The following is a 273908-nucleotide window of genomic DNA, read 5'->3' on the forward strand; positions in this document are numbered from 1 at the left end:
TTTGTATCTGTTCCTCCCAGAAATACAATGCCTTTGAGATACTATTGGGGTTACTTAGAGATAGGAGAATAGAAATCCATCTTGGGCGATAGCCCAAACTGATGATATTACATCATCCACCTGTTATAGCCTCCACCCAATACTCAGTACCATTGACTTTAACTAGTGCCAAAAGTGAATTTCTACTCAAAGACTACACAAACAGAATTCTAGTCAGCACCATTGTCCATAGGTTTCATGCACTACTAGTGAGACTGCTCACAGGCTGAGGCAAAGACTTGTGCTGTGCTGTAGGGGTGGCCTTGCAATGTTCACCAATAGGGGTAGAGGACTGTCCTCATTGGGGCTTTTCTTCAATCATTATCTGCAACCTTGTCCTATGGTTTGGAACGGCCTCTTGTGAAAGTATTTAACTGGAGCTGCTTTTCCATGTCTGTCCATCAACTTGCAACATAAAAACTAACAGGGAGAGAAGGTAAGGTAAAGTGAGGGGTCAGGGGAGGGGGGTGTGGTGCATAAAGCCATTGTAAACCATGTTATTATCAAGCCAGTGACAATACAGACAATTAAAGTCTTCATTTGCTTACTAACAGCTTATGGTGAAGACTAGTTCCTCAATGTCAGGGCGGTAGCTGATACCGAGATTGGGAAGCAGCTGGTCTATTTACTGACTGGTAGTCCTCTAAATGTACTGAGCTCAGGAAACATATGGTGGCCTGGAAGAAGCAAGTTCCCTGTTTCAGACCTCTTTTTCACTGCATCAAGTACATTCTTCACTCATTATCATTGTCCTGATCCTTCCCCCTCTCCTCTTTTCTTTGCTCAGCCTCCTTTCTTCACTCTTAATCCTAATCTTCTTCCTGCCTATTTGGTTTTGCTATAACTGCTGATTTCTATCTTTTGGAGTTGAACAGAATGACCCCAACATAAGATCTAAATAAGCCCAAAATATCTCCATTACTATTGCATTTTGCACCTGATTTAGCCCCTAACCCACCCATACTGAAGATGTTTCTATAGTGGTTGTGTACTGCAGTTGTTTTGGTATGTCTGTAGATGAAAGTTCGGCTATTCCCCTTATCTTAACACATTGAAATAATAAACCTTCTACAGTTTTAATATTCATATTATACGTCGACCATCACACTGAGAATGCAACTAGTCATACTGAATTCCTCTACCATTGTGATATAGGTTGTCAGGAATGTGCGGATGTTATATATTACTGGTCAGTGAAATGGTAATTCACACAAGTGAAAAATAAAAATCTGACACATTTGTGTGAAATATCACTTGTCAGCTGGCAGCATTGGAACATCAATTTGAAGACAAGACTAATATTCAAGGGATTATTCATTCCGTTTGAATAAATGAATGCCCTTAATGGTGACCATCAGTTCTAGGCTTTCATTTGTGTCAAAGAGCATTGTAATTCACTTCCTTCTGCACTGTTTGTGAATTATGAGGTTTTTACTCTAGTGAATGATTGCTGGTAACTCACATCGTCATTGTAATAGGTTTCTATATATTGCGTTCCCTCCCCTGTGTAGCACTATTCAGATGAATTTGGATGTTGGCTTTACTAAGTGCAAGTATGAATTTGATGTTCAGATGTAACACTGCTGGTGAGTGAGCAGTGTCCAAGAACATTTGTCTGTCAGGCACTTGGACCAGATGGGATACATCCTCAGAAAGTGAATGAGGCGACAGCAAGGGCTTCTGCTTAATAGAATCTTAGAGCACAGATTAACTGATACCTGGAATGAGTGGGTTGTTTTATCAGGAAAGGTTGGACAGACTGGGCTTGTTTCCACTGTAGTTTAGAAGAGTAAGGGGTGACTTGATTGAATTATACAAGATCCTGAATGGCCTTGACAAGGTGGATGTCAAAAGGATGTTTCCTCTTGTGGATTATACCAGAACTAGGGGACAATGTTTTAAAATTAGGGATTGCCCTTTTAGGACAGAGATGAGGAGAATTTTTTTTTCCTCAGAGGGTTGAGCGACTTTGGAACTCTCTATCTCAGAGAGGTGGAAGCGGGGTCATTGAATATTTTTATGGCAGAGGTAGATAGATTCTTGTTAGGCAAGGGAATCAAAGATGGCAATGTGGAAATCGAAACACAAGAAGATCAGCCATGATCTTACTGCATGGCGGAGCAAGCTCGAGGAGCTGCATGGTCTAATCCTGTTCCTAATTCTTATTTCTTAGAAAGTGGCCATTCAGCCCTTCATGCCACTGCCTGTATTTGAAGAGCTAAACAATTACCCCTTCCACTGTTATTTCCTCATAGCTCTACATTTAATACCTTTAAAAGCTCCTTAGATGCAAAAAACCATATACAAACTCAATTCCCAATTGCCAGGAGGAATTGACCCAAATTGCTGTGGGGAAAAACAAGCACAAGCCAACATTGGAAAGAAAAGTTTCTCCTTGTTTTGAAGTCAATCTATCTTTACAATTACTCCCAACTGCTAATATTCTCCCTGGTGAATTATGGAATATTTATTGAGAAAGAGAAAGCATTAAGCCTATACATCAACACTACACAATTCATAAAAGAGGCACATCTGAATTTTAACCAATCAGGCTTTGCCGAAAGTGTGCAAAGTTTTAAGAAATTAATCTGAAGAGCTATAATACTTTATTCATATTCTCCTTTTGAATGCAGTGCCCGCCTCAACTAACTCTGGAAAACTTAATTTATTGTGACTCTAATCTCAGTATTCCATTGAAAATCAATATGACCATTTTTTAAAAAGAAATTAGGATTATAAATTTAACCAAACCATAAACATGTATTATGGAAAGTTGGTTACCTCGCTCCTGTGAATCCCAACATGTCATCTTCAAAATTTTGGCCATAAGGCAGCAGTATATATGCTAAACAAAGGAAAGGAATAACTGAGCCACCCAAGGCCACACCATGACACTTTCCACACAGACAAAGACAGTATTGCTATCAGAATCCAGAAATCAGCGATCTTCTCATCCTTGGTGCTGAGGAGCAATATTTTTAAGGCAAGGGAGAAAAGCAACAAAATTACAGGTAATTGGAGAAAAATTGTTAGCTAATGTTTGCATGTAGCTATAAAATCATCCATGGTTCACTTTAAAAACAATTAAGTTAATGAACCAGTGGCTGATTTGACTGTCAAATAATTTTAAGCACGCAAGTATGAAAGGCTCCACTCAAGAAAGTGTTGTCTTGGATATGACATTTCTAAAGTCCTTCCAAAAATGAGTCAGTGAATAATATACAGGCTGAAACTGCAGTAATCATGAGCTCATGGTACCATTATTTCATGGTATAAGAAATCAAAAAAATGTGAACACGTTTTGACAACGCGATTTATAAGTATTGATAAATGAAAGAAAGATACTGTAGGTTTGTCAACAAAGGCCCTGCAATTGTGAAATGTCAGAGAAGCTAAAAGGTAGCTTGCTGAGAGCAGCAAAGTTTTAACTTTCCAAAGTTTGCCAATATGATATTTTTTCTGAGAATCTGTTTAATCGATTGTGCCCAAAGCAAGTACAAGTAAATGGAGCCATTTCATAAGGTCATGGATTGGCTTTCCAGGCCGTGTGTTTAATAATTACAATAGTTTTGAATTTCATGTTCCTTAGTGTAGGACCAATACCATAAGGTAGTCTGCTCTATTATCTCAGCTGAAGAATTTGGTGGTAAGATGATAAGTACGAGGATCACAAGGTCCAGCCACATGCAAACTTGAACACTGAAACTGAAATTTAATAGCATATGACATTTAAAAGTGAAATCAGTGGTGAGTAAACATGCATTCCTTTGAGTCAAAAACAAATATTGATATTTGGGAATCTTTGGCTTAATCAAGCAAGACAATTTTGGAAGGAAAAAAGAAATTATCTGAAGTAAATAATAACATATTTATATAGCACTTTTCACTGAATTGTCCCAAGGCAGGACCATTAAGAAACAAAATTTGACACTAAGCCACATAAAGAGATATTAGGTCAGATGACCAAAAGCTCGGTCAAAGAAATGGTTTTAAAGAGTGCCTGAAAGGAAGAAAGCAAGGTAGAGAGACAGAGAAGTTAGGGAGGGAATTACAGTGCTTGTGGCCTAGGCAACTGAAGGCAAAGCCACCAATGGTGCAGCCACTGGGAATGCACCAAAGGCCAGAATTAGTGGAATGCAGAAATCCCAGAGGGCTGTGGAGTTGGGAGGTGATTATAGAATTAGGGAGGGGTAATAAATAATAAAACAGCCACAGCAATCTACTTAAAGCATAGTACTGAATGGAGTTGGTGAATAATTTGTTACACACAGAACTAGGGGCAGAGCTTCAAGCACAGGAAGATTCTAACTCATTAAGTGGGGACAGGGCACAAGGAAGAAGTGAGCAGCTTCACCAGAGAAAAAAATAGGTAAATGATCAAGCAAAACAGCATAGGCTTTCAACTAAGAACAGATTTCCTGACTGCTCCTCTGCCTGGTAACAAAGGTGAGAGGATTTAAAAATAACTACAAGGAGAGGTGGAAATAAAGAAATAATATCAAAACGTAAATGATGTACCTGTTGATCCTCTATATATTATTTTGCTGCTCTAGTTAGGAACGACCAATCGAGCCACAAGCAGTAAGACAGGTACACAGGTTTACATTACAGGACCACACCCAATGTATCATTAACCAATAAAATTCCACATTAAAGCCAACTCTTGAGAAATTGATTTTCCCTCTCTTGCTCCAGGATTACATTGACACATTTCCATTTGGGTATTTACCGATTTTTTCCCCCCTCATGCTCCCCACCACAAAATCATGTTCCATCTAGCTTTCTCCAGAAGGTTAATGGGAATTAAACATACCGCACACACATCTCAGTGTAATGTGATATTTATGGAATGGACTGAACCATATATAAGGCATGTGTTAGACCTAAGGGGGTGCATAGCCGACCAGAATCTGGATGAGTTCAACACACTGGCTTCATAATTGCCTTTATCAAAACAACAGACACCAGCTATATACAGAAAGCAAGGTAACACAGAAACTTACCTTATAGGCACACAAGTGGCTATAAGACATGCATCAAGGGAGTCAAGTATTGTTGAAAAAATTAGGGAATTATACTTTTCTTATTGTTGTATCGCGAGGTTCTGATAATCCAGAATAGAATGACAAAGGATAAACTACCAGATTTATTATGGTTGAGAACATGCTTACATTCAATAGCTCATTGCTGACCTACAGGCTTTCTGCATATTATCTTGCTCCAATTTTGATGACACATTTGACTGACACATTGGAGGCGATATCACCCCCATCTTGCCAGCTGAGAATAGGGTCTGCAAGAGGCTAAAATTAGACAAGGGTACTGATTAGCTGCATGGTTCCCACTTGGCACCATTCTAATGGCCCATCTTTCAGCAGCATTGGGCTTCCTGTCGCAGTCAGGTAAGAGGGTCTCATTAATATTTCAACATCAAAGTTAATGATACCACTCAGACCTCACCAGGAATTTAATTGCCAATCATGACACAAACATTCAGCGCTGGAGCCTTCAGTGAAAATTGTGGCAAGGAGGAGTGGGACCTTGTGTGCAGAAGTCCTTGTCCAAGTCCCAAAAGGGAACTTTGCATCTACCCTCCCCGAGTAGATGATCCACCTTACCCAACCTAGCCATCTCCAACCCCACCCCTCCTCTCACCACTTAATGTAGACTGGGCTTCAGTGCCCTGGAAGAGCCTCCAACTTGTTTTTTTATTCATTCATTTGATGTGAGCTTCGCTGGCTAGGCCAGAAGTTATTGCCCATACCTAAGTGACCTTGGGAAGGTGGTGGTGAGCTGCCTTCTTGAACCACTGCAGTCCATATGATTGGGTATACCCACAGTGCTATTAGGGAGAGAGTTCCAGGATTTTGACCCAGCGACAGTGAAGGAATGGCAATATATTTCCAAGTCAGGACGGTGACTGACTTGGAGGGGAGCTTCTAGGTGGTGGTTTTCCCATCTATCTGCTGCCCTTGTCCTTCTAGATGGTAGTGGTCATGGGTTTGGAAGGTGCTGCTGAAGGAGCCTTGGTGAATTCCTGCAGTGCATCTTGTAGATGGGACACACTGCTGCCACTGTTCATCGGTGATGGAGGGAGTGAATGTTTGTGGATGTGGCGCCAATCAGGTGGGCTGCTTTGTCCTGGACGGTGTCCAGCTTCTTGAGTGTTGTGGAAGCTGCACTCATCCAGGCAAGTGGAGAGTATTCCATCACACTCCTGACTTATGCCTTGTAGATGGTGAACAGGCTTTGGGGAATCAGGAGGTGGGTTACTCGTGCACTATTCCTAGCCTCTGACCTGCTCTTGTAGCCACAGTATTTATATGGCTAGTACAGTTGAATTTCTGATCAATGGTAACCCCCAGGATGTTGATAGTGGGGGATTCAGTGATGGCAGTGCCATTGAACATCAAGGGGCGATGGCTGGATTCTCACTTGTTGGAGATGGTCATTGCCTGACACTTGTGTGGCACGAATGTTACTTGTCACTTCTCAGCCCATGCCTGAATATTATCCAGGTTTTGCTGCATTTGCATAGACTGCTTCAGTATCTGAGGAGTCGTGAATAGTTCTGAACATTGTGAACTCATCAGCGAACATCCCCACTTCTGACCTTATGATGGGAAGAAGGTCATTGATGAAGCAGCTGAAGATGGTTGGGCCAAGGACACTACCCTGAAGAGCTCCTGCAGTGATGTCCTGGAACTGAGGTGATTGACCTCCAACAACCGCAACCATCTTCCTTTGTGCTGGGTATGACTCCAGCCAGCAGAGAGTTTCCCCCTGATTCCCATTGACTACAGTTTTGCTAGGGCTCCATGATGCCATTCTCTGTCAAATGCTGCCTGGATGTCAAGGGCAGTCACTTTCACCTCACCTTGGGAGTTCAACTCTTTTGTCCATGTTTGAACGAAAGCTGTAATAAGGTCAGGAGCTGAGTCGCCCTGCTGGAATCCAAACTGAGCGTCAGTGAGCAGGTTATTGCTAAGCAAGTGCAGCTGATAGCACTATTGATGACCCCTTCCATTACTTTACTGATGATGGAAAGTAGATTAATGGGGCAGTAATTAATCGGGTTGGATTTGTCCTGATTTTTTGTGTACAGGACAAACTTCGGTAAATTTTCCATATTGCTAGGTAGATGTCAGTGTTGTAGCTGTACTGGAACAGCTTGGCTCGGGCTGCAGCAAGTTCTAGAGCACAAGTCTTCAGTACTGTTGCCAGAATATCGTCAGGGCCCATAGCCTTTGCAGTATCCAGTGCCTTCAGCTGTTTCTTGATATCACATGGAGTGAATCGAATTGGCTGAGAACTGGCATCTGTGGTGCTGGTGACCTCCGGACGAGGCTGAGATGGATCATCCACTCAGTACTTCTGACTAAAGGTTGGTGTGAATACTTCAGCCTTATCTTGTGCACTGATGTGCTAGGCTTCCCCATCATTGAGAATGGAAATATTTGTGGAGCCTCCTCCTCCAGTGTGTTGTTTAATTGTCCACCACCATTCACGACTGGATGTGGAAGGATTGCATCTGATCCGTTGGTTGTGGGATTGCTTGGCTCTGTCTATCAAATTGCCGCTTATGCTGTTTGGCACACAAGTAGTCCTGTGTTAAAATTTCACCGGGTTGACACCTCATTTTTAGGGTAAGCCTGGTGCTGCTCCTGGCATGCCCTCCTGCACTCTTCTTTGAACCAGGGTTGATCTCCTGGCTTGGTGGTAAGGGTAGAGTGGGGGATATGCCGGGCCATGAGGTTACAGAGTGTGTCCAAGTACAATTCTGCTGCTGCTGCTGATGGCCCACAGTGCCTCATGGATGCCCAGCCTTGAGTTGCAACATCTGTTTGAAATCTATCCCATTTAGCACAGTGGTAGTGCCACACAACACATTGGAGTTTATTCTCAATGTGAAGATGGGACTTCGTCTGCACCATGACTGTGCGGTGGTCACTCCTACCAATTCTGTAGGACATATACATCTGCGGCAGGCAGGTTGGTGAGGGTGAGGTCAAGTATGTTTTTCCCTCTTGCTGGTTCCCTCACCACCTGCTGCTGACCCAGTCTAGCAGCTATGTTCTTTAGGGTTCAGCCAGCTCGGTCAGTAGTGGCGCTACCGAGCCACTCTTGATGGTGGACATTGAAGTCCCCCACCCAGAGTACATTCTGTGCCCTTGCCACCCTCAGTGTTTCCTCCAAGTGGTGTTCAACATGGAGGAACATTGATTCATTAACTGAGTGAGGGCAGTACATGGTAATCAGCAGGAGGTTTCCTTGCCCATGTTTGACCTGATTCCATGAGACTTCGTGGGGTCCGGCGTCGATGTTGAGGAGCCCCAGGGCAACTCCATCACAACTGTACACCACTGTGCTGCCACCTCTGCTGAGTCTGTCATGCCGGTGGAACAGGATATACCCAGGGATGGTGATAGTGGTGTCTGGCACATTATTTGTAAGGTATGATTCCGTGAGTATGACTATGTCAAGCTGTTGCTTGACTAGTCTGTGAGATAGCTCTCCCAATTTTATCACTAGCCCCAGATGTTAGTAAGGAGGACTTTGCAGGGTTGACAGGGCTGATTTTACCGTTGTCATTTCCGTTGCCTAGGTCGATGCTAGGTGGTCTGTCCGGTTTCATTCTTTTTTTTGTGAGCTTGTAGCAGTTTGTTACAACTGAGTGGCTTGCTAGGCCATTTCAGAGGTCATTTAAGAGTCAACCACCTTGCTGTGGGTCTGGAGTCACATGTAGAGCAGATCAGGTAAGGATGACAGATTTCCTTCCTTGAAGGACATTAGTTAATCAGATGGGTTTTTACAACAATCAACAATGGTTTCATAGACTTTTAATTCCAGATTTTTATTGAATTCAAAGTCCACCATCTGCCATGGTGGGATTCGGACCCTGGTCCCCAGACCATTACCCTGGATCTCTGGATTACTTGTCAGTGACAATACCATTACACCAATCACCTCTCCTTGGGCAAAATCCTGCTCCTGCCAACTGGTCACCTCTTCATTCCAATCAGGTTCAGTTTGGGAGTCTGCAGCACTGCACAAAAATGAAGCTGTGCAGTTAAAATTGGCCAGGTCTTACTCCATTTTCATCTGCTGGGTGGGCCATCTGCCTTTCCCCAATGCCACCCTACAGTATGCCCCCTCCCCTAACCCCATTCCCCCACCACTCACCCACCCCCACAACCACCATCCCCAGGTACTAGTCCTGTTCCAGGTTAAAAATCACTGATTCTTGAAGGAAAATCTCTAAATGCTCAAGCTGGTATATTATTAAAATAGTTTAGAATAAGATAAATAAATGTATTAGAAAATGGTAGGGGGGGTGGTGGGGATGGGGGTGGGAATGCAATAAAAACATGTTGAATAGATTACTGTTAAAAAAAAATTGAAGCTCCTCTGATAAATATTTTGTGCTAAACATCAATGAGAATTTATGCAGGTTGTATTTTATATATTACTGGAGTTCAGTACTTTGGGTGTGTATGTATATATCTCGAGTCATCAAGTGCCAATGAACTTTAGTACCTGCAATCAATCTGCCTATTCACCTGGTCTTAAGTTATCATCCTTCTTGAGGCTCATAGTGCTCATTTAAAACAATGCAATGCTTCTTTGTATAGGAGGAGGTATTGAGCATATAAAGTGGATTCATCCATCTCAGGAGTGAGGTTGTTAAGATATACCATTATGGTCAAAGGAAATTAAAACAACGAGAGAAAGATAACAGTAAGAACAAGATAAAAAGGGAAATGACTATAATTATACCCAAGTAAAAAGACAAGTTACAATCTGTTGTCAAGCTTATTTTGTAGTGTAATGACAGACAGGATAAAATATCTGGGCTGATAATTTTGAGCTCATCACCAGTAACATTAAAAATTAATCTTGATTCCTGTAGCTACCTTTATTCCTTGCACCAGACCACGTTGTTCCCTGCTGACCTAGTTTGTGTATACACTAGTCAAGGAGTGTCATTGAACTAAAAATCACATAAGCACCAGGGTGATTGAGAGCTGCTGAAGCGTAGTTTTGTGCAATCACAAAGAATACTGTTTCCTGCATGATGTGACGCCAGTGCTGTAAAGTGCCACAGAGAGAGAGAGGCACACACACACAGAAGCAAACAGGCAGCATTTGTCAGCCATTGTGGGCTCCTGAGGGGCAACGGTAAAGTGCCAAATAATTTAAAAGCAAGTCCACAAATTAACAGCTGGAGCGGAAGGAAAATTACAATTTCGAATACTTGAACAGATTTCTTTAACATTATAAATCAAACAGTTCTGTCTAGGTTCTGCGTGCCCTTCCTTGATTGCCCAAAACTTAGTAAACGCCTTAAGAGCCCTGGTATTTCTATAGGTTGTCTAAACGCTTGTGCTGTGGGGCAAAATCATATAAGAATAGCATATGAACACAGTGCTTCAGTATAACATACAGATTCCCAATATTTCAAGCAGGGCATTCATCACTGTTTGTCATTTTCATGTTTCTCCTACTTCATGTGGTAAGTTCTGGTATATATGTATTGGTTTCTGGTATAGGTAACCATTTCATTACCCAAAACTTGGTAAAGCCTGAATGTGGCCTTTTTAAAGAGGTGAAAATAGTGAAGAGGTCATTTTAAAACTGGAGGGGTGTAACAAATATGTGAGAGGACTCAGCACAACATAAGAAGTCAGCAGTGAATGAGGGGGATGTAGCAGGGGATCAGACATGAGCCAGTAGAGGATTATCAAAATCAGAGAAAGATACCATAGCCTTGTCTAACCAGGATTAGCTGTTCTTTTTTAGTTGTTTTATATTAAAGATTTTTCTTTATTTCCTCTCATGGTATATGTAGGTATTTCAGGTTTAGTTACTTGTTTCATTGAGTTTTTTTATCTATAATTTATGCTGTGAATTCCTACCTTCCTGCTATCTGCGTGGTCTTTGTATGGATTGTTGCTATTACTGTGCGCTTGCATGAGATATTTGCATATTAATTGCTTTAACAGTCTCCTTTAGGATTTTGAGATTCTCCTATTTGGTACAATGTTTTTGAGTAGTAATCTCACATGTTAAGGTTCAGTTACTATTGTTTATACCATTGATTTTCATTATCTGGCAAGATGATGATTGCAGTCAAGTGAAGGGCTGCAACACCTCAGTTCACGTTCACAGGTTTGCAGCCACTGGAGGTTCATGGTCTGTTGTGTTTGGTCCTTTTGCTTTGCATTTTCTGACACCTCCAATTTTTACAAGTTCAAGTCATTGCCTGCCTTTCAATAGAAATAGCTTTCCTCTTCTGTTATTGTGTGTAGTGTAATGCCTCTCCATTAGGTACTGTTTGGATATACCTTCCATGCTACAGTACAGCATGAATGTAAGGTATAATCTATTAATGACAGATTTGGTGGTGGTCTAGTTCTTTGTACTGATGGAATTTGTCAATAATTCTTTCTGACAGCCCATCTACAGTATTTGATTTTGTGCCTTTTCCTATTTGTTTGAATTGTTGGTTTGATTGTAAATATCTCCAGATTTTTTTCGTTTTTTTCAGATTCATTATCAGAAATAATCTTATAGATACCCACCTATTCTTGATACCGTCCCTTTGTAAGAAACAAGCTCATATTTCACTCTATCTTTTAAGGGATTTGAGCAATTACTGAAAACATAAGTTTCAGTTCTTTACTTGATATCATTTCCGCTGACCTATTTATGTCTGCTCTTATTTACCACACCTTCTAAAAATAATGCAATTGTTCTTCCATAATAGGTGATAAAGGATCTTCCATTGGACTATTGTTGACTTTTAGAGCCCTGGTATTTTTGTATTTTGTACACACATTTGTGCTATGCGGCAAAATCTTAAAAGATAGCGTATGAACACAGTGCTTAAGTATAACATACAGATTCCCAATACAGTAAACTTTGTGTTATCCGGCACTCTACCAACCGGAATTCTCTACTAACCAAAATTTCTGATGTTCCCCTAATACCAATTGTCATTTTATCAGCCAGGAGCAATTACAAAATTATCTGGAACCAGTATACCCGTACACTGTGTTATTATATACTTTACTTTATGTTTTAATGTACTGTTGCAGATTGGAAGTAAAAAGAATACTGTTCTTTACCTCCTGAGTACTTGCATATTAGTTCATGCTTCAAGTATTGCTCTGTATTCCATTGGTAAATGGAACACTCCATTTACCAGCATTTTTGATTAACTGGCATCACCCATTCCCCGCGCATGCCAGATAGAAAAAATTTATTGTATTTTAAGGAGGATATTTATCTATTTTTAGAAATTCTGAACCCCATTCATATTGTAACAAAGCTCAGTGCAATTTCCTCAAACCCTTTGCCACTATTTCTCAAGTTCATGTTTTTTCTACTTCATGTGGTAAGTTTTGGTATTTATGTATTAGTTTCTGACAATGTGTAACAAGTTGCTATTGGGAGTGTTTTTTATTAGCTTTTGTTTATGGATCAATGTGCATACACAGAAATGACACCAGAAGACAAATTCCACTTCTGCTATAGGAAGCCATTGTGAGGGACTGGACAGGTCGGAGGCTACATTGGGCTCCATAGAGGGCATCTGTTAGGTATAATGAGGTCATGTGCATGCAAAAATGACTCCCATGATAGGCATCCACATATCTGATGGGAATTGCACTGGGCATCATTTTGAAAAGGGGAATTGTGTGCAGGCGCCTAAAGACAACAGCAAATCATGGTATCCATTAGTGTGCAATGATGATCAGATGTTAGCACTGCTATTTTTGAGTGCCACCCATCAGCCATAAACCTGTCTTAATCTTACTCAGCTAAATACAGCATTAAATATGAAGCACACCCCACCAGCGCTACTTAAAGGGATCATGAACCACTTACAGTTTAGTTACTGGATGATTTCTCCTGACTGCTGGTACAATTGTACATGCTTTTAGAGCATTCCTGTACTGAAGTCTCAAAGATCTGTGGGGATTAGTCCGTCTGGTGCTGAACTAATTCTTTGCTTATTTAAAAGCTTGTGCTGAAACAAGTTACTTCCATGTTGTGATCTGGTAGGCCTCCCTCAGGGAATTAAGCATGACTAAGAGAATGAAGATAGACTACATAGAACAGGACAAGCTGCTAGAAGAGACAGGAGAAGGGCTGGGAGATGTGAAGGATGGGAAGAGCATTCTGCAGGAGTTCATATCCATCTAGGGTCTTTTGGGAACAATTCTCTTGTCTGTGCTTCAGCAAAGACCAATGTTTAGGAAGGCTTTGTTTCACAAAATTGCCAACTGCTGCAACCACAAGCAATCTCAAAGCCGAGCAAGGAGTGCATTACCTATGGCTGTCAAGGTTGACTGTTTCGTTGGACTTTTATGCATCTGGCACCTTTCATGCTGCTCCAGGAGATGGAAGCAACGTCTCACAGTTTGCAGTTTACTCCTCATTGGGGAGGTCACTAAGGCTCTTGATACATGAGAGATAACATAACTTCATTTTCTTTTGCCAAAGACAAGGCAGCAGAGTGAGCCTGAGAGTTTTCTTGCATTGTAGGCTTCCCCATGGGTCAAGGTGCTGTTGACTCTGCACACATTGCTCTGTCTGGCCTCATGTGAATCCTGCCATTTTTCTGAGCTGAAAAGGATTCCACTCCCCCAGTATGCAATTGCTGTGCAAGCACAGGCAGAACATCATGCAGGTGAATACCCATTAACCTGGCAGCAACCATGATTCCTTCATTCTGTGGCAGTCTTCTGTGCCATCGGAATTTGACAGACCGTGGCAAGTCAAAGGTTGGACATTGGGTTATAAGGGCTGTTCACGTATTACGTGGCTCATGACTTTGCTCTGGAATCATCACACACATGCACAGCCGGCATACAGTGAAAGCTATGCAATCACAAGGAACATTATACAGCACATCATTGGGGTCATTGCTGCCTGGGCTGCTTTGGAGGAGTCCTGTAATAATCAGTTGAGGAGGTATCAAGATTTGTACTAGTTGCTGCATGCTGCACGACCCAACCATCATGAGGGAACAGGCCTTGCCAACACCTATCAGGCAAGAAGCTGAAGAGTAGGAAAAGGAGGAAGAGGAGGAGGAAGAAGTGGAAGAAGAAGAAGAGCAGGAAGGGAAGCCACAACACAGGTACTCCCTTTTCTATTCAGGATCTATGTAATCAAATAATTTCTGAGTGATACCACTAACCTCCACCACACTTTCTCAGTTGCCAACAGTCCCAATTTCCTTGCTTTTCCCCTATCACTGGCCATCGTAACATTTTCTTTCTGACAACATAAAAATAAAAACAATAAAAATGCACATTCCAATCCAAATTTAGAAATTAAATAAACTAGTCAATCTTGAGCATTTCTTAGCCCCTCCTCTATCTATCAGTGTCTCTCTGATGGGGTATGCGCCACCCCCACCACCCTGCCAGTTGTTACAACATGGCTGGTGGAAAACTGTTGACCTCTAACTGAGGAGACTCCAGGTAGCTTTGGAGAGCTAAAAGGCCTAGCTTCAGATTGCATCATCTCAGCATGGGTGGCAGCAGTCTGAGCTGGCTGCCTGACAGACAACACCAAGGTCACTGGTGGACTGGGAAGGTGAATGCTTTCATTGTGAGGTTCATGCTCCACTGAGACACTGCCATCCTCAGCACTCCTAGATGAACTCTGCTGTACGGCCTTAGAAGCTCCTTTGAACCGTGGTATCCAGAATCATGCTGGCAGCAGCCTGAGCTTCCTCTACAGCTCTCAAATCTTTGATGCAAAATATTTGCACTGAAATGGAAGCTGAAACAGCAGGATTCATGGTAGTTCCACAGGAACTGATGGAGGTGTCCACCTTTTCCATGTTGGAAAGGATGGTCCCCAAGGTCTGCACAAAACCCAATGCCCAGTTTGGTGCTGAACTCGTCTATTCTCCTTGACATTGAGTGCAGGCTTTCTGAGTGGCATTCCAGTATACTAAGAATTTGGGTGCTTGCCCCTTTCAGCCATATTCTGTCGCCAGGACAATTAAAGCCCTTATGTGAGTCCTCTAAACAGAACTAGTGTGAGACTTTACCTTGTAGTGTGCTAGCACCTGCGCTATCCTTTCCCCCATTCTGGCTCCTGTGTATTTGTGCCCAGTGTCTCACCAGATATAGATCCCTCCTTTGTTCTCATCTCTAAACTGCATGTAGTATCAGTGTCCGAGCTGGTGGCTGTGAGTGTTGGATCAAATGACAGAGTTTCTTCACTTTCATTTTCTTCTTCCTTTCTTCTTCCTCCACTGAATGGGAAGGCTCCAGTTCTGAGGCAACTGAAATGAAAAAAACATTCAGTTGGGAGAGACTGAGGAATGAGGGAGATGTGGGGTGACAAGAGGAAGAGTAGCTATAAGAACATAAGAAATTGGGGCCATTCATCCCTTCCTAGCTGCTCTGCCATCCTACAGGATGAAGGCTGACCTTCTACATCAACTCCACCATTTTGCACAATCACTAAATCCTGTGAATGCCTTAGTACCCAAACACCTATCGACCTCTGTCTTCAATATACTCAATGACTGAGCATCCACAACTCTCTGGGGTAGAGAATTCCAAAGATTCACAACCCTTTAAGACATTGATATAGATTGTAAGTAAATAGCTGAGACTTAAGCACTGATCCCTTCAGTAGTTCGCAAATTACAGTCTGTGATCCTGAAAATGACCTATTTATTCCTACTTTGTTGGCTGTCAATTAACCAATACTCAATCCATGCTAATATATTACCCCCAATCCCGTGAGCTCTAATTTTGCATATGGCACCCTATCAAATGCTTTTTGAAAATCCAGATACACTGAAGCCACTGGTTCCTGCTTCTCTAACTTGCTAGTTACTGGGGCAAAAAGATTCTGATAGATCTATCTAGCATGACTTCCCTTCCATAAAACCAAGTTGGTATATTGTACTTTTGCAAGTGTACTGTTAATAATAGATTCTAGCATTTGGCTACCACTAATGTTGGGTTTACTGGCCTATAGTTCCCTGCTCCTTTCTTTTCCCTTCCATGAACAGCAGTTACATTTGTGACCTTCCAATCAAGTGGGAACAAATCCAAGATCTGGGAAATTCTGCAAGGTAAAAATCAATGCATACACTATCTTAGCAGCTACCCCTTTTAAAACTGCAGGATGTAGGCCATCAAGTGCAGGAGATTTGTTGGCTCTTAGTCCCATAATTTCTCCAGTATTATTTCTTTCCTAATGTTGTCTTTTTAAGTTCCTCATTCTCACGAGATCCTTGGTTCCCTGTCATTACAGGAATATTTTTGTGTCTTCTACTGTGAATAAAGATACAAAATATTCATTTAATGTCTCTGTCATTTCATTATTCCACCTTAAAATTTCTCCTGTCTCTGAGGGATTCACGTTTACTTTCATTAATCTCTTCCTTTATACCTACCTATAGAAAATTGCTAGTTTACTTATATAATCTATTTTATTTCTCTTTATCAATTCCTTGGTCATCCCTAACTGAATTCTAAAATCCTCCCAGTTCTCAGGTTTGCTATTCATTTGGCAGTATAAGCCTTTTCCTTTAAACCCAATAGTATGTTTAACCTCTCTTGTTGGCCACAGTTGGACCACTTTCCCATGGAATTTTTATTCCTTAAGGGGATTCATTGCAAGTGAATGTTTTACATTGCTTATCCACAGGCATATCTTTTAATGTAGCTTGACAATCTACATTAGCCAACTTGACCCTCATACCTATGTAGTTTGCTTTCATCAGATTTAAAACTTTAATTTTGGACTTAACTAAATCATTGCCAAACTCAGTATAAAATTCCAGCATATTATGATCATTCTTCCCAGCAGCTTTTTTTACTTCCAGGTCAAAAATCCTGGAACTGCCTTCCTAACAGCACTGTGGGTGTACCTACATGGACTCTAGCAGTTCAAGAAGGCAGATCACCACCACCTTCTCAAGGGCAATTAAGGATGGGCAATAAATGCTGGCCCAGCCAGTGAAGCCTACATCCCATGAATGAATTTTTAAAAATTAACCCTACCTCATTGCACAATGCTAGATCTAAAATAATTTGTTCCCTAGTTGACTCCTCAGCATACTGACTTAGAAAGCTTTCTTGATGCATTCCATGAACTCGTCCTCTACACTATTACTTCAAATTTGATATGCCCAGTGTATACGAAGGTTAAAGTACCCCATGATTATCATATTACCCTTGTTAAACGCACCTCTATTTACCTGATTTATTCACTGCCCGTCATTACAGCTACTGTTAGAAGGCCTAGAGACCATTCTGTTTTCTCTCCCTTGCTGTTTTTTAGTTTTATCCAAATTGATTCTACATCTTGATTTTCCAAGCTAAGATCCTTTCTCTATGCTATCATTATCCCATCCTTTCAATACAATGTTTCTGCATTTTTAATTCTGCTTAGCTATTCTAAAAGTCAACTATCCTGAAACATTTAATTCCCAGTCTTGGTCACTTTGCAAACACGTCTCTGTAATGGCTATTAGATCAACCTCATTTATTTCTATCTTTAATATGAACTCATCTATTTTATGGTGAATGCTTCATGTGTTTAGATATACTGCCTTTAGCTTCATCTTTTTTCTATTTTTCCACAAAGTCACCTTTAATCACTAATGCTGTATTCTCTTTGTTAAGCTCCCTGTCCCTTCCTGATGTACTTTACTTATTTTTACTAAAATATCTACTCTGGATTTCATCCTTGACATTTCTCTTGCTGTCTTTGAATTTACCCTTTTCTGAATCCTCTGACAGCCACATTCCCAACTTTATCAGTTTAACATCTTATTTATTACCCTAGTTACTCAATTCAACCAGACACTGGTCCCAGTCCAAAATTAAAAATACCTGGAAAAACTCAGCAGGTCTGGCAGCATCTGCGGAGAGGAACACAGTTAACGTTTCGAGTCCATATGACTCTTCAACAGAACTGCTGGGCTGGTCCCAGTCCAGTTTGAGTGGGCCCTCCCAAAAGACAAGCTCCCCTTTTCCCCAACACAGCTGCCAGTGTCCCATGAATCAAAACCTTGCCTTCGACACTGTTCTTCAGCCATGCCTTTAACATTCTAATCTGTCCCTTATGTCAATTTGCTTGTGGCCCAGGTAACAATGCAAAAAAAAACCTGCCATGCTCTAAATTTTTTTCTAACTCCTCAAGCTCTCTCAACAGACTCTCATGCCTAATTGTACCTAGGTCTTTGATTCCTAAATGGACCACAAAACTGAATCCTCCCCCTTTCACTCCACATTATTCTCCAGTTATGGAGTAGAGTTCAACCCTAGCACCAGCTATGTGGATGCCCTCATCAGCAATCACTCAGCAGTACCAATAGCCTCTGTTTCAGCTATGCCGCTTTTCCATGATGCCAGCATCATCTCCTAATGGGAATTAAAATATGCAGGCCTGCTTGTCCTCCTGCAGTTTGTTGCTCCTGTCTCTTGTTATGTGCCACCTTCTTCTGCAAGAAGGAGGGGGAAGTGTATCAGTGAGTGATGAGCAATAAGTTTGGGTGATGTGGCTTCATGGTTAATTAAGTTTCAGTAAATGTGAATGCGAGTTGTGACTATGAGGTTTGCAATAGCGCAAAGTGCGTGAGGGTGAGGTAAAGCATATGAACTGAAGGATTTAGTCCGACTAGCTGGGTGGTGGGTGTGTATGCATTGTGTGTGCATTGAGCAATAGATTAGCTTAGTGTTTGCAGTGGGTAGGATATGCTCTTTGAAAATGAAGTCACTCACCTTGAAAGCTTATGTGAGATTATTAAACTTCTTCCTGCACTGCACACAAGTTTGAGGAGCAAAGTGCCTAGCATTAACCTCAGTTGCTATTTCTTCCTTCTGCATCCTAAGCATGTACCTCGAGAGCTTCCTACAACCTCCCCACCACCACCGCCTCCCCCAACCCACTCGCCCCCTGCAGATGCAGGGCATCTCTCCTCCATTCCATTTCTTCTACCAAGATCTCCAGCACATTGTGTGAAAACCTTAATGCCTGCTCTGCACCATGGTTAGCCATTCTTTGCTCTTTCACAGACATATTCAGCTCACAAAAGGGTCCCAACACTTTAAGAGGTGCAGGTTGCCTTTATGCAGCACAAGCAATTCCCGATATTGGGCTCCCTGCTGATGTTTGCAGCCAATGAGCTGCTGTGTGTAATGCTGGTTGCACACAGAAATCATTTAAAACAGCAGGCAGCACCAATTTAACATGCTGCCTGCATTGCAATGAAGGGGTACAGGTTAAACACACATTGCAATCCCTGCAGCCATTTTTGGGGGCTATCCAATCTAACCTTGTAATGTCTTGCAGGGAACATGGGCTGCTGGATTGGACATGCCACAAAAAATGGCAATTTTACATTATATCCTAGGGTTTTTGAAGATTTTTTTAAAGTTATATTTTCAGAAGTTTTATGAGGATGAAGTGGTTTGCATAACAAATCAAGTTGTGTTATCCGTTTTGATTGAGGTCTTATTTCAAATCTTTGAAGCAGATCCAAATGTTTATTTGGTCTCTGTAGCAATGTGATTGCTGCAGTGTGAAATCTAATCACATGCTACAGCAGTTAGCTTATAAAAATTGGTACAGCACAATGCCAGAGATGAAATTTGATACTTCTTGAAGGGGATGCTGAGAACTTAAGGCGATGTAACGGCACAACTCATAATATTATGGAAAGAACTTTTATTACAGAAAGAAATTTTAAGATAGCATGTATTAACTGAAAATTATAGCTGATTACCTTCTAACAACTTGGAACCAAAACTTCACACAACATTAGTAATGAAAATACGCTAGAAACACAATGGTAGGGGCAGGAGAGCAAATAAAATGGTCTCTTTCTAAGCAGTAAGAGCAATGCAATATCTGGAATATTACTCTCCTACTCCACAGTTTTAAATGTATTCGCTTTAATACATAATTAGCTCATATAGAACATGCGTGTCATATGAAATCTATATGATTTTTTTTTAATTAATGAAATCTTTCCAGCTTGCTTCTGCAGCCAAGAAATTTGGGTGCACTCAATTTTAGGAATGCTGTTGGCTTCATGCCTTGTGTCAGAATGGTTAAGTCTGAAGTTCCCCAGATATTGGACTTCAGACCATGTTATAATGGAGCCAGAGTTGTTTAACAGCCAACTAGCAAATAATTCACCTGCTGCTAGTGTCACATCAGGTTAAGTAAACTGTGGACCAGGAGTCCAGGGATCGGTTGAAGGAGGCCATGTAGGTTAGATGCCACTATCAGTGGTGAAGAATATCAATCATCAGAGGGCGGGTTAAGTGTGAGGCCAGGAGAAGCAGTCCTTCTCCTCCCGGTTCCACTGTCAGAAAGCTTAATTATCTTCTTTGCTGCAGGTGATGGGCAGAATTTTCCCAGAATTGCACTAAGTGCAGTAGCGGGCGGGTAAAATGGAATCCTACCCGCCAAAGAAAATGGCAGGTTTTCACACCGTATCGCCCTAAGCCTGCCTCATTATTTATTTGCTCCCGCAAAACACGCTGTTTCTGTGGCGGGCGGCTTTCATTCTCCAACCCACCATCACCCCGCTGTTGCATCACGCCGGCAGCCGGTGGAGGCAGGGACTTCCCAGGCCCCAGCACTCAGAGGACTGCTGAAGGCCAGAACATTGCTGAGTCCGAGTCAGATGACGAGCCTCTGGACTCAGTCATGTCACAGTTGCTGAAGCTGCAAAGGCAAGCTAGGGAACAACAGAAGGGATGTCTGCTGCACTCCTCAGATTGCAAGGCATGATGCCAGGAGCCAGTCCATCTTCAGGCTGAGGTAATAACACCGTCATTGCAACACACCAAGGCCAACACTGGTAGGATGACAGATGTCATGGAGACCCTGGTCCAGGAAGTCACTTCTGTACTGCTGCGCGGGCTTAACTCTATCTCTGATGCCATAGTTGACCTCCAATGTTGTGTACACGAGAGGGATGCTGGGCAGCTCGATCTTCCAGCCACCCTTCCACTCACAAAGTCAACCAGGGGCCCTTGGGCACCCAAAGGGAGGAGGATCAGCAGGTGCACATTCCGGGGCCATTCACCCAGGTGACTCTGGGAGTGACCGGCCCAACCAAATTCCCTCTTCCTATGATCTCTGCAGCTCGCTTCACAGGCCAAGGAGGGTGCCACACAGCAGGACCCCGAAAACAGGCCGGGGACCTCCGAGTCTCAACCCTCCAGTGGACGCCCGCCAACGTCATCACAGACAGGGCATCACAATAAGCAGGCTGCCTCTGCCTCTATTGTGGACGTCCGGGGAGCACCAAGATATAGCGGTAGGGTTAGGAAAGTTAAATAAAAGTAGTTGCACAGCCTGGGCACGAGTGTTAATCACGAGTACATACCGTTCACTATTGTCAATAAATTCCTAAGGATGTCTCCCTGCCTATGGCTCCTTGTTCTGATGAGCAGTGTTCTTGTCAGATGTGAAACATTTCTGCACAAGATAAAAGGCAGGTGTCTCAGTCCAGGACCTCTTCCCTGTGCTCTGTGCAGCCTTCAGACCACAGTGATGGTCCAGCCTCACACTCCCTTACTGATGCCTGCACCTCAGTGGTGCTGGTCATTGCTGCCAGAATGTAGTGGGTAGGCACCACAGATTATCTCTGTGTCCTCTCAGTATCTTTAAATTGGGGCTGGCCCCCATCACACCAGCACGTGTGACCAGTGATGCTGTGCACCAGCTCCTGAAGGGCTGAGATGCTGAAGGTGGACACAGCATCAGATGTTACATGGCTGCATCTTTGAGATGACCCTGATCATGGAGTGCAAGCGGGCTGCCCTCGGCCAGTCAGGAGTCAGACATTCTCAGTGGCTATGTGAAGATCTATGGAGTGTCCTCGCTGCATGTCGTCATCATCCTCCCGTGATTGAGCCACTATTAGGGCCTCCACTGCATCTCCATGACAGGAGCGTTCTCACAGGGGGAATATGCACTGCCATAAGTCAGACTGGAGTCAAACGTTCACAACTGTGATATGAGAATCTATGGGGACACCTCACTGCATGTCATCATAATCCTCCACAAATCTAGCAGTTATGAGGGCCTCCTAAGCGCACCTGTCTTGTCTGGCTAGTGCAAGAGCCTCATCCCCGCCATCATCACCAGAGGACCTCCTCACCCTCATTCCCACGGCATTCTCTTCATCCACGGAGACCTCCAGATCCTCCATCTCCTCCTCAGCCAGCTCATCTCCCCATTGGAGTGCCAGGCTGTGAAGGGAACAGCAGATGACAATGATGTGTGACACCCTCTGCATTTCAGGGCTCCAACAGACCAATCTAGGCATCGAAACTTCATCTGCAGCACCCCGATGGTCTGCTCCACCAAGTTGTGAGCTGCTGCATGAGCCTCATTATAGCGTCGCTCTGCTGCAGCCTGAGGCTGCTATACAGGTGTCATCAGCCACGACGTCTGCGGGACCCCTTGTCCCCAAGGACCCAACCTGCAGCCTCTGTGCACCATGGAAGACTGCAGGGATCTGTGAGCGACTCAGGATGTAAGCGTTATGCACAATCCCTGGAAACTGTGCACATACCTGCAGGATGCGTTTCTGATGGTTGCATACCAGCTACACGTTCAATGAGTGGAAGCCCTTGCGGTTGATGAAGTCCACTGAGTATAGCAATGGAGACCTGAGCGCCACATGAGTGGCACCTGTGGGAATCCCGAGATCAGGGCAAATCCAATGGCCCTTGCATCCTGGCTGTCCCAGTCCCGGGCGAAATGCACAAAGTTGTCTGCCATGGAGAAGATGGCATCCGTGACCTCATGGATGCATTTGTGGGTGGCGGACTGTAAAATCCCACAGAGGTCACCTGTGAAGCCCTGAAAGCAGCCACTAGCATAGAAACCGAGTGCTGCTTTCATGTTCACAGCCACTGGCAGTGGATGCCCTCCATGTCCCCTTGGCACCAAATCTTGCAGTAAGTGGCAGATGTGAGCCACAAAGCCCCTAGACATGTGCAGTTTTCGGCGACACTGGTTTTCAGTCATCTGCAGGAATGGCAGGTGGCGTCTATATACCCTGAGTGTTGCTAGGCTCCGGCCAGCCATGGCTCACTGTCGCTCCTGGGCAGCGTGTGTGGGAGCCCCTGCTGCCCCTTCTTCGTGAGGTTGCTATTCCTGCCTTTGCACAGCCAGGAGCCTCAGTTGCTCTCTCCTCAGTCTTTTACAGTCTCTGTAGGCATCAGGCATACAGCTAGGTCACCAGGATCCATGATCCTGACGTAGTCTTCCTGCAGCATGAACGAGAGAGAGACGTGGTTATCATGGCTGTACTTAGCACCTTTCCTGGCCCTGTGTGACTGCCCATTAATGCTTCCCGGAGAGTGCTGGTCACCCCTCGGATGGCCAGAGATGAGTGCGCTGCATGGCTGCCCTGTCAATCTGCGACATGGGGGACATTGGTCCAAACCAGGATGCTGAGATTGTAAGGAGCTGTGAGCACCTCCAGGAGCGACTGTTACATAGCCAGTGTAACGGTTGGCTCCGAAGTTGGCCAGCACTTGCCCCCAGGCACCCACCCCTGCCTCAGCAATCGCCTCCGGGCCAGGCGTCAATTCCCCCCGGCACCCCTGAGGCATGTAAACAGCAGGCGAGCTGTGGAGAACGCTGCTACTCACTTGCCTCTGCTCCCCCAAAGTGAAGGCCGACAAGTGCATGTCACCTGTGTGCTGTTGTGAAACATGTTGGCATGCTTTCCTGCCAACATGAAGGGACGATACGGCGGGATTCCAAGAGCCTGGCGGGATGGCCTTTTAATTATATGCTGATGTATTACTATTAGCTCCCCACCAACCGATGGCGGGAAACACGGCCCGCTGTCGCACCATATTTTCCATGCACGTTACCTATCACATCCACTGCCAGCAAGCTCAGAAAATTCCAGCCGATGTCTAAGCCTGGTTTCCTGATTGCAGCCCATAAAACCGCTGTTGGAGTGGGGATCTTAAGCGGGCATTGGGTCCATTCTTAGAAAAGGATGCTCCAAGTGGAAATAAAGGATGCCTCTTCTTTTCCCCTTACAAAACATGGTGGACACATCTTATTGGAAAATTTACACTGCATGATGCAATTTGTATGTCTATTTGTTTTGTAAAGTGAAAGCAACAGACATTTCAATCATCTGCGGGACTTTATTCTTTGCTGCATGATGGAATCGCATCTTAATACTGAAATACTTTTTTAATAAAGTTTGGAATATACAATGTTTTATAGAGTAATATATCTTATGATATTCTGCTGAGGAAACACATATTTTGCAAAATTTCATAAAATGGCTTATATCAGGAACATAATCTATCATCTAAAAATATTTAGTTTGATAAAGCTTATTGAGAAGCAGCAAACCAGAGGTATTGATGTATTCATTGTGAGCTCAAAAATAGAAATCAATGAAGAACAACCTACTTACTAAAAGTATTGCAAATATTGAAAGATCTTGATAGTGGCGGAATGATATTGTCACTGGACTGATAATCCAAAGATGTAGGGTAATGCTCTGGGGCCTCAGGTTTGAATTGAATTGAATTCAAATTGGAATTCAAATTCAATAAATTTGAATTTGAATTCAATCAAAAAAAAATCTGGAATTAAAAAAAACCATTGTCATAAAAACCTATCTGGTTCACTAGTGCACCTTAGGGAAGGAAATCTGCTGTCCTCACCTGGTCTGGCCTACATGTGACTCCAGATCCACAGCAATGTGGTTGACTCTTAAATGTCCTCTGAAATGGCCTAGCAAGCCACTCAGTTGTATCAAACTGCTAAAAAGCCAATAAAAAGGAATGAAACTGGAAGGACCACCTGGCATCGGCCTAGGCACCAGAAACGACAATAGCAAACCCAGCCCTGTCGATCCTGCAAGTCCTCCTTACTAACATCTGGGGGCTTGTGCCAAAATTGGGAGTAATGTCTCACAGACTAGTCAAGAAACAGCCTGACATAGCTGTACTTATGGAATCATACCCTACAGATCGTGCCCCAGGCACCATTATCACCATATCTGATCCATCTCGGCCTCCCCCAGCATCACAGATGAGGCAGCAGAAGTGGTGGCACAGTGGTATACAGTCAGGAGGGAGTTGCCCTCAATATCTGCGCCGGCCCCCATGAAGCCTCATGGCATCAGTTCAAGGAAACCTGCTGATTGCCATGTACCGTTGAACACCACTTGGAGGAAGCACTGAAGATGGCAATGGCACAGAAGATACTCTGGGTGGGGGACTTCAATGTCCATCCCTAAGATTGGCCCACTAGCACCACCACAGACCAAGCAGGCCAAGTCCTAAAGGACATAGCTGCTGGACTCGGTCTGCGGCAGATGGTGAGGGAACCAACAAGAGAAAAAAACACTCATTCTCACCAACCTGCCTGCCCAGATTCATCTGTCCATGACAGTATCAGTAGGAGTGACCACTGCACAGTCTTTGTGGATACCCTCCGTTGTGTTGTGTGGCACTACCACTATGCTAAATGGTTTAGATTTCAAATAGATGTTGCAGCTCAAAACTGGACAACCATGAGGTGCTGTAGCCTATCAACAGCAGCAGAATTGTACTCAAACACAATCTGTAACCTCATGGCCCACTCTACCATTACCATCAAGCCAGGGGATCAATCCTGGTTCAATGAAGAGTGCAGGAGGGTATGCCAGGAGCAGCACCAGGCATTCCTGAAAACAAGGTGTCATGGTGAAGCTACAACACAGGACTATTTGCATTCCAAACAGCATAAGCAGCAAGTGACAGACAGAGCTAATCGTTACCACAACCAATGGATCAGACCTAAACTCTGCAGTCTTGCCATGTCCAGTCGTGAATGGTGATGGACAATTAAACAACTCACTGGAGGAGGAAGCTCCACAAATATCCCCATCTTCAATAATGGAGGAGCCTAACACATCAGTGCGAAAGATAAGGCTGAAGTATTTGCACCAATCTTCAGGCAGAAGTACTGAGTGGATGATTCATCTCAGCCTCCTCTGGAGGTCCCCAGCATTACAGATGTCAGTCTTCAGCCAATTCAATTCACTCCACTGAATATCAAGAAACAGTTGAAGGCACTGGAGCTGCAAAGGCTATGGGCCCTGAAAATATTCTGGCAAAAGCACTGAAGAACTTGCCGCACCCCTAGCCAAGCTGTTCCAGTACAGCTACCATACAGGCAGGTATGTCCTGTACACAAAAAGCAGGACAAATCTAACCCAGCCAATTACTGCCCCATTAATCTACTCCCCATCATGAATAGAAAAGTGATGTAAGGGGTCATCAACGGTGCCATCAAGCGGCACTTGCTTAGCAATAACCTGCTCATTGATGCTCAGTTTGGATTCCGTCAATGTTACTCAGCTTCTGACCTCATTACAGCCTTGGTTCAAACATGGACAAAAGAGCTGAACTCCAGAGGTGAGGTGAGAGTGGCTGCCCTTAACAGCAAGGCAGCAGTTGACTGAGTGTGGCATCAAGGAGCCCTAGCAAAACTAGAGTTAATGGGAACCAGGGAGAAAAGTCTCTGCTGATTGGAGTCACACCTAGCGCAAAGGAAGATATTTGTGATTGTTGGAGGTCAATCATCTCAGTTTCAGGACATCATTGTAGGAGTTCCTCAGGGTAGTGTCCTAGGCCTACCCATCTTCAGCTGCTTCATCAATGACCTTCCTTCCATCATAAGGTCAGAAGTGGGGAGTTCTGATGATTGCACAATGTTCAGCACCATTCGCGACTCCTCAGATGCTGAAGTAGTCTATGTCTAAATACAGCAAGACCTGGACAATATCCAGGCTTGGGCTGACAAGTGGCAAGTAACATTTGTGCCACATAAGTGTCTAGCATTGACCATCTCCAATGAGAGAGAATCTAATCATCACTCCTTGATATTCAATGCATTACCATCACTGAATCCTCCACTATCAACATCCTGGGTTTACCATTGACCAGAAACTGAATTGGACTAGCCATATAAATACTGTGGCTACAAGAGCAAGTCAGAGGCTAGGAATCCTGCGGCAGGTAACTCACCTTCTGACTCCCCAAAGTCCATCCACCATTTACAAGGCACAAGTCTCCACTAGCCTGGATGAGTGCAGCTCCAACAACACTCAAGAAGCTTGACACCATCCACAAGAAAGTAGCCTGCTTGATTGGCACCTCTTCCACAAACATTCACTCCTTCCAACACTGACAAACAGTGGCAGCAGTGTGTACCATCTACAGGATGCGCTGCAGCAACTCACCAAGGATCATTAGGCAGCACCTTCCAAACCCACGACCACTACCATCTAAAAGGATAAGGGCAGCAGATACATGGGAACACCACCACTTGCAAGTTCCCCTCCAAGACACTCACCATCCTGACTTGGAAATATATCACCATTCCTTCACTGTTGCTCGGTCAAAATCCTGGAACTCCTTCCCTAAGACCACTGTGCGTGTGCCTATACAATAGGGACTGCAGTGGTTCAAGGAGGAAGCTCACTACCACCTTCTCAAGGGCAATTAGGGATGGGCAATAAATGCTGGCCTAGCCAGCAATGTGCACACATTGCTTTAATGAATTTTTTAAAATGTTGTCCACATGGAGCCTTTCAAGGGAAGAATTGAGGACATGCACTGTCTATGGTACAAGCATACTAATTCTCAATGGCTGGTTATTCTGATTCCATTCAATTAAGTTCTGAAATATTCTGCCTTAAATGGTGTCAGTGGGCATTTAATTTGACAGCAAGTAATGGTTGAACGACTGTCTCATATAAAATCACCCAAGGTTTAACAGACTAGACTGAACAATATTTTGTTTAATTCCTCCTTTTGATTAAGGATTTTTTTTTTCCTGACTTCAACATAGATTAAGTGGCAGGTTCACAGAAAATCTTTTATAATCGTGTTGTGGTCTAAATTAGTTTTCTTTCCTCCAAGAAGCAACCAAGAACCATAAGGAAATGAAGCATTTTATTATTCAAATCTTTTCCCAGGCTTTTCAACATATTGTAGTATCAATTGAATCTAAAGCTACATTCTATGGCTTCCTCTGAATGGGTGTCATATTTTCCATAGGGTCAAATATAAAATAGGTTTGGTAAATTGTACCTGAGGTAAAGTACAACTTGCGACTGATCAATTCAAAAGTCACATCTCTTAAACCCGGTTATTAAACTTACATTTAATGCCCATTGGTGATAATCAGAAGTGCTGTTTTACAATGGCGGAGAAAGCTAAATTGCATTTTCATTACATGGGATCATAGAATTGTAACCAGTTATTTCTGGCATTACATTCGTCCTTTCAGTTCGTTTATGGTTCATTGCCTTGTGGGACCAAATAAATACTACTTTTATTCCATGGGATTTACCTGCATTTTTAATCAGGTTTTGGGGCTCATATCCTATGATTGCAGCCATGTTTCCATGCTCATTGGACTCAGCAATAACCCAAATTGCAAGTGTTAAAGCATTAAGCTGTGCTGACTGCACTAGATCATACTCCACAAGGATAAAGGCAGCAACTTTAACCGTCCAGTGTGTAAATTGACACTCAGCTACAAGCTACTTGTTGCTTTTCAAGTGTGCCATCTGAGTGGTTTCTTCCACATACTTAAAAAATTGTGCTAACAGGTGCAAATAAATGGCATGAGCTACTGGAGGTGCCATTATAAAATGGAGCCCAAAGCATGGATTTCCTGATCAGACATACCAAGGAAATAAGAAAAACAGACCTTTAGTACTTTAGCCCCACATCCTGGGCCAGCCTCATAATCAGGACAAGCTCCTGCTTTGAAAATGCCTGAGGTTGAGAGCATTGAGAGGTTGGAAAAATTAACATTGCATGATGCAATTTGTATGTCTATTTGTTTTGTTACGTGAAAGCACATATTTTGCCAAATTCTATAAAATGGCTTATATCAGGAACAAAGCCTATTATCTAAAAATATATAGTTTGATAAAACTTATTGAGAAGCATCAATATAGAGGTATTGATGTATTCATTGTGGGTTCAAAAATGGAAATCAATGAAGACAACCTACGTACTAAAAGTATGATGCTAGGTAAGAGATCTACTTGCACGGATTAAAGGCCTGAAGGGACAGGCTTTGTGGTTTGCTAATTTTCAAGTCAACAGTTGTTCTTGGTAAAAGGATATGTGGAAAGCATTCAGCAGCCTGACATATCCTTGCGAATTGCTCCTGGTGGTCCTCTTGGTACTCGGTGGCCTGCCTCACCATTGCCACTTTACCAGACAAAGCTGAGAAGTATACAAATTGATCTACCAGGATTTTGGATACCTTGATCAGGCTGCCTTCCAGGAAGACCCAAAAATGTCTCAGCACATGTAGTGCTAGTTCAACATACCAGTGCTGATGCAAACCTACACCTCGTTATATTTCTTGTTAGCAGGTTCTTTTGGATGTCCCAGTGGTGTAGTGAGCCAGAACTGCAGAACGCAGCCTCAATTATTCAAGAATCACCTCACCTTGTTGTATCACATTTTGTTGGCATGGTAGATTGCCTCAAACTAAAGGTATCATGATAAAGGTCTGAAAAGAATGTATCTTCCATAAGCCAATGCTGACCACAACAAACAAGCTGAACAATTGTAAAGTGGAGCCCTTTGTGATTAATTTAGGAAGTGGTATTGTACAAGAGAACAACTTAATACCCTTTGTTTCTCTGCAAAATTGTACAGCTGTCTCATACTGCCATTTGGGTGTAAATAAGGAGGGGGTGAAACTGCATGCTCAAATAAATGAAGTATTGGTTACTTACCTAATACATTTATGGACAGTTGATTGGCTTATGTTACTGATGTCCTTGATGGTAGCCTGGAATGGCTCCAAAGCATAAAATTTAAGAGAGTTTATGATCAGCACAGCGCCATACACATAGGCCATTTGATTTTAGATCAGCTGGGAATGTATGCCTCACCTCAATCACAGTCTGTTGTGAATCAGCACATTTACCATCCACTATTTCTGTGTGTGACTGCGCAGCAGGTGGATCCTTGATGGTATTCTTCTGAAAAGCACAAGTAAAGGGGAATTCCCATGGGGAATACTGTTAACACTATTAAAATAATACCAAGACAATTGATAAAAATACATCTGATCACCTAATCAAGATGAATCAAGTGAAAAAATGCAAAGTGGAATGATTCGGAAATGTCCTCCAAATGCTCCTACATATCTGTACACTGTTCTTCAGATCCATTTCTCTAAATAACTCCGTAACAGGGGCCTGTTTGGAATGCTTGACTTACCAAAGCACATGTGAACAAGCTCGAAAGCACCCAGAAACAAGCAATGAAACTGATCCTAGGTAACCCTAAAGCTATCCTGACACAATCAAACAACTCAATAGTTGTCCCCTTGATGAAAGGCAGAAAAGCTCTCCAGATTTTGTTAGAAAACTCATGAATTCCACCCCCTCACCGCACCCCCCACCCCCCACAACCCCATTGCCAATATATCTTGCCACAACCACACAAAAGTAAAAATGCAATGGAATCATGAAGAAAAGACAACTTTCTGCAAATAAGATCTATGAGGCAGCCCAATCCCCTACTTTAAAAAACTCATAAATAACATGTAAATGATTGAGAATTTAATGAATTCTACCTGACAACGTATGATCTGTGGACGTTAATACAAAATGCAGAGTGCCATAGGCCTTTCATTTTTATTCTGTAAATTAATGAGACCTGTACTTTGCAATGTTTTGTAATTATTTGTATACTGAAATATTTATAATTGTACAAGCCTTTTGTTATTTTATTCTTTACTTTTATTTTAATGATTATCTATAACTATGCTATTATTTGCTTTATTTGTATTATCATCGCAATTTGGCAGCTGACGCCATGATGATTCTTCAGTGAATCTATCTTTCAATCTGTCTACCTATCAATCTATCTATCTCTTATGCATAAACAGGTAAACAAAGCAGTGCTACACCAAAATCTTGGCCAACAAAAACCTTGCCATAACATCTTGATCCAACAACACATTCCTGTGTGCCTGTCTTCCAGGCACATTCGCCTGCCCTATTGCTCCTGCATGGTGCTACCCCAGTGGCTGCAGCAAGGCTGGTGGAAGGCTGCTGACCTTCAATGAAGGATGCTGCAAATTGACCTTCAGCAGCTCTTGGCCTTGTGGGCCTGGCTTTGAAGTACAGTCTGGGCTGGTTGAGAAACCACCAGCAAGAGCATTGGTGGAGTGACAGTGATGGGAGCACGAATGCTGTCATGCTAGAGAAGGCAGGTTCATACTCCAAAGAGCTACTGCTGCCCTCCTGGGGCAGCACTTCAGCAATCCTCGTAATCTATTGGAGGATATATTTTTGGATCACTTTGTGAGCCCACAAGCTTCTTTGAGCACTGAGATCCACGGCTATGATGGATTTTTTGGCAGCAAGCATGGATCTCATGTCATCTGTATGAGTTACCTGTGCAGAATTCAGGCATTGGGCAGAATCGCCCCAGATTTGCACTCAGTGCAGTAGCGGCCATGAAAAAAAATGTTTTACACGCTGGCCACATGGTGAGTTTTTGCGCCGTATCATCCCCTTCCCACCTGATTAATTATGCAGCCACAGGAAATGCGCCATCTCGCTGGCCTCCGATTTGCCAACCAGGCTGTTACCTCATCACTTGCTCACACAGGGCGCCATATTTAAACTGCAGATGCATGCACAGTTCTCAATGCTTGCAGCCCAGGACTGCTCCGGTGTCTGAGTTACCTGTGCAGAATTCAGGCATTGGGCAGAATTGCCCCAGATTTGCACTAAATTCAATAGCAGCCATGAAAAAAAGCGTTTTACTCACTGGCCACAATGGCCTTATGGCTGGTCTGGTAGGTACAGACCTGCCCATGAACGGCCCCTAAAAGTGATGTTGTTCTGCCTGTGAAGCCTGGTGGTGATGATCGTGAGTGCTGCCCGAAGCAAGGTAGGCAAGCAAACCTTAAAGTGCAGAGTGAAGTTTAGCTTGCCAGGTGCACGTTGCTTATGTACAGTTGTAAAACACGTCGTATGCAATCACACCGATATGCCCGGATAATCCAGCATGGTGGGGAGGTGGGGGGGATGATTCTGGCAAGCAGGGCTTATAATGAGGTGCTAAAGTTTTGAAATTAGGTTCCCAACGTTCAGCGGCGGGAAACACAGTCCGCCATTGATGGGTGGAGTGGAAGATCGTAAATTGGTTTCACGATGGTGTAAAACGATTTTTGACCTCCTAGCCATATTGTCCACTCACACCCACCATGATGCCCGCCACCAACAGGACTGGACAATTCCACCCACTGAGTGGCCATCAGATGCTGCATTATGACTGGGCATGTAAGTGCTGTCATGGAGTTGGCCATCTCTTCCGTGGCTAAAGGATGGGCTCTGAGCAATGCCTTCTGACATTTTGGAGTCAGGCTCCTCCACGTTCTTTTGACAGCGACAGGGAGACTGCCTGCCAACGCACCCAGCATTTCACTGAGCATGCGCATCAGCATTCTCCTGTAGGCTGCCCAATCAATGTCCATATCTGAGACCCTGTAGAAGAACCCTTGTACGACTTCACCCTCCAGTGACCTGGCACATAAATTAGCCTTTCTCTCTTGGCTGGCTACATCCCACTCCTGCCCATGACTCACCATGTGCAGATCCCAACTCGATACTTAACTCTAAAGTCCGAGCAGTGCCAGTATCTGAGCTGGTGGCTGCGAGTGTCAGACAAGTGGTAGTGCTTCTTCATCAGCAGTTTGGTGTTATTCTCCCTCTCCTTCCTGAGGTTTCTGTAGCTGGCAAGGCAGCAGTTCTTGGGTATCTGCAAACAGAATGCGGAAGGAGAGATTGGGGGTGAGGGGAGGGTGAGTTGGGTTGGAAAGCAACCTGGTCAAATGGTCACATCATTTGCAATTTGAACTTCACATCAGATAATAGGATGAAGACGAGTTGGGAATTAAGAAGGGACATAAGGCAGGAATATATCATCATCCTGAATATTCTCAGTGACACCAGATGCAAAGGGCTGTGGTGCATCTGGGCCCATGATGCGGTGCACCATCTCCTTAATGGTGGCAGGTGTGCCTGTCTGCTGCCAGCTTAGATCAGCTCTCTGTTATTGTGTGTGACTTTATCCTGAGAGAGGCAAGGATGTCAATAATTGTATTTCACTATGTCTAGGTGATGTTCCTGCCAAAGCTGAACACCTGGAGGTACATACAGGCTCTGAGAGGTGTGCGTGAGGTAAGCATCATTGATGAATGCCTGAGGGTATGATGGAGCATCTGATTAGGCCTGAGCCTGAATGCTAAGGAATGTTGCTAGGCAAGTGATGGGGGTATGGTGCATTGAGCAGTGGGGGGAGGTTGGAGCTGCAGTGGTCCTTTGAAGATGCATTCACTGACCTTGACCATCCACGTGATCTTATGGTACTGCTGCCGTGTTCTCACAGCCAGACGACAGGAGTTGACCTCCCTCATCACCTGCTCCCATTCCTTTCTGAAGGTGTTCCTCGAGGCAGTCCTGGTGCCCTGCGGAAACATGAACTCTCACCTCTACACTGCATTCATGAATCTGGAAGCCCACCCCGCCAGCCACCACCCCCGCACCCCCCCCCCCCCCCCCCCACCCCCCCACCCCCACCCCCCCCCACCCCCGCCCCCCACCCCCCAACACCCCGTCTCTGTCTCTGCAGGGGCTCCATTTATTCAGCTTTTACCTGCAGCTAATTGCAGGTAAACTGGCCGTCAGCAGCAGCTTCCTTACAATCTGTGCCACACCCCTTTAAGTAAGCCAGGCTGTCTTTAAGACGTGCAGGAAAGCAGGCTAGTCACCCACATGGCTGGGCCCCCTTTGAGCATTCAGCCACACAGCAGCATGGGTCAGGCTTGGCTGGCGTCTACAATCAGGAAAATGGGGAGGCAGGATCAAGTTTGTTTGCTTTTTACCTCTGCAAAACCAGGTTGCAACTGGTGATCCCTGTGCCTGAAAATTGCAGGAAATAAATTTTTAGCTTCAAGGCTTTTGCTGGGCATACCTGCTGAATTAGGACATTGGAAAATGTCAATACAAGGTGCAACTTGGCAGAATCATGCATAGAACTGGGAACAGTTGGATGAGTAGATCTGTGGACTACTCTGATGGAATACCTGATAATTCATCTCCATATGCTGTGTACCACAAGGCCTTTCTGGGAGGATTTGGGGATCCTTCCAGCCAACCAACCTGCCAGTCCCAAAGATACCACTTAATATAGTAACCTTCAAAAGACGGTTTTTGCAAGTTGACTTTCTTGAATCTTAAAATGTAAAGGCGATAAGTCAGTGCTTCCTTCCAATACATACATTATAGTTTGCAAGGGGGGTGTGAGTTAGAACGAGATTTGATATTTGACTGGCATTGTTTGAACTTCACATTGTTCCTGTACAAAATATTTACACAAAAATTAACATCAATCAATGTTTTAGAAATATTTACCTACTCATTGTAAGAAACTACCACAGACCCCTGTGTTATAATAATTAGAGCAGTAATACACATTGTAATTATGATCTAGCTCTGGAAAGAACTTGTCCAAAAAGGGACTAGAGATCCAGGTGGAACACAGTTGTGATTTGAAGGATTATGGGTGGATCTTACACCCACTCTACCCTTATTTCAAAGGAGCATGTCCAGGAGGGAGTTCCTGACCTGTTCAGAGAATTCCACCCTTTACGCTTTTTGTAGCCCTCCGCAGAATGCATGCCAGTTGAGAGCTTGGCGACCTACTCAAACCCTGAAAAGGCCCTCAATCCTTTACCAGGGAAAGGTAATCAATACCAGACAGTTGCTGCAGTGCTTCATATTTACCACGTTACATCGCACCGAAATTCCTTCACTTGGAAGAACAATGTTAATCTGTCCTTGTGACCAAAATATGGAAGGCAGTTGTTGGCTTGCAGCTGGGTTGACCAGGGAATCTGCTTCATCACACATACACCACAAGAATGTAGAAACAAAGAAAATTTATGGCATAGAGGAGACCATTCAGCCCACTGTGTCTGTGCCAGTCAAAAAAGAACTCTCCAACCTAATTCTATTTTCCAGCTCTTGATCCATATACCTCTAGGCTATTGAATTTCAAATAAATATCCAAGTACTTTTTAAGTGCAATGAGGATTTCTGCCCCTATCACAATGAGTTCCAGACCCTGACCACCGTCTGGGTGAAAATAATTCTGCTCAACCCCCCCCTTCTAGAATCCTTCTATCAGTTACCTTAAATCTATGCCCCTTCATTAGTGGCCTCTCTGTAAAAAGAAATAGATCCTTCCAATCTACTCTATCTACACCTCAATTAAATCTCCCCTCAGCCTAATCGGTTCCAAAGAAAACAATTCCAGTCTATCCAGCCTTTCCTCCCAACTAAAATTCTCCATTCCTGGCAACATTTTTGTAAATCTCCTTTGTACCTTCTCAAGTGCAATCACACCATGTAATGTAGTGATCATATGGTAAGCAGTATTCCAGCTAAGCCATAACTAGTGTTTTATATGGTTCTAGCATAGCTTCCTTGCTCTTATATTCTATACATCAGCTAATAAAGGCAAGTGTCTCATTTGCCTTCTTAACCAACTTTTTATCTATTCAACTACCTTCAGGGATCTGTGGACATGCACTCCAAGGTCCCTCTGCTCCTCTATACTTTCAGCATCCTACCATTTATTGTGTATTCTCTTGCCTTGTTTGCCCTCCTTGATGGTAATAACTCACATAACTCTGAATTGAATTCCATTTGCCACTTTTCAGCCCACCTGATTCACACCTTCCTGCAATCTATAACTTTCTTTCTCACTATCAACCACACTGCTAATTTTTGTATCATCTGGAAAATTCTTAATCATGCCCTCCACATTTAAGTTTAAATTATTGATTTATACACAAACCTACAAACATACAAATTAGGACCAGGAGTAGGCCACTTGGCCCCTTGAGCTCTGCAATTTAGTAAGATCTTGGTTGACCTGATTGTAACCTCAACTTCGCATTCCCACCTACCTCCGATAACCTTTCACCCCCTTGCTTATCAAGAATCTATCTAGTTCTACCTTAAAACTATTCAAGATTCTGCTTGCATTGCCTTTTGAAGAAGAGTTCCAAAGACTCAGGACCCTCTGAGAGAAAAAGTTTCTCCTCTCTGTCTTAAATAAGCGACACATTATTTTTAAACAGTGACCCCTCATTCTAGATTCTCCCACAAGATGAAACATCCTCTGCACATCCACTCTGTCAAGATCCCTCAGGATCTTATATATTTCAATCAAGTCACCTCTAACTCTTCTAAACTCCAGCGGATACAAGCCTAGCGTGTCCAACCTTTCCTCATAAGACAACCCATTCCTGGTATTAGTCTAGTAAACCTTCTCAGAATTGCTTTTAACTCATTTACATCCTTCCTTAAATAAGGAGACCAATACTGTACACATTACTCAAGATGTGGTCTCACCAATGCCCTGAATCACTGAAGCACAACCTCTCAATTTTTGTATTCAATTTCTCTTGCATTAAATGATAAAATTCTACCAGCTTTCCTAATTGCTTGCTGTACCTGCATACTAACTTTTTGTGATTCATGCACTAGGACACCCAGATCCCTCTGAATCTCAGAGCCTTTCTCTCACCATTTAGATAATAATCTTTTTTTTGATTCTTCCTGCCAAAATGGGCAATTTCACATTTTTCCACATTATACTCTATTTGCCAGATCTTTGCTCACTCACTTAACCTATCTATGTCACTTTATAGCCTCCTTTTCTCCCTTCACAACTTACTTTCCTGCGTTTCTGTGCCATCAACAAATTTAGCAACCATACCTTTGGTCTCATCATCCAAGTCATTTACAGAAATTGTAACAAGTTCAGGCCCCCAGCATTGCTCCCTGTGGCACACCACTCATTACATCTTGCCAACCAGAATCACAAAATCACAGGATTTTAATGGCACAGAAGGAGGCCGTGCAGCCCATCGTGTCTGCACCGGCTCTCCAAATGAGCATTATGACCTAAAGCCATTGCCCTGCCTTTTCCCTGTACCCCTGCACATTGTTTCTATTCAAATAATCATCTAATGCCCTCTTGAATGCCTCGATTTAACCTGCCTCCACCACACTTCCAGGCCCGAACCACTCGTTGTGTGAAAAAGATTTTTCTCACGTCACACTTGCTTCTTTTGCAAATCACTTTAAATCTGTGCCCTCTCATTCTTGATCATTTTACAAGCGGGAACAGCTTCTCCCTATCTACTCTGTCCAGCCCCCTCATGATTTTGAACATCTCTATCAAATCTCCACTTTGCCTTCTTCTCTCCAAAAAAATGACCCATTTATGTCTACTCTCTGTTTCCTATTAGCTAGCCAACCTTCTATCCAAACAATAAAGGGCCAGCACTGGAAACAGCCTTCCCACAAAAAACAGGTGTCAACTATTAACCCTTTTCTTCCTGCCACTGAGCCAATTTTGGAGATAACCTGTCATGCTCCCTTGGATCACAGGAGCCTTTACTTTTCTCACCGGTCTGCCTCGTGGGACCTCGTCAAAAGCCTTGCTAAAATCCATGTAGAATATACCAAGCGCGCTACTCTCATGAATCCTCTTTGTCACCTCCTCAACAGATTCAATCAAGTTAGTCAGACACAATTTTCCTTTAATAAATCCGTACTAACTGTCCTTGGTTAATCCATACTTGTTTGGTTGACTGTTAATTCTGTCATTCAGAACGTTTCCCTGCAAGACTTTTCTAACTGTTGCACTGTGGGACAATTCTTCCTCAATCATTTCTTTCATGTTGTTTCCTCTTCTAGCTCATTCTTTCAAACCTAGTTCTTACATAAAGCAGGCCCTTTGGCACAGTGAAAAGGTTGTTTCTCTATGTAAGCCAGGCTTGAAGGACTTAACTGGGATACTGCAACAGCTTCTGGAATATTCTGTCTGATTTGGCACTCTTTTCATCTAGGGTCTTGACATCATTATTTTATTCATATGGAAGGTGTCCTGCCTAGTTCCAACAGCAGCAGCACAATCACAGCCTCCTTGAAAGCACTGCACATCTTTATGCTGTATGTATAAATTTAGAGACAATACAGCAATGAGGTGCAAAACAGTTTTCTAGAATGTGTTGGCCAAACATTTTTGTTCATGTATGATTGTGAACATGCTTCAGTACAGCAGGATCAGCTGCTGTCTTTGTTGTGACTGCACACCATAATAGATATTGATTCTTATGGCACTGACTGACATCAAATTAAACCCTGGACTGAATGTGACTGAAAAGGACAATCAGCAAGCTCCACGATATGATTATTGCAGTCTGGCTAAACTTAATGAGTCTATTCCCCTCTCAATGCCACCACCACCTCCCCACCACTGCCACACCCCACCCCCCCTGGAAATTGATTGGCATTCTTGAACCAGCAACATGAAAACATTGCCACCCTGTGAAACCCATGGGAGCAAATGAGAACAGTTCCAATTCCAGCCTGGCAATGTTTTACACCTAGTTATAGATCATCTGCATGGCACTAAATGGACAATAAAATTACTGCAAGGCAGATTATCAGCTTCAGGATATGCAGAATGCTGCATAAATGAACAAAGAGTTGTTCTTCACAATTTCAGAACATCTCTTGGTTTTAAACTAGCTGATCATCAAATCTAACTTGATTCACCAATTAAGATATTTTGTTCTTGATGTACTGCTGACATGTGGTGATGAAATAAAAGCTCATTAGTCTCAGGTATTTGTTCTTCAGATCACAATTCCACAGAGATCATGGTTACTGAGCAACGTCTAAAAGATAAGCCTCATAAAAGAGCACCTGTTTGTCTAACAAGGCCAACTGGGAGATGCTCTGGTGCATATTCGCAGCCATTAACTATCTCTGCATCGAGAGCTGATTCCCGAACCTAAATAAAGTTGTTGGCATCTGTCAAAGAGACCGAATAGTTCATCACCTGAATGAGCTGAGGCTCAAAATATATTCTTCCTCATAGATTTAAACCTGAATCAAAAAAAAACAATATGAAACCTCATGGATTGGAATTGTTTTGCATGATATCAGCCTGATTATGAAAATAATAAGCAGAGTAATTGGTTTAATTAGCACTTATATTACTAATGCTGCACACCAAAATTTTAATCCATGAGTGGAAAGGGTATCAAATGTTACCAATATTGTCTGCTGTAAAATGGTAAAGGGCACCTTTGAGATATGTTCCAGCAATTGTAAACAGCGCTTTGAATTCCTAGCAAATGAAGTTGGCATTGAAGGCTGCACAGCTAAACAAAACAACAGGTAATGTAAACTATCATGCATCACACTTTCACAATAAGATCCACACTGGGGAAATCACCTGCTTGAAAAGGTCTGAAATTCAGGTTCTCCAGATTTGAAGGTTGCACCAAATAAATCAAGTTGACATCCGTTCTCCTCCTTGCTTCTTTGCATGTATCAGACTGCTCAGTGTAGATTCATCCCTTACAAAGGAGCAGCAGCATTGACATTCTGGCAAGCACTTCTCCACAAAGCTTTTTAGTTTTTTTTTCTGTTATAAGAAAATTGTATTTGCAAAACTCTTTTGTATCAAGCAATGCTGAGCAAAGACTGACAAAACAGCAAACTTAAAGACACTAAATACAACAATACCCATGATTTTGAATGAATATACTGCAAGCATTTCCCTTGGCCTTTGTTAGAATTATGAAGTTTATAAAATTATGATGTTTTCGGACTGTGTCTTTACATTTAGGGTAAAATGATGGTAATCATGAAACTTGTACTGAAGTCTGCCTGACAACAGGTCTGGGTGCTGTAGACTAACCCTGTAACAAAAACAGAAAATGCTGGAAAAAGTCAGCAGGTCTGACAGCATCTGTGAAGAGAGAAACAGAGTTAACATTTCGAGCCTGTATGACTCTTCTTCAGAGCTCTGCGTTAGTATTCAGAGTAGTGTTTTTAGTTTGATAAAGTTCATGGTGTTTCTAGATTTTCCTGGAGACATCCATTCTAGGTACAGCTGATCCACTGGAATAATGTAACGTGTTACAGTCCCCGTAGCAACTGATAACTTGAAAAAAAAGAAATTTGAACTGCCATTGATAGCTGAAAGGATAACACAGCAAAGTTTCTCGCTTTCAGGTTTTTACTGTAACACCAGACTAAAAGTACTATTGACTAATCCTTATTTTTGTAGGCAACTTAAACTTTAAATCACCTTTCCCCTTTTTACTTTTAGCACAACCGAGAAAAAAACACACTTCACAGGCATACCTTATACTGCAAAAACAGAGTTAACTGGAAAAACTCAGCAGGTCTGGCAGCATCAGCTGAGAAGAAAAGAGTTGACGTTTCGAGTCCTCATGACACTTCGACAGAACTGATTGAATGTTAGAAGAGGGGTGAAATATATGCTGGTTTAAGGTGGGGGGGCGGTGGGAAACAGAAGTGGGGTGGGGGTGGTGTGGTTGTAGGGACAAGCAAGCAGTGATAGGAGCAGATAATCAAAAGATGTCACAGACAATGGAACAAAGAAATGTGGAAGGTGGTGATATTATCTAAACGAATGTGCTAATTAAGAATGGATTGCAGGGCTCTCAAGGTACAGCTTTAGTGGGGTTGGGGTGGAAAGACTAGCCCGGCATACAAGATTTAAAAATAATGGAAATAGTTGGGAAAAGAAAAATCTATATAAATTATTGGAAAAAACTAAAGGAAGGGGGAAGAAATAGAAAGAGGGTGGGGAATGGAGGAGGGAGTTCAAGATCTAAAGTTGTTGAATTCAATATTCAGTCCGGAAGGCTGTGAAGTGCCTAGTCGGAAGATGAGGTGCTGTTCCTCCAGTTTGCATTGGGCTTCACTGGAACAATGCAGCAAGCCAAGGACAGACATGTGGGCAAGAGAGCAGGATGGAGTCTTAAAATGGCAAGCGACAGGGAGGTTTGGGTCATTCTTGCGGACAGACCGCGGGTGTTCTGCAAAGCAGTCGCCCAGTTTACATTTGGTCTCTCCAATGTAGAGGAGACCGCATTGGGAGCAATGAATGCAGTAGACTAAGTTGGGGGAAATGCAAGTGAAATGCTGCTTCACTTGAAAGGAGTGTTTGGGCCCTTGGACAGTGAGGAGAGAGGAAGTGAAGGGGCAGGTGTTGCAATTTTTGCGTGGGCATGGGGAGGTGCCATAGGTAGGGGTTGAGGAGTAGGGGGTGATGGAAGAGTGGACCAGGGTGTCCCGGAGGGAACTATCCCTACAGAATGCTGACGGGGGGGTGAAGGGAAGATGTGTTTGGTGGTGGCATCATGCTGGAGTTGGCGGAAACGGCGGAGGATGATCCTTTGAATGCAGAGGCTGGTGGGGTGTTAAGTGAGAACAAGGGGGACCCTATCATGTTTTTAGGAGGGAGCAGAAGGCGTGAGGGCGGATGCGCAGGAGATGGGGCGGACACGGTTGAGGGCCCTGTCAACGACCATGGGTGGAAGACCTCGGTTATGGAAGAAGGAGGACCTCTACCTCGCAGAGGCTGAGCGTCAATTCTCAGACACTTCCTCCTACCTCTCCCTGGACCATGACCCCACCACTGAACATCAAGCCATTGTTTCCAGGACTGTCACTGACCTCATCTCCTCTGGAGATCTTCCTCCCACAGCTTCCAATCTGATAGTCGCCCAACCTCGGACGGCCCTCTTCTACCTCCTACCCAAAATCCACAAACAGAACTGTCCCGGTAGACTGATCGTGTCAGCCTGTTCCTGCCCCATGGAACTCATTTCTCGTTATCTTGACTCTCTTCTCTCTCCCCTTGTGCAGTCGCTTCCCACCTATATCCATGATTCCTCTGACACCTTACGTCACATCAACAATTTCCAGTTCCCTGGCCCCAACCGCTTCCTCTTCACCATGGACGTCCAATCCCTCTACACCTCCATCCCCCACCAGGATGATCTGATGGTCCTTAGCTTCTTCCTCGAACAGAAGCACAAACAATCCCCATCCACCACTACTCTCCTCTGTCTGGCTGAACTTGTTCTCACACTGAACAATTTCTCCTTTAACTCCTCTCACTTCCTCCAAATAAAAGGTGTGGCTATGGATACCGGCATGGGCCCCAGCTATGCCTGTCTCTTTATGGGGTATGTGGAACATTCCTTGTTCCAGTCCTACTCTGGCCCCCTCCCAAAACTCTTTCTCCAGTACATCGATGATTACTTTGGTGTTACTTCATGCTCTCGTCGGGACTTGGAAAAATTTATTAATTTTGCTTCCAAGTTCCACCCCTCCATCATTTTCACATGGTCCATCTCTGACACTTCCCTTCCCTTCCTTGACCTCTCTGTCTCAATTTCTGGTGATAGACTGTCCACCAATATCCATTACAAGCCTACCAACTCCCACAGCTACCTCGACTACAGCTCCTCACACCCCACTTCCTATAAGGACTCTATCCCATTCTCTCAGTTCCTTCGCCTCCATTGCATCTGTTCTGATGATGCAACCTTCACAAACAGTTCCTCTGACATATCCTCCTTCTTCCTTAACCGAGATTTTCCACCCACGGTCGTTGACAGGGCCCTCAACCATGTCCGACCCATCCCCTGCACATCCGCCCTCATGCCTTCTCCTCCCTCCTAGAAACATGATAGGGTCCCCCTTGTCCTCACTTATCACCCCACCAACCTCCGCATTCAAAGGATCATCCTCCGCCATTTCTGCCAACTCCAGCACGATGCCACCACCAAACACATCTTCCCCTCATCCCCCCTGGCGGTATTCCGCAGGGATTGTTCCCTCCAGGACACCCTGGTCCACTCCTCCATCACCCCCTACTCCTGAACCCTTACCTATGGCACCTCCCCAAGCCCACGCAAAAGATGCAACACCTGCCCCTTCACTTCCTCTCTCCTCACCGTCCAAGGGCCCAAACACTCTTTCAAGTGAAGCAGCATTTCACTTGCATTTCCCCTAACTTAGTCTTCTGCATTTGTTGCTCCCAATGCGGTCTCCTCTATATTGGAGAGACCAAATGTAAACTGGGCGACCGCTTTGCAGAACACCTGTGGTCTGTCCGCAAGAAAGACCCAAACCTCCCTGTCGCTTGCCATTTTAACACTCCACCCTGCTCTCTTGCCCACATGTCTGTCCTTGGCTTGCTGCATTGTTCCAGTGAAGCCCAATGCAAACTGGAGGAACAGTACCTCATCTTCCGACTAGGCACTTTACAGCCTTCCTGACTGAATATTGAATTCAACAACTTTAGATCTTGAACTCCCTCCTCCATCCCCAGCTCCTTTCTGTTTCTTCCCTCTTCCTTTTGTTTTTTCCAATAATTTATATAGATTTTTTTTTTCCCACCTATTTCCATTATTTTTAAATCTTGTATGCCGGGCTAGTCTTTCTACCCCACCCCTACTAGAGCCCTTGAGTGCCCTGCCATCCATTCTTAATTAGCACATTCGTTTAGATAATATCACCACCTTCCACACTTCTTTGTTCCATTGTCTGTGACATCTTTTGATTATCTGCTCCTATCGCTGCTTGCTTGTCCCTACAACCACACCACCCCCACCCCACTTCTCTTCCCCCCCCCACCACCTTAATCCAGCATATATTTCACCCCTCTTCTAACATTCACCTTAATCCAGCATATATTTCACCCCTCTTCTAACATTCAATCAGTTCTGTCAAAGTGTCATGAGGACTCGAAACGTCAACTCTTTTCTTCTCCGCCAATGCTGCCAGACCTGCTGAGTTTTTCCAGGTAATTCTGTTTTTGTTTTGGATTTCCAGCATCCGCAGTTTTTTGCTTTTATACCTTACACTGTCCTTAAAGTAAACATTCAATTCTCCTGAAATTAGGTCAATGTGATTCTTAAATCCTGAGGGTTTACTTCTGTTCTTTTCCTTTGTCAGCCCAGGAACTTCTAACCCCAGAATTGTCCTTCACAGTGCTAGTATTATTGGAGATCCTCCCTCGAGTACAAGCTAGGTGAATCTTTCAGTCTCATTTTAACTGCTTATGAATTTGGTCTTTTCAATCCCAGAGCAAGTTTCCACCTGCATTCTGGTGCAGTGAACCATAGAAACCTTTGGTTTCTAGCTGCTTGCTCTTTGGGACCCTGGCAGACTAATCCACCTCTCTGTGATGTTCAATAATGTTTTTTAAAAGCCTGAAACATGATCTTTACAATGACCTCCTCTGCATGCTTCCATATGGCAACATGAATCACATCGGTCTGTACCAGGTAGAAATGCTGAGTAGCTCTATCCTATCCTGGAATAAAATGGGAATTTCAAGGTATACCCTTTTTACAACCTGACATTCTTAACACATCCTTGGGATATGGATGCCCACTGGCATCACAGCTGGCTCACCATGGCCTGAATTTCACGCTTAGCATGCACGCCAAGTAGGTGGGCCTGGAAGCAATGTATAATCCACTCCAAGGGGAAATGGCATTTCCAAAATGATTTCACACAAAGTGGGCAATTAATGGCATCAACAGGTTACTGCCAGTGTGAGAGATGGATGAGGCACCTACTGTCTGTGCAGGAAGGTGCAGAACGACCTCACGGCATACGGGCTTTTTGTCATCTCTGCTGGCCCCTCTCAGGGCACCCTGGGTGATGGCAGCAGCTCCTCCGCCCCTCTGTCAGTGACTGTGGTATCTGATGAGGCTGCAGTGACTGAGGAGTAGCCACCCATGGCACTGGACACTCCCTCCCAGGTGGGGCCTGCACAGGCTCCACTAGCCAGAGGAGACCACAAGGCCAACAGGACAGCAGAATCAGCAGGCTGCCCCCAATGCCAGTGCCACCGAGGGGGTGACACCACGATATACTTGCAAACATAAGTTTAACGCACCGTGAGCACAAGAGTGTCTGTTCACGGGTGATCTTCTGTTCTGCCATATTTTGTTAATTTGTTTACTCCTGTGGCCATTAACGCTTTATGTTCATTTTCTGTGAGTGCCAACATTATATAAATATTGTTTTTGTGTTAATGGCCTGAATATGCTTCACTTGTTTTGTAGGTACAGGGCACACTGTATCTCATGCTGGATATGAGTGGCTCTAAACTTTATTGCACAGGCACCGAGTGGACTTTAGAATAGGTCATTTCAAACACTCAGTAAGGAGGTGGAACCCCTGGCATGAGGTGGAAGCAGAGCCTTGGCAGCCAAGCTGAAGGAGCATTGAAACAAGGCCTCCCTGGTGTCCCTGCCTCCCTGAAGGTTCCAGAGGTCTGCCTCCATGTCTTCACTGTGTTCTTCCCGGGGTTCTTCTTCTGATCCACCACTGGGGCCATCATCTGTGGTCTGTGGAACAAGATCCCCTTCCTCGAGTGGGCCCACTTTGCCAGAGCCAAATTGTGGAGCGCGCAGCATGCAACGACTATAAGAGGCACATGCTCTGGAGGGGGTTGAAGTGCACCCCTGAACGGTCTAGACATCTGAATCTCATCTTCAGAAGACCTATGGTCCTCTCCATCACCGCCCTTGTGGAGGCATGACTCCTATTATACCTCTGCTCTGTTCTTGAGTGTCGGAGAGGCGTCATAAGCCATCTTTTTAATGGATAGCCCTTGTCACCCAGCAGCCATCCATCCAGTTGAGCTGGAGCCATGAAGAGCCTTGGCACCTGTGAGTGTCGGAGGATGTAAGCGTCATAGGGGCTGCCAGCGTACCTTGCATAGACGTGCAGAATCTGCGTCTTGTGGTCACAAACTATCTGGACGTTCATGGAGTGGAATCTCTTCCTGTTGAAGAAGGCAACAGGCTCACCGGCGGGTGCCCTGGACGCAGGGGAACCCAGCAATCGCTGCAAAGCCTTTGGTTCACTCAGCCTGGCTGGCCTTGTCCTTCTGGAAATGAATAAATGTCATGACCCGCCTGAACAGGACATCAGTCACCAGCTTCATGCAACTGCAGACAGCTGATTGGGACACTCCACACAGATCCCCCACTAACCGCTGGAGGCATAGGAGTTGAGGGCCATTGGCATGGGGTGCCCACCCACACAGTTAGAGGTGATCTTTAGTCCAACCATCTGACAGGGAGGTCACTGTCTCCCTGGAGAAGCAGAGTCTCCTTCGGCACTGCACCTCTGACATGTTGAGGTAGCTGCATTGCTGGCTGTACACTCTGGCACCAGGATAATGGCGTCTTTTGCAGCCCTTTCTGCCTTGGACTACCTGCTGGCCCTACGCCCCTTGTGCTTGTGCCTCTCCCCCTGTAGGTTGCTCCCTTGGACACTGCCTATGGACACTGGCCTCATCTCTTTTCTGCCCTCTCTTCCTCCTCAGAGGAGGTACCACCAGTGGAGTAGATAATCTCCATTACCAGAGAAACAGAAGGCAGTCTGGTGACTGGATGCTCTTTTGGTAACTATTTCTAACTGCCACTAACTTCTCACAACAAAAACTTCTAGTTATATAGCACCTTTAACATAGCAAAAACTCTAAAGGTGCTTCATAGGACTGGTACCAGGCAAGATTTGACACCTAGCCACATTGTAACATTAGGACAGGAGACTATAGCTTGATTATAGGAGGAGAAAGGTGCAGAACTGAGAGGTTTAGAGAGGGAGTTCCAGAGTTTAAAGCCTGGACAACTGAAGGAATGGCTGCCAATAGCAGAGCAATGGAAATTGGGGATGCACAAGAGACTGAATTGGAGGAATGCAGATTTATTGGAAGGTTGTAGAGATGGAGGAGGTTACAGAAATAATGGGTGGGGCAAGGGGGGTATAAGGTCAAAAAAGAATTTGAAAACAAGGATGAGTATTTTTAAAATTGAGGTATTGCTGGACCCATGGAAATATTTTGTTTTTGATTGACTATAGTCAGCAAATGTGAAGCTGTGTAATGGTGAATCAAACAGGTGTTACCACTTGCCCCATAGAATGCCAAGTTATGGGTTCTTACCCATCATATCTGAAATAGCAAGCTTTTAGAATTGGCCATGTAGAGATGATAATAACAGGAACCAAAATATTTTCCCACATGAAAAGCCAAAGGAGAAGTAACCTTTGGCTAAAATTCATGAGGTCAGTAGAACATTATTTTTGCCCTGTTGGCTGGAGAATTGCATGTCAGGTGGAGGAGCCAGAAGGGAGGGGCAGAGAATTGTTAAAAAGCAAACTACACTTGGTGCAAATATTATTGCGAAAAATTAATTTTTCATGAATGAAAAAGAAGATTTTTCATTAGCACGTTATATGCCATATTAGAGTCTACATGTTGTTCTATGGAAAATGATTGTATGAATCTAGTCAATCACCATTGATAAATCTATCAAAGTTAGACAGCTTTTATTGTATAAGCCAAGTTCCAGAAGAAAACCAGGTTCCAGTTATGCTGAAACCAAATTCAGTGGATAAGAAGAGAGATATATTTTGTTCTAATCAGAAATGCAATCAGCTTTGGTTATGAAATGTGTATATCTCATTTGTACATAGATTTCTAAAGGCTTAAATTTCCCATATTGATTTATATGGAAACCAGTTCTATTTATCGCTATCAGTAAAGGTCATTTTCATTTATTGTAGAATATTCTAGCCCCTAGGTATAATGCCACTGCACAAAATTCTGAATTGTTTTATAAGTTACCAAAATAGTCAAAACCAAGGTATAGTGAAACTCGTCAATGACTTTGAGAAAAGTTGGTTTGGCTGAGAAACATCCCTCTTCACCCATCCAATGAGACTTACCATCAAAGTTGTACATGCATGGATCTTCGGACAAGATGGGAAAATGTTCACAGCATGATGATTCATGTTCTGACATTGCGTCCAAGCTTTCAAAAAAGAAGGACAATGAGAAAAAACAGAAAACATGGCATCAAAATTTGATAGCCCCCAAAAACAGGTGAGCAGCAATTGTGATTAACATGCACCCTATTGCTTCCAATGCGAGCAGCACACCTCAGCAGAGCAGGCAAACTTGTGCTAGGCTAGCTTAAAGCTGGCCTGCACCACCTAATGCCAGCCTGCACCTCTGGTTCGATCCATTCCCAGAATTGTTTATGGAAGAGCCTCAGCATAAAGAAGAATGAGTTGTGGCACAACAGGGAAGAGAGTGTGCTCCAAGTTTATCTGACACTGCACTGGCTGCCTTCATAAAGGAAGTGGCCAGGAGGAAATATTTCCCCTATCCACAGAAGTCCAGAAAGCCCTCCAGCCAAACTTTGTGAAGGGACAAGATAGCCATGGCAGGCAATGCCAAGAGTAAGGCTTTGAAGACCTGGATGTAGTGAGACAAGAGTTAAATGAACACACACGAGTTGCCAAGTTCAGTGAATATACCTTCAAATGTTATATCCCACTAATTGTACCTCTAGCCTCATACACTGCTCACTGTACCACACCATCATCATTCATCTATCAGTGTCTATCAATCACAACTCATACCTCATATGCATAGCTTCACATGACTGCCACATACTTAGCACTGCCCTAAGTTTCACATCCACATATTACAGCTTACATGCACTGCCAACTATTCAACAACAGCCAAATCACCCAAACACATTGCATCACATGCGCTGATATCATTATGGATGCTTGGTTTGAGAGTTTGTTGAAACAGGTGCACATAAGCGAAAATATTGCTTGACTGACAGCTTTTTTCTTATATCTATTTTGTCAATGGCACAATGTTTATTTACATGAGATAAGGAGGTCTCCAGTGTTTATGGTTTTTGCTATTGATACTTTAAAGCTCTGGTTGATTGACACTTTTATAGGGCTATTGTAACAGTAGTTTTTTAAAGAAAGTTATGAATGGTTGTTTTTTAAAGCTTTTCTACATGTGCCATTATTACTATAGAGTTCATTGGTTCTGTATAAAGTGTATGATGGGTGAGTGGGCATGGAAGTGCTATGAGTTGGCATGGAGGATATGACAGTCCATTAGGCATAGGCAGAGAAGCAGGGGTTGGCATGGAAGGTATTAGGAGCCATTGGGGGTGGGTTGGGGCATGGGCTGGCATGGAAGTTATGCAGGGCTATTAGGTGGAGGGACATTGGTTGGCATGGGGAGTATGTGCATTGTGTGACAAATTGGGGGTAAGTAGAGGAGCATGGGTTGACATGGATGGAGCATGGGAAGTGGTTGGAGGGTGAGGGAATGTTAGAGGTGAGGGCCAGAGGGCCTAATATTGAAGAAAAAAACTGTGATAATGTCCCTGGGAGGCAAGCCAGGCCTTATAATCAACCCATCTGGGCACTTGGCAGTCACCTCCAAACTGTTGCCAGGTGCAGTGGGCCCATCCCCGGCACTCACACACTGCTTCCCAGAACAGAAATCACCCCTTCAAAGACACTTATTCCCGAGAAAGGTCACCCGAGCTGGGAAATTTCGCGACTCCCGCTATCCGCCTCTAAAGTGAAAATCCAGCCCAATGACTGATAGACCCTGGACAGAGAGAGGGAGTGCTTGAAAAAGAGACAGGAAAACAGCAGCTGTTGTGAATTGCTGAAGCAAAAAAAGGCTACTTTCTGTTGGCCATCGGGCAGCTGGTGGGAGCTTGTTCTCTGGTCAAAGAAACAGGACTTGTGGAGATCTCAGGACACTGGAAGAATTGCCCTGGTGTAGCTGGGAGAAGAAGTCACTGGAATGGGCATTTCTATTGGATCAGTTCAGAGATTCTCAGAAGACTGAATGGCACGACTGGACATTATGACCCAGTGACACGGAGAGAAACAAGCCTGTTGGAAACTGGGGGTAACATTTGACTGGTTCATGTAAAGACTACAATTCTTTGGAGATTGAGATATAACAAAACATGGCATAGGATTTTTGGTCATGTCAGGAAGCTAATGGAGGATATCTCTCTACAGTTTGGTGTATTAGTTGCCGAACCAAGTAATGTTTAGTGGATGTTGATTTGAATTTGTTTGTTACAGCAGAAGTCTTAAAACATGAAATTTTGTCATGTGATCACTTGAGTTGGTAACTAGAAACTCAAATCTCTTTTTAACAGTTATCAGTCCCTAAGGGATTTGTCACACAATGCACATACTCTAGAGGATAGCATAGGGATGGAAACTACATGTCTTAAATACCAGGCATGAGTGGTCTACTTTCAGAATAGGAGGACAAGTATAGTATAAGTTCCTGTTCACCAGTGGGTGAGGTCACTTACAAACTCTGCTAAAGAATACGCAGATGCCCCCTGTACACAAATGCTTGGTGCACTGGCAGAGCTGCAAGAATGTATCTGCAATGTCAAGGAAAATTATTTATTTATTTTGTTTATTTAGCATGTGGATAGTCACACAACCAAGCAATAGCTTTGTCAGTGGTTAGATGGAGTTCTTTGAACCTGCCTTGAAATTTAGTCAGCGGACACTCCTCGATAATGTGAGTCATTGTTTGGACTGCACCACAGTTGCTGCCTGGATGGCCTTGGCAACCCCACTGATGTTGGGTGGCTGCACAGAGTCCTTGGCCAGTCCAGAAATGGTTTAAAAGGGCCCACTGTCACCATAGAAGGTCAAAGCCGTGTGGACAAGCATTGGGGTCTATGACGAGGGAGTGGTTTCTAGCGGATATTTTCTCTTGCCAATCCTCCTGCCATAGGTCATCAGCTGCTACTCCTTGATGTGGTAGGTTTAACAACATGGGCATGAGGAAATGAGCACGGCTGGTGAATTGAGAAGGTCATTGAATGAAGGCAGGCATGGATTGGAGTAGATTTCTCCAGCAGCTTTCCTGCTACAATTTCCTTCTTGATATGGGGTGGGGCGGGAGGCAGTGGGAAATGTTGCTGAGGACTGGGAGCCAGGGAATGTGAGTTAGTTGGAAAGCATGAAAGAGGCTAGTACCAACCTGGCATAAGTCTTTGCACAGAGCTTGAAGCCCATCCTTTCTGGTGGAAGAGGTGGACAATTATTAGCACACTTGTGGATACTATCATGATGCAGCATCTTATGAGCAATATCTCAGCTCCCATTGCAGCACAAATGGAAGCCAATCAATGTCTAGATGCTGCAGTAGAAACTGAGACTATCGTAATGCATACTCAGATTGTGCTCATGCAAGCTCAGCTTGCTGCCACACGTGGATCCAGATACGAGTTTTCAAAGGGGCTTTCAGGGTCTAACATCCATCTAGCAACCTGCCTTCCAATAGGTTACTAGGATTGTTGCGGTGCCCCGGAAAAGCGGCAATGGCTCCATGGAGAGTTAGGATGGCTGCATTTGTCCTCCCTCTGCCGCCATTCCAACTGCCCAGATTGCTGCCTCCTATGCCAAGATGGTGCAGTTTGAAGTCAGCTTTCTAGGCCCAGGGAAGCTCAAGGCTGTCCACCAAAATCATCAGCAGTCTCCTTCACTAAAATTCAGCTGCCTTCCATAAGCTATGCTATATCCGTTGAGGTAGCATTAAGACAGGCAAAGTGTATATGGAAGACAGGCACTAAGGGAATATATGAGGATGGTTAGTTGATGTTTGTGTGTATACTGACATGGTTTGATTTATAAATTTTGTTTGGAATATTTACTTTAATAGTTAATTTTTGCACTGTGAGCCAGTGAACCTCTGTGATGGTCAGTAACAGAGGGAAGGCAGGGTGTAGGATTGTTGGTAAATGGGGAATTAGGGTTGAGTTTACTGGTTTGGCAGTCAGATAAGTTTTTCATGGACAGCCCAATTAGAATGAGGCAACTAGATTATCACCTCCATTTCTTTCCATCCTCCTAGTCCTCAGTTAACCACTGTATAGTTGATGGCAAGTGCTGTGCTTTCATAATTTTTTAATTCATTTATGGAATGTGGGCATTGTTAGCTAGGCAAGCATCTATTGCTCATCCCTAATTGCCCTTGAGACAAGATTATGAAGCCTGACGTCTAAAAATTCCTGGCCAAAATCATGGTTGCAGCCCCTGGCAATGGTGTCCTTGCCCTGCATTGATGCTGCAGTTATGGCTGCAATAGGGAGCAGATTTCACTGAGAACATCCCTAGTGAAGCACAGACTTCTGTCATACTGTACATCACTGAGATTCAGATGAGTGGTTTGCTCCCTGAACATCCTGGGCGGTTATGGCATCTTGCTGAATGCCCTTCTCTTCTTCCTTCTCCTCTCTCAGTAGCTTGTCCTGCTCTGTGCTGCTTCTACTCAGTCTCCCAGTCATGCTGTATTCCAAGGGAATGCCTATATATGCACCCATGTGTGGGAGATGTTATGTGCAGAATCCTTAAATTTAGGACAAAATCCTTCAGCATCCACTTTCTGTGGATTATCTTAACTTTAAAGAACTCTAGAAATCATCAATCACTTATACAATTGAAGCAACAGCCAATAGAAAACAATCGCCAACCAACCTAAAATAAACTGATAATTCCTCTAAATAGCACTGCTAGGGGATCCTTCCCGCTTGTAGACATACGTTCAGCTGTGCATGTTTAAGAGAGGATGTTAGCTGGAGTATTGAGACTCAAAATGGGAACGCTAGCATCAAGCCTGTGTCACATGCTGATTGACATCACTATCTGCCTATTCTACATACTTTTGGTTGCTGTTCCTGCACGCAGGCTAATTCACTCAGCAAAATGGCATCCACCATGGCTCATGCCAGAATTGTGAGCGCAAACACTGCAGATACCATTTTGGAATCAAAATAGCACTGTGCTGAAAAACCTTTTCCTTAGGAGATTAATTTTGTGGTCGGTGTGTTTCGAAGGCAATATATGCTCGAGCTGACACCATTGGCTTTAGAATTTGCTTTTACAAACACACATCAATTTTAAAGTTTAGCAAAGGCTTAATTTTGATGAGGCACAGCCAAAGATAACTGTTACCGAGGAAAATCATCAGAAAATGTTCATGAAAGCTGTCAGATTTTTGGAAAAACCCAATTATTAATGTCCTTTAGCAAAGGAAATCTGCTATCTTCCGGCATACATGTGACTCCAGTCCAACACTACATGGTTGACCCTTAATGTCTTCATGGCATCTATGGATGAAAAATAAATTCTGACTGACCATTGTTGCCCACATCCCAAGAATAGGTATTTCCTTAGACTTAGCTGTCAACTTTTCTAACTGTCTCAAACACCTGCTTGGCCGGGCACAGATCAAATGTGATTATCAAGCTGAAAAGTTGAATGTGGTAACTGAAGAGTGTTTATAGAGTAGAGGTAGGTGTGCAACATTATACTTAATCTTTCTTGACAGAGTTATTGAGTTGATCTTCTCAGTGCTGAAGATAACACACCATCTGTCCGCCCACTTCCAATTCTGTCTATAGCTGCCTGTCGTGATTTACTCACAGCTTGTCTTTCCAGATGGAGAGTTAACCACTATGTAACCGCTTATCAAAGTAAGCATCGCTTTTGATAGCATCCACCATGTCAGGACAAACAAAAGCAAAAGTGGATAAATAATTCTGTGAAAGATAGCTATATGGACATTGAGATAAAATGACCATCCATTTATCATTAGCCAATGCTTGTGTCCTGTTTAACAGCTCAGCAGATGTTCCTTAAGTAGCCAAGTAAGGGTGAGATGTCACATCTTATTGAAGATGCTAGAAATTTTAAGGTCTAACACTATGACTTCATACAAGCCATCAGGAAGATTATTATAATTCACATCATGGTTAAATTGTTATGATTGCAATTTACCACAGCTTCTCATTTGTGGCAAAGTAATAGCCTTCAAAGACATTGGTCTCTAATTATCTTTATATGTGTTTCACCTCAGCACCTTTTTCCTCAAATAATAAAGGATTATGCAGGGTGATGACGTAACCCAGCCCTCTTCAAATCTTATACCATATATGTCATCTAGTCCCTAGAACAGACATCCTAATATTACATGGATGAGGATGATCAAAAATCAGAAGTATTCTTATACCAGTACTTGTTAGAGGGTACAGAATGTGAGCATTGCTGAAAAAAGAGACATGCTATTGAAGCTTATCATCTTGCACTCATCAGGACAAAATCACAAGAATATCAAGGGCGGAATTTTTCGCTGAGCAGGCAGGCACACGGCCGGCCCCCTCAAGCACAAAGTAGCGTGTGATAACATCGGGTGGGCGTTGTGCAATATTTTCATCGGCAGGCACATGGGGGGATTCGTAGCCATCAATTACAATGCCAGTTAAGGCCATTAAAAAGGTAATTAAGCTGGATTTTACATTGCCTGTGCGATTTTGCGCTTGTTGCACAGGCAAAATGGGCAAGCTGGCAGCTGACAATTTCAAAAACCTCTTCCAAGGGCAGGATAAAAAAGGTCAGCAGCATTGCCACTGTGAGTAGCGAGGGGGTTTGGAGATCGTTTGCTGCTGGTTGCTTATTGGTACTTGGCAGTTTCATCTTTGTTCAGGGCTTCATTCTTGGCATTTCCTGGCTCCATTTCAGGACTTATTGGTGTCTCCAAGGCCCACGGAGGATCCAGGTATCAGACAGCCTTCTGGAAGCCTGGCAATGGAGATTGTGGTCTCCACTGGTGGCACATCCTTTGAGGAGAAACAGAAGGACAGAAGGGAGAGGAGGCCAGGTGTCCCAGTGCAGATTCCAGGGAAGGGGCCTGTGGGAGGAGAGGCGCAGGCACAAGGGGTGCAGGGCCAGCAGGAAGCCCAAGGAAGAAGGGGCCGCAGAAGATGCCACTATCGTACTGCTAGGGTTTACAGGCAGCGATGCAGATATCTCAATATGTCTGAGGTGCAATGCCAAAGGAGGCGCCACCTCTCAAGGGATACCATGACCTCCATTTGTCAGATGATTGGGCCTGAAATCAGCTCCAAGTGTGAGGGTGGACACCTCATGCCAGTGGCGCTGAAGGTGACAGCAGCCCTCAACTTCTATGCCTCCAGTTCTTTCCAGGGGCCAGTGGGGGATCTGTGTGGAGCCTCCCAATCGGCTGCCCACAGTTGCATCAAGCTGATGATAGAAGGTCTGTTCATACTGGTACTGACCTTCATTCTTTATCATACGGACAAGGCCAGCCAGGCTGAGTGATCCAGAAGCTTTGCAGTGATTGCTGGCTTCCCCTGTATCCAGGATGCAATAGAATGTACACATGTGGCCATCAAGGCATCAGCAGGTGAGCCGGGAGCCTTCGTCAACAGGAAGGGATTCCACTCCATGAACTCGCAGATGGTGTGTGATCACAGGATGCTGATTCTACAAGTCTGTTCAAGGTACTCTGGCAGCTCCCATGACCCGTACACCCTGAGGCACTCCCAGCTGCCAAGGCTCTTCAGTGCTCCAGCCTGCCTGGATGGATGGCTGCTGGGTGACAAGAGCTATCCATTGAAAGGGTGGCTTATGACGCCTCTCCGCCACCCAAGAACAGAGGCCGGGCAGTGGTACAACAGGAGCCAGGTCTCCACAAGGGTGGTGGTTGAAGGGACCATAGGTCTTCTCAAGATGTGCTTCCGGTGCCTGGGCTGTTCAAGGGGAGCACTACAATACCTCCCAAAGTGGGTGTCACTTAGTATGGTTGCATGCTGCGCTCTGGATAATCCGATTCTAGAAAGCGGGGAGCAATTGAAGGAAGAGGATCTTGACGCAGCTGCACAGGTGATGATGAATTAGATAACACATATAGAGAGGTGGCCACACCGCAGGCTAAGAGTCCACAGGCAGGAAGGGAATGGGTGACCACGAGACAGAGCAAGAGGACTAGGCAGGCAGTGCAGGAATCTCCTGTGGCTATTCCCCTACAAATCAGATACACCACTTTGGATACTGTTGGGGGGAATGGCCTCTCAGGTGAAAGCAGCAACAGCCAAATTCGTTGCACCACGGTTGGCTCTGCTCCACAGGGGAGGAGTAAAAAGTAGTTATAGGCGATTCAATTGTAAGGGGAATAGGTAGGCATTTCTGTGACTACAAACAAGATTCCAGGATGGTATGTTGCCTCACTGGTGCTAGGTTCAAGGATGTCTTAGAGTGGCTACAGGACATTCTGAAGGGGGATGGTGAACAGCCAGTGGTCATGGTACACATCGGTGCAAACAACATAAATAAAAAAAGGGATGAGGTCCTAAAAGCAGAATATAGGGAGTTAGGAAGTAAGTTGAAAAGTAGGACCTCAATGGTAGTGATCTCAGGATTACTGCCAGTGCCACATGCAAGTCAGAGTAGAAATAGCAAGATACATCAGATGAATACGTGACTGAAGAGATGGTGTGAGTAGGAGGGTTTCATATTCCTGGGACATTGGGACTGGTTCTGGGGGAGGTGGGACTGGTACAAACTGGATGGGTTACACGTGGGCAGGGCTGGGACAGATGTCCTCGGGGGAATATTTGCTAGAGTGGTTGGGGAGGGTTTAAACTAAAATGGCAGCGGGGTGGGAACCTATTCAAGGAGTCAGAGGAGGGGAATCCTAGGACAAGAACAAAATACAGAAAGGGGAATAAGACGTGACAGGCAGGGAAATCAAGGGCAAGAATCAAACAGGGCCTCAGTGAAAAATAGTGGGAACGGGACAAGTAATGTTAAAAAGACAAGCCTTAAGGCTTTGTGCCTGAACGCAAGGAGCATTCGCAATAAAGTGGATGAATTAACAGTGCAAATAGATGTAAACAGGTATGATATAGTCGGGATTACGGAGACATGGCTATACGGTGACCAGGGATGGGAACTGAACATCCAGGGGTTTTCAGTATTTAGGAAGGACAGACAAAAAGAAAAAGGTGGTGGAGTTGCATTGCTGGTTAAAGAGGAAATTAACACAATAGTGAGGAAAGATATTAGCTCCGATGATGTGGAACCTGTATGGGTAGAGCTGAGAAACACTAAGGAGCAAAAAACGTTAGTGAGGGTTGTATATAGACCCCCAAACTGTAGTGGTGATGTTGGGAATGGCATTAAATAAGAAATTAGAGATGCATGCCATAAAGGAACATCTGTAATTATGGGTGACTTTAATCTGCATATAGATTGGGCAAATCAAATAAGTAACAATACCATAGGGGAGAAATTCCTGGAGTGTATACGGGATAGTTTTCTGTTGATATACGTTGAGGGACCAACTAGAGAACAGGCCATCCTAGACTGGATATTGTGTAATGAGAAAGGAATAATTGGCAATCTAGTTGTGCGAGGCCTCTTGGGGATGAGCGACCATAATATGAGAGAATTCTTCATCAAGTTGGAGAGTGACGTAGTTGGTTCTGAGACTAGGGTCCTGAATCTTAATAAATGAAACTACGATGGTATGAGGTGTGAGTTGGCTATGATGGATTGGGAAACGTTACTAAAAGGGATGACGGTGGATAGGAAATGGCAAACATTCAAAGAGCACATGGGTGAACTGCAACAATTGTTTATTCCTGTCTGGCACGTAAGTAAAACAGGAAAGGTGGCCAAACCATGGCTTACTATGGAATTTAGAGATAGTATTAGATCCAAGGAAGAGGCATACAAAATGGTCCGGAAAAGCAACAGACGTGAGAATTGGGAGCAGTTTAGAATTCAGCAAAGGAGGACCAAGGGATTGATTAAGAAGGGGAAAATAGAGTATGACAGTAAGCTTGCGGGGAGCATAAAAACTGACTGTAAAAGTTTCTATGGGTGTGCAAAGAGAAAAAGATTGGTAAGACAAATGTAGGGCCTTTACAGTCAGAAACAGGGGAAGTTATAATGGGTAACAAAGCAATGGCTGACCAAGTAAATACATACTTTGGTTCTATCTTCACAAAGGAGAACACAAATAACATACCAGAAATGTTGGGGAACACAGGGTTTAGTGAGAGGGAGGAACTGAAAGAAATTAGTATGAGTAGGGCAATGGTGTTGGGGAAATTGATGGGATTGAAGTTCAATAAATCCCCAGGGCCTGATAATCTACATCCCAGAGTACTTAAGGAAGTGGCCCTAGAAACAATGGATGCATTGGTCGTCATCTTTCAAGTTTCTATAGACTCTGGAACAGTTCCTGCAGATTGGAGAGTAGCTAATTTAACTATTTAAGAAGAGAGTAGAGAGAAAATGAAATTATAGACCAGTCAGCTTGACGTCGGTAGTGGGGAAAATTCTAGAGCCCATTATAAAAGGTTTAATAACTGAGCACTTGGAAAACAGAATCAGACAGAGTCAGCATGGATTTACAAAAGTGAAATCATGCTTGACAAATCTACTGGAATTTTTCGAGGATGTAACTAGTAGAGTTGATGAGGGGATGTGGTTTATTTGGACTTTCAGAACGCTTTCAACAAAGTCCCACATAAGAGATTAGCGCGCAAAATTAAAGCACATGGGATTGGGTGCAGTGTATTGAGATGGATAGAAAATTGGTTGGTAGACAGGAAACAAAGTGTAGGAATAAACTGGTCTTTTTCCGAATGGCAGGCAGTGACTAATGGGGTACCGCAGGGATCAGTGCTGGGACCCTAGCTATTCTTAATATATATTAATGATTTAGATGAGGGAACTAAATGTAATATCTCCAAATTTGCAGATGACACAAAGCTGGATGGGAGGGTGAGGAGGATGCAGAGACGTTTCAGTGTGATTTGGACAAGCTGAGGGAGTGGGCAAATGCATGGTAGATACAGTATAATGTGGATAAATGTGATGTTATCCACTTTGGTAGCAAAAACAGGAAGACAGATTATTATCTGAATGGCTATAAATTGGGAGAGGGGAATGTGCAACGAGACCTGGGTGTCCTTGTACACCAGTCGCTGAAGGTAAGCATTCAGGTGCAGCAGGTGGTAAAGAAGGCAAATGGTATGTTGGCTTTCATAGCCAGAGGATTTGAGTACAGGAACAGGGATGTCTTGCTGCAATTATACAGGGCCTTGGTGAGACCACACCTGTAATATTGTGTGCAGTTTTGATCTCATCTGAAAAAGCATATTCTTGCTATAGAGGGAGTACAGCGAAGGTTTACCAGGCTGATTCCTGGGATGGCAGGACTGACATATGAGGAGAGATTGAGTCGGTTAGGATTATATTCGCTGGAGTTCAGAAGAATGAGGCGGGATCTCATAGGAATCTATAAAATTCTAACAGGATCAGACAGGGTGGATGTAGGAAGGATGTTCCCAATGGTGGGGGAGTCCAGAGCCAGGGGTCACAGTCTGAGGGTATGGAGTGGACCATTTAGGACTGAGATGAGAAGAAATTTCTTCACCCAGAGAGTGGTGAGCCTGTGGAATTCACTACCACAGAAACTAATTGAGGCCAAAACATTGTATGTTTTCAAGAAGTTAGATATAGCTCTTGGGGCGAAAGGGATCAAAGGATATGGGGAGAAAGTAGGAGCAGGCTATTGAGTTGAATGATCAGCCATGACTATACTGAATGGCGGAGCAGGCTCGAAAAGCCAAACGGCCTACTCCTGCTCCTATTTACTATGTTTCTATGTTTTTATACCCTCCATTGTGTTCTGTGGCACTACAACCATGCTAAGTGGGATAGATTTTGAACAGATCCAGCAGTTCAAGATTGGGCATCCATGAGGTGCTGTGGGCCATCAGCAGCAGCGGAATTGTACTCAAACACAATCTGTAACCTCATGGCCTGGCATAGCTACCATCACCATCAAGCCAGGGGATCAACCCTAGTTTAATGAAGAGTGTAGGAGGGCATGCCAAGAGCAGCACCAGGCATATCTAAAAATGAGGTGTCAACCTGGTTAAGCTATAACACAGGACTGCTTGCGTGCTAAACAGCATAAGCAGCAAATGATAAGACAGAGCTAAGTGATCGCAACGGATCAGATCAGTTCTGCAGTCCTGCCATATCCAGTCTGTGAATGGTGGTGGACAATTAAACATCTCACTGGAGGAGGAGGTTCCACAAATGTCCCCATCCTCAATGATGGAGGAACCCAGCACATCAGTGCAAAAGATAAGGCTGAGGCATTTGCAAAAACTTCCTCAGAAGTGCTAAGTGGATGATCCATCTCAGCCTCCTCCAGAGGTCCACAGCATCACAGATGCCAGTCTTCAGCCAATTCGATTCACTCCACATGATATCAAGAAATGGCTGAAGGAACTGGATACTGCAAAGGCCATGGGCCCTGACAATATTCGGCAATAGTATTGAAGACACGCCCCTAGCCAAGCTGTTCCAGTACAGTTACAACACGAGCATCTACCCAGCTATGTGGCCCAGGTATTTCCTGATACAAAAAGCAAGACAAATCCAACCTGGCAAATTATTACCCCATCAGTCTACTCTTGATCATCAATAAAGTAATGCTAATGGAGAAGTAAGGGATCTCTCTCTCTCCCTTAAGTTAAGCAAAGCCCGATGTATTAACAGTCTAAAATTCATTCACAGAGACAGTGTATTTCCATTGGAAAGAATCTCAGGAGAAACTCTTCGATTTCTGGAAAAGATGGTTTGCAGATTAAAAAAGAAAATTGTCTCCAGCAAGTGCAATTACATGGACTTTAATTCAACTCCAGGAATCTAAAGCAACTAGTTAACTTAAAACAGCTACAATATTTAACAACCTATGCTCCAAAGCCAAGCAAAGGACTTCTAACAGTACATTCTTTGAACTTTTATTTGGGCTCTAACTTTCCTTACTTCTGATAATTATGGGCAGGATATTGAGGTTGTGGGTGGGCCCGTGAAATGGTCCGACACCGTGATTGGCCCCCAACCACGATTTCATGCTGGTCGGCCAACTTAGGACTGCGCAGCATGAAATGCGGCTCCACACTGGTCGGGAAGGGCCGAGTAGGGGCGGGCCCTGTCGGCCACCGGGTCCAAAGACCGAGCCAGCAGCCAGTTTAAAAATGGCCCAGGCAGCCCCTGTAAGCCTGCCACAGAAGGACGTCTCCTCTACATTCCCAAACTGAAGTTATGGAGTCAAGTGCAGCTGGAAACAGCACTCAGTAGCACCCCCCGTGCTTTTCCGACGAGTGCCTCACCATCCTCCTGGAGGAGGCAGCTGCCAAGAAGGACACCCTTGTTCCTAGAGATGGGAGGGGGCCGCCGCACCTCACAAAGAGAGCAAGGGGCGGAGGTGGCAGCATTGATGAGCAGTCATGACATATTGCGCGCACACGGGTGCGATGTCGGAAGTGGTACAATGACCTACTGAACTCAGGAGGGTTGAGTACCGTGTTCGCATGAGTCAATGTGCATAAGTGTTAGGGTGTGGTTGTTCCCCCCTGGACCTCAGGGATGCTACAATCTTAGTACTAACTGTCACTGGCGCCGGAGCTGGCCAAGGGCGTGAGCCCTGGCTGTGTGGACTAAGTGCCTTGTGGCTCGAGGGCCATGACTCAGATATGCCCTGTGAGGTGTTCCTCAGCTGGGGTTGGCCAGGCTGTAATGGCGCTGCAGGTAAAGAGTGTACTAATCAATGATCCTTTATCCTTTCAGGTGAAGACAAACCATAACCAAGCAGGGAGGGTATGTACTGGCGGAGGGCAGCCAAAACTCCCACTGCTCAGCAGGTTCTAGCAGGACACCTTTGAGCTGGAGAGTCGGCACGCTCCCTGTGCAACCGGGCATGGAGAGGCAGGGGTGTCAGGTGAAGGTAAGAACGCAGTGCACAGAGGTGGGACTTTCAGATTGTGCAACCATTCTAGTGCAGCCTCCTCGTTGATGGAGCCTCGAGCCGGGAGTGCCCAATGATCATTGAAAGATGATGGCACCTTGATGCAGATCTCCATTGTCTCACCAGGGTACCTGGAATGCACAGTGACAGTGCGATGACTTTAACTAACAACATGTCGTAGTTCGCCCTTTTAGATTCACTCTGTGGCCTCCAAAGGGCCACCCTTGAAGCTGGGGGACCACCAGGCTTCAGTTGCACTAGCATCACATCCGCCCTTTGAAGCAGGCAATAGCGCAGATACCAACACCTCAGTGGGCATTAGATCGGTGGCTAGTATCTAGGTGCACATTGGTGAGGGCACTTCACATTCGCTTGGCAGAGTCAGAGAGTGCTCAGAATGCTGGCACTCGGAAGACTGCTGGGGACCAGGGCGATGCTCATGCAATGGCAAATGATGACTCTCTGGAGTCATCCTTTAGACGGCAGATGCTGTATGTCAGCGGTATGTGCAAGAAAATCTGACGGAAATCCATTAGGGTCTGCATGCCATGGTCTCTGCTATGGACGTGTCCATGCAGAGGGTGAGTAATGCGTTGACCCTCACGACCAAGTGCGCTGCCTCCTCCATTGAGAGAGTGGCAACTCTCATGGAGAGGCAGCTCCAGTGACAGAATCAGGGGTTCCTGGAGTTGGGTTTGGACCTGCAAGCCCTCACACAGGCACTGACCTCAGGTGGTCAGTGTCAATGTGGGAGGTGGATGAGGAACCCAAGTATCCCAGCCAGGTGCCCATCCATCAATGGTGAACAGGGAGGTCCAGAATGACCCCATGTTGGTGCACGAGCTGCCTGTCATCTCTGCAAGCTCCTCTCAGGGCGCTCCACATGGCGGTAGCAGCTCCTCCACTCCTCTGCCAGTGACCTTGGCATCCGATGAGGCTGCGACGACTGGGGAGATGCCAGCTTTGGAACTGGCTGCTCCATCCCAGGCAGGGCCAGCACAGGTTCCACTGGCCAGAAGACGATCGCCAAGGTCATCAAGGTCAAAAAGACAGCAGAGTCGATGGGCCGGTGCCAGCAAGGGGGGAGCACCAAGACCTAGCACTCAGAAATGTAAGTTAAAAGCACCATGAGCACAAGAGGGACAGTTCACAGATGATTTTATGTTCATTTATGCTTGTTTTATCTATACTGGTCTGGGAATGAGACCAGAGAAGGTTATGTAAATAGTTTGGAATTGTCAAAATGAGAGCTATTTTTTGTTTAATTTTGTTTCAGTTGTCATGGCCTGGGTATGCTTCATTTTTTATATTTTTGGTGCAGGGTACACCAGTATGTAATGATAGATGTAAGTGGCTCCGAACTTTATTGCACAGGCACTAAGTGTTCTTTGTGTTCAAATGAAAGGGTCCTTCCAGACATCCAGGATGGAGGCGGCAGCCCTGGCATGTGGTTGAAGCTGATCTTTGGTAGCCTAGCTGAAGGAGCATTGGATCAAGGCATCCCTACCCTTCTGGAAGTTACCGAGGTCTGCCTCCACACCTTCAGTGTTCTACTCACCATGCTCCTCTTCTGACTCGCTACTGGATTCATCATCTGTGGCCTGTGGAGCTGAGTCAAGATTCTCTTACCCCTATGGGCCCCCCTTGCCAGTACCAGTTTTGGAGAGCGCAGCTTCTGTCACCAGCTTGGAAGAACTATGGACAGCTGATTTGGACACTCCACACAGATCCCCCACTGACCCCTGGAAAGAGCCAGGAGCATAGAACTTGAGGGCCACTGTGACCTTCAGAGCCACTGGCATGGGGTGTCCACCCACACAGTAGGAGCCTATGTCAGGCCCAATAAAAGTCACTGTCTTCCTTGAGAGGCGGACCCTCCATCAGCATTGCACCTCGGACATTTTGAGGTATCTGCATCACCGCTGTAAACCCTGGCAGCAGGATAATGACACCTTCCGCATCCCCTTATGCCTTGGACTTCCTGCTGACCCTGTGCCCCTTGTGCCTGCACCTCTCCTCCCACAAGTCACTCCCCTGGAAGCTGCATAGGGATACCTGGGCTCCTCTCTCTTCTGCCCCTCTCTGCCTCTTCAGAGAAGGTGCCTCCAGCGGAGACCACAATCCCCATTACCAGGGTAACGGAAGGCTGACTGATACCTGGAAGGGTCCACATGGTCTGAATCCTTGGGTTCCTTGGAGACACCAAGAAGTCCCGAAATAAAGCCTGGAGATACTAACAATGAAACCCGAACATAGATGAAGCTGCCTAGTACCAATAAGCCAACTATGTACTAAACTCCCCATGACTGACACTGGCAATGCTGCTCACTGCTTTTATCTCACCCACGGAATAGGTTTTTGAAAGTGTTGTCTGACCGCCTGCCCATTTTGCCTGTGTGATGAGTGTGAAATCGCACGGGCAACGAAAAGTCGCTGTCAACTGGATTGTTAATGGCCTTAAGTGGTCAGTTAATTAATGGCAGGTGTGGCTCCAGGACCCGCTCACGCCTGCCGACTGAAATATCGCATGAGTACATGATGATGTTAGGACGCTCACCCGGCATCATCGTGCACTATTTTACACTCGATCGTGTCTGGTGCGCAGCCCCCCATGGGATGTAAAATTATGCCTAATGTGTGTACAATGTCATGTCTTTTATTATTTATTTTCTCAAGTTTAGTGGCCAATAAACTTGTTCTTCCTTTGACTAAAGAAAACCTCATGGTTAGTTCACTGTATAGATAGTAAAAAATACATTTGGATTTAAAAAGGGCATTCTTGGGGAAAAGAAATTTAAAAACCTTTGTTGTGACCAACTAAGGAGGTTGAATAGAGGGGAGCCAGTTCACACCTCCTCAACTAGTCGTAACAACAGGCAAATCAACTCTGATTGGTTAAGGTATTGCCATGGAGAATAAAAGAGGGGATGGTTGAAAAAGGCACAATTCATTAACACATGCTTTCTGTTTGCAAAGGACAGGGTCCTGTGTGTGAATATATGTAGCTTCTAGCATGCGTAAGTGAGCCATACTGTGAGCCCAACTGATAATCCTAAATTGTTTGTTAGTGCAATTCTTAGCACAATCTGGATTGTTTAGTAAGTGTTGTCTAATCTTGAAATCACAACTAGTGTTGGTCATTATGTTCTGAATTTTACAAGCACAGGCCGGTTGAGTGCAGTTAGTACTATGCCTGTCGAGAACAGCCAAAGGGTCGTGCTGGTTGATACAAACCACCAGTCAGTGGGACTCTTGGCCTACATTCCTGACATCAAACTGGCACTGAAATTCATAAACCACATTAATCATTTGTGTGGTAGGCAGAATGTCATTTTGGCTTGACAGCAGCCTCCTGTTAGTGGAGAATACCTTTCATGTTGCTAATGCATAGTAGCAGAATGTGAAATGGCTAGCTTCAACTGTTGCTCCAATTTTTTGCGATACCTTACCAATCTGAGGTAGACTAAGCACTTTTCAGCTCCGAAAGTGGCGGCCTTAGGCCCATTCTTGCGTTTGCACAATATACAGTGAGTAATGATCTGATTGGGGCAGTCATTATTCCACAGAATAGCTTTTATATACCTTATTTCAGCATCAAGCTTGCAGTGGTGAGCAAACAGCTTGGGCCCTATTTAGGGGGTTGCCGACAAGGTCCTTCTTATAGCACGTGGAACTGTAAGAATCCCAACGCGTATAATGACCAGTGAAGATGGGCTTGTGACAGACAGTAGTGGAGAGCCCCCTGGCAGATTTATCAACCAGCACATCGAGGAAAAGGAGCTTATTTGACTGCTCCATTTCAAAGGTGAATTTGAGCACAGGATGGAGCTCATTAAGGTGTGCCTTTAAGACATACCGGTCTGTAACCAATGCCTTCCCATCATGGTGGCAGCAAGGGGATAAAAACCCAGAATTGTCTAAGATTCAGAGGCAAACTGAAATGCTGGAAGACTGAGAAAAATTCAGCATAACATTCTGACCTGAAAATAAGCTCCTAAAGAAGCAGAAGCACTGAGGTTAAATCATCAGAAAAAGTTGCAAAGAAACGCCTGGAAGTTGAAGGCAGAGGTTTCAAATTCCTTACTGTAACTGAAGACACCATTGAATTTCCATTGGAAGTCCAGCTTCAAAGTGCAGAGTCACAGAACTTGCAAGGGTGAGCAAGATCTTTTAAAATTCCATGCCTGTGTAATTCAGTGTCAGAAGGGCCATTTGAAAGAAGCCCATCACTAAAGCATGATCTCCAAGTCAGAGCCTGAACACACAGCACCTGAACTCATCCGAAACTAAAAAGGAGTTATTTAAGTACATTGGGAACATTGCAACTGTCCAGCTCAGTAAACAAAAAAGCAATTCGACAGTCTCAACAGTTTAAAAAGTAAACTGCTGAAGAAAAGGAGTTGGCAGGCAGCCGATCCAGGCAGCCATTGTTAAAATTCCTTTCTCAAGGAAAGCACTATCACCATTCTGCGTAGCCTGGCAAAACTGGCAAGCATGGAAAATCCCTTTGTCTCTGCGTGAATGGTGATGCCATCCTGAAATTCAGATGGCTCTTAAAGCTGTACATACAATTCTAAAAAATTTTGACATGGATAAGAATTCCACACAAGTCAATTCGGACTAATCCAAGGCTCAGACCAGTCACAAAATTGGGATCTCTGGAGGAAAACATTCTTAAGATACAGCATCGCTTCAGGTTTTACTAAAAAGTCAGAAGAAGAGCAGGTAAACATACTGCTTTACTCGATAAGCCCGATTGGGGACAACATCATTGTAAGACAGGGAAATAATGAATCATTCACAAAATCTGAAGAGGTACTAAAATCATTTGACATTTATTTCAATCTAAGAAGCAATAAAATATTCAAAAGAGCTAAATTCAATAACAGAGTCTAACTGCCAGGGGAACCAGTCGATTAATTAATCAATAATCAGTACAGGATGGCAGATGGTTGTGAATATAAGGATTTAAAGTCTGAACTTATCAGAGGCAGAATAATGGTAGGAGTAACAGACGATGCACTTTCTGACCTACAAGCAAAGGAAGGCCTAACCCTGGAAAGGGCAATCCAGATAGCTAGACAGCCAGGACTCCATGAGCAGCATAGGACAATCTTGAGATGAGAGGATAAACCATGGTGCAGAGGTCAACCCTCAGAGCAGCTTGTCAAGCAACAAAGAAACAGAACACTCTAAGTCAGGGAAAGCAATTCCCAAATCAGCCAGCAGAGCAACCATGCCAGCGCTTTGAAGCAAAGCACCCTCACAGGCGAGATCAATGTCCTGTGAGTTCAGTCCCAATGCTTCCAATGCAACAGCTTTGGACACTATGGCCAAATGTACAAGACTAGAGCTCTGGAACACATGGAAGGCCCAAAGATGATCCAAGAGGTTGAGACTGCAAACCCAGAAGACAGACAGCCATGCTTCTTGGGCGAGGTCATGAATCTTGCTTTCTCATTTTGGAATGCAGACATTTCTGTCAATGACCATCTAACAAATTTTAAATTAGACACATGAGCCAGTGTAACAGTCTAATCGGACAAAGAACCATGGCTGAAAGACCTCTGGCTTTGAACAACGAACACACCACTTCACAGGCCTGGAGAAATTCAACTTCCAATCATTGGTATGATCCTGGAATCAATGAGATATGGCAACAAACAGATCTTACTTCATTCATAACCATGCTTTCTCTCCCCTGAGCAGAGACACCTGCATAGCTTTGGATCTCCTCAAGGTGGCAGATGATGTTAAGAGAACCACTGTCATTGACCAAACAGATCTGCAAGGTCCTGAGTACTCAAAGCAAAAAGGTATCCTGACTACAACTTCAGCTCTGAACTGCCAAAACAAAAACAGAATTACCTGGAAAAACTCAGCAGGTCTGGCAGCATCGGCGGAGAAGAAAAGAGTTGACGTTTCGAGTCCTCATGACCCTTCGACAGAACTTGAGTTCGAGTCCAGGAAAGAGCTGAAATATAAGCTGGTTTAAGGTGTGTGTGTGGGGGGCGGAGAGATAGAGAGACAGAGAGGTGGAGGGGGTTGGTGTGGTTGTAGCGACAAACAAGCAGTGAACTGCCTTCTGTCTTTATGGAGCAGGTTTGTCCATTCTCGCTACATGTCCCAGAAAACCCTCAATGGTCAGGCCAGCCAACCACCCAGGAAGTAACTATGACACCTCCAGTGGAAAAAGTGAAAGAATGATCGACAGTCCGAGAAGCCTCTACCTCTGGCGCCGACACTGTAATCACTGTGCATATGCTGCAACTCCCAGCCAGCAGGCCAACACCACAGCAGATATTAGAACCTGATAGCAGCCTTCCATAGCCAACAACAAAAGCAGTCGTGAGCGTACCACTAAAACTTCTTCTCACTACAGGAACACCTTTCCTCAGCCACAGAAGACAATGACACAACCCACAGGATGATGGAAAAAGCAAAAGTGACAAGGGGATGAACACAATGTTCATCCGCCCCGCAAGAAACAAGTTAGAGTAGCAGCAACCACTGATCAACATAACAGCCGGACCGATGAAGCCTGATTCAACATGAATAAATAGAAGAAAAGAATAAAACATACCCAGATGCCAACCCAACCTTCAGACCAACAGGAAGAACCAGCAACGACAGAGCCTACCACTCCAATAAGATATGAAAGTTTTATAAGGCATCCAGATCACCCAAACCTTTTAAGTGCACGAGCTTAAATGGAGGGGTGGGGGGGGGGGGCGAGGTGGTGATGAGGCAGTGATAATGTAGTAATAGTGCTAATGTAGTAATAGTAATAATGTAAATGTATGAGTCTGGTAACAAAGTAAAGCATGAAGTAAACTGGTATAACTCCAAATATATTGGATAAAGATGTGGGGGGAGGTGTCGTATAAGGGACTGGCACATATAGGGTTAATGTAGGACTGAGCACAGTACTGTGCATATGATATAAGAAGGCACATGACCCAGACCCAGGGTCAGTGTGGGTGATGAGCAGAGATATGTATAGACCGATGCACGGAGACAGCTCCCAGCCTGAACCCTTTACTGTACATGTGTAGTTCTAGTAGTTAATAAAGACTTACATTTAACCTACAGAAGACTACAGAGACTTCTTTAAGACATACCAATCTGTAACCAACATTCTTCCAACAAAAATTGCCTCAGATTGCACTGGAAGGGTAAGGTGTCTCAAAAAATTTGACCAACAGGTGAAGCTAGCCGATTCCCGCTGCTACTATGCAGTAGTAACACATTTGGTACTTTCAATAACAGGATGCTGCTATCAGACCAAAACATTGTTCTACCTACCACACAAATGAGTAACGTGGTACATGAATTCCAGTGCCGGTGTGATGCCAGGTTTGTAGGCCATACGTCCCAATGGCTGGTGGTTCGTATCAAACAGCGCTTTCCTTCAGTTGTTCTCAACAGACAAAGTACTGACCACACTCAACCCGTTCATGCTTGCAAGACTCAGAACATAATGTCCACCATTCGATGTGATTCTAAGATTGGACTACACTTACTAAATAAATCCCGACTGTGCTAAACAAACAATTTAAGATTATCAGTCGGGTTTGCAGCATGGCTCATGTACAAATGCCCGAAGCTACATATATTCACGCACAAGGCCTTGTCCTTTGAAAACAGAAAGAACTTGTCTTTTTCAACTAAACAAAAGCTTGGGGACAGCCATTCGCTGTTTCATTCCCCATGGCAATTCCTTGAATAATCAGAGTTGACTTGCCTGGTTTGAATTCAAACAAAAGCTTGTCCCTTAACTGTTGCCTGGTACATTCTCCTTGGTAATACCTCTACCAGTCAGAGCCCACTTACCAACCAATCAGCACCCTCTTCTCATATTGCATAAATTGCTGTTCCTTTTGGGATTTGGTATTCTTGTAATTTTGGCCTGATAAGTGCAAGCCGAAACACTTCGACAGCATGTCTCTTTTTTAACCAATATTCTTATACCTAATATTAAATTATTTGAAATGTATTTTGTCAAGCCATTTTAAATAAAGCATCTTAAACTTTTACCCTGTCTGCCCTGAGTTTTCCTGCTCTCTCTCTTTTCTTCCCATTTTCTTTATCATTTATATTTAATATTTTCACTTTTGGATTATATTGTTCATTATTTGTTACTGGAGATGTTATTTTTAATTCCTAATTTTCTTATATAAAGGATTAAATGATCAGGGTAACTCATGATCTGCTTCTCTCAGCAGGGAGCAGACCACTGGCCAATATTTACTGTAGCTGGTGAAATACGCCAATTGTGAGACTTGCTTTTGCCTCGTTAATTTCCATAAGTGAAAGTTGCTGTGTGAATTTGAAATGGCACAGCACCATCTACAGGGCATCTAGGACTTACTTGAATAGGACAAGCAATTGTGTATCTCTTTAATCAATTATTGAAGAATTGCTTATGAATTGCATGGAGCCTGAACTAGGAAGTGTAAGTCAGGATAATGAATTCAATGTCAAACCAGGAGCAGAAAACAAAATAAAGAGAGGAAAGGAAAAATTGGATTGAGTGTGAATAAAGAAACAGAACGAAAAGATTTGCCATTTATTTCACAATAAATCTCCAACAACATCTAAAAGCAAAGGAAATGAGACTCCACATTTGTGGACATTCATTTTCAGTGCCTGAGGGATTGCTCAGCTTTAATTAGGATTTATCATGATATTAAAAAGTGTCCTTAGACTGAAATGGACAAGCCCTAATTCAGTGCTTCCCAAACATTTTCCCAATGTGACCCCATTTTAATTCTTCAGATTTATGTGACCCCAGAGTGAAAATTGCAGGGGGTGGGGTAGGGGCGGGCTAGAGAGCCGTTGAGCCTGGGGTGGTTGGGCGGGAGGGGAGGGGGTGGTGCTGGCCATCATTTCCCTGCCATTGCTACTAATCACTTGGAGTGGAGAGTGCAAAATCATTCCCAATGTTCCTACCTTCTACATTTCTCCATCCCTTTGTTTCTAAACTGATAAGAACCCATAAGGCGTTAAAGCAGTCTCTGATTGACTGGGAGCAGGAACTGCCTATACGGACAGATTTCATCCAGCAAGGAAATTGATTGGAGCAACCAGCTCAATGTACAATTCAATTATTGGCCGAACATAGCAAGTCGAACGTGGCCAACTTCCAAACCAAGTAATTTGTGGGCAGCACAAGGAGCTATATCCTATCACAAGAGAACAAGGTTATTTCAACAGCACTTAAAAGCTTAGAATGACTCTCACTTATATCTAAACTAAGAATTAGAGTAAGTTTTGTGCTCAGCAGGTTTGCACTGCTGAATTCAGTATCAGTCTCTCGCAGATCAGGTATAGCTCAACAAACAACACTGCACAGCTCTACTTATTGATGTGCCCCTGTCACAGCTTGAACAAGATTGTTTTTTTTGCTACATTAATGTAAATTGTGCAACTTCCCACACCAGCCATCATTATGGCTGTTTGGAGACTGCTATTCAGTGCCAGTGCCAATTTATGCTGAATTTGAAGCAGTATTATGCTGTGGACTGTGTCCATCAGGAAACGCGAGAAGACAATCCAAACTCATCTCACATAATGCACTTCCAACTTGCAGAAAGAGGACATTTTCATCCACAAAGCTAAGCTGAATTCAAGATCCAAGATTGAGAAGTAAAACCGTTATGGATTAACTCATTTTTATTGAAAATTACAAATTTGCCCTGGTCATTGATATCAGAAGTAAAATTGGTCTATGCCGGAATCTTGAAATAGGCTGATGATAATTCATGTTCAATTTTGCTTTTGATTGATCTTTGGTGTTTAGAAGATTGAGAGCTGATCTCACTGAAATTAATTTTTTTTTAATTCATTCACTGGATGTGGGCTTTGCTGGCTGGGCCAGCATTTATTGCCCACCCCTAGTTGCCCTTGAGAAGGTGGTGGTGAGCTGTCTTCTTGAACCGCTGCAGTCCATGTGGTGTAGGTACACCCACTGTGCTGTTAGGAGGGGAGTTCCAGGATTTTGACCCAGTGACAGTGAAGGAACAGCGATATATTTCCAAGTCAGGATGGTGAGTGACTTGGAGGAGAACTTCCAGGTGGTGGTGTTCCCATCTATCTGCTATTCTTGTCCTTCTAGATAGTAGTGATCATGAGTTTGGAAGGTGCTGTCTAAGGAACCTTGGTGAATTCCTGCAGCGCATCTTGTAGATGATATACTGTGCGTCTGTGATGGAGGGAGTGAATGTTTGTGGATGTAGTGCCAATCAAGCAGGCTGCTTTGTCCTGGACAGTGTCAAGCGTCGTGAGTGTTGTGGGAGCTGCACTCTTCTAGGCAAGTGGGGAGTATTCCATCACACTCCTGACTTGTGCCTTGTAGATGGTGGACAGGCTTTGGGGAGTCAAGAGGTGAGTTACTCGCCGCAGGATTCCTAGCCTCTGACCTGCTCTTTTAGCTACCGCATTTATATGGCTAGTCAAATGTAGTTCCTGGTCAATGGTAACCCCCAAGATGTTGATAGTGGGGGATTCAGTGATGGTAATGCCATTGAACATCAAGGGGTGATGGTTAGGTTCTCTCTTGTTGGAGATGGTCTTGGCCTTACACTTCTCTGGCACAAATGTTACTTGACATTTGTCAGCCCAAGCCTAGATATTGTCTAGGTCTTGCTGCATTTGGACATTGACTGCTTCAGTATCTGAGGAGTCGTGAATGGTGCTGAACATTGTGCAATCATCAGCCAACATCCCCACTTCTGACCTTATGATGCAAGGAAGTTCATTGATGAAGCAGCTGAAGGTGGTAGGGATGAGGCCACTACCCTGAGGAACTCCTGCAGTGATGTTCTGGAGCTGACATGACTGAACTCTAAGAACCACAACCATCTTCCTTTGTGCTAGGTGTGACTCCAACCAGTGGAGACTTTTTCCTCCAGATTTCCATTGATTCCAGTTTTGCTAGAGCTCCTTGATGTCACACTCCATCAAATGTGGCCTTGATGTCAAAGGCAGTCACTCTCACCTCATGTCGGGAGTTCAGCTCTTGGTCCATAGTTAGACCAAGGCTATAGTGTGGTCAGGAGCTGAGTAGTCCTGGTGGAACCCAAACTGTGCATCAGTGAGCAAGTTATTGCTTGGCGAGTGTCACTTGATTACGCTGTTGTGACCCCTTCCATTACTTTACTGATGGTCGAGAGTACACCAATGAGCAAGTAATTGACCAGATTAATTAGTCCTGCTTTTTGTGTACAGGGCATACCTGGGCAATTTTCTTCATAGCCGGGTAGATGCTACTATTGTAGCTGTACTGGAACAGCTTGGCTAGGGAAGCAGCAAGTTCTGAGCCACAAGTCTTCAGTACTATTGTCGAAATATTGTCAGGGCCAATAGCCTTTGCAGTATCCAGTGCCTTCAGCCGCTTCTTGATATCATGTGGAGTGAATTGAATTGGTTGAAGACTAGCATCTGTGATGCCGAGGATCTCTGGAGGAGGGCAAGATAGATCATTCACTCAGCACTTCAGGCTGAAGACTTTTGCAAATGCTTCAGCCTTATCTTTTGCACTGATGTACTGGGCTCCCCCAACATTATGGATGGGGATATTTGTGGAGTCTCCTCCTCTAGTGAGTTGTTTAATTGTCCACCACCATTCACGACTGGATGTGGCAGCTTAGATCTGATCTGTTTGTTGTGGATTCGCTCAGCTCTGTTCATCACTTGCTGCTTATGTTGTTTGACATGCAAGTAGTCCTGTTATAGCTTCACCAGGTTGACACCTCATTTTTAGGTGTGCCTGGTGCTGTTGCTCCCGCACTCTTCATTGAACCAGGGTTGATCCCATGGCTTGACAGTAATGGTAGAGCAGAGAAGATGCCGGGCCATGAGGTTACAGATTGTGTTCAAGTACAATTCTGCTGCTGCTGATGGCTCACAGCGCCTTATGGATGCTCAGTCTTAAGTTGCTAGATCTGTTCAAAATCTAGACCATTTAGCATAGTGGTAGTGCCACAACACGACGGAGGGTATCCTCAATGTAAAAGTGGGAACAAAAACAAAAATAGCTGGAAAAACTCAGCAGATCTGACAGCTTCTGTGGAGAGGAATACAGTTGACGTTTTGAGTCCGTATGACTCTTCATCAGAACTGAGAAAAAATAGAAATGAGGTAAAATATAAGCTGGTTGAGGGGGTTGGAACAGGTAGAGCTGGATAGAGAGCCAGTGATAGGCGGAGGGAAAGATGAAGGTGGGACTTCATTTCCACAAAGGCGGTCACGCCTTTTGATACTGTCATGGACTGATGCATCTGCGGCAGGCAGGTTGGTGAGGATGAAGCCAAGTATATTTTTCCCTCTTGTTGGTTCCCTCACTACCTGCCACAGACCCAGTCTAGCAGCTGTGTCTTTTAGGACTCAGCCAGTCTGATCACTAGTGGTGCCATGTCCTTAGAGGTTTGACAGGGTAGAGGCTTGGCAGAGTGGATGCTAAGAGGTTGTTTCCCTTAGCTGGAGCATCAAGAACTCTGAGATCTCATCTCAGAATAATGTATCAGCCATTTAGGAATGAGTTGAGTAAAAATGTTTCCATGCAAAGGCTTGTGGGCCTTTGGAATTCTGTATCCCAGAGAGCTAAGCATAATCAGTCTTTATGCATACTCTAGAGTGGGATTGATAGATCTTAGGACATTAAAATTAAAGGGGATAGGATGAGATGGGACAAATGGCCTCCTTCTGTGCTGTAACTTTTCTATGGTTCCATGGTTCTATGGCAGGAAAATGGAGCTGATGTCATGGTTCAACCATGATCTCATTGAACGGCGGAGCCAATTTGAGGGGTCATATGACCTACTCCTGCTCCTATTTCTTATATTTCTAGATAAAATGGGATGCCCACTTGCTACCAGCCCTTTTCATGCTACTAAAGATGAACAATTTTTGCAACAACTTTATTCCAGATATGTTTCTCTTAGTTTTTTTGCTGCTGACCACTGTGTCAACAGTTAACTTCGCGCCTTCTGCTGTGAAATTCTCATTTTTTCCCTTTGCTACATGCAGTGTTGTAGTGTTTTGAAATTGCAACATACATGTTGTTCACTTGAAGCTGCTGGGAAGCTACAAACAGAAGCAGAAAGTATGGTGGAGCTGTTCTAATAAAGGAGCCATGTTTGCTTGTGCACTTTGAATTCTAAGCTGTCTCTGGCTGTTTCAAGTGCCAAGAACCTCACACTACGTTCTAGAGTTTTCCACTAGAAATACCTCTGCAGCAATACTTTTTGGGGCAAGCAGAGGAGCAGGAATAGAGAGAGGACAAGCTAGTTAGGCACCACAATGCATGGAACCCATTTGCTATTAGCCCCTTCCCCCCACCCCCACCCCCCCACACACCAAAATATACAGACCAATGCCCACCCAGAGACAATGCTTGCAGAAGCTGCATTTTATAAGGGAGGTTATCAATGAATCATGCCACATATTAGAACCAGGCATTTAGCCTTAAGCACCACACTGCTAGAGTTGGCACATATTACCACCATTCTTATTTTTTGTTATGCAGCCATTCCAACCTCCTCCAATCTTTGGAGGATGTGACCCTTTAGGTGTCTTCTTGTGCACTGGTCAGCAGGAATCAGTAACCTGGCACTCTATTGTTCTGCCAAGTAAGGGACCAGGACATTCTCTTCTTCAACGCACTGCCCAACCCACAGTGGGGTGATCTTTACCATGGATAGGGCAGGTTCTACATCCACCCCAGCATGTTGCAGTGCAGAGCTATGGTAGAGGCTCCATTCTTTCTATCACATGGCTGACCAGGAATCTCACCTCTCTTACTGCCTGTCATTGGCATGTATTGGAAGGATCGATGCTCAAGCTCTTTGAGCCACTTTATGAACACACTGTCCTTGGCCATCAAGTCCTGTGGTGGGGCTTGAACCTAGAGCTTCTGCTTCAGAGGCAGGGATGTTAACCACTGTTCCAAATGACCTTCACATTGGATGTTCTCTACACCTTCTCTAACACCAGTGCCCTTGACTGGAGCAGGTGAAGACTGAAACCTTCACTCACTATGAGCATCTTTCTATTAAGAGCAGTATCCATGAGATCTGGATCTCCAGCTAAGGGGGTGAATTCCATCTTTTTGGTTGACAGTGTTCAATGCTGTAGGTCCCAAAAATAAGTCAGGTTGGCTGGGCAATCGTTATCAGCGATTTTAACTAATGCAGATCTCCGTATTTAAGAGCAAGTTGCAGAGGATCACAGAGGTTCACATATTCCTGACCGCCTGGACCATTATAGGGACAGCTTGACTCCCCACAACCACCACCCCTGCCTCCCGTGATGAGCATATAACCAATTGGTGGGTGCTCCTGAGGCGTCCTGGGACGTTCTGAGGTGACACAAGGTATTTACTGGGCACAATGCAAAATAGCTGCTGTTGCAATTAAACTTTGACATATCGCAAACTGTTCAAATGTTTTCTTTAGCAAAAACTCCAGGTTAACTGGACTTTGCTGTCAACATGAGTGACGATTTGACAATCCGGGCGCTGCGACGAAATTACAGAGGCAGCGAGCGGCGCCTTTAAGAGACGCCTCTGAAACTCCCCTTAAAGTGAAATTGCAAGTTTCTGGATTTGGGGAAATAAAAGTCTCGTTTGCTCGATGCTCATGAATAACGTGTGATTCAGGCTTTCGGACCAGTGTTTTCAAATGATGGCAGAAAAACCAAGCCAAAGTCTTGAGGGACAGCACTTAGTTATAGATGTAAGAATGTCGTTTAAAATAATAAATGTAACAATTATTTTTGCTGGAGTTGTACCTTGAACACTTCGGTTTCAAGAAATTTTTGCTTGCAGATGAGGAAAAAGTCATAGTCCCATGCTTAATTTCCTTTTAGTTACTGAAGTGCTGTGTGATTACCTGATCAAAGTTAGGATTTTAATTTGTTGCACATTTTCAGACCTTTGCAGCGAAGAAAAAACACAATTACCTCGCACGATATTTGAAGTTTGGGACACTAGTAGCTCTCGTGGCGGTTTTCCTGCTCTTTGGTTCGTTTGGTATTCGGTACTACTGGAAACAGAGGGAGAGCAAGGTAAGGTGGAGAATGTACAGCTATAACAATCCTCCCTTGGTCGATGTTTGCTGCGCTCAAAGGCCAGTGGGATCTTACTATGTAAAGTCGCTACTAAATTAATAGTGCCAGACGAAGAGCCAACGCTGTAAAAAGTTGGGCATTTTGAGGTGGGTTTCGATTGGTGCTAGGAACACAATACTAATCATTTTAGCAAGCGTTTGTGTCAAACTTGGAAATGTGGTACGAAGGAATGAGTGGTCTCCTGATCCAGAATAAGATAATACTTCGTCCTAAAGTTCATTCAAGACTAGGTACGTTTTCTCCTTCTTGCCATTGCCTCCAGTAGAATTGTACGAGGGGTAGACACTGTTTCCCCCATTCAAAATTCCAGGCATCACCTGCCTTATAAAGCTAGAAATTACAGACACGGAATCTTAAAGGATAAATGCTAACAAGCCGTCAATCCAGAGGCGATTATTTGAAAACAAAGACATTGCATTTTTAAAGGCTCCCATAACCGCAGGATGCTCCAAGTCACTTCACAGCCAATGAAGTACTTTTGAAGTGTAGTCACTGTTGTAATGCAAAAGGTAAAGCAGCCAATTTACGCTTAGCAAACAGCAATGTGATGGTGGCTGGATAATCTATTTTAGTGGTGTTGGCCGAGAGATGAATTTTGGGCAGACTACTGGGGAGAACGCCCCTGCTCTTCCAAGTAGAGCCCTGGGATCGTCTTCATCCACCCAAAAGGGCAGGTGTGCCTTCGATTTGAAGTCTTATTGGAAAGACATCACCTCCGACAGCACCTCACACTTTCTCAGCACTCCATCAGTACAGTTCTCAATCATGTGTCAATTTAGATCTGAAATGATACTTGAGCCCATGATCTTATTACTCAGTGGTTCCTGCTTCTGTTAAAATAACAGGCTGAGGAATATTCGGCCATGATGTCAAATATTCATCCATGAACACCACTAACAAAAGTCTCTAATCATTACTGCTGGGATTACACCATGATTTTCATGCAACACCCATACTAGTATATGTTTATTAATATTAAGGTGCCGTCTTGCAAATAATTGAGCACCCATCCAGACTAATAGTTGTGCCTTGTGGAACCTGTGCCAGTGGGTCCACATTAGCAAGCAGCCAGGCGTGGAGTTGTGGGGCTGAATTTGTCCTCTGGTGAAGGAGGGCTGGGGGAGGTTGGTGGTTGCACAGTGGCGATGATAGGTGGGGGGAGGGGGGGGCAGGGGGGGTTGGTGGTTGATTGTCTACCTGCTACTATGTCATTTTATCAGTGGAAAGGTGGAGGACAGCCCTCCCACCCAGAGGCCAACTGAGCCAGTTGGCCACTTCCCACTGCTGTTTGCATTTTACAAGCAGTGGGTTGGCCTGCCGCCATGTGAGGTGACCACTTGGTGAGTCCTGGCAGCCTCTTGCAGGCTTGGAAAGGGTGGGGTGGGGGGGTCCCTCCTACTTGGGAACTGTGACCCAGGGAGGTGTTCCTTAACAGCATTAGCTGCCCGCAAGACAAAACCCTTTTGCCCTCACCAATCACCCCCCCTCTCCCCCAATCCACCTCACAGGGCTGCCTGACTGGCCCCAGCGACCCCAGACCATTTAACTAGTTAGGTGAATGGCTTGCTTCCATGGCATGAGTCCTCTTGTTCAGGTGCAGTGCCAGCAGTGGCCACCATTCCTATTGGCAATGCTAAGTTGCTGGCCCTCTGATGGCTGACAGTTCCTGGGTGGCAGGGTGGGGTGCGTTTGGCCATTCTTTAAAGGGACAAGAGCCCTTACAGCAACTAAATAGTTGCCGGATAGCCAGCAAATGGGAATGGGGGTCCCACAAATGGCTGGGATGGGGTTCCCCCCAGCATTTGGGCTCTTCATCGCGGTCATAAAATTCCAGACCTGGAATGCAGACCCCCTGGCCACGAGGAAACTGCCTCCAAGCAGCCCCCCTTTTCACCGCTGTCTGCGGGGTCCCGGAAACCAACTGGAAAATCCCAGTCAGCCTCCAAAAAGAAGCCCTAAGTGGTCAGTATGGAGCTCAATTGGTTACCTTCCATTTGCAGTCCTGCTTTGGGAGAATTGACTGGGGGCAGGATGGTGCCAGGGAAACGGCATGCTGGCTGATGGCAGGAAATTTCAAGCCAGCTTCCCTCTGTGATTTCCCTCACCTGGGCCTAAAAAGTCAGCTACTGAATGACTGAATAAATTGTGTACCATAGGAGTTAGGAGACTCAATATGCTAACTGTGATTGTTGTGACTGAACGCTACCATGATCAGATATGGCAACATTTCCACTTGGTTGAAAGTTGTGCATTTTGTTTATTAAAGTATTTACATTACTATATGGCCTGCATCTACTTTGATATTAAATCTTTCTGGCTTCTCTCACAATGAATTCAGATGCTCCGTCAAAACACGCATTCTGGGGAATAAAATAAGCATACCAAAATTATTTCAGTGCAAAGTCATTTCTGACGGAATTTTTCAACTTCTAATTATCGTCAACATTGTCGTATATTATCCTCCTTATACCAGTCACAGTGTACAGTATGATCTTTCCTTTAAGAAAGAACTACACTTTTCCTAAGTTGTATGAACTTCTGCCACAGTTTGGGATGCTGAACATTATGAAGGCTATTGGAATGACTTGAATCTGTATCTTCTATTTTTGAAAGAAAATGTCAGTGAAATAAAACTACATAAGTGCCAAAGTGCTGGAATACATAAAAGGTAAGGGGTTATTAGAACCATCAGCTTGAATGCAATGATGCCTTTAATAGCCTTTGGATAATTCAAGTCAGATACAGTAGATGGTTTGGCCAAAACCGAGAAAGCTGAGCAGAAATCTGACCCCAAAATTGACCTGAATGCAACACAACTGAAAGTTATAACTAAACCAGTTTCTGTAGAAAATGGGATCAGATCCACACATGAAGTAAACTTACACATGTAAATTTCCCCTGTATTTAAAAAAAACTCCACCAACTGCAAAACTAACAAATAAACCTCAAGCATTGGCAAGCGGTTTGAGTTGGACTTGGCTGAGATATCCTTCTCAATCAGCTCCAGGTATATTCTGAGTTCGAAAGAAGAGTCATATTGGACTTGAAACATTAACTCTCTTTCCACAAATGCTACTGGACCTGCTGAGTTTTTTTTCCCCCAGCATTTTCTGTTTTTATTCCAGATATTTTCTGTTCAGGTTTTACACCTGGTGGTTTTCTACTTGAGTGATGCACCAAGAGGAATTGTGCATGGACCCAGAATAACTCACCCCCCTTGAAGAGCTGGAACAGACATTAAAAATTCTCATTCTTATTTTCAAATCTCTCCATGACCTCACCTCTGTCTATATCCGTAACCTTCTCCTACCTTGTAACCTGCTGAGATTTCTGCACTCCTACAATGCTGGTCTCTTCACCCTCTCTTTTCATTGCTCCAATATTGGCCTTCAGCTCTCCAGGCATTAAACTCTGGAATTTTCTTCCTAAACCTCTTTGCCTCTCCCTCCTCCTTTAAGATGGATCATAAAACCACCTCTTTGACCAAACTTTTGGTCACCTCCTAATATCTAGTTATGTGGTTTGGTCGAATTTTAATCGATCATGGTCCTGTGCAGTGCCTTGGGATTTTCTATTATGTTAAAAGCATGATTTAAACACAGTTGCTACGTGAGGAAACACATTTGTTTAAAACAAGTTACATGCACCTGAGCCACTGGATTGGCTGTTTAGGACTGAGATGAGGAGAAATTTCTTCACTTAAAGGATTGTTAATCTTCAGAATCCACCATCCCAAACAGCTGTGGATCACCAGTCATTGAGGATATTCAAGTCAGAGTACAATAGGCTTTTGATGACTTAAGAGAACAATGGGATAGGGGATAGTCTGCAAAGGTATAACTGAGAAGATCAGCCATGATCTTACTGAATGAGTAAGTAGGCTTGAGACCCTGAGTGGCCTCCTCCAGCTTCAATTTGAACAAATATGTTCTTTGCATGTATGTTTTTTTAAATTGAAAGTAATGTACAGTTACGAGTACAATTAAGGGACGCTCTTTGCAATAGAAGTGGGAGAGTTTCAGCTGCTCAAGGTGCAGCCAAACACCATACTCTTTTTTTCAGCAGTCACTCTCCTCATTTTTGCCATTGTCACTACCTGTAATCAGCAATGAATTGGCAAGTCATTGTGTGGCATCTGCAGCTTTCAAGCACAAATTAGATTGACCTGTAGTAGATCACACCATTTATAATGTGCTGAATGAGACATCTATCCACAAGTATTGTGCTGCGATAAACTGTATTATTGGCTCTAATAGGTTTAGGCCATAGACTATTTTCATAATGCTGTGCCTGGAAATCATGCAACAGGGCTTCATATGTGTTGGGGGGGTGGGGGGGTGGGGGCGGTGTGTGGGACTGTTTGATATATTGTTTCTACTAATGAGGGAGCTATAAATTATGCATGGTCAATCAGAGTTTAGAGTCAACGAGTGATACCGTACTGCTGTGGCATAATGTGGTGATAAGAAATGGATTACTCATGTTAATAGGCTTGACTACTGAAGTCTTCTAGAGCTGGGACTGAGGTATGTTGCTGCTGCTGTGTTGTGATCTGTACTTTATAATTTAGCTGAGAAGTGATTAACGCTGCCAACAGGAGGAAGCAAAATATTATTTGTTTTCCCTTGATGCCAGAATTCAGCTTCATGTCCTGGCCAATATGTATTCATCAAACAATGACTTTAAAAAAGACACATTATCAATTGTTGTTTGTTGGATCTTGCTATGTGCAAACTGGCTGCTGCACTTCCTACATAACATCAGTGACTATCTATTTCAAAAAGTACTTCATTGGCTGCAAAGCGCTTGAGATGTTCAGAGGTCACGAAAGACATTATCTAAATGTAAGTTCTTTTTTTCATGAACAAACCTGCATTAAAAATCAGACTCTTTGGGCTGGATTTTCATTCCTATACCCTGATACGTCTGTGGTGATGAAATGCAGACCGGGAACCTGGGAATGCCGGTGGTGGGATGCGGAGGGGGAATTTTAAGGAGCTGGCCATTTAAAAGGCCTCCTCCAGGAGCCTCGTCAAATTAAGGATATGGATGGGCTCACAGCCAGGAGAGCCAGAATGCCCAAGGTTCTGGGCAGCCAACAGTCCCACTAGGAGAGGCGGGCGCTATCGATGTAGATGGGAGAATGAGAGGATCCCTCAAGGTGGAAGCATCCTCTGAAGACTATAGAAAGTTCAAAAATAAAATGTGGCCAAAGGCGCCTGGTCAGCAGTGTGGAGGGCGAACCCCTCAACAGGATAGCTGCAGCTGCAACTGTGGCCCTTTAGTAATTATGGCCATGGGGGTGGGGAGAGGGAAATTGAATGAGGCATCACTGCCTCCCTGGCCTGCTAGCGTGAGGTTATTTTTATCCATTCGACAGGATTCAGCCTCAGCGGAGGGCTTGTATGCCACCTGGAAAATTCCAAACAGGGTGTGAAGTGTGCCCTTAATAGGCACTTTAATTGGCCTAACTGGCTAATCACCTCCCCCAAAGAAGCAACTTCTCTCAAAATAGGCAGAGGCAGGAACATGCCGGCAGGATGGTACACCAGACAGGATTGCAAAATTGGCAGCAGGCCTGCCTCTGAACCTGCCGCCTTAACTGAATGAAAATTCAGCCGTGTAAGTCTCCCATAACAGCATGTAAAATAATAATTTTATAGTGCAGCTTGATCACAACCAAGATCAAGATACACTGCCTTCATAAAATATAGATTATTTCTTCAGTCTTCAGTGTCATGAAATTACTGTTCAACAAAATGGTGAGGATTTAGCAAAAAAACCTAGAAGCTAATCTACCTCAAATGTTATAAAATTTTAGGTTTGACTTTATATTACAACGTTAACTCAGCATTGTAATAAAATGCAAAGTAACACCACACTCAAGAAACCTTAGCTTATTTGGACTACCGACATAAAACAGGATGTGGGACAATTAACATGCCATTTTGTTCTGACATATTTGATTTGTCTACATGACTTATGTGAGCTTAATACCACCCATGGGGCAGTTTAACTATTATGAAGCTTTCCAACTGTTCAAGAAATCAATTGCCATCGGTAGAGCAATGTGGATAGCTTAGGAATTAGATAATAAGGAAAAAACCTTGAGAACCCTGATCTACTGTAATATTTTCATGTAAGTAATTATTTTTGTGTGCTGATTACTTTCATAGCTGATCTCGTCAATGGTTAAACCAGCTTATCTTAGGGCAAAATAGAAATAAGGATGCAATTCAGTCTAATCTATTTTTCATGTGAGGCTGCTGCTCAATAACGATTTAACTTTTCCAGGCAATGTATTTTGCTTTGCCAAATACCAGAGTACACAGCACAGAGGAGCAATAGCTTTCAATTAGAGGTACTCAGCACCTTAATAAGTTTTAATTCTCTTGAATAATGGGTGCTACGTGATTCATGGCAGTGGGCGCTAAGATTTATGGAACAACAGGTCAAATAAGCTGAAAGGGAAAGAAGGAAAGATGGGCTTTGCTTGTTTCTCACAATCTGTAAACTGCCTTCTCAGCCACACCCATAGGTGAATTAGAAACCAAAAGCCAACTCAACTTCAAACAATTCCAAATCTTGAATCACCAAATAGGATAAGCCATCTTGCTTTTCTGCTGGCCCAGTCGAATGCCTTACATTATTTACATTGTATTATTCCTCAAGCCTCAAACAGGAGTAGGCCATTCAGCCCTTCAAGCCTGTTCAGCTATTCAATTAGATCATGGCTGATCTGTGAATTTATGGAAAAGTGATTATGAATGCGCCACAGTGAAAGTGGTGGCAAATCGGAAACCACACAGCCAATTGTCGATCATTAATGGCATTTTGTTTGTGGCAGAAAACCAACCGATAATAATACTCTCATTTAATTTTATGTGTTTATTTTTGGTCTTGCTTGCAGAACTATATTGGAATCAGAACCAAGATTTACATGTTTACATCAGAAGTTAAATGTTTTGATCACCAGGTTCAGTTTATATAAACAAACTACATTACATTGTCACTTTCAATAAGATAATTCAGTTGTTACAGTAACAGAAAAAAATGAAAAGTCAGAATGTTAATACATCCTAGTTCTGAATATCATCAGTTGGTTTTATTGTGTTTGAGTTATTGTGTGTTTCATTTGAGCTATATGGTCTATTGAGATCTGTTTCAAAAAAACATCAAAATAGCAACAGTACATAGAACAGCCATGAAGGATGTTCCCTGAAGTTAGTTTTAGTTTGAACTCTAAGCTAACCATTCACTACTTGATAGAATTCACTGCCTGGTGTTTTATGGATTTTTTTTACTCAAAACAACACTACAGATATTTTTCTGAAATACCCCTTTTTGCTGCCTTTGGCTCGGAGATCATCATTATTTGTACTCTCAGATGAAACAAATTGATGCCTTTAAGGGGAAGCTAGATAAACACATGAGGGACAAAGAATATGTTGATAGGATGAGATGAAGTCAGATAAGAGGAGGTTTGTGTGGAACATAAGCACCTATGTGGTACAGTTGGGTCCAAATGATCTGTTTCTGTGTTGTGTATTCATTTTTCAGGAGTTATTTAGGGCAAGGGGAGGAGGGACTAGGTAATTTTTCTTACATGGGCAAAAAGTTCTTTCCATTAATCTAGTCTTACCTGGAAGAAAGGCCATCATACCCATTGGCCTAGTAATGATGAAGATCAATCAGTGAGACCACTTAGAGAGAGAGGAACAAACTAGCCCCCACATGTAAGTGGAAATGGGCACCCTCACTTCCCCAGGTCAGATTTGTGGTTTCCCAGGATAGGGTGGCACCTAATACGTACACTTAGTGGCACAGACCCTGACCTAGAATTTTTAAATTGGTGGCCTCCCTTTGAATGGACAATGGTTGACAGTGTTGATGCGGTACCGGAATGCTTGGACCACAATTTTTTTTAAATTCTTTACAGCGAGGATTTGGGAATGGACTGTATTTTTATACAAAGTCAATTCATATAAGTTCACTTTTTTTTAAATGCCATAAGAAAGGGCTCTTCTATTAAAAGCAGTAGAGGATAATCTAGCCAAATGCAGGATTTTCAGTCTTCATCTAATCTCAGCTGAAGATATGGGTGGAATTGTCCTTTCCCGCCAGCAGCAGTGTTCATGGTGGGAGAAGGCAGACAATATGACAGGAGCTGAAAAATCAGTTTCCTGATGTCAGGAAATGGTGATGGGATAATGGCAGGTTACCATTCCTGCCAGAGGCCATTGGGAAGCCATTTTGCATCTCATTGTCGAGATTCAAATGAACACCCCGACTGGAATTGTCCCTCTCCATCCAGTCACTCGCCCTGTCAGCACGATTTCATGCCGGTCTGGAATATATCCAGACCAACACGGTGTGCACATGGAAGGACTTAACTGGATGGAGGACTGGAGCGTCTTATGGACCTAGGGTCTCACAATGGTGGACCCTAGAGCAGCATGTTGACCATCAAACATCTGGAGCATTGAGCAGCAGTTGAACGGCTGCAACAGGTAATGGAGTGCATCAATGATCTTTGTGGTTGGTGCTGGGAAAAAAGACAGGAAAGAGAGGCACAAAGAGGTGGGGTGGGTGTGGAGGCCAAAACGGGGGGATGGAATGATTGAAGTCTTGCTGGGGCGTTGGATCGGTGCGGTAGAGGGATAGAGATGGCGGGTGGGCAGAACCGTGGGGGAAGAGTGGGTCCGTGAGTAGGGGTGCAGGTGGAGAAGTGTTTTGTAAGGTGGGGGGGAGACCTTGAGTGATTGGGGGGGGGGGGGGGTGGGGGGGGGGAGGGTAAGGTTCAGAAGCAAGTGTCTGTGGAATCAATGGATGAATCCTGGGGGGAGGAGTGAGGGAATTGTGACTGTTAAAGGGGGCAATAGTATGCGGTAGGGTGGGAGGGTGAGGGTCCTGTGATGAAGGGTGAAGGAGCGCCTAGGGTTGTTGGAGGAGGCACAGAATGAAATGTAGATCTTTGGGATGGGAAGGACAATGGTGGGCATTTCCATGGTGACTGGGTTGGGCTCTACAGGGAGGGAGGGAACGTGGACGGTGACTGTGATGGGCCGAAGGGTGGGGCAGTTTGAGGTTTAATGGTGATCATGGGAAGGTTGACTGTGACAATGAGGATGGGGGGCGCTCAATGGTGATGGGGGGAGGGTGTGGGTAACGGGTGGAAGGTAGGAAGTATTGGAGTAAATCTCAAAGGACAAGCTGTTGTGAGCCTACCAGTGCCTCAAAGTCCAGATATGGAAATGCTGGATAGGAGTTGGGTCATCAAGTGGCCAGAGTTGCAGATCAGCTCAACTGGATAACTCAAGGGGAACCACGGCAAGTAGTTCTGACAAAGGTGTTTATTTCGAAGGGGCTGTGAAGGGCAGAGGAACAGCTTATGTTGGAGGCTTCTCACACATGACTCGCAAGGGCCCTGGCAAAGATCGATGCCTCCCTGCACCTGCATGATTCCAGGGCACATAGACCCAGGCAGGTTTGCCCTCTAGCATATAAGGGGTGCGCACAGGATTTAAAACTAATAGATGCAATAAAAACTCATCAAACCTCCTTAAAGTGCAAATGTTCATATATTAACAACTGTGCATCAACAATGACCAATGAGACTGCACCGTGTTACCATAGAGAGATCTGAACTTCTTTTCTCGTTGCCTGCCACCTGTCTAGGTGATTCCCCATCATCTTCAGCAGGGGTGGACACAGGCTGCTGACCACTATGCCCTGATGCCTTTGATGACTTTGGCGGGCATCCTCTGGACCCTTGAGGCCGGGAAGTCACCTGCTCTGGGGCAGGTGCACCATCTGCGGTCCCAGAGGCCAGGGCTGATGAGGTCAAAGACAAAGGGGTTTCAGAAGGCTAGACATCCTCAGAAAGTTCTCAGTGGAGGTCCCAAGGGTGTCAGCCTGATGCTGCTCCTCCTTTTGGGTGCCCGAGGGCCCCTCGCTAACTCCTTGAGAAGGGGCACCTGAAGGGAGGTTGAGGTGCCCCATCCCCATCTCTCATAGTCTCTGCAAAAGCTTGCCCATGGCTACAGCCATGGATTGAAGGTCTGTACACACACACACCTCCAGCAGAAACTGGACATTCTGCTGGACCAGGTTCTCTATGGCATCCGCCACTCTCCACGTGGAGACCTCGATGCACACACATGTCGCAGCCATGTCAGCCGCCAGCAGGTGGACGGACTCCTCCACTTCACATGTCACTCTGTTGAAGGCCGCTGACACCTCTGTCTAATGTTCCCCAGCCTTCCACTGCATCTCCAGCTTCTTTTCTAGGACCGCTTCCTGAGGGTTGGCATTTGACTTGGATTTCACAGGGGCCTGTTCTCCAGCTGTACCTTCCCCCTCCTGCTGCAGATGTGTGTCTATGAGGTGAACACCAGAATGTGAGATTGCCTAAACTAGTTCTATTACCCGCCAAAGTGTGTGTCTCTGGACTGGTGGAGAGTGCAGGTGACTGCTATGACAGCTCAACAGGTGCAATTGTCACTCCTTCTGTGGGCTTGAGCTGGATCTAGCCTGGCGTTCGGGGTCTGACCTGACCCTCTTCTTGCTGGCATCTGTAATGGAAAGAGGAGAAAATTAGTGACTGCATGGCCTGCCTTCAACATAGCACCGAACATGACCCTCAGGTTTCTAAGTGAAGACATTAAGCATGGTTCCTCACTGGATGGCCAGGGGAGGCCAGCCTTGCCATTTCCACATCCATGGTCTCGATCCTCCCCTGTCACCTTAGAAGCCCGGTCTTCGAATGTTGTGAGGGGGCGGAGATAGGGCATGCTCCCTCCTTGGCAAATGCCTCCCAAGCAGGGGTGATGAGACAAGTGGGCCTCTTCCTCCCATGCCTTGGGTAAAGGACATCCCTCCTTTCCTCCACTGCATTCAGCAGCACTTCTAGCATTGCATTGCTGAATCTGGGAGCCTGTGCACCTTGGCTTCTGTGTGCCATGCCTTGGTCCATTGTAAAAAAAACAAGCTAACAGGAGCTGTCCAGGTGCCTTTTAAAAGTGGCACCCAAATATGATGGCAGGGTGTGCGACATCCTGCCGCTTCACCATAAGAAACATCAGGAAATCCCCGGCTGCATAATTAACGAGCTGAGCATCACACGATTTCCTGCTGGGCTCCATGGCGAAAAACATTCTCGCCTCCCATCCCTGCCACGGGACTTAGGCCCAGAGCTGACGATTCCGCTCATAAATGCTAAAAGGGATATAAAAGTCACCTAAATTGTGGTTTTGCTTTGCTCTTGGAGTGGAGCCTTACCTGGTGGTTGTGACTCCTTGAAATTTGCTCTTGTATTTGTCACAAAGTCATTATCATTAAAATGGTCAGAAAACTGTGCTCAAAGCAGGCCAAAACCCAGGGCTGGGTTTTATGGGGCATTGCAATCCCCGGATGTCCTACCACCACGCATGGCTAAAACTTTGGGGGGAGCCCACACATGATCTCGACGGTTGCCCCGCATCAATTTAAAACTAGGAGCAGCATTAATTGCCTTTCGGCTAGACTTCCGCCTGTTTCTCGGGTGGAGGACCCGCCTTAGAAAGCTGCAGCCTTCAAACCTGTCAGTAGGGGAGCATAAAACCCAGCCCTTGATGTGCACTCTTGAACCATTATCCTGATATACTGTAAGCAGGTAAATAGCACAAGCCATAGAAACATGTCAGGAAAGTAAAACCATTCAGGGAAAATGTGTTAGAATCTTTAAAGAAGGAAAATGAAAAGAATTGTGATCAGACCACAAAAAGGCCACATTTTTTCTGCAGATGTGCAAGATTTGTGACAAGCCACGAATTGAAATCTTTGTTCCATGCCGGAATTATGAATTATATATTTTTTAAATTCTTGTAGCACAATTACATTCCTGGGCATGAGTCATAAGACTCATTTAAGTCTGCCAGCGATACTGAGACATTCAAGTGATGCTAACTCTGGTCTTCTATTGTTAGGTAATCAATCAGGTGTCACACTTATCCCTCGCAGACTTAATTCGGAAATATTTTCAAAAGTTAAATGATTATAGAGCCAAGCCAGAGCAAGGAATCACTAAATTCTTTCCTGCTCTGCAGTAGTGTTTTTTAGAGTGTAGGCAATTTTGCAACTTCTCCAAATTGGCATAATTATTGATCTATTTTTAATGTGAGCAAGTGCACTTAATTGAATTGTTAAGTTTCAATTGCTATATGTGTTTAGTGAGTGAGAGCCGAATTCTGTCATAGAACCATTGTCAGAGACATTTGTGTGTCTACCAACTTTCACTAGACATTTTACACTCTGTGAGCTGAAAGGGTAGAATTACCTTGGCTCCAAATTTCTTTGCTGTGAAACGCCAACAAACGATTTCATATCATGTGGCCTACGGTATGTTTTATGGAAAGCAAGCCAGACAATATCACTTAGTCTCTCAAAGAGTAGAGTTTCCCTTCTACTGTGAATTCCAGGAGTGTGGTAGAGGGTATACTCAGGGAGATCAAGTATACTCACATTTCATTTTTGGAGGATTAACAATGAATTATGGTGAGTCTTCATAGGTATTTTCCATATGCATATACTGTTACAAATATGAAGTTTATAAGGTTGTTATATTTGGGACTGTGTCTTTAATTTAGGGAAAATGGGGGAAATGAATGGAGTCATGTGACCTGCTCTAAATTCGGCTGACAACAAGCCCGTGTGGCTTGGTTGTTAAAGGTTAAAATGGGGCCAGGGTTATTTTACTGGAAAGAAGTGCAAGATATTCACACCTATTAACAATGGCCTAAGCAGCTGTGCTAATGCTGGATAGACTGTTAAAGCCTGGATTTTCACTGCCGGGTCCAATGCACAGAGTCAGGAAATCCAGTTCAGGACAAAGCTCCTCAAACAGCCGGATTTTTGTTCCAGAGTATGTCGGTTGGGGGTGCTGGGGTGAGGGGTGGTGAGGTGGGGTGCAGGTGTGAACAGAATTTGGACCTGCTGCCCTCAGATGCAGTGCAGAGGCAGCCACAGGGGATGCTGAGATATCTGGGTGACAAAAATTGCTTCTGAGTGAAGGCAGCTGCACTTTGACATATGCCGCAGCCTCTGTGAACTGCGAATGTGTGAAGTACATCCCACCCCATTCGTACCGCTGCACTCCCCCACCACCCCCCCAACTCTGGCAAAAAAATGGTGGGCGCTAGATTCAGAAACGGAATTCCGGATTCAAGGACTCTGGCACCATTTTGGCTAAGGCACAGAGCCCTTCCACTGACGGGATTTTCCGGTCCCGCCAATGGGAATGGAGAACTCAATGGCTCACCAGCGTCACTGTGGGGGAACCGGCGGCATTGGGGATGGTCGGGGTGGGGGCGCTGGAAAATTCTGGCCTATATAACTGATACAGGTAAATTTTATATAACTGCTACTGCATAAAATTTAATGTCTTTATCTTTTTTTTTGTCTAATGATGTTCTCATCATCAGACGAAGAAAAATGGAAGATAGGGAAAAAGTCAGCTTGTACGAAAGGGGCAATCCCTCTGATCAGAAATCAATGATAATGATAATGATAATGATAATGATAATAGACTCTGATAGCTGGAATAATGGTGGATGTTTTCTGCTCCTGGACATATTGAATGGTTTGAACACAGGGTGAAAAGGAAATCAGATGAGAAGCATTGCACATCTGGGTGGAAGAGAAATCAAGCAAGCTCTCTCTCATTGATTTAAGGAGATAGAAGACCAGACAGTTTTTTCATTTGACATGTAAATCACCTTGTCTGTTTTCACATATTTGCTGGGCTCAGGCAATCCATTGGTCCTAGGCACATGAACAAAAAATCTGCCCTACAATATGTTCAAAATGTGACATTGTCAGAAGAGTGCACTTCAGTGAACTGGTGCAGAAACAAACAGGCAAAGGAAGAAGTCAGAAATTACAGGTTATTGTTTCAATGTCTACCAGGGCATAATAGCCATTAAACTTTAAATTGGTTAACCTTTTAAAAAGTTCCATGGCTTTCCCTAGTCAATGGGCGGGATTTTCCATGAGCACTGGCATCGGGCGTGCTTGCTGGCGTAAGCGGACACTATGGCAAGAAGATCAAAATTGGTTTCAGTTTGCAATCATCCACCCTACCATCAGTGGCGGGCTGCGTTTCCTGCCCTTGGGAACCCCACTGTAATACATCTGAATATCATTATAAGCCCAGCTTGATGAGATCATCCCCCCCCTCGCTGGATCATCTGAGCACCCAATGTGTTGCACAGCAGCATGTATAGGGCATTCATTTGGCACATAGTTTGAGGGGAACTTGGAGGTGAGTGCAAAGTAACGTTGCGCAGCGCTCGCAGTGGGCTCCTTTGGACATCAAGGTTGAGACGCCGCACATTCAGACGAGGGCACAGGCTGACAGTGCGGTGCCAGGGTAAGAGCTGCTCTGTGTTTGATGCGACTTGGTGGGGGCGGGGGGGAAGGCTGCCCTGCGGCTGATGTGACTTGGGGGAGGGTAAGGGCTGCACTGCGTTTGATGGTGGTGCACAAGCATGTGCGGGGTGGTGGGGGGAGGTAAGCGGCCACGCATTAGGGAAACTTTGTATCAAGTGACCATTCCTCTGCAGCTGAGACAGTTCAGGCATAGCCACATTGACATGCTTGGAGTTGGGCCTCTAGCTTACCTGCTATAATGAATGAGGGGGGACAGGGGATGGCAACGTCCATGATCAGAGAGGGGAGAAGGAAGTCTGGGACAGGAGAGGGCTAAGGTATCCTTATGGGGCCAGGAGAAGCACGCTTCACTGCCTGGCCCATAAGGAAACTTATAAAATAAAAATTAAATTGAGCTGACCTGGCCTTCCTGTGGTCAGAGTCTAAGTGCAAGTTTTAGACCATGAAGCTGTTAGGCAGTTAAAATGGCATCTGCCCTGATGATATCATTGGAATGTTGCTTTAAATACATCAGTTTCATGATTTTTGTCCACATGTTTCAAAAAGTTTATAGAGGTATTAGAGAAGGTGCAGAGAAGATTCACAAGAATGACAGTCAATATAAACATCAGAGAAGACTGAAAAGATGGGGCTCGATTCTCTAGAAAGAGAAGGCAGAATGGAGGTCTTTAAGACTTGAGAGGATTACATCAGGCAGATATAGATAAGATGTTTTCAATTGTGGGGAGTCCAAAACTAGAGTTTGTAAATGTAAGATCATCACTAATAACTCCAATAACTTCTTTAACCAATGGATAGTTAGAATGTAGAACTCACAAGGATTAGTTGAGGCAAGTAGCATAGATACACTTAAGGGGAAGCTAGATAAGTACATGAGAGAGAAAGGAATAGAAGGTTATGCTGATAGGGTTGGCTGAAGTAAGGTGAATGGAGCAGAAACACTGCATAAAGCTGTTGGACTGCCTGGATGGTTTTGGTTTCTTAATGAACATTCCTGCCTGCTGCTGGTGGGGAAGAGCTAGCTTGTAATAATCCATATAGGATCATAGAAATAACTACAGAGAAGGAGGCCATTCGGCCCACTATGCCTGTACCAACTTCATCCCAAGGCGCCTTCTCTGTTCCCATTTCATTGTATAATTTTCTATTCTTCCTTTCCAAAACCTTCCAATGTAGAATCACAGAAAATAGCCCATATTATTAAGAGTAAGTTCGTGCAAAGGGAACAAACATATATTTTCTTTGTGGAATCATTCTGTATTAATGTGCTGATGATTTATTCAGCAATTAAATGATCTTCAGTGCAGCCCATCATCACTGTGCTGTACTTCGATCTGTGCTGGCTGTTTTCTCGTTTTTGGACACTGAGTGCTTATTTTCAGCCAACAGGGTGTTAAGATCTGACTTAGACGATGAAAGATGTGATCACCCATAGATTGTAATTGTCTGAATTCTTTTAACCTTCCGGTAAATGACTAGCTGAGTAAACAATTCCAAAGTCAGGATGACCCAAGCTCAAAGCGATTATCCCAGTGTTTAGCTGGAAGACCGCCCTGAGTCAGTTCATGCACTGTGATGAATCACATTACCTGTCTGATGCATGCACTGACTTTTAATTAATGGATGGAATCAACAAAAGCTGTGCAAAATTTGCCAGCTTGATGTCTCGCGCCCTAGAGCTAAGTGTCAATGTGGGGCGAGTGTTTACACTACTTCGGAGTTACATTTATTTCCAGAGGAATGTTTCTGTTAAACAATTCTGAACTAGAGCAGCTGGAATTTTCACTTCTTATGCAAATTTGCAGTTACATTATAAGTAGCATGTTAGATGTTCATCCAAAAAGGAGCGCATGTTGGCTTCAATATTGGCAGCACTGCAACTGTAGCTGAGCAATGTAGATAGCATGCAAATGTTAGGCTCAAAATTATATGTGGAAGCTGCATTGAAAACTGACCTCAAGAAACACATCTAGATGATGTCCACTAATATATTAGCAGCTAAGGGTTGAAATATTTTCGATAAAGATTGTTATGACCTCAGCCGAGGATCCCCCTGGACAAGCCTGATCCCAGAGTAGACCCCAGCTTGATAGATCCTATCTTTTATTTGTTTGTTTACATACGTGGAGAGTAGCTACTGAACAAAGTCACAGGAATCAGCCGATGAATTTTTAACAAAAGAATAAAACATTTATTCAACAAGAAAAGATGAACTATATTACAATACACCTTCACTTACACCTATGCTCTTACAGATATATACAGATTTGTAAGTTAACACAAATTACAAAAGCTTTTTTATACTTTAATGTTCATGGTAAATACACAGTCCATATAAACCAATAGGCACCTTTTGGTCAAACACACTACACTCTGGAACCAAGTGACAGTTGCCACCTCAACCAGATGCTATGAATCTCTCCTCAAGTCCCCCCAGACACTTGTCACACCATGAGCCAACCAGTCTCACCGAACTCCATCTTTCACATGAGGATTTCTAACTTCAATTCAAGGACTCGCTTTGGAATCTTCTCCCAATCCAACGCTTTCTGTCAGACACCTTCCGCAAGGGTTCACCTCCGGGGTTTTGAACTCTCCTTCTGATGTTCCTCTTCCCTGGGTCACCATATGCATTCAACCTGTCATCCACACACTCTCTCACTGACTCTGTTGTCTCTTTGGACCTTCTGACTTCTTGCAAGCTGTTCTCACTTTAAATCTGCTTTCTGCAGCTTTTGTCTCTTTAAATCTGAAGATTGGAGCCTTTTACTCTTAACTTCATTAATAAGATCTTTTCTAGGTCCCTGTCCTTCCTTTGACTAGAAGGTCTTCTTGGGACTTTCTCTTGTTCTGCTCCCCTGGATTTTGTTTTTTTTCCCTTTACCTTGGGGCTTGCTACCTGTCCCTTTTGATCCAGTCTCTCTCTGGCAGCTACTTTCAACCAACTTTAGCTTGGGACTGGCTATCTGCCCCTTCTAGGCTACTTCTGCCTGGTAGCTACTTTCAAAACTGAACTCAAAACTGCTTTTCTTATTCTTTCTATGTGTCTCTGTGGGAGGAACCTGCCTTTCTGAACCCACGTTGCTAGGCAACAGCACTGTTTTTTTCTACTCTTGTTTGCTTAACTTCTTTAGTCGTAAAACTCTCATTAGGAATGCAAGCACCTTTAAAAGTGAAACTAAAACTCAAATTAACCTTTCTTAACAAATAGATGCAGAAGTATAAATCAAACATATACAATAAAGCTAAAACTCATTCCTAACACACACAAATACCAATATAACTTACTTAAACCATCTCTATTTCCTAACAAGGCCTTGAATGTGGACTCAGTGTTCAGAGGTCATCCAGATAGCAGGTTAAGTAATGTCGTATCCAAACCATTTTCCAGAAAGAGCCACATGCTTCAGTAGGACTGAGATTGTGGGCTAGACATTACACACTGTGCAAGTGAGCTAATCTTGCCAGGTAAAGACAATTAGTTCATTTGCATAGATCACTGGCACTCGGGGCAAGACTTATGATTTAGCAGGAGTACCAAGGTTGAATTGTCAGGCAGTAGCAAAGGGTTGATGGTGGCCAGTAGTGTATTGGATGCTTATTCAACATGTCGGGTGAAGAGCAAGGACCAGGATGGGCAACAGGGAGCATTGCTGCAATTTTTATGGCGGCCTCACTTAACCTCTCATTCCAAATGGCCAGAGTGCAGCAGAGGTGACCTCATTAAAATGATATCCAGTTACCCATAAGCCTAGTATAGTCCCCTAGCAACAACCACCTGCCATCCCTCACCCCTACCTCTTTGTACTCAGCATGCCCCCACATGGGCATTGTGCACCTTTGCACATTGTTACCCTCATGACAATAATGTGTACACTTCAAAAATACTTTATTAGCAGTAAAGTTCTTTGTGACATCACAAGGTGCTATCCAATTTTCCGCGCCTGAATTTCCATCACATCATTGAGTCAAGAGCTTTATGTCACACTGAACATGCTTGAACTTCACAGCCAGTAGACCTGAGCAATGCAGCACCTCACACCAACAAATGTCACTCACTACCTTTAACAAACCAGCAGACTGACTTTTACCCTGGAGAATATAAGCAATAACTTTGAGGAGGGAACATCAGGTGTGTCTTTATGCAACAAGTGAGGAGGGGTTATATCTCTGCCATATCTACTGACACCTGAACTGAGTTTCTGAATTGAATGTGTGTAGCATCACCGCAGTCTCACCTGTACCTATTCCAACCATGCTACACTGCTGGGCATTCTCTCTACATGTTCAATGATTCACATAGGGATGGAGTTCTAAGTAGCAATGAGGCCTCTGAGTCCTTGCCTCAAGTTCTTTTGCTAGTCACCTAGCATGTTGTGCCTCTCATAGATGTAAACCCAAGGACCATTCATAAAAAATACTCATGCAGCCTTTATGACCTGCATCACAGGGGATTGCATTGCCCATCTCTGGGAGTTGCCATAGGATCCCATGGTAGACCACTGTGCAGACATCTGTCATCCACGGCTTCATAGATTTGGCTCCATACTCTTCACCAAGCTTTGCAGGGGGTAGATACAAAGCAGGTGTTTGCTTCTTAGAAGGTTAGCATAGTTAATACCTCTGCAGCAGTACTTAGTGTAGTCTATGTTCTGGCACATATAGGATTAATATCGGACTGAGTACAGTACTGCCCACCCAGTGATGTGAGAGAGCACATGATCCACACCCAGGGTCAGTCTAGTGTTGGACAGAGCTGTGTGTACCAGCAAGCATGGAGACAGCTCCTAGCTTGTACACTTTACTGTATATTTGTAAATAATTCTAAAAATCAGTAAAGATTTACAGTTAACCTACATATGACTACGAAGATTTCTTCAGATCTACCAAATTGTACCCAACTCCCTTCAACACTTTGGGATTCTGGCCTCTCAGAAACTGCTTAGAGAAAGAGTTAGCAGTTTGAGCATGTAAGTCACTGGAATAAATACAACTTACAACTCTGGGTGATTCATCTCCAGTACCCTAAGGCAATCAAGTAAACTCTAAGATACTGCCTCAACACGTGTTTCCTCTTCTCAGAGACTTTGCAAATGTCTATTGCTCCCTTTTAAAGGACTGTAAGAAACCCATTCAGTATTTGATTCCAGAGCATAATAACTCTATGTTAAAAGAAGTACCTCTTAACATCTGACCTAACTATTTGCTTATGCAATTTATACACATTCTCCCTAGTTCCCCCATTCCTATCCATCTCTGCACCCACAGTTGCAAATGATACAAGCAAGGAGGGGAACCAGAAAGCAGGAAACTACAGGCCAATTAGCCTAACATCAGTCATCAGGAAAATGCTAGAATCCATTAGTAAGGAGCTAATGGGACATTTAGAAATTCAAAATACAATCAGGCAGGGTCAATATGGCCTTGTGAAAGGGAAATCATGTTTGACTAATTTATTAGCGTTCTTTGAGGAAGAAACAAGCAAGGTTAATAAAGGGGAACCTGTAGATGTGGTGCACTTGGATTTCTAAAAGACATTTGATAAGGTGCGACATCAAAGGTTACTACACAGATAAGAACTCATGGAGCAGGGGGTAACATATTAGCATGGATAGAGGATTGATTACTTAACAGGAAGCAGGCAGTAGGGATAAATGGGACATTTTCAGGTTGGCAAGCTGTAACTAATGGACTGCCACAGGGATCAGTGCTGATACCTCAACTATTTACAATCTATAGTCATGATTTGGATGAAGGGACCAAATGTATGGTAGCTAAGCTTGCTGAGAAAACAAAGGCCGGGATTTTCCATGCCCACTGGCGTCAGCTGTGTTTGATGGCGTGAGCAGACCATATGGCGAGAAGGCCAAAAATTGGTTTCACAATGTCGTGAAACCAATTTGCGATTGTCCACTCCACCCGCCAATCATCGGCCTTCGGGAACCTTATTGTATTGCATCTGCCTATCATTATAAACCCAGCTCACCAGAATTGTTCCTCCTCCCCCCCTGCTGGATCGTCCACCGACGTTGCCACGATTGCACACCAACATGTTTCATAACAGCATATAAAAGGCATGCACTTGGCGGGCTACACTTTCAGGGGAACTAGGAGGTGAGTGCACAGTAACATTGCAGTGCAATCACCCGGGTTGCCTGTTGGACTTCAACGTTGAGGCACGTTGGGGAGTGGGGGATGGTGGAAAGGCTGCCCTGCGTTTGAGGTGACTTTGGGCGGGAAGAGGCAAGGGCTGCCCTGTGGTTGAAGGTAACACACAAGCACGTGCGAGATGCAGGGGGGCAGGTGGTGGGGGTGTGCGAGGGATGCAGCCACACATTAGGGAAACCTTGCATAGAATGACCATTCCTGTGCAGCTGAGACAGTTCAGGTGCTGCCACACTGATATGATTGGAGTTGGGCCTCTAGCTTATCTGCCAACTCAAGCAACACAGAGGCTTCAAAGTGCCACCAAGTGCTCCAGAGCTTTTTACCGCTCGGACAGAGACTGCAAAGTAATGAGTATTTTAATGAACTGCAGAACAGTTGGACATCTGGGCATATTGTACAATCTCCTTGCTAAAGCTGACCATGGCGCGGTCACTGATTGAGGCGCTCACAGCCCCTGGTAATGTCATCATCCCAGTTTGGACCAGTAGCCCCCATGGTTCAAGCTAAAGTGCAGGTTTGCAGTGTGGGTTAGGAGAATGCCTGTCCCTGAGCTGAGAGCACAGCATGCAGTCCAATGGGCAAAGCTGCTACCAATTGGTCACGTGGAGTGGGGCCGAGATGAATGGAGTTGTGGGCAGCCAAGCAGCGCACAAATCTCTGACCATCCGAGTGGTGGCCAGCACTTTCCAGAATCCGTTAAGCAGCCTTCAGACTTAACCAAGACAGGTTCTTAGTATGGCCATGCTAACCAATGTGTCTTTCTCTTTCATCCTGCAGAAGTACATCAGGATCATGGAGCCTGGTGACCTAGCTGTATGCTTAGTTGCTTACAAAGAGTGAAGATAACAGAGAAGAGAGTGATTGAAGCTCCTGGCTGCGCAGAGGGAGGACCAGCACCCTTTGGGAAAAAGGGGCAATGTGGACTCCCACACTTGCCGCCATAGAGCCACAGTGAGCTATCACTCATCGGCGCCTAGTGACACCCAGGGTTTCTAGACACCGACTTTCATTCTTGCAGATGACTGAGAACCAGTATCGCCAAAGACTGCAAGTGTTTAGCGAACTGGTCGGTCACATCTGCCACTTACTGCAGGATTTGGCGCTACAGGGACATGGTGGGGCATCAACTGCTAATATCTGTGAAAGTGACCACGGCACTCAATTTATACGCCAGTGGCTCCTTTCAGGGCTCCACAGGTGACCTCTGCGGGATCACACAAGCCTCCACCCACAAATGTATCCATGTGGGCACGGATGCCATCTTCGTGAGGGTACACAACTTTGTGCATTTTGCCCAGGACCAGGACAGTTAGGATGCAAGGACGATTGGTTTGCCCAGATCTCAGGTTTCCCACAGGTGCAGGATGCTATCAACTGCACTCATGTGGCACTCAGACCTCTGTCACAACAAGGGATCAATTATGTCAACCACAAGGGATTCCATTCGCTGAATGTGTAACTGGTGTGAGACCACCACAAATGCATCCTGCAGGTTTGCACACTGTTTCCAGGCAGTGTGCATGACTCCTACATTCTCAGTCGGTCACAGATCTCTGGAGTCTTCCAGAGTTCACAGAAGCTGCAGCGATGGCTCCTCGGGGACAAGGGCTACCCGCAGAGGAAATGGCTGATGACACCTTTGCGGCAGCCTCAGACTGCAGCAGAGCAAAGGTGTAATGAGGGTCATGCTGCAAATCGTAACTTGATGGAGCAGACCATCGAGATGCTGAAAATGAGGTGCCTGGACCAGTCTGGTAGAGCCCTGCAATATAGTCCATAGAGGGTGTCACACATCGTCGTCGTCTGCTGTGCCCTTTACAACCTGGCACTGCAGCGGGGAGAGGAGCTGGCTGAGGAGGAGGTGGAGGAGCTGGAGGTCTCCTGCAATGAGAAGGACACTGACAGGGATGAGGGTGAGGAGGTCTTCGAAGGCGAGGATGATGGGGATGACGCCCTCACACTGTCCAGATGAGGCAAGCATGCTGGGGAGACCCTCACAGCTGCTAGATTTGTGGAGGATGATGATCATGTGGTGAGGACACACCATAGATCCTCACATTGCACCTATGAATGTTTGACTCCAGTCTGGCTTATGGCAACGCACATACCTTCTGTGATAATTCTCCTGTCATGGAGATGCAGTGGAGGCCCTAATAGTCACTCGATTGCAGGATGATGATGACAACATGCAGTGACAACACTCTATAGGTCTTCATATTCCCTCTGAGAATATCTGACACCTGTCTGGCCAAGGATAGGTCGCTTGTGCTTCGTGATCAGGGTCATATCATAGAGACGCAGCCATGAAACTTTAAAAGCATCTGATCCTTTGTCTGCCTTCAGCACCCGACTCCTTCAGAGCACAGTGTCAACGGACACAGATGCTAATTAGATGGGGGCCAGCCCCACATTAAAGGTTCTGAGAACACACAGAGAGAATGACGGAATTCTGTGATGCCTGCCCACGACATTCTGGCAGCAATGACCAGCACTGCCGAGGTGCAGACATCAGTATTGTGTTCAGTGAGTGTGAGGCTGGACCATCACTTTGGTCTGAAGGCTGCACAGAGCACAGGGAAGAGGCCCTGGACTGAGGCACCTGCCTTTATCGTGTGCAGAAAGGTTTCAAATCTGAGTGAGAAGAGCACTGCTCATCAGAACAAGGAGCCACAGGCATGGAGACATTCTTGGGAGTTTATTGACAATAGTGAACAGTATGTACAATTGATTAACACCTGTGCCCAGGCTGTGCAACTACATCTTCTTAACTTTCCACGGCTACGTTCGCGGCCGGGTGTCCTTGGAGAGGGAGCACGCCGTGTCTGCCAGCACACTTGAGGCCTTCCGTGCTCGGTGGGCACCGCGGGGACTGGGGTGTTTTGTTGACCCCTTTAATCACATTTTGATTTAAAGTTTGTAAGTTTCCTTTAAACTTTGTTCTTGGTTTTACAGCTGACCTGAATTAGGGGCTGTGCCTGATTTATCCCAATTTTGTTAATTTAGTTTAATTGTTTTGACTCTATAAGAGTTACATCTTATTAACTTTCCTAACCTTGCTGCTACATTTTGATGCTCCCCAGACATCCACAGCAGAGGTGGAGGCGGCATACTAACTGATGACTTTGGCAGCCATCCTCTGGAGGGCCGAGATCTGGAAGTCCCCAGCCTTCTTTTGGGGTCCTGCTGTGTGGCAGCCTCATCAGCCTGTGGAGGTGGAGCTGCTGAGGAAGAGGGGATTCGGATGGGCCGGAGTCACCTGGTTGGATGGCTCCAGTGGTACACCTGCTGATCCTCCTCACTAAAGATGACCAAGGGTCTAGGCTGACTCGTTGAGAAGAAGGGGTAGCTGGAGTAAGATCGAACTCCCCACACCACTCTCACGCTGTTGGAGGCCAACTATGGCATCAACGATGTAGATGAGCACTCGCAGCAGTGCAGATGCAGCATCCTGAACCCAGGTCTCCATGGCAACCACCATCCTACCAGTGCAAACTTCAGTGCATTGGCATGCCAGCGCCATCATCTCAGCCTGAAATCAGACAGACTTATCCATCATGCTTTGCAATCTGAGGCGTGCAGTGGACATCCCTTCCTGATGTTCCTGAGCTTGCCTTTGCAGCTCTAAGAACTGTGACATGACTGTGTCGAGAGGCTTGTCATCTGAATTGGATTCAGCAAATTTCTGACCTCTAGCAGTCCTCCAAGTGATGGACACTTGGCAAATCCCTGCTGCCGCATGCTGTGGATCAGACAGTGCCATGCGCTCACCAGATTGTGACCCCAAGGCTATATATTAGGTGCTGCTGAGGTGTGTGCCTCGGCACTGGTGGTGGGTGTGGGTGAGCCCTGTGACAGGACTTCAAAGAGGGTGTCTTCAGTTTCCTCTTCAGAGGTTTTGTCAGGGCTTGATAGGAGGCCCTAGGTCATGGTCTCCGTCGGCTGTTTCCCAGGTATGCCTGCAGAAGCAAGGGGAGAGCGTGGCTGTGGCCTGTGAAACAGGACACATCAGCCACAGTGTGGTTACCTGGTGGATGTTGCACTGCTGGATCCTTGGTAGAGCCCCACCGACCTCATCATCAGCACAGAAATGGTCCAGATCTTTGCTGGCCAGCTGGATGGCTCTGTTTTCAAAGTGCATAAGGAGCTTGATTTCAGGCATTCCTCCATTGGTCTGCGAACTCTTCCTCTTGTTGTGTACCAGCTTGTCCTGTATGAATAGAGATGGAGAGAGTGCAAGCAGGACGCCTGCCAGGCCAGATGATAAGTATGCCTGGCATGTGTGGGTGGTGGGTGGTCCCATGAACAGGATGAGGCCAATGAAGGTGAATGTGTAAGAGTGAATGGTGATGTCCCTTGAACTTGCACTGGTGAGATCCCTTTGGATGTATTTGTGAGCATGTGAGCTGAGAGTGATAAGAAGAGTGACTTACCCTGACTGAATAGAGATCATTCATCCTTTAGCGGCACTGGGTGGCTGTCTTCTTTTGAAGGGCGGTGGCGCTGACCACCACTACCACCGCCTCCCATGCTGGATTAGTGATGTTGCTACCCATCCTGCGGCCAGAGCGGGGGGAGAGGACATCACGGTACCCCCACTGCATCCAAAAGGCGCTTGAAGGACATCTCATGGAACCTGGGAGCTGCAGCCTTTTTGCCTTTCAGGCCCATGTCTTCTTTGCAACAGTCATGGGCTGGAAGCACTGAGAGGTGTGTGTGCAGCTGAACTTTATATATGACACCCAGCGTGATGAAGCAACAAGGTGATGGCATAATGGGAAAATGTGAGCCTGCACGCTGTGGAAATGGCGTGTTTCCCAGGAATGCATAATTAATGCGGCGGGTTTGGGGCGATGCCGCATGAAGAGCCGCCATTGCGGCTGGCGGGTAGAGCATCATTTTACTCGCCCACTACCATACAGTGCAAATCTGGGATGATTCCACCCAAAGATAGATAGGTAAGTATGTTGACATAAAGGGCTGGATTTTCATCCTTGATACAGGTAGCGGGAGTCATGTAAATTCCTGTCTCCCCCCACCTTTCTAGGGAGAAAGTGCCTGCAAAGACAGGGCTTTCATTTTGGGGATGCAGTGTGGGTGCAGTCGGGCCAGCCGACCAGGGAAAAGGTTTGGAGGCAGCCACGGGAGCTGCTGGGTGTGGAGGTGGGCTGTTTAAAAGGCCTGCCTTAGTGCTGTGGAGTTTCGTCCCAATTAAAATAAAAACAGCAAAGCTCTCTAGACCTCACCCCTCACATCCCCTCACTCCCCATATATTCCCCATGTCATGTCCATGTCATCTCATGGCCCTGACCCTGCCCCTCCCCCTCCATGGCCCCTCATGTCCCCCTTGCCAAGGTATGGCACTTCCATGCCAATTCACCCATACACCATATAGAAGCAATGAATACTACAATGACAATAGGATGTGCAAAAAAAGCTTTAAAAAAACTATAGCCCAATGAAACCTCATCCTTTAAGGGATCAATAGCAGAAACTGCAAGCACTTGAAACCTCTTTATCTTGTGTAAATAAACATTGTGAAATTGATAGCATAGATCAGAGAGCCAGGGTTATCAATCAAGCCATGTTTTCCCTAGGGCTCAGATGTTTCAACAGACTAATGTATTTCTGGGCTCTCAGCTAAGAATGACAAGGTAAAGAGTTTTCACGTGCTTGCAATAGCAATTAGACTTATTTTTGAAGGAAGTGGAGAGCTATCAATGAATGACTGGGTTTTTTTTTAAGCTTTATACATCCTAATATCACTAAGAGCATTTCTTTTTAAAGTATATCGTGGGTGAATGGACATGGAAGTGCCATAGTTGGGCAGGAGGATTGTTTGGTTTGTTTGCATACCTTGGCATGGGGGACATGAGGGATCATAGGAGGTGAGTGGGGTCATACGTTTGCATGGGAGGCATGAGGAGGGCCTTTTTGACTTACCTTTCCTAAGGTTCCCTCAGGAAGACTATGGTTCATGACACCTCTCAAGTGCTGTGAACCATGATTCTTTGGAAAGCTTGCCTAACTCCAAGGAAATGTTGGAGGATTGATGATGCCTATCCCTGCATTGCAGCCGGCCACTTTGGGAGTTCAGGGTGCGGTCTCATAACCCAAACCAGCCCCCATCCTTAAAAGGCATCCCTGAAAATCGGTAGCCTGGGAGTAGTGTCAGGAATCCTGGAAATGGGATGCCAGCCATGTTTAAAGGGCTTCCAAGTCATCACAACTCAGTAAAAATCTAGTCCAAAGAGTCTACAAAGGTATTTAGATAGGTTAAGTGACTGGGCAAAAAATTAGCAGATGGCATATAATGTGGGAAAATGTAAACTTGCCCGCTCTGAGGAAGAATAGAAAAACAGTATATTACAGTGAAATTGTGATGAGTCAAACTCAGAAGACATGAAATTCCAATTATGTCAAAGTCGTCAACAATTCCTGCTGGCAGGAAAGCAAATCCCATAGAACGATGCCTGTGATAAACTGAAATTCTGCAATGGTAACTCCAGAATAGCTTTTCAATCAGAGCAGGGTGGAGTTAGTGGAGTTAGACCACACAAAAGTGCAAAATCATGGATCCCAAAGAGGCTGATGACCCTGAAGAGTCCAATGAATGCCCACTCGCTAGCCCACCTGTTTCCCTAGCCGATGCCACAAAGGCAGTAGAGATGATCCACATTGCAGCACAAAAACACTGAAAACATGTTTGACTGTACTGAAGGCATGGTGGACTGTATTTGAATGTCCAAAGACAGCATGCCAGGCGGAAAAAGATTACAGAGCTTTTCTGGAGCTAACTCCCAATATTTTTCAATGCAAAGCTCCATCTTTTTATAAGATCAGGCCATTGTAAGGTGTGAACAAGTTGAACAAAGACGTTTTCACACATTTACCGCTTTACTGTGTTTTCATTTGGCATTTGAATCTGTTATTTTTGATATAGACCGTGTTTGTAAGCATATCGGGTTACATGGATACATATGTGGGAATAGAGCCTCCTCGGCTATCATGAAGCTCTGCTTAACACAAATTTGGAGGCGAATCCCCTGAGATTCAACTCATTGAGATTTTACTGTATTTAAATGGAGAGAGAGACTGCTGAACTCAACAGTACAAAGGGATCTGGGTGTCCTGTTACATGTATCACAAAATATTAGTGAGTAGGTACAGCATGTGATTAGGAAAACAAATAGAATGTTGGCATCTGTTGAAAGGGAAATCGAGTATAAAAGTAGGGAAGTATTGCTACAGCTGCACAGGTTCTTGGTGAGACCACTTCTGGAGGACTGCGCACAGCTTTAGTTTCCTCATTTAAGGAAAGGTTTGAAGGTTCACTCAACTGATTCCTAGGATGAAGGGGTTATCTTATGAGGGAAGGTTGAGCAGGGTTTGGGCCCATAACCATTGCAGTTTAGAAGAATGAGAGGTGATCTTATTGAAACATATAAGATCCTGAGGGGACTTGACAGGCTGGATGCTGAGAGGATGTTCCCCCTTGTTGGTGAGTCTAGAACAAGGGGTCACAGTGAAAAATTAGGGGTCTCGTATTTAAGACTGAGATGAGGAGAACTTTTTTTTTTCCTCAGACAGTAATTGGTCTGTGGAATTCTCTTCCCCAGTGGGCAGTAAAGGCTGGTTCTTTGAAAGTATCCAAGGCTGAGTTTTGACAGATTTTTGATAGGCAAGAGAGTCAAGGGTTGTTGGGGCAGACAGGTAAGTGGAGTTGAGGCACAATCTGATCAGCCATGATCTTATTAAATTGCAGAACAGGCTTGAGGGCTGAATGGCCTACTCTTGCTCCTAATTCTTGTGTTCTCAAATGGCCCATCCAACAATGCAGGATCTATCCCTTTCATCATTTTAAAATGCCAATCATATTGATTGACCAACTAGACATTGATGGAGCAAAATCCTTTTCAGTTCATGTAAGATAGTGCTTTATGTTTATGAGCCTGAATGGTCCCATTGGTAGTAATCCATTAATCAATTTCTGTCCTTTTTAGAAACGCAGCTATCCAGTGGAAATGGTTATCCTTATTTTGCTGCTTTTGCTGACCAGTGGAAAAATGGAATAAGATGTTGTTCCTCCTCAATAAAACATCAATGACCTGTTTGACATATTAGTGGTCAGCCAATTGCTTGATTCGGCTATAATGAAAGCAAAGTACTGTGGATGCTGGAAATCTGAAATAAAAACAGAAAATGCTGGAAAAACTCAGCTGGTCTAACATCATCTGTGGAGAGAGAAACAGAGTTAACGTTTCGAGTCCATATGCCGAAGGTTCATGCAGACTCAAAATGTTCACTCTGTATCTCTCTCCTCAGATGCTGTCAGACCTGCTGAGTTTTTGCAACATTTTCTGTTTTCAAATGCTTGATTCTGCTGATAGTCCTGCACTAGCCTGGAAGGACACAGACATAAGAGGGCCATGGTCACCTTGTGTGCCAGTCTTCCTGAAGTCGAAGGCTGAGCTCCTCACCGTCTACCTGATAAATTGCCTCATTCAGGGACAATTCTATGTGTCATTAAGGGGTAGTTGTTCCATGGCCTAAAGCTGCAGTGGATGGTATAGCACCAGATCCAGACAATAAACCTTTATTGCCACCTCAAATCTCTGAGAACCTTCATTGCTCCTTCTCATTCTGTTCTGACAGACCATTTGCACCTTAAAGCTTTCAACATCATTTAGATTGTGTAATACTTCACATCCTTTTTCTTAGCTTTCTTCAGAATCCGAACAGGCGGAAATCTTCCTGACTGAAACATCTGCTTCACATAAGTGATGATAGATGCACATCTTTTTGCAATATATATAGACAGGAATTTGATGAGTTCGCCCTTTGAGCATCAGTTATCCATGAATCAATAAGCTCAACAAACCTTGCAAACAATTTAAGTGCAGTAACACAAAACTCCGTCAACAGTCACACTGGAATGTCAGACCATGAGTCTCGATGTTGCTGGTCACTCAAAAACCATCTGCCTAATGCGTTACACACTTTGTAGGCTAATGTCTTCTCTTTAACAAATGTGTTTTGTCTTACTGTCAATTCAAATACTACTAACTCGAATTCTACAGAAACTCTTTGCAGAAGCCAATTTTTGTCAGAGATGAGGGAATTAGCTTCTTCATATCAAGTGACTGAGCACATAACTCTGTTGAGATTCTCCCAAAGTGAAATGGTGAATGCAGTCATTTGCCAACGTATAATGAAATACAGGTGGACGGCTACATTCCTTATATGTTATGGCTGCCACCATCAATCAAATCAAGACGATGTTCGCGTGAGCTTTAATGATCCAAATTTCAATTTGGAATCCCTCTCAAATATACACCTAGACACCCACTTATAACATTCTAGGCCTTCCACTGCCATAAGCTTTTGAAAGTTTCTATTGATCAAATGCTGTTTTTATGTGCATGAGACCATATATATTGTAATGATCGTCACTATTAACAGTTTTATTGAAAATCATCATTGAAGTGATGATTGCAGAACTTCTCTAATCACATTATAATGCTGTCAGTCTGTCAAAAGTTGTACTTGATAGCAAATAAGACAGATATTCTCCATATATTTTTAACTTTGTCAGCTCACCAATTTAGGGGAAACATTGATTTTTTCTGTAATACATTCAGTTACCTTCATGTTTATGGTAATTTGCATTTCATTTTGAATAATGAAATAATAAGCACATTTGTTATTTATGTTCATGACTCTTCAACTTGATTTAATGACACGCTATCTTAATTTTAAAATCATAAGATGGTGAGAGCTGTTGCTAGTGTTATAATGTACCTTAATAACCATGACTTTAAAAATATCTGCAAATTATTTAGTGCAATTTGTGGAAGACAATAAAAGAGAGATTCCTTCGGCCAACTATGCCAGATATCCCAGGCTCAATGTCTATGGGTTTAAATCAAGCTGTGCATTATTAGCAATAAATATATTATATGGAATTCTTTCATCTATTTTCATTAACATGCTAAGCAGGTAGATTGTAAAATGGTTTGGAATGTCCTGATATTTTGAAAGGTGCTGTGCAAATGCAAGTTCTTTCTTCTTTTGTTAATATCATGGAGGATGATTGTGATCCACTGGTAAGGTAGCTGATCTCTTAGTGTGCCTTGGCTGGGGCAAAGGGACAGTGTAAATCAACAATGGTTCCTACTTAATTATCTATGGTGGCTACTGCAGGAAAAAGTGCGTGTGTGTGTGTGTTTGTATGTGTGGACATTTGTTTGTTTTGTATCTTCACACACACTTTTGTCCCTTCGGGAAATAGTGGGGAAGTGTTAGAAAGATTAGTAGGCTGATTATCAACTTGTTTGAACTGCGTCATGAATGCTCCTTTCTGTGGCCAACAAGCCCAGGGCCAGGATTTTCCGTTTCCGCTGGTGTCGGGCGTGTTCGGTGGCATGAGCGGACAATATGGAGAGAAGGCCAAAAATCGGTTTCATGATGTTGAGAAGCCAGTTTGCGATCGTCCGCTCCGCCCACTAATAGCGGGCCATGTTCCCTGCCATCGGACGTTGAGAACTTCATTGTGTATACCAGCATATCATTATAAGGTCAGCCCATCAAACTCATCTCCCCCACTGGATTGTACGCCCACGTCAGTGGGAAAACACGCCGGTACAGAACACGTCTGGGCAACTGTGATATGCAGAAGTTGGGACTTACTGCCAGGACCTTGCTCACATTGCGGACGTCCGAGGAGCAGAAGATGCTGGAGCCGACAGTAAAGGATCTTGGAAGAACGTCCATGGCATGTAGGGTGGATTCTCATGGACATGTCTCATGGAAGTTGGAAAATCACCATTGCTGCTCACAATGGATGATGGCTGAGGGGTTGGAAGAGGAAGGTCTAGAATCGACTGGTAGAGGAAGAGCTGTCGGGTGGGTGAGGTTGGGGAGAGTATGAGGTTGGGAGCAGGTAATGAAGGTGTCTGTGGGGGTGAGGTTGGGAAGTGGGGAATGGAGGTGTCGGGGAGGTTAGGTTGGGGGGAGAAGGAGTACAGGGGAGGAGGGGTTAATGGGGGAGAAGGCAACAACTGGGGAGGTAGGTTTACAGCGGGTGGAAGGTATAAGGGAAGGAGTTTGGAGGAGGGAAGGAGTGCCGAGAGGGGAGGGAGTCCAGGGGGAAGTAGGAGTGTGGAGAGGGGAGGGAGTAAGGGTCGAGGAAGAAGTAAGGGTGTCTGAGGAAGTCAGGAAGGGGGAAGGAGTAAGGAAGAGGAAGAAGTAAGACTGGAGGAAGAGGTAAGGCTGGAGGAAGGAGTCGGGGGGGGGAAGGACTAAGGGTGACAGAAAGAGTAAAGATGATTGAGGGAGTCAGGAAGGGGGAGGGAAAGCAGGGGGGAGTCCAAAGGGTTGGGAGGACTAGGGGTAGGGGGAGAGGGGCAGGAGTTCCGGAGGGAAGGGGGTTCCCGGGGGGAAGGGGTTCTGAGGGGGGAAAGATTCCGGAGGGGGGGATGTCCAGGTGAATATGCAACTGAGGAGAGTCTGCTGCGTCCATGACTGCCTCCTGGGGAGCGAACTGGGGGTGGGGAATGAGGGAATGGTGAGAATAGCTGAGGGCAGAGTGAGGTGGTAGGGTGGTAGGGTGAGGGTTCAACAGTAGAAGGGACAGCGAGTGTGGTTGGTGGGAACTCGAAGGCAGGTGTGGACCCTGGGGGTGGGAAGGAGGAGGTTGGTGAAGCTAATGTGGTTGGGGGTGAGATTTTCAGGAAGGAAGGGAATGTGCACATTCACCTGGACATCCCCAAAGGAAAAGGGCTGTGGCTGGTAGTTCATGAAGGGGAGGTGGAAGGTGATGCTAGAGGGGTCAACAGTGATAAGGGGAAGGAAGTGGGTGACTGGGGAAGGGGAAAGATGGGGGAGCGCATGAAAAACCAAATGAAGACCATGCTGTCCAAATTAAAAGTGAAACAACAGTCAGGGTGGGTGACACCAGGTGCTGCATGGGAGTGTGAACAGTGGGTGGACGGAGATGCAGCTCCGCTCAGATAGACAACTGGAAGCAAACCCCAGCAGACAGCAGTCAAAATGCTCAGGACATTGAGGTGAGTGTGAAACATGAAGGATCCTCGTGCATGGGATAATGCTTGCACAAGTCTCCGAAAGGCCCTGCCACACACGTACTTCTCCCTTCAGAATCACTTGTTGGTTAGCTGCTCCCTCTGCGGTGACAGAGGATGAGGTTGAGGGGCTCACAGGCAAAGGGGACTCGGAGGAAGAGGACAGCCTCTGAGATTCCTGTGTGGATGACCCAGGGGTGTCCAGCTGCTGCTCCTCCTCCCTTCAGGTGCCTGAGGGCGCTAGCCTGACTCCTTGAGGGGAAGGAGCACCTGGAGGGATTTCGAGGTGTCCCATTTCTCTCTCGCGTCGCCACTGCAGGAACTCACACATGACTCCCGCAATGGAGTGCCGGTCTGCACACATCTCCGAGTTCTGTTGTACCAGGGTCTCCATTGCCATCCTTCGGGTTCACAGTCTGGTGGTCACCACACAGACACCTGTCTGCAGCAGGAGGCAGGCTTGCCATCCTTCCCATGGAGACCTCCATATGCATACATATGGGCACCATTTCCATCAGAGACCAGGCAGATTCTCTCCTCCGACTCGCGTGCCACTCTGTTGAGGGCTTCCAACAGCTCTGTGAGATGTTCCCATGCCTTCTGTTGGCTCTCCAGCATGAGTTTGAAGGCCAAATCTAGAGGCTAATCATCTGACTCAGACCCCACAGATACCTGATCCCCAGCAGCACTCCAAGTGCCCGGGAGCTTGCATGAACCTGCCTCCAGCTGCTGTGGACATGTGTCCGTGTGGTGACCACCAGGTTGTGAAATCCAGTCTGTTCCAGATCTAGGCACCACTGAGATGTGTGTCTCTGCACTGGTGGAGGGTGTGGGTAAGCGCTGTGATGGGTCTTCCAGGCTGCTTATTTCCAGCTCTTCAATGGAGGAGGTGTCCTCTTGGTTGGAGGTGAGGACGTGGATGGAGCTGAGGGACTGGCTGGCTGAGGGTGTCAGTCGCTTGGCAGAGCTCCATGTGAACCAAAGTAGAGATAATTAGTGCATGGCAGCATAGTCAAAAGCAGGAGAGAGACCACTCACAGCTGAGTTGAGAGAGGAATGATGTGGTGCAGGACCCTCACGAGGGTGTTTGCCACCACCCATCATTGCAGGCATGGCCCACGTCCTCACCAGTCAGTGCATTGGCCCCTCCACCCAGTGGAACAGATGAGACCTTTCATCCTTTTTGGGCACTGGGTGGCTGTCCTCTTTTGCAGAGCATTGGCACTGACCACCACTGCCACAGCCTCCCAAGCTGGATTAGTGAGATTGCTGCCCATCCTGCAGCCAGAGTGGAGATAGAGGACATCACAACGAGCCTCCACTGTGTCCAAAAGTCACTCGAGGGATGGGTTATTGAACCTGGGAGCTGCAGTCTTTTTGCCTTTCAGGGCCATGTCTTCTTTGCAGCAGTCATGGGCTGGAAACACTGAGGGGTGTGCATGCAGCTGGACTTTAAATATGGCGCCCAGCATGCTGAAGCGGCAAGGTGATGGCGTGGCAGGCAGATAAGAACCCGCCCGCTATGGTAATGGAGGGTTTCCCGGGAATGCATAATTAATGCCGTGGGTTTGGGACGATACAGTGTGAAAAGCCACCATTGCAGCCAGCGGGTTAAACCTCGCTTTACCTGCCCACTACCACACTAAGTGCAAATCTGGGACGATTCCACCCCAGGAGTGGAGCGTGAACCCAAAGCTTCTGGCTCAGAGGTAGAGGTGCCACCCAATGAGCCACAAGACTTCCTGTGTAGATGTAAGGAGATACAAAGAAGGAGGATAGGCAAAGGCTAACTGGTCCATCCAACCTGTCCAATCCAACATGGTGCCGTTGCTCACAAAATTCAACCTACTGTAGCCCCCAGCCACCATCTCCAGGGAGATGCAGCAAAACAAAATACGGAAACAGTAGCCAATTCAGGAAAACCCTCTGGAAAATTCCCCTCCGAATCCCATACCTAATCAAGCAAGCTCCAGGAGACCACAGTGATTGATGCCACTATTTTCATCAACCCAATGACATTCCATAACTCGACAGATGTTTTCTCCTTGAAGAAACACAGAGAGCTTTCTTTTGAATACTTGCAGTGGATTTACCCTCAACACATGTACTAGCAACTTAATTGGGCGAGATTGGATGAACTTCAGCTGTGATATCTCCACAGTCAAGTAGCTTGCCAAAACTCATTGCCCATTCTGGCCCATAGGGAGTGGCCACTCAAGACATTGGAGGGCGGATGGTACCCATGCAACTATAGTCCAGCATGAGTCAGTTCCTTCAGCAGAGATGGGGAACAATTGTGAGATTAAAATAGAAGGATAAAAGCAATAAGTGCTTTCAATATAACAATACAAATCTCCCCAAGTCACAAAATTAGCAGTAAGTATATCCTAATTGTGAGTACTGTCAATGATGCATTGAGACAAGGGCTAATCAAGAATTGTGATTAACATTCCTTTATTTTTTGAGAGAAAAAAAACCCCAAAGCATTGATAATTCATTGTTACAATTGATTCCACTATCTAAGTACAGTATCCTCTTCCCGCATATACCATTGAACCTTGTATCATCTCTAACAACATCGCTACTCATGGATTGCAAAGATGATCAGACTCAATTAACTGTGATTATGAAAGAAACAATTAAACATTCTTGTGCATTTTAACACAACACTGCATATTAATACACCAGGATGGCTTGAAGCGCTAGATGTAGATGATATTTAAGAAGGATCTATGGGAAACAATTTCTGTTCCACATGTAGAGTAAACTAATTCTCAACATTTGTCTAAATATCTTATGTCCTGTGGAATTGTGTGTTCCATAAGTCAGGTAATATTCAAAGTAACAAGTTAGATTAAGTATTAATTTAAAATGTACATTGAGGAATTGATTAGAGTGTGTTCAGCAATGTCATTGGATGATTTTTACTGTCTTTGTTGTATGTTGGTTGTGACTGCCTAAGGAACAATTGCTGAGCCATGTGTATGTTTGAACAATGATTAGTTTATTGGGTGAACATAACTATATATAGATATACAGGACTACAGGTGTTAGTCTAAGCCATGAATATTCTCTTTTTTGACTTAGTCATATGTCTCTCTCTTACATCATCATTTAGGCGGTACTGTTTCTCTAGTCTCACACATTAACCCTTTCAACCCTGAACATTCTAATACTGCACATTATATCTTCTGTTTTCCATAATGGCAATAGTCACTATGAAATACAAATATATTTAATGCTAAAGATCATTCAGATTTTGTTTATATAATACATTTCAGTGCAATACCATATGATCAACTTAGCACAGATCAAGCCATTTTAATGGATTAAAGCAGTGTTTTGCCATTGACATTTAAATTGCACTAGAATTGTACTCAATTTTATAAAATCAGACTATTTGCAGAAATGTTCACAGCTCCAAGTGCAGATTTGGACAGGTGCCAGGAATTATACTTTTGATGTTATCTAGGTGAAATCATAGAACTTAGGACAGTTAAAAGGATGTGATCAAAATGGACAAACAAATATCTTTGTAGCCTTAGGTAAAGCTCAAACATCAGTTCAACCCATTTTACCAAGGCTCAAAAGAGCAATGACTAACAAATGTCAGATTAAAAGGAAGAGACGGAGCAGCCAACCCCTTGTTTGAAGGCTGATATGTGAGGTGGTTGTGAGGTAAATGGGCCTCTTCGTCACTCTCCAACCCCATCCACACGGGTATGTGTTGGAGGGAGATGGAGAACGAGAAGCGGATGCTGAGAGCTGTAATTGTCACTGTTGGTGTTGCCCCTATGCTGCACCCCTGCTGCAGCCTGGCCTGCATGCTATCCACTATTCTCCTCTACAGGCTAGAGAAAGATCAGAAGGAGAGATTCCCACTGGAAAACGCATTGGGTAATACTAATGGGGAAGGTGTGGAAAAAGCAGCCTCAAGACAGTTACTGCAGAGGCTCATGAAAACCTAAGTGACAGCAGAAAATAAAAACAGCATAGGAATGGATTTCCAAAATATTTCTCAATCTACTACATTCCACAAAACTGTTGTGCTCAGGGCATATTGGAATTGAGAATTGGATCACACTCTCTGGAAAATCAAACTCCAGCAGATTTTGTCAAAATAATAACAAATGAAGGGAGTTAATCTGTTAAATCTTATTTTACTCTGCAACCATCACCTGTTTCCAGAGCTTGTGTATAAATCAGGCAACAACCATGGTTATTAATTGACTACTCCAGCCTATGAGTACTTAGTGGCTATTTGGCTCTTTTGAAATTGGTAAAGAAGCCTTCCACCATATTCAGTTTATTTTCAGTTTGGAACTTGTATTAGAATTGTTAGTTCTAAGACAAAATGGGCAAGATTCAGCAAACGAACATCTCAGATGCACCTCCAACTTTATCGAGGACATCAGAAATAGAAATTGTACAAGCATCTCCAATATCAAAGAGGACACCGACAAAACTGATAACATAATCATTTCTAATTGTGGTAGGGCATGAGACACACAAACACAATATAGATATAAATCTAGTCTCCTCCACTTACGCTGTCCAATTTTATCAGGAAAATGGTAATCACCAGTCATTATTTTCATAGGAATCAGTTACAATTATGATGCTTATAACACAAAGACGCGAGCAGCAATGGATCAGACTTGCCATATCATATACATACGCATTGCACAAAGGCATTCAGAAAGTCATTTGCAACTTTGAGGAAATAGATAGTCAGAAGCTTTTTCACAGGGTGGAAGAGTCAATTACTAGGGGACATAGATTTAAGGTGAGAGGAGAAAACTATAGAGGAGATGTGCGGGGCAAGTTTTTTACGCAGAGGGTAGTGAGTGTCTGGAAGTCGCTGCCAGAGGAGATGGTGGAAGCAGGTACGATAGTGGTGTTTAAGAGGCAGCTTGACAAATACATGAATAGGATGGGAATAGAAGGATACGGAGCCCGGAAGTGCAAAATGTTTTAATTGACGGGCGATATGATCAGTGCAGGCTTGGAGGGCCGAAGGGCCTGTTCCTGTGCTGTACTTTTTTTTGTTCTTTGTTCTTTGAAAACATAGCACTGGGAGTCAGATATGAATTTGGCTAGGCAAGTATATCTTTAAAATTAACCACAAGGATACAAAGAATCCAAGAATACAAATTCTGTTCCAAAAGCTTTGATCCTCTAGTCAGGCCCAAAAGCAGAAGGAGCAGAAGGGCAGTTCTACCATCTACATCGAGTGAGCAACACTAAAGTGTGCACTGTAAATGGCAGGGATTATTTATATACAAAGAATAAGGTAGAGAGAAACAGGGTTATTTTGGGGGAAGAGTGACAGGCACTTAGCAGGTGCTGTATTAATAAAATACACTTGTTTGAAAGTCTGGCTTTAGCCTGCAATTTTGGAGCAAATTGATGATTGCCATGATTTAGATATTTCTGGAGTCACTGCAAAAGACATTTGCAAGTTTAGCACTAAGCACTGTTTAGAAGCAATTTTAGTGGAACATCATATGTAGATGTAACCTCTACATATGCATTTCTACTGATGGTGTAGGCTGCTCTGACTGATACACAAGACATTTCAGGATGGCTTGGGAACGTGGGAGAGGGCATGTTTTCAGACATGGAGCTGCAGGCCCAGGCAGAGGAGGCCCAATGGTGGAGGAATGTTCTGTACCCATGGGGCAGGCTGTCAGAAGGAGGCAATCTTGCTTTCTTGTGACTCTCTCCTGCAGCCATTGGCGCTGCTCTGCTTGGCCTCTGCTCTTCCTCCAGGCCAAAGGGGACCCCCTAGCAAACACTCCATTTGTCTAGTGTCCCCAATGAGGGTCTCAAATAAGATAGAGTATTCCAGCTCTCATTTTCTTTAGGTGAATTCCTCAGAGAATTTCTAGGAAAAAGGTCAATAGATCATTGAAGTCTTGACGAAGTTTCCCAGAAACCACCTTCCCGGTGTCTCTCAAAAATCCTTTTCAAAAGCAGTGCAGTCAGTCAATCTCAATCTGTGGGTGAACAGTGAAAGGTGAACATGACTTTAAGTAGTGCTAGTGATCCTTAGTAATGACTTCTTTCTCCTTTTCAGGTGGTGCTGTTAGGATAAGGTTGTTAATTGAATCAGTAGCCAGCAAAATGCTTCTGTAATGAGAGTCATTTTAATTAGCCGTCAAGGCCTTAATCATCCTCTTCTAGCAGTTCCATGCATGCACTTTACTCCTTTACCAAGATAGTGTCTTAATATGTCTTAAAGACAAACTAAACTAACATTACGGGTCAGGACCTCATCTTAGCCAACTTAGATGTGCTTTAATGCCTAAAGAATATGGGGAAAATTGACACCCACCTCCTGAGAGCTAGGTAGATAAAGATTGTGAGAGCGAACCAGATGGAGAGCTAGAGAGAGAGTAAGCAAGTTAGAGAGCTAAAAAGAATAAACTAGAGAACCATAAAGAGCAAAACCCTCCATTTATCCCTTAATTAAAATATAGCAAATACTACTTGTGCAAGTATTTATTATTCATTATGCGACACTTTGTGTTAGACTTAAATTTGGGCAGAGATAAAAACAAAAAACTGCAGATGCTGGAAATCCAAAACAAAAAATAAAAAATACCTGGAAAAACTCAGCAGGTCTGGCAGCATTGGCAGAGAAGAGTGCAGTTGACGTTTCATGACCCTTCAACAGAACTAAGTAAAAATAGGAGAGGGGTGAAATATAAGCTGGTTTAACTGGTTTAATTGTCGGGGGGGGGGGGTAGAGAGAGAAGGGGGGATGGTTGTAGGGACAAGCAAGCAATGATAGGAGTAGATAACCAAAAGATGTCACAGACAAAAGAACAAACAGCTGTTGAAGGTGGTGATATTTTCTAAAAGAATGTGCTAATGAAGAATGGGTAGCAGGACAAGCAAGGTACTGATAGCTCTAGTGGGGGTGGGGTGAAATAAGTCTAAAAGGGAATAAAAGGTATAGATAAATGATTGGTGGAATACATTAAAAATAATGGAAATGGCTGGGAAAAGAAAAATCTATATAATTTATTGGAAAGAACAACAAGAAGGAGGGGGAAGAAACGGAAAGAGGGTGGGGAATGGAGGAGGGAGTATAAGATCTAAAATTGTTGAATTCAATATTCAGTTCGGAAGGCTATAAAGTGCCCAGTCAGAAGATGAGGTGCTGTTCCTCCAGTTTGCGTTGAGCTTCACTGGAACAATGCAGCAAGCCAAGGACAGACATGTGGGCAAGAGAGCAGGGTGGAGTGTTAAAATGGCAAGCGACAGGGAGGTCTGGGTGATGCTTACGGACAGACTAAAGGTGTTCTGCAAAGCGATCACCCAGTCTGCGTTTGATCTCTCCAATGTTGAGGAAACTGCATTGGGAGCAACGAATGCAGTAGACGAAGTTGAAGGAAATGTAAGTGAAATGCTGCTTCACTTGAAAGGAGTGTTTGGGCCCTTGGACGGTGAGGAGAGAGGAAGTGAAGGGGCAGGTGTTGCATATCTTGCGTTCGCATCGGGAGGTGCCGTAGGAGGGGGTTGATGAATAGGGGGTGATGGAGGAGTGGACCAGGATGTCATAGAGGGAATGATCCCTACGGAATGCCACCGGGGGGGTGGTGAAGGGAAGATGTGTTTGGTGGTGGCATCATGCTGGAGTTGGTGGAAATGGCGGAGGATGATCCTTTGAATGCGGAGGCTGGTGGGGTGATAAGTGAGGACAAGGGGGACCCTATCATGTTTCTGGGAGGGAGAAGAAGGCGTGAGGATGGATGCATGGGAGATGGGCTGAACATGGTTGAGGGCACTGTCAACTACCCTGGGTGGAAAACCTCAGTTAAGGAAGAAGGAGGACATGTCAGAGGAACTGTTTTTGAAGGTAGCATCATCAGAACAGATGCAACGGAGGCGAAGGAACTGAGAGAATGGGATGGAGTCCTTACAGGAAGTGGGGTGTGAAGAGCTGTAGTCGAGGTAGCTGTGGGAGTCGGTAGGCTTGTAATGGATATTGGTGGACAGTCTATCATCAGAAGTTGAGAAGGAGAGGTCAAGGAATGGAAGAGAAGTGTCAGAGATGGACCATGTGAAAATGATGGAGGGGTGGAAATTGGAAACAAAATTATTAAATTTTTCCAGGTCCACTCGCACACACTTCCTCCTAGCTCTCCCTGGACCATGACCCCACCACTAAACATCAAGCCATTGTTTCCAGGACTGTCACTGACCTCATCTCCTCTGGACATCTTCCTCCCACAGCTCCCAACCTGATAGTCGCCCAATCTCAGATGGCCCGCTTCTGCCTCCTACCCAAAATCCACAAACAGGACTGTCCTGGCAGACCAATCGTGTCAGCCTGTTCCTGCCCCACAGAACTCATTTCTCGTTATCTTGACTCTCTTCTCTCTCCCTTTGTCCCTTCCCACCTACATCCATGATTCCTCTGACACCTTACGTCACATCAACAATTTCCAGTTCCCTGGCCCCAACCGCTTCCTCTTCACCATGGACGTCCAATCCCTCTACACCTCCATCCCCCACCAGGATGGTCTGAGGGCCCTTAGCTTCTTCCTCGAACAGAGGCCCGAACAATCCCCATCCACCACTACTCTCCTCCGTCTGGCTGAACTTGTTCTCACACTGAACAATTTCTCCTTTAACTCCTCTCACTTCCTCCAAATAAAAGGTGTGGCTATGGGTACCCGCATGGGCCCCAGCTATGCCTATCTCTTTATGGGGTATATGGAACATTCCTTGTTCCAGTCCTACTCCGGCCACCTCCCACAACTCTTTCTCCACTACATCGTTGATTACTTCGGTGCTGCCTCATGCTCTCGTCGGGACCTGGAAAACTTTATTAATTTTGCTTCCAATCTCCACCCCTCCATCATTTTCACATGGTCCATCTCTGAACTTCCCTTCCCTTTCTTGACCTCTCTGTCTCAATTTCTGGTGATAGACTGTCCACAAATATCCATTACAAGCCTACCGACTCTCATAGCTACCTCGACTACAGCTCCTCACACCCCGCTTCCTGTAAGGACTCCAACCCATTCTCTCAGTTTTTTCGCCTCCGTCGCATCTGTTCCGATGATGCTACCTTCAAAAACAGTTCCTCTGACATGTCCTCCTTCTTCCTTAACCGAGGTTTTCCACGCACGGTAGTTGACAGGGCCCTCAACCGTGTCCGGCCCATCTCCCGCGCATCCGCCCTCACGCCTTCTTCTCCCTCCCAGAAACATGATAGGGTCCCCCTTGTCCTCACTTATCACCCCACCAGCCTCAGCATTAAAAGGATCATCCTCTGCCATTTCCACCAACTCCAGCATGATGTCACCACCAAACATATCTTCCCTTCACTGCCCCCCCGGTGGCATTCCGTAGGGATCGTTCCCTCCATGACACCCTGGTCCACTCCTCCATCACCCCCAATTCCTCAACACACTCCTACGGCACCTCCCGATGCGAACGCAAGATATGCAACACCTGCCCCTTCACTTCCTCTCTCCTCACCGTCCAAGGGCCCAAACACTCCTTTCAAGTGAAGCAGCATTTCACTTGCATTTCCTTCAACTTAGTCTACTGCATTCGTTGCTCCCAATGCGGTTTCCTCTATATTGGAGAGATCAAACGCAGACCGGGTGACGGCTTTGCAGAACACCTTCGGTCTGTCCGCAAGCATCACCCAGACCTCCCTGTCTCTTGCCATTTTAACACTCCACCCTGCTCTCTTGCCCACATGTCTGTCCTTGGCTTGCTGCATCGTTCCAGTGAAGCTCAATGCAAACTGGAGGAACAGCACCTCATCTTACGACTAGGCACTTTACAGCCTTCCGGACTGAATATTGAATTCAATAATTTTAGATCTTAAACTCCCTCCTCCATTCCCCACCCTCTTTCCGTTTCTTCCCCCTCCTTCTTGTTGTTCTTTCCAATAATTTATATAGATTTTTCCTTTCCCAGCTATTTCCATTATTTTTAATGTATTCCACCAATCATTTATCTATACCTTTTATGCCCATTTAGTCTTATTTCACCCCACCCCTACTAGAGCTATCAGTACCTTGCTTGTCCTGCTATCCATTCTTTATTAGCACATTCTTTTAGAAAATATCATCACCTTCAACAGCGCTTTGTTCTTTTGTCTGTGACATCTTTTGGTTATCTACTCCTATCTTAGCTTGCTTGTCCCTGCAACCACCACCCCACCTTCTCTCTCCACCACCAGCCGCACCCCCCCCCCCCACCCCCCACCTTAAACCAGCTTATATTTCACCCCTCTCCTATTTTACCTAGTTCTGTTGAAGGATCATGAGGACTCGAAATGTCAACTGCACTCTTCCCCGCCGATGCTGCCAGACCTGCTGAGTTTTTCCAGGTATTTTTTATTTTTTGTTCATAATTTTGGGCAGATTGTTTCCAGGCTGATCAAGTTATATCCAAACATCTACTAAAATCTTTTATTATTTGGAGAAAAGGGCCAATGGAATATGGAGAGAAACTCCCCCATCTACAAAAAAATGTCTCCTTAACCAAGAGTGAAGTGTCGAACCAATGCACTCTTCAATCTATGATTTTCTGAATGTGAGGAATATTGGAGGCCAGCAAGAGCAGATATGGAGATCTCAGCTTGAATATGTGTAATTCTATAAATTAAAAAGTAACTTTAGCCACAAGGCAGACACTTAATTCTTCATTTTCACTTTGAGTGTGAGAAGGACCTACGCTATAACCCTGTGTAGTTCGTTAACAACTTTGACTGAGCTGGAGCTCTGATGATTTAATGCTTGGGCTTTGTGGCTATTAAGTGCCATAGCTCAATCTCAACAGCAGAATAATATATTTACAATATTCTTGTGAAACAGGAAATCATCTGACTAATGTTGTGGCACAGCAGATGGTGAATGCTGAGCTGCTCAAATCCCAGAGGGAAACTTGAAACAGCTGCCACAACTGTTTTGCAATTTGTATTTTTATTTCAACCTGTGTGCCATGAAGTAGTAATAAGATCACTGAGTCTTAGAGATGTTTTACAAAACTAAATTAAACAGTTATTAATAAAACAAATGAGTTTTAGCACATACATAGGTCTACAAATTAGTACTGCGATAACTCCTAAATCCCATAATTAATCTAGCTCCCCAGTTATGCCTCCATTAAGGCCACAGTAAAACAACATAGATTTCAACAGACCCAGGCAAAGCACACAATACCCTGGACAGTAGTATTTAAAATGAATTCTCTTAGCTTCACTACCTGGAGACAGCAGTTTGGTACATAGAGGCTGGAGGCTTTTCACACTTGTTGGATCTTAGAATGCCTTCTCCTTACGCATAACCTCATCTCCTTTATACATGTTTTTCCCTTTTAAATTTAATCCCATTGTTCCAATATGTCTTTGCAACTTTACTTTTTCCATAATATAAATCTTTCATAGTACTCATATTATCAATAATCTTTGGGAAAAATAAATACGCTGTTTGGCTTAGCCTCTATTGGCTACCTTACCATCTCTTTGGAATTCACGACTTTGGTTTATCTAAAAATGCAAATTTTCTTCACACCTCACATTCTAAAACTTCAGTCATGTTTACATATTTAGCATTTCAAACCTATCTTCTCTTCTGATACATCAAAGCCTTCAGACCAGTTGTCTTTAATTCACTTAAGTCCCCCCCGCCCCCCACAACACACACACACATGCACACACACACAGACTATCCAGACCCCACTACTTCTACTTTACAACAAATCCCAATAACAGGAAAGTTATTATATTTTCATGACACTGATACGAGCAATGTCACAAGAGGCCATGCATATCCAGTCCTCCAAACCTCAGGTATTACACTCTGGCTGTCAAAAGTTTCTATAAGCATATTTTCATTACAATTTCAGGCTGACATCTTGTGCCTTCATATTTGGAAAACAATGTCAAGTCAGAACTAAAGAGGCAGAGAACATATGGATCAAATGCATATGAAGAACCACCATGGAGGAATTACTAAGGGCCCATAAAAGCACTGATTCAAACATGAGCCTATAATCAACTAGCAATAATAAAAAAGAACCAATTAAGTCACTAAATATTATTTGAAAATCGTTTTGCTAAGAATCAGAATTTCTGCATTAATTCGAGGGCATACTAATGTACAGATTTTAACGCTATAGAGATATTTTAAAAGTGTACAAGAAAATCATTAAAATTACTTACAAGTGACTAATTTGCTTGAAATGTCTAACAATTTTTAGTTGTCTATGAGGACCCTGTGGCTTCAGATAACATACTATCATTTTATCAGCTCTCTAGGGATTTGTTACAACTGAGTGGCTTGCGAGGTCACTTCAGAGGGCAGTTAACGATCAGCCATGCTGGAGTCGCATACATACCAGACTGGGTAAGGACGGCAGGTTGCTTTCCTGAAAGGATATTAGTAGACCAGTTGGATCTTTATGTCAGTATGACAGTTTGTGGTTACCTTTTACTGATATCAGCTAGCCTGACTGATCCAAGAGTACCAAGGCCAATTATAACAGTTCCACAGGGTATCCTGCTAAGTTATCTCCAGCTGAGATAACTTAGCTCATTAGAGACTGGGAATTAAATCAGAAACCTTCCTGGTCTGTATATCTCAGCACAACTGGCAATGCAGTTAACCATGAAATTCTGCAGGATATGTATAAACTGGTCTTAAGGTACGACCATAAAGGTATTGCATAGGGTTTTAGCCCTTCCTCTGCTCCCTGCTGTTCCTGACCTTGGATTGATTCTGACACCAGTTAACATTGTTTAAAAAGAACAGAAATTGTTTCCATTTCCAGCACTGCCATCCTTCAATTTAATGAGCATGAAACACACCAAATAATTAAAAACAAAAGGAAATTCACTCAATCTCAATCTAATATTCTGTTGTGGAGTTGATAAATTGAAAGGTCAACTGAGGAAGGTTAGAGTTCTGCATCATTTTTTTGAGATTTCTCATATGAAATGGTTATATCCAGGCATCAGCCTTGGCTCAGTGGTTGTGCTCTTGCTTTGGAGCCAGAAGGTCATGTGTTCAAGCCCGTGACTTGTGCACATAATCTGTGCTGATATTTCAGTACTGTACTGAGGGGATGCTTCAGAAGTGCTGTACTTCAGAGGGGATTTTTCAAGTGCCCTCTTAGATGAATGTAAAGGAACCCATGATACTATTCAAAGAAGGGCAGGGAAGTTCCCCACTGCCTGGGCCTATTCTTAACTCTCAGGCAACACCAGAAATTGACTATTAGGTCTTTCAGTTCTGATGAAGAGCCATACAGGTATTAGACTCAAAACGATAACTCTGTTTCTTGCTCCACAGGTAGAAACAGCCTTCACTTCTTTATACATACTTTTCCCCTTTGAATGTAAATTCCCATTGTTTCACTATGTCTTTGGACTTTTCCTTCTGATAATAAAAATCTCTCATAGCACTAAGTTTTACCAGTAATCTTTCAGAAAAATAAACACACTGTTTCTAAACTTCACCTGGCTAGGTGACACATTTCATCCCTCCTTTGAAAACAATCTAGTCTGTTTTTTTTAAATCCAAATGTCCTTTTACACCTTACACTTTAAACTTCCCCCCATGTTTACATCAAAGCCTTCAGAACAGCTGCCTTTAATCTAATTAAGTCTCTCACACATACACACACGCATGCACACACAGATACATACAGACACAGATACCACTACTTCACAATAAATTCCATTAACATTATGAGATTTTTATTTTATCTTCCTGACAAATATATTCAGTGACTTGACTTCCACAGCCTTCTGTGGTAGAGAATTCCACAGGTTCACCACCCTCTCAGCAAAGATATTTCTCCTCATCTAGGTCCTAAATGGCCTACCTTGTATCCTGAGACTGTGACCCCTTGTTCTAGACCCGCACCCCACCCCACCCGCCACCATCCCCCTGTCAGAGGAAACACCATCTCTGCATCCAGTCTGTCCAGCTCTGTCAGAATTGTGTACATTTCAATGAGATCCCCTCTCATCCTTCTAAACTCCAGTGAATACAGGCCTAGTCAGCCCAATCTCTCCTCATATGACAATCCTGCCCTGTAGAGCTGCAGTAAGAGATCCTTGCTCCTGTATTCAAATCCTCTTGCAATGAAGGCCATCATACCATTTGATTTCTGAACTACTGCTGTACCTGCATGCTTTCTTTCAGTGATTGGTGTACAAGGACACCAAGGTCCTTTTTCACAGCAATGTTTCTCAATCTATCACCATTTAAATTATACTCTGCCATTCTGTTTTTCCTACCAAAGTGGATAACTTCACACTTATCCATGTTATACTGTATTCGCCATGTATTTGCCCACTCACTCAACTTGTCTAAATCGCCTGGAAGCTTCTTTACACCCTCTTCATCACTCACCTTTCCACCTAGTTTTGTGTCATCAGCAAACCTGGAAATATTACATTTGGCTTCCTCATCAAAATCATTGATATATATTGTGAATAGCTGGCGCCCAAGTACTGATCCCTGCGGTACCCCACTAGTCACTGCCTGCCATTCCAAAAAAAGACCCATTTATTCCAACTCTCCATTTCCTGCCTGTAAACCAATTCTCACTCCATGCCAATATATTATCCCCTCATGTGCTTTAATTTTGTGCACTAACCTCTTGTGTGGGACTTTATCAAAAGCTTTCTGAAAGTCCAAATACAGCACATCCACTGGTTCTCCCATATCTATTCTGCTAGTTACGTCCTCAAAATCTCCAGTAGGTTTGCCAAACAAGATTTCCCTTTCATAAATCCATGCTGTCTTTATCTAATCCTGTCGATATTTTCTAAGTGTCTGTTCTCACATCCTTTATAATAGACTCTAGCATTTTCCGTACTAGTGATGTTCAGCTAACCAGTCTGTAATTTTGTAAACATTGGAGTTACATTTGCCACACTCCAATCTGCTGGAACTGTTCCAGCACCTATGGAATTTTGGAAGATGACAACCAACATATCCATTATTTCCATGGCCACCTCCTTTAGTACTCTGGGATGTAGATTACCAGGCATTGTGGATTTATTGGCTTTCAATTCCATTAATTTCTGCAGCACTATTGTTTTAGTAATACTAATTTCCTCTTTCTCACTAGACCCTTGGTTCCCTAGCATTTCTGGGAAGTTATTTGTAACTCTTTCGAGTACAAACCCGTTTCCATCTGTTTCAGATGAAGTTACATTGTTTCTCATTGTGAGATTTGAACTCTTGATGAAGTTACGTTGTTTCATAGTTTGCCGTTGTGAGATTGGAACTCTTGATACTCTTTTGAGTAAACCTGTTTCCATCTGTTTCAGATGAAGTTACATTGTTTCATAGTTTGCCATTGTGAGATTTGAACTCTTGATCTGGGGGTTACAAACCCAGTACCATAACCACTTGGCTATTAAAGCCAAGCAAAAGGATTGATACTCTTTCGAGTACAAACCTGTTTCCATCTGTTTCAGATGAAGTCACATTGTTCCATAGTTTGCCATTGTGAGATTTGAACTCTTGATACTCTTTTGAGTAAACCTGTTTCCATCTGTTTCAGATGAAGTTACATTGTTTCATAGCTTGCCATTGTGAGATTTGAACTCTTGATACTCTTTTTGAGTAAACCTGTTTCCATCTGTTTCAGATGAAGTTACATTGTTTCATAGTTTGCCATTGTGAGATTTGAACTCTTGATCATGGGGTTACAAACCCAGTACCATAACCACTTGGCTATTTAGGCCAAGCAGAAGTTATTTGTATCTTCCTCCATGAAGACAGGACTAAATTAGCTGTTTAATTGACCCAATTACTGAGGAACCAGTTTTAGCTGCTTTTTTAATCAAATATACCCAACTGCTCATCCAGTGCAGACTTTGTTAAAAACCTACTTAAAGCTGGGAACTTTAAAATTTAAACTAGATTTCAGTCAAATACTAACTACAAAGAAAATTAGATTTTTAGGGTTTTTAAAAATTAAGACTCCTTACTCACCACCCACCAGCATCCAGTCCTATACTTAGGCCTATACTTACCAAACAATTAACTTACGGGACTCCTGTGACGTCAGTTTTATATTTTATCTGTAAACTCCTGGCTCTCTCTGAACTCCCACTACTTAATGGGCTTCCCCTGTGGCAAAATAAGAGCCAGCTACTGGAGGCTGAGAAAAGGTAGAAAATGAAATGATCACCTCTTTCCATCTTCACCAAACTCCCTCACTTACCAAACTCCAACTTAAGCACTCTAATGCAGCTCAAAGCAGCACTCCAGTGCAGACCAGATGCTGCCTGGTATGCTGAGTTTTTACAGCATTTTCTGTTTTTATTTCATTCAATTCATTGTTGGGTGTATGAATTTGCTGTGTGTAAATTGACTGCCATGTTTCCTACATTACAATGGTGACTACCTATCAAAACTACCTCTGGCTAAAAAGTGCTTTGGAACAGCAAAAGGTGCTATATAAAGGCAAATGCTTTCTCCCATACAGAGCGCAGAAGCAAAATGGAACATACTCTCAAATATAGGAAGCAAGAGTGGATAAATGCTGACTGTTTGAGGCTAACGTCACTGTGATGAAATCTGTCATTGTAGTCAAGTGATCTGCTCTCATTAATTACAAGAATGATTTAAGAAGACTCTGATTGCACTTAGCCACTCAAAGTAAAGTCCAACAGATCACCAGGTGGAGCACCAGTGACTACTGGTTACAACTTTGCCAGAATATCCAGATGTCCAGGGAATGCTAGGGGCATGTATGAAGGGATCAAAAAGGAAACAGGTTCATCTGCAAGGACAATGGCTCTGTTGAAAACAAAGGCAAGGGAGGTCATCACCAACTGCAACAAACAGTTGGAGAGATGGGTGGAACACAAGTTGTATTCTATGGAGAACACTCTCACTGAGGAAGCTCTAGACACCATGGAAAGCCTGCCTTGCATTGCTGAGCTGGATCTCCTCTGCAATGGTGAGACCCAGACAGCATATGCTAGACAGGAGAAAAGGATGAACAGTTTCCACCTTTGCTGTCATATCCTCAGCATTTCTTGGCAGGACCAGGTCACCAACTCAGAGGTCCCGGAGAACACTAATTCCATCAGGATACACTCATTGGTAAACCAATGAGGTCTATACTGGTTCAGTCATATTCATCGGTTGGATGACCACCGTTTATCTAAGACATTTTGTGTGCTGAGCTGGCCACTGCATCACATCCTCCTGGGCATTCAGACCTTTGCTACAAGGACAACTGCAAGTGAGAGATGAAGATGGTGGACATTGACACTGACAACTGGGAGGCAGCCACTGACGGCCATGACCACTGGAGGCTGACTGTTGGGATGGGCATTAGAGGCGAGCAGAAACAAAAAGCTCAGCTGACTGGGAAGAAGGCCCAGAGAAAACGGAGGCCAGTAAATCATGTACCTTCTCAGCCCACTGCCTTCCTCTGTGGCAAATGTAGCAGAGACTGCCATGCCAGAGTGGGGAACCTGAGCCACACCCCATGTGATGCTCAACACAAGAGTTGACCACCATGGCACAATCCACAGTCTTACAAGATGGAAGACTGTCAACACCGCTTTCTCTTTCAAAATATACAATGTGAATGATGGCTGCTGGGTAGATTTTACAGAAATTTAAGTAACAGGATTATTATGGCTGAAGTAACGTATTTCAGAATTAAGTGATTCTATTGGAGATGCTAAGTTCCGCTGTTACTAACTCCAGTAAATACTGCTACTTATGTCACTCCCCAGTGGCCAGTGAGTTTAACTAGTGAGTACCTGAGCACTGCAGATACGACTGTTCCAGGTCTGAGAGTCACTCTGTATTGAATGAGCTGGCCTGAACCGGGGCAATGAAGAAATTGTACTGCAATGGTCTTTATACCCATATGTTAGGGGGAGATAAGCTGTGGTAGCTGTTGTCTAGTGATAGAAAATGAATAATTGTAAATTTCAGGTGGGAACAGTCAGCCCCAGGCTCCACAGAGATGTCTTCATGACAAAATTGACCAACTAACACTCATTCATCAGAACTGACTCACAGAGAAATGTTATTTCTTCATGGGGCCAGAAGGGTGAGGGGGGACGACAGAAGAAGACCCTACCAACACAAGAATAGATAACCTATGGCATCTTAAATAATACGTTACAACTTTTAAGTATTGGTCCTATGTCAATCAATCGATAGATATAAAGTATTAACTTTAAATTGAACAAGCCAAATTGCTTTAACCAATGTCTATTTCACAATCCTACTAAGGTATGATAATGTACAAAGCTCTTTTTATTTTCAAGAAATTCAAAGAAACTGATCAATTCAAGAATTTGATGGTGATTCTAATGCTTGTCTTTATCAATCACTGTATATAAATCAATTATGCTGAAAATACAAGCACCGCACAATCATTAAATTTCTATAGTATTTCTTGTGTCAATCACCTCTTTTTGGCTGTCGAGCATCTAAATTTCTCATCTAAGTCATGCATAAATTAATTTTCTTTTCTCATTGCTTCTGTGCTTTTCTCTGTTCTAACCGATTATTTTCTACACTCAATCTACTTTTGTTATTCACCAACCAAATTATATAAAGATTTACTCCCCAATTTCAATTTCTTCACTAAACACATAGAATCATAGAATGGTTATAACAGAGAATGAGTCCATTCGGCCTGTCCTGTCCATGCCAGCTCTCTGAAAAAGCTACTCATGTTCCAACTCCCCTGCCTTTTTGGCATAATCCTGCAAACTTTTTTGCTTCAAATAATTATCCAGTTCTCTTTTGAAGGTCACATTGAATCTGCCTTCACTGCATTCTCAAGCAAATAATTCCAAATCCAAACCACCTACTCCAAAAAAAATAGTTTTTTTTCTTTTGTCACTGTTGCTTCTTTTGCTAGCTACCTTAAATCTGTGCCCTCTGGTTTACAAACTTTCTGCCAACAAGAAAAGTTTCTGTTTTACTGTGTGGTCAGGGCGTTTGGGGGATTATCTATTCTCCTACAGTATGCTGCTCAAGTCTGTATTTGCTCAAAACCATTGCTTGTTACTTATAGCAAGTATTTATATGTTTGGACCTCTACATGTTAGAGCTTCTCCTCCTTCCAGATCTCCCTTAGTTCTTAATAATGTAATCTGACATCATTATTACATCAGCATCATGCATGCTTCTGATGTTAATCCTTTACAGTTTCTCCCTATCTACTCTTTCTTAGGCCTAACCATCTTCAGCTACATCATCAATGACCTTCCTTCACAAATGGGGATATTCGCACAAAGTTCAGCACCATTCGCAACTCCTAAGATACTGAAGCTGTTCATGTCCAAATTCAGCAAGACCTGGACAATCTCCAGGTTTGGGCTGACAAGCGGCAAGTAACATTTATAAGACCATACGACCATAAGACGTAAGAGCAGAAGTAGAGCATTCGGCCCATCGAGTCTGCTCTGCCATTCAGTGAGATCATGGCTGATCTGCTCTACTTTCCTGCCTTTTCTCCATAACCCTTAACTCCCTTGCTTATTAAAAGTCTGTCTATTGCCATCTTGAATATACTTAACAACCCAGCCTCTACAGCCTTCTGTGGTAAAGAATTCCATAGATTGACTACCCTCTGAGAGAAGAAATTCCCCCTCATCTCTGTCTTAAGTGGGTGGCCCCTTACTCTGAGATATTGCCCTCTGGTCTCAAACTCTCTCACCAGGGGAAACAACTTCCCAGCATCTACCTTGCCAAGCCCCCTAAGAATCTTATATGTTTCAATAAGGTTGCCTCTCATTCTTCTAAACTCCAATGAATACAGGCCCAACCTACTCATCCTCTTCTCATAAGAAAATCCCTCCATACCCGGATCAACCTAGTGAACTTTCTCTGGGCTGCTTCCAATACCAGTACACATTTCCTTAGATAAGGGGACTAAAACTGTTCACAGTATTCTACGTGTGGTCTAACTAATGCCTTGCGCCAAACAAGGGCCAGGCAATGACCATCTCCAACAAGAGAGAATCTAGCCATCGCCCCTTGACATTCAATGGCATTACCATCACTGAATCCCCCACTATCAACATCTTAGGGGTTACCATTGACCTGAAACTGAACTGGACTAGCCATATAAATACTGTGGCTACAAGAGCAGGTCAGAGGTTAGGAATCCTGTGGGGAGTAACTCACCTCCTAACTCCCCAAAGCCTATCCACCATCTACAAGGCACAGGTCAGGAGTGTGATGGAATACTCTCCACCTGCCTGGATGAGTGCAGCTCCAACAACACTCAAGAAGTTTAAAACCCCCATTCAGGCCAAAGCAGCCCACTTGATTGTCACCCCATCTACAAACATTCACTCTCTCAGGCACTGATGCACGGTAGCAGCACTATGTATCATCTGCAAGATGCACTGCACAAACTCATCTAGGCTCCTTAGACAGCATCTTCCAAACCCATGAGCACTACCATCCAGAAGGACAAGGGCAGCAGATAGATGGGAACACCATCACTTGGACATTCCCCTCCAAGTCATTTACCATCATGACTTGGAAATATATGCCGTCCCTTCACTGTCACTGGGTCAAAATCCAGGAACTACCTCCCTGGTGCACCTACACCACACTGGCAGCAGCAGTTCAACAAGGCAGCTCACCACCACCTTCTCAAGGGTAATTAGGGATGGGCAATAAATGCTGGCCTAGCCAGTGACACCTACATCCCATGAAAAGAAAACAACTCTGTCATGAGTTTGAAAACATCTATCAAATCTCCTCCTAATCTCCTCTTCTCCAAGAAAATCAGCCCCAGCTTCTCCAGTCTATCCACGTAACAGAAGTCCCTCACCCTGGTACCATTCTTGTGAATTTTTTCTGGATCCTCTGTAATGCCTTCACTTCCTTCCTAATGTGCAGTGGCCAGAATTGAACACAATATTCCAGTTGCAGCCAAATCAGTGTTTTTATGTGTTCATTATAAAATCCTTGCTTTTGTTCTCTATGCCCCTGTCTATAAATCCCAGGATCCCATATGATTTGTTAACCACTTGCTCAACCTGTCCTGCCACCTTCAATGATTCACTGAGAAATTCTACCCAATCTCATTCAATGAAAAAAATTCCATCAGGTATAGCTGTTATAGGTGTTAGCCACTTTTCACTATCATGGAATATTAAGTGCATTGCATGACTTTAAAAAATAAAATGGATCATGTAAAGAAAAGCACAGGATAATCCGAAACTTGCATATGAATGTTGGAGTGGGGTCATACATGAAGCAGCTTGCTGACTCCCAACATCCGGGAGCCTTCTGTTGTCTCCCTCGTGGGCACAAAGCAACCAACTTCCAGTCTGGTTGCAACCCAGACATCTTTACATAGCTTGGGTTTCAATGAGGATGCAGATGTCTCACAAATCCTCCAGAGCTGAAGCAAACCGCTGAATCCCACTTTTTTCTTGAATTGTGTGGTTGATGGAAACAAAAGCAAAGCAGGGCTGAATAGCAACCAAGTCACAAGTTGTAAAATGACTGTCAAATGGTGAGAAGAAATTGTAAACTGAAGTAATACAAGAAAGGAGGGAAAATGGGAGAGGCAAGTAGCTCTCAGAAAATTGTGAAGTCGAACTAATCTGCTCTGCTTTTGTTTCCATCAACCACATAATTCAAGAAAAAAGACTGGAAGTTGGTTGCTTTGTGCCCACAAGGGAGACAACAGAAGGCTTCCAGATGATGGGAGTCAGCAAGCTGCTTCACGCATGACCCCACTCCAACATTCATATGCAAGTTTCAGATTATTCTGTGCTTTTCTTTACATGATCCATTTTATTTTTTAAAGTCATACAATGCACTTGATATTTCCTGATCGTGATAAGTGGCTAATTCCTATAATTGCTATACCTGAGAGAATTTTTTCATTGAATGAGATTGGGTAAAATTTCTCAGTGGATCATTGAAGGTGGCAGGGCAGGTTGAGCAAGTGGTTAACAAATCATACGGGATACTGGGATTTATAAACAGGGGCATAGAGAACAAAAGCAATTCTTCACAGGAAGAATTCAACTTCTGTATTAAAAACAAAAAATGCTGAAAATACTCAACAGGTCAGACAGCATCTGTGGAACAGGAATGTTATGGCACAGTGGATGGTAAAGGCTGAGCTGCTCAAATTCCAGAGGGAAGCTTGAAACAGCTGCCACACCTGTTTTTGCAATTTTTATTTTTATTTTGAGATACGTGCCTTGAAGTTAATAGTAATAAATCCACTGAGTCTTAAAGGATTTTTTACAAAACTAAATTAAACATTTATTAATAAAAGAAAAGACTTTGAGCACATACATAGGTCTACAAATTACTACTATGATAACTCCTAGCTCCCCTAATTAATTAGACTCCCAGTTCCACCTCCTTTAAGGTAGCAGTAAAACAAAGTAGATTTCAACAGGCCCAGGCAAATCATTCAATACCCTGGACAGTGATATTCACAGTGAGTTTTCTTAGATTCAGTTCCTGTAGACCGTAACTTGATACCTAGAGGCTGGAGGCTTTTCACACTTGTTAGATCTTAGAATTCCTTCTTCCTACACATAACCTCAGCTCCTTTATGCATGTTTCTCCCTTTTTAATGTAAATCCCGTTGTTCCAATATGTCTTTGCAACTTTACTTTTTCCATAATATAAATATTTCAAAGCACTCCTATAAAGAGGAAAAGAAAAGTACAGCATAGGAACAGGCCCTTCGGCCCTCCAAGCCTGCGCCAATCATATTGCCTGTCAAACTAAAACATTTTGCCCTTCCGGAGTCCGTATCCCTCTATTCCCTTCCCGCCCATGTATTTGTCAAGCTGCCACTTAAATTCCTATAAAGAAACTCATATTATCTTTGGGAAAAATAAACACACTGTTTGGCTTAGCCTCTTATGGCTAGGTGTAACAAATTACCATCTCGTTGAAATTCACTACTCTGGTTTATCTAAAAATGCAAATTTTCTTTACCCCTCATATTCTAAAACTTCAGCCATGTTTACGTATTTAGCATTACAAACCTAGCTTTGCTTTTGTTAACTCAAAAGCTCCAGACTAACTGTTTACAATTCATTTAAAACCCACACACACACCCCTACACACAGAGAAACAAATCCAACCCCCACTATTAACCTACCTTTAAAATGTTATGTTATGAAACAATGTTATGAATATTACTATATTTTCATGACAGGGGACCAAAGTTAACATTTCAGGTCAACCATCTTTCGTCAGACCTGGTGAAAGTTAGAGAACTAACAGGTTTTAAGGAAATAAAGGGGAAGGGAAATGGGAACGGTAAGTAAAACAACGGCATCAACTTTTATTTACATAGCTCCTTATACATAATAAAATGCCCCAAGCCGATTCACAGGAGTATTATAAAACTGATATGACACTGAGCCATATAAGGAGATATTAGATCAAATGACCAAAAGCTTAATCAAAAAAGGTATGTTTTAAGGAGTGTGTCTTAAAGGACAAAATAAGGTAGAGAGGTTGGTTATAGGAAGGGTATTCCAGAGCTTGGAGCCTAGGCAACTGAAGGCACAGCCGCCAGTGATGGAGCAATTAAAATCAGGGATGCTCAAGAGGCCAGGACTAGACGAGTGTAGATACCTCGTAGGATTTTGAGGCTGGAGGAGATTATAGACATAGGAAAGGGCGAGATCATAGAGGGACTTAAAATCAAGGATGATAATGTTAAAATCAAGATGTTGCTTGACTGGGAGCTAGTGTAGGTCAGCGAGCTCAGAGGTGATAGGGGAGCTGGACTTGCTGTGAGTTAAGACTCCATTAGCAGAACTTTGGATGACCTCAAAGTTACAGAGAGCAGAATGTCAGAGACCAGCCAGGAATACAGTGGAATAGTCAATTCTAGAGATAATGAAGGCATGATTGAGGGTTTCAGTGGCAGATGAGCTGAGACAGAGACAAAGTTGCACAGTGTTACAAAGTGCAAATAGGTGGTCTTAGTGATGGCAAGAATATGAGGTTGGAAGCTCATTTTGGTGTCAGACGTGACACCAATACTGTAACAGACGGGCTTATTCACAGATTGTTGCCAGGGAGAGGGATGGTGTCAGTAGTTAGGGTATAGATATTGTGAGACTGAAAACAATGACTTCGGTCTTCTCAATACTTAATTGGAGGAAATTTCTGCCCATCCAGTACTGGGTGTCAGTTAAACAGTCTGATAATTTAGAAACAGTGGAGGAGTTGAGGAAGGTGGTGGTGAGGCAGAGCTGAATGCATCAGCATACATATGAAAACTAATGCTGTGCCTTCACTTGAACAAAAGGGAAGAACTGTGATAGGGTAGGCAGGAGAGAATGAAATGACAAAAGGGTTGATAGTGCGAGGCAGAGGGGGGTGGTGGTAATGAGACAAAAAGGACACAAACGTTGGCTCGATAGGGGCCATAATTGGGAATAGCAGATTCACTGTCAGGTACTGTAAGCAATCCATGTAAGTTAGTGAGCAGCACCATGGGATGTCGCCTAGTAAATCGTATTTAACAAGTGACATAGTAATTGATGCTTTAGGAGCAGCTAATCTGCTTGTCTTCTTAGTTAGGAAATGGCATCTGGTACGGAGAGGAGAATTTTTAAAAAACTAAACAAGTTAAAGCCACAAGCAACAGTGACTTGACCAGTAAAGCATTGAGTAAATTGTGACAGAAATGGTGCCCAATAAGAAAGCACCAGATAAGATTAATATCCTTAATGGGCTGAGCTTATGGTCAATAATATAACTGGGATATAACAATATAACATATCTTTCTACTCCTCATCATGCATTCAGTTTAAACCATAGATTTGTAAGTAATTAAAATGATAACATTAGATGTAAATTTTCATTCTAAAATAGAAAATTAAATGTGATCATGCAGTGGCTCTTGTCATATCATTGTGAAATGATTTGCTTCGCAGTGCAGTCTGTTCTAAATTGTGATATCATCTCCAAAGAAAATTTCAAGGATTTAAGGCAGCTGAGAGTAGAGCCATTTACTGAATATTCTCCAGACCCAATAATTCACATTCACAGTCTGTTTATGGCATGAATGTACAGGTAAGCGTCTGTAGTCTAGGTGTTTCTTACATTCATTTATTTAATGTGGGCACATGTTCCCATGAAGCCAGCATTATATCCAACAAATCTGAACGATATTGAGACAAAAGGAATATTGTGTTACAAAAAACGATGACAGAGAACAGAAACCCCAATTCCCTTTCCTTGCTGCCTGTAATGTGTGCTTTTAAAAAGGAGGATGTGTGTTTTTCTTAACCCCTGAATGTGTGGTCAATTTAAAAACCAAGCAGCAAACTTTTTTAGGTTTAAATAAAGAGGATCATTTATTCACGCATTCACCCTGAAAGTCCAACCCCATTTCACTCATTCGGCACACATTCAAGAAAAAATACAGGTAAAGGGAGTAGTGCAACTGACAAGTTGTAATACACGTAATTCATGTGTATGGCTCATCTTAGGAAAAGCATGTGTTGCAGACTTTGCAAAGAAGATGTTTTCGCTCCTGATGGGTAATCTAGGTGGATTCAACAGCCGGATTCATATATCAGTGTTATTTCAGGATTCCCTCAAAGAGATGGATTTTCAGCAGGTCACAAAGTTAGTTATTTGTAGTTTTCTTAACAGCTGCTCAAGTTTCTGGATTGGACTTGAAAAAAAACAGCTTGGGAAACCTTACAATGCTGCAGCCTCCAGTTTTAAAGCATAGATGATGCTGCCTTTGCTGCTGCTGTTTCTCACTAAGATTTGCAGGCTGACACATTTCTCCCTGGTTCTTGGGTAATAAGGATTTTTGTTTGAGGACAGTTTTGATCAGGTGACCATGTGATCAATACTTCAGAATAATTAGAAGTTCAAAATCATTGCTACACTAATGGGTGGGGGCCATTCACATATTCTCTTGATTAACTTGTATCTGCAGCTCTCTTTTCTTAAGCATTAAACTCAGAGACAGTGGGTCTAGGGGCAGAATTTTATGCTTGGCATGGGGGCATGTGCCTGTCCAACAGGCTTGAGCATAAAATAACACACAATGACGCCTGGTGAGCACCCCAACATCATCACGCACTTGCGCGATATTTCTTTTGCCGGCGCACTTGGGTGCTGGTCCCCTGCCCGCCATTAATTAAAGGGCCAGTTAAGACCGTTAGAAAGTCTACTGATGTCAATTTTTTGTTGCCCGTGCAATTTCGTGCTCATCGCACAGGCAAAATGGGCAGGTGATCAGCCGACAATTTCAAAAACCTCATCCACGGGCAGGATAAAAAGGATCAACAGCATTGCCAGTGTGAGTAGTGAGGAGTTTGGTAGATAGTTCGCTGCTGGTGAATTATTGGTATATCCAGCTTCATCTCTGTTCGGGGCTTCATTGTTAGCATTTCCAGGCTTCATTTTAGGGCTCCTTGGTGTCTCCAAGGGCCCCGAAGAATTCACAGTGTGGACCCTTCCAGGTATCAGACAGTCTTCTGTTATCCTTCTGCAGGGTACGTCAGTATGTAATGCTGGACATTCGTGGCTCAAAACTGTATTGCACAAGCACTGAGTGGACTTTGGGGTCAATGGAAAGGACCATTTCAGACATCCAGGATGGAGGCAGCAACCCTGTCATGAGGTAGCGCTTACTTGGCAGCCTAGCTGAAGAAGCTAGGCATTGAATCGAGGCATCCCTGGTGTCCCTGCCTCCCTGGAGGTTACTGAGGTCTGCCTCCACAACCTCTGTGTTCTCCTGACCGTGCACCTGTTCTGACTCACTACTGGATTCATCATCTTGGCCTGTGCAGCTGCGTCAACATCCTCTTCCTCCAGTGGGTCCCACCTTGCCAGTGCCAGATTGTGGAGAGTGCAGCATGCAACCACTATCAGTGACACCCACTCTGGGGGTTATTGTAGTGCACCCCCTGAATGGTCCAGGCATTGGAAATAGTCTCTGCTGCAGGCACCTCCTCTGAGGAGGAAGAGAGGGGCAGAAAGGAGAGGAGGCCAGATGTCCCTATGCTGCTTCCAGGGGAGTGACCTGTGGGAGGAGAGGTGCAGGGCCAGCTGGCAGTCCAAGTCGGAAGGGGCCAAAGAAGGTGCCACTATCCTGTTGCCAGGGTTTACAGGCGGTGAAGCAGCTACCACAATATGTATGAGGTGCAATGCCGAAGGAGGCTCCACTTCTCAAGGGAGACAGTGACCTCCATCTGTCAGATGATTTGGCCTGAGATCAGCTCCAACAGTGTGGGTGGACATCCCATGCCAGTAGTTCTGAAGGACACAGTGGCCCTCAACTTCCATGCCTTTTGTTCTTTCCAGGGGTCAGTGGGGGATCCGTGTTGAGTCTCCCAATCAGCTCTCCACAGTTACGTCACACTGGTAACAGAAGATCTGTTCAGGCGGGTATTGACTTTCATTCATTTCTGTATGAACAAGGCCAGCCAGGCACTGCGAACCAGAGGCTTTGTGGTGATTGCTGGCTTTCCCCGCATCCAGGGTGCAATCAACTGCACACATGTGGCCATCAAGGTGCCAGCGGGTCAGCCGGGTGCCTTCGTCAACAGGAAGGGCTTCAACTTCATGAACGTGCAGATAGTGTGTGATCACAGGATGCAGATTCTGCAAGTTTGTGCAAGGTACTCAGGCAGCTCCCATGACGTGTCATGAGACACTCACAGGTGCCGAGGCTCTTCAGTGAATGAAAGTCAATGGATGGATGGCTACTGGGTGACAAGGGCTAGCCGTTGAAAATGTGGCTGATGACGCCTCTCCGCAACCCAAGAACAGAGGCAGAGGAGTGTTATAATAGGAGTCATGTCCAATGTCCAGCATTACATAATGGCGTACCCTGCACCACGTTAAATAAAAAAGGTGAAATATATTCAAGCCATTACAGCAGAAAAACATTTATCTCGTTTTTTTTGACAGTCAAAACAAATTAACAGAACCTTCTCTTATCTTCAAACTCAGACCAGTTAAAATAAACAAAACATTGCACAACAGAAGATCACCCGTGACTAGTTCCTCTTGTGCTCATGGCGCCTTAAGCTTACGTTTCTGAGAGCTATGTCTTGGCGACTCCCCTCACTGGCACTGACATTGCAGACAGCCTGCTGTCTCTGCTGTCCTGTTGGCCTTGATGACCTTGGCAGTCATCCTCTGGCCATGGAACCTGTGCTGGCCCCACCTGGGAGGAAGTGGCCAGTGCCATGGCTGGCATCTCCCCAGTCACCGCAGCCTCATCAGATTCCACAGTCGGTCAATGGCAGAGGGGTGGAGGAGCTGCTGCCATCATCCAGAGCACCCTGAGAGGAGCCCGCAGAGACGACAGGCAGCTCAAGTGCCAACGTGAGTTCGCTCTGGGCCTCCCTGCTCACCATTAATGGATGGGTGCCTAGCTGGGATACTGGGTACCTCATCTGTCTCTCACAGGGACACTGACCAATGAGCTCAGTGCTTGCAAGTCTGAGCACAACCCAGGAACCCTTGATTCTGTTCTTGGAGCTGCCTCTCCATGTGAGTCACCACTGTCTCAATGGAGGAAGCAGTGCGCTCGGCCATGAAGGTCAACGCAGTGCTCATGCTTCACATAGACACCTCCATAACAGAGACCATGGCGCTCATACCCTCATGGATCTCCGCCAGATCCTCCCGCATATCCCGCTGGACATCCAGCATCTGCTGCCTAATGGACAACTCCAGAGGCTCATCATCTACCTTCCGCTGAGCATTGTCCTGGTCTCCAGCAGCCCTCCGACTGCCAGCACCCTGGACACTCTCTGCCTCCACCTGAGCCTCAAGTGAGTGTAAAGTGCCCCCACCGCTGTGCATCGACATTCTAGCGGAAGATCTGATGCCCACCGAGCTCCTGGTATCTGTGCTGGTTCTTGGTTCAGTGAGCATGTGTGGTGCAGTGCATCTGCAGCCTGGCAGTCCTCTGGTGTCAGGGGTGGCTCTTCGGGGTCCTGTGATTAGGTGTGTGGTGGCAAACCTAAGGGAGAACAATGACATGTCATTAGTTTAATTCATCACACTGTCACTGTGCATGCCAAACACCCTGGTGAGGCCATGGAGATCTGAATCATGGTGCCATCATCTTCCAATGATCAATGGGGAATCCAGTTTTGAGTCTCCCATCAATGTTGAGACTACACAAGAATGTTTGCACCATCCGAAACTCACCTCTCTGGACTGCACTTTTACCTCCATCTGACACCCCAGCCTCTCCGCAGCCGGTTGACCAAGGTGCATGCCGGCTCTCCGACTCCAAGGCGTCCTGCTTGCATCTGGTTAGGATTAGGAGGTGAGCGGCACCTCTGCCTGTCCGCAACCTGTCAATGTTGTTATGGGCCATCTTCTCCTGAAAGGATAGAAGAGCATGGATTAGTCCACTCTCTACTTGCAGTGCCATTGCAGCCTGGCCAACCCCAGCTGAGGAGAACCTCACAAGGCACATCCAAGTCATGGCCCTCGAGCCACAAGGCACTCTGTCCAAGCAGCCGGGGCTCACCCCCTTGGTCAACTCCAGCATCATTGACATTTGACTCTCAGATGCTAATCCACCGAGCTCCACGGGGGCACAGCCAGCCCTTAACACTTCAACACACTGATCCATGCCAATACAGTACTCACCCTTCCTGAGTGCAGCATCTCATTAAATTGTGGCACTGGACCCGGGTGCACCGCACAACATCATGGCTGCTGACGAGCACTCCCATCTCCTCCCAAGCTCCTTTTGTAAGGTGTGGTGGCCTGCTCCTTCCATCCCTGAGGACAATGGTGTCCCTCTTTGTAGCCACCTCATGTAGGAGGACAACGAGGCACTCATCAGTAAAGCGGGGGGCTGGGTGCACACCTGACCTGCCTTCCTGCTTGACGCCTAAGCCGTATTGGAATCCATCATTTTCAATCTCCTGCTGATGACACCAAAGATGTTTTTATCGCCAACAGCCTCCCAGGGCCTGACTGTGCCAGTTTTAAACTGGCCGTCGGGTCGCCATTGGACCCACTGGCCGACAGGCCCCCCCATCCCCGCCTTCCTCTTCCTGACCAATGGGGAGTCACAGTCACGCTCGGCGAGCTTTAATTGGTCCGCCAGCGTGAAATCACAGTCACGGGCAGGGGGCCATATCCCGCCTGCTCCCACCCCACCGACCACACCCAACCGCCGAACTCAAAATTCTGGCCTAGGAGTCCATAGATTTTGAGCTTTGGCTCAGCCCTAAACAATAGGAGGTATGAATTCCACAAATGGTTTTGTCTTGGTATGTTAATTCAAGGGAGGCACTCCACCCATGGTCATTCAATTAGGAACTTTCGAGACACTTGAGACTCTTTTGAGTCAGTGCATAAAATGCAAAAGTCACTTGACCCCCAGCAACCATCTTGGCAGCTATTAATATCCAGTTTTAAAAAGGAAAGGCAACTCCAGAAAATTCTATGCTGAACACAGTCCAAATTTAAAGTTATGAATATGATGACGTGCCTTTCCTGGGCATGACAACTGTGTATCCAAATTCCCTTTATGTTTTCCCATGGATCCTGAATAAAATGGGTTACAGTCCTGCTTTCAAGAAATTATTTTCTGCAGAAACATCTTGAGAAAGGGTTTATAAAGGAGCACTTTAACTTTGAGTCAGGTTTAATTAGGACAGCAAAAATATGAACGAACACGTATCGAAGCAAATTGACAATATTATATTTTTGTAACTGAAGAAATATCATCTTCATGGCCCCTATGGACTTCTTGCTCAATTAGATTATCTGCTTGATTAATGTGAAGAGAAGAACATTAAGTCCAAGCCAGCAGATGGCTGTTTGCCTTGGAACACAAGCTCCCAATGATCAGATTTCAGTCCTGTGTTAGAATTTTCAGACTGTTCCACACTGCATACCCCCCAGACTAAATCTCCAGAGAGGATTTCAAACAGTGGGTGCCTATTTGTTCTGCAAACAGGCAGCTTTCTGAGTTTGCCTCAATTCAATTCGACCACAGTATTTGAATTGTGTTGGGTTTTAGTCCATCGGTATTCATTGACAGCAAGAAGTAAGCAGCCAGTAATCATATATTAATTGATCTTCCATTTATGAAAATGCTGAAAACGAATGATCTGACTTTGTGAATTTGGCAGCCTGTGCTTACCGATGCTGACCCCTACAGTATGCTCCTACTGGCAGTAAAATAACAAATGACCTCTTGAATTAACAGCTGGGTTATAATTTGCTGCATAGAAGAGACTTTTGAAAAATCATGACTTTATTTCTTGCAACAACAAAATAAAATCCCAATGCTGCTTAGTAATGTTCAAAATAAAATACAGTTCACTCTTTCTGAAGCTTCCATAAGTGTGCTATAGCTAAGTAAATAATGACCCATCATCCTTATTTAATAGTCTGAGGTAGGAATCCACATACATCTAACTTAATGACAGTGCTGTTATCTATATCTGTTCTTCTTTCCATAACTATTGGCTCATTGGATTCAATCCAGATACAGAAGGGTGAACTACTGCAGTGCAGATCACCAGACTCTCCATCATTTAGACAAGGGTCCGTCTACCTTTTGGAATAAATCCCAGTTTTCCTATAGTCTGAAGAATATATGCGAAAAAGGAGTTGAGGCAGATCAGCCATGATTGTATTGAATTATGGAGCAGGTTCAAGGGGCTGTATGGTTGATTCCTGCTCCTATTTGTTTTGTCCTTACGGTAAAATACTATTTTTAAAATGACGTCTTGCAGAACCAGCTTTTCAATCTTTTCCCAAATGACATGGCATTTAAGTGAATTTCACAAATGTTTATTTTTCACATGCTTTAGATAAAATTGGATTAGGTTCATTATCATAATTCTTAATGAAAAATTGGATCATTATTAAACATTAAATTACAACTTGTCTCAATTTAAATTGGCTGCACTTCACCCCAACAGGAATGATAAATTGATGGTTTAGCATACTCAAATGTCACTGCTAATATTTAGTAATCACCTTTACTAAACAAAACTTTGGCAACCACTCTCACAACAACTAGTTTCCAGAGTCAGCAGTGTTGTGCACTGCAAGCACCATGTAAACACAATGAGAGCAATTTTAATCTAACTCGCAGGATTAGATGGAAAGCTGCTTTGATACCCTGTGCAATATTACTCTATACTGAAATCATGGATGGATGCAAAACCAGTCTTTTGCCCAATTCAGTCAGTTTTCCAATGGGTGGGTCACCTTAAAATTGCCCCCATCACCTCTGCATTAGATTTCAATTCAAAATTAGATGATGAAAATCCTGCGTAAAGTTTATATGCTGGTGGATCTCTAACCGTGTTGCCAGACGAAGTTACAAAATATCTATTTTGTGTTCTGTATATATATGTTCTGAAGAAGAGTCATGCGGACTCAAAACATTAACTCTATTCCTCTCTGCAGATGCTGCCAGACCTGCTGAGCTATTTTTATTTTTGTTTCAGATTTCCAACATCCGCAGTATTTTGCTTTTATCTATTTATTATGTTGATTTTGGGTGGGATATTCCCCTCCGTGCACTAAGTGCAGCAGCAGGCGTGAAAAACAGCATTTTACCCGGTGGCTGCAATGGCGGATTATTGCGCTGTATCGTCTGCTTCCTGCCTCATTAATTATGCACACGTGGGAAACACGCCAGATCGCGGGCAGGCAGCCTCCAATTCACCCATCCCACTGTGAGCTCACCATTTCCTCACTCTGGGGGACATATTTAAATGGCACCCATGTACAGCTTTTTCAGTGTCTGCAGCCCAGGACTGCCACAGATGAGAGTGATGGGCCCAAAAGGGAAGAAGACACCTGCATCCAAATTCAGTTATGCCTCCATGGAATGCCTGCTGGATGCAGCTGAGGCCCACCGCAATGTCCTTTACTCCCATGGTGGCTGGAGGAGGTGCATCAACCTCACCCTTCCAGCTTGGGAGACAGTGGCAGAGATGGTCAGTGCCAATGCAGCACAGAAGAGGTCAGCCAGACAGTGCAGAAAGAGGATGAGTGATCTCATCCATGCTGCCAGGGTAAGTCAATCATCTCTTCGCTCCTAACTCACATACTCACCAGCTAATCACACTTTCACTGGCATCTCACACACTGCCAGCTCAAGGGGTATCACCATTCATTCTCTCACACACACATTCACATCTCCTTCTGGGTTTATCACCTCTGGAGTTTGTGTTCTCATCCCATCCATGGCTGCACTCACCATCCACACAAGGCAGGCATTTTTATCATCTGCCCTGGCATGCATCCTGCTCATAGTCTCCATCTGTCTTTATGCAGGACAAGCTCGCAATCGAAGGGAGAGGTCTCAGACCATGGGTGGAGTGGCCAAAATCAAGGTCCTCACTGCCTACGAGAATCATGCCATCGAGCTGGCTGGAGAAGACATGGACTGTGCCAGCACCAATGGTGAGGTGGGCGGCACACACCCAAGTGGGGATTCTGCACCAGCTTATCCTTCAGACAGCCATATTGTCAGTGCATTGTCCTGTTTTAGAGTCACCTGCCATGCACTATTAATCTCTCCTTTTTCACAGGCACCTCTGGAAAGCGCCTGAGGGCATCCACAAGCCAGGCCCTCAGCTCCAGCCCCAATGATACTTCAGGTGAGGAACCAAAGGAGAGCACTGTAGAAGACCGGTCACAGCGCTCACCCACACCCTCCAGCAGTGGAGACACACACCTAGTTCTAGAGCAGCCTTGAGGTCACTAACTGGTGAGCACAGCACACAATCTGGTCCGCAGCAGGCGGACGCGGGGACATCCGAGGTCACCAGCACTCGGAGGACTTTTGGAGGCCAGGAATCTACGGAGTCCGCGTCAGATGACGAGCTTCCGGACTCGGTCCTAAATCAGTTGTTGGAGCTGCAGCAACAATCATGGGAATATCAGGAAGGGATATCAGCTGCATTCCTCAGATTGTGCGCTATTTCCCTCGGCGGACACTCTTACGACTTTTGCGCATGCCCGTTGAGGGAAATAGCGCGCAAGTGCCCGATGACTTCGGGATACTCGTCTGATATCATCTCGCACGATTTTACATCCGTTCAGGTCGGATGCGCGCCCACCTGCAGGACATAAAATTCTGGCCCAGATGTTAGTCTTACTCAGTGCAATACACCATAAGTAGCAAGAACAGGCAAGGACAGCTAGGCGGTTGCATTGGGGAGCAGGCAGGTTTTCCCTTCTAGATGACACAGAGGAGTACTTCATTGTGGAGGGATAAGAGACAGATTTTCATCCACAATTTCCCACAGGGCAAGCCTCTTTCTTTGTGTGAGTCAACTAATGAACAATAGACACTTTCTAACAGAGAGCAGTGGAAAACTGATGGGTAACTCAACCTGGTGGGACCTTTGCATAATTTCTATTAACCTGATTCAAGAACGGAATTAACTGTCAGGAATGTGATCAGGCTGACGGCCTACCCGCTGGTCCAGGAATGGTTTGTTTTACGGGGAGAATGATTTTTAAAAATACTGCAGTGCTCTAAGAATTGTCAAAAAATCATTATGTCTTGTAAGTTATATGCAGCAGATAAAGGAGCCCTCATAAAATGATTTTTTTTTTCTCTTGTTTCCTTACTGTAATGAAGGTGTTCAACTTCTTGCTGTGGAGATCAATTTTAGGAATGGGACGTTTCCATACTCACACTACTGACCTCAGCACTTTCTCAGGGAATTTAACCATGTAATTGGTAGCAATCTATTGGCATGAAGCAAGGCTCTACTGTGCAAACATGAACTATCTTTATAACAAATGGTTCCAAGAAAATGTCTTTTTAAATGAAGAACAACACAGATATACATACATATAGTATGGGTATAAAAACATATAGTTAGCAATTTGCATTTTGTTACAGTATTCATTAAATAAGTATCCATCCAATTTTTGTTGTCTCCAGTAGCCAGTTAGTGAACCCTTATATTTTATTGTTCCACTCATAAGTTATATCAACTATTCATCAGATACTGTAGGCACAGTCTCCACACTGCTGCAGACTCCTTCCTTTGTGTCAAGGTTGTGCGGGGTGAGAAATGCTCATCAAATATTTGCAAGCATAAATAGTTTTCCCCTACACTTTATGGAATCCTCCCTGCATATTTCAATCATACAGTGATTGGCACAAAAGTAGTCATTTATAGCATCAATAGCCAGTTCTAGCTACTGCATGATAGAAAATCTCCATGGGCAACTTTGTTCCCCCCGTTGAGGGGAAGTGCGGGAGTGGGCGCCGACAGGTGGGCTTCTGCTGCCATTTTACACGGGCAGGCCAATTAAGGCCCGCGCAGCGCGACATCTACCAGGAAGCGCTATGCGCTCCCTGTGCGGACGGTGGGGGGGGAGATTCCTTCAGCCAGAAGTGCGCTCTTTCACGCATGCGCCCAGAAAGGTGCACAGATCTCCCTGAGGCAAAGTGCAGGGAAAAAAAATTTCCCTGCCATGTCCCCTCATGTGACGCAGCCGACTCGGGTGTGTGCCGCCGAACTGAAAGTCTGAATGACACGCTGTGATGTCGGGACGTATGCCCGATGTCACCCCGCATCATTTTACATGCTGGTGAGTGGGCCCTGCCCCCGCTCACCGACCGGCAGATGCAGCCCTATGCCAGCAGAAGTCTACCTTTGAATCCAGGCCATAATATGGTGTACACAAAACTGGTTGTTGGAGGTGTTCACCTGAAGTAACCTACAGGGTAGAAACCAATCTCAGATGGCAGTGCAAAACAGCAGTTATCAGATCGGCCAACTATAAAATGCCCTGACTGATATTCAGTTTCGTCAACCGCAATTCAACTGAATTTAGGATGGGGTGGAAACCAAGTGGCAAATGAGATATCACCCACTTTATGTCAGTCACACCAACCAGTCCCCAGATGAATTTCTACCTCAACATATTTTGTAAACAATCAGAATTTGGAACAACATAAGCAGTGACTGCACTCAGAACAAAATAAACATTGTCATTCCAGCCTTACTTGGGAAGGATTTTTTTATTCACTCATGGGATGTGGGTGTCGCAGGCTAGGACAGCATTTATTTCCCATCCCTAATTACCCTTGAGAAGGTGGTGATGAGCTGCCTTCTTGAACTGCTGCAGTCCATGTGATGTAAGTACACCCACAGTGTTGTTAGGGAGAGAGTTGCAGGATTTTGACCCAGCAACAGTGAAGGAACGGCGATATATTTCCAAGTCAGGATGGAGAGTGGCTTAGAGAGGAACTTGCAGGTGGTGGTGTTCCCATGCATCTGCTGCCCTTGTCCTTCTAGGTGGTTATAGTCGTGGGTTTGGAAGGTGCTGTCTAAGGAGCCTTGGTAAGTTTGCGCAGTGCATCTTGTAGATGATAAACACGGCTGCGACTGTGAGTCAGTGGTGGAAGGAGTGAATATTTGTGAATGGGATGCCAATCAACCTGACTGGTAATGTACTTATTCACAGAATCACAGAATTATTACAGCGCAGAAGGAAGCCATTCACGTCTGCATCGGCTCTCTGAATGAACATTTCACATATCCTGTGTGGGTGGGGTGCCAATCAAGCGGGCTGCTTTGTCATGGACAGTGTCAAGCTTCTTGAATGTTGTTGAAGCTACACATATCCAGTCAAGGGGAGAGTATCCCATCACACTCCTGACTTGTGCCTTGTAGACGGTGGACAGGCTTTGGGGAGTCAGGAAGTAAGTTACTCACCGCAAGATTCTTAGCCTCTGACCTGCTTTTGTAGCCACAGTATTTATATGCCTAGTCTGGTTCAGTTTCTGGCCAATGGTAACCTCCAAGATGTTGATAATGGGGGATTCAGTGATGATAATGCCATTGAATGTCAAGAAGCAATGGTTAGATTCTCTCTTGTTGGAGATGGTCATTGCCTGGCACTTGTGCAGCGTAAATGTTACTTGCCACTTGTCAGCCCAAGCCTAAATATTGTCCAGGTTTTGCTGTATTTGTACATGGACAGCTTCAGTATCTGTGGAGTTGTGAATGGTGCTGAATATTACTCAATCATCATCGAACTTCCCCATTTCTGACCCTATGATGGAAGGAAGGTCATTGATGAAGCAATTGAATATAGTTGAGCCTAGGATACTACCCTGAGAAACTCCTGTGGTGATGTCCTGGAACCGAGAGGATTGACCTCCAACAACCACAACCATCTTCCTTTGTGCTAGGAATGACTTCAACCAGCGGAGAGTTTTCCCCCGATTCCCATTGACTCCAGTTTAGCTAGGGCCCCTTGATGCCTCAATCGGTCAAATGCTGCCTTGATGTCAAGCACAGTCACTCTCACCTCACCTCTGGAATCCAGCTCTTTTGTCCGTGGTTGAACAAAGGCTTCCCTCCATTAATGAAAACACCTCATCCAGCTTAGATTAAGAACTCTGAAGAAGAGTCATACAGGCTCGAAACGTTAACTCTGTTTCTCTCTCCACAAATGCTGCCAAGCCTGCTGAGTTTTTCCAGCATTTTCTGTTTTTATTTTAGACCAAGAACTTACTGTGTGTGCAATTGTGGGGAAAAGTTTGCAGACTTGCCATAAAACAACATGCTTATGCACCATCGTGCCACGTTACTGGACTCCCTGCTTACAGTTTCGAAGACCAGCAGCATGGTTTATTTGAGTGCAAGTAAAATTTTAACACCAGTCCTAAGTAGTATTTCAGCTTCTCCAGGAGCATAAACATGAGAAAGAAAACACAAATTAATGTTATTTGATTGCAACGACTTCACAAATCTATGTCTCAGGGATTGCTTTTGGCCTTGTGTTATTGGACATAGACCAGTAGGTTTTTCGATTGGACCCTAAAGCTCATTTCACCAATTGTATTCTCAAAAGGAACATTTGTTTTTGAAAATCCACATTTTGAGCTGGAAATAAATTATAGCATTATTCAGCAGAGTCAGAGCAATTCTTAGATATTATTTAGCAGAGTCAAAGGAAATCTCAAACATCATTCAGCAGTGTCAGATTTACTAAGGCAACTGTTATATTTTGAGTATTTTAACCAGTTTTGCCTATTTAAGCAGAGTGGATTGGAAATGGGCATTCACCTGCATTACATTACAACTGATGTATTGTGACGCACCTGACAGAGATTTGTGCAACAGTCATTGAATCACTCCAGATTCACTCCAGATTCACACCAGAGTCAATTTGAATCAGGGCTAAGAGAGGGGAAAAAGAACTGGAAACTATCACCACCATGAATTGAGGAAACACTGTGAATTTAAAAAAAACTGTTTTGAGAACCAGGCAAATGCATTCACATCTTATGAAAATTGCTGATTTTTTTTTGCTGCCCAGGGAAATTATAATTAACGAGAGTGAAAAGGCCCATTATAGCTGCAGGAGATTTAGTCTAACCATTCAGTAATGAAACAGATAGGAAAAATTCTCATTTAAGCACCAGTTTATTTTCCTAATTTCTGAAGGGAGGACTGGCTGTCGGAACTGAAAAAAGTAGATACAATCTCTGACAAGTAGTTTACGAAAGATTCACTATTATGTAACCCCTTTCATGACCTTAGCACATCCCAAAAAGCCTTGCAGTCAATGAAGGACTTTTAAAGTGTATTCACAGTTGTAATATAAGAAATGCAGCAGCTGATTTATGCACAGCAAGATTCTACAAACAGCAATCAAATAATCTGTTGTAGTGATGTTGGATGGGAGATAAAATTAGCCGGACACCAGTCAAAAAATCCTCTTTTTGAATATTGCCATGTTTTACATTTTTTTATATTAATTTACAGGATGGCGGCATCACTGGCTTGGCCAGAATTTATTGTCCATCCCCAACTCCTTTAAGAAGGTGGTGGTGAACTGCTTTCTTGAACCGCAGCAGTCCCTGTGGTGTAGGTACACCCACAGTGCTGTTAGGGAGGGAGTCCTAAGATTTTGATCCAGTTACTGTGAAGGAACAGCGACATATTTCCAAGTCAGGCTGGTGAGTGGCTTGGAAGGGAACTTCTGCTAGTGGTGTTCCAATGTATCTGCTGCCCATATCTTTCTAGATGGTAGCGGGTGTGTTTGGAAGGTGCTGCCCAAGGATCTTTGGTGAGTTTCTGCTGTGCATCTTGTAGGTGGTACACACTGCTGCCACTGTTCATCGGTGGTGAGGGAGTGGATGTTTGGATGTGGTGACAACCAGGTGGGCTACTTTGTCCTGCATCAAGCTTCTTGAGTGTTGCGGGAGCTGCACTCATCCAAGCAAGTGGAGAGTATTCCATCACACTCCTGACTTGTACCTTGTAGATGGTGGACAGGTTTTGGGCAGTTAGGAGGTGTGTTACTCGCCGCAGAATTCCTAGTCACTGACCTGCTCTTGTAGCCACAGTATTTATGTGGCTAGTCCAGTTCAGTTTCTGGCCAATGGTAACCCCCAAGATGTTGATAGTAGGGGATTCAGATAGTGGGGTAATACCGCTGAACATCAAGGGGCGATAGTTGGATTCTCTCTTGTTGCAGATGGTCATTGCCTGGCACTTGCCACATGTCAGCCCAAACCTTGATATTGTTTAGGTCTTGCTGCTCTTGGACGTGGAGTGCTTTAGTATCCGAAGAGTCATGAATGGTGCAGAACATTGTGTAATAATCAGCAAACATCCGCACTTCTGACCTTATGATGGAAGGAAGGTCATTGACAAAGCAACTGAAGATGGTTGGACCTAGGATACTACTCTGAGGAACTCCTGTAGTGATGTCCTGGAACTGAGATGATTGACCTCCAACAACAACAACAATCTTCCTTTGTGCTAGGTATGACTCCAACCCCTGATTCCCATTGATTCCAGCTTTGCTAGGGCTCCTTGATGCCACACTCGGTCAAATGCTGCCTTGATGTCAAGGGCAGTCACTCTCACTTCATCTCTGGAGTTCAGCTCTTTTGTCCATGTTTGAGCCAAGGCTGTAATGGGGTCAGGAGCTGAGCGACCCTGACGCAACCCAAATTGGGCATCAGTGAGCAGGTTATTGCTATGCAAGTGCCACTTGATAACACTGTTGATGATTCCCTCCATCACTTTACTGATGTTGGAGAGTAGACTGATGGGGCAGTAATTGGCTGGATTGGATTTGTCCTGCTTTTTGTGTAAAGACTTTTCTTGGCAATTTTCCACACAGCTGGGGAGATGTCAGTGTGGTAACTCTTCTGAGCACAACTAAATATACTAAATTAACAAACAAGGGACAAATTAAAAGACAACCCCTTAAAGGAAAATTGCAAAATTCAAAAGACAAAATTCAAAGGAAACTTATAAATATTAAGTCAAAATGTCATTAAAGGGGTCTATGACACACCCCAGAATGTCAGCAGTGCAGCTGTATTGGAACAGCTTGGCTAGGGGTATGGCAAGCACAGGAGCACAAGTCTTCAGTACTGATGCTGGAATTTGTCAGGCCCCATAACCTTTGCAGTATCCAGTGCCTTGAGCTGTTTCTTGATATCATGTGGAATTGGCTGAACCTGTGATGCTGGGGACTTGCTGAGGAGGCCGAGATGGATCATCCACTCGGCACTTCTAGCTGAAGATTGTTGCAAAAATGCTTCAGCCTTATGCTTTGCACAGATGTGCTGGGCTCCCCCACCATTGAGGATGGGGATATTTGTGAAGCCTCCCCGTCAAGTGAATTGTTTAATTGGCTACCACCATTCACAGTTGGATGTGGCTGGCCTGCAGAGTTTTGGTCTGATCTGTTGGTTGTGGAATCACTTAGCTCTGTCTATCATGTGCTGCTTATGCTGTTTGGCACGCATGTAGTCCTGTGTTGTGGCTTCACTAGGTTGACACCTCATTTTTCGGTATGCCTGGTGCTGCTCCTGGAATGCCCTCCTACACTCTTCATTGATCCAGGGTTGACTCCCTGGCTTGATGGTAATGATAGAGTGGGGGATATGCTAAGCCATGAGGTTACAAATTATGTGGAGTACAATTCTGCTGCTGCTGATGGCCCACAGCACCTCATGGATGCCCAGTCTTGAGTTTCTGAATCTGTTCGAAATCTATCCCATTTTAGCACAGTGGTAGTGCCACACAACACAATGGAGGATATCATCAATGTGAAGGTGGGACTTAGTCTCCACAAGGACTGTGCAGTGGTCACACCTACTGATACTGTTACGGACAGATGCACCTGCATCAGGCAGATTGGTGAAGATGAGGTCAAGTATGTTTTTACCACTATTTATATGTTTATAATACTGTGTTGCCATCTCTGCTGGGTCTGTCCTGCCAGCGGGACAGGACATACCCAGGGATAGGGATGGTGATGGTGGTGTCTGGGACGTGATCCGTAAGTTATGATTCCGTGAGTGTGACTATGTCAGGCTGTTGCTTGACTAGTCTGTGAGACAGCTCTCCCAATTTTGGTCTAAGGCCCCAGATGTTAATAAGGAGGACTTGCAAGGCCGACAGTGTTTGCCATCGTCATTTCCAGGTGGTCCGTCCGGTTTCATTCCATTTTGTTGACAATTTAGTGGTTTGGTGTAACTGAGTGGCTTGCTAGGCCATTTCAGAGGGCATTTAAGAGTCAAACACATTATTGCAGATCTGGAGTTGCATGTAGGCCAGCCCTAGTCAGGACAGCAGATTTCCTCCCCTAAAGGCCACTATTCCTATTACATCTGCTTGAGGGGGCAGACAGGACTTCGGATCAACACTTCATCTAAATTATAGCACTTCTGACAATGCAGCACCATCTTAGCATTGAACTGAAGGGTCAGCCTGGATTAAGTGCTCAAGTGTTTGGAGTGGAACTTGAATATACAATAGCCTAATGCAGAGGCAAGAATGCTACAACTGAGCGAAGACTGGCATTTTTTTTGAGGACTATTCAAGTGTTCATTCAGTTAGAGAGCCTCTTACTGTTTTAATTCATTTGTAGGAACATAGGAGCAGGAGCAGGCCATTCAGCCCATTGAGCCTGCTGCACCATTCAATATGATCATGGCTGATAATCCACTTCAATGCTTTTATCTCACACTATCCCCGTATCCCTTTATGTCATTGGCATTTAGAAATCTGTCAACCTCTTCTTTAAACAGCCCTCTGGGGTAGAGAATTCCAAAGATTCATAACCTTCTGAGTAAAATAAAAATATTCTCCGCATCTCAGTTCTAAGTGGCTTCCCTCTTATTTTCAAAATGTGTCTCCTGTTTCTAGAATCCCCAACCGGGGAAACATCTTACCTGCATCTATCCTGTCTATCCCTTTAAGTATTTTGTAGGTTTCAATGAGATCACCTCTCATTCTTCGAAACCCTACAGAATACAGCCCCAGTTTCCCTAACCTCTCTTAATAGGACAGTCCCGCCATCCCGGGAACAAGTCTGGTGAACATTTGTTGCACTCCCTCTATAGCAATAATATCCTTCCTAAGATAAGGGGGCCAAAACTGCACACAGTACTCCAGTTGTGGCCTAACCAAGGTTCTATACAATTGAAGCAAGACTTCACTACTCCTGTACTCAAACCCTCTTGCGATAAAGGCCAGCATACCATTAGTCTTCCTACTTGCCTGCCACACCTGCAGGTTAACCTTCACTGACTTATTGACAAGGACACCAAGGCCCTTTTGTACATCTGCACTTTCTAGATAACCTTACATTTTTCTACATTATATTTCATCTGCCATGTTCTTGCTCACACACTAAGTTTGTCCAAATCCTCTTGAAGCCGCTTTGCCTCTTCCTCACTACATACATTCCCATCTAGCTTTGTGTCATCCATGAACTTGGAAATATTACATTTGGTCCTCACATCCAAATCATTGATATATATTGTGAACAGCTGGTGCCTGAGTACTGATCTCTGCGATACCTCACTAGTCACAATCTGCCAATGCAAGAATTACCCATATATTCCTACTCTCTGTTTCCTGCCTGTTAACCAATCCTTAATCCATGCCAGTGTTATGGCACAGCAGATGGTAAATGCTGAGCTGCTCAAATCCCAAAGGGAAACTTGAAAAATCCACCCAGACTCAGAGGTTTTTTTACAAAACTAAATTAAACATTTATTAATAAATGAAAAGATTTTAAGCACATACATAGGTCCACAAATTATTACTGTAATAACTCCTAAATCCCCTAATTAATCTGGCTCCCAGTTACACCTCCATTAAGGGAACAGTCAAACAGATTTGAACAGACCCAGGCAAAGCACACAATAACTTGGACAGTGATATTCAAAGAGGGTTTTCTTAACTTCGGTTCCTATAGACAGCAACTTGATGCACAGAGGCTGGAGTTAGATCTGTGTTAGATCTTAGAATGCCTTCCCCCTTATGCATAACCTCATCTCCTTTACACATTTTTCTACCTTTTAATGCAAATTCCATTGTTCCCATATATTTTTGTAACTTTTCTTTTCTCATAATATTAATCTTTTATAGTACTAATTTTATCAGTAACCTTTGGGAAAAATAAACACACTGTTTGGCTTAACTTCTTCTAGCTAAGTGTAACATCTTACCATCTCTTTGAAATTCAAACTACTCTGGTTTATTAAAAACGCAAATGTTCCTCACACCTCACATTCTAAAACTTCAGCCATGTTTACATATTTAGCTTTTCAAACCTAGCTTCCCTTTAGGTAACTCAAAGCCTCCAGACCACCTGTCTCCAATTCAATTAAATCCCCCCCACACACACATACACACAGAGAAATTAACCCAAAACTCACTATTAACCCACTTTTACAATAAATCACAATAATATTATGAAAATTATAATACTTTCATGATAGGCAATATATTACCTCCTATTCCACTGTGCTTTAATTTTGCTAACCAAGCTCCTATAGGTCCCCAGGACTTATCAGCCTTCAGTGCCATTAATTTCTCCAATGCAACCTTCTTATACAAATCTCCTTAAATTCCTCATTCTCCCTTGTCCTTTAGATCTCAAATTCTGGGAGATTTTTTGTATTTTCCTCAGTGAAGACAGACACAAAGTAAGCATTTAACTTCTCTGCCATTTCTCTACTTCCCACTATAAATTCTCCTGACTCTGCCTGTAATGGATCGGCATTTGTCTTTTCTCTTCCAAATGTTTCCTTTCTACGTACCTACAGAAGTCTTTACTATCTGTTTTTTCTGTGCTTTGCTAGTTTACATTCATATTCCATTCTCCCTTTAATTTATCAGTTTCTTGGTCCTCCTTTGTTCTATTCTAAACTCTCCCAATCCTCAGGTTTATACTATTTCTGGCATCTTTATAGACCTTTTCTTTTAATTTTGTCATCATTCTAGTGAATGTGCCATGACATTGCACATGGGACTTAAATAATGATTATTTTGATATTTCCTAAGAATGTCACATTACTCCACACACAGGGACTGAAAGAAGTTAATCATATTTAGTAACATAGAAATTGCTGAATGGAATGAAACAAGGTTCATCAAGGTTGCCCTCTATTACCCTGCTAGTTACATGATACAATGATAATGGAGTTTGTAACTAATCGGAGTAATTCGTTTCCATCAATTAGTCTACAACAGATCCAGAAGTCACAAGAAAATCCCAGTGGTGGAGTGGTTTGGGAACCATAGATCAAAGATTACCTATTCCTCCCAAGCACACTACAATTACCATACCTCTTGTCTCAAATTACTCAGTCTGTATTCCAAATGTTACTTTCTGAAAGTAATCTATCTAATTTGCATTTAAATGAACCAATGCCAGCAGCTTCCACAATCTTCCTAGGAAATCTGTTCCATAAAATCAGCATTTGCTTAATGCAATATTGTTTCTGCAGATTTGATTTGAATTTACTCATCTTCAAGCCTAGACCTTGTCCTCTGGTTCTACTGCTCTGCAGAGGGTAGAAACAGCTTACTATGGTCTACATTATTCTAGTCCATTTAGAATCCTACAAGGAACAGTCATACTCTTGACCTTCTCCTTTCTAGTGAGGACATGCCTAATTTACATAATAACCCTTCATAATCCAAACACTCCATTTGTACAATCAGTTTGGTAGCTCTATTCTGAATCCATTCAATATCTGCAATATCCTCTATATTATGATACCTTAGCTGAAAAGGAACAACATTTTTTGAACCGGCAATCTGCAGAGAATATTAACTGAATCCATTCGCCAAGTAGAAATTAAATAAATTTGTAATTAAATGACTCATCCTAATTAATCCAATATACTTGCTTGGGGGTGGATGAATAAAAGTAACAGAAAAAGAGTTAGTTTGATTTGGCTCAAAGATAACATGTCACGAACCTTAAATAAAGAGGAGAAAAAAATCTCTCAAACTTTTGGAATTCTGAAGTCATGAACACAATCTTATTTACCATGGAGGGAAGAAGAACTGTTTATTTGTTAGGTTATTTATGTGCTAATCTTAATGCAATGAATCATAAGACTCAAAATATCTCCAGTTTTGGAGCTGGGAACATTAAATAATGAAAGCAGTCATTTATTTATTTACCAGAGCTGGGGAACCCTAAATGTAACAGAACTAGCAGTAAACTCTTAGATTTTATTTTGTTCCAGAAATAAAATGTAATGAATTAGTAGAAATAAAATATTCTCCGGTCTGGATGTAATGACCTATAGCTAGGCAAACACCTTCAGATCTGAGTTCTTAGAAAGCTAACAGAAGCTTTTGGAAACAGATTGAAATGGCCTGGGGTAAAAACAACCTCGCCCAACCTCGGACGGCCCGCTTCTATCTCCTACCCAAAATCCACAAACAGAACTGCCCCGGTAGACCGATCGTCTCAGCTTGCTCCTGCCCCACAGAACTCATTTCTCGTTATCTTGACTCCCTTCTCTCTCCCCTTGTCCAGTCCCTTCCCACCTACATCCGTGATTCCTCTGACACCTTACGTCACATCAACAATTTCCAATTCCCTGGCCCCAACCGCTTCCTCTTCACCATGGACGTCCAATCCCTCTACACCTCCATCCCCCACCAGGATGGTCTGAGGGCCCTTAGCTTCTTCCTTGAACAGAGGCCCGAACAATCCCCATCCACCACTACTCTCCTCCGTCTGGCTGAACTTGTTCTCACGCTGAACAATTTCTCCTTCAACTCCTCTCACTTCCTCCAAATAAAATGTGTGGCTATGGGTACCCGCATGGGCCCCAGCTATGCCTGTCTCTTTATGGGGTATGTGGAACATTCCTTGTTGCAGTCCTACTCCGGCCCCCTTCCACAACTCTTTCTCCGGTACATCGATGATTACTTCGGTGCCGCTTCATGCTCTCGTCTGGACTTGGAAAAATTTATTAATTTTGCTTCCAATCTCCACCCCTCCATCATTTTCACGTGGTCCATCTCTGACACTTCCCTTCCCTTCCTTGACCTCTCTGTCTCAATCTCTGGTGATAGACTGTCCACCAATATCCATTACAAACCCACCGACTCCCACAGCTATCTCGACTACAGCTCCTCACACCCCGCTTCCTGTAAGGACTCCATCCCATTCTCTCAGTTCCTTCGCCTCCGTCGCATCTGTTCCGATGATGCTACATTCAAAAACAGTTCCTCTGACATGTCCTCCTTCTTCCTTAACCGAGGTTTTCCACCCACGGTCGTTGACAGGGCCCTCAACCGTGTCCGGCCCATCTCCCGCGCATCCGCCCTCACGCCTTCTCCTCCCTCCCAGAAACATGATAGGGTCCCCCTTGTCCTCACTTATCACCCCACCAGCCTCCGCATTCAAAGGATCATCCTCCGCCATTTCCGCCAACTCCAGCATGATGCCACCACCAAACACATCTTCCCTTCACCCCCCTTATCGGCATTCCGTAGGGATCGCTCCCTCCGGGACACCCTGGTCCACTCCTCCATCACCCCCTACTCCTCAACCCCCTCCTATGGCACAACCCACTGCCCACGCAAAAGATGCAACACCTGCCCCTTCACTTCCTCTCTCCTCACCGTCCAAGGACCCAAACACTCCTTTCAAGTGAAGCAGCATTTCACTTGCATTTCCCCCAACTTAGTCTACTGCATTCGTTGCTCCCAATGTGGTCTCCTCTACATTGGAAAGACCAAACGTAAACTGGGCGACCGCTTTGCAGAACACCTGCGGTCTGTCCGCAAGAATGACCCAAACCTCCCTGTCGCTTGCCATTTTAACACTCCACCCTGCTCTCTTGCCCACATGTCTGTCCTTGGCTTGCTGCATTGTTCCAGTGAAGCCCAACGCAAACTGGAGGAACAACATCTCATCTTCTGACTAGGGACTTTACAGCCTTCCGGACTGAATATTGAACTCGACAACTTCAGGTCGTGAGCTCCCTCCCCCATCCCCACCCCCTTTCTGTTTCCCCCTTCCTTTTTTTTTCCAATAAATTATAAAGATTTTCCTTTTCCCACCTATTTCCATTATAAAAAAAAACCCCACTAGAGCTATACCTTGAGTGCCCTACCATCCATTCTTAATTAGCACATTCGTTTAGATAATATCACCAACTTTAACTTTAACACCTATGTGTTCTATTGTACTATTGTCGTTGACATCTTTTGATGATCTGTTTCTATCACTGATTGTTTGTCCCTACAACCACACCCCCACCCCCCCCTCCACCTCTCTGTCTCTCTATCTCTCCGCCCCCCACACACACACCTTAAACCAGCTTATATTTCAGCTCTTTCCTGGACTCGAACTCAAGTTCTGTCGAAGGGTCATGAGGACTCGAAACGTCAACTCTTTTCTTCTCCGCCGATGCTGCCAGACCTGCTGAGTTTTTCCAGGTAATTCTGTTTTTATTTTGAAATGGCCTGGGTTGGAAGGATAGAAGCCCAGCACCACCTATGGAGGAAGTATGCATTGCAAGTGTTACCATTGCAACATTTACAGTTGAAATGAATGTATCAGGGAGCCAGGGATGTTACAGAAGCATTATCAATTGTTATAATCATAACAAGCCTACAACAATGCTCAAGGACTTAACATAAGTTATTACAGATGGTTAGATTCCTAGCATAAATGGTCAATATAAAAGAAGCTCAAATTCCCTTCCTTTTCAAAATAACCAAGGCATATGATTTGTTGACAATGTAGATAATAGCATTTGCTCTCCTTCTGGAATGTTATTTGAAATTGTTATTCCATTTGCTACATATTTATAAATGAACTGCACCCCTCTTCAATCTTGGACTTCAATGGAAATTGAAAGAGACTGGGTGTAAGATGGGCAAGATAGGGGGAGGGTGGTGAATTTGAAACTATCCCCATTGCATTGAACTATAGCATAATATCTTGAACTTGAAGCCCCTGAGAGTGAACCAGAAGTAGAAGTCTCTGAATAGGAAGGGGAAACTAGCAGACCTGCAATCGAACAGCAGAGTTTATCCTGGTTAAAAGTAGGAGCAGAGCACAACATTGCAGATGAAGCAGAGACTCGCAATTTGCTTTTTAATAAATGTAATACCATCAACTCATACATAAATTCATTGTGAACTCAGTTTCTCATACAGTGACATAATGGTAAATAACCAGTGCAGCGATGACAGATCCACTTCTAACCTGTTCCACCATTGAACTAAGAATGACAGCCACTCAAATTGCAATCATTTTAAAACCAACGGCATCCATTTCAACCCAGGGGCTATGAAAATCAAATTTCCAATTGGGAGGTAAATCTAAACCGAACAAGTCATTAGAGCACCCAGCTTACATGTGCAAAGATGGAAGCAAAGTCGTAACAAGTCTTATTATTATCTTAGCAGCAAACGTAGAGAGAGAGACAGTGCTTGAAATGCTGTCTTAAAGGTTTATTTCAAGTGACAAGACTTCAAACTATTCCAGAATTATTAAAGGAAGAAGTGAAACACCTCCTCATAAGACTTTACATAACGGATCTATAGTCTACAAGAGACGATACAAGCTCCCCCTTTTTATCTGACCTCTTCATATATTAAGGATCTACTGGAGATAACATATTCATGTTGGTGTAGGCTGGGGTAATGTCATAAACAAAACTATAATGAATTTGTTCTCAGGTGGTTTTGCTATGAATGTATGGTGTTTGCCATCAAATGATGATTGGGTTTCAGGCATGAGTGGAGTTGCTGTAGCAAGGATGGCAAAATGGTATTTGACTGCACTACCTCATACTCTATCACATCTGCTTCATTGTGGACAAATGGAATATCTGTATACTATCTGAGCAAAAGTCGAATTTATTTCATAAAAAGGCAATGTCATTAGAGATTAAAAAATAAACCATGGGCTGGGCTTTGGGCTCGCACTGTGGCAAAATTCAATGGTAGGTGAGGCTGAAGATGAGCCCTGCCAGCTGGCACCTTGGTTTCATTCCCCTCCGGGCCATTTTTCCTGAGGTAGGATTGGGGCTGGCAGAGCTACCCGCCCATGTGCATCAGGTGGCAGATTAGGCTCTTCAACATCCTTAATGATGCCAATTAGGCATGACTGAAATTTTCCAGTGGACTTCCAGGTTCGTGCACTGGCAGGGGCCAGTTTGGGTATCTAGAGGCGGGCATGCAGCAGCAGTCAGGGGAATCCAGCACTCTGGGCAGGCCCTCCCTGTCTGTCCGGGTGCGAGAACAGCAACAGACCACCCTCCAAGTCGCCACCCTCCTCCACCCTATTGTGGTGGCTTGAATCTATTTTTTAATTAAAGGTTCATAAATGTTGGGGAGGGCGGGGTGGGGGGGGTGCGCATTGGTGGGGGGGGTGCGCGTTGGTGGGGGGAGGGTAGCAGTTGAGCGGACAGTTAGCGTCTGGATCAGATTAATGCCCTCAGTATGGAATTTGATTCCAGTTCCGGCTGAGGCAAACTCAAGGCCTGCCTCCTCACCCTACCCACAGTAAAAAATCAGGGTGCTTTGCTGTGGTTCAGCAAATAATCACCAAGGTCCTGCCTTCAGGCAGAGAACTCAAGAAGAAAAAGAAATGTTGCAGAGCGGGTGCCTCCATATTGAAGTGGGCCCACCCTTATCATCTACAACAGCCTGCTGCACCCCAGAGGCATGACAGTGACACATTGAGGAAAGTGAGAGAAAACAGGGAGTAGCAGCAAACTACAGAGACCAGGGCAAAGTAGAAAGGCTGAAATAAAATGAGTTCTTTGTTCAACATAGCCAGCTCCTGTAACTTTTGCAAAATAACATTTGCCTCTTGAATGAACTGATTAGATTGGGTCTCAAGGTCCAGCATGGTTGGCCACTTGAAGGCCTGTGGTAAAGTCATCTCTAAATCCTCTGAGGGTTGCTCATTGACAGTGTGCATAATATCAGCTTGGATGTAACAATGAATTCTCAGCTTTAAACCTCAAGGAGATAATAAAAGCTACAGGTAAATCAAAAAGCACAGCTGAAGATATGTCCTCTGGGATGATCGTTATGTCCCTTTTTATATTCAACTGCTAAAACAATAGTTATTTTGTTCACATTTCAGGTCAGTGACCAATCATCAGAGATTTGCCTGAGTTCTGATGAAAGGTCATTGAGCTGAAACTCCGGGCTGTATTTTGTGAAGGGAGTGTGCATCGGGCTGAAAAGCAGGTCCCAAGCTCACACTTGCCAGCAGCAAGACCTGCTCAGCAATTTTGCAACAGGCAGCCTCCTAATTGGCCCTTGCATAATTAAAGATGGCAGGCGGTCTCTTGATGATCATGGCCCAGAAGGTCAGCAGCTCTAAGATATTCAGTAGCACCACTGAGAAACCTTGGCAGCTGGGAAGGTAAGAAAACAAAAAAAATTAAAACATCATGGGGCTCAGTAATGGAGGGTAAACACACTGGGAAAATCAATGGGGCAACAAGGGCTCCCTTCCCCGCCCCTCTCTTGGCTTCATTAAACCTTCCCCCCACCAGCCCGCAGCTGGGAGGCTGCCTCCATTTAGCTGATGCAGCGATGGCCCTTAATTGGGCCCTTAATTATGGCAATCAGTTGCTCATCTCCTTGGAGCGGGCAGCCTCTCCACTTCTGGTCCAGCCGTCGGTAAAATACCCTGGAGGCAGGACTACACTGGGGACCTGACTGTCAGGCTCCACCCAGTTTTACCAGCACCCCCACCCCCCTCCCAAGGGCCAGTAAAATTTTGGAAGTTAACACTGTTTCTCTCTCCAAACATTCTGTCAGACCTGCTGAGCATTTTCTGTTTTTATTTCAGGTTTCCAACAATTGCAGTAATTTGCTTTTGTAATACTCATTTGGTGATTGCTCAAATGCAATCTTAAGAGAAGCATACAAAGTAAAAGAAAAGATTGATTATATCATGATCTAAGTGGCTTATTGTCTTTGTACAGTAAGAGACATGCAATATTGAAGTGTAGCATCTTAGATAAAAGTGCAATTTATTTTAATACAAATGATGTATAGCATTTTTACTGCCTTTGTGACGACTACTGGGGACTCTTTATTAATATTGGCTTTTAAAGAATGAGATTAAATAAAAACAAGATTAAGTAATGGAGAGAGTGGATGAGGGTAGTGCAGTTGATGCGTTTATAGACTTTCAAAAGGCTTTTGATAAAATACCACATAATAGAAATATTAGCAAAATTAAAGCCCATGGAATTACAAGGACAGTTGTAGCATGGGTACAAAATTGGCTTTGGGACAGAAAACAAAGAATACTGATACAGAGTTGTTGGTCAAATTTGAGGGAAGTCGCAGTGATGTCCACAAAAGGGAATCATTGGTCCTTTTGGTGCACATTTATAACCTGGACTTAGGTAGGCAAAGCATAATTTCCAAGTCTGCTGTCAGCATGAAACTCATAAGTAATAAACAATGAGAAGGGTAGAAATAGACTTCAGATGGCCATAAACAGAAATGGGCAGGCATGGATGAAATTTACTGCAGAGGAATATAAAATGATATAATTTGGAAGAACAAAGAGAAGTAATATAAATTAAACTATACAATTTTAAGGGGGAGGAGATTTAAGTACATAAATCTTTGAAGGTGGCAGATGAGTTGAAAAGGCTGTTAAAATAAAAGCATATTGGATCCCTGCCATCATAAATAAAGATGTAGGGCTGGATTTTTTTTCTGAGGTTGGGACCTGGGCCAGGATTTTCCGGCTCTGCCATGGTAGGACTCGCCGTGGGAGATTCGGCAACCCAGCCAAAAGTCTTTTGGTGGAACCAGAGGATCCTGGCAGCAGGTGAGGCCAGAAAATCCCATCCTTGATGTCAGGTTAATTTCAAAGTCTCAACCCCACATGGTGTTGGGTGCCTTTAACCAGCAAGCCAATCGGCTTGGATGCATACTCACTGTCCAATTAAAAGCGGCAAATAGGAGACTGGAGGGCCAATAGGATGCCTTCAGCAATGACACATCGGCACCCCAGCATCTGATGTGGGTGCTGCCGATGTAGGTAACAAAGAGGTGTTTTAAATTTTTGTTGTTAACATGGCCAGAGCTCCCAGGCTGTCCTCATGGAGGGTCAACCCATCTACCAATCGGCCACGGCAGGTGCCAGGGTGGGGTTTCCTAGCTGGATGGAATACTGGACTCTCCCATTCTGCTTCAGTCTGTCGCTGACAGGCCACATCCATCCTTTAGCTGTGTTTCAGCCTCAGTGGGGGGCCTGCAAAATTCCAGTCGGTTTCTGCTGAGCGGCTTTAATAGGCCATTTAATTAGCCTAATATGCTATCCATCATAGCGATTAGCATCTCTCCCCTCCTCCCACAAATGCCATCCATGATCCTCCTGGAATGAAAATGGCTGAGAGGGAAGACCAAGGCGGAAGACCGACACACCACCCGTTGTCAGGTCAATTCCAGCCCATCCGCCTTCAATCCCACCTCTACAGCCATTTAAAAGTTCAACCTATTTTATACTAATGCAAGGAAGATGTTATAGAGTTGGTCTTCAGACAACTTTTCTTAGTGAAAACATTTTACTTTACTTACAAGACAGCAGCAGCAACTATACATGTATGTCAATCTCCATAACTAAAGAAAAACTCGCCTGTAACAGTTCGCCACAGTGTTAATACATTAGTTTACATAGATCATGTGATCTTACAACACCAGATTATTCTTAAAGCTACAGTCCTACATTTTCCAAAACTATAATTACTACATTCCTCCCCCTTTAACTTTTCGGTACATTTTGTATTTACAAGGATATTTATCTCGTGACTTTACAATATTTACACAATTCATGAAATTACAAGTTCAGTCTTTCAGGTGGTTTCCTGTTCCATGTGGAACGTCGCAGTTCCACGGCCTGCGATTCTTTTGTAGGAAACACATTCTCTGGAACTGCATTAACATCAGGTACCTGAGTAGGCACCTGCAGTTCAGTGCCTTCAACTCTGACAAAAACAACGGGCATGTCTGTCCTTGATTGTACAACTGCAACAGGAACCACAGCTTCAGTATTGGTTACAGGTAGAACATCATTTTGTTGGGGTATCTCTCTTTTTCTTAAATGATTCATATGCTTACTGGTGATCCGACCCTCCACTTCCATGTGGTATGACAATGGTCGGGTCACTGAACTTACTTTACCAGGTAACCACTTCGGTCCTCCACCGACATTCTTTACGTATACCGCTTCTCCAACAGTAAATTGTCACTCACAACTATGCAAATCATTAGTTGATTTTTGTTTCTCTTGTCTTTTCTCTACCTTCCCCTCCAAACTGGGAAGTATTAGGCTTAGTCTTGTACAAGGATGGTGCCTCATCAATAATTCTGCATCCTCTTTCTATGTGTCTTCTTCTTCCTTACATAGAATTTAGTCTCGGCCTTCTTTTTGACTTCACTGTCAGCCAGACTTCCCCCAGATGCAATCTCAACTTGTCTTAGTCCAGTATTGAGCTACCCATGACTTCATTATCTACTCGCTTCTTGGAAACTTCTTCAACTTTTGCTTTAGAAGCCTCTTTAGCTTCATTTAGCTGATTCTTCAGCTTTTGTGTCTCGTTCCTATATCAGTTGGCTTCCTCCTGAAAACTTGAACATTGCTGCATCTTCTCTGCCAACTGGTTTTTCAGTTTGTTCAGCAAGGTATTAATGTATTCCTGTTTCTTTCAGTAATTTTTTAGAGGCACAAACCTTGACCGGAGGGATCCTTGTAGGTCTGTGAAGGTCTTTCCACAGGTTTTCCTTTTCTTTACAAAGTTCACTCACTTGAATTCTGTCATTCAGCAGAATCTCTTTGGGTTGCTTCTGCTGTTCTTCCATATCATTGTTTAAGACAGGCTTCATTTCTTCAGGTTGCTGAATGTTTACACACTCCTTTTTCATCTGGTTGCAGTCCTTGGTCTCTCCAGGCTCTTTCTGAAGTACCTTGCCTTGTTCCTTTTTTAACTCAGGAACTCTTCCTGCTTCCTCTTGAAATCTCACTGGCCAATCAAGGTTAATTTCCCTCAACCAATTTCGTCCTAGAAGGCTTGGCCCTTCATCTTCTACTACCATCACTGGTAGCTGTGCCAATTGGAGTCAATAATAAACAGTTGCTCTGATGATACCTTTTACTTGGATTTCTTTGCCTATTTGTTTTCAACTTGGCAGGTGTTAGTTCCAAATTTAATTGTTGATCACCTTTATTTAAATATCTGAAAGTGCGTTCTCCCATTATAGTGGTAGAAGCATCCGTGTCTACTTGCATTTTTAATGGTTTACCATTCACTTGTACTGTAACAAATATTGGCTCTGTCTTCCAAACTTTCATGTTGAATAATGAATGAATGTGAGCATTGGTTGTTTCTGGCTCTTCTACACTATAGACTTCATTGGTGTTTGGAGGCCTGTTTAAATTTCACTTTGCACTGTCTCATTATGTGTCCACTACTATGATGAAAATGACATTCTACTTTTTTAAATTGTCAATTGCTAGAAGACTGATTGTTTCCACGTTGATGAAAGTTATTTTTCGATTTAGTTGCTAAACTATTTCCTCTCATTTTTTGGTTAGTGGGAGCAGTTCCTGCTTCGCGGCAGAGTCCCGGCTTTTTGCGCCACTTTTGGCTGACTGTTCCTGCCCGACTAGGAGAACTGCACCATTTTGCACCCCTTGAATTGCTTGTGAATCCCTTACAGCACTTTCCATCGCCAGTGCTATTTCAAACACTTTCTTAAAATCAAGAATCACTTCAGCCAGCAATCTTCACTAAATAGTGTCTTCCTACACACCACATACTAAACAATCTCTGAACATGTCATTCAGGGTTTCACCAAAATCGCAGTATTCCACTAGTTGTTTCAATTTTGCCATGTAGGTACCAATTGTCTCCCCTGGGGCTCTATTCCGTGAATTGAACCTGAACGTCTTCATTGTGACTGAGGGCTTGGGTTGAAAATGCCCCTTAACGAGGTCCACTAATTCACTGAAAATCTTTGAATCTGCGGCACTGGGGGCCATCAAGCTTCAAATTAAACTGTAGGTCTTGCTCCCACAAATACTCAGGAGAATTACTCTCCTCTTTTCCTCCCTGTGATTTAATTTGCTTGAAAGAAGAACAGAAGATGTTCTATATATTGAGACCAATCATCTGTGGCTGGCTCAAAGTAATCGATTCTGCCAAACTGTGGCATTTTGGATGAGTATAACTTCTTTTATTTTTAACGAACTTAGATACTCACAATCACTGGGTGAGGTACAGCACCAAGTACGATTTATCCTCATCGCCAGTTTGTTATAGAGTTAATCTTCAGACAAATTTTCTTAATGGAAACATTTAACTTTAATTATAAGACAGCGGTAGCAACTACACGTGTGCATCAGTCTCTATAACTAAAGAAAAACACTCCTGTAGAGGCTTACCGTACTGTTAACACATTGGTTTAAACAGATCATGTGATCTTACAACACAGCATTATTCTTAAAGCTACAGTCCTACATTTCCCAAAATTATAATTACTACAGAAATTATGCTAAACACTTATAAATCACTGGTTAGGCTTCAGTTGGAGTTTTGTTTCCAATTCTGGGCACTACACTTCATGTAAGATATCAAGGCTTTAGAGAGTGTGCAGAGGGAGATTTACTGGCACATTTATCAACGATGAGGAACTTGAGTTACAAGGAGAGATTAGAGAAACTAAATTGTTCTCCTTGGAACAGAGAATGTTAAGGGGAGATTTAATAGAAGCATTCCACATCATGAAGGATTTTGATAAGAGTAAATAAGGTTAAACTGTTCCCACTGGCAGAAAAGTTGGTAACCAGAGGATATTGAGGTCATTGCCAAAAGAGTCAGTGGTGAGATGAGGAGAATTATTTTTAAGCAAGTTTTGATGTTCTGAAATTCACTGCCTAAAAGGATACTGGAAGCAACAGTAACTTATGAAGAAATTGGACAAATGCATAATACAAGGAGAGAAAATTGCAGAGCTCTGGTGACAGAACAGGGAAAGGGACTAATTGGATAGTGCTTTCAAAGAATTGGCACAGACATGATGGACTGAATGATCTCCTTCACTGCTGTAGGATCCTGTGAATTTAAAGGAATGCGTTGCTAATATTTTTTGCAGATTTGAGGTGGCGAAAGTGATTGTTATAGGGTGTGTGTTTAAAATACTTATATTTTTAACATGTCTGAACAAATTTTCAGAGGAATAATAAGGATAATATTCCAATTGTTACATTCTATTAGCACCACATGAAAATCCATCTAGTGTAGGTTTCCTATGGCAGTAAATCTTTTATGCCAGTGAAAAAGAAAACTAATTGAAGTAGTTATCAAGGCAGATCCAATTAATTTAAGCCAACTGCATATTTCAAATTAGGACGTTTTAACTTGCACCAGGCCCCTGTTATGCTAGCAGAACAAACTGGATACGATTGAACTAATTTCTCTAATATGATGAAATGACACCCATCTGTAAAAAAAATAAATCTTTGTGTAAAGTGCTCAGAAACATTTCAATGTAATAAGATACTATGTGAATCCATGTCATCATTGAAGGTGAGGCCATGGAATTTTTGATACGAATTGAGGAACTGACGTCAGTGCTTCATTTCACCTTTCTGTAACTGGTAGATTTGTTTAGTTGAAAAGAATATTTTTTTGGATTTGATTGACAGTTTTGCAAAACATGTACACATGGGGTTCTTCAAAATATGGCCACCTTTATACTTCAGCATTTACCTCAGGGTTTGAAGTCATATCCATTGACATGGGTCATTCTCATCACTGAAAAGATAGAAATGAATTCATTTCAACTAATATCTATTTAGGTGGTTCCACTGATTGCTGGCAGAATTTCCACCATTCCCACCTGAACAATAGAACTCTCTAAAGTGTCCTTCCATGCCCACAAGTCAGAATATTGCCCCCAAAGTACTAACAATTAAAATGTGCTGGGACTGTAATATCTCTGTGGCATTGTCAGTCATAGTTATAATGATAGAGCCATGGTAAATGTCTAATTAGCCAGAGGCAAATAATTATGCAGGATCAGTTTTCTGTTTCTTTCCATTTCCTTTCTTAAAACACGTAAACACATGTATATTTCATTAGTCAGTTGACACAATCTAGTCTCACAGACATGGTCAATCAAGACAAACAGGTTCAAATCTTGCTCTTTTCATAGATCCTGAGCTAAATTGCATGAACTCAACTTTTAAAAATGACCAAGTATTTAGAACGGCATTGTGGAATTAGAATTGTAAAACAAATAATATTTGATTTCAGGTTTATGACTTCTTCTACCGGATAAACATCAACGGGACTATCAAAGAAAGTTTAATGAAGATTGATGCTAGAAACAACTTTGAGACCTTCACAACAGGAAATAGTAGTGAGGAGTCTGTGGAAATCCATGATTTTAAAACTGTGAGTCAATGGTATTTTCTATTTTCCCCTTTTCTTCAGCCCACAAGTGAAAGTAATGCAAGTAATTAATGCACAGGTAGGGAAATCCAGAGTTAGCTTAAATCAATCAGTAGGTGCTAATGAACACCACTTTATTGCAAGCAATCATAATCCCTTTATTCATGTGAAAATGAATTTTCTTTTTGCATCTGCCAAATAATATGCTCAGTTTTCATCGAGAGCAGCAGTCATGTGCTCTGCCATTGTCTACGCAAGTGAGGTACAACATAAAATTCAAACAGCACTAAGACATTTTAGAGAATATATAAATACATATCATGGTGTAAACAGAATATGAATCAAGGATTTCCAACCTGACCTTGACAAGTCGCTTATGACTTTGTTGCTTGTAGGTTATGCTGCCAGGTGACCCATTTAATCTTAATAATAATCACCAATTCTTCAATGGAATCTGCTATCCATCCACTTTGGATTTTATAAAGTAGTTCAAGTAGAAAGTGCCAGTGCAGTCCTATGAAGTTGCAGCTGTAATGAAGAACTTTTAGACAGCAATTGATAGCAATTCAACAGCAGGTTAAATAGAGAGAGAAAAAAAATCAAAGTCGGGACTAGGTACTATGTAAGTTAAATGTCAATCAAATGCCCCATTCTGCTGTTAATGAAGCTACGAAAAAGTAGTTGCGTGTCAAGGATGGTGGAATGTCAGGAGCAAGTGGCAATAGATCAATGCTCAGAATCTTTTTTTTAAAATCTCTTAGAAATAGGTGTTTGAGCCACATCCCCTCAGTTCCTACTTGGCATTAAAGAGCTTTACAAACAAAGGGAGTTGTAAGTAGAAGAGAATACTGAGCCATTTAGTACTGGAGGCTATAACACTGAGCCATTGCTGTAGATGTCCTAGTGGAGGATGAGGCCAGAGGGTTCTTCATCACACAATAGCTGGGTGGTTCACAGGTTGCAGTTAGACACACTCTAGGCAACAAGTCCACAATAGGACCGGCTACCTGACCAATTCCAAAAGGATGGAGGCTCGCCACAGAGGGCAATAAGAGACAGTCACCTAAATGCACTGTGAATGGCAGAATAGGTCACTGCAGGGAGCTTCCACTGGCAACAGGTTATGGGTCAGCTATTTTGGAGTTTGCCTGTCCACTCAGGAGGCAACCATTTACATCATTTAACCCCTGCTCAGGTTAACTCAAAATGGGTATTTGATGCCAGCCTAGCAAGCAATTCCCACAACCCAAGAATAAGGATGTAAATGCATTGGAAGCATTGGGAGCAGTTCAGAGAAGGTTTACCAGATAATACCTGGAATGGGCGGATTGTCTTATGAGGAAAGGTTGGACAGACTAGGCAGTTTAGAAAAGTAAGAGATGACTTGATTGAAACATATAAGATCCTGAAGGGTCTTGACAAGGTGGATGTGGAGAGGATGTTTCCTCTTGTGGAAAAATATAGATCTGGGGGACACTGTTTAAAAATAAGGGGTCAACCATTTGAAACAGAGGTGAGGTGAAATTTTTTCATTCAGAAGGCTGGAACTCTCTTCCTGAAAAGGTGGTTGAAGCAGAGCCTTTGAATATTTTTAAGGTAGAGGTGGATAGATTCTTGGTAAGCATGGGGGTGATAGGTTATCAGTGGTAGGTGGGATGCAGATTTCAGGTTACTACCAGATCAGCCATGATCTTATTAAATGGCAGAGCAGGCTCAAGAGGCTGAATGGCCTACTCCTGCTCCTTGTTCGTATGTTCGTATATCACCATTTAGTCTGCTACATATATTTCAGCACTAAGAGCACTGCACATTGGGACACCACCATATAATACTTGCCCATTGATCAGTTTTTCAAGTGAGCTCTCTATTGGAAGTGATTAATTTTCTTCAGCCATAATTATAATCATAGTATACCTCTTTGCCATTTATTGATTGTGGACTGCCTGGAGTAGATCCTGACATTGTATTATAGCATCAAATGGGAGATAGCGAATTAACAGCTCAATATACTTCTCCCCCATTTTTATTTTCACTGACTTCAATAGCTCACCAAACTTTTCATTCCTATATTCTGAAAGAATGACCAACTGAAACATAATTCTATGATCTCATGCAGAGAGCTATGATAACTGAAGGATTGGGGATGAAATGCTGCTGTCCAATTTTTGTCCCACACTGGCTTCAAGCAAAGCTTCCCTGATGGGGAAGAGAGATACAATCATGAAATTACCTCTGTAATGATGACACTCTTAAAAATAATTTCTTCAATAATAAAAAGTGAAAATGCTTGGAATACTCAGTAGCTCAGGTATTTTCTATGGAAAGAGAAACGTTTCTTTTTGGTGATACTTCATCAGAACTGAGAGTGCTTAGAGAAGTAACAGTTTTTAAATAAGGCAGAGAAAGGGGGAGGAAAGATGTTATACATTTTATAGATCTTAGAGGAATGCAGAGATGACACTAGTTTTTAAGTTTGCAATAGGTTTATTTACAACAATTTTTAAATATCTCTGCAATCACAAAATGCCTGCATTATGCTTATCCCAGTCCTAGCTTCTAGCAACTTCTATGTGTTTACTTATCTCTGTGAGTCCACAGCCAGGCTTAACCAATTAAACAGTGTGCATAGATCAGTTATCAGATCTCATATAATCAAACCCAGAAGAACTGAACACTACAGGAAGCAAGAATGAAAGAGAAGGACTATAATAGGGTGGAAGCCAAGAGGGAGTAAATTACAAAAGGGATGATGGTGCAATACAAAAAGACATGTTAATTGGAAAAGTAAAGAAACAAAAGATGTGTCCAGAGCAGGTATATGTGGGAAAGCAGCATCACCACCAACAGCTCTCAACAAAAAAAATGGGAGCGGGCTGAAGTAATGATCTGAAATTGTTGAAGTTGAGACCAGAAGGCTATTAAGTGTCTAATCGACTGATGAAAGCTTCCTCGAGCTTATGCTGAGCTTCATTGGAACAGTGCTCTAATAGGCAAGAAAGTGGCAGTCACCAACATGGCTGCTTTTTCTGCTGCTGCCAGGTAGGCAGCTCTTATCTCCTGGAAGGGCTCAGCACCTTCAATTGGGCTCCTAGCTCACCTCCTAGCTAATTAGGCCTTTTGAATTTTGGGGTTGGGACCTGGAATTCATCTGAATGTTGGGTTCTTGACCCCCACATTGGAAATTCAAACCACATTTCAGATCAGTGGTCCTTTGTCACAACTAAGAGTCCTCTGGGTGTGCAAAGCAAACCCTTTAACCTCATCCCTTCTCACTGTCCAAGATCCCAACCATTCCTTCCAGGTGAAGCAGTGATTTATTTGTACTTCTTCATAGTGCGGTCATTTCTACATTGGGGAGATAGCTTTGCAATTTACCTTCATTTAGTCATCATGCATGATCTTAAGTTTTGGGCTGCCTACCATTTTAATTCTCTGTTCCACTCTCACTCTCACCTTGGCCTCCTGCACTGTTCCATCCCTTGCTACAATTATGTTAACATTTCTCAATTTTTGTAAACTGTATTTTGTATGTATATATATTTTTTGACAATTTTCTCCCCTGTGAATGTATGGCCTGTGGTCCCACTTAATGATGCCTTACCCTTACGCTTCTCCATAAACAATGCATCTTCTTCCTGACCTGCTGCCAACTCCTCTGAATGAATGAAGAGGACCGCATTGACACTATTAGGAACAAACTGCCATGGTTATTTCCTTCTATTCTCCTCAGGTAACTATCCTTGCTCACCAGAAATGTGCTACAACATCCATGACTGTGCCCACCAGCTCTTGCAGAGCTTCTTTACTGAAACCAGCTACAAACAGTTACACTTGAGCTATTTTCCATCCTGCACTCCACAGTCGGATTCACAGACTTTAGAGCAGTGGGGTCGAGGAGTTCCTAAACTGCCTTCAAAAGCATGAAAACATTATCACCACAGCTGCCACTTTTACCTCGCCACCTCAGAGTTTGCAGCTCTCCACTAACACCCAGGAAAGGTGCACACTGCAGTATTATTGTTAGCTCATACGTTAAAATGTGCATATTCAAAGAAAACATATGTTACCTTTCTCAAATGAACCAAAGGAACATTCCGCTGAAAATGTTAGGTGGAACGAGCATGAATAAGCATGTTACGTTCCAAGATTTTTTTTGACTATTATATTAGTTCACTGAATTGTGCCAAGTATTGCGTCAAATTCATCAACCATAACATCAGGAAGAAGGAGGTCTGTGTGTCTTTGGCACCTTCAGGCATTGGTGCACGTTTATGTTTTATTATTAAAAAAACAATTGCTACTGTTACTTTAATATTTTTTATTTCGCTTTGCTAGCACATCACGTCTGTACAGCATGAAGAACAAATTACATTTTTTTTTAGGGACTAACAGGGATACGGTTCGCTGGAGGAGAAAAATGTTACATCAAAAGCCAAAACAAAATTATTCTTCCCAATACTGCGCCCATCAAGAATGATGAAGAATTGATTAGTTTGGTAGGTATGAAGGGCTTCCAGTTCCTAGTCATTCCTACAAGGTGCAATAAATGCTTAACCCTTCCGGGGCTACAGTGTACACATGAAAAAAAGCTTTAATCAACAATTTCTCTGATTCTGCATCAATATCATTTCAAAATGGCTGGAATATTATTTCTGCAGATGGATTCTGACAACAAAATATACCGAAAGATGACAAACTCTTTCAGAAATCGAAGGGGGAGTCATGCAGCACTTTGGAATATGGCAGGCATTGGATTGAATAGCTAAATATGTTCAAAAATTCTGAACTGATCATCAATTCTGTAACTGCGCAAAGACTGTTTCATGTGCACATCACAGAATCCCACACAGATGTAGCCCAATGAAAACAAATTGTTACCAAGACAACCACCTTAATCTTTTCTCAGCAGTTCTTACAAGGCTAATAGTGGTCATGTGCGTGCATTTCTGGAGAGTTTGTGCTTTTTCACCACTGCCCATTTAGGATATATAAATACTTTCCTCGTAACAATTGGACATTGGAGTGGAAATCTTTGCAGCTCCTATCCGTTTTAGAAACATAAGAAAATAGTATGGGAAGTGGGATCATTTACTGGAGGAATTGGGCTGTTTTGTTTAAGACTAAGGTGAAGACTCATTGTTGGGACAGAGTGAAGTGGGTTTAATACATTCTACATCACACCTATGCTATGACTAACTTCATGCTGATCTGGGTAATCTCAGTTGGAAATTGGTCTATTGACATCTCTCACAGAAACTGTTTTAATAGGTGTTTCTTTTATGTCCCAAACATTTCACACACACAATAGATATTAGACAGCAATACCTCACTACTCAGTCCACTGTACACAAGTGGAGAAATTTATAACTTGCAGTGATATTGTCCTCTGTTTACTATAAGACAGGAGAAAAGTCAATTCGTTTTGACCATGAAAATAATACATATTTTCTGTTCAATGTATTCTTTCACAGGATATGGGTGTCACTGGCTAGACCAGCATTTATTGCCCACCCTAATTGACCTCGAGAAGGTGCTGGTGAGGCACCTTCTTGAACTGCTGCAGTCCATGTGTTGTAGGCAGTGCTGTTAGGAAGAGAGTTCCTGGATTTTGACTCAGTGACAGTGAAGGAACAGCGATATTGTTCCAAGGTGGTTTGGAAGGGAACTTGCAGGTGGTGGTGTTCCCATGTGTCAGCTGCCCTTGTCCTTCTAGATGGTAAAGATCATGGGTTTGGAAGTTGCTGTCAAAGGAGCTTCGTGAGTTGCTGCAGTGTATCCCGTGGATGGTACACATTGCTGACACAGCGTTTAAATTTGTTCAAATTACTGTTTCTGGAAATACACATCACTCCTCAAAATGCTTTTTACCTCAACTAATTTTTAATTCTTTACAGAGATTTTTCATTCAAGTTTGTTTGCTCTTCTCTTTTTTTTAAACTCTCTTTGTATTTGCTCCCTGTGTCACTCCAATCTCTGGGGCTTCAAATAATAACCTGATCCTTAATATTAGTGCTGTAAAACTTCATGGTGGTGAGGAAGGCTCTCTCCCTGCTTTGTTCCCTGTAGTTTCACTAAGAACTAAGGCTTGTAATCAGGCCAAACCCTTAAGATACTCAAAACATATACAAACCACAGATTTTAAAACAAAGCTTGATGTAACCTAGGGAAAGAAAACTTGCATTTATATCATGCCTTTCACAAGCACTGGATATCTCAAAGTGCTTTACGGCCAATGAAATACTATTGAAGTGTAGTCACTTTTGTAATGTAGGAAATGCGGCAGCCATAATGCTGACAGCAAGCTCCCACAAACAATGATGTGGTAATGACCAAACATTTTGTTGTTGTGTTGATGACTGCAAGATAAATATTGACCATGAGACCGGGGATAACTCCCCTGTTCTTATTCGAAATAGTGGGAGCTCTTGTGTCTGGCGGAGAAAGCAGATAGGGACTTGGCTTAATGTCTCATCTGAAAGACAGCACCTCTAACAGTGCAGCACTTCCTCAGTACTGCATGGAGCATCAGCCTTGATTGTTGTGCTCAAGTCCTGGAGTGGAGACTCAGACAGAGACGTTAATGCTACCAATTAAATCACCAATATTTTCTGATTTATCTTGATAAATGCATTTTCTTTAATACTATTGCTGGAACCTTTCATTGTAAGCTTTGATCCTTTACTAGACTGTACAATTTTCCTTTCTTACCACCTTACTTTGCATTTATTTATTCATGGGATGTAGGTTTTGCTATTTGTTCTCCACTCTTAATAGTCCTTTAACTTGCTAGGCAATTTCGAAGGACAGTTAAGAGTCAACCACATCGCTGTGGATCTGGAGTCACATCTAGGCCAGGTAAGGATGGCAGACTTCCTTCCCTAAAGAACATTAGTGAACCACATAGATTTTTACAGCAATGGATGATCGTTTCAGGGCACCATCACTGACCCTTGCTTTCAATTCCAGATTTTATTAATTGAATTTAAATTTCACTAGCTGCCTTGGTGGGATTTGAACCTGTGTCTCCAGAGCATTAGCCTGAGCTATTGGATTATGAGTCCAGTGACATTCCCATTGCACTTCCATCTCCCCCATGTTTGCACATTCTAACATGCAGAAACAGACGTACACACACACACAGACATTTTGGCTGTCCTCTGCTGAAATGCTGATGTTTGGTTTGAGGTGGAGAGGAAACAAACTGTCTCCCCAAATGGTTGCGGGTGTTGGGTCAAGTGAAATTTCCAAGAGTAAGAGGAAGAAAATTTTGTTAGGCAAGGGTATTGAGAGATATGGATCAAAGACAGGTAAGCTGAGTTGATCAACTATGATCTAATTGAATGGTGTAACAGGGAACAATTGGCCTATGTTGCTATGGGACCTTTTAACTACACGTGGAGAGGCTCTAAAGAAAGACAGCGAAACCCTTGGTAAATATCAATAAAAGTACAAGAGACCATTTAGCATTGCATTACATGCTTGTACTTGTATCCATGAAAAACAGGCCTTTATTTCATTATCTGCAGCATTCTTGATCATCAGAGAACAGGACAGCACAAAAGGAGGACATTTGGCATACCATGTCATTGCTTTCAAAGCACATAACTGAACTCTTTGCTCATATCCCTGCAATTATTTCTCCTTTAAGTATTTATCCAATTCCCTGTTGAAAGCTGCGACTGAATACATATCCATCGCTCTATTGGGCAGTGTATTCCAAATCCTAACTACCCATTGCCAAAAATAGCTTTTCCTCCAGTTGCCTCTGGTTCTTTTGCCAGCACTTTACCTCTGATCCCTCTGATCATCGACCCTTCTGCAATTGGAAACAGTTTATCATTATTTACTCTAACAAAGCCTTCATGAATTTAAACACCTCTGTCTAATCTTCTCCAATATGTATTACTCTATCAAGCGGATTTTGAAAGTCTATATGCACAACATCAACTGCACTGCCCTCATCCAGCCTGTCTGTTACCTCATCAAAAAACTCAATCAAGTTTGTCAAACACTATTTGCCCTTAACAAATCTGTACTGCCTCTCCTTTATTAGTCCATGTTTATCCAACTGGCTATTCATTTTCTCTCAGAGTGTTATTTCTAAAAGTTTCCCCAACACTGATGTTAATCTGATTCATATGTAATTGCCAGGTTTATCCTTCTCCCCTTTTTTGAACAAGGAAATGTTTGCAATTCTTGCATCAAACCCTGTGTCTAATGAGAACTGGAAGATTGCAACCAGCAATTTCCACAATTTCTATCTTTACTTCCCTCTAGGATGAGTTCCATCCAGAATGGATAATTATCTACTTTAAATATTGCCATCTTTCCTAGTACCTCTGTCGTTAATAGTTTTTACCTCATACTCGAGTAACTTCCTTATTCAACATAACTTTGGCAAAATGTTCTTCTTTGGTAAACGCCAATGCAAAATACATCATTGTTCCTTTATTTCAATTAGCATAGATTTTTACTTACTTCTCTGTTCTCTTAAACATTCATTTTTACACTTTTATTTCCCACCAAACAACATAGTAAAGGCTCACACACCTCCATGCTGGAGTACAATCCTGCACAGTATTCCCTGCAGATGCTCAGTCACTGGCAAAGATCCGTATGCATGCAAAAAATTAACATTGCACAACTTAGAGCTACCCTGTACTAATTAATAAAAGTCTTGGTGCCACTGCTCTCTCTCTCTCTCTCCTGGCACCTTCCCAATTTATTGCATTTGATTAGACTCCCCACCCCCACCCCCCCTGCTCCCACCCCACCTTCACTTTATAGGATTCCATTATTCATTCCTGTAACTGCAGTGAGAATACTTCAAAATCTTCCCATTCTTAAATTCACTGATGATAAGCTTTGATCTGCTGAAAAATATTTGTTTTTCAATTTCTCTCTGCAGCTGTGCAATGTGCCAAGGGTTTACCACCTGCGGCCTTTGAAAACACAAAAGAGTTTCATTTTTGGGAATTTTGACTAACAATCATTATTTAATTCCTATATGGATGTGAATCCTCAGAGAGTATTCACCAGGAATGAATAGTTCATTAGTGCTTTTTGCTAATCACCACATTTTACTTCTGACTATACCATTAAAATTTTGGAGAATGGAAAATATGAAGCTTTTGAGATTTTGTCCATTCAGGACTTCTTCTTGCCTTGCTATATGAATTTGGGGGTGAATTCCAAAAGTGTAGATAGAACTAGATTACTCTGATAAGCACATTACGTTTTGAGATTTTTAAGCATTTTTCCCTTCAATGGAAAGAGTTTTAAAAATGAACTAGGTTCTAAGTTTTAAACAAATTGACTTGACAAAGGTTTAAAAAGAATGGGACCACAGTCTACAGGCACTGAATACATACACAGAAACCAGACAGGTCAGTTTGTGAAAGGTCATGGTTTGGAGTCTGCTGCAAACTGTTAGAACATGGGTCAATTGTCCTATGCCAGGCTCATTAGCCTAGGCAGCAGCTATTCATTCTGAGAACAGCAATAGATGTTTTACTTAAACCCACACCCCAAGAGAGAAGGAGAAGAAGCCAGTTTTATTGATGTGTCTACTCGTGGATCACTAATGGAGAGGAATTCAGTGTCACAGCCATCCGCCTTGCTGGGAACACATGGGGCAATACATGAGCAGTCAGGTTTTACACAAGAGAATGTGAGATGTGGTTGTGTAACTTGAAGCTGGAAACAAAAATATAGGAGCTCAGCGTTTGTGGTTGGAAATTGCCTGGAAAGAAACACAATGTCAAAAAGATCCAAAAGGGATAGGAAAGTTGATTTTTTATTTTTACACATTTTTCATAGGTAGAAGTAAGATTTTGTTAAGTCAGACAGTTTGCTTTGACTATTACTTGGCGAGAAATAAAGCAATTGAATGCTTTGCATCCAATCAAATTTCACCAAATGTTTCAACCTGCCTTCAAATAGAGGGCACATGTGATGGGCACAATATTCAGTGCAGATAACAAAGGCATCATACTGTCACAATCCTGAGTCATACCATTGCATCATTTGATTTCAAGCAGCACGGGCACATAAACCTAAGCCGCTCAGCTCTCTTACAAGAGTGACTATGTCACTGTGGCTGAAAGAAAATCAAAGCAGACCCAAAACCTTCACCTAATCTTAAAATATTAGTCTTTTTAAAAACTTACACACAAACCATAATGGAAAGGGAAAGACCTAGTGGTCCATCCAACATTTCCCATGTAACTGTGACATCCTCAGCATCACAATAAATACCAACCCCATCATGGAACTAACCCATCTAACAAGGGAATGATAAACTTTGACCTCGCTGGAAAAAGTATCCAATTTATACCTATATCACCACTCAAAGGATACTGCTTTAAAAAAATCACAAAACATTCAAGTACCCACAAGTAAGGCAATGAATCCATTTTTGCTTATTTGCCTAGACTAAAAGTTGAATTCTGGCAAATCATCCTAACTGAGCAAGAAAATTTATAACTTAAGATCAAGTCTTCTGTTAAGTAAAAATGGAAAACTCTCAAAAGAATTATGGCACAGATGGAAGCCATTTGGCCCATCATGTCTGAGCCAGCTGAGAAAGAGCTAACCAGCCTAATCCTACTTCCAGATATTGGTCCACAACTCTGGAGGTTACGGAACCTCAAATGCATATCCAAGAATTTTTTTAACGCAATGACAGTTCCTGCATCTACAACACTTTCAGGCAGTGAATTCCAGATCTCCACCATTCTCTGGTTGAAAAAAATAATCCTCAACTCCCCTCTAATCCTTCCACCAATTACTTTACATCTATGTCACCTGGTTGCTTTACCTCTTATGGAAGCAAGTCCTTCCTGTCCAATCATCCTAGGCTCTTCATAATATTGTATACTTCAATAAACCTCATGGCAGAAGGTGGAATTTAAATTCAATAAAAAAAAATCTGGAATTAAAAGTCCAGTGATGACCATGAAATCATTGCTGATTGTCATAAAAATCCATCTGGTTCACAAATAATCTTTAGGAAGGAAATCTGCCGTCCTTACCTGGTCTGGCCTACATGTGACTCCAGACCCACAGCAATGTGGTTGACTCTTAAATGCAAAGGCAATTAGGGAAGGGCAATAAATGCTGGCCTAGCCAGCATCACTCATGTCCCAATAACGAATAATATTTTAAAAATACGTAGTTTACGGAGGCAGCTGTCCATTTAAATCACCAGCTGCCTCCACTGAAGCGGTATTTTGGTAGTCTGGGAGTGTGAAACCCAGAGTGTGCAGATTAGGCCAGGTAAGTGGAGGGCTGAACATGGCGGATTCATCTGGATAATCAGGGTACCTCTTTGGAAAGGTAAGAGACCCTTTGAATATGGTCCTGGGACACCATTGGGAGAGGTATGGTATCCTTTGGATTTATTAAAAGTAAGTATGATTGTGCATAAATGCACTGCAGGAATTCACCAAGACTCCTTCGACATCACCTTCCAAACCCATGACCACTACCATCTAGAAAGACAAGGGCAGCAGATAGATGGGAACACCACCACCTGCAAGTTCCCCTCCAAGTCATTCACCATCCTGACTTGGAAATATATCGCCATTCCTTCACATCACTGGATGAAAATCATGGAACTCCCTTCCTGACAGCACTGTGGGTGTACTTACACCACATGGACTGCAGCAGTTCAAGAAGGCAGCTCACCACCACCTTCTCAAGGACAAGTAGGAATGGGCAATAAATGCCAGACCAGTCAGTGAAGCCCACATCCCAAGAATGAATGAAAAAGAATTAGAATGCATAAACTCTTTGGAACTGTCAAAGCTGTCAAGGAACTGTCAAGCTGTCAAAGAACTGTCAAGCTGTCAAAGCATACTATGTGAGTTGGCATGGAAGGGGTAAGGGCAAAGGGTTTGGGTGGGGGCACATGAACTTGGCATGAGTTGGCACTAAATTGGCATAGGGTCTATAATGGACAAGGGAGGGTGGTTAGAGGGGTATGGGTTGGTTTTAAGGATATAACATACCATGGTGAGTGGGTGGGGCATGAGGTGGCATAGGTTGGCATGGCTGGGGCATGGGGAGTTTTTGGGGGTGAGCAGTGAGGGCTGGAGGGCTATTTTTTGTTTGAACCTTTTTTTAGAATAACTTGGAGCACAGAGGAAGACCTTCCATGCAGCCAGCTTCCGATCCAGCCTGCCCCCTCAGAACAAAAATCCCAACTGCAGGCTGCCATTTTTAAAGGTCGGTTTTGCAGAGCTGTGAATTCTGTCTCTGGGCACCAAACCAGGAAGCAAAAACCTGGGCCAAAGTATTCATTAAGAACTATGTCCATACCTTGTGCCTCCACACATGTTACTTTTGGTTGGTCTCTAATTGGCTCTACTCTCTCTATGTCAAAGCACATAAGATAATAACATGGGCCAGGATTTCCAGCCCCTCAGGCCGGTGGGATCAGAAGATCCTGCCGATGTGAATGGAGATTTCAATGGTTCACCAGCTCCATTGAAAGGGAACCCGCCGCAGGAGGACTGGAAAATCCCAACCATTAGATCTACAGAGCTGAAGAGACATAGAAATGTGATGGGCTTCTATCTTTCTCCGACTGTGAAGAAGAGTCATACTGACTCAAATTATTAATTCTCGGTGGAATCGTCCTTGCCCGCAGGTGTGGTGCATGCTCAGTTCCATAAGCGGATGATATGGCAAAAAGGCCAGATATCAGTTTCATGACACCATGAAATCAGTTTGCAATCGTCTGCTTAGCCCATCAATGGTGAGCCACATTTCCCGCCATCAGACATTGGGAACCTCATTGTAATGTATCTGCACATCATTGTAAGACCAGCCTGCCGGAATCGCACCCCACAAGCTGGCGCCAATGTGTTTCACAACATATAAAAGACGTGCACTTGGTGGGCTGCACTTTGAGGGGAACTCGAAGGTGAGTGCACAGTAACATTGTGTAGCGCTCACCCGGGTCGCATGTTGGGCTTCAACGTTGAGATGCATTGGAGGCGTAGGGGCAAGGGCTGTCACGCAGTTGAGGTGTCTTTGGGATGGGGGCAAGGTCTGCCCTGAGGTTGATGCAACTTGGGGGTGGGGACAAGGGCTGCCCTGTGGTTGAAGGTAGTGCACAAGCACGTGTGGGGCGGGGGAGCAAGGAGGGAAGTGGCCATGCATTAGGGAAACCTTGTAAAAAATAGCCATTCCTCTGCAGCTGAGACAGTTCAGTTGCAGCCACATGCGTGAAGTCAGGCCTCTAGCTTATCTGCCCACTCAAGCAACGCAGAGGCATAAAAGTTCCACCAAGTGTTCCAGAGCTTTTCACCCCTTCAGGCACAGACTGCAAACTAATGAACAATTTAGTGTACCGCAGAACAGTTGGACGACTGCACACATTGTACGATCTCCTTGCTAAAGCTGCTGGCCATGAAGCAGTCATTGGTAGAGGCGCCCACAGCCTCTTGCAATTTCAGCATCCCGGTTTGGACCAGTCTCCTCAATAGGTCAAGCTAGCAGTGCAACCTTGCAGTTCTGGTTAGGAGAATGCCTGCGCCCCTGAGCTGAGAGCACAGCATGCAGTCCAGTGGGCAAAGCTGCCGCCAATTGATCAGGTGGAGTGGGGCAGAAATGGTTGGAGTTTCGGGCAGCCAAGCAGCAAACTAATCTCTAGCCATCCAGGTGGTGACCAGCACTCTCCGTGATGCGTTAAGGGGCCTTCAGACTTAACCAAGGCCAGAAATTTACATTCCGTGGGTGGGCATGCACCCAACCTGAACGTACATGAAATAGCACAAGGTGTTGTCAAGCAAGCGTCCCGACGTCATCGCATACTCACGTGATATTTCACTCAGCGGGCACGCAGGGCAGTCGGAAGCATAGCCACTGACAATTAAGTGGGCAATTAAGCCCAGTAATGATGCAATTCACAGCGATTTTATGTGGCCTGTCCACATTTATGGTTGGCGGACAGGCCTTTCTCCCAGGCGGCATTTACATTTTTGCTCAAACCTTGATCCAGGGCAGGATGAAATCTCTGGAGAAATAAAATAAAAAGAGATACCTGGGGACTTTTTTTATGAGGAATGCTTTCAGTTGCTCGACGGTACTGCTTAGGCATATTTTGCAGCATTTTTGTTGTATCCTTTAGTCTGTGGAGGTCTGCAGCTCCCTGGGTCAGCTGTCTGCCTTCAGGCAGCTCACTAGAAGCGTTCACACACACCCTCAGTTAGGTCGGTTCCCGCCCTCTTCCCGCCTCCACCCCAGCAGCGCTGAACATTTCAGTGCACATTTCATGCTGGCTGCCCGTTAATTGGCCAGCCAGCGTGAAATTGTGGAGGGGGATGATCCCGGCCTGAGGCCTGTTTCCTGTCCGCTTCCAGGATAGCTGATCACGTGCGCCCAACAAACGAAAACTTCAGGTCCAAGAGAAGTTCTAAGTACACTCAAACTAACCCACGCATCTCTCTCTTTCACCCTGCAGGAGGAGTACATCAGGAGCATGGAGCCTCGTGTCCTAGCTGTATGCCTCATGGCATACAGAGAGTGGAGACGACAGAGAAGAAAGCAAAGAGGTGCCTGGCTGCACAGAGGGAGGAGCTGCGCCTTCAGGAAGAAAGGGCGGCTGGAGCCCCCGCACATGCTGCTGAGGAGCCAAAGTGAGCCATCGCTGGTCGGCGCCCAGCTAGGCCCAGAATCTATAGATGCTGCTTTTCATTCCTACAGATGACTGAGAACCAGTGTCGCCGAAGACTGCAGATGTCTAGGGAACTGGTCAGTCACATCTGCCACTTACTGCAGGATTTGGCGCCACGGGGACATGGAGGGCATCCACTGCCAGTGGCCATGAAAGTGACCATGGTGCTCGATTTTTATGCCGGTGGCTCCGTTCAGGGCTCCACAGGTGACTTCTGTGGGATATCACAAGCCTCCACCCACATGTACATCCATGAGGTCACAGATGCCATCTTTGCGAGGGTACACAACATTATGCCTTTCGCCTGGGTCCAAGAGAGCCACAATGCAAGACCGATTGGATTTCCCTAGATCTCGCGTTTCCCACAGTTTCAGGGTGCGATCAAATGCACTCACATGGCAATCAGATCTCCCTTACAACAAGGGGTCAACTATGTCAACTGCAAGGGCTTCCATTCGCTGAACGTGCAGCTGGTGTGTGACTGCCACAAATGCACCCTGCAGGTGTGTGCACGTTTCCAGGGAGCGTCCACGACTCCTACATTCTCAGTCGGTCACAGGTCCCTGATGTCTTCCAGGGTCCACAGAAGCTGCAGGGATGGCTCCTGGGGGGACAGGGGCTAACCGCAGAGGACGTGGCTGATGACACCCGTGTGGCGGCTTCACACTGCAGCAGAGCGACGGTATAATGAGGGTCATGCTGCAACTTGCACCTTAGTGGAACAAACCATCGGGATGCTGAAAATGCGGTTCCAGTGCCTGGACCAGTCTGGTGGAGCCCAGCAATTTAGTCCACAGAGGGTATTACGCATCATCATCACCTGCTGCACCCTTTACAATCTGGCGCTGCAACGGGGAGAGGAACTGGCTGAGGAGGAGATGCAGGAGCTGGAGGTCTCTTCTGATGAGGAGGCTGCCGACAAGAATGAAAGTGAGGAGGCCTTCAAAGATGACGATGATGGTGATGAGGCCCTCACACTGTGGAGCCGAGGGAGGCTCTCATAGTTGCTAGATTTGTGGAGGATGATGACAAGATGCAGTGAGAAGACGCCATGGATCCTCACATTGTACCTATGGGCAGAATCTTCGGCTCAGCAAGTTGGAGGGGAGGCCCACTCACCAAGGTATAAAATGACGTGGGTTGACGTTGGGCGTGCGTCCCGACGTCACAGTGCGTCACTTAGATTTTCAGTTTGGCGGGCACGCAGCCAAGTTGGCTGCTCACCTACCAAACTGTCAAAGACCTATTAAGGCTGTTAAAAAGCAATTAAGGCTGTCAGCTGAGCTGCCCATCCAACCTTAAGCCCAGGCGGCCTTCACATTTTTCATAGAACCATATCCATGGGTGGGATGAGTTTCCATGAATGATTTAAAATTTTCAGAAAAAATTTTATTAAAATTAATGCATATGTCCCAGCTCATTTGACAGTTTCACATGAGGGGACATGTCATGAAATTTTTTTCAACACTTAATTACACATTAAGTTTAAGTTTGAACTTAAAACTAATTTCCCTGAGGCACCTCTGTGCATGCACAAAAGAGCACACTCTTGACTCAGGCAACTGACCTCCCCCACCCCCACCCCACCCACACAGGGAGCATATGCGCTTCCGAGCATGTGTCACGCTGAGCAGGCCAACTAAGGTCCACCCACAAAAAATGGCGGCTCCCAGCCGATCGGGGGCGCCGATTGGCTGTGCACCCGCCCCCACACAACCCCCCCCCCTCCCCCCGCCAACGGGGAGAAAATTCTCCTCTATGAACGTGAGACTCCAGTCTGTCTGAGGGCAAGGCAGCTCGCTTGCACTCTGTGATCAGGGTCATAACATGGAAATGCAGCCATGAAACTTTAAAAGTATCTGATTCTTTGTCCATTTTCAGCACCTGAGCCCTTCAGGAATACAGCGTCACTGGTCACAGATGATGAAGAGATGGCGGCCAGCCCCACCTTAAGGGTGCTGAGAGCACACAGAGAGAATGATGGAACTCTGTGACGCCTGCCCACAACATTCTGGGAGCAATGACAAGCACTGTTGAGTTGAGGCATCAGTAATGTTTCCAGGGAGTGTGAGGCCGGACCATCATTTTGGTCTGAAGGCTGCACAAAGCACAGGGAACAGGCCCTGGACTGAGACACCTGCCTTTATCTTGTGCAGAAAGGTTTCACATCTGTATGACAAGAACACTGCTCATCAAAACACGGAGCCATAGGCAGGGAGACATTCTTGGGAGTTTATTTACAATAGTGAACAATATGAACAAGTGATTAACACCCTGTACCCAGGCTGTGCAACTACATCTTCTTAACTGTCCTAACCCTGCTGCTACATCTTGGTGCTCCCTGGACGTCCAAAGCATAGCTGGAGGCAGCCTGCTGACTGCTACACCCTGTCTGTGATGATCTTGACAGGCGTCCTCTGGAGGGCCGAGATCTGGGGTGCCCCAGCCTGCTTTTGGGGTCCTGCTGTGTGGCAGTGGCACCCTCCTCATCCTGTGGAGCTGGAGCTGCTGAAGTCACAAGAAGAGGGGATTCGGATGGGCCGGACACTCTGGAGTAATCTGGATGGATGGCCCTGGGGGGACACCTGCTGATTCTCCTCGCTATGGTCCAGACTGACTCCTTGAGGAGAGGGGGTAGCTGGACTGAGATCAAGCTGCCCTCCACCCCTTTCGTGTACACACTGTTGGAGGCCAACTATGGCGTCAGCAAGGGAGTTCAGCCCGCACAGCAGTGCAGGAGCGATACCCTGGAGCATGGTCTCCATCCATGGAGCAAGGCCACTATCCTACCAGTGTTAACCTCAGTGCAGTGGCATGCTGGCGCCATCATCTCAACCTGAAAGCGGACAGACTCCTCTATTGTGCCTTGCAATCTGAGGAGTGCAGCAAACATTCCTTCCTGATGTGCTGGACACCTGGGAAGTCCCTGCTGCTACCTGCTGTGGATCAGACAGTGCGATGTGCTCACCAGATTGTGATCCTGAGGCTGCTTTAAAGCTAGATCCCAGTTAGATGTGTGTTTCTGCGCTGGTGGAGGGTGCGGGTGAATGCTGTGGTGGGTCTTCAGGGAGGCTGCCTTCAGATTCCTCTGAGGTTTCTTCTGAGCTTGATTGGAGGCCCTGGGTCAAGGACTCTGTCGGCTGTTTGGCAGATGTGCCTGCAGAAGCAAGGGGAGATGATTAATGCATGGCAGTGGCCTGTGAAAGAGGACACATCACACACGGCATGGTTGTCTGAAGGATGTTGCACTACTGGATCCTCACTTGGTAAAGCAGCGCCGATCTCACCATCAGCACAGGATCGGTCCAGATTGTTGCCGGCCAGCTGGATGGTTCTGTTTTCAAAGTCCATGAGGACCTTGATTTCAGGCATTCCTCCATCGGTCTGTGGCCTCTCCCTGTTGATGTGTGCCAGCTTGTCCTGCATGAATAGAAATGGAGAGAGTATAAGCAGGATACCTGCAAAGCCAGATGATAAATATGCCTGGCATGTGTGAGTGGTGAGTGGTCCCATGGATGGGATGAGGACAATGAAGGTGTATGTAACAGAGTTAATAGTATTGTTCCTAGTACTGGCAGTGTGTGAGGACCCTGTGGATGTGAGATGTGTTTGAGTGTGTGAGTTGAAAGTGCTGAGAAGAGTGACTTACACTGGCAGAATGGAGATCATTTATTCTCTTGGGGCACTGGGTGGCTGTCCTCTTTTGCAGGGCGTTGGCACTGAGTCCCGCTGCCACAGCCTCCCAAGCTGGATTAATGAGGATGCTGCCCATCCTGTGGTCAGAGTCGGGGTAGAGGACATCATGGCAAGCCTCCACTGTGAACTAATGACGCTTGAGGGACACAGCATTGAACCTGGGGTAGGCACATCTTTGAACCTGAGGGCTGCAGCCTCCTTGTCTTTCAGGGCTTTGGGTTCTGTGCAGCAGTCCTGGGCTGGAAGCACTGAGATGTTTGCACGCGGTGAAATATCGTTTAACCTGCCCGCTATCACACTAGGTGCAAATCTGGGACAATTCCGCCCTCTGTTTCTCCCTCTACATGTGCTGCCAGACCTGCTGAGTTTTTCCAGAAATTTCTGTTCTTATTTCAGATTTCAAGCATCCTGTTTCTGAAGCATTGGCCAGAATTTTCCAGCCCTGCCAAGGTGGGACCCACCACAGGACATTCAGTGGGACCGGACAATCCCAGCAGTGTGTAGGGCCAGAAAATCCTGTCATTTATATCTATTATATCTATTAAGTTTTTGAAAAACTATAAATACAATTTAGTTCCAGGTTGTACAAGTGGGAATTTCTCTTTTGCCCACCCCATTATAATGACTAAGGATGGGGCTATTTTAAACTAACCACCTCATCAGGATTGGATGCAATGCTGGTTTTACATCCTGCCCAATTTTGCACTCGGTTGATGTCCCCCCAATCCCACGGGATTCCTTCCCAATAAGTTGGGTTAAAATTACCCTCTCACACTGAAAAGCATCATTCCCCAAAAGTGTCAAGCAGGCAAAGATCAGGCTTGTACCTGATATATTCATTAAAACAGCAAACAAATCACAACTGAGCAGGTGGGGAAGGTACCAATGAACACGTAGCAAGCAAGTCTGAAAACTACTGATAAAGAACCAACACCCAAGCAAATAACTATTGAAATAACTAGTAAGCATGAGAATTGAAACAAATGAAAGCACTCAAAATGTTTTCTGTAAATTCTTCCAAACAATGTTTTATTTTATCAGTGATCCAAGTACTAAAAATAAGGGTAGTATTCGAACTTAAAATAAAGAGGTGAAGAAACTGCAGATACATTAGTCAGAATTTTCCAAAAATCTCTAGGTTAGGGAATTGTGCCTCTTCTACAATCATGTTCTCTCGCTATAGCCATGTATCATTTTCTACTTCAAATATTTATCTCCTTTTCCCTTAAAATATGCAATGCTTTCTGCCTTAAATATTCCCCATGGCAAAGCATTCCATGCTCTAACAGCTCTCTGCGTTAAAGATTTCCTCCCATCTTCTCTGCACATTCCCTTATTGACAATTTTAAATTAATGACCCCAAGACATCGACTTTTCCACAAGAGGAAAGGCTGTTCATCATTTTTCCAGTGGGAGTAAATTCAGTTTCCTTTTCCTATTTCCATAGTTTAGTAAACTCAAAACAAGAATAGCTTTTGATGTCCCTCACTATATACTTTCTACTATTTGTTGTTCCTCTTTTAACCCAGCGTGAACAAATGGTGGGGCTGTACTTTGTTCCCAATGCATTCTAACTACTTATCATTTTAACCGCCAGGGTTCTGGCAGCAGAATAGTCAACCAAGGCAGGCCTAACTAAAAGTGGGAAAATCACAGCCAGATAACAGCATCAGCGCCACAATATGATTTTAATTGCCAGGATCAGGCATGAATTTTTTAAAAACATTTTGTTGCAGTTCTTTACATCCCATGGAGAGCAAAGGTGCTCTTATGGGCTCAGCAAGCAAAGCTCAGCCGTCCTCTCCCTGGCTCCAAGCTCCTGCCCTCCCCACTTCCCAGGCAGCAACTGGCCCAGGCCTCTCCCACCTATGTCCCATTTACCTTGCCAGGGGATCAATCCCTTGGGACCCCAGCAATATCAGTTTCCCGCTTAATACTAACTCCCCTCTGTCAGCTCTACCAACAGTCCCCTCAGCTTTGCTTGAGGGATAGTTCAGAGAAATGTAAATAAGGTCCAGGAATTAAATTGCTTGGATCTCACAGAAGGAGATCCTTGGGGATTTCACTCCCTCCTTCACCCCACTCAGACCCAATGCTTTGAGTTAAATTCAGCAATTTTTAAAAATGTGATGCCCACAATTGGATTGATGCTCTGTGTTTAAATGCAGCTATGTTCCAATAAGAATGGCTACCATTCTACTGTATATCTGAGAATGAAACTTATACATTCCAATATTTAATTTGCATTTGCAACTGGTAGCCTACAATGTGATTTTACATTGCCAACTAACACTCCTAGACCATCTCCGGATTTACTTATCAATGTTTCACTCCTCATTTTCGATGGTAATTCTATAAATTGCTCCATCTAGTAGCCATGTTCCCACAAATTCTTTGAATTTTCTGTCTCACTCAGATACACAGGAGTAAAATTTTATCTTCCCTGCCTAGTTAGTATTGTGACAGAGCAGGTAGGCCATCCTTTATAGAGTTCAGTCAGATTTCGCTCCACACAACTTGGTATCTTCATAAATGTAGACATTGTAACTTTAATATCAAGATCATTTGCAAATCTCCTAAACAGAAGAGGTCAGGAATGTCCCCAGGGTACTATTCTGCAACTCGGAGCTGTCCAACTCGAATGACCACCATTCATTGGCCTCCTCCACTTCCTATTCGCTTTGCATAAGCCTGTGCTGCCATTCAATTAGATCATGATGGATGTGAATCTTAACTCCATCTACCCATTTTGGTTGCATAACCCCAAATACCCTTGGCCAGCAAAGATTTATCTCAACTCTGAATTTTTCAAATGTCCAAGCCTTAACAGCTTTTCAGGGAGAGAGTTCTAGATTACTATTACCCTATCTTTCCCTACCTGAAAAGTTTGACATCATTTGTGTTCAACAGTGTTCATTTGTACTCATTTGATATTGGTTGCACTCAAAAGCAATCATTTAGTCATTATTTGAATTCTGTCCATTTACTTAATCATTTTAAACATTTTGAACATGGCTAACTGAAAATTATATCCTCCAATTTCATAGAGGTTCATTATATCCAACTTCTCATAGCTCACCCAGCCCATTAATTGTTCTCCCTTCATTACCCCTCACTCTAGCACTCCTTTTCATTCATCATGTTATTAATCATGATTTTTTAAAAAATCTGTATTCTCTTTATAAACACCAAAACTCTTTAATCATAAATATTTATTTATCCTAGATTTTGTTCTCTCTTTCATGATTTTTTTCTCCCTCTTGGGCTTCACAAACCTAGGCCTAAATTTCTTAATCCTGGTTATTCAGGAATTGCCTTGCCTTATTAAACAGCTATGCCTTCTCCAAGCCCCATTCCGTTTTCAGTATACTTTGCTGTTTTCTCTACAATTCTATAATCAGGGGTTTATTTCATTTCCTGCCACACAGCAACAACGGATCAGACTAATTCTATGCTTCTTTCCTACTTACCTAACCATTTCCTTATACATTTGTCTTAGAATTTAGATTACCATTATTGACATTAAGTACAAGTTCCACTGAAGGCTATTCTAGTAAATGGCCTTTTGCCTTTACAGGACAGACCTTGGCTCTTCACTCACAGTTTATCACATTTTCTCCACATGCCTACCAGTGGCTTCTCTTTTTTTAAGCCTAGTTATCATTTTCTAAAGACATTGCTCTGTAACTCCTCCTTACAAATTATTGCTCCTTTATCATGTCAACTATTTCTTCACACTTAGATTTCCTAAAACTCAAATAAATCAAATTAATATTTCTATTAATTTAAATAATTCAGCACAGCTCTCTGCCCTGACTTCTTTATTTCCCTTCCTTTTTGTTTTTCCTATACTCTTTAGTAATTTCTCAAGAATCCCCATTTTCCATCGGATATATAACTAGTTCTCGAGTGTACCTTATTCTGCTACCATAGATCAATACATTTGTCTTTTTCTCTCAGTTCTCAGCCCAAGTTCCCATTATCCAATGCTCTCTGCATTAGTGCATGTATTCTTCAATTCCACACAGAAAAAGAGCTCATTTTCCCTGCTGTCCTTTTGTATGCAGCTGTATTTGACATGCTTGTACATCTTCATGTAGACATCAGTATTCACTGCTTCTCCCAAACCCTCATTTTATATCAATAGATTTATTATACTGATTTAATAATAATCACCCAAAGCAAGCAAAAAAAAAAAGAACTGGAAACATTTGTTCAATTTGGGGAGGAAAAGACTCATATAGAGTTCTTTTTCTTTCCTGAGGACAAGGATTTATTATTTACTTGCATTCAACACACAATATTTTATCAGGCATGAATGGTTTACATTACTTAATATTCTAAATTCTTAATTATTACAAGCAAATATTCTCCTACAAAAGAGAAAGCCTTTTATATATTAAAAATGAGTAGACATTATCCTGCAACTGAGGTGCTTTGTTTTTTTTTTTAAACACCTTTGTGCAATCTCATAACCAGAGACAATGGGATGAATTTTAATGTTCTGGCAAACATGGGGTCAGGAACCTGGAGGTTTGAGCAGAGCCATGCCATTAGCATCTCACCTTCATGTTTCCAGGCCAATTCATGCAGACAGGTATTATGATGACCTGCACGTGACTGCTGAAGCTTCACTATTTACAGGGACCCTGCAAAGATCAGAATAGAAGCATTTTACAAGCGTCAAGAGAGAGACAGCTACTTGAGTGGTCAACGAGGGAGGGTTGCGCCACGGTTCTCAAATGCACCCTTGGACATCTTGCTACAAGCTGTAGGGTCCCACAGCGTGATTCTGTTCCAGTGAATGGGAGGAAGAATCCTGCCTCGGAGAACAAGGAGGGAGGTGTAGCTGGGAAATGGCTGAGGAGGTCAGCAGCAGGAGTGTGGTACCTCACTCATGGATACAGCGAGGCAAGCGGATCAGTGACCTTATCGGGTCAGGAAAGCTGAGTGTCAAACCACGTTTAAGCACAAACCCCCTAACTCTGACTGCACCAGCCTTCTCCTCTATACCATTCCCTAGTCCAACCTTGCAAGTACACCCATTCCTCTCTCTTGAAACATCTTCTCATATCCTCATCTGACCAGCCAGCACTGACACTCACCCTCATTTTAATGCAATGTCACACTATTCTTCACATTGACCCTCCACAAATGTTGTCATTTCATCCTCTCAAATATTTCATTTCTCTCACTCATAATTCTCTCTTCTCTGTTTGCAGAAGAGAATGCAGAATATCAGGGAGAGACAGCGAACAGAGGGTCAACCCAACCGTGACTCCTGTGGAAGAGGATACACTGGAGATGCACAAAGTCTCGTCCTGCGTGGCCTTTGGTGATGGAGAGATGGGGTCTCCCAGCTACCTATGACAGAATTAGGCATTGCATGGTCACATTGCATAGTACTCAGTTGTGTTAACTTGATGTCAACAGACAATGGAAATTGAAGATCTGCACAATGAGGAATTAGAATGCTTTCACCTTATCAATTGCAATTCATGCTTTTCATCTCCCACAGGTCTTTCAAATGTTCTTCAGGTGTTGCTGGAGAAGGATGAAGAGTTCTTAGAGAAGGACACACACTCTGATAAAATATTATCACAAGACCCATGCGCACCTGCCTGTAGTTCAGATGCACACACCTCAGTAGGGCCTCTAAGCCAGGCATTTGGACTGTCACATGGTGAGGCACACATCACAAGTGAGCAGGAGCAGGTGGAGAATCCCTGTCGGAGGCTGTAGAATCCTCCAAGCTCTACTCAGCTGGATGCAGATGCAGAACATCAGGAGGCATCAACAAGGAGGGGAATTCTGGAGCCACAGCAGAAAATATGAGAAATTTTGAGATTCTGTCAGCATTTCCAGTCGCACCGCATATAATTGAAGAGAGATTGAAGACTGTCTCCACCATGAGTGCCATAATGTTGCAGGCAGGCCTTTGTGTTATTGTCTACATCCATGACTAGCTGCACCAAGAATCAGATGCAGCAGGTAACCACTGTCTGCTGGCCCTCACCAATGGCCTGTATACTTAGTCTGCCAGCTTTTATAGGAGTGAGAAAAGCCTCACCTAAGCCATTATTACATTTCATTTGGTTAGCAGGGAAGTGCAGGTGGGCCATGAGGGGGAAGATGGAGAAAGGTATTACTGAAATGGGGACTCAACCAAGGTGCTCCTGACTCCTTTCCCCTTGCCCTCCACCTCAGTCAGAGCCGACATGTTGCCTCCTGACCCCCATGGCCCCTGCACAGGTGCAGATGGGATAGTCTTTGGCAGGGCCATCACTGGATGCAAATACCAAAGGACATTGGCCAAGAGCAACTGAGCAGTCAGAGAGGGGACTGAGCAGTCTGCCTTGAGCTCTGCTGAAGCCATGTTGTAGCACCTATTAAAAGTGATAGAGAAACGGAAGAAAAATAATTTGTAGTTGTACAATGGTAATCACTTGGATGTTAATATTGTTAAATTGTCAATTTCACATTCAATGTTTATGCACCAACAACTTTATTTCAAAGCTGCATTGTCCTCTCCTTCCCATTGTTGACTGTCACCTGCCAAATGGTCTTCCGCCTTGAGGAAAATGGTATAACAAGAGTAGAAGGTAAACAATAGATATCAGTGAGAGGGATGGGCTGTTGACTTTGGGAATGCTTTGTGCTGGGGGTTGCAGCAGGTGGAAGGTAGGTAGGGGAAGATAGTGCATTGAGCACTGGCATGCCAAATGTCTGCATCACCTCAGATTAGCTGATGTGTCTGGCTAGTAAGTGAGTGGCTGCAGTTGCCATGGCCACATAAGGTTCCTTTTCCTGTTGCTCCTTCTCCTTCAAAAATGCAGAGCAGTCATCACCTTCTTCTTCCTGTGATTTAAGTCCACTCTGCTGTACAATGTTGAGCAAGGCGCAGCATACCATAACCATTCTGGACTCCCTTGCTGGTGCATACTGAGTGGCACTCCATGATCTGTCCAGGCACCTGAAGTGCATGCTCAGTGACCACTCTTGTGCTCATCTGGCTTTGGTTGTACTTTTCTTGTGTGCCACTGGTAGGGTTCCTCATAGGTGTTATCAGCCTTGTCCTTAAACAGAAGCCCTTATCTCCAAAGAGCCACCTGGTGACTTTACTCAGAAGGATAAATATCTTTAGGAGACTTGATTGGTGCAGGATGAAGGCATCATGGCAGCTTTCTGAGTATCTTGTACAGATGTGCATAACAATTTTTCAGGGATCACATATATCAGCTGAACATTAATGAGAGTGGAATCTCTTTCAATTGATGAATGATGTTGGCTGATCTGAGGGTGCCAGAATCCAGTGTTAAAAATGCATTCAATTGCCTTTTAGCAGATTTTAATGGCAGACCTATGGGTCTTCCCAACACACTCGCATCTTTTGCTCTTTTAACCTCCTGCATGCACCAACACCCACCCACCATGGCAAGTTAAAATTCACCTCCCGCCCCAACCCACCACAATGGGCAAGACTTTCAATATTGGCACAGTGTATAATGGTTACTGGTGAGTTATCGCACAATTTACACCAGCATCAGTATTGAAAGTCATGCTCAACATAGATTCTACTAGTTGATGTTCAGATGACAGCAATAGATTTTGGCAGTGCAGACAACCAAAGGATACACCAGATGGATGACTATTTCGCACTGATGTGCCTAATTCTGTTACTGTAATATCATTGCATAGAATTATACAGCTCAAATGGTGTTCATTTGGCCCATCAATCCTGTACTGGCATTATGAAAGAGCTATCCAATTGGTTGCATGCTCCCCCCACCCCCCTCACTCCAGGCCAGGAAATTTTTCCTTTCCATCCCTTATTTGCCAGCCCAAGTCCCCCTTAAACTTTACGTCAACTAAATGAGTGCAATCACTTTTCAGGGAAAATTCTAGTGTTTTTTTTCCATCAAATTCAGAAATCTTAGTTTTACAATAGCAATTATTGATCAATTTTATATTAAAAAATAGTTTGCATTCATAATAAGCAGCAACCTGGATACTTCCCTCTTTACAAGTTTAGTCCTAAAAACTAATTGCGCTATTCCCAATCTATTTTAATCATTCAGAGAATACTGCTGAGGGCTAAGTACGCTCAACCTCTAGAGACTGGAGCTTAAATGAAGCTCAGGGATGCATGAGAAAAAAAGTAATGGCTCCTTAAGCTGTTATGGGTCATAAATTATATAGGTCTGGCAGTTTTAGTCAAGGCCCCAGCAGGCTTAAGTTTAGTCCAAACAACTGTCTGTATTTCTGCTACCTCAGCTGTTCTGGCTCAAAACACAGCGTTTGAATGTCACAGAGTGTAGTGAAGGATGGGCTTCTTGTTGTTGGTTGATGGTCCATTGATTGTTCAGGCATTTTCAGGATGTGTACCATTATCAATAAGGTAGGAAATTTGAGCCAGGAGTACTTTGTCAAAAAAAAAGTATCTTTAGATGCACCATGAAGGAAGATCAATATTAGCATATAAAGGATGCAGCCCTTTCAACAAGAGAAGATATTTAAGAGTGTGAGAGTGTTCTGTGGATTTATCAGGAGCATAGCGACCAGAAATTTCCTGGATTTTGATCCTTGATCTCTGCTATGCTTTGTAATGAAAAAGAAGTATAGGTACAGCTTGCTTTTAATGACAGGAGAGTGGCACTCAAGCAACTCATTGCTCAAGTTTGTAGCCAAATGGTTGGTCTCATTGGAGTGCAACAGTGGGTAAAAACTCCACCTTCAAAGAAAGTTGGTAACAATGGGGGCTGACTGAAATTTTAGATGATGTTGGAAGTGCCCATCAAAAAATTTCAAGGTGGCATATGAAAGGTATTGTGAAAAGGGACAGCCTAGAAATTAAATGGTGCTTTAAGCAAATGCATGCTTATTCTTTGAGTGCCACCTATCATATTCCATAGGCTCCAAATACTCATGCCTGCAACAGGCATTAGCCCCTCTGCATATGCAAACAGGGGGCCACACAAATGGATTGTGCATGATCACAGCATGCTCATGCAGATTGTGGTCAGTATCTGTAGGTACTCAGCAGTCAAACCAGTGCTCCTACTTCATCCTGATTCACTCCACAGGCTGCTACCAGCCACCACTTGTCCCACTCCCGATTGTCGACCTCCACTTTGGCAGAACTTGGTGTTCCTCTCCCCCTGTCCCTCCCCTCGTCCTCCACCCCCCACCCACAACCCCCAGGACTGGCATGCTGCCTCTGAGGCCACAACTCTCCAAGACCCAAACATGAACAACCACCTTACCAACCTGCAGCCCTCAAACTGAACCTTAGCAAGGAGTTGGATCTTCAGAAGGATCATGTGGGGGGTCTGGGAGTTTTGGGGAGGTGAGGGTAAAATGAAGGAAAATGAAAGATGAAAGCATGAACGCAAATTTAGAGGTAAAAGCTATCTGGTACATAATTTTTCACACTTTATATTGAAATATGCAAATATTACATTTATAAATTATGGGAAATAAAAGCAATGTACATTTAATCATTCATTTTCACACAACATAAGAAATATAATTATATTTACTGCTGAGTAGTTTTGTATTTTAGATTGAAGTTTACCATTAATTTCAAATACAAAATCACTCAACAGTAAACAATGATTTTTTTATTTAACTGAATTAGTTGTTTTTTTTGTCCACTGATGTCAAACTTAATTTGCAGTGAGTATGTGCTGAATGTTACGTTTGTGCATTCTAATGCAGTACATGTGTATTGTGGGCTTTGAGGCTACATTGTGAGAATGATGTTAAATGCATATAGTTTACACTATATCTTCTGGTAGATTCATTTAGCTGAGATATTTGACAGGGGAATTTAAATTCATTAAGTTAAATACAACCTGGAATAAACGACTAGTATCAGTAACGGTGATCATGAAACTATCGGATTGTCGTAAAAACCCATCTGTTTCATTAATGCCCTTTAGGGAAGGTAGTCTGCTTTCCTTATCCAGTCTGTTCTTTATGTCATTCTTGATCCACATTTGGTTGACCCTTAACTGCCCTCTCAAATGGCCTAGCTAGCCACTCAATTGTATTCAAGAAGACATTTTCTTGAGGGCAATTAGGGAAGGCAATAAATGCAGGCCCTACCAATGACACCCACAGCCTGTGAATGAATAAAAAGCCATAACAATTAGTTGCAATTTCTTAGCTAGTAGAGTGAGAGTTTCCAGTCTTAATATACTCAGTTCTGCATTATTTTTGGCTGAAAGTGTGTTTAGACATGCAAATTCTTATGTCACCAATGATTAAATCACAGAAATCTTACCTGATTTGGATTATTCCTCCCTGGCCTGTTTCAGTCACCGAGCTTTCTTTCACTGTACTACTGGGAGCTGCAAATAGGAACCACTCCATTCTGATATATGGACTGCTAGCTGGGACATCCAGATCATATACTCTGCTCAATTCTGACTGATGCTAGATGGCCTGCCTCGCATCTCCTCCAGAGTGCATTAATAAAATAGCAGGTCGCGAATCTCACTGGAAGCATGTGTGAACCCAATTTGCATGCCGCTAATGGGATGCAAAGTAAAGCCTGACCTGAATCGTCCCTCCAGTTGCAACTTACCATTACACCAGCAGTTAAACATGCCGGCCCAGAACACATCTGGACAAGCATGATGTGCAGCAATCATGGTGTACCTTTAGGGCCTTGCTCAGATCGTGGACATCCAAGGAGAAGAAGATGCTGGAGCCCTACAGCTACTGGACCCTGGAGGAACACGTGCATCAAATGCTGGGTGGATCCTCATGCACATGGCTCTGCCACGAAGCAGTTCTCAGAAGGTGGGAGGTCTCCATGTAGCAGCTTCGACTTCTCTGAGCCTTCGCACCTTCACATATTTCACCACGGGCACTCACCACCTTCCTTGCTCTCCATCCATGCTTCTGGCCTGCTTAAGAACTTCATGGACTTCACCACGGGCTGGCACGGATGATCTGCAAACTGGAGGTAGAGGATGATCTAGTTGTGAGTGGGAGGGGAAGATGTACTGGCGGGAGGGGAAGAGGTTGTGGGCGGGGGACAAAGGTGCCCGTGGGGGAGAGTTTTGGGGGGGCGGGAAAAGGTGTTGGGTTGGGGCGTGTGTGAGGTTGGGAGGGGGAAGGAGGGTGTCCAGGGGAAGGAGGGAGTAATGGAGGAGAATGTTGCAAGTGGGGAGAAAGGTGTAAGGGAGGGACTTTAGGTAGGGGGGCGGGGGGGAATGTGTCCTGGAGAAGGAAGGAATTCCGAAGGGAAAGGTGTCCCGGGGCACGGGGTAGGAGGGCGATAGGAGGAGGGAATGTGCCCCGGGTGAGGAGGGGGAGGGAGTTTGGAGTGGGGTGGGTGTCCAGGGGGAGGTGGAAGTATAGAGGGGAAGGTGTCTAGGAGGAGGAATGAGTTGGGTTGGAGGAATGAGTAAGGGGGGGAATGGAATGAGCACATGAACGTGCATGGGAGGGGTCTGTGGGGTTAATGAATGCCTCCTGGGGAGCAAACTCAGGCTGAGCATGGTAGGAGGGAATGGTGAGTATGAGAGGGGGCAGAGGGAGCCAGTAGGGTGGGAGGGTGAGGGTGCATCGCTACACACACAAGGGCTAGTGAGGGTGGGTGGTGGGGACATGGAGGCAAACATGGACCCTGGGGGTGGGAAGGAGGAGGTCAGGGAGGTCATTGTGGATCGGGGCTGGATTCTTAGGAAGGTAGGGAACGTGCACATTCACCTGGACATCCTGGAATGACAAGGTTCAGGCTGAAGGTTAACAGTGGGACAGTGGAAGGTGATGCCAGCGGGGTGGAGTGTGATAGGGGAAAGGATGTGTGTGACTGGGGTGGGGGAAGGATAGGGGAGCTGATCAAAAACACAATGACTATCACGTTCCTCAAATTGAAAGTGAGCAGAGCCTAGTGCTGCATGGGAGTGTGATCAGTGGGTGGGCGGAGATGCAGGTCAGCTCAGATGGACAATTGAAAGAGAACCCCAGCAGGCAGCACTGAAAATGCTCAGAATATTGAGGTGAGTGTGACGGATGAAGGCTCCATATGCTGGGACAGTGCTTGCAGAAGACTCCAAACAGCCCTACCACACACACACACACGCACACACACTTCTCCCTCCATGATCACTCGTGGTCCGGCTGCATGCAACTGAATTGCTAGTGGGGGGGATGCAGAGGGTGGACTCATGAAGCCTGCAAATGAAGCTGAAAGAGAAAATTACACATTATTCAGTGAAAATGAATTTATTTTCAGATTATAAAGTGACAAAATCTGTTCACCCGTGCAATCACTTGTGATCAGGATTTATTCCGCCTTCTGCTGACTCTCCAGGATGATTTGGAAGGCCAAATCCAGAAGCCCATCATCTGACTTGGACCTCACAAATGCCTCTTCCCCAGCAGTCCTCCAAGTGCCGGGGAGCTCGGCTGAACCTGCCTCCTCTTGCTGTGGACACGTGTCCATGTGGTGACCACCAGATTGTGAACCCAAGCCTGCTCAGGATCTAGGTCCCACCGAGGTGTGTGTCCCTGCGCTGGTGGAGGGTGTGGGTAAGCGCTGTGATGGGATTTCCAGGCTGCTTATTTCCAGCTCTTCAATGGAGGAAGTGCCCTCTTGGATGGAGGTGTGGACCTAGATGGCACTGAGGACTGGCTGGTTGAGCGTGTCAGTCACTTGGCAGAGCTCCCTCTGAACCAAAGTAGAGATAATTAGTGCATGGCAGCATAGTCAAAAGCAGGAGAGAGAACACTCACAGTTTTGTTGAAAGAGGGATGATGTGGTGCAGGGTCCTCATGTAGGTGTTTGCCACCGACCTCACCGTCACTGCAGGAATGATCCACGTCCTCACCAGTCAGTGTGATGGCACACTCCTCAAAGTGAGTGAAGGGCCTAATGTGGGTCACTCCACACCAGTCTGGGACCCCTCCCTCCTGCTGTGAGCCAGCTTCTCCTGCATGAAAACAGATGGAGAGAGTGTGAGCAGGACACATGGCACTGCTTGGAATGTTTGCGTGGTGAGCAGAGCCATGGATGGGATGAGGACAGGAGCTCCAGAGGAAATGAGCCTGAGGGAGATGTTAGGGTGTGTGTAAGAGTTACTGGTGTTGTCCCTTGGGGTGTGTGAGATCCCTGTGGAAGTGATGGGTGTGGGAGTGTGTGAGTTGAGAGTGATGAGGTGGCTGACTTACCCTGACGGAATGGATGAGATCATTCATCCTCTTCCTGCACTGGATGGCTGGCCTCCTCTGCACTCTGTTGGTGCTGACTGCCACTGCCACCACCTCCCGGATCGGACTGGTGACTCTGGTGGATCTCCTGCGGCCAGAGCAGGGGTAGAGGACATTGCAACAGCCTTCCACTGCATCCAGCAGGCCCCCAGAGAGGCGTCACTAAATTTGGAGGCTGATTTCGGGGCCCTCTGTTGCCTAGAGCAGTCCTGGTCTGCAGATATGAAGTTGGCTGCACTCTGCTGCACTTTAAATATGCCCAGAGCAAGGAATCGCTGAGGTCATGACGTGGCGAGCAAATCCGAGCCCATCCACCAGCGATCCAGAGTGTTTCCTGTGAATTCATTATTAATGAGGCAGGTTGTGCTGGGAGGGGGGCGTGGTACGGTGTAAAACTCCCCCATTACAGCCGGCGGGTGAAACTTTTTTTCACGCTCATTACCACACTTAGTGCAAATCTGGGATGACTCAGGCCTTAGGGTGAGAAAATGTAACCCCTCTTTAGTTAAACAGTCATTCGCAATTCAGAGAAATGTTGCTGACTCAGAACTCATAAGTATTAAGCCTCAGCTGCAGTAGTTATTCACAAGTTACCTTATTTACTCTATCCAACTCTCACTCCTAATATCCTTTATTCCTGTAACAAGCAATTTCTGTCTGTGATTGTGTTAGCCTTGATGACCCTGTCTTTCATTCAATCTTTTCTGTACAAGAAAATCTTGTGACTGACAGCAAGGTTCCAAATGATGGATCAAAGCATTAAAGTTTGACTTTGCATCACAAAGTCCTCTTCTGAACAGTATTGCTAGATTTTATCCAGGAGATTGTCAAAGTTTATAGACCTTTGAAAAACTATGGTTGGCTACCATTTAATTGTTGTCATCTATTTTCTAAAAAAAATACATATAAGCTTAACCTTACTTTTGTTGCAGTTTTGCCCTCGATACTAATCATAAATATATCACACAAGTGTTCTTTAGCATTACCTTGTCAAAGTCAGTGTTTGTGAGGATATTACCTTGTACCCTTCTCCACAGGAACACTTCTAATGGGCAAATCTTCCTGCATAATTCCTGACACATGCAACTAATAGCAACGTTTCAATCCATTTTAAATACAATTTGCTATTGTATTTGAAATATGACGGCATGTAATGTAAACTGTGCCATAATCAGCAATTCAAACTCAACTAGCATCTGCACAAATATGCATTTCCAATCTGCAAAGATTCCATGCCAAACAATTAAAGACAGAGTAATTCAGACCAAGTTTGCTTATAGAAATTAGGTTTCCTGACTTTGAAAGGGCAGTTTAGCTTAAGCATTATTGCACCTTAGCAGAAGGATAATATATTGCAGATTATGTGATATAATACTTCAATTTTTATAATCCAGTGTAATATCCAAGTTATAATGTGGGTGCTGCACTAATTTTTGTATAATTTTCCAGTCTATCATACTTTGAATGTCATGCTTCCAAGTGCCAAATCTATAAAAGGATAGGCAGTAGTTTAATGCTGGGTTCTGTGGAGCAGCTCCTATCCAAATGGAAACTCTCATCAGTAATTCACCTCCTTTCTACATTAATTGAACTTTAAGGTTAAGGAGTCAGATCTGGCCAGATGCAATGGAATAATAGATTATGTAATGCATGTTATAACACCATTAACAAATGTATGGTCTGATTTACTGTCAGCAAGGCTGTAAGAGTTCTGCTAGCTTTTGCATTAACATAAAAGTATACCCGTAGGCTTTATAAAAATAGAATGCATTTTTGAGTTATTAATGAGGACATAATTATTTTTTATGGCAACAAAAGCACTTAGAAGCCAATTGTACCCTTAATTCATTCCATGTTACTTCCAACATGAGCAAAGTAAAAAGTAGCAAATAAATGGACAGATTTGCAGTCTTGGAGCAAGGTGGTTGAATCTTAAGAAGCCCCTAAACTTGGAGTAACTTTGAACAAGAGAAAGCAGCCAAGGCATTGGAAAGTGAACTTCGGCATAGATAAATGGAATACACTGCATATTGGAAGCCAAAATCAGAAGCACACACATATAGGTATGCAGATGTTACCCAAGAGGCAAGTGAAAGAGCCAAGGGTATCAATTGACATGTCAGACATCATGTCCAAAGAGAGGCAGGCTGCAGTAAACTGAATGCTGGGTTGAGTTTATGTTCTGAATTCATACAGGAGCTGCATCTACTTTTTTTTAGAACATATATGTAATTCTACTCAATACAACAAAGAGGTGGTGTGTTACAAATTACAGGTCAGTGCTAGGTAGGCTCTTGGGTTGAGGGTTCCCCTGTAAGCATTTCCCATATCATGTACAATCAGGAGTATGTATTTATTTCCTAATACCCTGTCATGTGGTAGGTAGTGTGGTCCAAGAATCGCAACAGTCAGATCTCTCCCTGTGTATGCTCACGACAATAATTCTGCTGATGCACGAACATTCATCTTTCCTGCCTTTCAGAAGGTAGACTGATAAACATTCCAGTGACACAAGATGAACTGTAAGTTAACAAACTAGTTAATTTTACATGAAACATATGAACAGAATACACTCATTTACTCACTATTCCAGAACCGCTTCATCTTATTGAGGGTCATGGGGAGTCAGAGCCTATCCCAACAGGCAATGGGCGCTAGGTGGGGTACACCCAGGACAGGGTGCCAGTCCATCACAGGGCATGAACAGAATATGGTGTGTGTGAATTCCAATCTATTTCACAATTTAGAAAATATCAAAATGCCTGCAGTGTCCAACTCATGGATTAAATTCAACTTTTCAGGAGTACAAAAAAATCTGAGTATAGTTGGCTCTAAACCTAAGGAGCAAGTTCTAGCCTTATGTGATTTTATTGCATTACAAGTTGCTACCAACTCAATTTTCCTGTCCCAGTTAGACAGGACGTCAAACATTTGACCTTTGACTCTCAGTGGTGGGGATTGGCCAGTTAAGCAGTCACTCGATCTCCTGCTGCCCAGGCAGCTTTGGATCCTTGACAACCATCCCTATTGGGTTCAATTGACTGAACCCTTCCAGCATATTGTATATGAATTTTACCAGTTGTGGCTCTGTTGGTAGCACTCTCATCTCTGACTCAGAAGATTGCGGGTTCAATTCCCACCATAGAACTTAAGCAGAAAAATTAAGGCTGACACTCCAGTGCAATACTGAAGGGATACTGCACTGTTGGATATGCTGTCATTCAGATGAGATGTTAAACCAAGGCACATTTCTTCCCTTTCAGGTGAATGCTAAACATAACATAACACTATTTTTGAGGAAGAGTAGGGGAGTTAACCCCAGTATCCTGGTCAGTATTCAGTCCTCAATCAACATAATTGAAAAAAATAGATTATCTGGTTATTATCTCAGGGCTGCTTGTGGGTTCTTTCTGTGCACAAATTGGCTGCTGTGTTTTTTACGTTACAACAGCGACTCAAGTTGATGTAGAAACAGTTTTTTCCAGCCATTTATTCTGGATCCAATGTGCATTCTCAAAATCTTGCATGTTTCGTGAACTTATTTTGTTATGAGCAGAATTTAACTCAACATCTTAAAATGAATGGCCAGAATCTTTGGGTCGGCATGTGGGGGCGGGCCCCACTCACAAACGCATAAAATGACTCATGGTGACATCGGGCGTGCGTCCCGACATCATCACACGTCATCCAGATCTTCAGTTCGACAGGCGCACGCCAGAGTCGGCTGCGCGCCCGTCAAACTGTCAAAGGCCTATTAAGGCCATTTAAAAACTAATTAAAATAATCAAAGGAACCAGCTGTCCAACCTTGAGATGGTCGGGCAGGTGAAAAGGCCAGGCGGCCTTCGCATTTATCATGAAACCTCATCTACGGGCGGGATGAGTTTTCATGAAGGATTTATAATTCAAATAAATTTTTAAATTAAAATTCATTGACATGTCCCAGCTCATGTGACACTGTCTGAATGGGACATGTCTGAATTTTTTTTTCTCTTTATTCAAATGTTTCAAAATGTAATTAAACTCTCTGAGGCAGCTCTGTGCCTCAGGGAGATTTCTGCGCTCTTTCATGCACATGCGCGAAAGAGCACAGGCCCCCACTCAGCCTACATCCCCCGCCTGCACAGGGACGCTCAGCGCTTCCGGATGCGCATCACACTGGGCGGGCCTTAATTGGCCTGCCCATGTAAAATGGTGGCACACAGCCGATCGTTGCCCCCAGTTGGCTGCGGACCCGCCCACGCCCACTTCCGCTCAGCCCCTCCCGACAGGGAGAAAATTCTCCCCAATGAATCTAAAAATCCTTCTCGGCCTAATAGAAAATAATCTTCATGTGATTGGTATCATCCAAGTCCTAGAATTGGTGCAGAGGAAAGCAACAAACCAATCCTTATATACTTACATAAGTGACTTATGAACAGTGATTAATTATTAGGACTAGTCAGCCTGAAAACAAATCAAACCAAAGCACAAAGGATATTAAACTGGGAAAAATATTTTCATATACATTTATGCAGAAGGACAAGAGGGCACAGGTTCAGAATTGTGATGGGAATATTTCAAACAGATGTCACGAAGTAATTCATTAGAGAATAATGAGTAACTTCAATTGGTTGCCAAGAGGAATTGTTGAGGCCAGAACACATTGAAGAAACAACTAAATGCTGTAATGTCAGGGTTGTGGATGATGCTCAGAGAGATGCAATCAAATGGGTATGAGGGCTTCCTCTGCACCCCTTGCAGCACATCCCCACCTCCTCCACTGTCCTGAAGGAATTTTTCAGGATTCACTGTGTCAGAGGAATAAACGTGATTGCTGAAATGTGATTATCTTGAAAGACGTTTGGTCAAAGACAATAATATGCCCTGCCTGGTGTTGGTGTTGAGCCACTTTCCTGAACCATCATGTGGTGTAGGTACACCCACAGTGATTTTAGGAAGGGAGTTCCAGAATTTTGACCCAGTGACAGTGAATGAACAGTGATATTGTTCCAGGCCTGGATTGTGTGTTAATTGGGTGGGAATTTGTAGGCAATTGCATTCAGATGCTTCTGCAGTCCTTGTTCTCCTGGGTGATGGAGAGTCGTGCGTTCGGAAGATGCTGTTGAAGGCGCCATTTTGAGTTGCTGCAGTGCACTTGTAAATGATACACGCTGCTGCCCTGGTGTGTCAGTGTGGAGGAATTGAAACCTTAAGGTGGTGAACAGGGTGCCAGTTAATTGGGCCACCTTGTCCTGGATAATGTTGAGCTTCTTGAGTGTTGTTGGAGCTACACTTACCCAGGCAAGTGAAGAGTATTTCACCATACTCATAGCTTGTGCCTTGCAGATGGTGGAAAGAATTTGGGGACTCAGGACATGAGATACGCGCCACAGAATTTCCAACCTCTGATTTGTCCTTACTGCCACAGGACTTATGTGGCTAGTCCAATTCTGTTTCTTGCCAATGTTGATCCCTAGGACATTGATGGTGAGGAATTTGGTGATGTTAATGCCATTGAACGTCATGGCGAGATGGTTGGACATAGTCATTGCCTGGCACTTGTTTGGCATGAATGTTACTTGCCACTTATCAGCCCAAGCTTGAATGTTATCCAGGTTTTGCTGCATGTGGGAATGGACTGCTTCAGTGTCTAAAGAGTTGCGAATGGAACTGAACACTGTGCAATCATAAGCAAATGTCTCCACCTCTGATCTTATGATGGAGGGAAGGTCATTGATAAAGCAGCTGAAGATGGTTGGGCTGAGGACATTACCCTGATGAACTCCTGCAATGATGTCCTGGAACTGAGAAGATTGACCTCCAACAGCCAAACCCATATTCCTTTGTGCTAAACTCCGACCAGTGGAGAGTTTTCCCCCTGATTCACATTGACTTCAATTTTACTAGGGTGCCTTGATGCCATAATCAGTGAAATGCTGTCTTAATATCAACTTCATATCTGGAACTCAACTCTTTTGTCCATTTTTGGACCAAAGGTGTAATAAGGTCTGGAATCAAGTGGTCCTGGTGGAATTCAAACTGAGCATCGATGAACAAATTAATTGTGAGCACATATTGTTTGATAGCATTGTCAATGTCACTTTCCATCACTTTACTGAGAGTAGGTTGATGGAATGGTAAATGCTGGATCAGATTTGTCCTTTTTTGGTGGACAGGGCATACCTGGGTGATTTTCCACATTGTTCAGTAGACAATGTCAATTATTCAGCTCACCAGGGAGAAGGGCTTTGCATAAGCCAAGCTTAGGATGGAGCCATTATTTCAATATAGTCTGAAGTATAACTCAGGTCTATCAAACAATCATCACTGTCTATCCTCAGACATGGTACATGCACTGCAGCAGCATCTAAAAGTCTGCTCTGATAAAAGTACATCACAGCAGATATGCCATTTGAAGTCGCTTTTTGCATTGCCTAATGATGAAAAATAGGTTAATGCACAAAGTTTCCTAATGAAATTCTGCTAATCAGTACTTGTGGAAAAACCAATTATACCACACCATATGTTCAAACTGAAGTTGAATTTAATTAGTCTTGTCATTTGCTCTTATTGTACTATTAATAAATTCATGGTTTTCTACAATTCAACTTTAGATGAAACTGCCAAATTAAAAAAATAATGAATTCCTGCTTTTATTTGGCAGTTGACAAAAAATGTTAACATACGCCATTCATTTTAACAGCAAGATGAAATTACGCCAGTGAAGTTTGATGAGTCTCTTGTTTGGGTGGCAGCTGAACAACCAATTAAGGACCAACATTTTCTACTGAATTCAAAAGTCCTGGAAGTATGTGGAAATCTTCCTATTTATTGGCTTCGTCCATCATATTTGAAAGGTAAAAAGAATAGGAGTGAAAGTATCAACAAGTTTGCATATGGTTTCATATTTGCATCAAAGAGAGTATTTTGTAGCTAATAAATTGATATGTTCAAGTATCATTGTTCGACCATACAATGCTTATAAGACAAAATTGCTGCTGCAGACTGATTACATCAATAATTAAATTTATATCATTACTTCAATATCTTGCACATTTTAAATTGAATGGCTGGCTCTTTCCCCAGTGAATTATGAAATCATGATAATGAGAAAGTAAAAATTGACAAAAATAACTTCAGAACTAGCTTTGAAACTTTTATTTTACCATCCAAAGTGATTATATTGCATCTTATACATAGAATATAGGATACCCATCAGTGAGTAACAAGATAATCAAGGTCGTCAGCCAGATAGTTGTTAAATGAGCAAAAGTCAAAAAGTTTCTAGTTATTAAATCCCTGAATTATATTTTAGCTTGGAGCTTATTCATGGTTCTTTTTTATGACAGGTAAACATGGAGAATATATTGAGTAATGTTGGTGTGCAACATGTTCATATGGCAATTCTTTAGCCACCATTTTTATGCTGGCATTATTTTAAATGAGTAGCACTTCCAGTAAAACAGCAGATCAAAGAAGGTTAAATGTTTGTCTTCAAATTATCACCTACCATATTTCCTAGACTAAAATATTTAGTTTATCTGTAATGGGTTCAGTTGGATTTTTAAGGAGTGTGCACTGCAAATAACTATCACTATGTCCTGTTGTGGGATAAGATCCAAGTTTATTGATAACTTAGAGCATTGACAAAAGAGTAGTAATAAGTTATGCTTTGCTGTATTTAACAGATTTAAGCTTACAGAAGGTATACGATTTATTGATTATATGTATCTCTACAAATGTTCTTATCAAAGCACTGAATGAATATTGACCCACGAACCACCAATGCTCGACACAAAGCATAAGAAATAGAAAACCACTAATTATTTTCATAAACCTATAATGGATGTGCCAAAGACAAGCTTTGAGGATGTATTGATCACAAATTAATGGCCATCTGCTTATAGATTGCTATACTCGTCTAGACAAAAGTCATTTCTGGTTAGTTTTTTTTGGAAGAAAAAGCGTCATAATTTCAATCTTCTGTTCCCTTACTCCCCCGTGCAACTCAATTCCCACCGCTTACACTAGATAAAATGACTGCCTTTGCTGACTGGAAATAAAATGTCAACAATTCTGATAACAAAACCTATTTTTCCCTGCAAGCAAGCAATGCAAAAAAGTCAGAAACATCTTTCAAAATGAAATCATACTAGGTTCTTCTTTGAAGAATATGATAATCTTTTTGAGTACAACATAGATATTTGGAAACAAATACCAAAGGGAGCGATACTGATTCTTAGTGAAAGATATATCAATATTTTAAATACCTATACACAAATGATGCTAGTGCACCTGTGTACCTTCCAGAGTCAACTTCCAGTCACATACTTGTATTGTCTGTATAATGCCTGAAGGACACAGAATTATATACAGTACATGTTAGAAAATAGTTTAGGAGAACCATGTCAATATTGTGCATTGACATCAATGGCCACAGTGTTTTAATTCAGCAATGTAACTTTTCAGACCCAGGATTTTATGATTTTGGAGAACCAGAGGATGCTGAAGAAGATGCACTCACTGTTGAATTGGAAAAGAAACCCAACAGAAAACGTCCATCACGCTCCGTGAATGACTATGTGAGTGTCTGCATCCATCTTAAGACAAAATATTGTCCATTTTCAAATACTCTGTTGTTCTGTGTAAAATACTGTTTTTCATGCTATGATTCAAACAGTGTGAGAATTTTAATAGCATGGATGGCCCATAAGAAATGCAATTCTATCAATCCTATCTATACCAATAGGAGTTTGTAATTCAATTTGTTTTTTTAAACAATATACATTTCCAGCCTCATTGGTTGGAACTAGCTCCTGGGCAACCAGGAAGAACAAGAGTGATATTTCTAATCAAAGCTTGGAGTTAGAAGACATTGGAAGCAGATTAAAGGTAATTGCCACCTAGTATCTCCTGGTTATACAGGAATGGCCATTCCTCTACTTTGCACAAACACACAGCACATGTCATTTCACCTGGCAGTGTTTATGTTTAGTCCCCTCAAGAATACAAATATAGCAGCCTTGCGTCATACTGATTCACATGATGTCAAGAACTAGATTCTGAAATTTCAGTATGTATCGTGATGTTATATATGTGAGCTGAGCTCTCCCGTAATGTACAAACATGTTCATTTCCACACCTGTTTCTCTGTTGGCGAGTATACTGGAAAGTAGATCATTAATTGTCCAGTTATTGGCACTGCACCTGCAACTGAATTAGTTGGTAAACATGAAACAATAATGATGAATTATGTTTTGAGGCTGCTTTTGTTAAAAATCATTTTGCATTTACAGGAGAAACAACCACAGCCAAACTTTGAAAAGAAACTTGAAATAATTCTAAATTAGCTAGTTATTGTGGGTGCTCAAGTTATATAATAGTCAACCTAGAATCATAGAATCTACAGCATGGAGGGAGACCATTTGGTCCATTGTGCCTCTTTGCGAGAGATATCCAATTAGCCTCACCCTCCCACTCTTCCCCATAACCCTGCAATTTCTCCCCTTCAAGTATATATAGAATTCAATGTTTTAAAGTTACTATTGAATCTGCTCCCATCACCCTTTCAAGTGGTACATTCCAGATCAAGTGAGAAAGCCTTCGTAACCAAGGCCAGTTAAAAACATAGGGCAGAAATTTCCCTGCGCCTGACACAGAATAGTCCACGATGATGTCGAGCGAGCGTCCCGATGTCACCAAGCACTCTTGCAATATTTCGCTTGGCGAGCACGCACGAGAGGTGGCAGCGTGCCCACTGACAATTAAGAGGCCTATTACGGCCTTTAATCAATTAATTACTGGAACTTTTCTCTGCCCGTCCAACCGTTCAGCTATCAGGTAGGCAAACTGGCCAAGCGGCCTTTGCATTTTTTGCAAAAGCTCATCCACAGGCTGAATGAGGTTTTGACCATGTTTTTTAAAAAAAATTTTAAAACTCATCTGCTCATGTGACAGAGTTACATGAGAGGACATGTTTTCCTTATTTTTTTAAATTTCATTTTTAATGACGAAAATCTTCAGCTCCCTGAGACAGCTCTGTGCCTTCAGGGAACTTTCTGCACTCACCCACAACCACCATCTGCCACCATCACCTCCCCCACCCCTCCCCACACCCTCCACCCAGGTAGCACTGAGTGTTTCAGCGCATGATACATGCTGGCTGGCCATTAATTGGCCAGCCAGTATGAAATCGCGGTCAGGGCCTGATCGCTGGTGGCGGACTGTTACACAGCCACTCCCAGGCCCGCCCGCCGCACCTGCCCGACAAGGAGAAAATCCTCCCCATAGGCATATACCTTTCATCGGTGGATGTTTTTATCTGGTTCCAAGTCTTAAAATAAATCAGACTAAATCAGCCCAAGAAGTGAGGCCTCCAGCACTTACGTTTGGAACATAGAAGTCCAATAGTGCCCTGGGTTTGAAAAAAAGTGAACTGTGACATCACAGGAAAGACATAAGTTGATTGACAGGTGAGTACTGCGGATAAAGGCTCAATGTAAACAATTGAGAGTGCATCAAACAATAAAAATATTAACCATTAAGTATTGAGGAGGTGGTTGCATAGTAGCATTGTCACTGGACTAGTAATCCAGAGACCCAGAGTAATGCTCTAGGGACCCAGGTAGAATTTGAATTCAGTAAAAATCTGGAATTATAAATCTAATGCTGACCATGAAACCATGTCAACTGTCGTAAAAACCCATCTGGTTCATGATGCCCTTTAGGGAAGGAAATCTGCTGTCCTTACCTGGTCTGGCCTACATGTGAGTCCAGACCTCTCTTGACTCTTAAATGCCCTCTGAAATGGCCTAGCAGACCAATCAGTTGTATAACAGCATTGTGGGTGTACCTACACCACATGGATTGCAGCAGTTCAAGAAGGCAGCTCACCATCACCTTCTCAAGGGCAATTAGCAATGGGAAATAAATGCTGGCCTAGCCAACAAAGTCCACATACCATGAATGATTTTTTTCAAAAGTAACAGATGAGTAACTGGTGAATCTTATCTTTTATTTTAAGTAAGATTTATTACCACTAGTAAGATAAGTAAGTATTAGTAGTGTCTATGAGTATTAATAATGTTTATTAATAGTATTAAGGATTATTAGGATTAGTAAAGCTAAGGTATATTACCAGTAGTAGGGTTTTTACAAGATTATTAATTAATAAATAGAGGAATAGCAGGGCTGCTCCAACCTCTAGCGTGCACATCCTGTGGTATGTGGGGGCTCCAGGACACTTCCCATTCCTGGACAACCATTTGTGGAGTAAGTATCATCAGTTGCAGCAGCTAGATCTCCACATTTCAGAACTTGAACAGCAGCTGGCTTTACTTCAGTGCATCCATGAGGTCAAGAAGTTTGTGGATAGTGCATTTATAGATGTGATTTCTCCGCAACTTAAGTATATGCAGGGAGAGAGGGAATGGGTGACCAACAGATAACCAAAAAGGAACAGGCAATAGTATGGAAGTCCCCTGAGTGCATCCCACTCTCCAACTAGTATTCAGTTCTGAATACTGATGAGAGTGATGGTCCATCTGGGGAGTGCAGCCAGAGCCAAGTCCATGGCACCATGAGTGGTTCAGCTGTACAGGGGAAGGGCACAAAGAAGATTGGAAAAGCATTAGTGGTAGGCAATTTGATAGCTAAGGGATAGACTTTTCTGTGGCCTTGGATGTGAATCCAGGATGGTGTTAGCCTCCCTGGTGCCAGGGTCAAGGATGTCATTGAGCAGCTGCAAAGCACGCTGAGGGAGAAGGGTGAACAGCCAGCAGTCGTGGTCCATATTGGTTCATGGGCAGAAAGTGGGATGTGGTCCTGCAGGCAGAATTTAGGGAGTTGGTAGGAAATTAGCAAGCAGGGCTTCAAAAGTAGTAATCTCCAGATTACTCCCAGTATCACGCACAAGTGAGTATGGATATAGGAGGAGAAAGGAGATGAATGCATGGCTGGAAAGACGGCACAGAAGGGAGGGATTTTAGGTTCTTGGGACATTGGGATCAGCTCTGGAGGAGATAAGACCTGTACCTAAATAGAGGCAGGACTGAGTTCCTTGAGGGGCAGTTTACTGATGCTGTTGGGGAGTGTTTAAACTAACTTTACAGGGACATGGGAGCCAAGAGATAATGTCAAGGAGGAATACCAAGGTGCACAGAGTGCTGGGACAGCTAGATAACACCAGAATAGGGAATAGTAAGTTAATATGTGAGGTCAGAGTAAGAGAGAAAGTAATAAAGTCTAAATCAGGGTTACAATGCATGTATGCAAATGCATGGAGTGTGGCAAATAAGATTGGTGAGTTACAGGTGCAGACTGCCATGTGGAAATATGAGATGGAATTTTATGGCCCCGTCTTGGTGGGACCAGGGTGGGAAAATGCAGCAAGCCATTCAAAAGTCCATTGGCTTTGGCAGGCCTGGAAAATCCTGCCGGCAGGATGGGGTGTAAAATTCCGCCCTGAATGTTGTGGCTATAACAGGGACCTCGGGGAAAGAAGGGCAGGACTGGGTGTTAAAACATTTCTGGATACAGGGTGTTCAGGAAAGATAGGAAAGAAAGAAAAGCGGTGTGGGGGGTGGGTAGTATTGATTAAGGAGAGAATTGCAGTGCTGAAGAGAGTGGATGTCCCAGAGGGGTCAAAGAGAGAATTTATTTGGCTAGAGCTAAGGAACAAAAAAGGTGCAATTACATTGCTGGTGTAGCCTATAGTGGGAAGGATGTAAAGAACAAATTTACAAGAAAATTTTGGGGAGGTGCAAAAATTATAGAGTAGTTATAATGGGGACTTTAATTGCCCAAATATAGACTGGGATAGTAGTAATATAAAGGGCAGCGAGGAGCAAGATTTCATAGTATATTCGCGAGAATTTTCTACAGCAGTATGTCTCTAGTCCAATGAGAAAGAAGGCACTGCTAGACCTGGATCTTGGAAATTAGATGGGCCAAGTGGATCATGTGTCAATAGGAGAACATTTAGGGAACAGTGATCATTGTATCATAAGGTTTAGGCTGGCTTTGGAAAAGGACAAAGCACAGTCCAGAATAAGAATAATTAATAGGGGAAAGCGAACATCAATGGGGTAGGAATGATTCTGGGCTGGATAAATTGGGGTCAAAGGTTGGTAGGAAAAATGGTAGCTGAACAATGGGCTATATTCAAAGAAGAGATGATTCGGGCACAATCAAGGTATATTCCCTGAAAGGGAAAGGCAGGGCAAACAAATCCAGAGCTCCTTGGATGACAAAAGAGATAGAAATTAAGATAAAGAAGAAAAGAAAAAGCGTGCTTATGACAGGTGTCAGATAGAAAATATAATTGAGAACCAGGCTGAATATGGAAGGTTCAAAGGAGAGGTGAAAAACCAAATAAGAGAAGCAAAGAGTGAGTATGAAAAGAGTCTGGCATAACATAAACTGAAATCCTGAAGTCTTCTATAGGAATATAAATAGTAGGAGAGTACGAAAAGGAGATGTGGGGCCAATTATGGACTAAAAAGGCGATTTATGCATGGAGGCAGAGGGCATAGCTGAGTCATTAAATAAATACTTTGTATCTGTCTTTACCAAAGAAAGAGATGCTACCCAGGCCATGATGAAAATTCAAATACTAGAAGGGTTTAAAATTGATAAGGTTGGATAGGCTGTCTGCACTAACAGTTGATAAGACACTAGGACCAGATGAGATGCAAGCAAGGATACCGAGGGAAGTGAGAGTGGAAATTGCAGAGGCATTGGCCATAATTTTTCAGTCTTCCTTAGACTCAGGAGTGGTGCCAGAGGACTGGAGAATTGCAATGTTACACTCTTGTTCAAAAAGGGTGAAGGATAAACCCAGCAACTAAGACCAGCTAGACTAACTTCGGTGGTGGGGAAATTCTAGAAACAATAACTTGGATAAAATTAATAGTCACAAGGACAAATATTGGTTAATTAAGGAAAGCCAGCATGAATATGATGAGGGGAATTGTATTTAACTAACTTGAGTATTTTGAAGAGGTAACAAAGGGGTTGATGTGGACAATGCTATTGATGTGGTGTACATGGACTTCCAAAAGACTTTTGATACAGTGCCACATAACAGACTTGTGAGCAAAGTTAGAGCTCATAGAATAAAAGGGACAATAGCAACATGGACACAAAATTGGCTGAGCAACAAGAAACAAAGATCAGTGATTAATGGGTGTTTTTTTGGCTGGAGGTAGATTTGTCGTCAGGTTCCACAGGGGTTAGTGTTGGGACCCTTGCTTTTTCTGATATATATTAATGACCTAGACCTTGGGGTACAGGGCACAATTTCAAAATCTGAGAATGGTACAAAACTTGGAAACATTGTAAACTGTGAGGGTGAAGTGTAGAACTTCAAAAGGACATAGACAGGTTGGTGGAATCAGTGGACAGTTGGCAGATGAAGTTTAAAGCAGAGAAATGTGAAATGATTTATTTTAGTAGGAAGAACATGGAGAGACAATGCAAACTGGTACAACTATAAAGGGGGTGCAGGAGCAGAGGAACCTGAGTGTATAAATGCATATGTCATTGAAGGTGGCAGGACAGGTTGGGAGACCAGCTAATAAAGCATACAGGATTCTAGGCTTTATTAATAGTATACAAGAGCAAAGATATTATGTTGCACTTGTATAAGACACTAGTTCGGCCTCAGCTGGAGTATTGTGCCTAGTTCTGGGCACCACACATTGGGAAGGATGTGAAGGCATTGGAGAGGGTATGGAAAAGATTTATGAGAGTGCTTCCAGGGATGAAGAACTTCAGTTATGTAGATAGATTGGAAAAGTTGAGTCTGTTTTCTTTGGAGAAAAGAAGGTGAGGGGAGATTTAATAGAGCTATTCAAAATCATGAGGGCTCTGGACAGAGTAGATAGGGAGAAACTGTTCTTGCAAAAGGCTCAAGAATGAACGGCTACAGGTTCAAAGCAATTGGTAAAATAAGCAAAAGCAATTCCAGAAAAAACCTTTTCACGCAACGAGTAGCTAGGGTTTGGAATGCACTCTCAGAGTATGGTGGAAGAAGGTTCAATCAAAGCATTCAAAAGGGAATTAGACTGTTATCTAAAAAGGAAGAATATGTAAGGTTTTGGGGAGAGGGTGGGAGAATGGCACTAAGTGAAATCCTCATTCAGAGAGCCGGGACAGACATAATGGGCCGCATAGCCTCCTTCTGAGCTAAAACAATTCTGTGAATTCTGTGATTCTATTTTTAATCAGCACTTTTAAAATAGCCATGACTAAAACTTGTCAGAATTCACACTGCACTAATAAGCTTAAGGAAATATCTCCCATATCACTCAGTGACCATCTTGCCTGCCTGTAAAAGTTAAAGTAAAATTAGATCTCTCTCAATCTCCCCTACAGCTCCAGTTCATAATTAGAGGCTCTGTTAATAATAGTCAGTCTAAACTAATGAAAATGTGACCTATCACACATCTGCAAGATAGAATCACCAATATAAGATCAAGCCAAGTTGATGCTTTATCAAAGCCTGTATTCTTGCTATTTGAAATGTTTATAGATAGGATGCAAGCATGAAAAATTATTTTGCCCATCATTTTATCTTTAACGTATCTTAATTTAAAATCTTGAAAAAAATTCAGAATGGAGCTATACTTTGCATTAATAAAAGAAAACATATTAAATCCAAAAGCAAATCTACTACAAAAGCTTTGATTAAACACAGATGGAGGCGAATGAAATTTGTCTTGTCTTACAAAACTGGCAATAGTCCATCGCTATCCCATTTTACACTCCACCTGATTTTCAAAGAAAAACCAGCAGTGTAAAATGGGCAGATGCACTATTATTAGTTTTGTGCTACAGTTCAAGTCAAATTTCACCCCCACAGTGTCTTTCATGTGCTAACAGGCTAATTGTAAAACAGTTCAGAATTCATGGTGGAGGAAAATAGACTTTCTATTTCCTGTCCCTTGGAGATACTGGCCAGAATTTTCTGGCTGGCGTGCGGGTGGTGGAGCCATCAGCGCGCGGCTTCACGATATTTTGGTCGGCAGGCACGCTCAGCAGTCCCATTAAGGTCCTTAACTTGCCAGTTGTCCTGGATTTTGAGCGGCCTGTGCGAACTTCGGGTCTGCGCATGGGCCCAACAGGCAGGCTGGTAGGAGATTTTTTAATAAAACTTATACACCGGCTGGATATGTGGACTCAGAGGGTTGTACATGTTTTCCATGAAGATTTAATTGCTGGAATTGTTTAAAAGCTGCCTGTGTGATTGTTAGCAGTTCTCATTGATTTCCACAAGCTTCTTGTGTACTTTGAAACCATCTGCAAACAGTAATCTTTCTCAGGCCTGCAGCTTTCCGGAGGCCTCCATTTAGCCTGGGTATGGGTTCTGACATCGCCACTGGAGGCAGCTCCTCTGAGGAGGAAGGGAGGGATAGAATAAGGAGGAGGCCAGGAGTGGACAATCAACCTCCAGGGGAGCCACCTTTGGGTCACCAGGCGCAGGTGCAAGGGGCGCAGGGCCAAGAGGTTGTCCAAGGTCCAAGGGGCCACAGAAGACGCCACTATCCTGCTGCCAGGGTATACAGGTGGAGAAGCAGCTACCTCAATATGACTGAGGTGCAGTGCTGAAGGAGCCTCTGACTTTCAAGGGAGACAGTCAACTATTTCTGTCAGATGATTGGCCCTGAGATCTCCCCTAACTGTGTGGATGGACACCCCATGCCAGCGGCTCTGAAGCTCACAGTTGCCCTCCACTTCTAAGCCTCTGGCTCCTTCTAGGGCTCGGTGGGTGAGCTTTGTGGTGTCTCCCAATCAGCTGTCCACACTTCTGTCAAGCAGGTTATAGGCGTTCAGTTCAGATGGGTATCCACCTTCATCCACTTCCGCTGTGACCAGGCAAGTCAGGAACAGCGAACCAGAGGCTTCGCGGCCATTGCTGGCTTCCCCCGCTTCCAGGGTGCTATAGACTGCACACATGTGGCCATCAAGGCGTCAGCAGGTGAGCCCACTGCCTTCATCAACAGGAAAGGCTTCCACTCTATGAACATGCAGATAATGTGTGATCGCAGGATGCAGATTCTACAAGTCTGTACACGGTACCCAGGCAGCTCCCACAATACCTACATCCTCAGACACTCCCAGGTGCCAGCGCTCTTCAATGCTCCAGCTCGTCTGGATGGATGGCTGCTGGGTGACAAGGGCTATCCCCTCAGAAGGTGGCTCATGATGTCACTACGCCATCCAAGAACAGAAGCTGAGCAGAGTTACAATAGGAGCCAGGGCACCACAAGGGCTGTGGTGGAGAGAGCCATCAGTCTACTCAAGATGCGCTTCCATTGCCTGGACCGCTCAGGGGGTGAACTCCAGTAGCCCCCAGATCGCGTCTCTGTGATAGTGGTAGCATGCTGCGCTCTGCACAATCTTGCGCTGGAAAGGGGGGATGCAGTTGATGATGAAGACCTTGACGCAGTGGATGAGGCCGCACATGATGAATCCAGCAGTGGCTCAGAGGATGAGGAAGCACAGGGCGATGATGAGGGGCAGCACACCGACCCACTACTACACCAAGGAGGCAGGGACACCCAGGACAATTTAATCCAAAGAACCTTCAGCTAGCTCCACACACATTGATCAGCAGGACCAGCATTGCCTGGCACTTCCACACGTGGCACTTAGGTACAACATCTTCCACCTGTTCAGCTGCAACTAAGGGCTTAGGGCAGAAACATCAATGTCCACTCAAACACTCATGATAAATATTTGAAAAAAAAATGCACCACAAATGAAACACTCTCAGCCATGGTAACAAAAGTGGACTTTATTATGGTCCAAAAGAAAACCAACCAATACTCCATTGCAATAAGAAAAATTTGGGTCCCTATTCTAAGGCCAACACAAAATCACCAGTGACATACCCGTGGTGTACTTAATGTGCCTTATGCTTATGTTTTCGGGTGCTACATCTAGGTGCCTGCTGACTCTGCTGTCCTATTGGCCTCGATGACCTTGGCGGGCATCCTCTGACCCGTGGAACCTGTGATGGCCCCGCCTGGGAGGGAGTGGCCAGTTCCTGAACTGGCACCTCCCCAGTTGTCGCAGACTCAACGGAAGAAATGTTGACTGGCAGAGGGGCGGAGGAGCTGCTGCCCTCATCCGGAGCGCCCTGAGAGGAGCTCGCAGTAACGACAAGCAGCTGCTGCACCGACGTGAGGTCCCTTTCGACACCCCTGCTCACTGCAGATGCATGGGCACCGAGTGCCAACGCTTGGTGCCCATATCTCCCACATTGGGAATGACCACCCCTGGCCTGTACTGCTGTGAGGGCTTGCAGGTCAGAGTGTATCCCAATCATAAAATATTCCATCCAATTGAACCCCCCTCTATGAAAGTCGCCAATCTCATTGGAGCAAGCCTGAAGCTCTGCCTTCATATGCACTCTGCCTGGACTCCTCCGTCGCAGAGAGCAACTGAACCATTCCCTCATGCAACCCTGCCAGATGCAAACACACTTCCTGCCACCTGTCCTGCAGCTGCTGCATTGGGGACAACTCCAGAGGCACGACATCAGTGCCGGACTCAGCATGTGCCTCATCCCCTGCAGCCCTTCGGCTGCTGGCACCATCGGCCCCCTCTGCCCCTACCATCTCCTCCAGTGATTGTGATGTGCCCTCTCCACTGTGACCCAGGACACTTGCCAATGGTAAAGTCCCCACCGAGATGTGCGTGTCTGCACTGGTGCCTGGCTAGCTGAAATGATGTGCCACAAGTTGCACATGTTGCCCCTCAGGTATGGTGAGGGGGCTGTGATGTGGACGCTCTGGTGGTGATGCTGAAATTAACAACAAGGACAGTGCATCAGTTAGCGTACAGTCACTTCAACCTTTCATCCCTTTCCTCCCCAGCCTCATAAGTCGCTCACCCTTCAAGGCCCTAAGGAGACGAACATTGGTGAGGTGGAAAAGAGTCAAGAGGAGGCCCAAACATTAAACGCACATGCAGGCAGGCTGGTCAGATTGCCTCAGGAATGCCACATGGTATGTTATGTACCATAGGAGTGAGGAAAGTGCAGAGGTACCTGATGTGGATGCATTGTGGCCTGGAGAGTTGCAGGGCTGAGGAAACATCGCAAACAGTTGTGACATTTGCTGTGGAGCACAGGAGACTGAGAGGCCTTCATTCCATTAGGAAGGGCATAGACAGGGTGGGTAGAAGGCAACATTTCCCCTTGGCGCAGGGAATAGTAACTTGGTGGCATTTATCTAAGTTGAGTGCCCTGAGGTTCACAGCTGAGGTGCTGAGGACCTTTTGGGCAGAGCAATGTGGGGTGCACTGGCTGAAAGGGTGCTAGAGGTCCCAAGCCCCTTAGAATGGAATAACTCTTGGGCTGTGCAGCAGTGATCCAATGGCATGTTAGACCATGGTGATAGTGGTCACAAATGGAATAAGGTGATTTTGGAAGATGGTGGAGATGCAAATCCTCAAGGGGACAGGGGTCCCTTCTGTATGACCCAAACGTCTGAGTGTCTCAGTCTGTGAATGAGCATTGTTGCAGCATTAACAACTGCAGCAACCATCAGTGCTTTGGATGGTGGGCAGACAGAGTGGATGGGACTGTGGACCTCAAATACCTGGCCGCTGGACCCCAGCCTCGCCGCCCCCGGCCGCCCTGTCCTCCTGCCTCCTGCCCAGCTCCATGGCCTGCTCTTCAAAGGTTGAGGCGCTGGAGGAGGGCGCACCCATCTCCGGTCCTCTGGCGGTCCCAGGCATTGTGCTGACTTTTTGCCTGCAAAACAGAGAAGAGGATTTATTGGGGCTGCTCGCTCATGTACTCTGCACACGCATGCCGCACCCCAACCACAGGGGCCCATCTAAGGCTTCCAGCGGCTCCTGTCCACACTCCTGGTGATCGGTCCCCAGAAAATAGTCCGGCTGGTCCCAACCCCCTCCCCCAACGGCCACCTTGGACACATTTGGCACCCATCATTTTGAGTAGCACACGGGTCTTAGCGCCCATGGCAAGGAGGCGAAACTAGGTGCGGTGTCAATGCCAGCAGATGCCCCTTGGCCAAAACACCTTGAGTCACCCCTTGCACCATCTCCTCACCATCAATATGACATGTGTTGGAGACCTGAGTGTGTGTCCAACGGCCTCCCCTGCAGGTTGCCCCCAGACTACTCAAATGCCACACACACACTAACATATGCTGCGGGGAGAACCCTTCTTCTCCTCAACCACTGAGGCTGATGTAAGCATGGTCAATACCTGTTTGGCCACCCAGCGTGCGCCAGATGCCCTATGTAGTAAAGACAGCAAGACGTGAGGTGGGGGACTCAAAGGCTAAGGCTACCTTTTGGGTAAAATGGCCAAGACCGACATGGTGCTCACCCGTCCAGAGCGCAGCAAGTCATTGATCTTTTTCTGCACTGGGTGCTAATGTGCCGCACATCATCATGGGCACTGACAGCGTCACCCACCTCCTCCCATGCCTGGCTGGTGACATGGGGGGCCCTCCTCCTCCCATCCTCCGCATACAATAGGTGCCAACGGATAGACACCTATTGGAGGAGGACAGCAAGGCAGGCATTGGAAAATCGGGGGGCACAGTGGCCCCCCGCTGGCCTCTGCTGCAGCCTGCTCCCCTCCTCCTGCACATGCTGCTGTGCAATCGGTCCCCCCTCTCTCTCTCCACAAGTGGCCATGGTGCACTGCCTCAAGCAGGCTGTCTGGCCACTCTTTATACAGGCCGTTGGTTCCCATTGGAACTGGCAGTCTGAGGCCACCCGCCCCCGTGACTATTTTCCCATTCTCCACGCGAGTCACTAACCCGCTGGGTGGGCCTTAACTGGCCCAACCCGCAGAAAATAGCGGCAATTGCCTGCCCACCCGCCACCGAGTCGGTCGGGCCCGCCCACCCGTCAAGGGCAAAACTCTGGCCACTGAGTTGTCAGGGCATAGCGAATAATGGAAAATCAGGCAGGGAGAAGCCCACACTCCAAGTGGAACTCACCCCATTTGCCAGCCATTAATTTGAAAGGGAATTAAATGGGCTCGCTGCCTAAGCTTTCAATGTGTCGAGTGGTCCAGTCATTCCATTTGATTGGTTCGCAATAAGTGCTTTGACCTTGTAATCTCATGGGACAGACCAACTGTAAATCACACAGGCATCTTGGATAGATTTACTTCAGCACCACCCAATTTCAGCTACTTCAGTTTAGCCTGGCCATAAACACAATTACATAAATCCTGCAGACTAAACCCACTGATTCACTAAGAAATTAAAATTACTATCTTCAAAGTCTGAGTTTTATCCCCCAAGTTCTGTAATGAGGCTTTCAAAAGGATCATAGCTGGCTACACTATTCATTTAATTCTTTGTGAACTGGTTGCAGACTGCTGCTTAGTTCATCACATTTTTAGTTCCCTCCTGCTCCTGTTTCCTGCTACAAATAACAATCCATAAATAAACCAATTTGAAGATTTCAGCTTAGCACAGAAGTATCTGCCATGACTGATATGAACCATCTTCAGAAGTGAGGCGAGACAAAATGGGCCTCCAACCCGATTACAATGAAAGGGTTTAGCATTTGCTCGCAGGGCAGGTTTTCCCAGCTTATTTCATGGGTTAGCTCATGCCTCAGTTAATGTGGAGGGTTTGGCTCATCTGGAGAGCACAACACCTGAGAGGTACCTGGAGGGAATGACAACAGGGGCTAAATTTCATAAAACACCTTGGTCAGTTTTGTTAAGATTTTCCATAAATCATCAACCTCTGTGAAATGTCACAATCACAAGGTCACATTCACTTTATTTGATTTTAGCTTTCGGGGAGGATTTATTCTTCTTTCCACAAATCTTAGCTGACTTTGGGAGAGAAAGTATCTAATTTAACTGTTTATCTCAAACTTCCTCTGTAGCTCATTGGGTAGAGGCATTGAGTAATGTAGCATTACATTATTCAGCTGAGCAATGTCCTGAGTCCTACCCATAGGAAGAGGAGGAGGCCATTCAGCCCCTTGAATCTGCACCACTACTCAATCATATCATGGCTGAACTGAACTTTGATTCCATTTACCATTTACTCACTCTTATTTATTCCTTGATACTCTTACCTAACAAAACCTTTCAATCTCAGTCTTAAATGTTCATTTGTCCCAGCATCCACAGCCCTTTGGTGACAGCGTTCCAGATGTCCACTATTCTTAGTCTGAAAAAATGTCTTCTAATTTCTCTCCTGAATAACATAGCTGTAATTATAAGATTATGTTCCCACCTGAAGAAATAGTTCTGCTTCAGCTGCTCGATCAAGTCTTTTTATCATTCTTAAACACCTCAATTAGATCACCCTTTAATACTCAAGGGAAGGCAAGCCAAGTTTATGTAACCTGCCCTCATATTGTATTCTGAGAATCTCAACTAAGGTAGTAATGGAGGCAGTATAACTCACCTGGGTGTTCCCGGGCTGCAGTGCCTGCTCACATCGTCTACGTAGTAATCCCTGCTGGAACTGAAAAAAAGGCTCATACTTAGCCTGAAGGTTTTACCTTGCTTCCAGTTAAACATTACTATATTGCTACCCAGGCCTATACATGTGACCACCATTTAACAATGAGGTATACCGGAAGACTACTGGTGCCCTTGGAACAATAAGCAAGAATAAATGATAGCCTTGAAGGGAAGAAGAGAAATTGTGAATTATTTGCTTGGATTTATCTATTGATAATCCAAATAAATTGAGTTAAATAGTCAGCCTGCATAAGCTCCTATTTAGAACGTACATTATAGGCCCATCATATTTTGCTATAAGTATACAAAAAAAAATTTTAAAAAAAAGCAGAGAGTAATATCAGTTATTTTTCTGTCAGTTTTTTGAGCTGAGGAGAAACTTGCGATTTCAAACCAGCTCCAATCTATATAGAACCAATTATACCTAAGTTTACCTTTAGGTGTGTCCTTTAATTGAATCCAGGATTTACTTATTGACAGTTAGATATTGGAACCTTAAAAAGGCACAGCTCCATCTTTATAACTAAATACTGCATTTAGTGTTATGTGGCACAAAAAAACACCCTCTGACTTACTGTAAACAAGGCCTTGGGCGGTTTACTGGTGACTGATAAAATATTAACTTTTTTTTCTTCTATCACTACTGATGCTTGCAACAAATATGCATCTCTGAGGTGAAGAACCATTGAATAGATCTCAGCTGCTTACATTTTTTAAAAAGCCCTTTTTGCTCTATCTTTATAACCCTGCAATACTTTGGAGACCTTAGCATGAGTCACCTACTTTGAAATTATTCCTCCATTCTCCAGTAGCCTCCTATGGAGGTGCCTCGACCCTCTACATTGACTCTCCTCCATCAGCAAGGATAGAACAGGAGGCTGAGGGGAAACATGGTGAATAATTAGTACTAAAATAATAATGGAGTATTTTTTTTATTCATTCATGGAATGTGGGCTTTGCTGGCTGGGCCAGCAGTTACTGCCCTTCCCTAATTGTCCATGAGAAGGTGGTGGTGAGCTGCCTTCTCGAACCACTGCGGTCCATGTGCTGCAGAGACACCCACAGTGCAGTTAGGGAGGGAGGTCCAGGATTTTGACACATGACAGCGAAGGTACAGTGAAATATTTCCAAGTCAGGATGGTGGGTGACTTGGAAAGGAACTTCCAGGTGGTAGTGTTCACATCTGTCTGCTGCCCTTGCCTTTCTAGATGGTAGTAGTCGTGGGTTTGGAAGGTGCTGTCTAAGGAGGCTTGGTGAGTTCCTGGAATGCATTGTGTAGATGGTACACACTGCTGCTACTGTGCATCGGTGGTGGAAGGAGTGAATGTTTGGGAAGGGGAGCCAACTAAATGGGTTGCTTTGTCCTGGATGGTGTCAAGCTCCTTGAGTGTTGTTGGAGCTGCGCTCATCCAGGCAAATGAAGAGTATTCCATCGCAATTCTGACTTGTGCCTTGTAGATGATGGACAGGCTTTGGGGAGTCAGGAGGTGAATTACTCATCACAGCATTCCTAGCCTCTGACCTGCTCTTGTAGCCACAGTATTTATATGGCTAGTCCAGTTCAGTTGCTGGTCAATGGTAACCACCCATGATGTTGATAGTGGAGGATTCAGCAATGGTAGTGTCAATGAATGTCTAGAGGCAATGGTTAGATTCTCTGTTGTTGGATATGGTCATTGCCTGGCACTGGTATGGCGCAAATGTTACTTGCCAATTGTCAGCCCAAGCCTGGATATTGTCCAGGTCTCGCTGCATTTGGACATTGTCTGCTTCAGTACGTGAGGAGTTGAGAATGGTGCTGGACATTGTGCAATCATCGGCAAACACCCCCCCATCTGACCTTATGATGGGAGGAAGGTCATTGATGAAGTTGTTGAAGATGCTTGGGCCTAGGACACTATCCTGAGAAATCCCTGTAGTAATGTCCTAGAACTGAGATGATTAACCTCCAACAACCACAACAATCTTCCTTTGTGCTGGGTATGACTCTAATCAGTGGAGAGTTTTCCCCCTGATTCTCATTGACTCCAGTTTTGCTAGGTCTCTTTGATGCCACACTCGGTCAAATGTTGGGCAGTCACTCTCACCTCACCTCTGGAGTTCAGCTCTTTTGTCCATGTTCGAATCAAGGCAGTGAAGTGGAAATGCTGTCCATGAATCTTCCCTCCACAGTCTTAATCAGAGTGGAGGCTGGAAGATTAAATGCGCTCTTACTGCCGAACTTGTCCTGAGGGAGGAGCATGAAATTCCTTCCCTGGAAACCAAGGCCACAGAAGGTCCCCCCACCCAACCCCCTGCCCCCCCACCCCACCTTAAACCAGCTTATATTTCACCCCTTCCTTGGATTCACCTAGTTCTGTTGAAGGGTCATGAGGACTCGAAACATCGACTCTTTTCTTCTCCGCCGATGCTGCCGGACCTGCTGAGTTTTTCCAGGTAATTCTGTTTTTGTTTTGTCCACAGAAGGTAACTCAATCTCAGTCTCAGCTGCTCGTAGGCAGACTAAGAGGCCCGGGTGTATCAATGCACTCTTTCTGTAAACATCATGCAATAAAACAGTACAGTGACTTTGTGAATGAATATGTGAATGTACAGCATAAAAGTTTCATGGAAACATATGGACATTTAAAAGAAGACCTATGGAATAATAAAACATTGACATCATCAGCGAGCTATCAGTCTGTCACAAGCTTTAGCTCTTTACATCTTGGCCTTCCTAAATGTTTTTAAGTGAGCCCTAGTATTCAGAGACTGCCTATTATTGGATAGCTAAAGGCCTTCCCCTTCCAGCAAAAGCAGTAGTTCATTCTCCTATTATATGTCAGGCCTTACCTTGTATCAAGGTTGGATGTTAAAGGGACACAGTCTTTATGAGGAAATGCTTGCCATTTATTTGGACCCACAGCAATATAATAATGTCATTGTCTTTTAACTGTTAATACTCTGATATGAACAATAAATTGTTCTTCACCCTCTAGGCAAAAGCATGTTTTTTAAGTTTGTTTTTGAAGGCAGTGGGAAATAAATTTGCTCATGTAGTACCACTTCTTGCTACTCTTGTGTAACCTGTGTGTGATTCTTCATTGATATCATTGAAGAAAGTAGTGAGAAACAAAGAGGTAGCAGCTCATTCCTCTGCCTGTCCCCACAGAATTGAGGTAAGTCTGCATGGCGCTACTAGAAGTGGCATTGCACAAACACATTTCTCCTGCAGTGACTCTCTAATTAAATAGAATCAACCTAAGTTGAATCAAGTCCTTCTACTCTCCTATAATAGCTATTTGGAAGCTCTATTGATTATCATTTTGTATGAAATAAATTCCTAGTCACTTTTTAATTCTTTCACTCTTGTCCAGTTAATTCCTCTTAATTGAATGTGCTCTTGAGTTACTCATAGCCTTGCCTGATGATACAATAGGCAGAATTTTCTGCCTGTCGGGTGGGCAGGCCCGACCCAATCTCCAGTGGGCGTGGAGCTGATCCCCGCCGGCGAAGCGGGCCACACCACCAATTAAGGCCCACCCAGCATGACTTCCCATGGGAAGCGCGCTTCCTGTGCGGTTGGGGGGGATTCCCTAAAAGCGAGAGCGCGCTCTTTCATGCACACATCTCCCTAAGGCTAAGAGCTGCCTCAGGGAGATCGCCTGGACTTTGAGAAATATTAAAAATAGAAAAAAATATCCCTAACATGGCCCCCTCATGTGACAATGTCACATGAGTTGGGACATGTTCATAACTTACAGAATAACTATATTAAAATTTTTAAAACCCTGCCTGAAACCTCATCCCACAACTGGATGAGGTTTCATGTTTTCTCTATTTGGCGCCGGGTCTCCTGGCCTGCCCACCAACCTTAAGGTTGGACGGGCAGGTCCTTTAATCATTTAAATGATCCTGTCAGTGGCCTCAATTGGCTGATTTTGCTGCGCCCCCACCTTCCAGAAGATTTAAATGGGGCAGGGTGACGTCGGGGGTTCTGCCTGATGTCATCCTGCGTCATTTTGAACATCAGCAAGTGGGCCCGCCCCCTGCTTGCCAACGGCAAAATTCTGCCCAATGTGTTTAGTCCTGGGTCTTTTGATTTAACTTACGATTACTTTTAAAAGAAACTTTCCACGGTTTTCCATTTTCTTCCATATTTTCATAGATATTATGAAAAATGGAGCATCATTTTTAAAAATTTATTCTTTCTTAGGATGTGGGCATCGCTAGTGAGGCCAGCATTTGTTGCACATGCCTAATTGCATTGAACTGAGTGGCTTGCTCTCCCATTTCAGAAGGCAGTTAAGAGACAACCACATTGCTGTGGGTCTTGGAGTCACATGTAGGCCAGACCAGGTAAGAATGGCAGATTTCCTTCCCAACAGGACATTAGTGAGCCAGATGGGTTTTTACAGCAATCAATGATAGCTGTTATGGTCACCATTACTGAGACTAGGGGCAGAATTCACCCCCCCCCCCACCACCCCCCCCCCACTCCTTGGGGGTGGGGGGGGGGGGGGCGCAGTTGAAGAGCAGGCATGTGGAGGCGCACCTCCAATCGGCGCCCCCAATTGGGGGCATGCCGCCATTTTATGTGGGTAGGCCAATTAAGGCCCGCCAAGCGTGACATCCACACAGAAGCACTATGCGCTTCCTTTCATGGCCGGGGTGGGGGGAGGGGGGAATCCCTCAGCCAAGAGTGCATTCTTTAGCGCATGCGTATGAAAGAGTGCACTCATCTCCCTGAGGCAAGGTGCAGCCTCAGGGAGATCAGCTCCACAATAAAATATATTAAAAATAGAAAAAAAATTCCATGACATGTCCCCTCATGTGACATTGTCGCATAAGTTGGGACATGTTCATAACTTTTAAAAACACTTAAATTAATTTTTTTTAAACCTACATGAAACCTCATCCCGCCCGTGGATGAGGTTTCATGCTTTTTCTAATGCCCGCCAGGGCTCCTGGCTTGCCCACCAACCTTATGGTTGGACGGGCAAGTCCATTAATTACTTAAATGACTCTGTCAATGGCTTCAATTGGCCATTGACAGGTCGGCGGGCGCACAGCTGATTTTGCTGAGCCCCCGCCTACCTGAAAATTTAAATGGGACATGTTGACGTCGGGAGTCCAGCCCGACATCACCCCACATCATTTTAAGCGTCGGCGGGCAGGCCCTACCTGGCCTAGCTTTATATTCCAGATTTTATGAACTGAGTTTAAATTTCACTAGCTGCTTTGGTAGCATTTGAACCTATGTCACCACAGCATTAGCCTGGGCCTCTGGATTACTAGTTCAGTGACATTACCACTAGACCGCCATCTCCAAGTGTTGAAACTCATCTATGACAATTTGCTCTTCCTATGTAACTTACCTTGTGAGATGTTAGACCACACATGTGTGCTTCTAGTGATCTTATATTCATCCCATCGCAATCACATCTACAAGAACGTATTCTAGATGAAAATATCTCTGCACCTCAAATCTGACATTATTTTGAAAAAGCTTTGTTTTTCGCAAATATATGAGGTTTACCTGCATTCTAGATTGAGAAACTTACTTGAGAAGCAAGAGTACTAGTCGATGAATGCTGCTAAAACATTCTGCTAAGGAACTGATTCTTGTGTATTGTTCTTTATTATTTTTCTGAACAACTATATTTTAAAATTACCTCAGAGAGAAAGCTATTGCCTCTTTGCAATAGCAATGAAAAATAAGACTCGCAAGCACTTCAGTAAAAATTATTTCCCTTGCCACAAAAGCAACATCTTAATTTATTGTCAGACTTCAGGAGTGCCAGTGCAACAAACTGCTCTCCAACCACACAGGCAGGGAGGAGAAGAGCACTCTCATTTTGCATGATATAATATGGCAAGCTTTGCCTGAGCAATTCCATTAAAAATTCAGTCTTGTAGAGTTTTAGACTAAAGCGCCCTGAAATTCCACAGGGTTCTCTGGCGTGAGACCAGCTGAAAAATGGTGCAAACGACAACAACTTGCATTTATATAGCACCTTTTAACATAGTAAAACATCCCAAGGTGCTTCACAGGAATGTTATCGAACAAAATTTGACACTGAGCCACTTAATGGAGATATTTTTGACAGAGGACTGGAGTCATATAAAGGCCATTCAAGATAAGAGTATCAGGTTTCCTTACCTAAGTGACATTAGTAAACCAGTTGGGTTTTTATGGAAGTCCAACGGTATTATGATCACTTTTACTGATTCCAGCTCTGAATTTTCAGATTTTATTTTGTCAAACTTGACTCAAATTTTCAAACTGTCATATGGGGTTTGAATTTCTGCAATATCAGAGATATTCAGCTTCATAAAGATAAAGATAAAGCATATCTATCGTATGGGTGAAATCATCCCAGATTTGCACTAAGTGCGGTAGTGGGCGGGAAAATGACGCTTTACCCGCCGGCCACAATGGCGGCTTTTCACACTGTATCATCCCAAACCCACTGCATTAATTATGCATTCACGAGATACGTGCCATTTCGATGGCAGGTGGGTTCTAATTCACCTGCTACGCCATCACCTTTCCACTTCATCATGTCAGGCACTACATTTAAAGTGCAGCCATGCTCAGTGCTTCCAGACCAGGACTACTGGAAAGAAAACATGGCCCTGAAAGGTAAGAAGACTTCAACCCTCAAGCGCCTTTTGGACGCTGTGGAGGCCGGCTGTGATGTCCTGTAACCCCACCCTGGCCGCAGGAGGGGCAGCAGCTTTACCACTCCGGTTTGGTAGGCGCTGGCAGTGGTGATCAGTGCCAATGCTGCACAGAGAGGTTGGCCATTCAATGCAGATAGAGTATGAATAATCTCACCCGTGCAGCCAGGGTATGGCAACTATCTCATCACTCTAAACTCACACTCTCAAGCCCATCACACATTCACTGGCATCTCACTCACTGCCAGCTCAAAGGACATCACCACCTATTCTCACGCACAGACCCTCACATGCCCACCTGGCTTCATCTCCTGTGGAGACTGCCTCCTCGGCCCTCATCATCTTGAGGCCACTTGCACAGATCAACATGTGACCCCACCCTCCACACACAACCTGGGCTACCCTCCATCCGCAGTACAGCCCTTGTCCTGCAGCTTCTTCCCTTGCCTAAGGCCACTTCTCCCCATTCCCCAGTCAAGCCCTAACCCTGCAGCCATTGAAAAGCCACCCACATATGGCTAACCTGGTAGGTAGAGACCTGTTCATGAGCTCCCTAAAAGTGACATGGTGCTGTCTGAGAAGCTTGGCGCCTGTGAGTGCTCACCAAAGCAAGGTAGGCAAACAAACCTTGAAGTCCCGTGCAAAGTGCAGCTCGCCAAGTGCACACCTTGTATGCGTGTTTTCCCACAGCTGGAATGATTCCGGCGAGCTGGCCGAATAATCATATGCAGATTTATTACAGTGAAGTTCCTGATGTCCAATGACAAGAAATGCTGCCTGCCACTGGTGGGCTGAGTGGACAATCGCAAACTGGTTTCAGGCCATTATGAAACTGATTGTGCTATATTGTCCGCTCATGCCACCAAACACACCCGACGCCAGCGGGCATGGAAAATCCCAGCATAAGTTTGTAACCTCTTCCTCTGGCAGATCTGGATCACAAATTGGCAAAGGATGACTATGAGTAGAAGACCTTGTACTACATTACAGTAGCATCATAATCACAACAGCAACTTATAATAATATAACTCGTTTAACGTAATGAAACATACCAAGGTATTTCACAGGAGCATTATAAAACAAGGTATGACACTGAGCTACATGAGGAGATATTAGGTCAGATCACCAAATGCTTGATCAAAGAGGTAAGTTTTAAAAAATGTCTTAAAGGAGGAAAGTGAGGTAGAGAGGCAAAGAGGTACAGGGAGGGTATTCCAAACCTTAGAACCTAGGCAACTGAAGGAGTGGCCACCAATTAAACGGAATGATTAAAATTGGGGGTTCACCTGAAATTGAGGAACAGAGCCTGAGGGTTATGGCACTGAAGCCAGGCACACTATTTAGTAGCTAATAAACTTTTGACATCCAGTAGGTGAAGGAGATCAGAAGTTAATCTTTATTCAGTTTTAGATTTTATTCACAAAGTGAAACATTAGAAAAGCAAAGCTTCTAACTCTACAGTCCAACACCAGTGTCAATGTTTCTCTTTATACACTTTTGAGCAAACAATGAACAAACTAACCAATGATCAGCCCCTTAAAGGGGTACTATAACTAAAACAAAAGAAAGCTTGAAGGGGAGCTTCCCAAATTGAAAGTGCTCAAAGAAGTGTGAAAAACCAATCCATGTGAGAGCTAGCACCATTACACCTAAGTCCTGGAATGAGCCTTGAACCTAGGTCCTTCCAGCCCTGATACCCTATTGCTACCCATTGAGTTACTCAGGCTTGAAAGAGTACTGCATGTGGTATTCCCAGGTAGTCTGCCATCCAACTATTAACCAAGGCTGAGTCAACTGAGCTTCTGAAATCAGACGAGATTAGGTGTTTTCAGACCAGTATTGCTGAGGGCTGTATCTCTTTATACACTTTTTTGAGGCCCATAAACAAATAACCCAAAGGTCAACCTTGCTTAAAGGGGCATTATAACTTCACTGTAACTAAAACAAAAAATTTCAATCAAATTTATCAAAGTAAAGTGTCTCTTTATAATCTTCTGAGCAAATTATAAGCAAATAAACAAATTAACAACTCGATATAGGGGTAAAAATTATCATCCTTTTTTTTCTTTAGGGATGTGGGCAGCACTGGCAAGGCCAACATTTGTTGTCCATCCCTAATTGCCCTTGAACTGAGTGACTTACTAGGCCAATTCAGAGGCCAGTTAAGAGTCAAACGCATTACTGTGAGTCTGGAGTCACATGTAGGTACAAATGCCAGATTTCCTTCACTAAAGGACATTGGATTTTTACAAGAATCGATGATAGTTGTCATGGGGCAGAATTTTCATGTAGGTGTGCTGGGGTGGGCCCTGCACGCCGACATGTAAAATGACACGCAGTGACGTCAGGCACGCGTCCCAACATCACCACGCACCATTGCAATATTTCGGTGGGCAGGCATGCGATGATCTTCGATACATGTCCACCATTAATTAATGGGCCACTTAAGGTCCTTGAGCCAGTAATTGACACTGATTTTTCGGGGCCCGTGCAATCTTCAGATCGTCGCATGGGTGCAACGGGCAGGCGGGTAGGCTACATCTTTATAAACCTCATCCACGGGCGGGATAAGAGGGGTGAGCAGGGTCGCGAGTGGTATTTGTCAGACATCTAATGTGTAAACTTACTGCTATTTGCCTGTGTGAGCAGGAATATTTCAAAACTCTTCACAGCTGCTTGGACAGGAGTAATAGGCTTCAGGTCAGGACTCTGGAGTAAACATCATTTCTGGGGCCTTGCTGGTTTCAGGAAGCCTTCCCTTAGCCTGGGAATGGGAATTGTGCTCTCCACTGGAGGCACTTCCTCTGAGGCAGAAGAGAGGGCCAGAAGTGGAAGGAGGCCAGGATCCATATTCAGCCTCCAGTGAAGCCATCTTAAGGAGGACAGGCGCAGGCACAAGGGACGCAGGGCAAACAGGAAGTGCAAGGCAGAGGGGGCGGCAGAAGATGCCACTAGCCTGCTGTCAGGATTTATGGGCAGCAAAGCAGCGACCTCAATATGTCTTAGGTATAGTGTTGAAGGAGGCTCTGTCTCTCAAGGGAGACAGTGACCTCCATTTGTCAGATGATAGGCCCTATGATCTTTGCCAACTGTGTGGGTGAGCACCCCATGCCAGTGGCATTGAAGGTCACAGCTGCCCTCAACTTCTATGCTTCCGGTTCTTTCCAGGGGTTGGTGGGTGATCTCTGCGATGTCTCTCAGTTGGCTGTCCACACTTGTGTCAAGCAGGTGACAGACGCTCTGTTTAGGCGTGCATTGACTTTCATACAGCTGGGACAAGGCCAGCCAGACATGGTGAGCCAGAGGCTTCACAGCGATTGCTGGTTTCCCCCGCATCCAGGGTACAATAGACTGCACACTTGTGGCCATCAAGGCGCCAGCGGGTGAGCCCGGAGCCTTCGTCAACAGGAAGGGCTTCCACTCCATGAATGTGTAGATAGTGTGTGATCACAGGATGCAGATTCTACAAGTCTGTGCAAGGTGCCCGGGCAGCTCCCATGATGCCTACATCCTGAGACACTCCCAGGTGCCGAGGCTCTTCAGTGCTTCAGCCTGGCTGGATGGATGGCTGCTGGGTGACAAGGGCAACCCCTTCAAAAGGTGGCTCATGACGCCTCTCCGCCATCCAAGAACAGAAGCTGAGCAGCGATACAATAGGAGCCACACCTCCACAAGGGCTGTGGTAGAGAGAAACATCGGTCTTTTCAAGATGCTCATCTGATGCCTGAAACGCTCAGGGGATGCACTCCAGTACCCCCCAGATCATGTGTCGCTGATAGTGGTTGCATGCTGCGCTCTCCACAATCTGGTGCTGGAAAGGAGGGACACAATGGAGGAAGAAGATGTAGAGGTAGATGGTCCGGCTGCACACGATGAGTCCAGTAGTGAGTCCAAGGATGAGCACTCACAGGAGAACGCTGAGGGGGTAGACACTGACCCGGACATCCTCCAGGAAGGCAGGGACACCAGGGAGGCTTTGATCCAACTTCAGCTAGAACACTGCAGATGGGCCTCCAACACAAGCCAGGGCTGCAGGCTCCATGCTCGATACCTGAGGGCAACATCTGCCTGGTTAGGAACATTAACTATGTGCCTTGTCAATGACAAACAAATCACTCATAACATCATGGGCTCCCATCCACCTGCAGAAGTAAGGAAACATCCTGAGCTTTGTTCACATATGAAGCATTTAATGAATTAACAAAATAAAACAGAAAAGAAACTTAATGCAAAGGTGTTCAGCATCACACCAACTTATAATCAACTAATAGCAGGGCAACATAAAACCACCAGTGAGAAGCCCGTGGTATGCCTAAGGTGCCTTAAGTTTATGTTTTTGGGTGCTACGTCTAGGTGCTGCACCCCTCACTGGCACTGGCATTCGAGACAGCCTGCTCACTCTGCTGTCCTGTTGGCCTCAATGACCTTGGCAGGCATCCTCTGGCCCATGAAGCCTTTGATGGCCCTGCCTGAGAGGGAGCAGCCAGTTCCACAGCTGGCATCTCCCCAGTCGCCGCAGCCTCATCAGATCCCATGGTCACTGGCAGAGGGGTGGAGGAGCTACTACCCTCATCCGGAGCACCCTGAGAGGAGCCTGCAGAGACGACAGGCAGCTGCTGTGCTGACGTGAGGTCATTTGGACCTCCCTGCTCCATGGATGGATGGGCACCCAGCTGGGATACTTGGTGCCCAATCCATCTCCCACACTGGCACTGACCAGCTGAGGTCCATGCCACTGTGAGGGCTTGCAGGTCCGAGCGCATCCCCAAGAAGCCCTGATTGTTCTCCTGGAGGAGCCTCTCCACGAAAGTTGCCACTCTCTCCACTGAGGAAGCATAGTGCTTGGTCATGAAGCTTATTGCATCGGTGATGCAAGTGTGAAGTGCCCTCACCACCGTGCCCCAGGACACTAGCTGATGATCTAATTCCCACTGAGGTGCTAGTATCTATGCTGGTGCCTGCCCAGCAGAGATGGTGTGACACTAGTGCTTCTAATCAGGTGTAAGAAGTGGCCCGTTTGCCTCCTCCTCCCGGCCCTGCTCTGGTGATGCTGAAAGGAAGAACCAGGCCATTTGATTAGTTCAAGTGGAGACAATGTCAATGTGCATGCCTGACCCCCAAATCAGAGTGCACTCATCCTTACAGAATCAATGGTCAACCCATGTTGCAAGCTTCAATCACTGAGCATTCAGCAGTGCCATGGCTGCTGGGACACACATGGTGACCTCAGTGCTTGGCAATCTTGCCTCTCCGTGGCACCCCAGCCTCACCACCACCGGTGGACCTGGGCACATGGCACCTCTCCAGTTCCATCGCTTCCTGCTAATATCTAGTGATTATGGCCAACTGGGCCTGGCCTCTGCCAGTCCACATCCGCTCTACGGTAGGTCTGGTCTTCTGAAAAGGAGAGAGGAGCATTGATCAGTCCACCCTGTACCTGGATTCCCATCGCATCCCTGCCACCCCAACCAGATGGGTCATTGCAGGCTCCAGTGAATCGTCACCCTACAGCTGCCACACACTCACACCAAGAAGCCAGGGCTGACCCCCCCACACCCCCCTTGCCCACATGCTGCCTCCATCACATTTGCCACCACACGGTTTCACCTTATAAAGCAAGGAGGCACAAGCACATTGAACGCCAAGTGCAGCAGATGGATTGGTGCCCCTTCACCTGGAAGCTCTCCTGACAGCATGCCAGCAGCCTGACTTTGACGTGTTTTGCAGTTCTAGCACTGCACCTAGGTGCAGATCCTTGAGGTAGCCACCAAAATAGTACTGTGGGTGTCCATCTACCACATGCTGCGGGTGCAGAACCCATCTCAGCACAACCCTTTCAGGGTGAACTAGGCATGGGCAATATCGGCTGGCCCACCCAGCAAAGGACACATGTTGTCAATGATTCAATGCAGTCACTGCACTCAGAGTTGTTGGGGGTGCAGGGGGGAAAGTCTACCTGCTATGTTGTTACCAATGCCAACTCACCCTTCCCGAGCACAAAAGGTCATCGAAACACTTGCGGCACTGGACCCAGGTGCATCGCACCACATCGTGGGAGCTCACTATCTCTGCCACCCCCCGCGCAGGCACGTTTGGTCATATGGGGGGGCCTCTTCCTCCCATCCCTAGGAATGAAGACCTCCTGCTGTGCTGCCACCCAGTCAAGGAGGGCAGCAAGGCACTCGGCGGAAAAGCAAGGGCACAGTGCCCCGCTGACCTACCCTCCTGCCTGGCCTGCTCACCAGCAGTGCTCTGGGGAGCCCTTCTGCTTGCCATGATTCACAGCCTTTGCAACGCTACAGGAGCACTACTTAAACAGGCTGCCGAGTTGCCATTGGACCCAGCAGTCATTGCATTCCTGTTGCTGCCCATCCACTCCCACTGTCCTCGGGAGCCACATTCCACACCTTAATTGGCCTGCTCCTGAAAATACTCCCCATGGCCCCCATTACTGAAATTAGCTTTATATTCCAGATTTTATTAATCAAATTCAAATTCCACCAACTGCCCTGGCAGGATTTGAACCCAAGTCCCCAGAGCATTAGCCTGGGCCTCTGGATTGTTACTCCAGTGACATTACCACAACGTCACATCTCTCCAAACCTAAACACGAATCAGAATTTTTGGTGATGCTCTGATTTTTGGAAAGCTGCATTGTTTTGTTGAAGAAAAGGGCCAATATTGCAATATTTGTAAACAGTAGGAGAGAAGCTGTGACTAGAATTCATACTAGATGATGCCAAGCTTAAGATTTTAAGAGCCTGTACCTGTAGGGGTTATTCAGTGGAGGTAAGAAGCTCCAGATTTGGGGTTCTGGAAAAATTGACAGAGCAACACAGATCACCAGAAGAACGCGGGATTGAAGGGTTAAATTATAAGGACCAGTTGCACAGGCGAGGCTTCTATTCCCTTGATAACAGAAGGTAAGTCATGGTCAAGGTAGTTGATAGGGGAGAGAGAAACTATTTCCTCTGGTGGGGTTGTCCAGCACAAGGGGGCATAACGTTAAAATTAGAGCTGTTGAGGGTGCAGTCAGCAATTAAGCACATCTTCACACAAACAGTAATGGAAATCAAGACCTCCCTCCATTAAATTGCAATGACCATCTCCAACGAGATTGAATCTAACCATCACCCTTTGACATTCAATGGCATTACCATTGCTGAATCATAATCCTGGGGGTTACCATTGACCAGAAACTAAACTGGACTTGCCATATAAATACTGTGGCTGCAAGAGCAGGTCAGAGATTAGGAATCCTGTGGTAAGTAACTCAACCCCTGACTCCCCAAAGCCTGTCCACCATCTACAAGGCACAAGTCAGAAGTGTGATGAAATACTCTCCACTTGGCTGGATGAATGTACCTCCAACAACACTCAAGAAGCTTGTCACCATCCAGGACAAAGCCTGCTTGATTGGAACCCCATCCACAAACATTAATTCCCTCCACCACCAATGCACAGTGGCACCAGTGTGTACCATCTACAAGATACACTGCAGAAACTCACCATGCCTCCTTAGACAGCACCTTCCAAACCCATGATCACTACTATTTAGAAGGACAAGGGCAGCAGACACATGAGAGCACCATCACCTGGAAGTTCCCCTCCAAGCCACTCACCATCCTGACTTGAAACAATATTACCATTCCTTCACTGTTGCTGGGTCAAAATCCTGGAACTCTCTCCCTAACAGCACTGTGGGTGTCCCAACACTGTAGGGACTGCAGTTTTCAAGAAGGCAGCTCACCACCACCTAATCAAGGACAATTAGGGATGGGCAATAAATGCTGGTCTAGCCAATGACACCCACAGGCCATGAATTAAATAAAATTGTTAAGGCTAGGTCAATTGAAAATCTCAAAATTATAGTTCAATAAGGGTATTAACAGATCTGGAACTAAGGTTGGTAGATTAAGCTGACATACAGATCACACATGATCCAACTGAACGATGAACCAGCTTGGGGGGGAGGGGACGAATGGCCTATTCACAATCCTATGTTACTCCACTGGGAGCTTGATATCAACACAATGATAGTTTAAAGATGAGGAAGATGGTAAGTCAGTACATGTGGAGTAACAAGAGGCGAGCATTCAGGAGAACACAGTAATATTGGTGAAATAAAGATAAGATTACTTATAGGAAAGAGATTGGAGTTTAGATAGAGAACTCACTCTTGAAAAAAACCTTTCATGAGTGCTGTGCACTAAATAAAAACATGATTTATAGCTATTTTGGTGTAAGCTGGAAAGATAAGCACTGTAGTTTGACAGATATATTTCACCACATCAGAACAAAACCTGATTCAATCATATTTGGGTTTTTTTTCCAAAGGTTTATTTATATTTTACTTTCAAGTCAAGAGCAAATCAAACCAATCAGCAACCTTGGCTTTTTTTAAGCAATGCATCAGTCAAAGATCACCGAAATAAAATTTAAGATAATTTTTAAAAAGAAAAATCACCAGCAGAAAGTAATGGATGAAGTATTACCAAAGATAATGCTATTTTCTATCATTTTCAAAACAGATAAAGGGACACTCAACTGTCTCATTAGATATAAATTAGATTGGCTTGTGCTATGTTATTGTGTGTGCAGACAAGACAAATTGAAGGCAAAATGAAGATGATTAGATAAGCTTTTTCCCTTTGAAATTGTCTGTTCTAGCCTCTCACCGCATTGCCCACTTCCACTATGACTAATTCCTTACACAGATAAACCTAAAGACAGTCATGCATCATCCAACACTAGGAATTACTTTTGATATTATTAACACGTCTGCTTAACCAAAGGGTTAACACTTTTATTAAAATAGTGGAAAGTGGTAGGGGGGAATCAAAAAAGCTGGTTAAGTATTCATATCATGATAGGATAGTAATTCTAAGCACTAGTTGCTATATAATGGTGTGTCACAATGGTTGGTAATTGGGGAGTGAAGATAAAATATAGGGCCGTAACCTCTGAGCTCCCGGGTGTCATTTTTGGGGGTAGCTCAAGGTTGCGCTGATGAACCCCAACCCCCCAGAAGTTCCCAAGCAAGCTTTGCATGCAATTGCCTGGGAAGTGCAAACTTCCTATGGGCAACTGCCCTGCAATGGGAATCACCCGAAAATGCAATTTAAATCGCAAATTTCTGATGGCTCCGACAATGCGACATCAATAGTTACCCACAAAAAGTTAGCTTCTGGCTTCTGGGTAACTATTATACTGATTCACCGGACTACCCCCAACCTTTCCCCCACCCCCCAAAGAATCCACAGGGGACACCCCTATCCCACGACTACATACCCTCACGGGACTACTTTCAACCCCTGACTCCGCCCACAAACCAGCCCCCTTGCTGATTGGGCAGTGCCCCACCCACCCTCCAACTAGCAGATGCCCCCATCCCCCTAAAGGCTGACACCTCTCCCCAACCACCTCTCCCCCTGAGCACCCAGCACCCAATACCCCAACTGGCTGAGCCCACCCCTACCCATGAGTACCTGACCTGACACCTGCACCCCCTTCACCGCCACCCTGGGTGCCTGACACCCACCCACCTCCCCTGACTGACTGACTCCCCTGAGTGACTCACCCATGCTCCCCCCACTCACCCCGAGTGCCAGGCACCCAGTCCATCCTGACTGGCTGACACCCCCCGACCTATCCAAACCCCAACTGGCCATCCCACCACCCCCTTGACTAGCCAAACCCCTCCCACACATGCCCTCCAACCTCTGACTGACTGACATCCCACCTCAGATTCTAACAACTTACCTAACAAACCTATCTTCTCCCTGTTTTGAAAGTGGCTGGGCCTTTAAACTCGCCTTATTTACGGCAGCCAGTGCCAATCTTCGTGACATCTGCAAATTTCCCAATCGTGCCCCCCACGTTCACGTCCAAATCATTAATATATAACACAAACAGCAAGGCTCCCAACACCGAGCCCTGTGGAACACCACTTGAGACAATTTTCCATTCACAAGACCATTACTCTTTATTTCTTGTTACAAAGCCAACCTTTTATCCAGTTTGCCACATTACCCTGAATCCCATGGGCTTTTACTTTCCTGACCAATCTGCCATGTGGGACCTTGTCAAATGCCTTGCTAAAATCCATGTACACAACATCCACTGCCCTACCTTCATCAACCCTTCTTGTCACTTCCTCAAAGAATTCAATCAAATTTGTAAGGCAAGGCCTTCTTTTAACAAATCCATGCTGACCATCTCTGACTAGTCCATGCCTTTCCACATGACAGTTAATCCTATCTCTCAGGATTGATTCTACTATTTTGCTCATCACCGATGTAAGACTAAGTGGCCTATAATTATTTGGCATTTCCTTTGATCCTATTTTAAACAATGGAACTATGTTTGCATTTCTCTAGTCCTCCAGTACCTCCCCTGTATCTAGTGAAGATTGGAAAATGATCCTCAGAGCATCTGCTATCTCCTCCCTGACTTCCTTCAGCAGCCTCAGAAATAATCCATCTGGCCCTGGTGACTCATCAACCTTCAAGGATTTCAAGCCTTCAAGTACTTCCTCTCTCTTTATGACTATCCCATTCAATATCTCACAGTGTTCCTCCTGGACTACTATATCTACATCCTCCCTTTCCTTTGTAAACACCGAGACAATATTATCTGACAAAAATGCAGTAGCAGCTATGAGAAGATTCCAAACCACTGTTGATATTTAATATAAAATATAATTTAAATCTATTTAATGTACTCCTGGCCCATACAGTAATTTAGGACACAACAAATGAGGTTTGGTTGCAGAGAGGTAATTTCTTTGCAGTATAGATTCAGGACCTGGGAGGCACAAAACTAAGATGCTGTCACTGGTAGGAGAGTGTAATTATAGCATCACATGTTTACATAGCCATTTCCCATTATAAATGTGGATATTGAGAAAGTACAATGGGAAAAATTGACACCAAGTGCCACAGTATTATGTTGGTATTTTCTTTCTCTATTTATGGAATAACTAAAGCAAAACAATGTTTTTATTCCTCTAAAAGCTGAAAAGGTTTAATATGTTTATATTTTTACAGAGGGCGTATGGGTTCGACTTCGATCCTTTGCTTGACCATCATGGATTCTGTTGTGCTGAATGTCACCGTGGACACCAACATTGCCAGCGAGTCTGTGAACCTCTTGGTGGCTATATGCCATATCCTTACTACTACCGAGGTTGCCGCGTTATCTGTCGGATTATCATGCCATGCAATTGGTGGGTTGCACGCATGCTAGGGAGGGTATAAAACACATGTGTCAGCAAACTGGAATGCCTATTCAAGCCTCTTTAGTTCTCTCTCCTTCAAAGTGCCCAAGTCTTTGTATCCAGCCATCAACAATTTTAAAATTGTCAGTTAATGGTTCTATTAAAACAAAGAATTCAAACGTTTCACTTTCCTCTATCAGCAGTGTAAGTATAATCACACACTGCACCTTTTGAACATCATTCTAGTCATCTTCTGTAAAAATTTACATCTCATTAACTGTGTGGGAGTATGTTTAGTTTATGTCTCACAGCCAGTGTTCTTTAGTGAACCCCAAGCTTGTGGCTCTAATTTACTATCAAACGCCAGATATTCTGATCCAGAAAAACGTCTGTTCTCTATTTTAGAATTTTAACATAAACTTTTGGGCAGTACCAAAGTATTCAAGTAAGGGAATACGTTAAACTACATGCCAAAGAAAAAAGGATAATTTCTCAAATACAGAAAGTCCTCTGGAGAACCATGGACTCAACATAAGACACTATAAACAACTACACCCACACAACAAGAAACCTCAAGTACATTTTCTTTTAAATATTATACTTTGTAAGCATTAATCATAGAATTTTTTTACGATGCCCACATAGAGGCTCTGTTTACTCAGCATGCACAAGTTATAAAAAATATATGTACTTAATCATAATTTGAAAATGGAAAATGACCTCCTGCCATTCATGGTGCTATCTTTAATATCTCAGTGCCCTGCTTAAGAAAACAACATCCTCTTCATTGTAAGTGTATTGCATACCTATCTCAAATTTCATACTGCAAGCATTTTAATCCATTATTATATTATATACACATATATAGGTGAATTATTGTAGGAATATATTGTATTTAAACTAGGATCTTTATGTTTCCACAAAATTATTAAGTGTATCTTGTCGTAAGAAATAAGACAAACTTTAATTTCTATCACCCCCTCACATGTTTCAATGTCTATTAGTCATGCTTAATATGTCACACATATTCAAATTAATGTTCTTTTATGGGAAGAAAAGTCAATCATTGCCAATGTAAAGAGAAACTTCCTTCACCTGACCTCTAATTGACCTGATGATCTGCTAAAAGCAATTAGTCTCTAATTGGCCCAGGAGAGCATGCAAGTACACTCTGTGGGTGAGCTTGGCCTAAATAGCCAAGTGGTTACGGTACTGGGTTTGTAACCCCCAAGATCAAGAGTTCAAATCTCACAATAGCAAACAACGTAACTTCATCTGAAATGGATGGAAACAGGTTTGTACTCAAAGGAGTTACACTCTGTGGGTATAGTGCATACAGACTAAAATGTGCCAAACTGTGCTTCAGCAGCAGAATGTGTGCAGTATTTGTAGGATAACTTTAACGTAACCAACCCAACAGGACAGGGTTTGATCAGCTGCCTGTATTACAGGCCACGCACTTTTACAGTCCTTGGGAAGTAAACCCTGTGAGCAGTCCCAGAGGAGAGCCACTTGTAATTACTAAAAAATGGGTCTTAATAAAACAACAGGTATATTTTTAATATTACTTCAGCCTATTATTTTGATTTGCAGTCTCTCTATTGCATTTAAAATCACCTGCCATAAAGGATTAAATGGGGACAAGAAAGGATTAGGCCAGCAATCAATTCAATCCACCCCAATCACCCACATACTCAATGAAATACACAGAATGTGAACATACCAGACCATGGTGATATTTTCACATTCACTGCAGGTAACCAAAGTCAAAGAAAACCTGAATTAGTGACAAATAGGGCAAAACAAGTCAGCAATTGTGAAAAACCAGTGGAGCTCAAATACCAAACAAGTATGCAATTTACACAATATCAGCACTGAGAAAGGGTAACATTTTGTGGATAACTAACAGAACCACTTTTTAAATATTTGATTATTATTTTAATCAGATCCTGAGCAATTAGCAAGATTCTGTAGAAGCACAGTAGCATTTGCCACAGTTCAGAGATTGGGCTGAAAGAATTCACTTTACATTATCAAATCTAGCATGGTTTATATGCAGTGTGGAGTGTAGCAAGTTTCCGTGTGTTAAGCTTGTGGCAGCATTTGAAAGTGCAATCAGCTCAGCTCTCCTTATTGGTGAAGAATTAAAAGCCATTATATTTCTACTGTAGAATGTACTGGGGAGTTGAAATGGATTAAAACTGGATAAGCCATCCTGATTTCTAAAGCACTGTAATTGCTGTCTTTGTTGGAAGTAGATATGATTGAAGTTGCATTTGCAACCAGTACATGTGAAAGGCGATATGGGCTCAAATCCATAGGATGAGTCATTTGTGTGACAGAACTTCAGAATTCCAAGCCAGACTGAGTTAAGAACATAATTGAATTGGCTCTGTGTAAAATCAGAGCTTTTAATAGCAAATTGGGATTCAATTTTTTTAGCATCTAGAAGTTAGCATATCTCACAAGATGCAAAGTATATGTCTATATCTTACTCAGCACCAGTACCATCCATTAAACACCCAGAAGAAATCAAAATGATGGCAATTTAGGATAGGATTTTAAGTTTTTTTTGAAACTTTGACTTTGGGTCACACCCAGCACTGTGTGGGAAACAGTCACCTGGTCAATTAGTGGCTAAGGGGCAGGCTCACCATCTAGCTAAGGATGGTGAGTGGGCTTGCGAAGCTGGAGGACCAATAAGAGACCCTCCAGCTCTGAAGGAGATGAAGCCTGCAGTTAAGAGAGAGAGAGAGAGAGGGCACCTCCATTTTGAATCTTTTAAATAAAAAATTGTATCAGCAACCAGGCCACCATTGTGGTGTTGGATCCCCTTGACAAGGTGGCCTTTGGGTGAGGTGGGCCTTAAAGCCCGGATAAGCCATCCTGACTTGCTTCCCCTGGTCTGCCACCTGAAGGCTGTCTCCGAACAGCTGGTCTGGTCCCCAGCGCCGCAGAGAAATGGCCCAGGGGTGGCTAGGAGCCGGTAAACTGACAAGCCAGCTGGCAGCACAAATTTTTTTGCACACCCGCATCCACACACGCCCTCACAGGGGCCTAAAAATCCTGCACTTAGTGTGACTTGTCCTTGCGGAATTCAAAATGTCTGCATCCTGATTGGTGATGGTGTTCAGTTTGTTGACATCTATGTCACATTTGGGCTTGCTGTCATTGGCTCATCCCCCTTTTTCTCTTTATAGATTAACGTATCTTCTTCTCCTAACCCATTGTGGTTCACAAATATTGTAAGTGTCTAATACATGTAACACTCTACTACACTCCTTAGGGCCCTTGCTGCATTCACATTTACTCTAATCATATTCAACTGAGGCAATTGAGTTGCCACAATGGAGACGCCTGCTACTTTAATTCACAGCCTTCTGATACAACATCAATACATTTAATGTATACACATTACTTCGTGAGGAGCTAAGCTAATTTACATTTTATGGTGTCACGAGGATGTTTTTAACTGAACGTGTTTATAGTTATCTCAAAAATGTAACAGTGTCGCGTTGCATGGTTTAATAAAGTTTGTAATAAATGTGCAAGAATGGTTTTATGGTTTTTTTTCCTCCCGATCTCATTAACTTAATGTAGAAGAGAATTAAGGCAGTCTCATAGAGAAATGTACTTCTTCACACCTCTTTATCTCCAAAGAATACTGAAGAATGGACTTGTTCACCAGAGCTCTTAAATGTTTTGATGCATAAAAACCAGCCTGGTTCCATCTGTGATTGGTTAGCCAAACCTTGCAACTCAGGGCTTGTCAATGATGTGCAGGGAACAAATGAAAAGCTGTTTTTTTCCCTAGGAGTTGCAAATTTGAACTTACTCTGTACAAACTCTGTCCACTCCATATAACCATTGTAAGTATATTGTCAGCCAAGGCTTTTTTGCAAAGTAGAGTGAAATAAATCAGTTTATTATTCAAGCATCTAATAATACTAGCTTGGCTACAAAAATGGTTTCAGTGCAATGGGTGCCAGTTCAGTATGGCCCGTGTTGAATGCCATCTTGGTTACATGCATGTGCCGGAAATATGCAGAGTAGGCATATAGGCATACTGTGACATCAGTTTGCATCTAATGCTGATTTGACATGAGCCTCAATTTCTTTGTGACTGGATTCTTTCATGCTAGGACAGGCCTCCATTGCCACACCAGAGAGGTGACAGGGGCTTGTTTGCCAGGAGAGGGGATTTCATTGTCTTCTCCAAACAGAGAGAAGCAGGAGAAGGGTGCATGCTGTTTAGCCTCGATATCGGCATCCTTGTGGTGCAGGGTGCCAAAAACTTCACACACGGGGCATCTCATCTCAATGGCCAGATATAGTGAAACCACCAGCCACCAATTTATTGTGCGACTGGTGTATGCCCACCCTCACCACATCATGCTGGTGAATGTCCATATCCTGGCAGCAATCACAATGCATTTATTCTCCGCCAGACTGCTGTTCCAGCAATCTTTCAGCCACTATGTCAGACCAGAGGGTGGCTACTGGGTGACACGGGCTCTCTGCTCAACACATCGCTGGTATCTTCTCCCCACAACCCAACTATAACATTCATATAATGAGAGCTGAGCTGCTATAAGAAAAAACATCAAACAGATGACTGGGGTGCTGAAGTAACAGTTCCCCTGCTTTGACCACTCTGGGGGAGTCATCCAGAATTCGCCAGAGCAGTTGTTTTGATTCAATGGTGGTCTATTGCATCCTCCACAGCCTGGCCATCATGAGGGCAGAGCCCTTGCCACCACAGATACCCCAATTGTAGGAGGAGGAAGAGGAGCAGGAAGAAGAGGACAAGCAAGGAAGGAGAGGCAGCCAGCACATTCACATTCTGAACAGGCTGTCTGTGAGTGAGCACATTATTTAACTCCAGTTCCCCTGAATGAAACCCCAAACCACCACTGGACAACAGTCCCACACCGTACCATCCATCTGTTACTATCACTGTAACCTCTTAGAGCACAGTTTGCTGGACTAATATGAGACCCTGAAAATCTCTTTGAGTACTGATATTCACAGCCTTGATGGCAGCAATCTAAGCCTGCATGGCATCAAGTTGTGATTTCATGATCTCAATCTGGGCTTCCATTGCAGAACTCAGAGACTGGGTGGTGTCTGTTTGTGCTGCAATGGAAGCTGAGACATCAGCCATCAGATGCATTGCGGTCAGATCTTTAATTGTTCCAATTTGAATTGGCCATCCTTTCACACTGGAAAGTACGCTGTCTACGCTGGACTCCTCCATGCTCCTTTCTGACATGCCTGCTAAAGCACCAACCATTTCCATGTGCATGTCAATCAATGGTTTTCTATACAAAGCCCATCAAATTCCTCTTCTGAGTCCTTTGTGGTGGAACTCATGCAATCCCACCCCCCAGGAAGCTAGCAAGCATGCAATCCTTTCCCCCCAACCTGGCTGCAGCCAACTTGAGTCTGTCAACTCAACACATAAAGATCCCAATATCATGCTGCCTCCTAATGTTCGCACAGTGCCAGAACCTGAGGTGGTGACTGCGAGTGTCTGATTGTGTGACAGTTTTTCTTGCTTCTCAGTCTCTTCTTCATCGAGGCCTTCAGCATCCCATCCTGCTGCCTTCTCAAGAGGCAGTTCTTGGGTATCTGAAAGTATAAAGGCACAGGACAGGGTTGGTGTGAGCAAAAAGAGAGAGAAAAAGGTGCATGTTTATACCATCCTCAGATTGTAAGATGAGGCTGACGGGGTATTTGAGAAGTTGCATTAGACAACAACATATCATCATCTATGATGGTTGAAGCCATGCTACTGGCCAATGCCTCAGTGATGGCCATTGAAATAATGGCCAGCAACATCTCCTCCATGGCAGTGAGCAGATGCAGCCATGCTTGCCCCCACCCCCACCTCCTGGTTAGCTGCTGTTGCAGCCTACTATGGGCCACCTTGACCTCCAAAAGAGAGTGAAGTGCAGCAGTGAGTGTGGCGCAATGTATCTGAGTGATGTGCCTACCACAGTTGAATAGCTGGTAGTGTGTACAAACTGAGAGTGCCTAGCTTATAGCACTGTTAAGTGTGTGAGGCTGAGGTGAGATATGAGTTGTGATTGATAGAGATTGTTGATAGGCAGCTAAAAGGGGTGTGGTGCATTGAGCATTGTGTGAGGCTAGTAATGCAGTTTTCCTTTGGTCATGGGATGTGGGTATTCCTGGCATTTATTGCCAATCCCTAATTGCCCTTGAGAAGTTGGTGGTGAGCTGACTTCTTGAACCGCTGCAGTCCACGTGTTGTAGGTACACACATAGGGCAAGATTTTACGTCCCGCAGGTGGCCTCATGCCCGACCCAATCGGGGTATAATAGCACGCGATAACGTTGGGCAAGCGTCTTGACGTCATATATTATGGTTGGTGGGCATGCGCGAGAGTCAGCAGCATGTCCACCGACAATTAAGAAGCCTATTAAGGCCCTTAATCAATTAATTGAAAGCCATCTTTCACTGCCTGTCCAACCTTACAGTTGACAGGCTGGCAAATCAGCCAGGTGGCCTTTGGACTTTTTAGGAAACCTCATCCAAGTGCAGGATGAGGTTTCCAACATTAATTTTAAACAATAAAATTTTGTTGACATAATCTTTATTCTGTTTATGTTAGTGTGAGTGACTCCTATGTCGGGACATATTTTTTAAGATTTTAAAAATCTTTATTTTTGAATTTAGAGTTGTTCAGCTCCCTGAAGCACTCCCTGCCTTCAGGAAGCTTTCAGTGAGCGCTCCCAGCGCATGCGCAGACTTCTGCACTCGCACTCCTCACCCCCCACACCCCAGCAGCGCTGAGCTTCTCAGCACACCTTTCATGCTGGCTGGCTGTTAATTAGTCAGCCAGTGTGAAATCGTGGTTGGGGGCAGATTGCTGGCAGTGGACCGTTTCCCAGCTGCTCCCCAGCTGCTGCCCACCGAGCCCATCCAACAGCCTCAAAATCCTACCCATAGTGTTGTTAGAAAGGAAGTTCCAGGATTTTGACGCAGCAACAGTGAAGGAATGACGATGTATTTCCAAGTCAGGATGGTGTGTGACTTGGAGAGGAACTTGCAGGTGATGGTGTTCCCATGCATCTGCTGCCCTTGTCTTTTCAGGTGGTAGAGGTTGCGGCTTTAGAAGGTGCTATCGAGGGAGCCTTGGTGAGTTTCTGCAGTGCATCTTGTAGATAGTACACACTGCTGCTACTGTGTGTTGGTGGTGGAGGGAGTGAATGTTTGTTGTGGTGTGTGGGGTGCCATTCAAGCAGGCTACTTTGTCCTGGATGGTGTCAAGCTTCTTGAGTTGCTGGAGCTGCACGCACCCAGGCAAGGAGAGAGTATTCCATCGCCCTCCTGACTTGTGCCTTGTAGATGTGGACAGGCTTTGGAGAGTCAGCAGGTGAGTTACTCACCGCAGGATTCACAGCTTCGGGCCTGCTGTTATAGCCGCAGCATTTAAATGTCGAGTCCAGTTCCGTTTCTGGTCAATGGTAACCCCCCAGGATGTTGATAGTGGGGATTTCAGTGATGGTAATGCCATTGCATGTCAAGGGGCGATGGTTAGATTCTCTGTTTTTGGAAATGGTCATTGCCTGGCAATTGTGTGGTACCAATGTTATTTGCCACTTATCAGCCCAAATTTGGATGTTGTCCAGGTCGTGCTGCATTTAGACATGAGGCAGAATCATCCTTGCCCTCTGACATCAGGCGTGCTCGGCGGTGTGAGTGGACAATATGGCGAGAAGGCCAAAAATCAGTTTGTGATTGTCCGCACAGCCCGTTGGTGCCAGGCCATGTTTCCCGCCATCAGACGTTAGGAACCTCATTGTAATAAATCTGCATAGAATTATAAGGCTAGCCTGCTGGACTCATCACTCCACCCTCACTGCTGGATTGTCCGTCCACGTCGGCATGATTGCTCGCTGACGTGTTTCACAATCGCATATAAAAGGCATGCACCAAGCGGACTGCACTTTGAGGGGAAATCGGAGGTGAGTGCACAGTAGCGTTGTGGAGCGCTCGCGAGGAACGCCTTTTGGACTTCAAGGTTGAGGCATGTTGGGGCTGGGGGGGAAGGCTGCCCTGTGGTTGAGGCGACTTTGGTCAGCTGGGGGGAGGCAAGGGCTGCCCAGCAGTTGAGGCAACTTTTTGCGGGGGAGCGCTGCCCTGCCATTGAAGGTAGCACACAAGCATGTGCGAGGTAAGGGGAACATGCAAAGGAAGCGGCCACACATTAGGAACACCTTGTATAAAGTGACCATGCAGCTGAGATCGTTCAGGTGCAACCACATTGATATAATTGGAGCTGTGCCTCTAACTTATCTGCCCACTCAAGCAATGCAGAGGTATGGAAGTGCCACCAAGTGCTTCAGAACCTTTCACCCCTCAGGCGTAGACTGCAAACTAATGAGCGTTTTAGTGGACTGCAGAACAGTTGGACGACTGGGCATGTTGTACAAAATCCTTGCTAAAGCTGGCCGTGGAGCAGTCACTGGTGGGGATGCTCACAGCCCCTTGCAATGTCATCATCCTGGTTTGGGTCAGTCTCCTCCATAGTTCAAGCTAACAGGGCAGCCTTGCAGTGCAGGTTAGGAGAATGCCTGCGCGTGAGCTGAGAGCACAACATGCAGTCCAATGAGCAAAGCTGCCGCCAATTGGTCAGGTGGAGTGGGGCAGAGGAAGGTGGGGTTTCAGGCAGCCATGCAGCGCACTAATCTCTGGCCATTTAAGTGGTGGCCAGCACTCTCCGGGATGGATTAAGGGGTCTTCAGGCTTAATCAAAAGAGGTTTTTAGTACACCCATGCTAACCACGTGTCTTTTTCTTTCATCATGCATAGTAGTACATCAAGATCATGGAGCCTGATGAAGTAGCTGTATGTCTTCTGGCATACAGAGCAAAGATGACGGGGAAGAGAGCGACTGAGGCAACTGGCTGCGCAGAGGGAGGGGCAGCATCCTCTGGAAGCAGGGGCTGCTGGGACTCCCTGACATGCCATCGAATAGCCAAAGTGAGCCGTCGCTGGTCGGCGCCTAGCTAGACCCAGCGGTTTTAGACACTGCATTTCATTCCTGCAGTTGACCGAGAACCAGTGTCACCGAAGACTGCACATGTATAGGGAACTGGTCGGTCACATCTGCCACTTGCTGCAGAACTTGGTACCACGTGGACATGGAGGGCATCCACTGCCAGTGGCCATGAAAGTGACCACGGTGCTCAATTTCTATGCCAATGACTCTTTCAGGGCTCCATGGGTGACCTCTGTGGGATCTCACAAACTTCCTGTTAGTAAGATATAATATTTGTCATATTGCTATTGGAATTTATTGTTAAGTAGAGTAATAGCAGGGTCTGTGTCTATGTCTGTGTTTGTGTGATTTAATTGAATTAAAGGCAGCTGGTCTGAAGGCTTTGATATATTAGAAGGTAAGCTAGGTTTTAAATATTTAGTAGGTAGACATAGATGTAAAGGGAACATTTGCATTTTGAAATAAACCAGACTAGATTGTTTTCAAAGGAGGGGTGAAATGTGTCACCTAGCCAAGAGAAGTTCAGAAACAGTGGGGAGAATTTTCTCCCCACCGGGACAAGGGCTACCCACAGAGGCTGTGGCCAATGACACCCATGTGGCAACCTAGATGGCAGCAGAGTGAAGATATAACACGACTCTTGCTATAACTCACAACTTGGTGGAGCAAACCAACAGGATGCTGAAAATGAGGTTCCAGTGCCTGGGCTAGTCTGGTGGAGCCCTGTAATGTAGTCCACAGGGAGTGTCACGCATCATTGTCAGCTGCTGCAACCTTTACAACCTGGCACTGCAAAAGGGAGAGGAGCTGATTGAGGAGGAGATGAAGGTCTCCTCCGATGAGGAGGACACCGATGGTGATGATAGTGAGGTGGTCCTCAAAGGCAACAATGATGACAATGAGGCCCTCGACTAGCCAGACAAGACAGGCGTGCTCGGGAGGCCCTTATAGCTGCTAGATTTGTGGAGGATCCATATGGCACCCACAGCCTGTTGGTGGCGTGATAATGAGGTCAAGCCCTCAAATTGGACTGGGCCTCTTGCCAGCATTATCAGATGTCCGGTCAATATACTCTGCCAGTTGGTCAACTATATAGATAAAACCTGTCCCCTGGTCACTTTTCCTACTAAATCCTATAATTTTAGTAAACCACTAACATGATACATTCCCAGGGATGGATGCAATATTCTGAGTTAAAAGTTATGAGTCAAATGCATTGTTTACACACTATCCCAAAATGAAAAGCTTTCCATTTTCATGCAGTGAGCAGAGACCACCTTCAGCACCTGAGCCCTTCAGGAGCACAGTGTCAATGGTCACAGATGCTGAAGAGATGGGGGTCAACCCCACCTTAAAGATGCTGAGAGCACACAGAGAGAATGATGGAACTTTGTGATGCCTGCGCACAACATTCTGGCAGCAATGACAGGCACCATCGAGGTGCAGGCATCAGTAATGAGCCCAGGGAGTGTGAGGCCGGACCATCACTTTGGTCTGAAGGTTGCACAAAGCACAGAGAAAAGGACCTGGACTGAGACACCTGCCTTTACCTAGTTTAGGAAGGTTTTACATCTGAGTGACAAGAACACTGCTCATCAGAACAAAGAGCTATAGGCAGGGAGACATTCTTGGGAGTTTATTGACAACAATGAACCTTATGTACAAGTGATCAACACCCATGCCCAGGCTGTGCAACTACATGACAGTAAGCAGCAATAGTGAAGATGGCCTTCCAAGTGCTTCAGAACTATCACAAGGACTGTGAGGATGCTGTTAATAAGCGGATCAACCTGGAGCTCTATTACCCCTTTGTTTACCTCTCCATGCCCTCTTACTTTGACCAGGATGATGTTGTCCTATGTCACTTTGCTGAGTTCTTCAAGAAACAGTCACATGAGGAACTGAGAAACTGATCAAATTTCAGAATAAACGTGGAGGCTGAATCATCCTGGATGACATCAAGGAACAAGAGCAGGATGAGTGGAGCAATGGTCTGGAGGCAATGCAGAGAGCACTGCAGATGGAGAAGAATGTGAACCAGAGTCTGCCGGATCTGCACAAGCTCTCTTCTTGGGACACTGGCCCTCATCTCTGTGACTTCCTGAAGACGCACTACTTGGATGAGCAATTGAAGATGATCAAGAATCCTGGAGATCACATCACCAACCTGAGGAGACCGGGAGCCCCTGGGAATGTCATGGGAGAGTACCTGTTTGATAAGTTAACCCTGGGGGAGAGTGACTGAACTGACTGCAGGGACAATCTTATTGTGTTTACTATTGTATTTGTATAACTAAGACCTTTGTCCTACCAGCTCAATGTAGTTCAAGGAACAGTTCAGACTTGGGCTTCATTGTGAAGTCTGACTGTAAATAAAATATGGACTCCATCTTCTTAACGTTCCTAGCCCTGCCGCTATGTCTTGGTGCTCCCCAGACATCCACAATAGAGCTGGATGCAGCCTGCTGACTGCTACGCCCTGTCTGCGATGACCTTGGTGGGTGTCCCCTGGAGGACCAAGACCTGGAGGGCCCCAGTCTGCTTTCAGGGTCCTGATGTGTAGCAGTGGCACCCTCCTCGAGTTGTGAAGCTGGAACTGCTGTGGTCACTAGAAGAGGGGATTCAAATGGACCGAACACTCACAGAGTCACCTGGATGGATGGCACCAGGGGGGTACACCTGCTGATCCTCTTCCCTAAGGGTGCTCAAAGGTCCCTGGCTGATTCATTGAGGAGAAGGGGGAGTTGGAGGGAGACCGAGCTGCCCCACACCCCTCTCACATACACACTGTTGGAGGCCAATTATGGCATCAGCAATGGAGTTCAGCCTGTCCAGCAGTGCAGGAGTGATGTCCTGGACCAAGGTCTCCATGGCAACTGCCATCCTACCAGTGTTGACCTCAGTACATTGGCATGCTGGCGCTATCACCTGAGCCTGAAGGTGGATGGACTTCTCCATCGTGCCTTGAAATCTGAGGAGTGCAGGGGACATCCCTTCCTGATGTTTACGAGCTATCCTTTGCAGCTCCAGCCACTGTGACATGACCGAGTCCAGAGGCTCGTCATCTGACTCAGGCTCAGCAAATTTCTGGCCTCCAGCATTCTTCTGAGTGCCAAGCACCTGGGAAGTCCCTGCCTCCACCTGCTGTGGATCAGAAAGTGTGATGTGCTCACCAGATTGTGATCTCAAGACTCTCTAAAGCTAGGTCCCACTGAGGTATGTGTCTCTGCGCTGGTGGAGGGTGCAGGTGAGCGCTGTGATGGGACTTCTGGGAGGATGTCTTCAGATTCCTCTTAAGAGGTTTCTTCAGGGATTGACTGGAGGCCCTGGGTCATGGACTCTGTCAGCTGTTTCCCAGATGCGCCTGCAGAGGCAGGGGGAGATAATTAGTGCATGGCAGTGGCCTGTGAAACAGGACACTCACTCAGAGCATGGTTGTCTGATGGATATTGCACTACTGGATCCCCACTTGGTAGAGCACTGCCGACCTCCCCGCCAGCACACGAATGGTCCAGATCCTTGCTGGTCAGCTGGATAGCTCTGTTTTCAAAGTCTGTGAGCACCTTGATTTCAGGCAATCCCCCACCAGTAAGCGAACTCTTGCTATGTGCCAGATTGTCCTGCATAAATAGAGATGGAGAGTGTGTAAGCAGGATGCCTGCCAGGCCAGATGATAACTATGCCTGGCCTGTGTGGCTGGTAAGTGGTCCCATGGATGGGATGAGGACAATGAAGGTGAGTGTGAGAAACTGAATGGTGATGTCTCTTGAACTGGAAGTGAGTGAGGGTCTTGTGGATGTGTGATGGGTTTGTGAGTGTGTGAGCTGAGAGTAATGAGAAGAATTACTTACCCTGACAGAATGGAGGGGATCATTCATTCCCTGTCTGCACTGGGTGGCTGTCCTCTTTTGCAGGGCATTGGCGCTGACTACCACTGCCATCACCTCCCAAGCCGGGTTAACGAGGTTGCTGCCCTTCCTGCGGCCAGAGCAGGAGTGGAGGACATCACGGTGAGCCTCCACTGTGTCCAAAAGGCACATGAGGGACCTGTCATTGAACCTGGGGGCTGCAGTCTTTTTGCCTTTCATGGCCATTCTTCCTTGCAGCAGTCCTGGGTTGGAAGCACTGACAGCTGTTCGCAATGTTGCACTTTAAATATGGCGCCAGGCATGATGAAGTAATGAGGTGATGGCGTGGCAGGCAAATGAGAGCCTGCCTGCCATGGAAACTGTGCTTCCCAGGAATGCATAATTAATGCAGTAGGTATGGGATGATCCAACGTTGTTTTATCCGCCCCCTACCGCACTTAATGTAAATTTGGGACGATTCCTCCAGCAGACTGCTTCAGTATTTTAGGAGGCACAAATGGTGCTGAACATTGTAAAATCATCCACAAACGTCCCAACTTCTGACCTGTTGATAGAGGGAAAGTCATTAATTAGAAAACTGAAGATGGTTGCACCTAGCACACTACCCTGAGGAACTCCTGCAGCAATGTCCAGAGAGTGAGATGATTGACTTCCGACAACCACAACCACGTTTCTTTGTGTTAGGTATGACTCCAAACAATTGAGAGCTTTCCCCCCTGATTCCCATTGACTTCAGTTTTGCTAGGGCTCCTTGATGCCACACTGGGTCAAATGTTGCCTTAATGTCAAGTGTCATGAAGAGATTAATAACTCTAATGTTATTGGAAATTTTTTTTTAAAATAGAGTTTTAGAGGTGTGTGTGTCTGTGTATGTCTTAATTGGATTAAAGCTTTGATGTATAGTAGGTTTGAGATGTTAATTAGATTAACATAAGGAAGGTAAAGTGTAAATTTGCATTTGTTAAAAGAAACCATTCAAGACTGCAGGTGAAAGCTTACATCTAGCTAGAAGACACCAAGCAATGTGTTTTGTTTCAGTTTACTAATAAAATTGGTGGGATTAAAGGATGCTATTGTTAGAAGAAGTAAAATTAAAAGCCTAGTGATACAATGGAAAATTTACATCCAAAGAGAAATATATGTATAAAGGCGTTTGTGCGTAAAGTAGAAGCATTTTTAAGATCCAACAAGTGTGAGAAGCCTCCAGCCTGTTAAACCTCAAATCTGTCTGCAAGGACACAGAGCTGAAAGAAACTCATTTTGAATGCGACTGTCCAGGTTATGCTCTGCCAGGTGTCTCTTTAAATCTATGAGATTTACTGTTGCCTTAACGGGGGTGTAACTGAGAGATTAATAGAGGGTTTTTGTAGTTATTATATTAGTAATTTTGTAGACATATGTATGTGCTTACAATCTTTCTTGTATTAATAAATGTTTAATTTAGTTTATAGAAAAATCTCTTGAGACTTGTGGTCTTATTACTACTGAACCCAAAGCCTATCTCAAAACATACAAATTGCAAAAATGGATTATGACAGTTGCTTCAAGTTTCCCTCTGGGATTTGAACAACTCAGCCTTTACCAGGCTATGCCATAATACAAGGGCAGTCATTCTTACCTCACCTCTGGAGTTCAGCTCTTTTGTCCATGTTTGGACCAAGGCTGGCCCTGGCGGAATCCAAACCGAGTGTCAGTGAGCAGGTTGTTGCTGAGTAAGTGCTGCATGATACCAAGGTTGACAACTCTTTCCATCCCTTTGCTGATGATTGAGACTAAATGGGGTGGCAGTTGGTTGGGTTGGATTGGTCATTGTTTCTGTGGACAGGGCATACCTGGCCAATTTTCCTCATTGTCGGATAGGTGCCAGTGCTGTAGCTGTACTAGAATAGCTTGGTTAGGGGCGCACCCAGTTCTGAAGCACAATTCTTTGGTACTATTGCCAGAATACTGTCAGGGCCCACAGCCTTCAGCTGTTTATTGATATCACGTAGACTGATGGAATTGGCTGAAGACTGGCATCTGTGATGCTGGGGATCTCAGAAGGAGGCCGAGATGGATCAAACACCTCATACTTCTGACTGAAGAAGCAAATCACCCTTTTCTTTTGCACAGATCATTGAGGAAGGGGATATTTGTGGATCCTCCTTCTCCAGTTAGTTGTTTAATTGTCCACCACCATTCATGATTGGAAATGGCAGAACTGCAGAGCTTATATCAGATCAGTTGGTTGTGAGATCACTTACTGTCTATCGCATGCTACTTCCACTGTTTGGCATTGTAAGTAGTTCTGTGTTGTAGCTTCACCAGGTTGACATTTCGTTTTTAGGTATGCCTGGTGTTGCCTCTGGCATGCCCTCCTGCACTCTTCATTGAACCATGGTCGATTCTCCCAGCTTATTGGTAATTGTAGAGTGGAGGAAATGCCAGGCCATGAGTTTGCAGATTGAGGTTGTATGCAATTCTGCAGCTGATGGTCCATGGCACCTCAAGAGTCATCCACATTGCTGTGCGTCTGGTCACATGTAGGCCAGACCAGGTAAGGACAGCAGGTTTCCTTCCTTTACAGGCATTAGTGAACCAGATCATTTTTTTACGACACTCAACAAAGGCTTTGTGGTCTCCATTAGACTAGCTTTTTAATTTCAGATTTATTAATTGGATTTAACTTTCACCTGCTGCTCTGGTGGGATTTGAGCCCACATCCCCAGAGCATTAGCCTGAGCCTCTGGATTATTAGTGTAGTGACATTATCACTACACCGCCATCTTCTCTTAAAGTTGGTAGATTTTGGCATGTATAGATGCATTTAGACCTTGACCATACATGTGAAGTCATTAAACTTCTTTTGGCATTACATTCAGATCCTCAAGGCTATACAGCTGGCATTGGCCCCAGTGGTTACCTATCCCCACTGCTTTCTCAGTATCTGTCTGAGGGCCTCCAGTCCACCTGAGGGAAGAGGACCCTCTCCTCCTATGTACCACCTGCACCAAGGCCTCTAGCACAGCATCTGAGAACCATGGACAAATGCTCAACCCCATTGCTCTACTTTTGTAGCTCCTTCCTGGTCTTCCACTTTCTTTCAAGCATTTTCAGATGCTGTTCCAGCCACAATGCATCTTGCCCTTAAGAGGTGCAGGATATCTTTAAGTGGTGCCAGTCTCTCAGAAACCTGGAACCCCTACTGTAGCATGCAGCCACTCAGCCATTCAGTGCTGGGCTGTGCACCATTATTATTATAACTAGGAGGCAGCATGAAATTTGTATGAGCGTGGGTTAACTGTGCATTCTGATCTTCATACGGTCCAATTTAGCTGCCTTTATTTTCTCAATCATCTCTAAATGCAATACAAGATCTCAGTAGCTTAGAATTGGCATCCATTCCAGTTTTTGGGTGGTGCATCTGGAAAACCAAGCCCAATGGCATTAATATTAAATCCCCTCCTCTCCCTGCCACACACTCCCCATCATCCCCATGATGTCAGGAGAGGTTTAGTGAGCAGAGAGGTCTAGGAATTTAAAATCAAGGAATGCATCCCAATCCACCACATATGCAACTGCTGTCATCTTTACAGCAATGAGTAGCGTACTGTGAGAGTGAGATGGCACTTCATTATATGGTGAAGGGGTAGCGATATAGTTCCAAGTCAAGATGGAGGGGAACTTGCATCTGATAGCATCCCATATGCCTCCTGCCCTGGCAGAGGTCGCGGGTTTGGAAGGTACTGTCGAAGGAGCTTTCACAAGGTTATGCACATTTCACTCATGCTCCAGCCACTGTGGTCAGTGGTGGAGGGAGTGAATGTTGAAAGTGGTGTCAATCAAGTGGGATGCCAATCAAGCGGGCTGTTTTGACGTGGATGATGTCGAGTTTCTTGAGCTGCTGCTGCACTCATCCAGGCAAGTGGAGAGTATTCCATCACACTTGTAATTTGTGCCTTGTAGATGCTGGATAGGCTTTGGGGAGTCAGGAGATGAGTTACTCACCACAGAATTCCCAGCCTCTGACCTGCTCTTGCAGCCAAAGTATCCAGTTAAGTTTCTAGCCAATGGTAACTACCAGCATATTAATGGCGGGGGGGGAGGGGGGGAGTGATTCAGCCATGGGAATGCCTTTGAATGTCGAGGGAAGGTGGTTAGACTCTCTCATGTCGGAGATGGTCATTGCCTGACATTTATGTGGTGCAAATGTTACTTGCTACTTCTCAGTCCAAGCCTAGATGTCATCCAGGTCTTGCTGCATGCATGCATGCATTGTTTCATTATCAGCTTAAATTTACAGAAGCTTGCAGATTGCCTAAAAGCTGCATGCAACATGTCAGATACACCAGGAAGGATTAAGCTTCAGAACAGGGAATAATACCAACATATGAACATGACAGATAGGAAAAGACAAAATGGTCCATCCAACCTATACTGTACAGACAATCCTCACCCACTCTGAATCTCATAGTCTGGGAAATGTGGAAAAGCGGATTAAACACCCAAGCCAATTAAAGGGGAAAAATCTGGATTCTCTCCAAGGAACAGAAAACTTTAGCACTGGCAGGGGTTAGGCCCTACAATGGGCCCCTGCTGGCTGGAAAAGGTAAGATGGGAAATATCGGGTATAGAGAGGAGGGCAGAAAATATAGAGATAGGCAGGAAATTATCTGGAGCAGAGGCAGTGATTAGGTACAGCATCATGTTATAAATTTTAATAATGCTTAAAGTGGCAGGGGCAGCACTAGAGAAAAGCAGGCAATATGGGCAAGAAGGATGGCGTGAGATCAGATAAATGGGAGGCAAACTGTAGGGAGCCAGATTTGCATGTCCCCCTAAGGGAGATATGGAGAAGGAGAGAGAGTCTGTTTCAGGTTAGGGGAGGGGCGAAGATTTATTCAAGGAGAACAACAGAAAGAGCTTCCAAGAGTTTTAGGGTAACATCTCGGGGGGAGTGCTGCATGATCAAACTGATACCCTCAGGCCTGGCTTGTCAATGGTCAGTGGGTACTCATCCAGGACTCACTTCACATGGAATCACTACGATCCACATTCATGATGCCAGTCTCTCTCCTCGAGACAGTTGTGTGATCTTTATAGCCAGAAACTCCCCACACCTCCCTACAAAGATGGCAGGCTATAGGACCAGGCTACTCATGCATCTTCAGTGGCAACATACCATGCCAGATGCAGAATCCCTGAGAGATGCATCACCTCAGTCCCAAGAGGCTCACAATACCACAGCACAGCTAAGTGCCACCTGTGCTCCTGGATGCCATATATCATCTCGGTGCAGCACCAGAATAGGTTTAAGCACACCACAGAAAGTCACTAAGTGGTAAATAGAAGCATTACTGTAAATACAGATTGTTATGATATGGGAGGTGGTAATTGCCAAGCTGACCAAATCCCAAAGGGAGACTTGGTCAAGGTATCACAACGATTTGCAGTTTGTACTTTTATTACGGAAAGGTATGTGTACTGAAGTCAGAAGTCAAAATTCCCCTGCCACTTTTGGAGATTTTAAATTTTAAGTTAAAACATTTATTAACAAAAGGAAAGAAAATTTAAACACACAAGATTACAGTTCCACAATTAAATTTAGTCTTATAACATTTCCCAAACAATTTCTACTTAGCTAGACTCACAGATAAACACCTTCTTTCAGGCAACAATCCATATTGATTCTTAATCTATAAAAAAAATCAATAATATTGCTGCAAGGCACCCACTGTTGCTAAAGGGGAGGTATTTCACAGCCTTCTCTCTCCCTTTCCCTTGATAATGGAAATCCAAGGCTGGTAACAAACCCTTGCTTTCTGGAACAACCAGACACTCCTCTGAAGTGGCTAGAGGCTGCTTCCTTCACAGGTCTGTCTTCACACTGCACACTCTTCAAGATCTCACATGGTCAGACACCATACAACTTTCAATCTTTCCTTAAATATGTTTTTCTCTTTCATCTTTAAACCCACTGTTTTTAACTTTCTTTGGGAGTTACCTTTCCCAGAATGCAAAAATCTTTCATGTTATCTCTATGGCCACCAATTTTTGGAAAAGTACTAACTTTTGCTTTACTCATTTATGATCTTTGCCAATTGTAAAACTTCCTTTTCTTTCTCTTTGAAGTTCAACAGCTAGAAATTCAACTCCTATTTTATCTCATAATGCCAATTCCTACTCATGTTGTATTTACATGTATCCCATCTTAGCTTGTCCATCTTCACTTCAAAAAGGCTTGCCTTTACACCTAACCTTTTGATGATTTAAACCTTGCAGCCTGATTGTCTTCAGTTTAATTAAATTAGACACACACACACAAACATACACACAGCCCACACAAGCCTGCTTCACGGTATCCCACAGTACTATTGGGAAAATGTATATTTTCTTTACAAAATGTGCAAAGGCAACCCCTTATTTGATATGAAGTTCTATGTTTGGAAGCAAGTCTGATCTTTGCTTCACTATTTGAGAGAATGTTTGGAAATCAGTTTCCAATGAGAAACAGAGTGTTGTCTTTCTACAATGAAAGCAGAAAATGCTGGAAATACTCAGATTAGGCTGCATATGTAGAGAGAAACAGAATTAAACTTTCAGGTCAATGACTTTTCATCAAAACTGGAAAAAGTTAGAAATGTAACGGTTTTAAGAAGGGACAGAGGAAAGGAGGAAAGAACAAAAGGGAAGGTGTGTGATAGGGTAGAAGACTGGTAAGATTACATTTCAAAAGGGACAATGCTGCAATTAAGGCAAACGTGGGCAAGTAAAGAAACAAAAGAAGGGTCGAGAGGAGATGTAAGTGGCAAGGGGATTATCACCAACAGCTACTGTCTGAAAAAAATGGAAGCAGTGGTTATGATCTGAAATTGCTGAATGTGATGCTAAGTCCAGAAGGTAAAGTACCTAATCGAAAGATGAGGTCCTGTCCCTTGAGCATATATTGAGCTTCATTAGAAAGATGGTGGAGACCAAGAACAGAGAGATCGGAGTAGGAGTAGGACCTAGAATTAAATGACAAACAATCAGAAACTCAGAGTCATTTTGCAACTTTCTATGTTTTCTTAAGCAGGCCTCTTCTGACTCCTCATTAAAGCAGCAGTGTGGTCTGCAGGATCTGGTGGAGGGTGCGCCTTCTCCATTGGCCAAGCCTCACTCTGTGTATTTTTCTAACTTCTCTTTCACCTGCCCTGTTCTGCCTCCATTTTAAAAACAATCACTAGGTGGGCCCACTGTGAACCTCGGCACCCCATGACAGAGGGGTGGGAAGACAAAGATTTCTCTATGTGAAATCACTAAAAAACAGTTGCAGAATTCTTCCTTAGTTGCATCACTTCAGTCAGGGGTGATAGGGGAATTTTAACCCCAACACCACTTCACCTCCACACCCTGCCCTCGCCACCTCACATCACACCACACCCTGCCAGGCAAGAATGAGGGTAGAAATTGTATGGATGTATTATTATTATTGGTCTGTTGCCGCTTCTTACTGCCCACTGCCAGTTTGACAACGTGCACTTCTAAATTGGCCAAGCCTTCTGGTAAGTGGGAGCCTTAATGAGTGGTATGCATATCAGGGCCCTATGAAACAAGAAGTGGAAATCCTGCCTACCACCCAAGCTCCCTGGTTAAAACCAAGTGTGATCACTTTTTAATGCAGCCTGTGGTTAGGATCAGGAATGCACGGCCTGAGACTGTGGTGGAGGCAGGTTCAATTGAGGCAATCAGAAGAGAACTAGACTGTTATCTGAAAAGGAGGAGTGTGCAAGGTTTTATGGGGAGAAGGCGAGGGAATGGCACTAAGTGAAGTACTCATTGGGAGAGCTGGTGCAGACACAGTGGGCTGAATGACCACCTTCTGTGCTGCAACATTTTTGTGATTTGTAAATCCTGCAGTGTGCTGCTTTTGAAACCAAGGAGGTGACGGGACACTCAGATCACAAGTGTGCTTTTTTTGCATTGAAGTTGGAGCAATGTGTCACTTTGGATATTGCTCCTTTGTCGTATTTTCATTTGCTCTCTCATCCTCAAAAAGCAGGGAGCGCTTATTATGTATGAGTGCTGCTCTTGCTGCATTGTGCAGGAAGAGGAAAAAGAACAGCAGCAGCAGAGCAGAGGCCTCTGTTTGTGCTGAGATAATCAGAGCTGCAGTGTTCCAACTGAGCAGAAAAGACTTGTTTGAAATTGCCAACAGCGAATTAGCAGGGCCAGACATTTTTCAAGAGACTCAAATCTCCCAGCTTTACCAGGCACATGTTTGTCCATCGTGGATGTGAACTACAGTCCAAACGGTAGAACTTGTGGAGCTGAACTATGTCACAAGATAGAAATGCTTGTGTAAAAACATGTTCAATCTGTTTTTTTCTAAACAGTTGTTAACTTTGACCACTAGTCACTGAATCTACTCACTTGTGGCATAATATTTCCATGAATTGCCATGAAATACAAAAACTTTTTTGGGGCAATGACACAGAAACATATGAATTGGATCTTACTTTCCATTCAGGGAACCATTCTATTAATTGTTACTCTCTGGTTGAATTATAGTTCCATATGTTCACAAAATCACACAGTCAAGAACTTTAATTTGTTTGTTTTCTTGGTTCATAGCATCGCACTAAAACTGTTAGTGTTAAAGTAGTGCAGACTCCCCTTTGTAGCTTTCCTTTCATTTGTCCAACATTCCAAGGTTGGCTTCAGATTGTTGAGTGCTGCCATCTTCAGCTGTTAGGATGTTTTTCCACATTTACAATTTGGCAGAAAATATGCAGAAGCAGATCATTGACAGATTAATATACCATCCGCTTTAACACTCCCCCCAATTTACACTTCTTCATTTACTTCAACAGAAACAAAAACTGTCCATTTACCACTTGTTGAGAAAAGTGAAAAATTCACCTCATTGGGTGAAATAAGCAAGATAATTCCACTAACGTAATGACCCTGTGTTGAGTGTTACAACAACTTGCATTTTTATAGCATATTTAATGTAGTAAAACATCTGAAGATAAATTGCAGAAGCATTACAAGCAGTTAGTTAAAATTAAGTACAAGAATTATGGATGGAGTCATAACAAATTGGAATTACTGTGTTAATCTTATTAGCACTCCAAATCTATTTGACATATCTGAGCATGTATGTAACAGGGGAAGCCAATTAGTTTGACTTTTCCACATATTTCCAATTAACCAGTTATTCAATTTCTGGCCATTTCATGAAGCATATGGTTCTGATTTTGGAAAGGGAGATCGAAGAACTAGAAGCAATCAATTCCTAGGGAGAGATGTCTGGCACTGATTCTAGGTCAAACACCATAAAGGACAATTAATGTAATTGGAATTAACCGGAATAATGACTGTTGAAATTGGAAGTGTCAACTGAGCAATTTAATAATTGGGTATTTAATAATGGCTGCCCTTTGACTACAAATTTGACATGTTCAGTTTATTATCACTGGTAGTCATGGATGACATTGCCATGCCGAATAAAAATTCTCCAAGAAATTAATTGTTAAGTTTGAGATAGAGATGTTGTAAGTAGTGAGAGAAAGCACTTTATGTTGTGGTTAAGAAATACAAGCTGCCTAAACAAACTAGATAATTAAATATATTTAGATGCCAACCCTCCTTCGAGTGCACCTTCCAATCCTGTGACTTCTACCACCTAGAAGGGCAAGGGTAGCAAATGCAAGTTTCTCCCCAAGTCACGTACCATCCTGACTTGGAATTATATCACCATTCGTTCACTGTCGCTGAATCAAAATCCTGGAACTCCCTTCCTAACAGCCCTGTGGGTGTACCTGCACCACATGGACTGCATCAGTTGAAGAAAGTGGCTCACCACCACCTGCTCAAGGAAAAAAGGGATAGGCAACAAATGCTAGCTTTGTCTGTGATGCCCACCTCCCATGAAAGGGTTTAAAACAAAAGGTAATTGATTGTGTTATGGCTGCCCTTGCAAATTTCAGGCTGCCATTTTTAAAATGGACATACTGAGCAGACTGGTGTTACTACCAAACTGACACCTGACTCAGTTTCCTATGAAGCACACGGAATATGGACAGGTGTAAGCTATTGTCATTTCTGTCACTTCCTGGGATCAGCTGGGGGAGTTGATCCAACTGTGGTTAAAAAAAACTAACAAAAATTGATTTTATAAACAATGCTTTTCAGAACAAAACATTATACTTCAATTTAAATGTATGAAAGCATTAAGCTTATTCCTTTTTTAAAATCTGTTGATAATTTGCCATTGATTTTCTAGTCCTTCAGATGTTGTTTATAACAGCCAGAATATTTCAGTAAAATTATCTTCCACCATTCCCATCCTGTGCAAACCCGAAGTGTCTGTCTGCTCAAAAGGCATACAGACCAAATGACTTATGCATTATATGCAAGTTTTGAGTTCTGTCGAAGGGTCATGAGGACTCGAAACGTCAACTCTTTTCTTCTCCGCCGATGCTGCCAGACCTGCTGAGTTTTTCCAGGTAATTCTGTTTTTGTTTTGGATTTCCAGCATCCGCAGTTTTTTTGTTTTTATCTTTGAGGTATCAGCCTCAATGAACCTGCACAGACAGTACACATCAACAGTCTACCACATTACAAATACAAAGCCAGAACACCAAACAACAAATTAGCTAAAAAGTATCATGTCAAAATGCATCAATGCACTCTGAGAAGAAGTTACTTGAGAGCTTTTCCAAACCATCTGAAACAGCCAATCAATGGAAGCTTTATCTTACACCCTTACATTCACAAATCAGCATTATCCACACACAAATGTTCCAGAAAAATATGCAGTTAAAAAATTCCAGCAACAAGGATAACAGACCAGGTACAAGAGATAACTAGCACCAGGCTGCAACATTAAAATGCTTCTGTTAGACCTATGCACAGAAAAGGCACAGAAGCCGACTGCCAACAAAAATCAAAAATAGTGAAAAAAAAAATAAAGCCAGCATGTTTCCTAATTCTCTCCAAATAGAGTCAACTGCTGTGACACATAGCGACTGTTGTCAAGGCCAATTGAAAGATAGATCCAGGATGTGAACTGTATCCTTGCCAACAATCTCCAAAAGCGTTGAGTTTAATTCTCATAAATTCCAGTCCTAAATTGCTGCTGGCCTCAATTTCAGTGCTCACATTCTTTTTGGAAGAATAGAAAAATAAAGTACTACTTTATTATAATTCAATTGCAGTCCATTCAGTGGATTTTACATACATCTATACGTACACACACATACAGACAAGCAAACCTTCTATAGCCTTGCCCCCAGATAGTCAGAAGAAACGGTATGGGACCGAAGGAGACAGGCTTTCAAGTTTGCAGTGAAATGGACTTTCAGGGACCCAGAGGGAGAGACTTTGAAGGTTAACTACAAGGCAGAGGAGTGCTTTATTTAGCAATCAAATTCAATAGTTACACTCAGTTTTTACAGATGCAGCTGCCTTTTTAAGGCTTCATTTTTTGAACAGTTTTTTTAACACTGTTAAAAGGTTTTGGTCAAACACAACAGTGACTCTCTCCTGGCGGCTTTTAACATTTTTGTGTATGGGGCTGCTATTATGAACCCTGGGTCATTGTTGTAAATCAAGATGTTTGCAACCATTGGTGTGGATTTATGGATTAGAAATGGGACTGAATAACGACATTTGAGCCGCTGTACATAGTTTTAAGATGTTCTTTGCACTTTTTAATTTGCACTATGGGTAGGTAGAGGTTTTTAATCACCATTCTCACTGATGATGTGAAGGGAGAGGGATTTTCAGGGGGGCCAGAGAGGGGTACATGCAGGGAATCAAGGAGAAGAACTTCGAAGCAGACAAGAAGAGGGACTTTCAAGGAACCATGAAGGGGGACTTTCAGGGATCCAGGGGGATGGACTTTTCATGACCCTAGGAGGAGCACTTAAAGAATCTGGGAAATGGCTGCTAAGATAAATGCTAACAAAGTGTGGGTCAAAACTTTCACTGCTGCTAGTGGATGGCCACATGCTCTGGCAAAATTGGAGGAAAGGGTTTCCATGGGGTAACAAGAGATAGGTTGCCAAGGTCTGTAACCATTGTAGGAAGAGAATCTGCCCTGCCCTGCTCCAGCCCGTCCCCGACCATTGCAACAATAGTCGGTGCATAAAACGAGAGATCAGTACTGCAAAGTATTCCGGCTGTCAATGCTTGAGGATTACTTTGAAGAGAAAAGTTGAAATTAAATGGTAATTGATATGAATAGATCTGCTTAGTAGTAACTAAACATCATGATGGGGGCTAAATTGCATTCTGTAATGCTCATTTTTTAGGCACTAGGTGGCAACCAAAAGCTTAAAACTGGGGTCTGTGAAATGCGCACACACTTCCAATGGACAAGCATTTGCACACATGCAACTAACAACCAGAGGTGAGTCAATTGCTGCAAAGTATCCAACTTCTGACCTGCTCTTGTAGCCACCATATTTATGAGGCTGGCCCAGTTAAGTTTCCATTCAATGGTGACGAACATGATGTTGATGTTGAGAAATTCAATGACGGTAATACCACTGAATGCCAATGAGAGGTGATTGGACTCTTGTTGGAGATGGTCATTGCCTGGCAGTTGTGTGAACATTAGTTGTTAATTATCAGCCCAAGCCTGATTGCTGTTGGTGGAACACAACAGCTCAGTGTTCAGTAATGGAGATAAATTAACACTCCCGAGACTTACTTGATTGCCCTTGGTGATCAAGGCCCATTTCTCAGAGCATTGCTGGAGAAAATTAGATTGACGAGCAAACTCCATGATAGTTTATAAATACCCTGTGGAAGGAGAGGCATCTTTGTGAACCATCTTCTCTAGCATGTAGCAAAAGGCTCTAGAAATGTATTCTGCTTTGTACTAATTGCTGAGGAGTTAATTGAATTTCCAAACCACAAATGCAATCTGAGGTTTGATCAACTGAGCCAAATGTCCAACCTGATAGCAGGCTGTTATAACTGGAACGTTGCAACAACAATTCATGCAATATGGTTTCCATGGATTTGAGAAAATGGGTAGCAAAAGCACAAGTTGAAGTTATCAAGGTCTAATTTTGATTCTTTCTCTTAAGCTAAGTGTGATGATTGCATTATTGCATTTAGATGGAACATCACTTGCAGGAAGGGGAAATTTAAATGCTTGAGTCGGAAAAAGAACCAGTATTTCATCTAAAGCTTGAGCATCATCAAAGCAGAAATTTCTACAAAGAAAAGGGTGGACTTTAATATGTAAAATTCTAACAAGGGCAGAACTGTTGATCACCATTGTTCTCACGTTAAAAAAAATACAAAGGGGAATTTGATTCATGCATGTTAATTGTTCTATAGCATCTTGGAATCCCTACCATTGAGTAGCAAAATATGGGGGTTAAATTGTTAAGCCCCAAATATGGCTGTGAGATCGTGGGGTGCATGTTGAACTCACAGCCTTTCATTGCAAAGCAGGCAACAAGTTAAATTCGTATTTCTTGCTGTTTTAAATGATTTCTGTGCATAGCCAGCACTACCCTCGCTGTTCGTTGGCTGCAAATATCAGCAGTGGACCCAATATCGCAGGCACAATTTCAAAATTTGCAGATGACACAAAACTTGGAAGGTTTGTGAGCGGTGAGGAGTTGAGTGATAGACTTCAGGAGGAACTAGGCAGGCTGGTGGAATGGGCAGACATATGACCAATGAAATTTAACACAGGGAAGTGTAAGGTGATACAATTGGATAGGAAAAGTGAAGAGAGACAATATAAAATAAAGGATACAGTAAAGGGGTGCAAGGGCTGTGAGACCTGCAGATATATGTGCACAAATTGAAGGCAACAGGGGAGGTGGCAGAAGTGGTTATAAGCCATACGGGATTGTGGATTTTATAAATAGGCACATAGATACCAAAAAATGGATAAATACATTAGATACAGCAAAGGCAATAGGTTCTGACAACATTCAGGCTGTCATACTGAAGACTTGTGCTGCAGAGCTAGCCACGCCCCTAGACAAGTTGTTCCAGTAAATCTACAACAGTGAGATCTACCGGAACATGTCCTGTTCACAAAATCAGAACAAATCCAAGCCAACCAAATACTAAGGTAAAAGCAAAATACTGTGGATACTGGAAATCTGAAATAAAAACAGAAAATGATGGAAAAACCTCAGCAAGTCTGACAGCATCTGTGGAGACAGAAGCAGAATTAACGTTTCAAGTTTCAAGTCTTAACCATTCAAAACTTGGGGAAGAAATTTTCCTATAGCGGGCAGACTGGGCAGGAGCGGGTGGGGGCGGACATGGAGCCAATTGCTGCCCGCGATAGGCTGCAAGCCATAATTTTACACAGGCGGGCCAATTAAGGCCCACCCAGCATAACGCGCAGCCAGTAGCATTCAGCGCTATCTGTGCAGGAGGGGGGAGGAAGGAGAGTCGGGGCCTGTGCTAAAGAGTGCAGCAAGCTTCCTGAGGCACAGAGCTACCTCAGTGGTGGGGGGGGGGGGGGGATTGAATAGACAATAAAAAACTTTAATAAATGATGTTAAAATTTATTTAAACATGTCCCAACTCATGTGACAGTGTCACATGAGCTGGGACATGTTTGTAAAGGCGTGGAAATTATTTTATTGATTTTATAAAAGCTTCAAGAAAACTCATCCCACACATGGATAAGGTTTCCTGAAAAACTTGAAGGCCACTTGGGCTTTACAGCTGCCCACCAACCTTAAGGTTGGACGGGCAGCATTCTTAAATACTTTAATTACATTCTTAATGGCCTTAATAGGCTGTTGATATTTCAGTGGGCGTGCAGCCAACTCCAGTGCTCGCCTACCGAACAAAATATCGAGATGACGCACGATGACATTGGGACGCACACCCGACAACATCATGCATCATTTTATGTGTCAGGTCTGCCCCCACGTGCTGACTGGAAGATTCAGCCCATTAACTCTGTTTCTCTCTCCACAGATGCTGTCAGACCTGCTGAGTTTTTCCAGCATTTTCTGTTTTTATTCCAATCAAAAACTGCCCCATCAGTCTACTCTCAACCATCAGCAAAGTAAAGGAAGTTATTATCAGCAGTGCTATCAAGCAACACTTTCTCAGCAATAACCTGCTCACCAATGCTCAGTCTGGACATTACCATGGGCACTTGGCCCCAGACCTCTTAACACCCTTGGTCCAAACATTAATAAAAGGGCTGAATTCAAGAGGTGAGGTGAGAGTGACTGTCCTTGACGTCAAGACAGCATTTGACAGAGTGTCAAGGAGCTCTACAAAATTGAAATCAACGGGAATAGGGTGAAAACTCCCCACAGGTTGGAGTTATACCTCACACAAAGAAAGGTTGTTATGGAGGCTAATTATCTATGTCCCAGGGCATTGCTGGGATTACTGTTGAACAGAAACTGAATGGGACCAGCCATATAAATACTGTGGCTACAAGAGCAAGTCAGGGGCTAGGAATTCTGTGATGAATAATCACCCCCTTACTCTCCCAAATCTGTCCACCATCTATAAAGCACAAGTAAGGAGTGCGATGGAATATATTCCTCTTGTCTGGATGACAAAACTCAACATACTCAACACAATCTAGGAGAAAGCAGCTCGCTTGAATTGGACTATATTCAGTATCTTAACCATTCACTCCCTCCACCACTGATGCACCTTCCCTATAATGTGTACCATCTATAAGATGCAGTGCAGCAACTCGCCTAGGGTTCTTTGACAACACCTCCCAAACCCACAACCTCTACATCTAGAGGGAACAAGGCAGCAGGGACATGGAAGATCACCTCCTTCAAGCTTCCCCTCCACCCTCCCCACCTGCACCCACACAAGTCACACACCATCCTGTTCTTGCTTCTTCTTACAATCTCCAGCTTTTTAAACCAAACTGTGGCATCATCTAATCTCTGTGTCTCTATTTACCTTGTTTTCTATCTTACTCATTTCAATCTAGTTGCATCCTGTGTAATGGGGTCTTGGCCCTTCACACGAGTTTCGCAGTGAAGGATTTACCACAACACCTCACAACTGGAAAGAAAACATAGACTCTTCAAAGGGGAATGAAGAATAGATTTTACCTATTCGATTCAGGCCTGAAGTTTACACGGAATTGCAGCAGCCAAGAAATCTAATTATTTATTAAAGACACTTGTAACACCATATGACAAAGACAAGCTGTCTGTACACAAAAATCTAAATAACTTAGAACTTTACCGGGTCATACCTGTCATTTAATTTATCAGATTAAAAGGACCAAATATCAATGTTAAAACATATTTAATTCATAACATCTATATTGGCAGTTGCACTTAATTTGTTGAGATATTCATAATAATATTTATAATTGTACTGTCAGGATTTTTTGTTTAGCTAATATATATCTATACTTTATTTTTAACATTTTATACCGATGTGAAAGTAATCTTAAAGGCCTGGAATTTCTGTGATCTTTTGTGTTGATTTTTGTGGTACAATTCGCCAAACTCGGTGCAAAATATTGCAGAATTTTAAGCACAAATGACACTCAGGGCAACTTGAGTTAGAATGATACAAAATCATACAATGGTTACAGCACAAAAGGTGGCCATTTGGCCTATTGTGCCTGTGCTGGCACTCTGAAGGAGCAATTGATCTAATGTCACTCCCATGCCTATTCCCCTATAGCCCTGCAATTTTTTCCTATTCAGATGATGATACCACAGTTACAGGATCCCGTATCCAGTGTCCCAAAATTTGGAAGGACCCGAAAACCGGGTCCTGCCCTGGAAACTACAATTTCCATCAAGTATTGCTGTCCTTTCTATCCGGGTCACAGTGCACTGACCCCCTCCTCTTTGCCTCTGTGATCAACGGCAGAAGCCAGCCTAGCCCACCCCTCATCCCTTCCTTTTCCCATCCCGGCAGGGCCCAGCTCTGTGGAGAAATCAGCCTAGTATTAAATTATCCTATTTCCCTCACCTTCCCACCCCAGGACCCAAAATCCTGTAAATCCCAGTATCCGGTACATGCCCGGTCCCAAGCTTCCCAATACGGAGTCCGGTACATGTTTTCAATTTTGAAAGCCTCAACTGATCTTGCCTCCGCCAGGCAGTGCACTCCAGATCCTAACCACATGCTGCATAAAAAAACGTTTTCCTTATATCACCTTTGCTTCTGCAATCTTTAGCAGCGTCGGGCAGGCACAATGGGCGGACATGGGAGCAGCCACGCAATGGTCCTCTGCCTGCAATCAGGCCCTGACAGCGATTTCACGTTGGCTGGCCAATTAACGGGCAGCCAGCATGAATCATGTTCTGAAACACTCAGCGCTGCCCGGGAGTGGGGGGTAGGGGGGGACGAACGAGGAAGTCAGCGTATGCACGCGAGTGCGTTCACTGAAAGCTCCCTGAATGCACAGAGCTGCCTCAAGAAGCTGAAGATATATAACATTAAAAATAAAGATTTTAAAATTAAGGTAAACATGTCCCCTCGTGTGACTCCATGTTAGGAATGAGATTTAAACATTTTTATTTTTAAGTAACATCGGAAACCTCATTCCGCCCATGGATGAGGTTTCCTCAAAAGTCCAAAGGCCTTTTCTCCTGCCCGCCAACCATAAGGTTGGACAGACAGGGAAAATTTAAATTAAATTAATTAATTAATGGGCTTAACAGCTCTCTTGATTGTTGGCGGGCGTGCTGCCGACTCCAGCGCACGCCCGCTGACCAAAATACTGTGCGAATGCACAACGAAGTCGGGGTGCTCGCCCAATGTCATCGCATGCTATTTCACACTCGTGCATGTCAGGCACGCACCTGTACGCCAAGGTGAAAATTCAGCCCAATGTGTCAGCGGCAAGCCCGTTCACAAAACTGGCCATGGATTGAATTAATCGCAACTGCTAGTTTCTGCCAGTTGCAGTCATTTGAAAGCCTTTGAGAGGATTCTTACAACTGAAATAAAAACAGAATTTCCTGCATCCACAGATTTTCGCATTTATCTTAAAGCTGAGCTGGCTCTTTTGGGGGGACCGACACCAGTGGTACATTTTAAAATCGCTGGAGAATAATTTTTTAAGTTACTGAAAAAACTAACTTCTGAGCACCAATATATCTAGTTAACGGTTCTATTTGTTCTTTTTAAGACATTTTCAACTATTTAAAATCAGTTGGTGGACTAGTCACTGATTAAAATATTTGTTTTTTTTTGTAATAAACCTATTTTTAGCTGTCTTATTCAAAGTGTACCAAAGTACACCAAGAAAGATTTTTTTAAAAACATATTTTTAAAGAAATAGGTTCTAAAATGGTGCCTGGTTCAAGAATTTGGCTAAAACAAAAGTTATTTCTGAAAGCTAGTGTAATTTTGAGCACAATTTACTACTGAATCTTCAAATGTGCACAAAGCTGGAATTCTATTCCAACATTTTTGCCCAGGACTGGGAGTCTCGGAGTTCAATTTCTGGTGAGCATCAGGTTTTGGATTTGGATGCATTCTGGAAGTGTGCTATCAGTCATGCCCTCAAAAATGGGCAAATAAAGATGAAGAGGAGAGAAACAGAAGATGAGAGGAAGAAGTGAGATAGAAGAAGAAAGACAGAATAGCGAGAAATTAAATTTTGCAAACTAATAGATGTACAGTCACTGGAGATCAACAAGTAACATTTTAAAACTCTTCTTCATATGTTTTCAGTGTTAACTTTTCCCAGTCTAAATTCATATGTCCACAATTACAATGGGAACTGCCTATGGGCAGGATTTTGAGGTCGTCAAGCGGGTGCAGTGGGCAGGCCCAGGAGAGGCCGGGAAAAGGTCCGGCCATTTGCGATCAGCCCCCGACCATGATTTCAAGCTGGCAGCCCAATTAAGACCCTCCCCGCATGAAACACTGCTCGTCAGTGCTCGGAAAGGGCCGAGAAGGGGTGGGGGCCTGTCAGCCGCTGGGTCCAATGGCGACCCGGCGGCCGGTTTAAAACTAGCCCAGGCAGCCCCTGGAAGGCTGCCATGGAAGAACGTCTCCTCTGCGCTCTCAATATCGAAGTTATGGAGTCGATTGCAGGTACGGCAGGCGGGAGGGGAGGTTGAGTGGGCACTAGGGCCCCCCACTTTTCGGATGAGTGCTTCACCGTGCTCCTGGAGGAGATGGCTGCCAGGAGGGACACCCTTGTCCCTGGAGATGGGAGGAAGAGGCCACCGCACCTCAGCAAGAGGGCATGGGAGGAGGTGGCAGCCAGGACATGGTGCGGCGCACATGGGTGCAGTGCCAGAAGCACTTCAATGACCTGCTGCGCTCAGGAAGGGTGAGTACTGAGTTGGCATGGGTCAGTGTGCAGAAGTATTAAGATGCGGCCGTCCCCCTGTGGACCTCAGGGGTGCTCGAGTCTGATTGCCAACTATCAAGATGCTGGAGCTGGCCAAGGGAATGAGCCCTGGCTGCTTGGAATGAGTGCCTTGCAGCTTGAGGGCCACAAGTCGGATGTGCCCTGCAAAATGTTCCTCAGGTGGGATTGACCAGGCTGCAATGGCGCTGCAGGTAGAGAGTGGACTAATCCATGCTCCTCTGTCTTTTTAGGAGAAGACGAGCCATAACCAAGCAGAGACGGCACGTACAAGCAGAAGCCTGCCCAACCTGCTGCTGCTCAGCAGGTTCAAGTGAGATGCCCTTGAGCTGGAGAGCTGACATGCTCCACATGCAACTGGGCATGGAGAGGCGGGGGTGCCAGATGAAGGTAAGAGCACAGTGTATAGAAGTGAGAATTTTGACTTGTGTAACCATTCTAATTTAGTCCTTTTATTGATGGGAGCCATGAGCCTGGTGTCCCCATTGATCATTGAAAGACGAGGGCACCATGGTGCAGGTCTGCATGGTCTCACCAGGGTGTCTGGCATGCACAGTGACAGTGTGATGACTTTAACTAATGACATGCGATTGTTCTCCCCTTTAGATTCACCAGCAGGCGCTCACTCTCTGGACCCCAAAGGGCTTCATCTGATACCACAGGACCACCAGGCTTCAGTTGTACCTGCATCACATCAGCTCTCTGACGCAAGCACCAACACAGATACCAGCACCTCGGTTAGCATTAGACCAGCGGATAGTATCTAGGTGCACGTTGGTGAAGGCACTTCACACTTACTTGAGGTGTAGGCGAAGGCAGAGTGTGCCCAGGGTGAAGGCAGTCAGATGAATGCTGGAGACTAGGATGATGCTGAAATCGTCCACTAGGCGGCAGATGCTGGATGTCCAGTGGGGTGTGTGGAAGGGTCTGGTGGAGATCCATGAGGGAATGTGTGCCATGGTATCCGGTATGGATGAATCCATATGGAGTGTGAGCACTGCGTTGAACCTCATGACCGACGGCACTGCCTCCTACATTGAGACAGTGGTGACTCTCATGGAGAAGTCGATCCAGGGACAGAATGAGGGGTTCCTGGAGTTGGTCTTGGACCTGAAAACCCTCACACAGGCACTGACCTCCGGTGGTCAGTGCCAGTCTGGGAGATGGATGATGCACCCAGTATCCCAGCTAGGTGCCCGTCCATCAGTGGTGAGCAGGGAGTACCAGAGTGACCTCACATTGGCACAAGAGCTGCTTGTCGCCTCTGTGAGCTCCTCTTAGGGAGCTCTGGATGATAGCAGCAACTCCTCAGCCCTTCCGCCAGTGACCATGGCATCTGATGAGGCTGCAATGACTGGGGAGATGCCAGCCATGGCACTGGCCGTTCCCTCCCCCAGGCGGCTCCATGGGTCAGAGCTCAACTGCCAAGATCTTCAAGGCCAACAAGACACCAGAGTCAACAGGCTGTCTCCAATGCTGGTGCCAGCAAGAGGGGAGCACCTAGATGTAGTACTCAGAACCGTAAGTTAAAGGCACCAATTGCATAAGAGGGACAGTTCCATATTGGTGAGGGTCAATGCAGTGCTCACACTCGGCATGGACTCCTCCATAACGGATACCATGGCACACATACCCTCATGAATCTCTGCTGGACCCTCCCACACATCCCACTGGACATTCAGCGCATCTGCCGCCTAATAGATGACTCCAGAGGTTCATCATCTGCCTTCTTTATCTATACTGGTCTGAAAATGAAGACCAGAGAATTTTATGTAAATTGTTTGGAATTGTCAAAATTAGATAAATTTTGGGTTTTTTTGTCATGACCTGAGTATGCTTCACTTTTATATTTTGTTGGTGCAGGGTACTCCAGTATGTAATGCTGGAGATAAGTAGCTCTGAACTTTATTGCACAGACACTGAGTGCTCTTTGGGTTCAAATGAAAGGGTCATTTCAGGCATCCGGGATGGAGGCGGCAGCCCTGGCGTGCAGTTGAAGCTGATCCTTGGCAGCCTAACTGAAAGAGTGTTGGATCAAGGCATCCCTGGTGTTTCTGCCTCCCTGGAGGTTACTGGGGTCTGCCTCCACACTCTCAGCATTCTCCTCACCATGCTCCTCTTCTGACTCATTACTGGATTCATCATCCGTGGCCTATGCATCTGCGTCAAGATCTTCTTCCTCCAGTGGATTCCCCTTGCCAGTGTTAGATTGTGGAGAGCACAGTATACAACCACTATCAGTGACATCCGCTCTGCAGATTATTGTAATGCTCCCCCTGAATGGTCCAGGCATCGTAAAGCGCATCTTGAGAAGACCTATGGTCCTCTCTACCTCCGCCCTTGTGGAGGCATGACTCATATTGTAACTCTTCTCTGCTTCTGTTCTTGGGTGGCAGAGAGGTGTCATGAGCCACCTCTTCAACAGATAGTCCTTGTCACCCAGCAGCCTCCATCCAGTCAGGCTGGAGTACTGAAGAGCCTCGGCACCTGGGTGTGTCTCAGCATGTACATGTCATGGGAGCTGCCAGGGTACCTTGTACAAACTTGCAGTATCTGCATCCTGTGGTCACACACTATCTGCACGTTCAAGGAATGGAATCCTTTCCTGTTGACGAAGGTACCCGGCTGACCCCT

The 273908-nt window shown here is 44.2% G+C and overlaps 1 protein-coding gene and 1 pseudogene across 1 annotated transcript; both read left to right on the top strand.

Moving 5' to 3' along the window:
- Positions 1–61535: 61535 nt before the first annotated feature.
- Positions 61536–239260, top strand: tnmd (tenomodulin). The gene is made up of 10 exons (XM_041196164.1): positions 61536–61562; positions 62860–62873; positions 67293–67399; positions 68676–68758; positions 76515–76649; positions 167000–167140; positions 171520–171633; positions 205425–205578; positions 207191–207303; positions 238916–239260. Exons 1-10 carry the CDS (start codon positions 61536–61538, stop codon positions 239123–239125), a joined length of 1098 nt encoding a protein of 365 aa, XP_041052098.1. The 3' UTR covers positions 239126–239260.
- A 10578-nt stretch (positions 239261–249838) lies between these two features.
- LOC121282460 lies at positions 249839–250359 on the top strand (annotated as a pseudogene).
- Positions 250360–273908: the final 23549 nt, after the last annotated feature.

Source organism: Carcharodon carcharias, chromosome 9 (assembly GCF_017639515.1).
Source record: "Carcharodon carcharias isolate sCarCar2 chromosome 9, sCarCar2.pri, whole genome shotgun sequence".
NCBI classification, from domain to species: domain Eukaryota; kingdom Metazoa; phylum Chordata; class Chondrichthyes; order Lamniformes; family Lamnidae; genus Carcharodon; species Carcharodon carcharias.

Coding starts and splice junctions, on each gene's coding strand:
- tnmd (XM_041196164.1), top strand. CDS start 61,536: ATGGAGAGGCAGGGGTGTCAGGTGAAG. Junction 68,759..76,514: donor CCTCAGATTGCACTGGAAGG/GTAAGGTGTCTC, acceptor GCACATTTTCAG/ACCTTTGCAGCGAAGAAAAA. Junction 205,579..207,190: donor TCGTCCATCATATTTGAAAG/GTAAAAAGAATA, acceptor GTAACTTTTCAG/ACCCAGGATTTTATGATTTT.